The sequence below is a fragment of the Theropithecus gelada genome, chromosome 9 (assembly GCF_003255815.1).
Source record: "Theropithecus gelada isolate Dixy chromosome 9, Tgel_1.0, whole genome shotgun sequence".
Lineage (NCBI taxonomy): Eukaryota > Metazoa > Chordata > Mammalia > Primates > Cercopithecidae > Theropithecus > Theropithecus gelada.
Window position 1 is genome coordinate 124,393,311 of NC_037677.1, and position 288,358 is coordinate 124,681,668.

At 46.8% G+C, this 288,358-nt stretch overlaps 3 protein-coding genes across 10 annotated transcripts; 1 reads left to right on the top strand and 2 right to left on the bottom strand.

Annotated features, from left to right (window-relative positions):
* Positions 1–26,018: 26,018 nt before the first annotated feature.
* On the bottom strand, positions 26,019–40,768 carry CLRN3 (clarin 3). The gene is made up of 3 exons (XM_025397178.1): positions 40,385–40,768; positions 31,858–32,037; positions 26,019–26,595 (listed from the first exon to the last, which is right to left on the bottom strand). Exons 1-3 carry the CDS (start codon positions 40,611–40,613, stop codon positions 26,324–26,326), a joined length of 681 nt encoding a protein of 226 aa, XP_025252963.1. The 5' UTR covers positions 40,614–40,768; the 3' UTR covers positions 26,019–26,323.
* Positions 40,769–53,120: 12,352 nt separating this feature from the next.
* PTPRE (protein tyrosine phosphatase, receptor type E) lies at positions 53,121–233,719 on the top strand. 7 transcript variants are annotated; one of them, XM_025397040.1, is made up of 21 exons: positions 53,121–53,368; positions 129,853–129,875; positions 189,304–189,419; positions 194,590–194,689; positions 194,964–195,037; positions 196,748–196,884; positions 202,111–202,201; positions 207,011–207,087; positions 207,749–207,785; positions 209,164–209,261; positions 212,287–212,406; positions 214,337–214,500; positions 215,900–216,035; positions 216,509–216,658; positions 217,020–217,113; positions 218,660–218,736; positions 219,849–219,983; positions 223,232–223,357; positions 224,245–224,411; positions 226,175–226,310; positions 230,715–233,719. In XM_025397040.1, the coding sequence occupies exons 3-21, from the start codon at positions 189,311–189,313 to the stop codon at positions 230,787–230,789; spliced, it is 2,103 nt and encodes a 700-aa protein (XP_025252825.1). In that variant the 5' UTR covers positions 53,121–53,368; positions 129,853–129,875; positions 189,304–189,310; the 3' UTR covers positions 230,790–233,719. The 7 variants fall into 7 exon arrangements, with proteins under 7 accessions (XP_025252825.1, XP_025252823.1, XP_025252824.1 ...); XM_025397042.1 differs by lacking the exons at positions 53,121–53,368; positions 129,853–129,875 and adding an exon at positions 134,843–134,952 and having other exon boundaries at positions 230,715–230,823; positions 232,939–233,719; XM_025397038.1 differs by lacking the exon at positions 129,853–129,875 and having other exon boundaries at positions 53,127–53,368.
* Positions 233,720–237,932: 4,213 nt separating this feature from the next.
* Positions 237,933–268,926, bottom strand: MKI67 (marker of proliferation Ki-67). Of its 2 annotated transcripts, XM_025396537.1 has the most exons (15): positions 268,632–268,926; positions 268,116–268,290; positions 265,689–265,767; positions 265,480–265,595; positions 262,105–262,171; positions 259,365–259,410; positions 257,803–258,879; positions 256,295–256,470; positions 254,975–255,287; positions 254,766–254,884; positions 254,485–254,656; positions 251,586–251,741; positions 243,809–250,635; positions 242,493–242,936; positions 237,933–240,522 (listed from the first exon to the last, which is right to left on the bottom strand). In XM_025396537.1, the coding sequence occupies exons 2-15, from the start codon at positions 268,205–268,207 to the stop codon at positions 240,457–240,459; spliced, it is 9,750 nt and encodes a 3,249-aa protein (XP_025252322.1). In that variant the 5' UTR covers positions 268,208–268,290; positions 268,632–268,926; the 3' UTR covers positions 237,933–240,456. The 2 variants fall into 2 exon arrangements, with proteins under 2 accessions (XP_025252322.1, XP_025252323.1); XM_025396538.1 differs by lacking the exon at positions 257,803–258,879 and having other exon boundaries at positions 268,632–268,737.
* Positions 268,927–288,358: the final 19,432 nt, after the last annotated feature.

Here is a 288,358-nt window from a genome sequence, read left to right on the forward strand (position 1 = left end):
ATGACGGCTCCAACTCCTGGCAGAACCACACAACAGCTCATTGACAGCGGGTCTGTGAGCATTTAAAGAGCAACAGATCGTCGTTCAGAGGCAGTGTGGTTCCATGGCAAGCAAAGCATTTCACTGATGCCTGCTTAATTTAATCAGCTTACTTTATGCAAAAAGGATCCGGTGCCAGGAGTCCCCAGCCTGTCATGGAGGGTGGAGATGACAGTGTCCAAGAGCTGCAGATAAAATGCTGAGGGAGTGCTGTGACAGGGGCCCTGGAGGGCTTCGTGGAGGAGGTTGAAAGATTCTCAGGGCCTTCAACAATGCGCTGTGGAAGAATTTGGGAGGTTAGGATGAAATGGTAGGTGGGCGAGGCTGGGGGGAAAAGGGAAGATTTCCAACACTTTGGATCCACAAGGACACAACACGTTTCGATTTTTAAAATGGTTGTGGCTAAAATCAGCTTCTTGGTAACTTCATGAATGGGGATGGAAACCCTCATCAGCTTGGTGTCGGTGGTGGTGGCACCTTGGCGAGCAGGTGACCAGATGGCCTGAGTGGTGACGTTAACCTACCTGTTCAGTGGTTGTTGTCAAAGCGAGGCCTACTGGGAGAGGTTTGCATTTCTTCTTGGCTTCTAACACCAGGTGATGGCATCCTATGGTGCAGGAGGAGCTGGACAGGAGGACAACATCACACCTGGCCCTGCCATCCTCCGTCCCCGGAAGCCATGGTCCAGCAGGGAGACGCATGACTCATGGTGTTCCACGCTGAGTGGAAAAGCCATGGCAATGCGGGCACTGCAAGGGGTTTCAGGGTGTTCTGCATCTGTTTCTTAAACAAGACTCTCTTGTTAATCATGAACATTCCAGCTGCTTTTGTCAGAGTGTCCCCGGACAAGAGGGAGCCTAAGAGAGACTTAGAGATCAGGAGAAGCAAACCGGCCCACAGGTGTGACGGATGCTATGTCAGAGTGTTTAGGATCCAGAGCCCTGCTCTCCCCTTAGAGACGGATGCAGTTCCACGCACACAAGCCCTCTGCTGTGTAGGGGAGGGGCACCCCGCCTGCACATGGCATGCTTCCTCCTGCCTAGGGATGCTAACTGCCGTATTGGCAAAGGTGGTTTGAAAATGAACAAGAATCCCAACTTAAAAAATGTATATATGCAGTCGTTCCTAGGTATCTGAGGGAAATTGGTTTCAACACCCCAGAGTAACAAAATCTGCAGATGCTCAAGCCCCTAATATAAAAGTGTTGTATTTGCATAGAACTTACACAATCCTCTTGTGTACTTTAAATCATCTGTAGATTATTTATATATACCTAATACAAGGCAAATGCTAAGTAAATGATTGTTATACTCTCTTTTTAGAATTGGTATTATTTTTCATTATTGTATTGTGATTTTTATTGTTTTGTAAAGTATTTTTTATCCTGGCAGGGTGCAGTGGCTTATGCCTATAATCCCAGCACTTTGGGAGGCTGAGGGGAGAGGGTCGCTAGACCCTAGGGGTTGGAGACTAGCCTGGGAAACAAAGTAAGACCTTATCTCTACCAAAAAAAAAAAAAAGCTGGGTGTGGGGTCAGGCACCAGTGATTTCAGCTACATGGGAGGCTGAGTCAGGAGGACTGAATGATCCCCAGAGGTCTAGAATGCAGTAAGCTGTGATCGCACCACTGCACTCCAGCCTGGGTGACAGAACAAAACCTGTCAAGAAGAAAAAAAAACCATAAAACTGTTTTTAATCCAAAGTTGGCTGAATCCAAGGATGTGGAACCCACAGGTGTGTAGATAGGCATCTCCCACAATGTTAAATCATCACTTACCAATGTCTGCTTCCTGATGTGGCTAAGTTTAGACACACAGGCAGGCTCGCACAAAAGATCCTAATGTAGAATAAACTGGGGGAAAACATCAGTTCAGCTAGATGGACAGATTCCTGGCAGCCTTAGTGTGCACACATGCGCTGTGACTGTGCAGGAGGGGAGTGGGAAGGCAGAGCCCCATGGGAAGGGACATCTTTGACAACAAGAGCATCTCCAAAACCACCTGGGGAACACACACGTGCAGCAGGTGAGTTTCAGTTTCCTCCAGCATCTCACATGCTGCAATGGTCCATCCACCAGCTCTGACCCAGGCCCAGAGGCCTGATGCTCCTGCTGAGTGCTCAGGTCCTGGTGGCACAAGCCTTCCTCAGTCCTGCAGCCTTCCGAAAGCAGCGGTACCCAGGGCGCAGGGCTCCCGCATTGCACACATGGGCTTATGCTGCCCTCTAGTGCTGTGCTCTTGAAATAGCCTTATGGTTTTGCCACTTGAGGCTGATGCAGAATCTAGGGCCTCGTGGGTCCTCTAAAGAAACTGCCTCATTGCATCAAAATCAATGCCCCGCTGTTCTAACAGACGCTCTCTAATGCCCCTTAATGAAACCCACACAGACAATCACCTATCTGTGCACCAAATTTCAAAAGATAAGCATAATGTCTTAGCGCTAATATAAAGTGGAAGTATAAGAACTTACAGAAAAGTAGCTTTTATAGCGTGGAACTTGTCTTGCAATGAGCTTGACCTACACTCACCGGGAGCAGTTTCTTAAATGCCCACTCAGAGGCGGCACTGCCTCCGTTGAGAAAGGCTGGTAGAAGGCAGGGCTGGCCAGCCTTGCTGTAAAGGGCCAAGTGGTGCATGTGCATGGCTTTGTGGACCATAAGCTCCCAGCCACACCTACACAGCTCTGTCATTGTAGCGCAAAGGCAGCTGCAGACAGCAGTAAGTGAATGGGCGTGGCCACATTCTGACAAAACATCATTTGCAAAAAGAGGCAGTTGGCTAGAGTTGGCCCAGAAGATAATGATTTGTGGATCTCTGGTCTAGAGCATCCCCTTCAGTTTACAGATTGGGAAACTGAGGCTCAGAGTAGGGGAGGGGATAGTGGTCAAGACTTTGAAATTAGACCCTGAGCCAAGTCCACTGGCTCCAGCCCATCCAGCCCAGCTCTCGGGCCTGAGCTCTGCGGGTTGTGACTCAGGTGGTCTCTCCTCAGGTGTACGGGGGAGGTTTGGTGACCCCGGGGATGATCCCAGGGAAAGGAAGGTCTGTGTTGGGCTTTCTCTGACAACTGCAGTTCCCTCCCATGCCCTCCATCCTCCCCAGCTCTGATTCAATCATTCACTCAGGTCTCTGCCGAGTACCAACCTGTGTCTGCCCACCCTGCGGTCTTTCCTCCTGGCCAAGCAGCCTGTGCTGATCACAGTTCCCGACCCCTAGAAAATGAAAACAAAGACATGCAAATTACGTTATTAGATTTAACAGGCAGACAGACACTCCACCAAATGGCTCTAAAAGTCTCTTTGCTCAGTCCCTCTTCTCGCCGCATGGTGGGATAGCAGATCCTGTGGTGGGCTCCAGCACTAGCTCCAGGGGTGGGCAGGTTGGCTCGTGGCCTCGTGGAGGTGGGGGACAGGCAAGCTGGGGTTCGGGAGACTCCTGGCCACCCAGGGCCCATGGGGTGGCCAAAAGGGCTGTGCTTGTGTGTGTTCTTATTCTCAAAGTCATTCACTGTAGCATCCCCTTGTCCCCACAGGCCCCTCTTCCCTGCAGGAGCTCTCAGGATGGGCTGCCCCTGCACCACTGGGCTGAGAGGACCAGAGCCTGGAAACTGTCTGTGGTTCCAGGGTTGGGGAAGCTTCCAGCCAGATGGGAGCTCATGAGGCCGGGACCCATCTCTTCAGCTGGGCTAGGAGGCCAGTCTGGTCCCAGCCTCCTGGCTGCTTACACTGTCCTCATCCTGGGGGCCCAGGCTAACAACCGGAGTCAGATCCCGGAAGGAGGGTGTCTACTGCAGATCTAGAGGCGTGGAGATGGCTCCTGCAGGGGCTGGGGCTGGCTGAGGTCAAGGAGTCCCTCGGGGCCAGGGAACAAGCACCTTCTACTAGCCTCTTGGAGTCCTGGAAATAGCAGACCAGGCCCCACAGGCCTGGGCACTTGTCTGGCCCCCTGGATTTAGCCCCAAGATAAGCTGGGAAGGCTGAGGATTCCCCTCCGTATCCTGTTGCTGATGGAGCCTCTCAGACAGACCCAGCACGGATCTGTGATGGCCACACTCCAGAAACCCAGGAGCAGCTCGGGGCTCTTTGAGGGGCCCCGTGGTGAAGCCAGGCGGGGATCAGGAATCAGCCGGGACAGGCAGGGAGGATCTGGGATTCTGGAGCAGGAGAAGTGGCCTAGAACAGGAAGGGGCCAGCAGGCCCAGGTCCAGGCCCCACATCTGATGGAGGGAAGCAATGCTGCTCCCCAGGGGAGTGGCCCCCAGAATTTCAGGGAGCATCCGTGGCTTTGTCTGCTTGGGCTGCTGTAGCAAAGGCCACAACCTGGGAGGCTCCAAGCAGAAAAAGTTTACTGTGCCACAGTCACGAAGACCAGAAGTCCCAGTCCAAGGCGTCTGCAGGGCCATGCTCCCTCCGAAGGCTCTGGGGGCGAAGACTTCCTTCTCCCTAGGGCCAAGTCTGGGCGCTGCTTGGCTGGAGAGGCATCACTGCACTCTGCCTCATCTTCACACACCGCCTCCTCCCAATGCCTGTCTTCACTCAGCACTCTCCTCTGTGTGTCTTTATGTCCAAATCTCCTTCTTCTTATGCAGACACCGTCACATTGAATTGGGGGCCCACCCTACTCCAATATGACACCATCTTAAATCAGCTAATTATATCTGCAATGACCTTATTTCCAAATAGGGTCACATTAGCAAGTGACAGAGATTAGGGTCTCACCATCACTTTCTGGGGCATGTCATTCAGCCCACACCAGCGCAGCGCTCCCCAGACTCCCCCGAGTAGGGCAGGTGTTCCCCGGCCTCAGGTTCATCTGTGGAACACAGGCCCTGGACACACCAGCTAACTCACGAATCTCTTTCTGGACAAATATACAAGGGTAGGCTGGGCATGGTGGCTCACGCCTGTAATCTCAGCACTTGGGGAGGCTGAAGTGGGTAGATTGCCTGAGCTCAGGAGTTTGAGACAAACCCGGGCAACACAGCAAAACCCCACGTCTACAAAAACTACAAAAATTAGCCAGGCATGGTGGTATGTGCCTGTAGACCCAGGTACTTGAGGGGCTGAGGCAGGAGGATGGCTTGAGCCCAAGAGGTTGAGGCTGCAGTGAGCTGAGATGGTGAGGCCCTGCAGATGTTTCTTGAAGGAGTGGTGCCCAAGGTGGGAGTAGTCTGAGACTCCCCATGGATGGGCTTCTAGAATAATCTGTTTACTCATCTCTGTTTCTGAAGCAAATGTTTCATCCCTCAACAAAGGTTCTTTTTCTACCATGATGGACTGTCTGAAATTCAAAGCCTCTTCACTCCTCTGGTTTTCATCCTTTGTCAAGAAAAGAGGTAAAATTTTCAAGACTTGTGCCATTTGCAGGTCTAGGAGGTGAGAATTGGTTGAGTTCTTAAGAAATCTAGATTTCTGCTCAAGCTCTTCAGAATAGTAAGTCTTTACCTTTTAAACAAGGATTTATAAAATTACCTTAGAACTGTAAACATGTTCTGGGAAAACATTAGAGGTGTTTTTAGATTTCCGTGTGTAATAATTCACCATTAATGTTATTCACAATGTTCTTTTTGCATAATATTCTCAGATTAATGAGATTATTTATGAGATTTAGCCACAGAACCTTGTTGGAAAACTAGACAGAGGATGAAAAAGGGGACTTTATAACCCAAAGCTGAGACAACAGCAACCAGCCACTGTTGGCTGGAGTTAGTCTGGCTTTTAGACCTTGGGTGGCTCAATTTTTTATTTTTCTGGACCTGGTTTGCTCGTCTGTCAAATGGACATAGTAGCAGCACAACCTTGCAGGGTTGGTGGTTAAATGAGAAACACAAGAAAGACACTTAGTGACATATGGAACAGCAGTCTAACAACAGACTTCAAAGTCCAAATCCAGGATTGTGAAGGGCTTGGCAAGGGTGGAAGGGGATGGAACCAAGGAGGGGTAGGAACTCGACTTCTACATATTCAGTGACATTGATTTCCTTTTGCTCTCTCTCTCTCCTTTTTTTTTTTTTTTTTTTTTTTTTTGAGATGGAGTCTCACTCTATGGACCAGGCTGGAGTGCAACAACATGATCTCGGCTCACTGCAACCTCCACTCCTTGGTTCAAGTGATTCTCCTGCCTCAGCCTCCCAATGAGCTGGGACTACAGGCATGCGCCACCATGCTTGGCTAATTTTTGTATTTTTAGCAGAGATGGGGTTTCGCCATGTTGGCCAGGTTAGTCTCGAACTCCTGCCTCAAGTGATCTACCCACCCAGGCCTCCCAAAGTGCTGGGATAACAGATATGAACCACCATGCACAGCCAGTCTTCTTTTCTGTAAAATAAATAAATAAATAAATAAGATAAATAAGAGGAGATGATCAAAAATACAAATTTCAGGCCAGGCATGGTTGCTCACACCTATAATCCCAGCACTTTGGGAGGCTGAGGTGGGCAGATCGCCTGAGCCCAGGAGCTTGAGACCAGCCTGGGCAACAGGGTGAAACCCTGTCTCTACAAACAATAGAAAAATTATCTGGGTGTGGTGGCACATGCCTGTAGCCCCAGCTACTCAGGAGGATGAGGCAGGAAGCTCACTTTAGCTCAGGAGGTTGAGGCTGCAATAAGTCAAGATTGCACCACTGCACTCCAGCCTGGGCAGCAACAACAAAACAACAAAACAAATTTCAGTTAGACTGGAAGCTAAGTTCAGGAGTTCTGTTGTGCTACATGGTAACTGTAGTTAATAACAATGTAGTATATTCTTACAAACTGCTGAGAGAGTACATCTTAAATGTTCTCACCACAAAAGTAACCAGCATGTAAGGTAGTGCATATGTTAATTAGCTTGATTTAGCCATTCTACAATATATAGCAAAACACCATGCTGCGCACCATAAATATATACAATTTTTACGTGGCAATTAAAAATATATAGGAAGAGAATATAACAGACTGTTAAGAATGGTTTTATTGAGATATAATTCATGCACATACATAATATGTACAATTCGATGGTTTTTAGAGATTGGTGCAAAAGTAATTACCGTTTTTGCCATTAAAAGTCATGGCGGCCTGGGGCAGTGGCTCACATCTGTAATCCTAGCACGTTGGGAGGCTGAGGCAGGTGGATCACTTGAGAGCAGGAGTTCGAGACCAGCCTGGCCAACATGGTGAAACCTCGTCTCTGCCAAAAATACAAAAAGTTAGCCATGCATGGTGGTAGACACCTATAATCCCAGCTACTTGGGAGACTGAGACAGGAGAATTACTTGAACCCGGGAGGCAGCGGTTGCAATGAGCCGAGATCGTGCTATTGCACTCTAGCCTGGGTGACAGAGCAAGACTCCATCTCAAAAAAAAGAAAAGAAAAGTAATGGCAAAAAACGCAATTACTTTTCCACCAACTGAATATATTCATAGATATGTGAAGCTGTTACCACAACTTCAGAACATTTTCATCATCTCAAAAAGAAACTCTGTGGCTTTAGCCATCACTCCCCCATCTTTCCTTCTCCTCCCAAAAAACTGCAAATCTACTTTCTATTTTTTCCTGATTTCTGTGTTCCACACATTTCATATGGATGGAATCATGGGAATGTGTGCATATGAATGGAACTATGCACTTTGTGGCCTTTAGTGTCTGTCTTCTTTCACCTGCCAGGACATTCTCAAGGTTCATCCCTGTTGCAGCATATATCAGCACTACACTCCTTGTTCATCACTGAATAATACTCTAATGTATAGATAGATCACATTTTGTTTATCCATTTGTCAGTTGATGAACATTTAAGTTGTTTCTGTCTTTTGATTACTATGAATAATGCTGTAAACATTTGTGCATAAGCTTTTGTGCGGAAATGTTTTTAGTTCTCTTGGGTATACACCTGGGGGTGGAACTGTGGGGTGATAGAGTATTTGTTTAATGATTTAAGGGACTGCCAGACTGTTTTCCAAAGAGGTCATACCATTCTACATTCCCACCAGCAATGAATAAGGTTCTGATTTCTCCACATCCTCAACCACACTTGCTCTCATCTGATGCCTTGATTCTAGCCAGACTCATTAGTGTGACGCAGTATCACTGTGGTTTTGATTTGCAGTTCCCTGGTAATTAATGTCAATGAGCACAGACCTTTTAGTATTTTAAATTCTGAGTGATGGAAATACGGATGTTTGGCATGTTATTTTCCACATACTTATACCTTGCTTTAAATGTTTTGCTTACTATTTTGCTTAATAAATAGTAAGAAGGCTTAATCAAGGGAGGCTTGCCCAAGTGTCTATTACAGAATAAGCTCTCAACAAATGATCATGATGCAATTGAGACAGCAGAGTCGGGTCTGAGCAGCCTTGTCCATGCCCTGGGGCCTGCCTCTTGCTCCTTACTAGGACAGCCAGGGCAATTCTCAACTCAGAGCCCCCAACTCTGATGGTCCCCTGAGCAGCTGCCCTCCCAAGACAGAGTGTCATTCACTCGCCGTCCTTGTAGCAATGCCCCAGAAGTCCCCTAGAGCCTTTCCTGCATAATTACGATTAGCAAGCATTTTAAAATGCCCTCAGAGTGCATTCCCTTCCATGGGTCCCCACAACCTGCACAGTGCCACAGGCAAGTGAGGCAAAAGGACCCTTTGAAAAGGTCAGCACCAGGAGGGGGCCAGCAAGATGGTCTTCAGCAAGTCCTGTCCTCCTGACCAGGCCTCCTGAGCTCCCGGCACTGTCTTGCCACCCCTGTCCCTCAGAGCCTGGTCCAGCCCGACTCTGTACCTGGTTCTTTGCCCTTCCTTCTTTCCACAAAGATTCATCTGGAAGTGAGTCGGCTAAGGGGTTGCTCTGGTCGTTCATGATCATCTGCGGTGCCTTCTGCAATAGACTGAATGTTCATGGTCCCCTAAATTCATGTGAAATCCTGACCCCCAAGGTGATGGTATGAGGAGGTGGAGACTTTGGGAGGTGATTAGGTAATAAAGTCAGAGCCCTCATGAATGGGATCAGTGCCCTTCTAAAAGAGTGCTCCCCTCCCTTCCCCCCACCCCACCCCACCATGCAAGGACAGTGAGAAGACACCATGCATGAGCCAGGAATCTAGCCCTTACCAGACACCAAATCCACCTGCACATTGACCTTGAACTTCCCAGCCTCTGGAACTGTGAGAAATAAATTTCAGTTGTTTAATATTTCTGTCTATGGCACTTTGTTATAGCAGCCCACATGCCTTCCATGTCACATGTACCATGAGCCAGTCCTTCCCGTGGACCTTGTGTAACCTCCTAACCACATCCCAAGAACACACTTCTGTTCCCACTCCATTTTACAGATGAGGAAGTTGAACCGGCCTGGGGGAAAACCAAGAGCATCTCTCTGCATCCTCTGGGACATCCTGGGATGCCCTGGGGTCAAAGAAGAGAGCCTATTGCTACTAAGGGCAGAACCAGGGTTGTACTTGGGAATGTGTGACCCCAAATCCCAGGTGGTTAAACTCCACTCTGCTACTTTCTGTAGAGCAATATCAGTGCCTGACAATGCACTTTTCAAAATGTTTCTTGTTCCTCTTCACAATCTTTATTTCAAAGATTGAACCCACTGCTCAACCTCAGCAGGAGAAGCTTGATATAATATCTGCCATGTCCCCGCCTAAGATGCCTGAAGGGGGAGGTACAAAAGAGCTAGCAGGTACACCAGAGGCCCCCAAGATGCCTGCTCCATTTCCCTTCTGAGCTAACCTCATGGGGAAGACACCTAGGGCCTGGGAGTCCATCTGCAAACTTCCAGAAGGCAGCGTGAGAGGCTTTACCCAGCACTTTTCCAATCAGGTAGGAGGTGACATTTTATTTTTGCGATAGACTGTATACTCATCAGCTCCAACGGGGAGAGTGTTCAGTTTTTCTGCCTTCTCCCAAGTCACCCACATAGGATGGGCCCGTGGCAGCTGCTCATCACAGGCACCTCCTTTGGGGCAGGCTGGACACCAGGCTGTTGCCACGGATGGCAATGCTAAATCCTGCCCCCAAACACTGGCTCTTTATTTACTTTGGTTGAAGGGCAACAAAACATGATTGTGTGGCTGGAATCAGGCAAATTACAAGCACTGTGTACTACAGTTGGCAACATTCCACCCAGCAGAAGGTCTTGGGTGAGAAAGCGGGATTGTTCCTGGGAGCAGGTGTCCGAGGCGATAAGAAGCTCGTTTATCATTTGGCTTTTCCTGAGTCTCTGGTCTGTATGTTCCTCAAATGGAGGCAGAAGCCAGAGTGAATACTCTCATTCAGATCCGTGGGGCTAACAAGCTCTTCCATGCAGAAAATTCCTCCCTCTGTCATCACCCTTTTGGCATTATGGTCCCTTAAAAATTAATGGCTGTGGCCGGGCGCGGTGGCTCAAGCCTGTAATCCCAGCACTTTGGGAGGCCGAGGCGGGCGGATCACGAGGTCAGGAGATCGAGACCATCCTGGCTAACATGGTGAAACCCCGTCTCTACTAAAAATACAAAAAACTAGCCGGGCGTGGTGGCGGGCGCCTGTAGTCCCAGCTACTCGGAGGCTGAGGCAGGAGAATGGCCTGAACCTGGGAGGCGGAGCTTGCAGTGAGCCGAGATCGCGCCACTGCACTCCAGCCTGGGTGACACAGCGCGAGACTCCGTCTCAAAAAAAAAAAAAAAAAAAAATTAATGGCTGTGTTTTTCCATTTTATTGAGTCTCCTTTGAAGGTGGCTGTTAGATTTCCTTTCTGCACAGATTGGGTCTCAGGTAGGGGCAAGGCCTGTACTTTGCAAGCTCAGAGTGCCAATGGCTCAAACAAGTGGCCTCTGAAACGTTTTATCAATCTTCCTCCTGACTTGGGCAGAGATCATCCCTTCTGAACCTGCACTAAATTGTCAAAAAGTGATAAACAGCAGTGGTGATTTCTGAGTGACCAGGTGGGTCCTGGCCAGCCTGCAGACTGAGGGCATATGCTGGTGACTCTCTGCCTACTGGGGCTTCTCCTCTTCATTCACCAGTAGAATCTGTCCTCCTCTAAAGGATAAATGCTCCTAAGTGTGGTCCATTTATTTTCCAAATGCCCCACCACAGTAAGCTCATTCTTTCTACTCACAAAGACTGACTGCAGTGCAAAGTGATAGTTAAGAACAACAAAATTCACTAGAGTTGCCCTTTCCAGATCCTTGTGAAAGATCCAATGTTTAGATCTGAAGTGAGCTCAGGGATCATAAAACTCTGTCATGTGAGGAAGAAAATGAGGCCCAAAGAGGAAGAGTCAAAGCTCAAGTTTGCATGGCCAGTTAGTTGGAAGTCCCGCTGCCTCTTCCTCCCACCCCACTCAAGAACCACTGACTCACTCTCAGATTCCCTAAAAACTTTTCTGCATAGTCCACATAGTTTTGCCAGAGATGGTAAATTCCTCTTCAAAGGGTTTGATTGTGTAACGTCCTTGTCCTTGGTTGGGATGCCCATCTCCTTGTACTTTCTTGTTTCTAGCCTTCAAGCAGCCCTCCTGCTCTTGTTGTGCCCTGACTTGCCCAGACATGTCTGAACGTGCCTTGTGCTATAGTAGAGGGACCACTCCTACCCCCTCCCTCCCTTACGAATCACGTTTACCCTGTTTGGAAAAGTTTAAGTCTTAGCCAATTGGCATCAGCTGAGATTGTGAGATCCAACTCCAGCCAATGGGGACAAGACACAGAACCAAGGACTAACCGCATTAGGGATAAAAACCCCTCCCCTCCTTTGTTTGGTGTGCTCTTGCAGTGGCCAGAAGTGTGAGCAGCACCCTTCTGCAGAAGTAAATTTGCCTTGCTGAGAAATCCTTTGTTTGAGTGCTCATTTCCCTTGCAACTCCAAGCTCTTGTTTCCAACAGTTTCCTTGGTGAAACTTTCTGTTCAAGTTCCCTATGATCTCTTTAGGTGAAAAGAGCCTTAACCCCCAAAACACAGAAAACTTTCAGGACCATCTTGGGAGACACCATTTGACACTACAGACTGTAGTAAATTAACAAGGCAGACACCATGCTGTATAGATCACAGTTTCAGCCAACATTTGCCCCAAAATTAATGGTTTCAGTGGTCTCATTTTATCCTGGTGATAACCTCTATGGTAAGAGGTGGTTTGCGTTATTGTTCTTGTAACCAAGTATCCCCATTTTTTCTAAGAGATAGTTTAATTATTCTTTCCTCTTTCTTTTTCTCTTTTCTCCTTTTCCACACTTCCTACTTAGCTCTTTAGGAATGCAAATACAGCCTTTTACCTCCTTTTATCAGACACTCCCTACAGGGCAAGTTCATCTAACAATGTGCTTGGGAGCTTCAGAAGCGAACTCACCCACCAGGAGGTTACCTCAAGAGATAACAGTAGATTTACAACTCAAAGTATGCATGCTCACAATGACACCAGCAGTCATCAGCTTGACTGCATCTACCAAGCTAACACATGGGCCCCAACTGCTCACTTCCCCCACTCCTGCCTCCTTCAACTCCCCCACAGCCACCCCGACCACATGTCATTCACGTTAGGCCCCCCTTATAAGTGTTCACTTTCTGCTCCAAAAGCTGAATGGTATCCTTAGGCAGAAAGCTTATACTTATTCCCTTAAACCAGCTTTAGAATAAAAAAGCCACTTTCTTTATACCCGACCTCACTCTTGTTAATTGGACTCTACAAGTGGTGAGCAACTGAACCAGCATTTTAGTCACATGCTCTCAGTTTTGCAGTTGAAATCAAACCCCCAGCAAGCTTTGCAATTCAAAGTTTACCCCTTTCCTATGATTCTGGCTAATGCTCTAAGACCTCCAGACCTTATGATGAGTGAACTGATTTTTCCCATTTTCTGTTCTCTTCCTTTTTAAAATGAAAAATGTTGATTACTATTTCTAAATATAAAAGTAATGCATGCTAATTATGACATCATAAGAAATGCATATTTGGTCTCAGTCCCTGGTTCCTGACACAGAGCTCCTGAACTGCAAGAAATAAATTTCTGTTGTTTATTTATAACTTCCTGGGTGACAGGGGTGATAGGTGCATCTTTTGTTATGATATTTGGTCTTAGTCCTTTGCTCCTGACACAAGAACATCTAAGACCTTTGGAATCTCCAGAATGATAAGTGTCTTTTCTATGCTAATGAGATGACTGCTGGCTGGGAGCCCACAGGGTCGCTGTGGGATAGGGGTGGGTCACCAGAAAGACCAAGGCCTGATGAGTGAATTAGGACCTTCAGCCTCACCCCCAGCCTCCAGAGAGGGGAAAAGGGCTGGAGATTGACTTAATCACCAATGGCCAAGGATTTATTGATCATGCTTTCATCAATGAGGCCTCCATAAAATCACTGCATGATAGAATTCAAAGAGCTTTCAGGTTGGTGAGCTCACCGAGGAGCTGGGAGGGTGTTGTGCCTGGAGACAGCATGGAAGCTCCTCTTTACCCCACCCTCCTGTACCTTGTACTATGTGTCTCTGCCATTTGTTCCTAAGTTGTATCTTGGTAACAAACTCATAATAGGGAGTAATGTGTTCCCCTTAATCTGTGATTCATTACAGCAAATTATCAAACTAGAGGAGGGGAATGGGCGAACCTCTGATTTGCAGCCAAGATGGAGAGAAGTGTGGGTAACCTGGAGACCCATTACTTGTGATTGGTGTCTGAAGTGGGGCAGTCTTGGGAGGGTAACCTCTTTAATTTGGGGAGTCTGCCCAGACTCCAAGTAGATAGTGTCAGAATTGAATTAAATTGTAGGACACCCAGCTGTTGCCCCCACAGAATTGGGGTATTTGCTGTGGATAACTACACATTCGGTATCAGAAGCATTGTGTGAATATAGAGGACTTTTGTTTTAACAGGACAGTGTTAGGAAAAATTCAACCCAGTACTCCTCACCACCCAGAAGCACCTGTGTTAACAATCTGACTCCTGCATTTTTCGTGCAACATCATATTGTACGTATCATCTCCTCAGGTGTGATTTCCAGTTGCTTCGTCATATCCTATGCGTGGATATAACCACATTCTCCACATCTCCAACCTCCATAACTGTCATTCTCCATAGAAACAGAGTAAAACATGGAAATTAGTTTCAAAGGCTTTATTAAGATACAGATTCTCAGTTGCAAAATGGAGACCATCTTGGGATCCTAACCTTCCTTTTATAATATTGTTCCAATTGAGTTCTATGTTATGACATAACAAAAACTAATTTAGAAACCTATTTGCAGGTTAAAAACAGTTCCTACTTACTATAGAAGACTGTTTATCTATTTCAGTTATGTGACCCTTCTCAAAACAGATTTAGGAATTGCCTCGGAAGCCCAAGGTGGCAGCCTGAATGGAAGCAAATCTTACAGGTAGATTTATTTAGTCTTTGGAATCAGCCGATTCAGAACCAAGACTGTGACTGAATTATGGAATGCTATTTGGGGACAAGACTCTCAAGGAAGGGGGCTGTTTTCCTGTGTGGCTTGAAAACTGGTTCAAACAGCAGTTCTCAAAGAGAAGTCCCCAGGACAGGGGCCAGAATGTCCTCCCCCTCGCACTTCTAGGACAATCACCTAGTCGTCCTTCCATCTCTTCCTCTAGGATGACTTTACTACTGACTCATCCAGACAATTGCTCCCTCCACTGGGCGCTTGTGGTACACTATCCTTATTCCACTATGCCTTCATCTATTTCCATATTTCTGGCACTCAGCATAGCACCTCACCCAAGAAGGGTGCCCATGCATTGTTGAAAGAAGGGATGGGGCCAGGAAGCTCAGCTGGGTGCCGTTATGCTCACACAAAACTAGAACCAGCAAATTAGAAGTGGGGCATGGTCTTCTACAAATGAATGTCTAAATGGTGGAGAAATAAACTGAAAGAAAAAACAAGCAGCAAGAAAAGAGAGCATTTATCTGGAAAGGAAAAATCCAGAAACTAAACAAATACAGAGATCTGAGACCATTGTGTGTAGAGTCGAATAGTCCAATGGGCACGCTAGTCATCTGGAAGCCCCTGTCCTGGCAGAGGGTAGACCTGAGTGTTGCTGGTGACAAAGATAAATGGTCACCTTGGATCAAGATAAAGATGCAATTTAAACACATTCTAGTTTTTCTTTTTTTAAGTCTTCTGTAGTTTGAGGAGTCAATACAATTATTCCTCCCTCTTTCCTAGCCTCTTTTCCAGCATTCAAAGATAGAAACAAAGAAAATTATGGAATACATCAGCCTAAAACTAAACCTACAGGAAGGAGCCAGATCCTTCGGAGAGCCTGCAATAAGCAGATTTCCTTCAAGATAAAATGAAGTATTTTATGCTACAGGGTCTTTGGGTAGCCCTCCCACTGGGAGCTTCTGCTACAAGAGAACCTGGCTTGTGCATTTAAAATCTAAAAGCAGGAGGCTTTACATTTGCTGCACAGCTTGCTTCCACACTACTGAACACATTTCCAGATGATGCAGGGAAAGCTCTTGAAGATTAAAAAAAATTACATGTGATTACAAACTATTGTATAACTTTGAATTTTTGTAAAGACATAATGGAGCCCTCGAAAAATGAAAAGTTTGCCAGACATGGTGGCTCATGCCTGTAATCCCTGCACTTTGGGAGGCTAATGGGTGGCAGATCGCCTGAGGTCAGGAGTTCGAGACCAGCCTGGCCAACATGGAGAAACCCCATCTCTACTAAAAAATACCAAAAAAACAAAACAAAACAAAACAAAAAACCAAAACTAGCCGGGCATGATGGTGTGTGCCTGTAATCCCAGCCACTCAGGTGGCTGAGGCAGGAGAATCGCTTGAACCCAGGAGGCAGTGGTTGCAGTGAGCCAAAATCATGCCACTGCACTCCAGCCTTGGTGACAGAGTGAGATTCCATTTCAAAAAAAAAAAAAAAAAAGGAAAGAAAAGTTAATTCCAATTCAAAGAAAGAGTCCAGGACTGGGCATTGGCATGGTGGCTTACGCCTATAATCTTAGCACTTTGAAAGGGCAGTGCAGGAGGATAGCTTGAGGCCAGGAGGTTGAAGCTGCAGTGAGCCATGATTGCACCACTGCATTCCAGCCTGGGTGACAGAGTGAGACTCTGTTGAAAAGAAAAGAATCCAGAACAGCTATGGCCAACAGATGTATATTCAGCAACTTCACTCATTCTAAGAAGGTCAGCTTCAGGGAGTATATTTACAGACCAGGTGGAGCAGGGCCTTGGGCTGGTTAACACAGAGACTGGTTGTGCATGGAGGTGCATTGCTGATGGCAGAGTGAGTCTTCCAAAGATTCGACGCAGGTCATTTGGAAGTGTTGACATTTTAAGCTTTAGTGTTGAGGACCCACGAGATGATGAGATTATTTTCTCTAAATCAGTGAATAACTATTCAAATGATTTTTAATGGTGATATAAACTCCAAGTCATCAAGCTAATTTGAGTTTTTGGCTCATCTCCATTGATCACCTTTTGAAGAAGGGACTTTTTCCCAAGTCTAAGAAGCTACCCACAGGGAAGTAAATACTACCCAAAGAAATAGAAGGTTGTCTTAAAGATTCAGAACTGTTTGGATTCTTGGAAATTCTATATTGAAACCTAACTGATGGGAAGACCAAAACCAGGTGTGTGACATTTATTTAATAAACTAGATTTGCCTGATTTATTATAAATTGCCTGCCATTATAAATTGCCTGACTTATAATGGCAGGGTTTGGGTGGGAGGCATCTATAGCATCAGGTCTTAAAGAGTGGTCCCAGACTCCTGGGGGCTCCTGAGATGACACTGTGAGGTCTGCAAGATCAAAACTATTTTCATCACAATACTTAGATGTTATTTCCTTTTTTGCTTTGGGGATACTTGAACAGATGGTGGAAAAGCAATGGTGGGTGAGATGGGTTGACCTTACCACAGTATCAAGGCATTGGCATCAAACTGCACAAGTTGTCACTGGGGACGTCACCACCCCATACTTGGAGGAGAGTGGATGATTTCTCTAGTGCTATCAGTGGAGTGTTGAAGTCCCCCACTATTATTGTGTTACTGTCTATCTCTTTTCTAAGGTCTAATGGCATTTTTTTTTTTTTTTTTAAATGAATCAGAGAGCTCTGGAATTAAATGCACATATATTTAGGATTGTTATGTCTTCTGATTGAATTGGTCCTTTTATCATTATATAATGTCATTCTTTCCTGTTTTTACTGTTGTTGCTTTAAAGCCTGTTTTATCTGGTATAAGAATAGCTTTTCCTGCTCACTTTTGTTTTCTATTTGCACAAAATATCTTTTCCCACCCCTTTACCTTGAATCTATATGAACCCTCACATGTTAGGTGTGTCTCTTGAAGACAGCAGATATTTGGTTTGTAATTTTGTATCCATTCTGCCAATCTGTATCTTTTAAGTGGAGCATCTAGGCCATTTATATTCAACATTAATATTGAGATGTGGGTTACTGTTTCAGTCATTGTGTTGATTGTTACCTAGTAACTTTGTTTTCTCCATTGTATTATTGTTTTGTAAATTCTATGCCCTCAGGAGTTTCTGTTCTGTGTGTATCAACCTTTAGTTTCAAGATTTAGAACTCCTTTTAGCATTTCTTTTAGGACTGATTGAGTATTAACAAATTCCCTCAGCATTTGCTTGTCTAAGAAAGATTTTATTTCTCCTTTATTTATGAAACTTAGTTTTGCTGAATACAAAATTCTTGACTGACAGTTATTCTGTTTTGAGGAGACTGAAGATGTGACTCCATTCCCTTCTGTCATGTAATGTTTCTCCTGAGAAGTCTGCTGTTAGTTTGATAGGTTTTCCTTTGTAGGTTACCTGGTGCTTTTGTCTAACTGCTCTTAGAATTTTTTCCTTTACATTGACTTTAGATAGCCTGATGATTATATGCCTTGGTGATGTCCTTTTTGCAATGAGTCTCCCAGGAGTTCTTTGAGTTTCTTGTATTTGAATGTCTAAATCTCTAGCAAGGCTAGGGAAGTTTTCCTCAATTACTTACTTAAATAGGTTTTCCATACATTTTGCTGTTTCTTCTCCCTCAGGGATACCTATAATTCTTAGGCTTGGCTGTTTTACATAACCCCATATTTCTTGGAAACTTTGTTTATTTCTTTTAATTCTTTTTTTCCCTTTTTTTTTGGTCTGATTAGGTTAATTTGAAAGCCTTGATTTTGAGCTCTGAATTTCTTTCTTCTTCTTGGTCTAGTCTATTGCTAAAACTTTCCACTGTATTTTGTAGTTCCCCAAATGTGTCTTTCATTTCCAAAAGTTCTGATTGTTTTTTCTTTAAAATATGCCTCTCTTTAGAAAGTTTTTCATTCATGTCCTGAATTGTTTTTAATATTTCTTTATGTTGGTTTTCACTTTCCTCTTGTCTCTCCTTTAATAACTTAATAATTTATCTTTTGAATTCTTTATCTGGTAGCTCAAAGATTTCATCTTGACTTAGACTCACTGCTGGAGAGTTAGTGTGATCCTTTGTGGGTGTTTTTAGAACCCTGTTTTTTCATATCACCAGAATTATCTTTCTGATTTACTCTCACTTGGGTAGACTATTTCTTGTTATGATTTTTAATTAATTTTTTATTTGACTGGATTTAAAACTTTTTCCCCTCGAGGATGTGACTTTAATGTTTAAAGTTTACTTTCACCTAGCTTCAGCTCTGCATACTTTCAGTGGCAAAGACTCTGTATGAGTTCCATGTTTATGGAGAATCTGTGTGTGATGGATTTCTCAGATGCTGGATGTACTAAAAATGTGTTGTGTGTGTGAGCAGATTCACTGTCTCATGTGGGGCTGGAATGGCAGTGGTCTCATGAATATCTCATTCCCCAGCGGTGTGCACTTAAAAACAAAATCCCCAGTATTTTATTCACTAGGTTGAACAGTTCAGGCTCCAGGCCAGTAGGAGGTGCCCATGGGTTAAAAAGAAAATGGCTGCAGCTAGAGCAAGTGGAGAAATGCGATATCCCAGTGGTGGGTGGAGGTCCCAGCTCTGACAGAAGTGACTGAGGAAGCTATCAGTAAAGTGCACTGGGTTCTTTTCAGGGAAAGGTGAGGGATCCACCACAGTTCTCTTTCCAGGCCAGAAGGAAAGTAATCCACCTCCCAGCCGACTCAGCCTGACCTGGTATTCCAGCTGTTCCAATCAGACAGGCAGCTCTTATTCGTCAGGAATACTGATGTTCCAAGTAGAGAGGGATTGGATTGTGAATCTCTATCTCTCCCATACAAGCCTGATCCTGGAAGGGAATGCTGTGAGGATGCAATCACCCTACAGTGTTTCAGAAAGGCTGTCAACTAATACACCCACACCAAGCTCCTGTGGGAGAAGCCCCCACTACCTCTGCTGTGGTGGCCAGGAGATGGAAGAAGTCCCCTTCTCCAAGACCATTCACGAGTACCAGGGCTGCCTAACTACTTGGGTAGAGCAACAGACTTTCCCCACCAAACCCGGCACTGCACCTGTGCCTCTGCTGAAAGAAACTTCCCACTCGTGGAAAGTTCTGGCACCCAAGACCTGCCTTCTGAATTCCTTTGTCTCATAGGGTGCTCCCTTAATGTGTGCACTCCTGCTTCCCTAGGAGTAGCAGCCCCTGAGGGCCAGACTACTGTGAATGCTGCTGCTCCTCTGGGTCTAGCCACCCAGTGGGGCTGCCACATTCCAGGCTGGTGCTAGGGATATCTACAAGGGATCCAGTGATATGACTTGTCTAGTCTCCCAGCAGCGGGTACCAGCACCAGCTCTGATGGGGGTGGCAGGGGAGAGACACAGACTCTGAGATTTTCTTGATTATAAATAGCTTTAGTGTGTTGGCTTTTTCAAAGCCAACAATAGTAGTAACGTGCTAGGCACATGGAAAGACTTGACATCTGGTTAGCCAGGGTGATGCAGGCAATGGCAGTCGTCGAGTTTGCACGGAAGTTTTCTTCTTCCTGAGTAATATGTTATTGTGCCTGCAGATGCTGTAATGGATGATGTCGGCTGACCACCAGCCAGGAGGTGGCATTTGCAAAAGATCACCAGCTGAGGTGGTAGCGATGGGGTTGGTGCTTGCCTCATGTTACCCACGGGAGGTACTCTGGTGTCTCAGGCAATGGGTGGGGCCCTGGAGCTCCCAAACATCCCTGTCCCTTGTGTTTACTAGGGCAGGTGAAGGGGCAAAGCGGGTCAGGCTAGGTCAGGTAAGTCCACGCTCTGGCTCCCTACATGCAGGCGCAAGCAGTATCCTCAGTGGGAGATTAGAGGGCAGTTCTCTGGCTGCTGGGATAGTGTTCCAGAGATGAGTGTGGCTGCCGCTGCTGCACAGAAAAATCCACATGGGGAGTGGGGAGGAGCAGGTGGCAGTCAGTCCCACTCAACTCCCACATACTTGGTAAGGCGGCCTCACATCCGTAGGGTTCGGCCAGCAGCAGCGAGCTGGGTTCCAGGCAGCCTGCTCTCAGAACTCAAAACCGCCCAGGCCATGAGCCTTCCTGATAGAGACAGAAACCTGGCTTTCATGCCTCACCCCTCCAGGTCCACCCAGGAAGCAGGGGTGCCAGCTCCTGCACCCGTGGCCATAGCACACTTCCCACTTCCCCCCGGGTTCAAGCCAATGGGGTTTGTCCCTACTCGAGATTATGTGGCAAAGCTCAGTTGGAAGCTTCTCTCACCCTGTCACCACCACCTGAGTCGGCTGGCAGACTTCCACAAGGTCCCCTGTGGGATGGGATCAGGAATGGCTTCCCTCCATCGCCACTGGAGCCTGGGAGTGCCCACAAAGCCTGTCTCGATGCTGCTCCCTCCTCTGTTCTCCCCACCATTCACTAACTCAGCTCCAGTGCTGGGCAGGGTCACAGGCTTCTGAGGGTTGCAGCTCCCCGTGGGAGTGAGCGTCCCGGTGGCTGTCTCTCTCCTCATGCTCTGGAGACTCAGTCTTCCATCTGCTTCACAGAATAGGCTGCTGCCCACCACTTCTTTCAAAGGGACTATGGTTTCTTTCTGTTTCTGTTAAGTTCACGTGTTGCTCTTGGAGAAGAGTTCACAGCGTGACTCTACGCACTATTTTGTCTTTCCAAGTGGGAGAGGCGGGTTAACTAACGATGCCTCCCATCTGCCAGCCTGGCGGAAGGAAAAGGTTCATTGATCTTAAGACCAGGACCTATATAGGAAGACAGGAAAGATACTGGTCAGCATGTAGTGATCAGTGAAAATGGTTACATTTGTAGTCAAAAGGTCAATGTTTGCCAGTGTATACACCACAAGAGTCCTGCACACTGGGTTACTCAAAATGAGACGGGCCTGGGGCCAGCAGAGGGAGGCCAAGGTCTACTGCTGGGATGTGCACTTCAGACTATACAACCCTTTTATACACACGCAGGGCCACTGCCAGGCTACAGATCCCAGGTGTGCCTCAAGGAGACATTGGCGGGTAAATCCGCATCAGAATCTCTGCTCAGCCCCTCCTTGGTTGTGGCGTGGTGGGGTCACCACTTTGCCAACCCCAGCCTTAGTGGCTCATCTATCAGATGGGGTTAACTATAAAACAACACATGCTTTTGCTGTGAGGATTCAACACAATCTCCTGTTTGCAGGGTTTGGGGCAGGCACACCCCCGAGGCCTGGCACCTGTGGCTGTGGTCTCTGCTGCTGAGACAGCCTTAAGGACTGGGACCCCCACTTGGACCTCCACTCTCTTCTGGGGGACGCTGGGAGGCTCCACCATGTCCCTACACTGAGTAAGAAAAGGAGAAGCTTCCCCCTATGGGAACAGTGACTTACGAGAGCTGAACGTGGTGCCAAAGTGGCGTGCTCCAAGAGAGCCAGAGGCGCAGGGCATTCCGCGGGCCAGGACGAAACCAAGGGCCAGGACAAAATGAAACGCCTCCCTGCCACTTGGCGGGAGGGGAGTGAGAAGCAGGAGGGGTGTTCTTTCTGACAGTGATTTTTCTAAAATGAATAGTCATAAAATATAATTCATTTCTTCCTCAATTTTCCCTTTTTACTAAACATCTGAACATTTTGAAAATGAAACTTTCATGGTCTGAAACCTGTCACTAAAACAAATTCCTTTTTTCTTTTAAACTAGGACATTGTCTGAAATTCTAACCAGTACTGTCCTTATTTTTCAGGGTCTTTGGGCAGCGTGAGGACATATGTCAGCAAGAGCATAACAAACACAGAATTGGCGGCCCTAACAGCGGGGAAAATAGTACCTGTGTATCCACGGCGTCCTCACTGCCACCCCGCATGGGGCATTCAGGTTTCACAGACATCCCTTACACCTCAGGCCCTTCTCCAGTGCAGCTGTAGTAAACCAGCGCCCTGGTCACCAGCAGTGCTTTATCTTCTATTTGAAGAATCACAAAGTCCCCCTCTGGGTAGGTGTGGAGGGCCATGCAGACCCCACCATCTCCCACTGGGGTCAGCACCCAAGCTCACCTAAGGGTTCATGTGAAACACATTGGATGCCTTTGCCTGAGCCAGCTGCCTCTTTTCCTTCTGAATAAAGAAGACCCATCATGAGACCCACAAACGGGGTGATGTGAGTCCTTACCTCCTCTGGGGCACACCAGGAATGCCACACTTCCCACCTGGACACAGTTCCGGGACCAGGGGCCACCCTTCCTTCCCTTCCTGACTCTACCCAAGCACCTCTCATTGGCCTGATACACACAAATTATGGAAATGAATCAAACACAGAAAGAAAGAACTTGGAGACCTGTTTCCATTTGGCTCTGCCACTTGTCGGCTTGAGTTCCTGGGCAGGTCTACTAACCCCTCTGGGCCGAAGTGGTTTGTTTTTTACTTGTTTGTTTATAGGACAGCAGAATGAGTGTGGCCTGCAGTGGCTAAGGGTGGTGACATGGGTCCCACCCACAGTTTCTACTGTGTTCTAGGGACTTATGGGTCTGTGAAAGAGGGGGCCACCCTGAGCTGTCAAGGGCACAGAGCTCCTTATTAAGGCTCACTCACAACAGGCCTGCAAGCTAAACCAGCTCTTGTGATCCCATTGCATGGATGATTAGAATGAGGCTGACTGAGATGAAGTCACTTCTCTGAGTCGTGAGTAGCAGATCCTAGGCGGCGTGACCCCAGAACTTCCCAGCTTCATCCTGCACTGATTGTTGATTATCTTACTCATTCATTTATGTATTTATTTTTCATGAGGAAAGATGAGCTCAGAAGTAGGCAGTGACTGTTGGTTTCTCACCGCTGTCTGCGGGATGTCAGAGCAGCCTACGCATGTTCTCAAGTCCTGGGAGGCAGAGGCGTCTAAGGGGTCAGGGGATGAGGACCAGGGCTAGAGAGCTGGTCAATTGTTATGAGGGGTCCATCCTCCGCACCACTGGCTGACGACTTTATCTGCCTGAGGCCCCTGAAAGTTCTGAGTGCTGGGTCTGAAGAGTCCAGAGGGGCGCAGGGACCAAGGGCCCCCAGCTTCTCTCTACACTGGAATTTCAGGGTCAGAGGGCCCCTGACTCTGAGCCATCCCTGCCCCCTACACATCTTGCCTGTTGTCTGGGTTGTAGAAAGGCAACAGATTAGTCAACCAGAAACCTGCTGTGAGTCTACCCTGAATGACCGGTTCCAGTGTAAGAGAAGGAGGGTTGCTGGGTAGGCAGGGGTGGGGAAGGAGCGCCAACTCTGCTTAGCACCTGCTGCCCTTTGCAGAATCTGCAGGGTCCCAGGCCCTCCAAGAGGCTGAGCAGCCTCAAAAGGCACGAAGCTGCTGGCGCGTACCTGCGACTCCACCGGCAGCATACAAGGGCATCACTAGTGCATGGCCATGTGAGGCAGGCTGCAGGATCACCAGGTGGACTCTGAGAAATATCATATCCAAGGACGCAATGCTCCCATCCTGCCTAACCCACAGGGTTTGTTGAGATGATCAGACACAATTATAATGACAAAAGCAAAGTTCACCTGGAGGTTCCCTCCTGTACCCCAGTGCTTTGCAAACACTAACTCACTGGCTGAGCCCAATCAGTTTGACAACAAAGTATTGATTTCTCTAAAGTTATCATCATAGACTATATGAAGAGCATGTATTTTACACAACTTACTTATTTTGCAAATATGGATAAACCTTGTAACCCAGATCATCATAACAAGACCATGTGGCTTTATTAGAGTCATACAATGTTTCAAGGGTCATAATATGACTAGTTCAGACCCCTTCAAAATAGTGCTTCAGGCAAATCCATTCACCAAATGTAAAACAATGTCCATTTATTAAGTCATTTTAAAACAGCAAATTACTATTCATTGTGTAATGAATTGTTGCCTCACTATGCCATCCACCCATCTTGTAGGCCGAGGCATGGAGGTGTTCACCCTTCCGCACACCCACCCGTGCTTGTGAAACTCACACCCACCTGTGCTTGTGAATAGCATTAAAGCCATTTCTACAGACTTTGAATGTGTAGTTTCATTATCTTCTGCCTTAAAACACATAAAGGAAACCGTTCTCTTCGTCTCCCAAATTGTGAAATAGAGTTCCATTTACCTGCTTCCCACGTTTTAAAGGTCATTTGTGATATAAGTACTAAGAACATGTTTCCCGCTAAGGAAACCGCGCTCTGCTCCAATGCTGAGGTGAATAAATGCAGTGCTCTTTCCACAATACACAATCATTCACATAAACACACGATGTGAGTGCCTATTTAGCAATTGTTTCTGCGGGTTTGTTATCTATAGCTGTTTCCTCTTCATTGCTTGTTCACATTATTAAAATCTGATATAAAATGCAAGCTTTCAAAGAATGTGTTTCTAGATCCAAAGAACTTAGAAAATGCTCACTGTTAATCAGATTTTTACAAATACATTCGAATTTAATATTAAGAGTAACTTTGAATAAGTAGGACTTTAGGGCAGAATGTGATAGAGAACCGACCTTTCAACGAATGAGCACAGTTTGTGACTAAATACCTCTTTTAAATGGAGTTTAGCAATTGCTTTCTGAATAGCTGTCTTAACTGTCCAACAGTAGCTCTATGGGGGCAGACACCCTGATTAGCACTGTGCTAGCCACATCGCAGGTATCCTGTGTGTATTTCCTAAATGAAAAATATTCTTTCTAAGACAGTGTTAAAAAATAATGAGTAAGAAGGTCATTAATCCCTGGTAGCTTCATAAATGAGATATTCTTCTGCCCAAAGAGATGCTGCTCTGCAAATCACACCCAGGAAATTCTGCTCCTTTTGGCCCTAGTCCCATCAAGACATGCAAGGTGATGATTTCAGAACCCTATCAGTGTTCAACCTGGCTAACTTGTGAACTAGTCAAGCGCAAAAGATTCTCAAAGTGATTTTCTGGGAAAATAGTCTACTGGAAAGAAGGTCAGATCCATTCTGTTGCCTTTAAAAAATTTTCCTGGTTGCCCACTGGCTTCTCATGAAACTGGGAACCACCCAATCTGTTCTCAAAGGGCTACCCTACCCCACGCCCGCATTCCACGTTTGCCCTGTCTTTGACTCAAGGAATGAAAGCCTGCAAGCCACGGTGTTCCAACCCATTTCTCCCTCAGTCTCTGGCTGGGCAGGAGCCTGCTGATGGATGACACACTCCCATCAGACCTGCCACACCCGGGTCTACACCACAGAAACTAAGGCTGTTGGTTGACACGGTGGTTGCTAGAACTTGCTGCAATGTTTCATTTCCATTTTGACTGAATTCACCACAATCCTATTAAACCAAAAATATAATGTTTAGCCTCTTTACCATATAGACCACAGGGCTATCATTTTTCTCTTTCTCTGATCTTCTCATTTCTATTCTCTTTCTGACCCAAACCCCATCTTGGAATCTCAAAAATGTGTTTGAGGATCACATATAATCACTTTTACCCACCATTGGGTTTGAATATGCCAGCAACTGAGGGTCCAGAGAACCAAGTCATTTACTCCAAAGTCTCTCTTTGCCTCCAGCACTTGGTCCTGGAAAGGTGAGTCCTGAAACCCTCTGTTCTCAGAAGTCTTCATGTATAGAGTAGAATAAAAATACCTGGTCCCTCCTGAGGGGAATGAGATCATAGGAGCTGAAGTGCTTTGAGATACTCAAAGAAAAGAAACATGACACAACCTTTTATTATTTCAGATCGTGAGACCAGGTCAGAAGGGTCGTTACGCTCGTCGTGATGCTACTGCTTTGAAAGCCACACAGACGGGCTATATTTCCCATTCATTTTCCCCAACCTTGTGGGAGAAACTTTTCAGGAGTACAGCATCAATGAAGAATACAGTGTCACGAAACACAAACACTGTCATCAATGACAGTCACGTTACCATGCTGAATTGTCCAGAGAAGCTGACCAGTTACTACTCAGGGCTGATGTAAAACAGAGGCAATGCCAAAATGAGGTGAAAGAGAATTCAGAATAAAATTCCGTCCCTTGGAGCATATTCCATCGGTTTTCTCTGCTCCTGCTTCCGCTGGTATCTGGCCTTCTGGTAGAAAATGATGATGGTTACAGTGACTATATTTAGAAGAATGATGAGCAGTATGAGCCAGAACGAGTATCCGTAACTGTGGGTCGTTCCTTTACTGGCGGTTGTCGGGTAAAGCATGTGGAACAACTTTTCGGAGAGAAGGTTGGACTGTGTGTTCGCCACAAACAGTATCATGGTCACAAAAACGGAGGATGCTGAAAAGAAGACGGAGTTTCATGCATGGCATCGTGATACAGTTTTTAATGTCACTTATCTTTACGGAACACATATCTGTGGGTATGTATTGAATGTCTGCACGGGAGTTTACACTCTTTTAAGCACTAGGGAGAAGATACAAAATTGTAAGACACAAACTAGATGTCTAGGCATAGAACACTAAAGATTGTGCAGGGCTGTGTATGACCAACAGCAAACATGCTGACTCAAACGCTTTCCGAAGTAGTTGTGCAACTGGTCTACCAAACAGGGCACTTCCTAGGTGGTGAATGCAGTAGTAGTGTGCTGAATGAATGAGTGAATAGTACAGTTCAGAAAGAAGCTGTATAAGGAGGTCTGGGAAGAGCTGAGGAAGGACAGGGCATCACAGATGGATGAAGCTGCCTCAACAAAGACCCTGGGTGGGCAGTGGGCCTGAAGCATCTGGGACTGTGAGATACAAGCTCAGCTGCTGGGGAGAGGTCCCAGGGTCCTAAGAACTGGGTACCGAGACTGGACTGCCCTGCGAGCCACAAAAATGCCATCCCAGGAGCTTGAATCTCATGGCATATGATGCCACTGGCAAGAGTGTCTAATCAGGAGGGATCTCCTTACAAAACTCATTAGAGAAGAGAACTTATTGTACGTTTCTGTCTTCCCTTTTTTATTCTTCACAATATCCTTCACTAGAAAACATGCTTTTTTGTTTGTTTTGAGATGGGGTCTCACTGTCCCCTGGGCTCTGAAGTGCAGTGGCATGATCTCAGCTTACTGAACCTCCACCTCTTGGGCTCCATTGATCCTACCACCTCAGCCTCCTGACTAGCTGACTACAGGCACATGCCACTATGCTTGGCTAATTTTTTGTGGAGATCAGCTTTTTCTATGTTGCCCAGGCTAGTCTCGAACTCCTGGACTCAAGTGATCCACCTGCCTCGGCCTGCAAAAGTGCTGAGTGTGAACCACTGTGCCTGGCCTTAAAGAACATGCTTCAGTACAGACTTGGGAGAGCCATTTTTGTCTAGTTAAAAGCACGTAGTTCTGGAGTCAGAGAGAACAGGATTGGAAATCCTAGCTAGGTGAACTTGGACGAGTCATGTAGCCTTTCTGAGCCTCATTCCTCATCTTCCAAAGGAGATGAGATAGAAACAAACAAACAAACAAAAATGTAGATTAGGGCTTTTACGGTTGCCTAGGGCTGGAAGTGGGCTGGGAGGGGGTGATAGCTAACGGGCATGGGGTTTCTTTTCAAGATGATCAAAAGATTCTAAAATTGGCAGTGGTGAGGCTTGCACATGTCTGAGAACATACAAAAAACCATGGAATTGTATACTTTAATGGGTGAATTATATGGTGTGTGACTCATGTGTCAATAAAGCTGTTAAAAGAAAGGTTGTGGAGGATAAGGATGCCTATGTTCCAGGGCCTGTGATGAGGCCAGTGAGTAGGCTCACCCAGTGAGGTTTGATGTGCAGAGGGGGCCGCCAGGGGATCCTGGCCACAGAAGCCCTTTGAGACTCTGTCTGCCGCCACGTACCCGGAACTCAGTGGACATCAAATGTATCCTGCTATAACCCACACCTAGGGAAACCTTCCAAACGGTCCTTCAAAAGGCCTTAATTAGAGGGGCTTTGTATGAGGAGAATGTTTTAAACGCTCCTTGATGACAGACCTGCATCCTCAACATAATGGTTTTATTTCTTAATAATTTGTCCGAACAAAAGCCCTGGCCCTCTGAAGCTCTCCGGGTGCCTCACGGCCTTAATTATCTTTCATTTTCCTCTTGTGAAGTTTCTTATAAAAGCTTAATCATAAAGGGGCAGGATGAATATAGGCTAAATGCTTTTTTCCAGAGCGGGCTGCCTAGAACTTTGATTTGAATCGGGAGGGGCTGACACACAGACACAAAATGCCAACCTGAGTCCCCTTTAGTGACGAGATGCCCAGAGCCTCTACCTGCCAGGCTTCTCCAGCCTCTGGGACAGAAGGACTTATAGGGGCTGGAGGAAGCCCCGGGGTAGATGAGGAGCTTCGGAAGGCTCACGGACCCTGGTTTCTGTCCTGGTCTGTGACCCGCGGGCCCCGTGACCTACTGATCCCTTTCTGCTCTCTGGGTTCCCCAGTTGAGACACAAATGTATTTGGAACGGGTGGTCTGCAAAGTTCTCTCTGGCTCCAAGCTTCTCTCAGTTGACAATTTTATCCCCTGAGGTCAGGATGCAGCCTCATCAGGTCAGTGTGGTGCAGAGGGTAGGCTGAGGTCAGAGGTCACGGGAACCTAGGAAGTGAGACTGCTATTTGTCTCCTCAAAGCAGAAACTGCTTCTTTCTATCAGAAACAAGCCAGCAAACCCACTTCCTTCCCTACCCAACACCTGCTGGCTAAGCAGAGGTTGTTCAAATCCAGCCCCTAGGGGTTTGGAGCAATTCCTTCTGGCCCCAGGACTCCCAGAGGTCAGTCTGATCGTGCTCTCCCACAGCCATGACCCAAGGCAAGAATTAAGGCATCTCTGCACACAAACCCTTCTGCAGGCTGAGCCTCCTTGAAACTGAGAGTTTCAGTAAGTTCTCCAACCCTCAAAGCTCCTGTGAAGAAAATCAGGGCCCTCAAAGGGTTACTTTGGGCAAAAGTCAGGCCTATCAAAGCATTAGGGTCAAGAGGCCTCAAGGGGCATTTAGAGGAAGCCAAGCTGTGCGAGGCCTTCTCCTAGGTGGGCAGCAGAACGCAGTCTGCTCCTTCCACATCAACCTCTCAGGCTGCTTTCTGCCCACCTCACAGCCTCCCTCTGTGTGTTAGAACTTGCCCCTGAGCCAGGAAAGGAAGGTGGCAGGAATTCCCTCTCTATCCAATAATTCTTTGTGGATAGGAGTAGGCAGGGCTACGGGGAGGCTGTCTGGCCCCTGTTTTTATTCCCAAACATGCATGAGGCCTCTGCTATATGCAAAGCCAGCCCATACTCCACTGTGGAGGAGGAAGAGGTGGCAGACTTTGAACCCTGCAGGCTGCAGACACAGCAATGCTGGGCCCCTGTTGTTTGGCCGGCGCCACACCTGGCCCTCCACTCTGGCCCTGGCACCTGTTTTCCCTCCAGGAACGCAGTCTTCCTTCCCCACTCACCCCTGTGGCTGGGGAAGGGCCGACTCCAGCCCCAGCTCCAGGATGGGCAGGCAGCCTTAGTCAATCAGTGGATGGCTTGGGGAATTCAACCCTGCTGGCCACAGAGATTGGTCAAGGGATGGGAGAAGGGCAATGCCAGTGCAAAGTAGCCCAGGACTTTCTTTGAATTTGAAGGAAATGAGAAGCTTTTTTCTCCTGGGGCTGCCACCATCAGCAATGAGCCCAGAGTGGCCAGCAGTCATCTTATCTTCAAGAGGATTGATCCAGCCAATTAATGAATGATGGAGTCAATACCGAGGATTCTGATAGATGGAGCAATGGCAGGAAACAGTCCTCATGACACGGGCCAAGACCCTAACTCGAAGTTTAGGGTCTTGTGTCTGAAGTCACTGCTTCTCGTGCTTTCTTAGTCACATCAGCAAAAGTAAAAATAATCTATCTCTTTGCCCTGGCCATGGGTACCAATTGGTTTACCTTTGGTTTTGGTTGACAGGGGTGAACCATCATCATGCAAGTAGCTTGGGCAAAGGACTCTGGCATTCAGGTGAGTATATCTGATTTTGTAACAAAGTCCCTTAACCTCTGACACTCAGCTCTGCTCTAAGAAAGAGAAGCAGTGATATTCATTCTACAGGACTGTTGTGCCTCGTCCATAGTGGCTGCCCATTAAATTGGGGGATTTATTTGTTTTTACCACCAAGCAATACAAGCACAGAAAGAAAGAGCCAGTCATATATGAATGTGGTTAAACCAGCCTGACCCCAAATCCTCGGAGCTGGGGTGTGTAATGTAATGCAACCCAGCCCACCTGTAGTCCTGGCTTAATGCTTTTCCATTTTAAAAAGCATCCCTCACCGTCCTACCTGTGCTGCGCTGGGGCCGGTTTTTACATCTCAACTCCACGTCAGTGATCTCACATTGGGAGTTTGAAAATGGTCACGTGGCTGTGCTTACACCATTCCAATCACCAGGGCTTTTTCTCTCTTTGTTTCTCCCCACTGGAGAGCCAGTTGTTCATATTCCTCAGCACATCTCTACTACATGGCATGGAGCTGCTGGCCTCCTCCAGCCACCTGCGCCTGCCTCGTGGTAAGGATGACACTCAACGGAGGGACAGGATGATGCTGCTCTCAGCCCCTCCTTTCAGGCTTCCTGACATGTCTGATATCCAGAGTCTCCTTCTTGTGCTTGAAAATTTCAGGCCTGTGTTAAAATGTGTCACCTGAAGCTTATGTGAAGCCACCTCAGAAATCATTTCCTTAGGACAGGCTTCATTCCCAAGGTCCAGTTGCAATGATGGAGAGAGGGAAAGAACAGGGGAAACCTGGCTGCCTGGGGGGAGCAAGGCCCTGAAGGCAGCTGAGCAGGGCAAAGAGGCACTTCCCCGGCCCTGCTCTGGGCAGATGGGCAGCCGCAGAGCCCTGGCAAAACCCAGTGAAAGCCAAAAGACTGTGAGTCAAAGCTGGGACCCACTTCCCATCTGGGCTCCATCCTCCCAGCACCACACCCATGAAACAAATAAAATAACCAAGCAACACCACCCAGCCACACCCCAGGCTCACAGGTAGCCCACAAGAAAGGTATTGCCCCCAGATTCTCTTATGTGCCATTATCTGTGGCTCTGTGGCACAAGCATGCAGAGATGTCATGTGTGGAGACTAAGTGGACTCTTGTCATGTGGAAGAGGAAAGAGAAGGAAGAGTGTGCCAGTGTGCTCATGTGTGTGTGGGTACACACATGGGTATGTGTATGCGCATGTGTGTGCGCATGTGTATGTGTATGCACATGTGTGTGCTTCTATATGCCACACAGAGCCTAGTTTGGAGTTAAGCACATGGCAGGAGCCCGGTCAATATTTTGTTGACTTTTGTGCATTTTGACTTCTTATGTTAGAGTCTCAAAAGCAAAGGCTGGCTTGTTATAAGTCTCCTCAATAGTGCATTTAAAACAGAATTATATTTCCAGAGATGCTTCATAAACACTTTGGATTGACAAAATAAGCCCCAGCCCTTAGCTCATGGGAGGTCCTCATAGTTTCCTTGGTGTAAACGTGACTGTATGTTCATGCGTGTGTGAGAGGTGGAGACACGGGGACAAGAGGGATGCGGTCCTCTGCAGAGCACCGGGTCTCACAGGGCCACTCACCGCTGAGCCCGTTCCAGGTGTACACCCCCATCGGCCCCAGGAACGTCTGGTAAGGGTTGCTGATGCTGTTGTAGAAGGTAAACCCAGAGCTCAGCAGCGACGTGAGCAAACTCAGGACCAGGAACAGGATAGTCACCAAATGCAGAGTTTTTTGGGAAGAATTATTCAGTATCCCTAAAACTAAAATAATGTTTTGTGAGTGCATAGCACATAATGCAAATACCAGCTCTGGGCTGGCATTCCTCCCCACCCTACCCTCTTAGGTACTTGAGTTAGTAGTTGTTGGATGTCAGTAGAGGTATCAGGAACCTCCAAGTCATGCAAGAATAAGACCTGCATTCCCCACAGGAGGCTGGTTGTTGAATCAGTGGTTGGATGGGTATAACCGCGACACTACAGATAACTGGATATTGAGCCTGGTTTTGACGTCCCCTAGGAGAGAGTTTGCCTTCCTGGATACTGGCAGCAGGGCTGGCTAGCCTTCCCAGTATGAGCTCAGGCTCCGTCCTTGCCAAGGTGCTTTTCACAGTTTCATCAGTGCCCCTGTTGCTCTGAGCACTAACTCGGCTTCCACTTGGAGGCACTCACAGGGCAGGTCACCCTGAAAACTTGTGCACTCTGAGAATCCCATAAGCCCTGTGGTGTCTGGGGTAATTCCATGAGTCAGGGGTGGCATCAGCAGAGAAAAAGCTAAGAAAGGTGACCAGGAAAGTGGAAGCTGAAGGCTGACATAAGAAAATGACTTCTGTTACTGCAAATTGAGGTGTGAGTCCTACTTCAGACTCCACTTTCCTGGAGACAGAGAGGACCAGATGCCCACAGGGCTCCAATGCTGGAGGCAGTTGGGAATTTGCCCATGAGTAAGCCTTGACTCTGCTTTCCAAGGAGAACTCTTCTGAATCCTAACAGCATTGCATGAAAAGTACATATTTCTTAAGTGCAGAGTAGCTCCAGGCATAGAAGGACATTCATAAAATGAAGCAAAGGTGCCCTGGCTGTCAGTCCTGGGTTCCTGGTTTTGCAGGCTTCTGACCCCCACCAGCCATATCCTCCACCTGCTCTTTTGTGGAGGATGCAAGGCCCAGGCACCACAGGGGTGCACTTACATGTAAGCCCAGCCCAGCCACGGGCTGTCAGGGTGTGTGAGGCCCTGTGGAGGAGGTCAGTACATTAAACAGTGTTTACAGGGACGTTCCACGAAAGTCACCAGGACATGGGAGAAAGTTCTGAGTCACAGTAAGGCCACAGCAACATCACTGGGAACAGGTGGGTCAAAACAAGTGAAAGTCTCTTTCTTTCCGTGCTGGTTTCTCTGAGCTCCAGGGAGAGAGCCTTGGAGACCTCACATCTTTATCTGGAGCAGCTTGAAAGAACAGAAAGCGAAAAGGCCAGGAGGATCTCTGGTTCCTGGGCCTAGGGGTGGTATTCCCTCAGCGTATGCCCAAGGATCGAAGGTCAAGGAGTTCCTAATGGAACCAGAGTGTCACAAAGAATTCAGAGAACAGGCATGGGAGGTGGGAGACCCCAGGGTGCTATGGGCACCCATGGGAGGGGCCACCAAGTCCCCTCCCCTTTCCCTCCCCGCATCACCGTAATGATTGAAAAATTCCTCTTTATGCTGAGCCCAAATCTGCATCTCCACAACTTAAACCCAGGGGTCCTAATTCTCCTTTGGGAATCACACAAAATTCACTTGCTCCTTTCCTGCCTGGCAGCCTGTCCAAATATTTGAGGAGGGATATAAATCCCAACATGATTAACAGCCCGCGTCTCTGGAATATTCTTTGTTGGGTGTGACTGCAGAGTCCCTGACAGCCTGGCCCGCTACACATACTTTATTCTGACTCTATTTCTCTTTCTCTTTTTTTCTTCTTTTTTTGGAGACAGGGTCTTCCTGTGTCACCCAGACTGGAGTGCAGTGGCAAGATCATCGCTCACTGCAGTCTTGATCTCCCGAGTTCAAACAAAGAATCCTCCTGCCTCAGCCTCCGGAGTAGCTGGAACTACAGGATGTGCCACCACAACCACGCTCAGCTAATTTTTTAAAATTTTTTCTTTTTGAGTTGGAGTTTTGCTCTTATTGCCCAGGCTGGAGTGCAATGGCATGATCTCGGTTCACCCCAACCTCCGCCTCCCGGGTTCAAGCGATTGTCCTTCCTCAGCCTTCCAAGTAGCTGGGATTATAGGCATGCGCCACCACGCCCGGCTAATTTTGTATTTTTAGGAGAGATGGGGTTTCTCCATGTTGGTCAGGCTGGTCTCCAACTCCCACTATCAGGTGATCTGCCCGCCTTGGCCTACCAAAGTGCTGGGATTACAGGCGTGAGCCACCATGGCCAGCCTTTTAAACAATTTTCTGTAGGGACAGGATCTCACTATGTTGCCCAGGCTGGTCTCCAGTTCCTGAGCTGAAGTGATCCTCCCTCCTTGGCCTCCCAAAGTGCTGGGATTACAGGCATGAGCCACCACACATGGCCAGATAGACACGGGGCTCCCAGTGAGACCCGACACTCCCCTTGGACAGGAGGATATCCTCACTCCATTTTTGAACCTCTTAATTCTATCCGTTCACTATTGTTTTCTTTTTTGGCTTTTTAATCAGCAGTGTTCTACGAGGAAGAAAAGTTTCCTCCCACTGAACAGACAGTGGGCATGAAGGAGATGTGGCCGGCAGCTTGCAACCAGGTGCCTGAGACACAGCCTCAGGGGCTGCTGGCAAAAGGGTCCTGTGGTAAAGACCCTCATCCAGAGAGAGCGGGCATCCCAAGTGGTGCTGGTCTCAGGGTAGAGCCTCCTAGACCAGGAGTGGGAGAAGCCCCAGAAGCAGCAGTGACAGGTAACCCAAGGGCCCTGGCTGCAAGGGAGAGTGAGAAAGTGCAGGAAAGAAAAGGGCAGGAGAGAGAAAAGGGCAGGAGGAGGGCAAGGTGGATATGCCTCACAGCGGTTGGCATGGCCGCATGTCCCTTGAAAACCCATGGGAGAAGGCAGCAGACCAGGAGACGACCGGGCAAGCCTCAGCTCAGTGGCATGAGGATGATGGCTTCACCACCGTGGCAAGGGAACATTCTGCTCCTCAAGCGGAACTGGGGACTGCGAGCAAAGTCCAGCTCGCACAGGTATAGCCTACTTGAGCTCAATGATGACTGGACTATTTTGGAATTTCTGCTAATAACTCATAGAGCATGGTGAAATCTCTGCATAGTCTTGGGCTATGCATCCCAGGGAAGAGCTCTAGCGGGGCATGGGTCACACCAGCCACTGCCTGCTGCCTGGGTGGGGATGGGTGGGACCTGCTGGGCCTGCCTTCTGGGTGAGTGGGATGTGGCCACCTGGGCTGGGATGGTTCCCATCCCTGAACTCAGGTGACGTCTCTTGCCTCTGCCTATTGCTCACTGTGGAGGTGCAGCAGATGCGGGATTCATATTGCTACAATTTAGCACACACTTGTTTTGAAAGTAATAGAGGATGACACCGGAAGAGAGGAGGAATAAAACTACAGCACGTAGGACACACCTGTTCAGGGGGACAGGTCAGAGGCTGCAGCTGAGTCACTGCTGAGTCACCATAAGGGGAATCGCTTCCCATCCCACACTCGCCAGCTCCTCCTGGACGCTAAAGGGGAAACTCCGAGGTCTATCCCAAAGTTTGCTGGGGACTAAATGAACTCACTCCTTAGCAAAGTTTGGTAACCAGTAAGAAGTAATTTGGTTACTTAACTAGAAAATAGAAACTTCACTGTTAAAACAAAAATTAAAATTAAAAAATTAAAAAAGCTGTGTCCAAGGCCCCTGAAGTGGCTTGCAGTATTTTTCTGCTTCACACACTTAGTAAAAGCGGTTTTTGGATATTCATTGGTAAATGGTTCACATTCCATTTTTTTTTTTTTCAGAGTAAATTAGAAAGTGACAATTGAATTTAGCTTTGTTTGTGACTTTTGGTAAGGTCTAATGATGTGACTTTTCCAAAGGGAGTCATTTGGGGCCTGTTGACTCATATTTTCTGCATTTTAAGGTGACAATTCATCTTGATTCTAACTGCTGGATTTAAAAATTATTTTCCGGCTTTCTGAATTTCCTGCCACACAGGTCTGACAGCTGTATCTCCCCTCCAGCTCCTGGCTCAGAACTTAGACAATAAAAGCTGAAAATTCAGGGAAAGTTATCAAGAATGAAATGACAATAAACTTACATAGCATCTGACAGCTGCTCTCTGCCTGAAAAATTAGCAAACACATTCCGTTCTTTTTCTTCCTTTTAGGGGGCAAGCGTGTGAATCAGGAAAGCCACCTCACAGGTGGCACTAATTGTCCCAGGAAACAGCCAAGAACAACGTGGCCAGAGAGAAGAGCACCTGACCCGCAGACCCCGCAGCTGGGAGGCAGAAGCGTGCTGCTGGGCAGTGGATAATGGGTGCCGCTGAGAGCCGTCCGGACATCCGGGCTCCCCACGCAGGGAAATGTAACCCTTCAGGCCCCACTTGCCATCTGCCTTTTGAGTTCCGGTTCTCGGTAAGTCCTCAGACATCAAGGGAGAGCCCATGGCTTTGTGAGTGGATGGGTGGGAATTACTGTGACTCCCTCCATAAACACCTGGTCACCAGGGAGCCTGAACAGGGCAGCTCCCAGTACCTGAGGGAGGAGCTCGTTCTATCAGCAGATCTCCAAGTGTGACCTGGTAGCTCTCCCAGGGAGCCCAGGCTGGTGCCCCAGCCTCTCAGAAAGTTGCCAGGGTTCCTTGGGGAGAAGTGGCCTGAGCCTGTGCGGGCACCCTTTTTGTCCTCTATACTCTCCCCTCCCGGTGTGGTGACATCCCTCGGGGCAGAGGATGAACCTGAGCCTGGGCGGGCACCCTTTTTGTCCTCTATACTCTCCCCCTCCCAGTGTGGTGACATCCCTCGGGGCAGAGGATGAACACTGCTCTCCAGGAGACTCTCCTTATGCGGACAGGGCAGGAGTAGTAAGGTGGGGGCTCTTTATGAATTCTGGAGAAATAAACTTCATTTGTTCTTCTCTTTGCAATTCATTAGTTTCTGCAGCAGATTTATTTTTCTAATTATTTTTAGCCTGGACTAATGGTGCAATGTTGAGCTCCCTGAGAACACATGGAGGTCGGTGGAGAAAAGAGAACTAGCAGGCGGGGGAGTGCCAGGTGGGGAGAGACTCGCGCCAGCTGCAGTGGGTCCTGACCCGGATGCAGCACTGAGAGGCCAGCCGGGAGCCGAGCTTTCCCTCAGTCTGCCTTGCTTCCTTTGCAAGGTTGTCTAGAGCTTTTGCCAATCAATTAATTTAATTTCAAGCAGGCCACATCCAAAGGACTTAAAAAGCAATACCCAGTACAGCAATGCCTGTCACTCTAGTGCCTGGCCTTGGTTGTTGTCAACACTGAATTAGGATCACCTGGGAAGATTTTTAAAAAACGAGCAGGTCAGGGCCTCACCCCGCGGAGATTGCTATTCATCTGGTCCGGGTGGGGATGCCTCACCCGCATCCCAGGTGATTCTACCTTCCGCTGCAGGCAACGTGACTGCTCAAAGTCCCACACATCTGCAAATCAGACTGTTCTTGGAACCGAGAACAAAGGGTGCAATGTCACAAGAGGAGAAATATCTCTCATAATCAAGTCCAGCCTGGGCTGGTGACACGCTGTCTCCACAAAACATCAGAAAAGTGGCTGGGTGTGGTGGTGCTTGCCTGTGGTCCCAGCTACACCAGAAGCTGAGGCAGGAGGATCTCTCGAGCCCAGGATGTAGAGGCTGCAATGAGCTATGATCGCACCATGGCACTCCAGACTGGGCGACAAAGCAAGACCCTGTCTCAAAAAAGAAAAGAAAAGAAAAGTCTTGCCGGGTGCGGTGGCTCATGCCTGTAATCCCAGCACTTTGGGAGGCCGAGGTGGGCAGATCACTTGAGGTCAGGAGTTTGACACCAGCCTGGCCAACGTGGTGAAACCCTGTCTCTACTAAAAATACAAAATTTAGCCACCCGTGGTATGCATTCCTGTAATCCCAGCTACTAGGGAGGCCGAGGCACCGATTTTAACTGAGGAAGGGTCTTTCTCTCACGCTGGATGGTGAGCCCTCCAAGGCCAGGAACCATGTGCAATTCCTTTCAGTCTCCTGAGCCCCTCATACACGCAGCAGCTGCTCAGGGAAGTGTTTTGGAACAGAAATCAGATCTCCAGAACTTTGGGAGTAGCAAAGACAACCTGCTCACAGGTGGACATACAGGACCTGCCACTTTTCATCTGGATGTTGGGCAAACCAGGATGCAGCCAGTCAGCCTGAGCTGCCTGCACCCTCCAAGTTACACACTGGAGAATTTCCTTACCAGGTCTGAAGAACGATTTTCCCCACAGATTGACCAACGTTGGCTGAATTACTTTGGCACTTTGAAATCAGCCGTCATTGCTTCCTTCTGCTATTTTGTTTCAAAATCTACAGACAAAACTGGCTCAATGTGATAAATACCATGCAGAAATACAGCAGAGCTTTGCAATAATTATTACTCTTGGGAGACTCTTGATGTGACCTCGCCCTAGCCAAGAAGCTCATGTGGTCAACTTCTCAAGTGGAACGGTCAGTCCACCACTGTTGGGCAAGAAAGGGGCATTTATACAGATTTGATTCTACTGCCCATGGTTGGTTTCTGATTTGAAAGAAGCCCCGGGTGGCCATGAGAAACCATAGGAGAGCACCCATGTCTCATTGTGCACACTGCAGGGCTGCTCCCAGGTGAAGCGTCCCAGGATTGTTAGCAGCTGAACACCACAAGTTGAAGGTTCCAGTAAAATGACTTTCACCTGTCTGAAAGAACTGCTTACAGGTGTTCAAGCTCAACGATTATTATAATCATTGGCAATGAAGACCCCCTAGGCTCTGAGGGGTCCTTAGGTGTCAACCAGAGTGACAGTGCAGCACCTTCATTAATTGGGTGGCGGTTCACCTTCTTCAGCACCAGGAGGTTGGGCAGTGACTTGTGGAAAGTCAGAATGTGGCTCCTCAGTAACAAAGACTGAAAGTAGAGATCCAGCAAAGGGAAGGCAAATATTCTGCCTCACTGTGCTCTCACCTGGGCTGCCGCACCTACCTGGCCCTGGGCCCTTTCAGGGCTCTCCTTGACGAGTGCCTGCTCTGGTCCTCTGACATCACCATGCTCACCTGCATGCACATAGGGCTTTAGAGCCAGGTCCTGACCCATCCTGGCCTCCTCTGAGTCTCCGTGCATAGAGATAGTTGATGCTTTCTTTGAAGCCATTTATCTCAAATTGGAAATCAACTGGTTCCAAACAGACACCATATGGAAACCAAAAAAAACTGGTAGGTTTTGTCTCTTACTTACAATTTTTTAAATGTGTCTGAGGTTTCGGGACACTTTTTGGTTTTGAAAATGCTATTCACATAACTGAAAGCATGACTGAGTCTTTGAAAGTTGCTGGAAAGCCAATGTTCCCCATCCTTATGGGAAGCTGAGGTTGACACCAGAGGAGATGTCCCTGAAAGGCTCTGGCAATGCCCGGGGAGACGCTGCTTTTGCTAACATCTAAATGACAAATGTATAACTTGGGAACACAACCAGGCTGCTTTGGATTTAAGAAAATAGTTTCATTAACAAAGTCATAAACACACTAGAGCTAGAACCTACAGCTAGTGTCCAGGACTCAAACTTCTTTTTGCATTACACAAGGACTAAACATTACATGTGTATAGGGTAGAAAATGATGCATATTTATAAGTCAAAAGGTAATGATTGTATGATACCCAGTAATGTCTGTATAATACTAGCATACAACTTTGTTCAAAACAAAGTCCATTTAATGTGTTACATAACTTACAAATGTTTTTAAATTTAGAAAACATGAAGGTAGGTATCAAACTTCAAAAGTCAAATAAGTAGCTAAATCAACTTATTAATCTCAATGAACCTTTAATTTTCTTCCATTGAGAGGATGGCATTATATAAGAAATCAGGAAATAAAAAGTTTAGGAATTCCTATCAAATATATAATTAATAAATTAATGGAAATTTAATATAATTCCCAACGATTAGATATTTTGGAGGTAAATTCAAATCAGTTAAAGAAACGAACTTGAGAAACAGAGATAATTAATTTCCCGTTTTACTCTTTCCTGCATAGATGCCACTTGTGAAATTCTAGACGGAGGTTGTGGGTCCAACTAAAAACCCAGTCAATACAGTTAAAACATGCATTCCTACTGGCTATTCAATGCCATATTGCTGTCACATATTTTTACTTATTTACTTGTCAATCAACTTGGTAGGTGTTATTTAAATATCACCACTGCTGGAATGATTTAGACTATTGTACTAATAGACATAAGCAGAACTGAGGAAGCTCAAATAATGGCATGGCAAATTTCCAAAATTATCTTGTATTATTAGACTTGCATTGTCAGCCTAACCCAAAACTTACAAAGAAATTATTTTTGAATGGTTATTTGGCCCAAATATAGAATGACATAAACCTTAATTCAATCTCACGATATCCATTCAAATTAGTTTATCATTTACCTGCAAAGATTTTGTTTGGTTCTGCAAGTCCGTGACTCAATTCTTGACTACTTTCCCCACGAAAAAGTCCATAAGTGATGAAAATGCTCCCATTTGAAGCAGAGTCTCTAACAGCAATTGTACTGGTGATCCATGCTTGTGTCCCAAGAATAGAGCAAATTACAATGAAAGACCCAAGGCTGGTGAAAAAGCTTGATAAGAACATCAATGTCTTCTTTGTGGTAGGCATTTTCACAGGAAAATAAGTTCTCTAGGACAAAAAAAATGAATATCTTCTTTTGGACCTTATCATTTGAAGTCTAGTACTTAGAAATAGAGTCTAACACTTTGTTGTCAAATATAAAATCTCACTCTTCCTAAGGAAGGGTTATGCTAATGGACATTGAACTCTGAACATGGTCATAAAATTTACAGTAGCTGAACTTTGGTCTGGAGTAAGAGGCTGCTATGGTTACAGCCAACCAGCATGAACAAGGGGTGGGTATGGTCTTCCCAGGGACTTCCTCAATCACACAATTAATTTATAATCCTTGGCCAAGTGTCATGGAAGCAAGTTTAGCCTACCATATCATGACAGGAGTAGAATTCCTAAATAATAGGGCATGGAGGATCTGTATTCCCAAAGCGTTGCTGAGTCTAGCAGACAACAACCATGAAATCCCAACTTCTCCAAGAATTATTGGAAATATGTAAACGTATACTTCACTATTGTGGACATTTATGTTGTTTCAACTTCACAATTATGACTGAGAAAGAACACACAAATATCTTTAGGCATAAACCTTTGTTCATATCTCCACTTATTTCCTTGCTTAGACTTCTAGAAGTTTGATGAAGTCTGTGGATTTTTCTGAAGCTGTTGCTATGCATTGCTGTTTCTTTACTCACTGGTGATTTCTTATAATTGTTCCAAGAGGAAATCCTAAGGAGGGTAAGCCTTTTATCGAGTGTACTGTGGAGTGGAAAGAGAAGACCTCACACCTCCTTATGTTTTATACCTCTCTATTTTTAGACTTTATCAGAGAGGTATGGCTTTCAAACTTCCTCTTTCAAATTGGATCATATTTGTGTATTATTTAAATTATATCTTGAGAAGTTTCATCTTTATCACTTTTTAGTACTCTGATAGAGGTGGTTCTGAACATTCTTGCTCCCATTTGGCTAAAAGATCATTTCATTCGTAGCATGTTTTCCATACCACTTTTTACTGTATTCTTTGATTACTTAGTAATAGTGTATTAAGTTGGTGCAAATGTAATTGCAGTTTTTGCCATTGAAATTTGCATTTACTTCTAATGGCCAAAAAACGCAATTACTTCATCCTCTACTTTTCTTTATTAACACCTAACTTATTTGTGGAATTAGCTGATCATCTGTCTTTTCCCTTATTGTGACTAGATGACATGCTCTAGGAGGTGGACATGTTTGTTTTGTGTACCACTGAATTCCAGGGACTCTCAAAGAGCCTGGCCCAGAGAAGACACTCAGCAAACATTTGTTCAATAAATTATTGGAGATACATACACACATACTCTACTATGTGGACACATGTTGTTTCTATTTCGAAATTATGATTAAGGAAGAGCAATGCATGAATATTCTCATGCATGAACCTTTGTCCATATCTCTGATTATTTCCTAGCTTAGACTTCTAGAAGTGAGTCAGTCTGTGAATGTTACTGAAGCTGTTGCTACACATTGCCCAGCTGCTCATTAGAAAAAGATACCAGTCACCCGCCATGCCCTTAATACAGTGAAGGTGCACACTTTCCTACATCCTCAAAACATGTATATTATTGGAAAACTTACTATTTTTTCCATTTAAGTCTATTAATTTTAACCACACTTTTAAAGGGTGGGACAGAATTTCAGTAGTTAGTTCCTTCTGGCCCTATTCCTAGTGTGGAAAATAATTTTGTGTTTATTATTGTATTTTGTATTACATAGGCCCATTACAAAAATGTATTCAAATGGAACTGGCAAGAATAAAGAAGAAAGTAAATATAATAAAAAATTTATCCTAGAAGAAGTAATTGTGTTCATAGTTGGGCAAAGACTTTCATACCGATAGCTTTATGTCTTAGCTTCCTGCTGCTATAACTGAATACCTGAGGCTGGGTGATTTATAAAGAACAGAAATGTATTTCTTATGGTTCTAAAGGCTGAGGAGTCCAAGGCCAAGGGGCTGTATCTGGTGAGGGCCTTCATGCTAGTGAGGACTCTGAGTCCCAAGGTGGCACAGGGCATCATGGTGGCCAGATAGCAAGTGGGCTGACAGTGCTAGCTCAGGTCTCTCTTACTCTTCTTATAAAGCCACCAGTCCCACTCTGGAGAAAACCCATTGGTCCATTAATCCATTAGTCCATGAAAGAATTAATACATTCATGAGGGCAGGGCCCTTATAACTCCATTGCCTCGTAAAAGTGGCAACTTTCCATACTGCCACACTGAAACTCACCAATATGAGTTTCAGAGGAGACAAACATCTGGTGTAGCATCATGCACACATTTATAATAAAACCGAGTCTTACTCTATGTTCTATTTTATAATCTGCTTCATAAAAATTTCAACAAATTGCCATGGCAATCCTTTCATGTCAATAGATCACGTTTACCATTGTACAAAGCAACCACAAATTATTTCTACAAACCCTTTTTGGTGGACATTGAGGTTGTTTCCAGCTTTTCACTGTTGTACCCATGATGTGGGTGATACTCCTTTTATGTTCAACCTTGCTAACCTTTCTAGGATTTCCTTGAGATAAATTCTGAGAAGGAGAATTGTTGAGTCAACAAAAAATATGTGTACACCAGCAGAAAGTGTGTCCCAATTTAAATTTCTACCAACAGCATTTTGCATTAGAGTTCCCAATTTCCACAGCTTCCCCACAGCACAGTATTGCTAGTATTTTTAATCTTTCACAAGCTGGGAGACAAGAAGTAGCTTGTTGGCATTATTTGATTTTTACATGTCAGTTAGAGTTGCTATATTTTAATAAGCTTATTACCCATGTGTAGTTTTACTGACACAGTTTTCTGTTTATGATGTTGGCTCATCTATTATATAGAGACGTTTTTTATTCATGACTTTTTGTACAGTAAAGACAGTAAACTTTTATCAGTTCTGTGTATCTTGTGGATATATATATATATACACTGAAATATATTCATTGAATATATATATTCATTTTGTTATTTGCATTTCAATCATATTTATACATTTATACATTTTAAACATTATGTGTAGATATTTTACTGGCTCAACTTAAAAATGTCTATGTAACCAAATATTTCAGTCTTATACTTTATACTTTCTGGATTTGGTATCCTAACTCAACAGTTATTAAGGCTATTTACATATCAACTCAAGTTTGTGTAAAACAGAAAAGTGATTTTTTTTTTTTTTTAAGATACAGGATTATTTCACATTACCCAAGGCGAGGTGACAATGGAAATTACTAGAACCAGAATTTCTGTTGTCTTCTCTGCTCCTTACTGCATATCTGTTTCATTTCCTGGGTCTTTTTCTAATATTAAATTTTATCTTTGCTGCTATTCTATTGCTGTCTTTTATTTAGTTTTTCCTTTTCTAATTTTCTGAAATGAATGTTTTATTTTCTTATTTTGTTTTTGCATTAATAAAATATTTAAAACCATGAATATTTTTTTCTCTCTCTCTCTCTCTCTCTCTATATATATATATATCTCTCTCTCTTTGGCTAGGTTCCATAGGTTTTTATATATGTAAATCGGCATTTAACATCTTTAAATTGCATTTTTTATTTCCTGTTTGTTGAGGACAAAGTTTGTAAGATAATTGTATGATAGCATTATTTCTATTTTGGTTATTTGTTTCCAGTTTTCTATAATTTTTAATCAAAGAATGTGATCTTAAAATATCTACTCTTATGGTTTTATTGAGATTTTATTTGTAGACAATTTATAATCAATGCTTACAACATTTTATGTCACTCTATGCTATTCCATTTAATGGATTTACCCTCATTTATTTAACAATGTTTCATTTTGGGCATTTTGGATATTATTAAATTTTTTGCTTATATAAATTTGCTTGAATACAGATCATTAACTATATCCTTAAAATACATCTCAGGAGAATTGCTGACTCAGATAGACATTTTTAGATTTATTATATTAAATACGGATTGACCCCAAACTGGCTTGCAATTCATAATCCCACCATAAATGTAGGAGAAAGCCCTTTTTTCTCTAGCACTGGAAAATGTTTGTAATTTTACATGAAATATTGCTTTAAGTTACCATTCTATGGTCTGCTTTTCTGTCACTATAGTTTTGGCTTTTCTATAATTTCATTAAAATGGTATAGTAAGTAGTCTTCTGTATCTGACTTTATTTTTTAGATTCATCTAGATATAGACACACATTTGTTGATCCACTCAGCAGTTGATGAACATTTTGGTAGACTCCAGTTACATCGATACATTATATTTGTTAAGAGGAAAGCTGTTATGCATTCGAGTACAAGTCTATGTGTGGATACCTGATTCCTTTTTCTTGTGTAAATAAATAAGAGAGATATTACTGGAACATGGTAAGTGTATATTTAACATTATAAGAAACTGACAGACTGATTTCTCAAGTGGCTGTTCTACTGTGCATTCCCACAAGAGATGTATGATAGTTTCAGTTGCTCCATATCCTCACCAGCACTTGCTATTATAAGTCCTTCAAAATTTGTCATTATAATGAGTGTTTGCTGATATCTCACTGTGGTTTTTATTTGCATTTTGCTAATACTAATGATATTGGACATCTTTTTATGTGTTTGTTTGCCATTCATATACTTTATTTGGTGAAGCCTCTGTTGACATCTTTTGTCCATTTTCTTATTGATTTGTCTTCTTTTTGTTGAGTTGTAAGAATTCTTTATATTTTACACTCAAGATACAATGTTTATTAGATATATGTTTTCCATATATCATATATTTATTAGATATATGTTTTCCATATATCATATATTTATTAGATATGTTTTCCATATATCATATATTTATTAGATATATGTTTTACATATATCATATATTTATTAGATATATGTCTTGCAACCATTTTGTTCCAGTATCTGGGTTGTTTTTTCATTTCCTTAACAGCGTCATTGAAGAGCAAAATTTTAAAAATTTGGTGAAGTCTAACTTAACAATTTTTTCATTTTATGGAATATGGTTTAATTATTATATCTAAGAATTTTTTGCCTAATCCAAGAGCACAAAGATTTATTTTCCTGTGTTTTGTTCTAGAAATTTTATGCCTTTAGGTCTTATATTTAAGGTTATAGTCTATTTCGAGTCAATTTTTGTACATGATACAAGGTAAGGGCTGAGGTTCATTTTTATGCCTGTGGCTAGGGTGTTGTCCCAGTTTGGTTTCTTGAAAAGATTATCCCTTCCCTGATGAACTGCCTTGGCGTCTTCTTTGAAAATCAGATGACCATATCTGTGTGGGTCTCTTTCTGGATTCTCTATTAAGAGATCTTTCTTTCCAGTCCAGTGTAAGTTCCAGGAATTGTTTGTTACTCGGCTTTGCCATGGCTCCCTGCCTGGTCTCCATAGCTTCCTCTGAGGTATGTGCCTCAGCACTCAATTAATGATTCCAGGGATCCCTCTAGATTTCTACAGCTTCCCTCTGCAGCTCTCTCCTCTCCAGCACTCACCACCAATCCTAGCACTTTGGCCTCCTCAAACCTTGGTTTCTTTCTGTTCAACTCCAGAAGACCATTGGCTTCTTTGGTTTCCCCTTCTGCACCATAACCTGGAAATTTCCTCCTTGAAAACTTCCTGGGGCAATTGTCAGTCTTACTTCACGTGTTTCTTTTATCTCAGGAATCATGGCCCTGTGCTGCCTGATGTCTGATGTCTATTATAGAAACCATTCCTTCATATATTATTTTCTGTCGTACTAATTTTTTAAGACTATAGGGCCATTCTGGCCTTCTTATTCCATCACAGTCCGAGGAGGTAGTCAGCCTTCATTGAATGACCACACAGCTGTCACATTTTCTTTCCCTTAGAATTTTGTAGCTACCACTTTATTGTCTTTTTGCACTGAGCGTTGCTGTTGAAGAGTCTGAGGCCAGCCATATTTTTTCTCTCTGTATGTGACTGAGTTACTCTGATAGCACGGTTATAAGAGTCTGTTTGTGAAGTGCAGCCATACCCACCTAAATTTTGTTTAGATTATTCTGGTTCATTTTATTCTCCTTTCATGTAGTTTCTCTTTTCAATTTGCATATTCAGTTTATTACAGAAACATTTTTCTGTGTCATATTTCTAAATTGTGTGTTCCACTTGTTGAAATTTTACTTGCAGACACACCACTTATCCTCGTATTGGGTTGTCTTTGACCTTCATATCCACTATCCACCCTCTTGTAATTGCTTTATTCCTTTTATATTTTTGCTGTCTATTCACTGTGACTTTCTTCCACAATGATAATTCATTTTTAGCTAAAACTTTTTCTAACTTATGTATTAAATCTTAAGTTATATGGCTTGGAGTCTCAACTGATTTTCTTTGAAGTTTTCTTTTAACTTATCTCTGTTGTTTTATATCTCATTATTAGTCCCTTGTGTAACTGAATCTTTCTTATTATAAGTAAGTTCTTACATAGCATAATACATGCAGAGGAAACTGCTTCCGCCCATTGGATTGGATGTTTTTCCAGCCTGAGGTGTGCTTACCCTTTCTTTTCTTTTCTTCTGCTATGTTGGTGTAGATCCCATTGGATTGGATGTTTTTCCAGCTAGAGGTGTGTTTACCCTTTCTTTTCTTCTCTTTTGTTTGGGTAAATCCTAGGGTATTTCTTTTCATCTTGCTTAGTTTAACATGAGCAGTTCTATGCAACCATTGGTTTATACGAATCCATGATTAGTGAGTTCCCCTGACATCCTTCTTACCTTATCTGGGGCTAATTTGTCTTAGCTTCTCCATGCATCACTCTTTGACTGAATGGTTTTCTATCATTTTTTTCCTAAATACATCCAGGAGGGAAAAAAGTGTACAGATCTTTGCCAAACATGTAAGTCAGATTGGCTTAAGCTCACAGAAGTTTGGGGTGAGGGAAATCTTTCATGTGACATGATGCAGGGCTCCCAAGAAGGTTTCCAGGACATCATTTTGCTCTTTCTGCATCTCTGGGTTGTGTTTCTCTTGGCTCTGCTCCCAAGTTCATGGACTTGAATCCTCATTCAGAACTTTTATCCTCTCAGCTTCAAGTTTATTGCAAGAAAGAATCGTATGCCTCTCCCCTAGAAATCTCTCAGCATTTTACCGGCTCTAATGCTGCCACACACCCACACACCTAGAGCTGGACAGAAGCAGGGAGAGGTCTTGTTGTGTTGTAATTAGGATTACTGCTGAGTTTGGGGAGGCAGAATCAATGATCTTGCTTCTACAAGCTCTTAGCTAATCAGAATCTCCATGCAGTCAAGGACCTTTTCTAACTAGGCTTGGTAATTGCACAGGGCATGGCAATGGGGACTATCTTGCCCCTCTCCTCAGAGTAAGAGGCAGCCTGAGACTCTGCCCCAGAACAGGAACTTCCTAAGGGATGGGCTAGGGCAGACTGAGTCTGAGTATGCATAAAAGGAAGGCGATGTCAGAGCCTGTGATGAAGAGGCCTCTGCAAGTTGAAAACAGTCTAGAATACGAAGCCCTCACTGCCATGCTTTAGGAAATGAAATATGTAAAAACTAAATTTCTATTGTGCTTTAGTAACTGCTAAGAAATAAATATCTGTATCTCATTTTTAGGAGAGCTTTCCTTAGTGCTGTATTATGTCTCATTACCAACTTTTTCCTCAATTGCAAGAGCAAACTGAAATTATATACCAGGTGGAAACTAGGTGAATAATACATTATCCTACCAGTGATAATGTTCTGTGGATTATTGACATGAACTTCACTGTGAGAAATAAAGAATTTATGTCATAAGTCTTATCATTTCTCAAGTTAGAGGAAAAATATCCTTTTGCAAAAGTATAGATATTTCTGAGAGTCCTGTGATTTTTGAGTGAGGAACACGAGTGTATTCAATGCATTATGAGATCATCTGAAGCAGGCCATGGAAGGCGCCGGTCATTGCGGTGCATGCCTGTAGTCCCAGCTACTCAAGAGGCTGAGGCAGGAGGACTTCTTGAGCCCAGGAGTTTAAGATTGCAGTGACCTATGATCATACCACTGCACTCTAGCCCGGGTGACAGTAAAAGACCCCATCTCAATGAATAAATACATAAAATAAAATAAAACAACACTGAGACACATTTTTATCAAATTTCTTGAAAACAGTGATAAGGAGAAGATTTTAAAATCAACTAGAGGAAAAGGGTACACCACCAAAACTACTGATAATAAGCAATAAAGGATGAATCTCAAAAAGAGTTTGCTGCCTAAAAGAAATTAGAAATAACATACTACGTGATTCCATTTATATGAAGATACAGAGTAGGTAATACTACCTGCGGTGATAGATTTCAGAATAATGGCCATCTTTGGCAAGAGTCGGGAGATTCTATCGGGGGAAGAAACATCAAAGAACTTTCTAGATTGATGGAAATGTTTACTGTCTTGAGAGGAGTATGCATTTCACTAGTTTATACACTTTCTTTACTCATTGGCATATCCCTTAAGATCTGTACAATACATGTGTACTATTCATCAGTGAAAAGCAATTCAAGAAAAATAAAAGAGTTCAAATGTGGTAAGGATCTGGGGGAGGGCCTAATTATTGTTTTTTTCTGGGTGAGTAGAGGAATCTTCCAGCAAAAAGACCTGTCCTCTTGATTTCAGTAATTGTTAACACTTGGGCATAACTTGAAAAAAGAGGAGGAGAGGGAAGAATAGTTGGGTAATGTAAAAATAGATAGTTCTGAACCTATTCATTATTCAATCTGGTACATCCTAGAGATCAGAATAACCATCCTGACTGTGGTTACTAAAAGTTACCTCTTGGTGGGGACAGGTCCTGAACAAAATCATTGAAGGACTCTGGTGTTGTCTCAGTGTATTAGTCTGTTCAGACATACGTGAGACTGGGTAATTTACAAAGGAAAGAGGTTTAATGGACTCACAATTCCATATGGCTGGGAAGGCCTCACAATCACCACAGAAGACAAAGGAGGAGCAAAGGCACATCTTACATGGCGGCAGGCAAGAGAGCATGTTCCCTTTATAAAGGGAACTGCCCTTTATAAAACCATCAGATCTCGTGAGATTTATTCACTATCATGAGAACAGTATGGGGAAAACCCACCCCCATGATTCAATTGCCTCCCATAGGATCCCTCCCACAACACATGAGGACTACGGGAACTACAATTCAAGATGAGACTTGGGTGGGGATGCCGCCAAGCCACAGCACTCTGTTTTCCCTTCCAATCACATGGATTGGAAGCCAATCAATGATCAAGAACTGCTTTTTTTTTGGCCGGGTGCGGTGGCTCAAGCCTGTAATCCCAGCACTTTGGGAGGCCGAGATGGGCGGATCACGAGGTCAGGAGATCGAGATCATCCTGGCTAACACGGTGAAACTCCGTCTCTACTAAAAAAAAAAAATCAAAAAAACTAGCCAGGCGTGGTGGCAGGTGCCTGTAGTCCCAGCTACTTGGGAGGCTGAGGCAGGAGAATGGCGTAAACCCGGGAGGCGGAGCTTGCAGTGAGCCAAGATCCTGCCACTGCACTCCAGCCTGGGTGACAGAGCAAGACTCCATCTCAAAAAAAAACAAAAAAACAAAAAAAAACCTACTTTTTTTCCTCCTAAGGCTGAATAACTTTATGAGAATGTTTCTATATGATGTTTAAAAGCAACTTCTTATGTGCTTTCCACACATTGATTTTGCCTTTTTTTTTTTTTTGCTTATCCTCCTAGACAGTATTCCTGGCCTCAGCATTTTAATTTTAATTGACATCTACTGGGCCCTCTAAGCATGATGGGCAGTATCTGATTTTCTGCAGAGAAACCCAAAGGCCCAGTCCTCAAGTAAAATAGAAGACAAGACAAGTAATTGCAGTTAATATCAATAATTGCAGGAGCACTGCCTCAAGCTGTGTTTTAGAGGAAAGGAGCTAAATGGTTGGGTGTAGGGGAGGCCTGGGGAGAGCAGGCAGATGGCCAGCCGCTGACTGGCCTGAGACAGGATCAGACAGCCAGTGTGCCAGGGAGCTAAGAGGACTCTGTGGACTCAAGAAGGGCTCTGAAAGATGAGGGTGGGGAGGTGTTCAGGAGGGCAAGAGGCGGGTGAGCTCCTCAAAGCCTGGGAGGAGGATAGGGGAATTGACTCTGATGTCAACAGGGACCTTGAGCCTATGAGAGGCAAAATGAAGATGGTGAAGAAGGATGAAGGGCTTCCCTGTGGTAATCAACAGGGCCCTGGCACAAACACCTCTGAAAACACGCTTCTGTGTGACAATGATGAATGCCTGTAGACTTTAGAAAAAGCTGAGAATTTTTGGGGTCCAGCAGAGAAGATATTATGAGGAAAGAAGAGCCATCTGCCTCCCCATCATGTTACCAAGGCTGTTCACTTTCCAATAGCAGATGTCTGACAAAGGCAACTTGTTTCTATCTTCTTAGCTCACAGTCTCTGCCTCCTCAGCCCTGCAGCGTTAACAAGCAAAACTGTGCTTAGCAGAGCTTTGTAATTATGGCCTTCATGTACATAAGCCTGGCTCTGCAGACCACAACAGCAGAAAAAGCCAAAGCCTGGTGACGTCATGGGCTACCTGGCCCCACCTCAACCTGGGCTGTTCCTTGGAGATGCAGTCAGGAGGGAGCCGCCCACCCTGCTGGGCTCTGAAGTGACCAGGCTGTCTGCTGCTGCTGCTGACTGGGGCCCATCCTCCTCTGCTCTAACAGCCCAGACACCTTCAGTGAGCACCTCCTGGCTACTGAGGTTGCTTTAGGAGCTTGAGTCTGAGGAGCCATGGAGATCAGCAGAGCCTAGGCTGCTGGAGTTTACAGCCCTGGGGGTAGGGAAAGAGGGCATGACAGACACCAAAGGAGCAAATAAAGCCACAAGTAATTCCAAACTGTGATGGGGGCTGTGGAAGAGAGTGGCAGAAGAGATGGGTGCAGGGCGATCTTCCAGAAGCCACTAGTAAGAAGGAACCAGGTGCATTGGTTGGAGAAGCCCTAGGCAGGAAGGAGCTTGGCTCTGGCACTGAGAGAAAGGAGCCGTGGTTGGAGCCCAGCGGGCAGGGGTGAGAGGCTCAGAGCAGCCAGGAAAGTCAGGCAGGGCCTCGTGGGAGTTTGGATTTTATTCTTCATGGAGGCTTTTAAGCAGGGGGCTAGCAGGACCTGGTTTCCACTTTGTGAGGTGCCCGGGACCAAGTGTGAAGAATGGATCATCTGGGAGAGTGGGTGGGAAGCTGGGGAGCCACTGCAGGCTTTGGAGGGGTGCTGGCAGTCACAGGAGGGAAGGGCGAGATGCATGGAGAAGCCGGTGGGAAGCGGACTTGGGCCCTCTGGGAGGTGGACTGGAGGTGGGACATGGAGGCAGGGATAGGGACGACTGCAGAGAAACCAAGTAAGAGCAAGAGACAGGTCTGAGACAGCAGGAGACAGCCAGGAGGAGCTGAGCTTGCAGGAGAGGGCCCCAGAGCGGTGCTGTTTAGAGAGTTCCCATGCGGATGGTGTTTAAAGGTTTGGGGCTAGAAAAGGCCCCCAGGGACAGAAATGGGCAGGGCAGGGCAGGAAGGTGGAGCTCAAGTTCTCCACCGGTTTCGCAGCTCTCTGGCCCCTGTGGAGGGCAAGTCCCACTCTGGGCAAGTCACCTGCTGGTGGCCTCTGCCAGGAGGTGCCCATTGCTCTGCAGCCTTTGGGGTCTGTAGCTCTGTCTAAACAGACTTCAAGTATGCTAAGAGTCGTCGGCTAGCAAACGGTGCAACGTGGGGTAACACACCCTAAGTGCCACTTTCTCCCCATTCATTCATTCATTCATTAGCCTAATGAGCTGGGCCCCTACCACAGAATGCAGCTTCCCTCATGAGGGCTGGGCCGTGGCCCCACCCAGAGGGCACGACACAAAGGTTCAGAACCAAGATGCCACCAATGTCCTTTCTGCTCCTCCCAGGGAACTGCCTTTTCTCTGAAACCTCCCTAAATAGCCTGAGTGAAATCCCCTGGAAGAAGTCGGCTAGACAGCAGGCCCAGTGCCTGACTCGGGCGCTCCTCTTTCTCTTCGTGCGTTTTTAACTTTGACAGATGCAGCCTTAAGGACAAGCGAGCCCTCTTCAACATCCCCCAAACAGGCGCCTTATCCCCACCTCTTTCCTGAGGAGGCCACCAGGCCCAGCGACCTCACAGCTCTCCCAGCTTCCTCGCACCAGAAGCGCACGGGGTGCTCTGCGAGTCCCATACCTGCTGCAAGACCAGGGCGAGTCCCCAGCCAGGCCACTTCCTGGTGCACAGGGATAGGGCAGGGAGAGGCAGGGCCTTGCCTTTGCTCTCCTCCAGGTGTGAGTGCCTGCCATAACTTGACCCTCTACGCACCTGGGTCCCGGAGGAGGGGCTGGGCCAGGCCTCCCCGGAAGGGGCACCGGCCTTGGGTAAACGGACACCCACAGTGCTCTCAGGGCAGGGCCTCAGGGCCATACCCGCCGCGCAGGTGGGGCGGGCGCCCTGGATGCGCTCCCCGCGCCGGGCACCAGGCGTCGCCCCCGCTCCTCTCAGCGCCCGGGCCCCCGCCCCCGCCGCGGAGCCGCAGCCGGAGCTGGAGCCGAGGCGGCGGCGGGACCCGGCCGGCCGGACAAATTTCCTGCTCCGCTGCGGACGGCGGGCGGCAGGAGCCGGGCGAGCGGCTTCAGGAACCCACGGCCTCTGCGCGTCCCCGCGACCCTTCTTCGCGCCCGGCAGGGACAGCCGGGCGCCCCGGAGGGCGGCGGGCGGGCGCCCGGGAGATGCGGAGCCGCCGCGGCAGCGAGACCTGCGCGACCGGACCGGCCCCCCCGAGGTGAGCGCGCGCGTGCGGGCGGGGACCCTGCGCTCCTGTGGGGGACCGTGCGCCCCGGGCGGCCCGAGCAGGCCGGGGACGCTGCCTCGGCCGCCGCCGCGGGAGGGAGGGGCCTCTCCGAGGCTCAGAGTCCCGACCCTGTGCCCGCCGCCCCCGCGGCGCGCCCAGTACCAGCGGCTGGGGACCGCATGACGCCCGACCCCGGCCCGCGGCGCGTACCCTCACCCGGAGTCCCCAGCCCAACTTGGCGACCACAGTGGCAGTGCTCACGCTCACGCTCCCTCTCGGTAAACAGGAGGAGGGCGCGCGTGTCTGCGGGTGGCGACAGTGCGCGGGGGCCGGCGGCAGGGCGGCGTACGTGAAAGCGGGCGACACCGAGAGGGGGTGCAGGCCTCGCGTGGGGGGCTGCGCGCACGGAGGCTGTAGGCTGGCGCCTTTGAAGAAAGTGGCTCGAGTTGTGCCAACTCCGGTAGGGGCCGGCGCGCTGCCAGGATGCTGCCCCACAGCCAGGCGCCCGCGCCTTCCCGGGGAGGCGGGCAAGCGGAATGCAGCAGCCGCGCGGGGTCGGAGATGCGGCGGGGAGACCCTGGCAGGTGGTCCAGGCCGGACTGCCGCGATTTGCAGGGTCGATGACCTCCCAGGGCTCCTGGGCACAGAGGCCAGCGCGGTGCCAATTCTGAGCGCTCTCGGGACCATCTGGGGAAGGCCGGGCAACCCACAGGATGGGGAGGCAGAGCCAAGCCGGATGGAGACCGCGCTGGACCTGACCTAAATTCCTTCCAGGCATGCAAACCTTTCCAGAAAGGTTAGCCAATTATACTTGCAGAATTATGATATTGATTTGTCTTGAGTCGTGACCATTCCATCAGAGTTTCAATCCAGGAAACTCAAAGAAAGAATATAGTTCTCTGCTTGTATTTTAGAGTGAATGAGCGTATGGGTGAGTTGAATGAACACCAGCAGAGTGATCACGTGATCCAGAAATTACTGTGTCCGTGTCCAGTCAGCTCTGCCTTTGGCCCCAGGTACGCCTTGACCCAGGGCGTCTGGAGGTCTTTGTGTCCCAAAGATGAATGAAGTTCTGCCTCTGCACAATAACGACTCTTGCCCATTTAAAGTGTGTGTAGGGGTGGTGGGGGTGGAGGGGTGTTTCCAAAACTGGGAGGCTAGGCCAGAGGAGGGCCTGAAACGGTGGGGGCCAGTGGCTGCGCAAGCATCTGACCACCACGGTCACTTGGCCAGCATGGTATGGGCAGAGCTCTGTGGTATGAACAGGGTTGGGGTCTGTACTTACCAAGCATAGGCTCTTGGCATTTGGGGAGCAAAGGGTCAGAGGTGAGGTAGAGCAGGCCCAAGAGGTTGGGGCTGCGCTGTCAGTGAGAGGGGCCTGACGCAGCACCCAGCCCTTCCCAGACAAGGCCCTGCCCCTGAACGTGACCTTGGGGGCCAAGATTTTTGTTCATTGATGTTGGTGATGCCTGTGAGTCACCACCGCCCCCTCCCTGCTCCAACAGACCGTTCCCATGTGGACAAGAGCTAGGAGCTAGATTTGTCTCTGGAAAAGGTCAGGTCACTGGATGTGTCCAGATGGCTTGGGACTTAGTCATACACTCCCTCATCAGTTCCAGTCAAACCAGTTGAGGGCAGTGGATGAGGGCATTGTTGTCTTTATGTGTGATACTTCTTGGAGGCCCTGGGTGGACACAAAGTGAGGATAATGCAGAAAGCCATACAGAGGCCACCTCTCATTTCTGTGGGGGCCACCCGGCTGAGAGAGACACGCTCCCTGTGTCAGCACCCCCACCTCCACAGAAGCCTGGAGGAGGTCCTGAAGCACCCTGCCCTCATGGGAGCCCCCTCTTCTCCAGGGATGCATGTGTGCAAACCATTGTCCCTGAGAGTAGATGTGGCTGTGCATGTACATCATTGACCCTGAGAGGAGAGGTGGCTGTGTGTGCAAAACATTGTCCCCGAACCCCAGTAGAAGATGCAGTCACAGTGGGGGTGATGGCAGATGCATCAGTTTCAACTGGTGAAAGTATGCTTCTCCCAGACGTGCCTCAGTGGGTCCACTGTGCTCCATTTCCACCACCATTAGCCTAGTCTAAGGTGCACCACTGATCCATATTCCCTCCCTGAAGGCCAGAGGTGTGTTTCTAGGCCCGGCCACTCCTCTGCAGTTCTCCGCAGCTGCCCACTTGACATTTATCCCTGGGATATCAAATGCCGCTTGACTCAATGTGTCAAAATCAAACTTGTGATCTCTCCTCCCCTTCCAGTACTTTCCCAGTGTTGTCTTTATCCATCCAATTTCACCAGCCTCCATGTTGCTTCTGAAATATATGCCGGACTATAGTTTCCATGAAGAGAGGACAATACTGTATCTCCAGTGCCCAGCCATGTACTTGCCAGTGGAGCCTTGAGGACTACTGGCCATGGATGAACAACTTGGAAGTGAGATCTTCCCGAAGTACATGTGCTGATGGAGCAAGTGTGTGTCTGTTGCGTGGATGTTGTATGGTTGATAGGCAGCCACACATTTTTGCTGATGTGGATGGGCATGGTCCATCCAGGGGTCATGTGGCCAGCCCTTCTGGAGATGCTGGACTCACCTGCTAAAATGACTGTTGGCTTGGACCGGGCACCCCAGGTGACCTCCCAGGGAGGCAGGCTTGGGAGCAGAGAGGGAACAGGATCGAAGCTGCCCTGTATTCCCTTGCTAGACAAGACTTTTTCATTTATAATGTCTGAGTCACCCTTACAGAAGTTCTCTTGCCAAAGCAGGAATGAAAGTATCCATTAGGGTAAGACTGGCCTTCTTAATATTTGAATATCACTTGGGAAAAAAACTACAGTTCTAAGAACATCTCTAGTTTTTCTTTTGGCTTTTTTCCTGCTGAACCAATGGCTTTGTCTAATGGTTTTGTCTTCTATGAAGCTCCCAAAGCTTTCCAGATCCCAAGACTCAGTCTCCTTCCCCTTTATCTCCATCTTAGGAACTCCTACCCAAACCTCAAGGCCCACCTCAAAAGTCTCAGTCTCCACAAAGCTTTCCTGGCCTCCTGACCTGAGAGGAATCTCTTACTCTTGGTTCCATAGAACGTTATTTGTGCCTGTCCTAAAGCACTTACTGGACTCGATTTTGATTTCCAGTTCACTTGCTCAAGTAGTTTATCTCCTCCACTAGGCAGCCAGTGCTTTAAGGGTGGAGGGTGTGTCTCTGAGAGGGTGTACTTTGGGTTCACTCAGTCAAGTTCTGACTCTGGTGCGACCTTGGCTAAATGGCTCAAAATGCAGACTTCAGTGTTCTCTTCTCTAGAATGGGAGTCATCATTGCTACTTCCCAGGGCTACTGCTGTGAGGGGAACATAGGATACATATAACTGACAGGCCACGTGGCTGGTATGCAGTAAATTGTGGTTATCTTTCCCCTATAACATCTAATGCTGTGCATTGCATGTGTAAGAATCAATGAAGTTTGAGGCCGGGTACAATGGTTCACACCTGTAATCCCAGCACTTTGGGAGGCCGAAGCACGCAGATCACTTGAGGCCAGGAATTCCAGACCAGCATGGGCAACATGGTGGAACTCTGTACCAAAAACACAAAAAAAATTAGATGGGTTTGGTGGTGCACACCTGTAGTCCCAGCTACTCAGGAGGCTGAGGTGGGAGAATCATCTGACCCTGGGAGGTCAGGGCTGCAGTGAGCCATGTTCACACCACTGCACTCCAGCCTGGTTGACAGAGTAAGACCCTGTCATGGGAAAAAAAAAAAAAAATCAATGAAGTTTGAATGAATACATGAACCAAGCAAAAACCATACGAATAGATAGATACCTTTTGTGCATCATCCAGATTGGTAAGTCAAATCAGTATGGTGGTGACATGCTAAATAACTTTATTTTTTGCATGACAATCTAAATGATTATTATGTAAATTTTGTGTGATGAAGTATTTTAATCCCATAATGTTATCACTTACCATGAAGGCCATCATTCTTCAATATGCACCATTGACTCCAGTGATCGATGAGGCAGAAATGCAACTTACTATGCACATTAACCAGGCTTGTGGCCTGAATGAAACCTGGCTGGGTGTGAGGCACCGCAAAAGCAAACGAAACCCAGCCCTGAGAAGCAGTGTGGCCTAAAATGAGGTGTATGGAATCAGGGTAAGAGAGCAGCTTCTAGACCAGAACATAAAGCTAGGAAGCTGTGGCCAACCCTAGAAACTCTCAGAACTTCACTTTGCTTATCCAAAGAAAGGGGCTATCCTGGGCCGTCTCTGAGCCCCTCACAGCTGCCGCACTTCCGCCCGATTTCACCCCTCCTCACTACTGGGCAGGAAGGGCTCTGCTGACTCTGTACAAGGCTGGATCCCAGGCAGGGAGGCCACCTGTTTCTTGGCTCAGCACTTGGGCCACATGTCTCCCTGCTCTGGACACCAAATCTAGAGAGAGAGTGAGGAGAGGCCTGTGGGTACATGTAGCACGCTGCCAATTTTAGGTACTGGCCCTGGACATACCAAGAGTTTATTTTGGAGGATTAACTTCTCATTATTTTGTCACTAGGATTTTCTTTTTCACCAAAAGCAGAGTGCTGGGTGATATTTCAGATGGTTGGGATTTTAGATCAGCCATACCTGAGGCAATAGGGGTTGATCGAATGTTACTAATCCTTGAGCAGACACAGATGAGCAGTTGCGGGGCCGGTCACTGCTGGATGTGGGCTAGGAGACCCCTGGTTTGGGGATTATGAAGGCAGCCTCCTTTTCTTCCCTGGGATCTGGCTGCTGTTCTCCCAGTCATACCCATCATGGTCCGCCCCGTCCAGGTGTTCCATGTGAGGAGTTTTGATGTGGTGCACAGCCTTTGAACTGTTACAACACCCTGCTCACAGCCGGAAATGTGGACCCCAAGTCTTTCTTTCAACTCTACGAATACTTCAGAGGCTTTGATTGAGCTTATGAAATAAAAATTCTTAACAATATATTTCAGAAAAATAAACATATCCTTTTATATTGATTCCCAATGAAATAGGGGCCAGATAAAATATTTTAAAAGGGCATCTGTTTTTCAAAATGTCTTTCAAATGCAATCAAGAATGTTCAGTTAATCCAGTCTGTTATGTATATTGTAACAAGTAACAAAAGAGGCAGATAAATCTTTCTTCCAAAAACAAATATAAAGTCCAGCAGGGAGTAGGGAAATGTTTGAAGAAAAGAAAATGATTCTTAGTTATGTGCTAAAAACCAACCGCGTTTTGGGCAGGTGCTTTGATGTTAGTGTTTGTTGGGTGGAGAGTAAAGAATTGATAGGAAAACTTGTTCGGATCCCAGGTCTGGGTGCTGGCTACACATTTGATCCAATGGAAGGGCTAGCATGGGAACAATAGCGTTTGGCTGGGAGCGCCCTGGGCAGGTACATGACTCTGTCATCAGCTCCCAGGGATGGACAGCTGGTCCCACAATGCCTGGGGTTCAGAGCTCACTCTGTGCATGTATGTGACATGGAGAGATGGACGAAGGTAATAGAATTGAGTAAGAGCCTGTCCAGGTAGCAGTGGAGGAGGCCAATGGCAGAGGCTCTCCCTGCCGTGATTTTACTGTCTGAATACCAGTAGCAAGTGGAAGCCATGGGACTTTATTTTCAAGGGGAGGTGACATAGCCTGGGGCTCAGGGAAAGGACTTAGGAGCAGAAGGACTGGTTTCATGGAGGCCCATGAAACTAAGGCTCTGGACAAGGCAAGGGACTTCCCCTGGCCCAGTGTGAGCCCAGGTCTTTACGGGGGGGAGCATGATGCCACCAAGAGAGCTGCATGGGGAGCGGTGGAGGTGGTACGCAGAGGCCTGGCCCCATGCTCACCAAAGGGCCAGTGGTCTTACACAAGGCAAGGGACCAGGGGACTGGAATCAAAGGCCTGAGGTGATGTGAGCCCTGACTTCTCCTTTGCCACAGTCCCTTTGTCCTCAAGGCAAGTCACTTAATTTCTGTTCAATAAATGCAGAAACATAATTTTTGGTTATTAATGTCCCTAAATCTGTTTGGACATTTCCAGCTGAACATTAGTCACCAGTTTTGTACTAGGGAGAAAATTAGTTCCATCTTTCTTCTCAAGTGAGATTTTTAAATGTCCTATCACGTGGCTACTTGATTACAGTGTATTATTTTAAATGACCTCTGTACTCAGTCCTTTTATTTTGGCGTCCTCTCACTCCAGAAGGACTTGGCAATTTTCAGGCTGTGTCTCCGCAATAGGGCTTTCATAGGTCTGCGGTGCAGACTGGTTTGCTCTCCCCGACTCCTTGGCTAACATGCACAAGGGCGCTTTGAGGGTCGGGAACGCACCCACCAAGCACAGCCCAGACAAAATGGAAGCTCCTGTCCAGGCAGGTTCCCGGTGAAACTCAGGGGAGCTCCAACCTTCCTTTCTTCTCCAGTTTATAAAGAGGCCAGCCTCAGAGGTAGACACCTACTTCCATGATTTGATGTCTGACCCTGGGACTCTCCTCTCTACCCTGCCCCCACCTCATCCACCAGCCTTTTGGTCTGAAATCCTTGTCATGGGGTAAAGCTTTTTATTTTGTTGTTGGAAACACAGCATATGGTTTGCCTGTGTGTCCCCTTCAAATCTCATGTTGAAATGTGGTCCCCAGTGTTGAAGGTCGGGCCTGGTAGGAGGTACTGGATCATGAGGCAGGTCCCTCCTGATTACTAGTGCCATCCTTTTACTGATGAGTGAGTTCTTGCTCAGTTAGTTCACATGAGATCTGGTCATTTTAAAGAATGTGGCACCCCCCACCCACTCTCTCTCTTGTTCCCACGCTCACTGTGTGACATGCTGGCTCCCTCCCTCCTCTGCCTTGATTGGAAGCTTCCTGAGCCTCACCTGAAGCGGGTGCCAGCATTATGCTTTGTGCACAGCCTGCAGAACTATGAGCCAATTAAACCTCATTTCTTTATAGATTACCCAGCCTCAGGTATTCCTTTATTGCAACGCAATAACAGACTGATATACACAGCACAGGTGGAAATACAGGCTTTGCAGACAGTGGCGGCCTGTTTTCCTGACACCATCATTATTCCCAGGACAGGCGCTACCCTTAACTCTTCTAACCCCATCCACTTCTTACAAAACACACTTCCAGAAAAAGGGTAGGTTGTTACTGAGGTAACATGGGATGGATCTTTGGAGGTGGGAAGGCCTCCAGACTCCTCTGGGGAAGACAAAGTGAATCCTCCCTATGGAATGCTCCAGCTCGTTTTCTAGATTCCAGAGAGACCTGCTAGTAAATTCAACTAAGAGGTTGGTGTTCAGCACAGAATATTTCCTACAGATGTCGGTGTTTCTTTCCAAATCCTTCCTCTCTTCAGAGCGCTTTCCCACTGTTCTACTGTTCCACACGTAGGAGAGAAAGCATTTCTCAGATGGTGAGCTTTTATCTTCCAATAGTTGTCAACTAAGGAGACCTGGAAGTTCCCTTTCCACCTGGAATGTGAGCCCTGCATGCTGGGTATGAGATAAGGACCAAGGAATGACCCAGGACAATTTCAGAGCACAGCGGTGGCATATCCTCATGTCAGGGTGTGGAGCTCATATTCAGACCCAAACACTCTGAATCTCTGAAGCAGAAGCTCTCTTACAATTCCTGGGGAGGAAATCAGTATGAATTAATAAAAAGCCTGAATATTGTGGATTTTTATTACATTCGAGATTTATAGTAACTCAATCCAGGCCAACAAAACGTTGCCTTCAGGTACTTACTTTAATGAATAGAAAGCATGTAAATGCTCTTCCAAAGAGAATAACACATTTTAGCAGCTTAAATATGTAAAAATAAAACTGTACAGTCTTAGTTGCACTAGGAAGTCTACTTATCAAAAAAAGAAACTTCTGTTTCCAGCCACATTATTTCAAATCATCCCAAAACTTACACTGTTACTAGTAAAAATTTTTCCTTGTGATTAAGTATGCTTTTCCTCTTTCTGAAAGCAGCCTTAGTTTCATAAACAGTTGGACATTTAAGTACTGGACGAAAAAGTACTGTGAACCAGTAACCTCGTCTTTAATTTTGAATTGCTGTTTACTCAGCATTCTCTTTTCCTAAGCTCATAGCAGCCCTTCATTCAGTGCATCAGTAATTCAATAAATTACTTTTTTCCAAGGTTGCAAACATCAGCTAAAGTTCAGTCATCTATTGGAGATGTAATCAGTCTGTCCATTTAAATTCCTTTGCGCAAAGTCCAGATTTTGGCCCAAAGTAATATAAAAATGCAAGAGCCAGAAATGTAATAATTTTGTACTGTGTTGTGCCAAGCCAGGACTATTCTTAGCTAGCCAAGAAAATTCTTTCAAAGGATGTTTTTTGGTTTTCATCAAATGTAGGTAGTGTTTAAGAGTCTGTAATATCATTTAGAAGGAACAAGTGGAAATATTAAACCTTTATTGACTACCTGCAGTATATAGAGGATCTATGACTTACAATGGTTTTATTATAGTTTCTCAAATTTACAATGGGTTTATTGAGTTTTGGGTACATTTTCAACTTATGATATATTCTGTTTACAAGGGGTTCATCAGGATATGACCTCACTGTAAGCCCAGGAACATCTGTACACGCACTGCTTAGCACTGGAGTTACCAAAAAAAAAGGCACAATGGCTTGTGACATCCTGTGGATGCTCCAGGTCCACAGGAAGACAGAACTCACTTCCAGGAAGTGTTAAATGTGATGCTGGACACTCTTGTGGAAGAGTGGAGACCTGGAAGGGCCTCCCCAGGTAGCGCAGTGACATGGTCTGGCTCTGTGTCCCCACTCAAATCTCATTTTGAATTGTCATCCAAATAGTGATCCCCACATGTTGGGGGAGGGACCTTGTAGAAGGTGATTAGATCGTGAGGGTGGTCCCCCCATGCTGTTCTCATGATAGTGTGTGAGTTCTCATGAGATCTAATGGTTTTATAAGTGGCTCTTCCCCCTTCACTCTGCACTTCTCCTTCCTGTCACCTTGTGAAGAAGGTGGCTTGCTTCCCCTTCCACCATGATTGTAAGTTTCCTGAGACCTCCCCAGCCAGGCTGAACTGTGAGTCAGTTGAGCCTCTTTCCTTTATAAATTACCCAGTCTTAGGCAGTTCTTTATAGCAGTATGAAAACAGACTAATACAAGCAGGCTTGGTTTACTGGGCCATTTCATAGGCAGCTGACAGAGATTGAGCATTCCAGACAGAGGGGCTGCCATGTACTTGCTTGGCAATAGGAAGTGGTGTGTCCTGTTGGGGAAGAGCAAGTGTCTGCATGGAGCTGTAGCCCAGGGACAGAGGGGATGGGACGAAAGAGATGGAAAGTTTTAGGATCACCCAAACACTTGTGCACCATCTAGGAGTCTGGATTATGTCTGATGGACCAGCAGTTCTTAACCTGTCTTAAATTATGACCCCCTTTGAGATTCTAAGGAAGACTATTGACTTATTCTCCAGAAAAACGCATGTATGCACACAGTCATTTTTATAGTTTCAGCGAGTCTTTCCTAACACCACTCCTCCCATCCTGAGGCTCACAGGTTCCAGGTGTATCCCGTTTGTGCGGCCTGGCCAGCCTCACAGAGCCCAGCAGCATGCTCAGCTGTGAGTTTGAGAAGGGGCCCCCTGCTGGCTGTGTGTGGTAAGCCAGAATAGAGGTGATGTGGGAAACCGACTCAGCAGGTTGGATTCATAGGCAACGTGACCATGCGGGTGAGAGGATGAGGGTGAGAACCAAGGCCCCGCAGTTTTCCGCCAGGCTGACGGGATGCATCCGGACCAGACATAGGCTTACAGGATGATGATGCACCCAGGATGTGAACTGAGTTTGAGGGTGCCAGAGGGGGAAGCCGCTCCAACATGTGGAATCCAAGCAGCCGATTCCAGCAGGGAGAGTCTGTCCAAAGGGAAGTGAAGAGAGTTTTTCAGCATGAAACTGATGGTGCCAATGTTTGTGCTTCATGGCGCTAAACTGTCATCTTTCTTTTTATTAAAAATGGGCTTACAGGGCCAGGTGCAGTGGCTCATGCCTGTAATCCCAACACTTTGGGGAGCTGAGGTTGGAGGATTGCTTGAGGCTAGCAGTTTGAGACCAGTCTGGGCAACATAGTGATACTGTTTCTAAAAAATATTTAAAATTAAGCCAGGCATGATGCTGAGTGCCTGTAATCCCAGCTGCTCCGGGGGCTAAGGCAGGAGGATCGCTTGAGCCCAGGAGGTCGAGGCTGCCATGATCATGCCACTTACTCCAGCCTTGGTGACAGAGAGACCCTGTCTCAAAAAAAATTTTTTATTTTGAAAATTGGGTTACACTGTACATTCTTAGGGTCTAGACAATATTCCTAATAAAATCCCATGTAGGCAGGGCATGGTGGCTCACACCTGTAATCCCAGCATTTTGTGAGGCCAACGTAGGTGGATCACATGAGGTCAGGAGTTCAAAACTGGCCAGGCTAACATAGTGAAACCCTGTCTCTACTGAAAATACAAAACTTAGCTGAGCACGGTGGCATACTCCTATAATCCCAGCTACTTGGGAGGCTGAGACAGGAGAATCGCTTGAGCCCATGAGGCAGAGGTTGCAGTGAGCTGAGATCATACCACTGCACTCCAGCCTGGGTGACAGAGTGAGATACCATCTCAAAAAAAAATAAAAATAAAAAAAGCCATATAATGAATCACTGAATGATGGTTGTTGTCATCAGAGAAGTCGGCTCACAGGGGATGATATCTCCTGCTCCCACTTACAAAGCAGGTGGGAATGATCTCAAGAAGCTCTATGAGGTGACCCTCGGCCTCTGATGGGGACAAATGGGAGTCACCGTGCTCTGTCTCTGGCTCCCATGACTCTTATCTAAAGACCTCAGGCTGGCTTGGGGCACCACATTTAAACTTCCTTTAAAAAAGGAGCAAATTGGCTGGGTGCAGTGGCTCACGTATGTAATCCCAGCACTTTGGGAGGTCGAGGTGGGCAGATCAGGAGGTCAGGAGATCGAGACCATCCTAACACAGTGAAACCCCATCTCTACTAAAAACACAAAAAATTAGTCGGGCATGGTGGCGGGCGCCTGTAGTCCCAGCTACTCAGGAGGCTGAGACGGGAGGATGACTTGAACCCAGGAAGCAGAGCTTGCAGTGAGTCGAGATCACGCCACTGCCCTCCAGCCTGGGTGACAGAGCGAGACTCTCAAAAAAAAAGAAAAAAGAAAAAAAGAAAAAAAGGGAGAAAATCTATATGGGAGAAATGAAAATTATTGAAGGAGCTTGGGGGAAAGGCTGAAAAAATCTTGGCTATTCATATAAATCAACTCCCAGGGCTGGCTTTATGGCTGTTGGGCAACCCCTGGCCAGTCAGCATCCTGGCAGTTGTCATTTGGCAGAGTCAGAGGGCAGACACACAATGACAGCAAGAGCAAAGGCGGGGCCTGCCCACGAGGAAGAGCCACGGCTGTTGAGCATCAGTGTGTATTTCCCAAGGAGCATGAAAGAGACTTTTTGCAAAATTGCAAAGAACTGGCCTGACTGGGAAGTGCAAGAATTATCTTCCCTTCAGAGAAAAGGGAAGTTTAACTGAGGCCTCCTTGGGCTGAACACATCTCAAAGGTGCATTTATGGACAAGTCTATTATGGGAGTTGTAGTTGTATCTTGAAGATGCAAAGATTCATTTTGTACCTTTATTTTACACATCAGACCTTACCCAGGTACCATTCTGTGCCAGGCAGTGCCTAGGACTGAGGCAGATTTGGCTCCATTGATGTGCCCAGGAAATGGATTTCATTGCACACTGAAGGACCAGCCCTTAAATGCGTTGTCGTCAAATAAAAAAAGAAAATTTCACTCATTTCTGGTGATTTTCTCAATAACCTTTCTCATATATTTGAATGTAACTAGAAATATGTTTTTTGTCCAAGTCTTTCAGTTCACCAAAAACCAAAGTTAAATTTTACCCTTGCAACAATTTGAGAAGTTTGGCCAGCAATTTGATCTCCCTATTTAGAGTCAGAGCTGGAGGCCAGCTGCAGATGAGGAAAGGGAGATTTGTCCCGGGGCACACTGCCTGTTCCTGCCACCCGTGGGCTGCCTTCTTCCTGTTCTGTTCTGTGCTGCCCCTAGTGGACTGACCCCTTATCCCTCCCTCCTGTGCCTGCAACGCAGCTTATGGTGCTGGGCCTCGGGAAATGGAGGGCCCTCATCTGCATCCATAAGAAGAAAGCCCGGGTTATTCATCTGTTTAGACAGAAGTGCATTCCAACCTTTAGCAGGATCTGAAGGTGACAAGCTATGACTTCATTACTGTGCATCCATCTTTTGTCTGCTTGGCCCTAGTCCTCTGGGTGTGGTTTCCGCCTGGCAAATTACTTCCAGGAGGTGCTTGAGAAGGCAGTAGCGTGTGGAAACATCTTATGTGCAGCATGCTTTTGTTTACAAATGATTTATTACTGGTTATGTCAAAATACACATCCTGAATGAATGGGCAGTGCTGGGTAGAAATCAGTGACGTCAATCGTGGTTATTTTACTTAGCAGTGGATTTTTTTTTTTTTTTCCTTTTCAGTGTAGTAGTAATTTGTAAATGCTTTAAGGAGGTTATGCTTTCTTTAGTGGCTTGGCATCTTGGAAATTGGAGCAGCCAGGCTTGGCGTGCTGTGTCCATTTTTAGCCCTAGCAGGCAGGAAGTGTGGCCATGCTCTCCCAGGGTAACTGCTGCGAGTTTGTGGCTAGAATGATGCTGGGTGGGAGTTCCTCAACTGTTTGAATGCAATGGGCTTAGCTCATGGTAAGAAAGTGCATGGAGCCTGGGAAGCGATTGGTATCTGGTTACCCTGAGCTCAGCCTCTAGTAACAAATGACACAAGGCGTTTGTGAAGGCTGGAAAGCCTCTGTGAGAAGAGCACCTTGCATCCCACGGGGAAGGGGCAGCCCTCTGAAGCATGAGGGGTCTCTTGCTGCCTCTGCTTTGGGTCTGGCTGAGGGGCCACTTTGTTGCCTGACCCCCAGCCAGGATACGAGTTCCCAGATTGCTGGTGGGCGTGTGACAGCCCATGTGGCCACAGCACCCTCCCCCCTGCTTCTTCAACCCTCCTAGGTCGGGGAGTTCCAGTGGCAGGGCAGAGAGACCATTCCCCATGGCTGACTCAGCTACAGTCCACCCAGAGTGCGTTTATCGGCAAGTCTACCACAGAGGCGCTGTACCTGAGCCTGGAACAAACCTTCTTTCATGGACTTCCCTGGTCTCTCCAGGACACCTCAGTACAAATGCAGCTGTGTAATGCCACCCCACACACTGAGGAGCGGCGAGCGGGTGGGCTCCATATCAGTCAGGGACCTTAGGGATGCACGAGATGGAAATATGACTCAAGTTCAGTCAAGTTCGTAGGGGCGTTGACTTACAGAACTGAAAGCTCAGGTACAATTGGATCCATAGGCCAGATGTTGCCACGAAGGCCCTGACTCCCTCTCATACGTGCTCTGACAGACTCAGTCCTGTGGAGCCTCCGCAAACTCACATTCTGTCTTCCCTGTGGAAGGAGAGAGCTTTTCCCTACAGATCAACCCAGACGTGAGTCTCCTTGGCTCTGACGAGCCAGGCTTGCATAACTCAAAGCTTCCTCAGTGTCTCGGGCTTGCCCTGTTTTGATAATCCAGGCTTGGGCCCCGTGTCCTCCCAGGGACCAGAGGTGGAAACACAGCTCCTTTGGCAAGGGTCCTATTTTCAGTGGGGGTCCAGGGCAATAAATGAAATAATCATTGTGATAATACCAGCGATCACTGGTGTTGAGGGTGCCCTTGCTGAGTGCCAGCCAGGTCCTGCTCTAAGCACTTGGACGTGTTAACTCGGTCGGTGCTCACAACTGCAATACCAGGTGAGGTATTTTTGACAATCAGTGCATTTTTGACAGAAGGAACTGGAGGCCCAGACAGGGTAGCAGCAGGGTGGGGATTTGAAAAGGGATTGAGACCAATAATCCCCAAGACGGAGGGGTGATGCCTATGTGTGGGAGCAGGGGCCACACGGCTGCTGGGGATGGGGTGGGAAGAGGCGTCCTGTGGCCCCCAGGCTCACTCAGGGAGCAGTCAGACGGAAGGCTGGGGTAGACACCTGGGCCCGCCTGGGAAGGGTTTTAGAATCACAGGAGGGACTTGAGCTCCCTCTTGAACTGGGGGAGGTGATGCCAGGGATGTGGAGGTCTATAGGGACTGGGTTGGGGGCACAGAGCTGGGGGCCAGGAGAGGCTCACCGAGCTATTACCCAGCAGGGCTGTGCCTCACAGTCACAGGGGAAGTTCCTAAGAGCCTCCTGCTTGGACCCTGCTCTCATGATTGGCTCCAAGTTCTACAGTGAGGCCAGGACAGTAGAATTTTTTACAAAGCTCCCCCAGAGAATTCCAAGTGTGGCCAGGGTGGAGAATGCCAGGGTCTTCTGCAGGGTCCCAGAATGAGGTCAGGACTTTCTTCGATGGGGAGCGCAGGATAGGAGCCCAGGAGGAATGGGCAGGGTGCTGTGGCTCAGGGTACTGATGGAAGAGAGGCATCAATGCTGAGTCTGATGCCCTGTGCTGGGCAAGAACTCTGCTCTTGCAGGAAGTGAAATTGCTGGAAGAAATTGCTAAAGGAAAGCAATTGAATAGAATTGTCCATGACAAGTTGTTAGTGGATTCATGAAGTCCAATTTTAAGAGCTGCTTTTTGAAAGAAGGATCCTGGAGAAGGGCTCACTAATGAGCAAGTTGCTGGTGTTGGGATGTCAGGCAGCTGCGCTGATGGAGGTCACTCCCAGCTCCCCTGAAGCCACAGGAGCCACCACATGTGGTCATTTACACAGTTCCATTCATTCATTCACTGTCTCAAGTTCATTCAACACATATGAACGGAAGGCCTTCTGGTGCTGAGACTCCAATGGTGAACAAAACCCACAGGTGCGCTTGCATTCTTTGCCGCTGGATGCCTAACCTGAATCTGGGGGTCCTGTGAGAGGCAGTCTCCTAAGGGGCTGGCTGTGCTGAGCCCAGCCCTGCTCTGGAGACTTCGTGGGGCGAGGGGGCTAGGGGCCATCGAAGGCTGCTCTGAGGTTGTTGTGTTGTCCATGTGGGATTGAGAAGGCCTCATGCCAGGACCTGTGCTCTTCTCTCCCAGGTGGGCCAGGGCCATGTGTATTCATTAGGGGCCTGTCATCCACTTGGGTGCTTAGGACAGAGTGGTTGCCCCAGCTCTCTGCTCCACAGAACTCCAGTTGCCACACATGATACTTTTGCTAGGCCTTCTTCTAAAGAGTTCCACTGAGCCCGTAAGAGATGTGTGTTCCTGCCACTCTGTTCCCAGCCACAACATAGAAAAGGGACTGAACTCTATGCCAAGGTGGGTGGGCTGAGAGCCCCAGGCACAGCGGCTTCTGTCGGGCCATTTCTGCCCAGGTTCCTTTCTCTGGCTCCCTCCCTGCTCCTATCCCTCCCTCTCTGCCCTGTCTGGCTTTTCCCATCGTCAGCTTCACCTCTTAGAACCTCATCTTCCGGAACCTCAGGCCCTCCCTCAGGCCCTCAGCTAGTGACCCCAGTTTTAGTGGAGGGACTGCCCTGACCCCAGCCCCAGCCCTTAGTGGCAGCAGTGGCAGCTCTGTGGGCAGCTGTGGCTAACTTGAGCCTCTGGCGGCATTCCCACCTGCACTCCTGCCCCGGGCAGAGGCCTGGAGAGCTGGTGCTCAGCCTGGCACAGCGGCTGGCATGCCATTCTTTTGACATGAGTAATAGCAAAGCAAGTCCAAGAAATGTCCAGTGTTTTCTCCCTGTTGTTGCCCAATTTCAAAGAGATAATCCAATCACCTTATCAGGTGAGGGGTGGGGCAGCCTTCCCAGAAGCAGACAGAGTGCTGGGGACACCCTGACATGGCTGCAGGAGTCCTGGCTGTCCAGAGCAAGTGCTACAAGTCTGGGAAGAACCTCATAATGAAATCGCTTGCCTATTTGCTCCTGATGTGAAAACCAGTTTGAATTTTTTTTTTTGAGACAGACTTTTGCTCTGTCACCCAGGCTGGAGTGCAGTGGCACGACCTCGGCTCACTGCAACCTCTGCCTCCCAGGTTCAAGTGATTCTCCTGCCTCAGCCTCCTGAGTAGTTGGGATTACAGGCACTCGCCACCATGCTTGGCTAATTTTTGTATTTTTAGTAGGGACTGGTTTCACCATGTTGGTCAGGCTGGTCTTGAACTCCTGACCTCGTGATCCACCCACCTCAGTCTCCCAAAGTTTTGAATTATTTTTAAAGGCCCCAAGGAGAGCGTTTGTTTTGAGAGAAATTCTGTCAAGATATCCAGCCCAGTGTGAAGACACAATCTTCCTTTAACGTAGGATTCAAACCACACACAGTTTACTTCTGGGTATCTCTGTCAGGATCTTGTTCATTTCCCACTGCCTGATGTCTGGGTGGTGGAAGCTGAGGCCCCTGAGAAATCAGAACAGATTCAGGGAGTGGTGGGAATGCTACTTTTCCACGTCTGGTCTGGGTTTTGGGGGGTGATGTCCCCACAGAAGGCTTAAGCTGGAAAATATCCATGATGAGCCCAGGGTGCATTTGGTGGAGGTTTAAATACTGTGTCAAGATGCATACAAATAAAATTAACCACGGTGCATGGCAGAAGATGTCTCTGGGAAACTGAGTGTCTGAACAAATGAAAGAAACACAAGAGAACAAACTCTTAAGCTTTTTGTAGAGAAAGAGTTTGTGCTCGAAATAGGGACAAGTTATAGGGTGACAGTCATGACTGTTTTCAGCAGGGAGGGCAAGCGAAGGTGGGTGAGCTTGGTTTGTTGTTGTTGTTGTTGTTGCTGTTTTGAAACAGAGTCTCCCTCTGTCGCCCAGGCTGGAGTGCAACAGTGCGATCTTGGTTCATCGCAACCTTTGCCTCCCGGGTGCAAGTGATTCTTGTGCCTCAGCCTCTCCGGTAGCTGGGACTACAGGCACCCACCACCGTGCCCGGCTAATTTTTGTATTTTTAGTAGAGGCAGGGTTTTGCCATGTTGGCCAGGCTGGTCTCGAATTCCTGATCTCAAGATCCCAAGCCTACACCTCGGCCTCCCAAAGTGCTAGGACCGCAGGCACGAGCCACCGCATCTGGCCAGGTGAGCTGTTTTTAAGACACAAGCTCAGGCAGACATGGGATTGTCAGCAGGATTTTTACCATCAGGTAACAGTCAATGTGTTCCCCTCTGCCCAACGTCCCTCACTGTACTCAAGAAATATCTGATGACCCGATAATAAAAGCTTACAAGATTAACTGGGATAACCCAGTTTAACATTCAATGAAGTCCCACTGGGCTGCAGAATATGGAAACATTGACCCATATAACTTGGCATTTGTATCCTTTCTGCAAACTCTCAATAATGTATAGTTTTAAAATCTAGGAGTTACGGAGCATAAAGTAGCTGAGCTTTCTGGGAAGCAGACATTGTAATGAGTAAGCAAAGCAAGAAAACCTCAGTCATTGGTACCACCTCTATTTTAAGCAAAGGCATGTGGAGCTCCCTGGGATACTTGGAAATGCACATGCCCAGGTACTGCACAGGCCGTTCCTATGAACTACGCTAACGCAGTCTTCAGCACAGTCTTCTGTTTTCTGAGCTCCAGGGCAAGGTTGGCAATTTTGTCCCATCTCACCTGCCTGAAGCCAGAACACCTGAGGACTTGGCTCGGGCTGGAAGATCCACTTCCATGGCTGGTGGATGTTGGCCATGGACAGGAGAACTTTGCTCCTTGCCGGGTGGACCCATCCACAGGACTGTGTCTGTGTCCTGATGATCTGGGAGCTGGCTTCCCCCAGAGAGAGTGATCCAGGAGAAAGCAAGAAAGATGCTACAGTGTCCTTAGGACCTAGCCTGGGAAGCCACATTCTGCTGTTTCTTTGACATCCTGTTGGTCACCTGATTTAACCTTATTCCTCCAGGAAAGAAGGGCTGGCGGTTTCCCAACAGTATGTATGGGTGAGGGATCCTCATTCTTTTATGACCCCGGGTGGATTAGTTGAGGCTCCCAGCAGCATCCCGGCAAATCTGACTGGTTAGCTTAGTGAGAAAGGGAGCTTGGCAGACGGCTACCGCAGAGTTCTCAGAATCAATGGTGAAGCTGGATAACTAGGCTGAGAAAACAGGCAGGAGCCCAGAAGCTAGCAGCCCAAACCATGGTCAAGGCCAGGCCACAGGAAGCTTTTAGTAAGAATGTGGCCTGTGGTCCATGGCCACTGAGCCTGCTAGGCCCTTCCAGCTGTGGCCTCTGCGACAGTTCCAAAGCATCCAGGGGGCTATCACCCTAAAGACCAACATCTTGGGTAGGATTGATGGTTGAAGTCTGTGTCACCCCCTGCCAAACCCTAACTGCATGGGGGAGGGAATGTGAGTGGACAGGAAGGACCTCCCCCGGGAGGTAGAGCACTTTGGAGTAGCAGCTGACAGGTAAAGGGCACCTTACCAGCACACAAAGGACAAAAGGCCAGCCTGTCTATACAGAGCTCAAGTGTCATTTTTGGCTACAAGTATACCTGGTATTACAGTATTAATGTATTCCTGAAAAGTTATGTTAATTGAAATTGTGCTTTATATACACTGGGTAAGCTTAATACCCTTCAGAAGTCCATAGCTAATCCTTTTGTGAAGCAGCTAATCTTTTTAGAGAACAAATGGTCACTTCTTAACCATTTCTTTCAAGATTAGGAGTCTGTTGTGTTTTCTCACGGCAGAGTAGCCAGTGTTTAAGTTTCCTCTTTTGCTCATGGTGAAGAAATGTTACTTTATAGAAAGCTGCTTGCAGCCTCTCATGCCCAATGAAAAAACAATGAGGGGTTTTTTCCTTGATTTTTAATCTCCACTGTAATCAACTGTCTTTTGCAAGGAGTACAGATTGTTGAAAATTTTAAAGAGCTTATATGATTTTATTCTTACCAGCAAGGCTATTTTAATATGAGCATATTTTAAAACTAAGAATGGCAGGATCTGAATGAGTGAAGAAGCAGGCACTGTGAGTTGTTCTGTGGCAAAGCACATTTGGACATTCACCTCCAACGTTTCTATTTTTCTTCTGTAAGGAGCTTTCAGACTATATATAGCAGAGGTATTTTGTTCCGTTTCCTAGAGTTGCTTTCACATTTCCTGGATAACAGCATGCTGGGAGAGGAGGCTGGGGTGGGCGTGGGGAGTAAGCCTGAGAGGTTTAGACTCTACTCCACCAGATCTAGCGACGGGTTCTGTGTGTCCGAAATAGTCATGGTGTCCACAGGAGAGGAGAGACCTAACAAAGGAGGAACTAGACAGGGAATGAGTTGGGAAGCCACTGTCACAGTCAAAAACCGGAGGGGAGAAAGAGGGGAAGTGAGAGAGACCAAGGGAAAGAGAGTTGTCTCTCTTTTTTTTGAGATAGAGTCTTGCTCTGTCACCCAGGCTGGAGTGCAGTGGTATAATCTTGGCTCACTGCAACTTCTGCCTCCTGGATTCAAGAGATTCTCCTGCCTCAGCCTCCTGAGTAGCTGGGATTACAGGTGCACGCCACCACACCTGACTAATGTTTGTATTTTTAGTAGAGATGGGGTTTCACTGTGTTGGCCAGGCCGGTCTCAAACTCCTGACCTCGTGATCTGCCAGCCTTGGCCTCCCAAAGTCCTAGGATTCCAATCATGAGCCTCCACACCGGGTCTCTCTTAACCCAAGAGAGAGGATGGCAGGCGAGTAAACTGGATGCCCCCGCCCCGGGGGTTGGGTTCTCGCTCACCCTTAGGGAGCTAGCATGTCGAATATTAGTGTATTTCTCGATATGTCTAACTCAGCTACTTTTTCCTCCAGCATTGGAACACACAGCTATCATTGACTGACGCCAGATGAAGTACTGGCTTGTATTTTCAGGGGCTGGATTCTTAAAAAGCACATTCCTTTAAACACTAGAATCCTACTCAATGTGGCAAGACACTCCCCGTGAGAGGGCATAGCAGGTAACGGTGGATCCATTCAGCAGGGTTGAGTTTGCTCAGTTTTAATATATGTAAGATGTGGGCCCATATTATGATTAGCAAAACCAGTGCTTGGAGATGGAAACTAAGATGTTCAGGGTCATGTAACCAGAGGGTAACAGAGCTGGGATCAAGCCCCAGTTTGTCTCCCCAACCCAGGGCATCTCTGCAGACCTGAACAGTCCCCCTCCTGGTGGAGAGGAGCTTCCTGGAGGGGGTGCCGCCTGGGAATCAGGGCAGCCTGTTTTATGCCACCTTCTGGAATTGCAGACTATGATTTGGAGGTTGTCACGCCTTTGAGTAAAATACATAGCTGAAGAAAACTCAGAAAGTAACATTTTTGAGTGGGTAGCTTAGTTGCATCAGTGAAAGGGAGTCATTTTCTTGATTCGATTGTACTTTTAAAAGAGAATACTAATACCCATTTACCTGGTGCATTTTAATGAATGAGTTATTATTTATTATTATTGTACAGTATTGTTGAAAGCATGATGACTTTCTTTCTTTTATACAGCTTTTTCCATATTTCATATTGCATTTAAGTATAAAACACAGTAATCATCATTTTTTTTTTTGGCTAACAGAATTGATGCACTCTTCAAAAACTATTAGAGAGAATATTGATTTCCTGGAGATAAGAATCCTGATTTGCTTTTTTTCTTCAAGATTGTAAATTGCATTAGTGGTAACCGTCAGATTTATGGTTAATGTAAAACTTCAAGAGGGGTAAATTGGATGGCTCACAAACCTCCCATCATCAGTGTTTGCTGTTTGCGCTTCCCTGGACAGCCTGTCTCATGCAGCATCCAAACAGACTTTAAAATTCCTTTAATTTAACACAGAACCTTCCGCTGACGAGTTTTTTGCTTTGTTTATCTGGTCATCTCTGTGCCCTTGTTTCCTGTCCTGCTCTCTCTTTCAGTAAATCTTGTTTGCTATCAACAGCCCTGTGTTTGTGTCCTTAGAGCTTGGAATTCCTGAGCGGGAAGGAAATGCTAGGAAACTTGATGCAGATATGTAATTCTTTTACTGTTTTCAAATGTACAGGGACCATCGGTTGAACTGATGTATCCTTCCTTCTTCTGGAAGTGCTCAGTGGGAATTCATTTCCCCTTTTGCATATCTTTAATGGCTTAATTCCAGGCACCTAGACCCATGTCTCCTGGATGCATGACAGATTAGCTGTGCGGGGTTAGACTCACAGGCTTATCTGGAATTCCGCACCCATCTACAACGCTGATTGAGTGAACAGCAAACATCTTGCTGTGGGTACAAACTTGGAGGTGTTTACTTGGAAATTTCTATCTACCTTCCAAATAACATCTTGGAAAGCACACTGTTTGGTAGATGAGACCTTATTGATGATGTCACTTAGAAAAATATCGTAGCATTCATTTTTATATCAATCTTCATTCAGCCCAATATTTGTGGCTGAACAAAACACTGACAACATGTCAGAGGTGAAGGTCATGGTCAGTTGCCTTTCACGTGGGAAAACAACGATTAGCAGTGTAGCTATGGAAAGCAAATGTCTGTTCAGGACAGAGGTTGTTGTTAATAGCTTTATGTATTCAATTTGTTTGCAATTGTCAACATCTCATTAGTTGTAAGCCCAATGACACTGCTTGCTGTTTCAAGTTACTTTTAAATTACACACATGCTACTTAATCTTAAAAACAAAATTAAACGTTGGACAGGTTTACATTTCAAGCTACAACATGAAACCATTGTATTTGGGGATAAGGAGTTTAACATGCATTGTAAAATAAAATTAGGGGGTACTTTGCATTCACAGCGGCTTATGTAATTAGGTTCAGTCAACTGTAATCTTGCAGGTTAATGTCTTCCATGATGTATGCTGTGTAAATAGTAAACTTACATATCCCTTAATACATCTGAATTATTATATAAATCCTTCATACTAATACAGTAAAGTATTTTAAGCAAATTACTTGGAAGTGTGAGTTGCATGGCAAGTAGGTAACACTGATATATTTTTAAGACATCAGCAAAGATAAATATTTCATTTATTTAACAAATATAGGTATTTATCAAGTGTCTACTTGGTCCAGGTACAGGGGACACAAAGATCTGAAAACCATAGTTACTGTCCTCCAGAATCTGCTAACTGAGTGTGACGTTTCCCGAGGGTTCCCTGGAACACGGATCCCCAGTGCCCTGTTGGGTATAGACAGAAGAGTTGGGAACCACAGGGTGCAACAGGTGGGTTCTCTTTGGAGTTTGTGGATAGAGTTCAGAGGGCCTGCAAATCTAGATGGAGAAAACATTTGCACTTTTATTTCCATATAATTGGCTTCTTTTGTAATCCTGCATATCCTCTGTGCCTTTAAAACATTGTTTTTAGGCCAGGTATGGTGGCTCACGCCTGTAACCCTAGCACTTTGGGAGGCTGAGGCAGGCGGATCACTTGAGGTCAGGAGTTGGAGACCAGCCTGGCCAACATGGCAAAACCCCATCTCTACTAAAAACATAAAAATTAACCAGATGTGGTGGTATGTGCTGGTAATCCCAGCTGCTTGGGAGGCTGAGGCAGGAGAATCGCTTGAACCCTGGAGGCGAGGTGAAGGTTGCAGTGAGCCGAGATTACACCATTGCACTCTAGCCTGGACAAGAGAGGGAGATTCCATCTCAATGAAAACAAAAACAAAAGCATTGTTTTTAGAATTTATTTTTTAAATTACATGCGTGGAGTGAAAGTCACTCATTTTTGGTGTACAGCTCCATGAGTTGTGCAATCAGTAACACTATCAAGACACGCACATCTTACCACCCCACCTCCGAAAAATAAAATCTGTCATCGTGCACCTTTATGTCAGACCCTGTAAGCCCACCCCTAGCCCTGGTATCCACTGATCTGTTCTCCATCTTTGTAATTTTGCCTTTTCTGGAATGTAATATATATGGAATTATTTATAGCCTTTTGAGTCTGGCTTCTTTCACTTAGCACATGGATTTAAGAAACAGCCTTGTGTGTATCAATAGTTCATTCCATTTTATGGCTGAGTAGCATTCTGTTGTATGCATGTAGCACAGTTTGTTTATCCATCTCCAGTTGGGGGACATTTGGGTTGTCTTCAGTTTGGGGCACTTAATGAATAAAATGGCTGTAACATATGCATGTAGGGTTTTGAGTAAACCTAGGTTTTCATTTCATATGGATAAGTAGATAGGACGGGATGGCTGGCTCACATGCTACGTGTGTTTAACTTTATAAGAAACTTCCCAACTACTTTCTGTCATGGGTTCACCATTTGCTTTTCCACCAGCAGTTGCTCTGCATCTTTGCCAACATTTGCTATTGCCAGTTATTTTTTTTTAATTTATTTCCTTTCTTTCTTTTTTTTTTTTGAGATGAAATCTTACTCTGTCTCCAGGCTGGAGTGCAGTGGCGCAATCTCGGCTCGCTGCAACTTCAGCCTCCTGGGTTCAAGCGATTCTCCTGCCTCAGCCTCCCAAGTGGCTGGGATTACAAGCATGTGCCACTATGCTCAGCTAATTTTTCTACTTTTAGTCGGGACGGAGTTTCACCACATTGGTCAGAATGGTCTCAATCTCCTGACCTCGTGGTCCACCAGCCTCAGCCTTCCAAAGTGCTGGGATTACAGGCATGAGCCACTGCGCCCAGCCTGCCAGTTATCTTTTCCTTTGTAAGTTTTTGCCATCCTTATAGGTGAGTAGTAGTATTTCATGTCAGTTTAAATTTGCATTTCCCTAGTGACTCACAGTGTTCAGTATCTTTTCAGGCCCTTATTTGTATATAAAGTTGTTTATCTCCTTTAATGGTATGTGTTCAAACCTTTTGCTTATTTTTAAAATTGTGTTGTAAATGCTACATATTTTATTGTATGCAATTAAAAGCATTATTCTGATGATAAGTTCCCCTAAGTGGCCCAAAGGATTCATGTTCAAAAAAGATTAAGAACCTTTGAAAGACACACTGACTTTAAAATGTTCTTTATATTTTTGCATTTTCTCATGACACGTCTACTTTGCTCAAAGTCTGCCTCAAGGCAGAAGCTGGCCTGTGATAGAATATTTCTCACCCCATTTCCTTCTTTCTTTCTTTCTTTCTTTCTTTCTTTCTTTCTTTCTTTCTTTCTTTTTCTTTCTTTCTTTCTTTTCTTTTCTTTCTTTCCTTTCTCTCTTTCTTTTCTTTTCTTTCTTTTCTTTCTTTCTTTCCTTCTTTCTTTCTTTCTTTCTTTCTTTCTTTCTTTCTTTCTTTCTTTCTTTCTTTCTTTCTTTCTTTCTTTCTCTTTCTCTCTCTTTCTTTTTCTTTCTGTTTTTCGTATATGAAGAGGGATTTCCAAATGTCACCGTCAAGTTGGTCATTCCCTCTGCCCCCTTCCCAGGAGCCGCAAGCCATTTCTCTATGCTGATTTCTGAAACTCTACCACCCTCTTTGCATCTTTACCCAAATGGAAGGAATCCTAGGTTGTGGGGAAAATGTGAACTAGCGTATTCCAGAAAAATGACCCCACTCCACCTTAGGAATTAGGAGTTTTTTCTTAATGCAGGACAAAAGTCTGAGTGTGTATTTTATCATCACTTATCATGCACATTTTATTATTGTTTATCTCCACAACACCATGGGCTTGGGATATTTTTCTGCCTTAATCTCTGTTTTTTCATCAGTTTCCCAGTAGGGACTCATCTCCTAGCAAAAATGTTTTTTAACTATTTGGGATATTTTTTAAAGCCTTTTGTGGACCCTTTTATATGGTCAGCTAAGTTTTGACTTAGTCGTCACTCATTCTTTGAGTCAAGTTTCAATACCGTCTTCAATGGTTAACGTTTCTTAGAACCATAAAGCTCATTTATGATGAATATATTAATTTTATTGTGTAGTTCTTCTATTAAGGAATATAAAAAGAAATTTAGGGCACTTAAAGTGGTTCTGTATTATTTGTATTTGAATTCAACTTACCATTGTCCTCCTCCCATCAAAAAGAAAAAAACATTGACAAAGAATATTACATGCAAAGTCTATATCGAAAATTAACAGGCCGGGCGCGGTGGCTTACGCCTGTAATCCCAGCACTTTGGGAGGCTGAGATGGGCGGATCACGAGGTCAGGAGATCGAGACCATCCTGGCGAACACGGTGAAACCCTGTTTCTACTAAAAAAAAATTCAAAAACTTAGCCAGGCGTGGTGGCAGCGCCTGTAGTCCCAGCTACTCGGGAGGCTGAGGCAGGAGAATGGCGGGAACCCAGGAGGCGGAGCTTGCAGTGAGCCGAGATCGCGCCACTGCACTCCAGCCTGGGCAACAGAGCGAGACTCCGTCTCAAAAAAAAAAAAAAAGAAAATTAACATGCCGCGTTGAAGAACTCTGCCATGTGTGAATTATTAATATTACTGTTTTAGAATGAGCTTTATCGATAAATGAATGTCCTACATTTTGTATTTGGCCTATTGTGGCCAAATATATGCAAACTTGTGTTACGTGCTTCTGTTTTGGAGTATAGGAGCTATAAAAAAAGATGGTTCCCCTCCATATGTATACAGTTCTTCCGGGGAAATGAAGACATACACAGGTGGAATGATAAGAACAGTGACAAAGAAGGGCCGCATGGAGTTTCCTTCTGACCTTTTGCACGTGGCAAGCAGGCCCCTCATTGCAGCTGCGCTTTTTTACTCTGCTTTCCCTGCAGCCACAGAGACAGGAGGGTGGAGAAGGGCACGTGTGCTCTTTTGCAGCTCGAACCTGTGCTCGAACCACCCTCCCACACTCCACTCCCTGCTCAGATTCCTCATGCAGCAGTGACAGAGTACCACGCAGTCAGTGGCTCACCCTCAGAGAAGCCTGGGCCTGGTCTACCCAGCTGCTTCTCTGCTCATCGTCTCACTTGACGAAGTCGACGGGCTGCAGGGTCATGTGCCTTTCCAGAGGCTCAGGATGAATTCACTCCCAAACTCATTCAGGTGGTGGCAGAATGCAGTTCCTTGAGGTTGTGGGACTAAGATCTTAGCTTCCACGCAGGCTGTGGACTGGGGGAGGTCCTCAGAGCTAGAGGCTGTCCCGATGCCTTAGCAGGTGGCTCCTTCCTCCATCTTCAAAGCCAACCATGTGCTCCCAGTCTCTCTGACCCCCCTTCTCCCTCATCTCTCTGGCTCTCCTGCTCCTCATCTGCCTTTAAGGGCTCGTGTGGTAACACAAGGTGCACCCGGTGATCCAGGATAATCTCCCTACTTACAGTCAGCCGTTTAGCAAACATAATCCCATCTGCAAAGTCCCTTCACAACGGTACCGGGATTACTGTTTGATGGAAAAGAACAGGACTGGAAATCTTGGGGGACATTTTTGGATTCTGCCTACCACCCCCTCCGTACACACATAAACAGCAAAATGACAAAATTCAAGGCTCTCCTGAGTGACTGTTTGCAGCAAAGAAAGTTGTTTCCATTTCAGAGACAATATGTGCTGAGATGATTTTGTGATATTTACACATTTGGTGTTTTATCCTCGTGGACTACATTATACATATCTTTAGGAATACTCTTTACATAAATTAAGATAATTTTCTCTTTCCTGAAAACATAACAGCATGCCACGCGTTCTGGATGAAAATGAGGAACTGTTTACACCATGGGCCCAATTAAACTCCGCGAGAATTCTGATGTGTGATAAAAATGTGCTCAGATGTATAACATATTTTAAGTTTCCTAGGACTTTCCTTGCAAACATAATCACAAATTAATATTAAAAAGCTATTTAATTACAATATCAAGAATGTATGAAAGGCTCCCTGGCATTTAACAGAGAAAGTTACGCTAAACATGCGTCATTATTCTCCTCCAAGCAGTTGTTCAGGGTGACCTCGCTTAGCTGGGATTGACAAATCACCCCAGGTGGCAGGGTGGAAGAGCTTGGAGTTTGGAGTTAGAAGGTCTGGGTTGAATTTTCTCTTTCCAGGCCCCTACCCCTCCAGGCTGGGCCAGTTTGGGAAGCCAGTCCCATGGTTTCCTTAAACCTCGATTTTCCTCATGGGCATGATAATCCTGATTTGAGATTTAATGAAGTCATATCGAAGAAAATACTTTGTAACCTATGAAGCACAGACGCTTGCTAAACAACTTCCTGTAAACGTACGTTATCCCCCTCCCCGCCCCCACACGTGCACACACACACACACACACACACACAACTCCGGTGATTGGAACTCACTCATCTTTCTCACAGTTGGTTTGAAAACTTCTGGGTTTCTGAAATGAAGATTCTTTGCAGAGGACAATCTTGGGGAAAAAAAAGATGAAGTTTGATTTCCCTGTTTTCTTTGCACTGTAGGGGTGTTCACTGAGGTTGCAGAGCACCAGCCGTGTCTGCAGAGGAGTTTGCACCTCACTGGTGTGCACTGTATTGCTTCACCATTGAGAGCCTGAATGTGAACCTTGTTGTATTAAGGTGATATTCTTGTCCTTCATGTGTTAGAATATGTATTTGCTTTGAAGAGAGAGTCAGACTCCCTGTCTTTTGGGACATGCCTTTGAGATCTGCCTTTCGGTAAATAAGATGCTCTCCTCAAATTGAGCTGGGTTACCTCTCTACATTGGAAAATCTAAATACTTCATAGAAAGCTCGGTGATGGCTTGAGTTTCCCAGAATGCTGCATTCATCCCCAAGGATGAGTCATGTCTTTGGGGGATGATGGGGCTTCGACACTGGACACGTGGACACTGGACAGGAAGTTAGAATCCAGTCTCCCAGCCCTCAACCCCATGCTCCTTTCCGTGGGGAAGGAGGAGAAGCTCCGCCCCACCCCACTGGCCTGCTCTGCTGAGATTGTGGAGTGCTGGGAAGCAGGGGCCGAGCCTTCCCCACTCTGGGCCTAGGGGCTCTGGACATTGTCTACACCAGGGAGGTGGTCAGCATACGTGCGTGGGAACTTTCTGGAAGGAAGGAATGACCCTTCTAGCCATGGGACGGTGGTCATCCGTGAGCCGCAGCCTCAGGAGGTGGGTTCCCTTCAGGCTCCAGCTCTCAGGGCAGCGCCCCCTGGGAGCCTCCTTTTTTAGGCCCGTGAAGAAAGGGCTGCCAACGTTTGGGGCCCCCACTATGAGCACAGCCCCCTCTCTCCTCCTCAATCCCTGTCCCTGCCTCTACGTACCTCTGCGGCATTTGCAAAACCCTTTTCTTAGCAGGTGGTCCCATCTGTGTTTGCCCTTCTCCTCCCGTTTCCATGGAGAGGCTGGCACCGGGACGCGTGACTGACAGTGCTGTCTCCCCCAGCAGTCCCCTCTGAGTCTGTCGGGTGCGGTGTGGGCTCTGGGCTCCACCCTACTCCTTCCTTAGCCCCCTCCCACTGCCCAGGCTGCTGGGGCTCCCAGCTCCTGTGGTGCAAATGTGGCCTTTGCTGGAGGCAGGATGCAGTTGTGCCAGGAGTAAGCAGAGCTTTTGTGACCAAAATCAACCCCGGGGCATCTCAGGCTCTAGCGCTGGTGGGCGTGTGAGATCATTTCAGCCCAACCCACGTCCCAGGCTTGAATCCCATTACCAGGGGCAACGGATCCTTCTTGTCCTTTCCCAGCCTGGTGATGGACATCCACTGTGTCTCCACGCAGCTGGCCACTCTGTGGACAGCTGTTTGTGACTCAGCTCCTCCCAGCCTGAGCGGCATCTGGGCCCTGCAACTCCATCCTTTGCTCCCCTTTCTTCCCCCGGGGAGCCTCTCATCTCCCTGGGTGGACCCCATCTCCAGCTGAGGGCACCTTCTCTGACCTGTTCTGCGGAGCACCCTGGCTTGATGACACTTCCGGTTCCCTCCCAGGGTTGTGCTGGGGGCATCAGTCTCTGAGCAGCCCCTCCCTGAGGGCTGCCATGTCCCCTTAGTGCCCAGGCACGTCAAGCACTGCTACAAACCCAGACATTCCCAGGGACACCTCCACCTCAAGTCCACCATAAGGTAGAAGCTTCTGGAAGGGGTGAGGCAAAGGGGCCAAACATTTAGACTAAGCCTCAGAGCTGCATGATTCCTTCCTGTAACTGTGAAGCAAATAGATAGATATTTCTCTGGGTCTGCCATTGAGGCTTTCTTCCCTCTGATCTCACCCCAGGTGCCTTCCTAATGTGCAGGTGACGGTTGCCTCTGAGCTCAGGCTTGCAGCTTCTGAGATGCACTCTCCTTTCACGACGAAGCATTCTGCAGAGGGAAAACCCTCTTTGCAGTCTCCAAGCTGTGGCCTGGCCCTTCCTTCATCAAATGGGATGCAACTTTCATTCCTTACTAAAATCTGGAAGTCACCCTCCATTTGGAAGCTATCCCAGGGGTTGATGTCATCTTGTAAAGGGGACAGTGCCGTTTTCTATCTCATACTTTAAAAAGACAAAACCAATAACTACAAACCTCATTCACCACAGCGTGGGAGAGGCAACCCCACAGCAAAGCTTATGTCATGTTTCATAAATGGGTATGGATTTAGGGGCTGGATTTTTAAATAAAAACTTATTTTGAAACTTGACGTAATTTGAGCTGTTTATGTTATAGATGTTATGGTATTAATTAATAGTATGTATTTGCTATGTCTGGGCTTGCCTGGACTGCTGGTCCTTGCCTTTCTTTCTGACACAGAATTCCCAGGGCCTCAACCTGCTTCTGTCTGGAAGTGACAGCCCACTCCACAGGGGTCTTCAGATAGGAGTAGAAAGTGGTGCCCTGGGCTCTTCTGGCTCTAGAGAGTCTGACTCTAGAATCTACGAAGCCTTCCAGCATCCCTAGCTTCCCCCTTGCAGTAATCCCATAAGGGAGGTGTTGTCCCATGTTACAGGGAATCTGGGGGTGGGGCGCGCTGAGAGATGTCATGAATTATTCTAACGTTAGTAACTCTATTGAAGAGACTGAAACCTGGGCCTCATGGACGTTGTGACCGCCATCCCCCCCACCCTGACCCAGAACCTCCCATCCTGACTCGCTTAATATTTAGTACCATCGTCCCCTGGAGGATGGTCTAGTTGGCAGTTAGCTGAGGATTTCTCATTCTAATTTCATTTCAACATGGCTGTTTGTTGCTGTTGTTCTCTGAAGGACCTTATTAATGACTCTTGCTGCAGTGCAGGTGGCCTGTCTAGGAATCAATAGGGATGTTGACATCTGAGACTCTACAACACCCCCAATCTCAGTCCTTCTCGCTCCATAGGCAAAGCCATTCCCTGAAGACCTAACTCTGAGATTTTTTTACTCCTGAAAATGCCTGGACAATAAATAAATGCAAGCTGACGGTGTCGACGCCAGTGACCTAGCTGCATCATTTATTAATGACATCAAGGCTTCAAGAATGTGGCTTAACTTGTATTTATTCACATGATGATGCTTTTTTATAAATCTGCATCTCGTCCTCCCCTAGGAAGAAAAAAAGGGCACCTCTTCATGAGTCACTTGATTAAAATTCCTCTCCAGTACTCTGTACCATCCACTCATATTGGAATTGTTGAAAATCAGGTGATTTGCAACTCCACATTTGCCCAAATTAAACCACGAGTGGAATTGATAATAAGAATCCTGAATTTTCTGAGTTGGAAGGAGGTTCTAGTGATTACCCACACCAGGGATGGCATTTTACACATGAAGAAACAGAGGCCTCAGGGTTGTTTCTGATCCAGGTAGAATCAATACCTCAGTAGGGAAAAGGGGGAATTTTCTTGCTTGTGCTTTTTTTAAAATAAGCTATTGTGGCTGGGCGTGGTGGCTCATGCCTGTAATCCCAGCACTTTAGAAGGTCAAGGCAGGCAGATCACTTGAGGTCAGGAGTCTGAGACCAACCTGGCCAACATGGTGAAACCCCATCTCTAATAAAAGTACAAAAATTAGATGGGCGTGGTGGCACATGCCTGTAATTCCAGCTACTTGGGAGGCTGAGGTGGGAGGATCACTTGAACCCTGGAGGCTGAGGTTGCAGTGAGTTGAGATCACCCCACTGCTTTCAAGCCTGGGTGGCAGAGCGAGACTCTGTCTCAAAAAAATAAAAATGAAATAAGCTACTTGTAAGGCCTGTGTGTGTGGGTACATGCATGTGTGTAAACTCTGTGGCCTGTGACCCAGATATATTAATAAATGTGTAAGAATAATTCAAGTAGGTAACACTCTCTCATATTTTTTAGAAAAGGAAAGAAAGAAAATGTGTATTCCCCTGTATTTCAGGGTGGCAGTCGGTTGGGGTGTGATGCGGCTTAAGGGTCACAGGAGACCTGGCCTCTTGCCAAGTGTTGCCACGACTGTGTGGAAAGTCTCTTGTGTACTCTGGGGGCCCAGTTTCTTTCCTGTGAAGGGAGTCGACAGAAATGAAAAAGATCTCTGAATGAGATACTCGTTGTGAAGGAGCCAGCATAGCAGCCCCTTAATTAGGGGGAGTGTGCTGGGTCACTGAAACACTCCTTGTTTCTAATCAGGGAGCTCTCACTGATCAGTCAGGACTCTAATTGTTGGATAGAGTCAACAATTAGAAAAAAAGTCATAGTCTCCTAGGAGACACAGATAAGTGAGCAGACAGAGTGGGGTGGTCCCAGCACCTTGGGACGAGTGTCAGGGCAAGCAGCAGGCAGCTGGGTGCAGTGGTGTGAGCCTGTGATTCCTGCTACTTAGGAGGCTGAGGTGGGAGGATCGCTCGAGCCTGTGAATTCAAGCCTAGCTTGGGCAATTTTCGGGAAACAGAATAAACAAAAATTGACGTTTTTTGAAAAATAAGTTTGCATTTTCTTCAATTCAAAACATTTTTAGAATTGATATTACTTTTTATAGCTTTAAGGCATATTTCACATCAATATTACTTCTTAATATATGTTTCTTTTGCTACAGATAGGGAGTGTGTACATTGATAAAATTAGTATCAATGGTATTGTAACCACCTGGAATTGGTAAAATAGCAACAGTGCCAGTCACCTTTCTTAGAGCAGAGATTTCCAGGAGGCAGTATCTTCATCCTCAGGACCCAGGTCTCTCTTCTCTGACCCTGCCTCGACCCTGACAATCCCAGGGCACTCTGCTTTGGAGTAAATTTGGATATGTGTTACCAGATCTTTGCTGAAGAGCGCAAGGAACCTAGCATGCAAAGCTGGCCACTACGGATACCCTTTTCCCTCCCTTTGAACAAAATTTTATGAATGCCTTTCTGAACAAATAATATGAGCTAATCCTCATCATTCATTACATTTAAAGAGCATAACATGCCATTGAAATCCTTTTCCAGATGTTTCAGCAAGTGAAATCATTTGTGGTTCATGCTATAGCTTTTTCAGTAACATGACTTGAGAAATTTTTCTTCTTACTAATAAAAGGGAATCATTCCAGCAGTTAAAGAATTCATCTTGGAAGCCTCTGGTTTTTCATATGCTTTACTTTTAAAACTTCCCCTTCTGCTGTAGCAAACACGAGTGCATGTTAGGTTTCATCTTTGGAAGATGAATGCAGCATGTGACTTTTCAAACAGGGATCTCACATTTTAAGTCTAGTTATTCCAGAATAAAAACAAGCCAGAGGCCCAAACACAGGATTCCTCACTGTCATTAGCAATTTGGGCACAAATTGTTGAAGGGTCAGTTGGGTGCAGTTGTGCTGGAGGATACATGGAGAAAAAAAAAACCATGTTCCAGTCTAGTTCTGATACACAGAAATTGAAAGAGCAACACAAGGAGCCCAGAAAGAGCAGGGCCAAGATGAGCAGAAGGAAGAGATAGACTCTGGAAGGAGAGGCAGGAGGAGGCAGGTGTGGGCAGGTGCAGGCAGATGTGGGCAGGTGGAGGCAGGAGGAGACAGGAGGAAGCAGGTGAGGGCAGGTGCAGGCAGATGTGGGCCTGTAGAGGCAGGTGGAGGCAGGAGGAGACAGGAGGAGGCAGGTGCAGGCAGATGTGGGCCGGTAGAGGCAGGTGGAGGCAGGAGGAGACAGGAGGAGGCAGGTGAGGGCAGGTGCAGGAAGATGTGGGCAGGTGGAGGCAGGTGGAGGCAGGAATAGACAAGAAGAGGCAGGTGCGGGCAGGTACAGACAGATGTGGGCAGGTGGAGGCAGGTAGAGGCAGGAGAAGGCAAGAGGAGATAAGAGGAGCCAGGTGCGGGCAGGTGCAGGCAGGTATGGGGAGGTGCAGGCAGAAGTGAGCAGGGGGAGGCAGGAGACAGAAAGAGGCAAGAGGATGCCAGCTGCCTGAGGTAGCTGACAGCCTTACCCAGCCAAGGTTCATGCCCATCCTATACACCCATCCCAGGACCTTTCTCTAAAAACTCCGCTCTGACTTTGACATTTCCTTGAATAAACACCGCGGAAGCATCTCCCTCGTGCAATAATCCAGTCTGCCTAGCCCGGTGAACAAGGGTTCTACCAGAGCCCGGCCAACCTGGGACACCTCACATCCCACCATCCTTGAGGCATTGCAGGCTCACAGCCTTCCTGATGGACTGCACCTGTGCACCAGGCTGCTCCCCTGCATCCACCTCTCATTCAAGTCGCCTTCCTCTGGGAAGCCCCCAGACACTTCTTTTCTGTCCTGCACTGGCAGAGTCCCCCTACTTCCCCTGCACCCAGCACATTCCTTCCTTCATCAGGTGTTGCTGCACCTCTGCTGCTGGGCAGGCTTAGTGCCAGGCACTGAACACACAGCTGAGTCCCAGATGGATGTCTTAGTGTCAGGAGACAGAGTAAAGTGCTAGGCCTATTGTCCACCATTTCTTGAGGCAGGGTCTTGCTCTGTTGCCCAAGCTAGCCTTGAACTCACGGGCTCAAGTTATCCTCTCACCTCAACCTCCCAAGTAGTAGGGATTACAGGCTTACATCATTGCACCCAGCTGCCTGTTGTCTGCCTTGACACTCGTCCCAAGGTGCTATGACCCAGTTCACTTGTCTGTGTCACCTAGGAGACTGTGACTTTCCTGCAGGCAGGGTTGTACCTTCTCATCTGTACCTTCAGTGCACTCAGGCAGGGAGTGCCCAGAAAATGCTTGGGGAATGAAGACAGGAAAGGTTCCCCCAGTGAGTCCATACAGAGCAGAACGGCAAGCAGAGCGGGAGGCACCAAGCTGGCAGGGCAGGGTCTTGTCCCAGATGTCCTGTGTCCTGGAGAACGATGTGCTAACCACGTGCAGGCCGCCTGGGATGGGGAAGAGCAGTGGAGTGAGTCTCCCCTGCCTACTGGAAGGTGGAGACCCTGTGGCATCTGAGGTCAAGGTCAGTGCCACTGGGCTCACAGGGCTATTTCTCCAAATGTTAGAATAGAGAACTTCAGATTAAACTTCCCCTCTGCCTACTCCTTCCCCATGTCGGCATTGCTGAACAGCCACCATTTAGCAATTGTGGGAGCAACACCTATTTACTGAGGGTCCATTCTGTTCTGGGCCCTGACACAATAGCCCCAGGAGGTGTCACAAATGCAGGAGTCATGCAGGTGTCGTCATACATGAGCCGGGGGAGCCAGGTGGGCCTGAGCCGAGGGGAGCAACACCTATCCCGACCACAGGGGTGCCCTTCTCAGGCTCAGCCCGCTGTGGGCTCACAGGAGCACATCTGATTTTTCAAGAGAAGCTGAGCATCTAGATTTTTGTGTGAAATGCTACAATTTAAAAATATAAACAATGAATGTAAACAAATCTTACACAAGTAAGCTAAATAGGAGCCATTTCCTAGCTGCACTTGGTTTCTGGACAGCCAGTTTTCCACCTTGATTGATGAAAGAAATAACCAAGAATGGTTATTTCTTTACTTCCAGATCTCCATTCCCCTGTTCTTTCTACAATACAACTCCCACCCCTTCCATCTCACTAAAGACCCATTGATGCTCCTGTTGGCTCTATCTGTACATCCAGGCTTCCTTGGTTTGTGGCCACAAGCCCAGAAGCCCTTATTCTGATTTGCAGAGTAGGGGACAGGTGAGGGTTGGGCTGAATGCAGAGCCACCAGTGAGAAGTTGGGCAACCTTTGATCTCATCAGTGTGGCCCAGACTGTGTCACCAGTAACGGAAAAGGCAAAGAAACCGGGCAAAATATTGATGTTTATCTGCAGAGCTGAATGTCTTTTTATCTCACAGAAAAAAAAAAAAAAGGTCAGCCTCCCCTGAAATGCAGGCCAAACCTCCTATAGTCCAATCCAGAGCATTTCAAGTGTCACTTGCCATGGAAGGAAGCTGAAGACCACCATGTCAGAGAAATGAGAATGAAAGAAAGAGAAGGAGAGCTATGATATCCAGGAAGATGGTTTAAGCACAGGGAACCAAGGAATCTGGTTCCATCTGCTAGCAAACTGAGGCTCTAATCATCAGAAACAGAAGAATGTTGAGGAAAGGTGATCAGAAGTTTGGGTGCTGTGGATCAACCTGTCTAAAATGAAAATTTTTAAATGTGTTTTTCTTTAAATTATACAACATCCTTGATTTAAAAAGCAAATCAACCAACAAAGCTATGCCTTTGTGGGCACTCAACTTGATCCTTTGTCTTTATGTTAAAAACCAAATCATGCAAAATGTCCATCAAAGGATGAATGAATAACCAAAATGTGATCATACATGCAATGGAATGCTACTCAGTCATAAAAAGGAAGCAGCTCCTCTCATTTGCCGCAACACGGATGAATGTGGAAGACATACTGAATGGAATAAGCCAGTCACACACAGATAAATACTATATGATTCCACTCACATGAGGTTCCTAGAGTAGTCAAATTTGCAGAGACAGAAAGTTGAATGGTGGGTGTCAGGGGCTGGAGAGAGAGGGATGGAGTGTTATGTTTAAGAGGGACAGAGTTTCAGTTTGGGAAGAGGAAGAAGTACTGGGACTGACTAGTGATGATGGCTGCATAACAGTGTGAATGCACTTAATGCCCCTAAACTGTACACTCAAAAAGGGTCGAAATGGTCAATTTCATTTTACGTGTACATTACCACAATTTTAAAAACTCACACAAGAGCAGGAATTTCAGGGCCGCATCTGTCATCATAAAACCATGGCACTGTCGAGACTCAGAAACAATTTTAATCACATGGGCCAGGAAACCCGTGACTTTCTTATCTCTTTGATCTGATGGAAACACCAACATTTTTTTCATGTTTGATTCTTCTCTTCCCAGCTCTGCCAGACATCCACACATCCTGTCTAATGAAAACAGTAAGACCATTTAAACTCTAGAGGTCATTTGAGGAAAGCATCCCTAAATGTGTAGTTCAGAGTAAAAAGTGCTCGTGTCAATAACAACTTTTCATAAATTTGTTTTTCTGAGCATCACAGTGGTATTTGTTCATCTCTAAAAATCTGGACTGTTTCAAGATGATTTTTTAAATTTTTATAAGGAACACCCAGACTTGCCTGGCTGCCAGTCTCTCACACTCCCTGTAACCCTTGTGTTGAGGAGTAGGTTGCTAATCCTCTCCTAGAGTGTCTCTGCCACCAGCCTGGAGGGCACTGGGGCTCCATGAGTTCCTGCGGTTCTTTGTGCATGTGAGAACTTTCCCGTCATTTTCTCCCATGCAGGAGGGAGACGGCTACCTGCTGGGACCTTCTGGACTGCCTCTGAGTCTAGGTTGAAGGAAGGTCGGTGAAGACTCCACCCACAGTGAGACAATGGAGTGGTCACAGGGAAGCTCCACTCACCAACGACCCAAGCCCCAGATGTCCTGCTGCCTGGAATACTCAGGCTTCCAGGGCAGCTGAGGTGACTCTGATTTCATTTGCTCAGGCATATGGCATTGGAGAGACTCAGCCACTTTATTCTGCAGTTGGTCAGCACTTCCCAAGGGGATTTTGTTGGTCTTCTCCAAACTCTTTTAATTCCAGGCCTTCGCAGCCTCACATTTGCTAGTCTTAGAACAGAGCTAGGGAAACCTGTTCCTCACGAGCTGGATAGGCATACAGGAGTGACCGTGCCCACTGCTGGGGTGGCAGTATTGGGCATGGTGTATGAGTGTGTGTGGGTTGACTTGGCTGTGGACTCTGGGTGGAAGGAGGAGGAAGTAGTTCCTACAGGCATTAAGGGGCTGGGAAGTCTAATAAGAAGCAATAGGGCTGTCCCAACAAGTGGGGCATTCGTGCATGGCAGAACCTAAGGGCACACAAAGTTACTCCTGTCAGGAATGTGAGTCAGCCAATGGCCAAGCTTTGACTTTGGGCCAGGGTGGAGAGTGGCAGCAAATCACAGTCCTGCTGCTGGAAGGGCTGAAGTCCAGGGAATGTTACTGCACAGAGGGCCTGGTAAGAATCCGGGCACCAGAACTGGGGTATAAAGTGGGACTGAGAATTAAGAGTAAGACCACAGCTGTTGTGTCACATGCAGCATGATAGTCAGGGATGGATGAGCACCTCTGGGAGGTACTTGATAAATATTGATTGAATGGCTAAATGGTGGGTGGGTGGATGAATGTATGGATGATGGACAGATGGATGGATATGTGGATGGATGGATGGATGGATGGATGGATGGGTGGGTGGATGGATGGATGAATGGATGGATGCATGCATGGATAAGTGGATGGATGGATGGATGGACGGATGGATACATGGATGGATGGATAGATGAATGGATGGATGGATGGATGGATGGATGCATGGATGGATGGATGGATGGATGGATAAGAGGATGGGTGGGTGGATGGATGGATGGATGGATAAGTGGGTGGATGGATGGATGGATAAAGGGATGGATGGATGGACAGATGGATGGATAGCTCAGTGAGGTTAGAAACGTAGGCAGAAACTGGATCTTCAAGGCCCTACAAGGAGTTTGCAAATAGTAGAAGGTCATTTGAGGAGATGGAGCAGGAGAGTGACAAATGGAGCTGTGTATTTGAAAGATCTCTCTGGCTCCATGTGGATAACAGGCTGGTATAGGTGCAAGACTGGAAACAAGAGACTAGCTAGGGGATTGTTGCAGTGAAAGAAGATAGTGGCATAACATTAGGTAGGTGGCAATGAGATGGAGAGAGTGGGCAGATGCCACACATTTTCAGAAAGGCTGAAGATCAGGAATCAGTGAGTGTTCTTTAGATGTGTGGGGAAAAAGAGGGCGGCATCTAGAATGACCCCCAGTGGGCTGGGCAGCTGGGGGGATGGTGGCACCTTCTATCAAAGTAATGGGGGAAAGGAAGAGAAGGCTAGGGATGGATGGTTGTGACTGTCATGGGCCAGGAGCGCATGGATCTGTTTATAAGCCTATCTCCTTCATTGGACCTCAGGAAAGACCCTCTAGCTTCTTCACCCCTCCCCTGCACATCCAGAGCTTAGTGCAGTGCCTAGTACCTAGCTGGTTTTCGAAGTGTTTGGACTAAAGAGTGAGTATGCAGCTGGGATTAGACAGTCTTTAAAATCATTCCCTGCTTAGTTGTGCTGCTGTAGCAACATGCATAAATGGGAGTGAGAGGGGTGACTTGAGGAACAGGCAACTCAATGTGGAGAAGCTTCCAGGGCAAGCAGGTAGAGGAGAAATGGCCTCTGTGCCTGACCTCATACCTGAAGCCCGAGGCAACATGCCAGCCAGACTTTGGGCTCCTTGCCCATGGACACCTGTGTCTTGCTGGTGCTCTGGGCTCTCCTTTGAGGAGGCCCCTGTCTCAGAACAAATGTCACAAATAATGAATGCCATGCTTCAAAGGAAGCTGATGCATGGAGTGTGTGTCACCTTCCTCCACAGGAATGGGGTTTGGCAGTGATCCAAAAGCTCACTGTTATGACATGTTCTCAGGGAAGTAGGTCATATGTCCTCAGGGTATTCAGAGAGGCCTGTGAGTGTGAGATGTTTGGGCTGAGCAGGGCTTTCTTCCTCTCAAGGCTCCAAAGGGCGGGCCAACAGGTCATTTGGTTTTTCTCTCAGTGATATGTTTTTCTCCTCAAGATTCATCACCCCTCTCTCCTCCTCTGCTTGTTCTGAGGTAAATGGACACAGAAATGCATTCTCTGTTTTATCCTTCATCATTGCTAACTCCTGTGGGGTTACTGACATCATGGAGTTCTCCTCTGGTTGTGCGTATTGTACTCATGAGGAAAAGGTTGTAAATCACCTTTTCAGGATGTTCTGCCTTTGACCTACTACGACTCCGTGGAGTATCCCTTACGGAGCTCTCTGTGGGTCTCTGAGAGGCATTGATGTGTGGCTGCATCTGGCACCTTGAGGTGAATATGGGCCAGGAGCAGATCCAGGAGGAGGACAGCAGAGCATAGAAGGTGGCTGGAGAAGAAGGTCAGATGCTGTGGGGTCAGTGCCTGTCAGAGAAGCACCTGGGAGTTTGTTTCTGGCTGAGGCCAGCAAGGGGTGCAGGCTGCATGACTTCCTTCTTCTGAGTCTTCCTTTCAGAGTCAGGAAGGGGATGGGGCTCCTTCAACAGCAGGTGTATGAGGAGGGAATCGGGCAGACAGTTTAGTGCTGACAGGAGAAAGAGGGGCCTTCTCTTTTCTCGCTGTTATTCCAGAAATATATTTGCTTTCCTTTGCAATTCTGAGACAGAAACAACTCAGGGAGGTCACCAGATGACCTTCAAAATGAAGTTGTCGAGCTGCTCTTGGTGGGCTTCTATTGTTAGATGTCTAGTTTAGAAAGCTTCCGCAAACTTTGCACATTCTGAGCAAACCCACAACAAAAAGCTTTATTTTTTACACTTTCCTTATCCTGCTTCAAAGAGATTTTCATTTTGTTGATCCTGTGTCCCAAAGATGTGGAGACATTGTGCTCTCCATTGGGAAGATTGTCCCTAGGATAAAGAATGTGGTATAAACAAAATTATAATTCTTCCAATTATTACATATTTACATTAAAGGATAAATGCATAAAATGCATTGGAATCCTCTAATAATTCAAAATAAATATATGCCTCTATTTAATTTAAACATGAAATTAAATTATTTATTTACTTCATTTGCGACTCTGCAGCAGGGCCCAAGTACAAAGAGAAAACACACATCAAAATGCTTGGAGAATGAATGACTATTCGTGTATAATACCATTTCACTGATATTGATAACCTACTATGTGGCCGATCCTGCTCAAGGGCCTAGGGAGAAAAAGAACTCTCTGCCTTCATTTCGGGGCCAACAAGTAAGGATATATGCACAAGGATGTTTATTGCGGCAAAAAATAAAACACTAAATTTATAATGGCAAGGCCTGTCAACAAGGAAAGGTTGAAAAGAGATTGATTCTGCGTCTGCATCATGGAGCAGTCTGCAGCCCCTGGGAGGTATTCATCAGACCTCCCAGGCTGGCAGGGAGAGATTTCCACCCTGCGTCGGTAAGAGTGAAGAGCAAGATGCACTTGCACATTGCACCTGTGTACACTTGCGCGTCTGTAATTGCAGGTACAGGGACAAAGGCGTGCACAGACACACTGCAGGTCACAAAGACTGCATGGGGCATAGAGCGAAAGTGCGTACAGAAAAGGGGAGGAGTAGGAAGAAAAGAAACAAGGAATCACAGAACACGGCAGCTTGTGCCTGTAATCCCAGCACTCTGAGAGGCTGAGGTGGGAGGATCACTTGAGCCCAGGAGTTGGAGACCAACCTGGGCAACATCACGAGACCCTGGCTCTGCTAAAAAATAAAGCCAGATGTGATGGCTTGTGCCCGTAGTCCTAGCCACTGGGGAGGCTGAGGCAGGAGGATCCCTTGAGCTCAGGAGGGCGAGACCACCATGATCATGCCACCACACTCCAGCTTAGACGACAGAATGAGACCCCGTCTCTAAAAAAAAAAAAAACCTCTATACATTTTTAAATATCATGTATAGTGTGATCGCTGTAAAATTGCATAGGCACAGAGAAGACAGAGAAAGGTTTATGCCATGGGACAGCCACAAACATGTTACAGCACTGCAGTTTCACTTTAAAAAAAATACTGTTGTGCATTGTTCAATTGTTTTTATAATACAGTGATCACATTTATTTAGTAATTGGAAAAGAGGTTATATTTTAGTTTTGGAAAATTAAGTAAGTGTAGATGTTAAAACAAAATAGATAAAAATTCTCAGAGGTATCTGCGGCTAATGTGGGCCAGATTCACCTGCATTCAAAAGCTCCTCTCCTAGGAAAACCTCCCCTGGATGGTCTTCTTCAACTGTTAGGCAATAGTGTTGACGTGTTGCCACACCCCGAGGCCCATTCTCCCCTATGCTGTGTGTTAGAAGTCTGTCTCTCATTCTAAAGAATTCAAGTTTGTCCTATGGGTTTGCATTTTATTTATCTCTTAATGGTTACATCCTCTGATGCCTCTGACATTTCACCTTGTCTTTGGACAAATTTTCACAGCATTTAAAAGGTATGCTCTTAAAAAGGTATGCTCTTACATACCTTTTCTGTGCCTGGCTCTTCTCCCATATGTTAAAGGAGGCCTCCTTTCCCTGGACCGCATCATGACCACCCAAGGGACCTGCAGGTTGCCAGGGCATCACCTGTCATGTTCTTTTATGGGAAGAATCTGGATTGGAGCACATGGGCTCAAGAAAAATCCTGGACTTAAAATTCAGTCTACAAGCTAAACTGACATTGTCCTGGACCCATATGATGGGCAAAGTTCAGAGTCTCTGGAGTACAGGGAAGTAGGTCAGGGAGTGGGGAAACTGAGGCCTGTTGTGGGACTTCTCGGTCAACTCTACTTAGAGGGGTTGAGCCAACCCCCATTAAATCCCTTCTCATGTGACAGCATGGGAAGTGAGATGGAGAGGCCCATCAGCTAAATGGGATCCACACCGTGAAGGATGCCCTATGCCATGCCCAAGGGTTTGGGTTTTCTCCTTGAAGGGGTGAAGAGCTGCTGAAGCTTTTGAGCCCTATGGATGCTTAGATGTATGTTGGGCCACTCCACTGGCCCCAGGAGAGCAGATGGGGAAGGGTGAGCCTAGGCTCAGAAGACCAGCACAGAGTCCTGAGCTTGGGGATTTGCAAACACCATCACCCCATCTTTTTTTGTTTAAGAGAGACTTTATTTTAGGGCATTTTTAAATGCACAGCAAAATTGAGTGGAAGGTAGAGAGATTTCCCATATGCCCCTTAACCCTACACACACAGAGCCTCCCCACTCTCAACATCCTACATGTCATCGTCACCCAGAGTCAATAGTCTGTGTTTGGACTCACTCTTGGTGTTGTACATTCTGTGCATTTGGACAGATATATGATATGTATCTGTCCACCATGGCCGTGTCATATAGAATAGTTTTACTGCCCTAAGCATCCTCTGTGATCTATCCATTTTTTCTCCCTCCCTGTGAACCTGGCAACCACTGATTTTTTTACTATCTCCATAGTTTGACCTTTTCCAGAATGTCATGTGGTTGGAATCACATAGTATGTAGCTTTTTCAGATTGGCTTCTTTCACTTAATAATATGCATTTAAGATTCCTCCCAGGCTTTTCATGAGTTGATAGCTCATTTCCTTTTAGCCTTGAATAACACTTTATTGTCCAGATGTACCACAGTTTTTTAGCCAGTCACCTACATTGTGATGGTTCATTTGAGGTGTCAACTTGACTGGATTAAGGAATACCTAAAAACTTGGTAGCGTATTTTGGGGTGTGTTCTTCCAGAGGAAGTTAGCATTTGATCCTGAGTGAATTAGGTGGAGAGGGTTCACCCTCAGTATGGGTGGGCAACATCCGATCTGCTAGGGACCGAGACACGACAAAAACAGGAAAGGTGACTGTGTCGATCTGTCTGCTGGAACTGGGATACACCCTGTCTCTCCTGACGCTGGACAATTCCAGGCTCGTCAGCCTTTGGACTCCAGGACTTACGCCAGCACCCCACCCCCAATCCATCCCTTGGTTCTCAGGCCTTTGGCCACAGACCAGGAGTTTTACCAACACCTTCACCGGTTCTGCAGCCTTCAGATCTGGACTGAACCATGGTGCCAGCATGCCAGGGTCTTCAGCTTGAAGATGGCCTGTTGTGGGACTTCTCAGCCAACCCTTATTAGCAGGGTTGAGCCAATCCCCAAGTAAATCCCTTCCCATGTGTCTGCCTAGCTATGCATATTGTATTAGTTCTGTCTCTCTGGAGAACCCTGGCTAATACAGATTTTGGTACCAGGAGTAGTTCTAGAGGAAACAATTTTAATTTTTGGTTTTGGAGTTTCTGGAATTGGCTCTCTAACCTGTTTAGAACTAAAATTTCTGGAGACTCTACTTCTAATAGCACAGAGAGCACTCTGTATGTATATAGTAAGCACGTAATAGCTCACATGCTTACTATTTGTAAATATGCAAAATAAACACATTGATACTCCTAATTCACCGCTTATAAAAGGCAAAGAATTTAGAGACTTTATACCTGATATGTTTGAACATTTGAGGAAAACCAAAGAATATACTAAGGTTGATTAGTTGCTCCTAGTGTGGCTGGACCAAGTGATGAAAGAAAGGGGTGAGCTCTGGTATTCACATAAATAACTTGAGTTTCTACATGTGCCCTGGGTCAGAATCTTCTCTCCCGTAGCCACAGGGCTGAAATTGCTGAAAGTCAAACACAAACTTTGTCCCTCGATTGACTGAATTACCGTGAAAGCTGAGTCTCAGCTTTGCAGAAATTTGGGATGGGGAAATGTGGGGAGACCTTCATGAGGCTAGGGACATTGAGCTCCGAAATTCTGATGAGTCTTGTTTGCAAAAAGTGACCTTCCCTATCCCAGAAATAAATCCCAGCTCTGCCTGAGGGGATTCACTCTGATGGGACTCACAGCCTCCCCTGAGCCAGTTGCCAGGCAAGACAGTGCTGAATCTCTCTGGACCCGCCCCCACCAACCCTCTTTGCTTCTAGACCTACTGTAACTAAACTCAAGTCCCAGCAGCCCATACAGGTGAGGAACACAGTGTGCCCCATGAGGAGGTGGCTACCCTCCAAAAGAACTACTTTGGTTTTCTAATTTAGAACAAGCAGAAATCTGGGGAACGGATATTAAGGGCGTAGAAATGGATATCAAGGGCGTGGGCTAACAGAGACATAAAGGGAGCCGACTGAATTTATTGATATGGACTGACTGAGCAGAGATTCTGCAGTTAATGCTGCAGTGCAGGGAATGTGGGGAGGTGCTCAGTTTGTTTCATTGGTTGGCTGAAATGTGGGTCAAAAGATGGTCCACCATGACTGAGTTGGAGATGCCTGATCTCCTTTGATTTACTTTAAAGGAAGGGATCCAGAGGCATAGGGAGGTTGGAATGCTAGAGTGGATTTGTCACTTAAAACCAACTCCCACACACTGGGAGGGTCCGGAAGACAGGCCTTTCACCAAAACCTTGAGAAACAGTTTTTTGGGGGGAGTACCAGCATCCCTGAAAAGGTCCGTGATTGCTCTTCTCTGTAGGCTGGACTTTGCAGTGGGAACCTTAGTCACTCAATTAGGAAACTTAAATGCTATGGGAATAATTGGATCCTGGGGTGTCAGGGGCCAAGTGGCAGCACTCAGCTATCAAAGGCAAGGTGGATGTAGTTACCGTAAGGTACAGCAGAGGCAAAGCAACATTCAAAATGGTCTGACTCATGTAGATCTATGGCACTGGCTAGTTAATCGTGGTGTTTCTAAAAGTGAAAAGATAGGACGCCTACTAAATTCTTACCTGATCTGTATAAGCAGAAAACTTTCAGGTCAACTGCACAAAAGTCCAACTCAAATCATGAAAACTGAGAGCTGTGGCTCCTCAACAAATCCCCAGACTTGATCCGGTTTATAGACTCAGAACCCTTTGGGTGAAGGAGGGGCTAGGTTCTCTCCAGGAAGGACTCTGGTAGACTACCAAGAATGTATACTGTTCATCTTTCTCCCGTCTTTCCCTAAAGGGATCTATGGCCTTTTATCATGGGAACTGTGTGCTGGGGAGAGGGAAATAAACAGACATTTTGAGAACTACTGGACACTGGCTCTGAATTGACATTGATTCTAGGAGACCTGAAATGTCACTATGGCCACCAGTTAGAGTAGGGCTTATGGAGGTCAGGTGATCAATGGAGTTTTAGCTCAGATCCAATTAACAGTGGACTCAGGGGGTCCCCAACCCCATCCAGTGGTCATTCCCCCAGTTCCAGATGCATAATTGGAATAGACATACTCAGCAGCTGGCAGAATCCTCACATTGGCTCCCTGACCTGTGGAGTGAAGGCAATTATGATGAAAAAGGGTAAATGGAAGCTATTAGTGCTATCTCTGCCTACAAAAATAGTAAATCAAAAACAGACCTGGAGGGACTGCAGAGATTAGTGCCACCATCAAGGACCTGAAAGATGCAGGGGTGGTGATTTCCACCAGATCTCCATTCAACTCTCCTATTTGGCCTGTGCAGAAGACAGATAGCTCTTGGAGAATGACAGTGAATTATGATAAGCTTAACCAAGTGGTAACTGCAATTGCAGCAGCTGTACCAGTTGTGATTTCATTGCTTGAGGAAATTAACACATCTCCTGATACGTGGTATGCAGCTATTGATCTGGCAAATGCCTTTTTCTCCATCCTTGTCCAGAAGGCCCACCTGAAGCCGTTTACCTTCAGCTGGCAAAGCTAGCAATAGACCTTCACTCTCCCACCTCAGGGGTATATCAGTTCTCTAGCCTATGTCACAGTTGTGTTGGCAGGGATGTTGATCACCTTTCCCTTCAATAAGAAATCACGCTGGTCCACTCTACTGATGACTGAAGGAAATTATACAGTGATCCATTTCCAAGACAAAGTGCCTTAAATCAGCTTAGGTAAGCAAAACTGCAGAAGAAACAGGATGTAGTATGCCCCTGCTTAGATAGCCAATGCCTGCTTGTTGTGCCCCATGCCCCCACCCAGCCCTTAGTTGCCCTCACCCAAACCAAAAAAAGTTTAGTCTAAGATGAAAGTTTATTAGCCTGCAAAATAGCTCTCTTTGTCTATTCTTATCAGCCTGCCCAGCTACTTAGGTCATAAGTCAAATACTTAAAGAGTCCCTGAGCTAACAAGGATTGCAATGCATTGTGGGCTGCAACAAAATGCAGCAAGACAACCCTAATAAAAAACACCTAAAGCCCCTACCCAACAATCAATAGGCAATGTCCAGGAAGATTGTAAACCCATAGTACTCAGCCTATAAGGAACCAGGAGAGGGACCTGTGCACTAGGGGATAAAGTGCTTGTTAAACTGTGCTGGGTGTGCCTGCCTATCAGACACCCAATCTTGCAAGACTGTCATGAAAAGTCTCACTTTTACTGTTCTCTGGGTGTCTGAGTCCATTCTTTGGGTTTGGTTGGGTAAGTTTATTTCTCACAATGACAATATGCTGATTGGGCCTAGAGAGCATAAAGTAGCAACCACTCTGGACTTATAGGTAAGACATTCATATGTCAGAGAATGGGAAATAAATCAAGCAAAATTTAGGCACCTCCTACCTCAGAAATTTCTATGGGTCCAGTGGTATGGGGCATATCAAGATATCCCTTCTAAAGTGGAGGATAAGTTGTTGTATCTGGCCCCTCCTACAATTAAAAAAGTGCTTAGTGAAACTATTTGGATTTTGTAAGCAACACATTTCTCCTTTGGGTGTGTTACTCCAGCCCATCTACCAAGTGACCTGAAAAACTGCTAGTTTTGAGTGGGTCAGAACGGGAGAAGGCTCTGCAATAGATCCAGCTGCTGTGCAAGCTGTTCTGCCACTTGGGCCATGGGACCCAGCAGACCCAATGGTGCTTGAGGTGTCAGTGGCAGATAGGGATGCTGTTTGGAGCCTTTGGCAGGCCCCTATAGGTAAATCACAGTGAAGGCTCTTAGGATTTTGGAGAAAGGCTCTGCCACTATCTTCGGGTAGCTACTATCCTTTTGAGAGACAGCTCTTGGCCTGCTGCTATATCTTACTAGAAATGAAACACTTGATTATGGGCCACCAAGTTACCATGCAACCTGAACTGCTCATCGTGAACTGGGTGTGATCTGACCCACCAAACCATAAAGTTGGGCAAGCACAGCAGCACATTATGATCAAATGGAAGCAGTGTAGATATGTGATTGGGCCAGAAAAGGTCCTGGAGGCACAAGTAAGTTACATGAAGAAATGTCCCATATACCTGTGGTTCCTACTCCTGCTGTGCTGCCTTCTGTCTCTCAGGCTGCACCCCATGATCATTTGACAGAGGAAGAGAAGACCAGGGCCTGGTTTATAGATGGTTCTGCATGATATATAGGCACCACCAGGAAGTGGACAGCTGCAGCACTATAGCCCCTTTCTAGGACGTCCCTGAATGACAGTGGTGAAGGGAAATCTTCTCAATGGGAAAAACACTGGGCAGTGCACCTGGTTGTGCACTTTGCTTGGAAGGAGAAATGGCCAGATGTGCAATTATATACTAATTCATGGGCTATAGCCAGTGGTTTGGCCAGACGGTCAGGGACTTGGAAGGAACATGATTAGAAAATTGGTGACAAAGAAATTTGAGGAAGAGGTATGTGGATAGACTGCTCTGAGCTGGCAAAGGAAGTGATATTTGTATTCCATATCAATGCCTACCAAAGGGTGACCTCAGCAGAGGAGGACTTTAATAATCAGGGGTAGAAAATGACCTGTTCTGTGAAAATACTTGTCAGCCTGTTTCCCCAGCCACTCCTGTCATAGACTCATGATCTAAGTGGTCATGGTGGCAGGGATGGAGGCTATTCATGGGCTCAACAACATGGACTTCTACTCACCAATGCCAACCTGGCTATAGCCACCACTAAGTGACCAGTCTGCCTGCTGCAGAGATCAACATGGAGTCCCCAGTATGGCACTGTTCCTTGGGGTGATCTGCCAGCCACCTGGTGGCAGGTCGATTACATTGGAGCACCTTCATTGTGAAAGGGGCAGTGTTTTGTCCTTACTGGAATACACACTTTGGATATGGATATGATTCTGCCATAGCTACTATCTGTGGACTCACAGATCACCTTATCAACCATGGTATTCTGAACAGCATTGCTTCTGACCAAGGAATTCACCCAAAGCCAAAGAAGTGCAGCAGTGGGCTCATGCTCATGGAATTCACTAATCTTACCATGTTCTTCATTACCCTGAAGCAGCCAGTTTGGTAGAACGATGAAATGGCCTTTTGAAGTCACAGTTACAGCACCAGCTAGGTGACAATACCTTGCAGGGCTGAGGCAAGGTTCTTCAGAAAGTTGTATATGCTCTAAATCAGTGTCCAACATATGATGCTCTTTCTCCTATAGCCAGAATTCACAGGTCCAGGAATCAAGGGGCAGGAATGGAAATGACACTACTCAGCGTTACTCCTAGTGACCCACTAGCAAAATTTTTGCTTCCCGTTCCTATGACTGTTAGCTCTGCTGGCCTAGAGGTCTTAGTTCCAGAGCGAGGAGTGCTTCCGCCAGGAGACACAACAGTGATTTCACTCAACCAGAAGATAAGGCTGCCACTTGGCAACTTGGGGTTTCTCATGTCTCTGAGTCAACAGGCTAAGCAGGGAGTTACGGTATTGCCTGGGGTGACTGATCCAGACTACCGATGGGAAATTGGACTACTGCTCCATAGTGGAGGCAAGGAAGATTCTTCGGGAATACAGAAGATCCCCTGGGGTGCCTCTTAGTACTACCATACCCTGTGATTAAGGTCAATGGGAAGTTACAACAAACCAATCCAGGCAGGACAAATAATAGCCCAGGCTCTTCAAGAATGAAGGTTTGGGTAACTCCACCAGGTAAAGAACCATGACTATCATATGATACAGAGAATAAATACATGTATACATACATACATATGTACATACACACATAAAATCATGACCAGTGAGGTGCTTACCAAAGGCAAAGGGAATACAGAATGGGTAGTAGAAGATAGCAGTTTATCAATACCAGCTATGCCCATGTAACCAGTTACAGAAACAGACTGTTATGAGTATTTCCCCCCTATTTTGTTAAGAATACGTCCATGTGTACAGATACATATAGTAAGCAAAGATCTTTGTTTTCATTCCTCTCTTATTCTTTTCTCATGTAACAAGATTTTCTGAACTTGTATTAGTACTCAAGTGTTGTTAATTTTGTATCATAGTATTTAAGTTATGCGATATAAGGAGAACAGTAAACATTAAGCAAGGACTTTTTCTGAAGAAGGAATTATATTCATTCATTTCACACTACTATAATAAAAAACTACCTGAGACTGGGTAATTTATGAAGAAAAGAGGTTTAATTGACTAACAGTTCCACAGGCTTAACAGGAAGCATGACTGGGAAGCCTCAGGAAACTTACAGTCCTGGAGGAAGATGAAGGGGAAGCAAGAACCTTCTTCACATGGTGACAGGAAAGAGAGAGAGAAGGGGGAAGTGTCACACACATTTAAACCATCAGATCTCATGAGAACTCACTCACTATCATGAGAACAGCAAGGGGGAAATCCACCCCATGATCCAGTCACCTCCCACCAAGCCGCTCCTCCAATTTGACATGAGATTTGGGCAGGACACAAATCCAAACCATGTCAGGGATTAACATGTTTTTGGTTGTATGCAGGACAGTTGCATCGTGTCAGGTGAAACTATTACCTTGTTATTATCTTATTTGGAAATTAAGTATGGTTTCAGAAGATGCATATATGTAGGTGCCAAGTTGACAAGGGGTGGGCTTGTGATGGTTAATTTTAGGTGTCGACTATATTAAAGAGTATCTAAAAACCTGGTAAAACATTATTTTGGGATTTGTCTGAGGGTATCTCCAGAGGGGATTAGCATTTGAATCTGAGTGGACTAGATGAGAAGCCACACTGCCAGCATCCCAGGGACTCCACCTTGCAAACAGCCTCTCAAGGGACTTCTCAGCCTCCATAATTGTGTGAACCAATCTCCCTAATAAATCCCTTCTCATATGTCTATGTATTCATCCTATTGATTTTTGTTTCTCTGGACAATCCTGACTAATACAGACATCTTGGTTGCTTCCAAGTTTGGGCAATTAAGAATAAAGCTGCTATGTATACACACATGTGGGTTTTTGTGTGGACATAAGTTTTCACCTCATTTGGGCAAATGCCAAGGAGTGCAATTGCTGGATCATATGTTTAGTGTGCTTAGTTTTGTAAGAAACCACTAAACTATCTTCCAAAGCAGCTGTGCCATTTTGCATTTGCAGCTATAAATGAGAGTTCCTGTTGCTCCAAATCCTTACCAGCATTTGGTGTTGTCAATGTTCTGGATTTTGCCTATTACAATAGGTGGGTAGTGGTGTCATATTGTTGCTTTAATTTGCAATTCCCTAATGACAGATGATGATGAACATCTTTATATATGCTTATTTTCCATCCATATATTTTCTTCGTTGAGGTGTTTGCTCTGGTCTTTGCCTGTTTTTTTAATGGGATTGTTTATTTTCTTATTGTTGAGTTTTAAGAGTTTTTTAATACCTTATTGATAAAAACCCTTTATCAAATACATTCTTTGCAAATGTTTTCTCTCCAGTCTGTGGCTTGTCTTCTCATTACTTTGTCAGTGTCTTCTGCAGAGCAGGAAGTTTTTAATCATTATCAGATTCAATGTATCAATTCTTTCTTTTATGGGTCGTGTTTTTGGTATTGTATCTAAAACGTCATCCCCTTACCCAACATCATCTAGATTTTCTTCTGTTATTTTCTACAGTTTTATAATTTTGCATTTTACATTTAGGTCTATGATCTATTTTGAGTTAATTTTTTGTGAAGGGTATAAAGCCTGTGTGTAGATTCATTTTTTGCATATGGATTTACAGTTGTCCCAGCACCGTATGTTGAAAAGACCATCAATTTTTCTGCCTTTGTATTGCCTTCATTCCTTTGTTAAACATAGTTGACCATATTCATGTGGATCTATTTCTCTTCCATTTTGTTGGATTTTTTCCTTCAGATTTGTTACATAGATAATCATGTAATGTGTGAACAAAAATATTTGCATTTTTACTTCTTAATCTGTATACCTTTTATTTTCTTGTCTCATTGCAATAGCTATGACTTCCCATATGATATCAGAAAAGCTCTCCATTCTGTTCCAATGATGTATTTGTTGATTATTTTACTGAAGCTTTATAGTTAAGTCTTGGGGTCAGGTAGTGTCAGTCCTGCAACTTTGTTCTTCTCCTTCAATATTGCGTTGGCTATTGTGAGTCTTTTGCCTCTCCATATAAACTTTAGTATCAGTTTGTTGACATCCACAAAATAACTTGGTGGAGATTTGGACTGGGATGGCATTGAATCTGTAGATGAAGTGAAAGAACTGACATCTTGACAATTTTTAATTTGTTTATTCATGAACAAGGAATGTCTCTCTATTCATTTAGTTGTTATTTTGATTTCTTTTATCAGAGTTTTAATATAGATCTTGTACGTATTTTGTTAGATTTATGCCTAGGTATTTCATATTTGGGGGTGCTAATATAAATAGGGTTGTGTTTTTAATTTTAAATTCCACTTGTTCATTTCTGCATACAGAAAAGTGACTGACTTTTTTGTATTAACTTTATACCCTAAAACCTTACTATAATTACCTACTAGTTCTAGGAGGTATTTTTTTATTATTATTCTTTCAGATTTGTTACACAGATAATCATGTAATCTGTGAACAAAAATATTTGCATTTTTTACTTCTTTTTTTTTATCTTTAAACTGTTCCACAAATTTTATTTTTTTATTTTTTTATTTTTTTAAATTATACTTTAAGTTCTAGGGTACATGTGCATAACGTGCAGGTTTGTTACATATGTATACTTTTGCCATGTTGGTGTGCTGCACCCGTCAACTCGTCAGCATCCATCAACTCATCATTTACATCAGGTATAACTCCCAATGCAATCCCTCTCCCCTCCCCTCTCCCTGTGATAGGCCCCGGTGTGTGATGTTCCCCTTCCCGAGTCCAAGTGATCTCATCGTTCAGTTCCCACCTATGAGTGAGAACATGCGGTGTTTGGTTTTCTGTTCTTGCGATAGTTTGCTGAGAATGATGGTTTCCAGCTGCATCCACGTCCCTACAAAGGACACAAACTCATCCCTTTTTATGGCTGCATAGTATTCCATGGTGTATATGTGCCACATTTTCTTAATCCAGTCTGTCACTGATGGACATTTGGGTTGATTCCAAGTCTTTGCTATTGTGAATAGTGCCGCAATAAACATACGTGTGCATGTGTCTTTATAGCAGCATGATTTATAATCGTTTGGGTATATACCCAGTAATGGGATGGCTGGGTCATATGGTACTTCTAGTTCTAGATCCTTGAGGAATCGCCATACTGTTTTCCATAATGGTTGAACTAGTTTACAATCCCACCAACAGTGTAAAAGTGTTCCTATTTCTCCACATCCTCTCCAGCTCCTGTTGTTTCCTGACTTTTTAATGATTGCCATTCTAACTGGTGTGAGATGGTATCTCATTGTGGTTTTGATTTGCATTTCTCTGATGGCCAGTGATGATGAACATTTTTTCATGTGTCTGTTGGCTGTATGAATGTCCTCTTTTGAGAAATGTCTGTTCATATCCTTTGCCCACTTTTTGATGGGGACATTTTTTACTTCTTAACCTGTATAGTTTTTATTTTATTTTCTTGTCTCTTTGCAATAGCCATGACCTCCCATATGATATCAGAAAGGAGTGTCAAGAGAGGACATTCTTGCCTTGTTCCTGATCTTGGTGGGAAAATGTCTAGTTTCTTACCATTAACGTATGACATTAGCTATAGGTTTTTAATAGCTATCCTTTATCGACTTGAAGACATTTCCTTCTATTCCTTGTTTGTTGAGAGTTTTCATCATGAGTCGGCTTTGAATTTTGTCACATGCTTTTTTTTTGCATCTGTTGATATAATCATGTGATTTTTCTTCTTTAGCCTGTTGATGTGATGGATTACATTAATTGATTTTCAATTTGAATCAACCTTTTATACATGGGATAAATCTCACGTGGTTACGGTGAATAATTATTTTTATACATTTTGGATTTGATTTGCTAATATTTTGTTGAAGATTTTGCAGCTATGTTCATGAGAGATATTGGTCAATAGTGTTGTTGTTTTTTTTTCTTGGAATGCCTTTGGTTTTGGTATTAGGGTAATGTGGGCCTCATAAAATGAGTGTTCCCTGTGCTTCTATCTTTTGGAAGAGATCATAGAAATTGGTTTAATTTCTTTCTTAAATATTTGGCAGAATTCACCAGTGACCCATCTGTGCCTGGTCCTTTCTGTTTTAGAAGTTTATTAATTATTGATTTATTTTCTTCAATAGATATAATTCTATTCAAATTGCTTTTTTTTTTTTTTTTTCCTGAGACGGAGTTTCACTCTTGTTGCCCAGGCTGGAGTGCAATGGCTATAGTGGCAGGATCTCAGCTCACTGCAACCTCCGTCTCCTGGGTTCAAGAGATTCTCCCACCTCAGCCTCCCAACTAGCTGGAATTACAGGCATGTGCCACTATACCTGGCTAATTTTGTATTTTTAGTAGAGATGGGGTTTCTCCATGTTGGTCAGGCTGGTCTTGAACTCCCGACCTCAGGTGATCCGCCCGCCTCAGCCTCCCAAAGTGCTGGGATTATAGGCATGAGCCACTGTGCCTGGCTGAAATTGCCTATTGTTTTTTTAAAACAGAAATCCAGGTTAACGACAAATTGGGGCTTGAGGGGAGTGGAGAAAAACTGCAAGAGTTTCCTAAAAGCTTACCCAGTTCATGCATTCACTCATTCATTCATTTGTACATTCATTCATTTGGTAATTCACTCAATAGCCACCTACTGAACCCGTTTACCAGAAATAAGTCCTGCCTCAAGATGATAGCATATACCTTTCTTATGCCTTCCTGGGCATTTTCTTGAATTACTTATATTTTTTGGTTTTTTTTTTTGTTTTTTTTTTTTGAGACAGAGTCTCGCTTAGTCGCCCAGGCTGGAGTGCAGTGGCGCGATCTCGGCTCACTGCAAGCTCCGCCTCCCGGGTTCACGCCATTCTCCTGCCTCAGCCTCCCGAGTAGCTGGGACTACAGGCGCCCGCCGCCTCGCCCGGCTAATTTTTTGCATTTTTAGTAGAGACAGGGTTTCACCGTGTTAGCCAGGATGGTCTCGATCTCCTGACCTCGTGATCCGCCCGCCTCGGCCTCCCAAAGTGCTGGGATTACAGGTGTGAGCCACCGCGCCCGGCCGTATTTTTTGTTTTTAATGTGTAAATACGTGTACCCAATAATTCAAACTCATTAATTTATGTTTGTAATAATTGTTGAAATAAGTTTGACAGAAGGTAACCTTTCTGAATTTGCAAAGAAAATGATTGCCAGGCAAATTTAAAGCAGAAGTCCATTGTGGGGAAGATCCTGTGTCCAAAGCCACACACTTTTCAACCAGCTTTAAGCACTTTGTCCATAGTGTTGAGGGCACAACTATGGAGTCAGACCGTCCCCAGTATGATCCTGGGTCAGCTACTTCCCAGCAGGGTGACTTAGGATTGTCTCCTTGTCTCTTTAATTCTCCTTTCCTTGACTGTAAAGTGCAAATAATAAGACCCACCTTGCAGGCTGCTTGTGAGGGTCCATGAGATGTTATGAAGCTTCTAGCACATAGAAGTGTGCTAGGCACCAGTAGAAGTGCTTGGCAGGGCACCAATGGGAACTCTTGCCTTTATTATTAATACATTCAAAGGGAGATTTACTGATACTCTCTGTAGTGCTGTAGGAGATGTGATGATATCAAAGCTAATGCCTGTCCTCATGGAGAATGTAATTCTTTGGGGAAGCTAGGACAGTTGCAGGTTATTACTGTGTAAGATAGGAAGTAATAAAAGACTAGGGAAAATAAGTGAATGGCAGACACAGGTCAGAAAGGAGACTGATCCCTCCAGCTTGGGCATGTTTGCTGGCATGCGGTGCCCCAGGGACTCGAGATCCTGTTGCTGAATGATCAGATGGTGGCATCTGGGGTGGCCACTGAAGGACGAGGCTGGCTGTGTGTGTGACAGCAGACCTGCCTCCCTACTGCCTGTGCTGTGCTTTCATACTGCAGACACCCAGCAAGCGAGCGCTGAGTTAGGTTCCAGAGAGAGTGAGTTCAAGAAAATGCATAGCAGCAGAAAAACCCCTCTATTGTGAATAGCAAAGATTTCTTATTTGTTCATTTGAAAGACCCTTTGTCAAATTCTTCTGGCCTTGAGCCCTTTGATCACTTCTGTGCACGTAAGTCTGGTGGATTCTTTCTTGCTCCTTAGCACTCAGCTCTGGCAGCCGTGCCTCCCCGGAGTCCAGTCTGACCGTTCCCTGCAGCTTTACCTGGTCCTCTGCGAGCCTGAGCACTTAGGTTGCTCCATCTTTCAACAGCCCCAGGAGTTGGTCTGAGTCATCTTGGAGCTCCTAGCTCAATAAATGTGTAAACTTGCCAGAGCCCGGATCTTGCTCTGATTTGTGAGCATTTAGCCATTAATCCAAATATGTGAGGCTTTTAAAAAAATACAGAAACAAGTAGTTCCCACTCACCCTTCCTCTCTGCTGTTAGTGTGCATTCAGACCATGCCAAGGAATGGGCTTCTCCAGGCAGAGCCGGGGCTTTGCGAGGGGTCTTTCTCAGCCACACGTGTCCAGCATGTATGTGGCCTTCTCCTGGGGCATAGAAGTACTTATTTCAGCCGACACAAATGAAAACGATTAACATTCAGCAAAATATCCCAGCTGCAGTCTAATTATTTCCTATGGTTGTTGGTGACAGCATCCCCTTTTTGGAGCGGGGTTGGCTGGAGGCAGGATGAGAACAGTGTGGGCTTGTTGGGGAGGTGTTGTAAGGCACCCAGCACGGAGAACTGAAAAGGCCTCTTTAGAAGCTTCTCTCTGGGGCAGGGTGGGGGTGGGAGAGGCTATGGTAAAGACCCACAGTGGCCTGGGCTCTTCTCTCCAGCAAGATGCAACAGGACAGGGGAGGAGGGCCCCCAGGAGGCCCCGGGGGTGGCCTGGAACTTGAGAATGAACTGATGCTGGCAGGCACAGCCTTCTTCACTTCTTCACCAGGGTGAGCCCCGCCTTAGACTGCTCGGTGACACCTGTGCATAAGCGCTCCACCCCCAGCGAGAGAAAGCGGGCCGCTGGGACTGGCTGTCCTTTACTGTGTGACTGTCTCCAGTGTCTTGTCTGTCCCTTCCTACCTGTCACTGCACTTGGTAGTCACATAGTTATTTGTACCTTGGCATATTTATTCCTGTCTCCCCCGCAAGACCGCAGGCAGCACTGAGAACCCAGGCTGTCTTGCTCATGCTCTGCCACCAGGACTAGCCAGGCTGGGCACCCCAGGGATGCCCGTGGAGTGAATGAATGAGTGAATGGATGAGTGAGTGAAAGAAGATATGAAATTGGTTCTACAGGATGCCCGGCCTGCCGTTACCGCTCAGGAGATGCAGCTCCAGGATAGGAGAGAGACTCCATTTTTCTCTGGGTATTACTGGGCTGTTTTAATTTCATTAAACAATAGGAATTTATTACCTGTTTTCTTAAGCTCTAAATAACAAAGGGCAGCACAGTAAGTGTTCTGTTCTTCCTCTTTGCCAGGGCCCAGAGGTAGAGGGAGGAGCAGCCTGTGGTGATGGGTGTCCATGGAGGGTGAGGAAGAGGCTGCAGAGGTCCCTGCTGCCTGGACACGTGGCTATAGGCCCTAATGGAGAGGCAGCCCCAGGTACCACTCCCTGAACCTGCGGGAAGGTTGGCACAGACAGCACATGAGTGCAGCACATGCCAGGCCACAGGGCTCCTTTCTTTTAACTCTCAAGGCCCCATGAGGCAGGCCAGGTGACTGAGGCCCAAAGGGCAAAGTCACTTGTTCTGGTGGCTCGGCTGCAGGACAGCGACTGTAGGGCCAGTGCTCCATGCACCCGCAGCTGCTCTGCTGGACATAGACCTCCCCGGGGAAGCAGAGACCACCCTGCATCTGAACGGGAAGGGGTTAATGGAGTGTGCCCTGGTGACACAGGCTCTGCAGGGTGGGATCAGGCCTCCCGCTCAGTTCTGCATTGGCTCTTGCCCCACAGGGCCTCAGTGAAGCCAAGGGAGCTCAGGGGAGCAAGAGTCTAAGACAGAGGCCCTCAGTGGGGCCACTGTGCCCTCCCCAGTGCCCAGGACATCAGCAGCATCTGGAGATAGGTTAGATTGTTATGGCCAAGGAGGGGGCAGTGTCACTGGCAGTTAGTGGGCAGAGGCCAGGGATGCAGCGGAACAGCCTACAGTGCCAGGCAGTCCCCAGCCCCCGCAATGTCCGAGGTGCTGAGGCAGAGAAATCCTGGGCTTAGGTCACGCCCGGGTGCACAGGAAGGAGCTTGCATCCCAGGAACCAGGGGCTGGGAGAGAGGGGAGCTGCGTGGGGGGCTCCGGAGGTCCCAAGTTGGGGTGCCCTTGGATTCCTATGTGGAGGTGGAAACGTGGGTCTAAAGGCCTTGACTAGGGATCTCGGGCTGAGAAACACTGGCTGAGGCTGCAGGAAAGATGTGCCTCTGAGGTGTGGGCCTGTGGAAGTCAGACACTGCGGCAGCTTGGTCCCCCTGGGGCCTGTGGAAATGCAGGTAACCCGTGATATCCTAGGGTCCTGCTCCCACCCAAGAGAGGGCTGGGGTGAGTGGTCACAGCTGAGGGCCTGCAACTGTATGAACCTATTCTCCACACCACACACAGACCAGCAGAAGCATCTGGAATGTTCCCGCAGCACCCCTGCATCTCACTAACTCCCATTCCTCCCTCCCCTCTCAGCCAAGTCCACTCCCTACAGGACGCCTTCCCTGACTGCTGCTCTGGGTCAGGTTGCATCTTCTCAAAGAACTGTATGTGATTTACATCCTTTGTTAACGTGAACATGTGATTAACCGGCTTCTGGGTGGATGCATCCTGGTGTCTTCAGAGTCCAGCACATAGTAGAAGCCCAGAAAGTGGTTTTTAAATGATTATCCTTTGTCCTTGATAAATAACAGAGGCGTCTTTACAGGGTGTAGAGGCAGAGCCGAGTTGAGACATCGAAAGTGGGCAGGGAAAGCGTCTCCAATCCTGGAGTTGTGGGGAAGCACTGTAGGTGCCTGTTTCCTCTGAGCTTACCTGGGGTGGAGAGTGTGTGTGTGTGTGGAAGCCACGGGGCTGGAGATAGTCTCTAGCAGTGTGGACAACCAGCACACCATCCTGGTGCTGAGCGCAGCTCAGTGTCCCTGTCTGGGAAGCCCATGGCCCTCGGGGCAGAAGTTCTGCACAGAGAGTCCGCAGTGGGCCGAGGCAGTGGTCTTCAGTCCATTTGCAGTTACCTTGCCCCTCTGTGCCTGAGATAAAAAAGATGGTTTCTCCTTCATGGAGAAGGAGTTCGGTTTTATTAATACTTTCTTAAAGTGAGCCACAGGATTAGTGCTGGGCCCCAGGTTTTAAAATCTTCCATCTGATATTCAGTCTCTTTCCTGTTGTGACCACTCCTTGTAAAGGTGATTGCACTTGAAGCTGAACCCAGCGTAACTGCAGCCCGTCGCCCTCCCAGCTGGCAGGGTATCCTTTGCTTTCATTTTATTTATTGTTTGTTTATTTATTTAATTTATTTATTTTTGAGACAGAGTCTTGCTCTGTTGCCCAGGCTGGAGTGCATTGGCACGATCTTGGCTCACTGCAACCTCTGCCTCCTGGGTTCCAGCAATTCTTCTGCCTCAGCCTCCGGAATAGCTGGGATTACAGGTGCCCACCACCACACCCGGCTAATTTTTGTATTTTTAGTAGAGATGGGGTTTCACCATGTTGGCCAGGCTGGTCTCAAACTCCTGACCTCAGGTGATCTGCCCACCTTGGCCTCCCAAAGTGCTGGGATTATAGGCATGAGCCACTGCACCCAGCCGCCTTTGCTTTTATGAAATTTAAACTTCTAGGAATTTATTTTCATAGATGATGTTTCTAGCTGCCTTTAAGAATTAATGAAGTTCTTAGTTCCATTTTTTTTAAGTCCTTGGCTAACTGTGGACAATTCTCAACTGTAAGGGAAAGATTTACGTCTTTATTAATAAGCCTCACTGTCTCTGAAACTCTTTTCATATTCAAAGGGCACTCGCATTACCTGGCAATTACTCTTTCTCAATGAGGCACAGGTTGGTGATATTTGGGAATATGACTTTGGGGAATACAAACTCCGTTTAAGTAATGATTTTGAAAAAAATCTCTCTGCACCAGTGAATGCCATGAACAGTTTCATTTTCAGTAAGTACTTGCAGCCAGTTGTCTAGTTGTCAGAAGGCGGCCTCATCAGCGGGCTCCTGGTGTCGGCGTTCTGCTGCTGGAAGGTCAGGGAGTTCCCTGGACCCCACGGAAGCAGCTGTCTCCATGAAGGACAGGGACCGTGCCGCCGGCCTTTCTTTTATTCTCCCACTGACATGGGATGAAGGCATTTCACTTTTAAGCATCTTTTTTCCCAACTTCTCAGAACCCTTTGAAGATCTTGCACTTGACTTCTAAAATTCAGTCCAATTCCTTAATAAGTATGTCACTATTACAAGTTGGCTTTTTAACTTCTTAAGACGCATCTTTAATTTGAACTTCCATAACCATATTTTTATAATTATCAAATGGCAGGAAATAGATGCTGACTCCCTTAATTTTATCATTCTAAATGTCACAAGAATGGCAAGGCTCTTTAAAAGACAAAAGAAGTTCTTCAATTAGGAATTCCCATGGTAACCAATATAGCTCGATCTTTTTTTTTTTTTCTTTCTGTGGCTATTTAAAGTATTTAAATTGATTTACATCCCTGTGGAAATGTGAAGAAAAAGCCTGGATCCCATACATCCATTCCACCTGGAGTTTGGGGGTTCTATTATAAGCCATGTTCTTCTTTTGATTCCTTCCCAGTATCTGCAGTGGAAGGTAAGGGTTTGCCCCTAAGCAGACGCCTTTTAAGTTTCCTTAACTTAGGAAGAAGTCATGATTTACCTTTGTATTCCTTTTGCAGTTGAAATTAAAACACAAGTATATAAATTATCTCATTTTGTATTGCTCTTACACTTTATGTTGAACAGTAAATATAAATGTATTTTAGTGGCCAGACGTTAGAGGATAACACTGGCTTAATTTGTGCTGAGTGTGGAGCCCCTTCTGGGTGCAGTGAGGGTCTGAGCCTGTGAACCTCGTATCTGCCCAGCTCCTGCTGGACAGCATCAGAGATCTGCTGACTCAGGGTCCAGCCAGTCTCCACCTCTTCCTGGAGCAGGACACTGCACACCAAATTCACTGGTACTGCAGCCACAGCCCTGGACACCTGGATACGTGCATTTTCCCATCTTCTGCCACACTGGCCCTTTGCCTGAACTCCTCCTGGCCTTCAGTCTGAGGTCCCCTGGGGGCCACGAATGGCTCTGCAAAGTTGCAGGTCCCGATAGTGGGCTATGGGTGCTCCCAGCTGAGCACACTCATGACTCTCACACTCACTGTACAAGGAAATGAACATAGTATGCATGGATTCACCAGATCTTCACTAAGCCTCACAGCAACCCTAAGAAGAGGACAGCAATATTTATCCTCATTTCATCCGTGAGGAGGTAGAAGCTCAAAGAGGTCAGATGCTGCATCTGGGGTCAGTGTGGTTTTCTGCCTCTGGGACCCCCTACCCATGAGGCCAGTGTCCATCCCCCTCAGCAGGTGTGTGGAGCCCTCTGGACACAACATCTTACTAGGAATTGCATTACAGTTACTGATCATTTATCTTTTAAAATGGGTCAAGAAGCTGAAGGGAAGATGGGAAGTTTCTCAGATGTCACATATTGACAGATATTATAGCCAAAATACACACAGAGGGGAACATTTTGGAGAAAGTTGTGGCCATGATAAAAATCAGCATTTATTGAGCTTGTGATATGTGGCAGACACCATAAAGTGTGCATCTGTAGACATTACCACATACACCCCATGCAGCCAGAGGGTGACCAGCCACCTACTTAGCCAGGGACTGAGGGGTTTGCTGGGATGGGGGATTTTAGTGTTAAAACAGGGATGGTCCTGAGCAAAGCAAGGTAAGTTGGTCACCCCACCCACCACCCCAAGGTTAAGATGGACTTACCTTCATTTTGTAAATAGAAAACCCATGGCTCAGAAAGTTGAGGTAACTGCTCAGGCTGCTCTGATGGCAAGAGGTGCAACTGAGGCCTGGACCAATACCTGTCAGAACCCAAAGCCACATTTTTTGATCATGACACCTTTGTCACGGCCGTGAGAAGCAGTCCCTCCTGCGATGGAAGTCTCAAGGTCATCCATATGACCAACACCTTGAAAAGATTTAGGTGATAAAATTGAGATTCTTAATTCTTTTGAAAAAAAAAAAGATTAAAAGATTAAAATCAGAAAATTATTTTCAAATAAAGTTTATGCCAAAAGATACAAAGACTTGCTCTGTAAGAGATAAAGTGTTTTGTGGCAAACAAACATTTCAAGGGCAAAGTCAGGCTGGCCATCCTGCTCTCTGCCATCCTGTAAGTCTCTCCATGCTCATGGTCATCTGTCGCCCAGTGTGAAGACTGCTAAAGGCAGATGACATGCTCAATGTTTCTCAGTTGACCATATTTTTTAATTGAGTTTTTAGACAAATTAAATTAATGAATTTGTTTGCTTATTCATGCAGAGTAAAAAGCAATACCCACTCTACTCCAAAATAGTAGCTCAAGCTATGTTTTTGCAAATTGATATGGTTTGGCTGTGTCCCCACCCATATCTCATCTTGACTTGCAGCTCCCATAAGCCCCACATGTCAAGGGAGGGACCCTATGGGAGGTAATTGAATTGTGGCAGCAGGTTTCTCCTGTGCTGCTCTCGTGATAGTGAGTAAATTCTCACAAGATCTGATGGTTTTATAAAGGACAGTTCCCCTGCACACACTCTCTTGCCTGCTGCCATGTAAGATGTGCCTTTGCTCCTCCTTCATCTTCCACCGTGATTGTGAGGCCTTCCCAGCCATGTGGAACTGTGGGTCCATTAAACCTCTTTTTCTTTATAAATTACCCAGTCTTGGGTATTTCTTCATAGCAGTATGAAAATGGACTTACACACAAATTATATTAAAATGCAACATCCTTACAGAAAAGTCTGTACCAGTCATAAGCACACAGAGCTCTGAACTTCCAAGTAAGGCAGCACCCAGATCAAGGAATGTGACAGACCCATTCCCCCAACCCAATCCCCTTGTTGCTCTTCCAGTCCCTTCATGCCTCCCTTCCAGGGATAACCATTGTCCCCACTTCTGACACCATAGATTAGTTTCGCCTGCTTTTGAACTTTATATAAGCTGGATCATAGATTATATCGAAGTATTTTTATGTTTATTGAATATCTACTATGTGCAAGGTCTTGCATAGCTGTTCACTGAATGTACATGACTTGGTTTTGAATGCCTCCCAGGTTGCTCTATGGGGGGGTGTGTGTGTGTGTGTGTGTGTGTGTCCCTGGATATAGATCACAGAGTTGTCTTAGCAGTCAGTCCTCAAAAGGCAGGTTCACATGGTGGCCAGCTCACATTGTGTGTGTTCAGGAAGGCATTCCTGCCGTGTAAATGTCATTTAAATGTGGCATATCTATGAATTCAACAGGGTAATTTGGTTCCTATGTTGTTGGAAAGTTCTCTGAATGCTGAAGTCATCTGCACTCCAGGCTTGAGTAAATAACTCAGGACAACAAAGAGAGGAAGTTGCTGTTAGGTTTGGTGGGGGGAGAGGAAGGTGACATTCACATGTTCTCTTGTACAAGGGCCACCGTGTGAAACCTGATGTCCAGTGAAGACACAGCCATCCAAATAGATCACTGCCTTCCAGCCCCAGGGTCTACACAACAAAAACACTTCCCCGTTGAGGCTATCTGGTGAATTCTGCCTCCAATGTCCTGGGAGCAGTCAGCCAGAGCCCAGGGCAGGGGGCCTCCCCAATCTCCATTCTGCAGATCATTCTTTCTGGGCAATTCATGCTCTTTCCCACACAGAAATGTTTGAGGCAGTTTGTGGAAGGAGCATTGTATCAGGGTGGTTCCTAAATCAGGTGGATTAAGGTATGGGCGCTGTCTTCACCGCTTGCTTGTCAAATAACTGAACTCCTGACTTCTTCTTTGAACTCTGGGCTTCTAATCTGTGAAGTCAGAGTAATAACAACTGGGTAGTTGTGAGCATTAAGTTTAAAAATATGTTGTGGCAGCACTTTGCATGAGCAGACTGTAGTATAAATGCCAGCTCCCTTTCCCTGGCGATAAGAAGTGATTGTGATTGTGCATTAAGTTCTGGTTTAAGCTTCCTGGCTGACAAGGCAAAATTGAAACACAATGGTTTATATTGTTCTAGTCTGATTCAAAGAATGTCCCTAGTTTTTCAGGAAATATAAACACTTTCCTGGTGTTACATTCTAAGACAACTTTATTTTGTAAGCCTAAATGATTCAGTCAGGGTTTCCAACAATGGTTTTCACCCCCAAAAGATGGAGAATTCCCCTTTCTATTTCCATAGCGTGTGTCAATCCTTTAAAAAATACTAATCTGAGGCTATGATAGTGCAACACTAAATTCGGAAGGCGAACACCGTGGAGTTGGAATTGCATTCTGTTGCTCCATTTCTTTCACCATCTCTTTTTAGTGGATATCCCATAATAAGAACATAAATGGAAAGGGCAAGCCTGGAGTGACAAAGGGAATCCTCCATTCACTCTGCACAATGCTGCTGCTGGGCTCAGGACGTGGAGAGGGCAGGGGCTGTGAAGACATCCTGGTGCCTTTGCAGGGTCGCTGTGAGGATAAAGGGGATGGGCCAGCTGTGGTGGCTCAGGCCTGCAATCCCAGCACTTTGGGAGGCTGAGACAGGACTCTTAAGGCCAAGAGTCCCAGACTAGCCTGACCAGTATGGTGAAACCCTCTCTCTACTAAAAATACAAAAATTAGCTGGGCATGATGGTGCACACCTGTAATCCCAGCTACTTGAGAGGCTGAGGCACGGGAATTGCTTGAACTTGGGAGGCGGAGGTTGCAGTGAGCTGAGATCGGGCCATTGCACTCCACCCCGGCAACACAGCGATACTCTGCCTAAAAAGAAGAAAAGGCGGGGGGATGATGCAGACATGAGCTTTTTGTGTGTTCTTGTCATATCACATGTAAAGGAGACCGTCAGACTGGGAGTCTTTTCTGTTACAAAATTATACATCTGGAGAATCATGGTGAGCAGGAATTCTGTGTGAGATGCTGGCACGTGCCTCCTGCGCTTCATGAAAGAGCCTGTTGGTTTGGGAGCATCCATGGCTTTGCTCTTCGGGCTGCTGGCCATGGGGACCCTGAGTCCCGAGCTCTTCAGAAACCCTGGTGCTGAGGAGGTGAAGCTGTCTCCTCTCTCCCTTTGCACAGAAATTCCAGAATTTGGATTCTTTTGGTAACCTCAAGCTGAATGTTCAAAATGTTGAACATTAGTTCTTTTTTCGTTTTTCATATAAGTACTTACACACATGCATAAAAAAGAGCCAGTAACCAAGGGCTTTTCCCAGGCCAGCAGTGGCCTGGGAGTCCAGCCCACACTCCCAGACTCCAGCTGGGAGACACAAAAGGAAAGGAACTTGGGTGGGGACACCCCACGATGATGAGGTCCTTGGGAGCCTCCAGGGCCTCCAGGAGCTCAGCTGCCACCCAAGAGCACCCTAAATCTCAGAAGCTAGCCAATCCAATGGAAGGACGGTAAGGTATTTTCAGTGTAAGCACAGCTTTGAGGATGAAAGGGTTGTATTTGCAGAATTAGTTGGAATCAGAGTTCCAAGCCTAGAATGTCCTCCCACCCTCTACCCACCCCAGGACTGGATTCCTGTCCTGTGAGGCCAGCTGAGCTCTCCTCCCTCATTACCTGTCCCCAGGTACAGACCTTCCCCTCACACCATTGATAACTCATCTGTTGCATTTTTTCATGTATCCTAAAGCATCTACACAGTAGGCATTCAATAAATACCTGCTGAGCAGTGGATTACATAGTATAGCCACAGATGAAATGATGCCTACGAACCTCCTACAAAACTCCTGTTTTATTATTTCAAACTCTGAAAACTCACAGTTTGGACTATTCTTTTGTTAATCCTACAATGAGTTAAGTTGACTAATGGACACTCAAGTTTCCATCATGGCTGCGCTCACAAAAAAGATCACCTGGTATTTTCCCTTTGTTACTATGGAAGATCTTAGGTGGATCATATTCCTATTCATGTCATAGGAATCGTTTACTGGGGAAGGGTCATTTCATTTCAATTATGTTTTGAATGATTAGTCGTTTCAAAAATAAACCATCCCTCCAGGTTAAATTTATCTGGGACTCATGGTTGGATAAGCTTCTATATCATTAAAATTAATTGATGTAGCAAAATCAACTGCAATCATTATCCTGTCCCATATCGGTGGCAGAACCAGGAAGGTGCTCACTGTCTACACACAGCGGCAGAGGTCTCTGTGTCCTTTGTCCTATGCAGAGACCCTGCCTGTAAGTCTCACTGAACTGAAAGTTAGGTCAGGAGTCTCCGTATGACCTGACTGAGAGCTTCATGTTGTCAAGAGTCCATACAAAGCTAATGTGATGCTCACACTGGGGCTGGTACATTTGAACAAACGGTTCACTTCAAACATTCACATCCTAAAAAAGGACCCCAGTGGGCATAGGGAGTCCAGCCCAAGACGAAGTATCAGGGAACTGTTGGGAACACGGAGCTTACAGTAAGAGACCTGGGGTAGGGTGGGGGTTGGCACCCCCGTGGAGGGCGTCTCCATGTTCTCAATGCTTCTGCTTCCTCCTCTGGAAGGCAGGGAGGGCCCTTCTCAGCTCTCCGCACTGTGTGGAGGAGTCGGTGAGATGAAGCCTGCCCAGTGTTTTCACTCGGTGCTGCCCTAAGGTGTGAGAGCCCTGTGCATGGTGCCCCGGCCTTGCTGTCCTCGCAGGTACTAGCGCATTCCAGTTCCTTTAGAGAATGAGCACTGGGGTAAGGAGGGTCAGATGTGCCCATCCTGGCCTGCAGTGAGCGCTTGTCCCTCACAAGGCAGTTCCTGGGGAAAGTCTCCAGCATGTGCAATTTGCAGTTTAGCGTAAACGGAAGGAGGTTTATTAGAATCTTGGCAGCTCTAGAAGGAGACTCTCAACTCTCCATTGGCTACAGAGCCCGGCCAGCCATGTGGGTGGCTCGCTCAGGCTGGTCAGAGGTTCCTGCTGGGATGGCCAGGGGCGCCGGGAGAGCTTTCCCTTAGCATATTCAGACCTCAGACTTCCCGGCAGATTCAGCTGCAGCATTGAACTTCAGGCAGTTTTCCTAAATTCAACTTTCAGAGCTTTTACCTTTTCAGAGACCCAGCCTAGTTTACAGAAGCCCAGCAGAAACTTTTTTTCAATTTGCGTGTGACTTTTAGATGAGTTTGAGGCTGTGTGGGAAGATGGTATTTCAGCATCCTAGGCAGGGGCACATCCTATTAACTGTGTGCTTTGAAGCCGTGGTGCTGCCTGATCATGAGGGTAACACGGGGGAGGAGGAATCCTTGTCAGTGTCCTGTCTGTGGTCTGCTGGGCAGTGACCACTTCCCCTGACCGCTGCCTGGGGACTGCTCCTCCACACACAGCTTATCTCCCAGGAAGCAATTCCTGGTCCAGGCACCAAGGGCCCAGGGTTTTCCTAATGTTGAGGACATTGTTGCCCAATGGCACAGAACGTGGGATTTGGAGTCAGATCTGGCTGGATTTGATTTCTGGCTCAACCTCTTGTTGACCACGTGACTTCATGCATGTTACTATGTTACTTCAGGGTGGCCGTGAGGATCAGACAGGATCCTGTATGTACAGTGTCTAGCACTGTGCTCCAAGGACCATTTGTCCCCATAAATGTGATTTTTAGGTAGCAAGGTGGTGCTATTCTGACCACTGGGCATGTGACGCCACCCACGGCCAACCCCAGGGTGCGAACAGTAGCCTTTCTGTCCTTACCTGGGCCTTACCCTCCACTGTTTCCAAGCTCATCCACCCAACGTTCTCTCACTGGATCATTACCATGATGCTGTGGATCATCAGTAAGTATCAGTGACCTCATGTGTAGTGGCCGTTGAAGCACAGAGAGGTAGAAGGGCTGCCCAAGGTCACCAGTGGGCAGGGATCTGGCTGGAGAGCACATGCTGCTGCTTCTCCCTCCCTTGGACTATGGATTATAGGAGAGACCAGCAGCCATGCAGGTGGCAGGTGGGAGGCCTGGGGTTCTGCAGGTATGAGCAGACACACATCAGCCCCCTCTACCACCGGCCTCTAATGTCCCCACATCACACAGAGGCCTGGGACCGTCTGGCTGTGCGGTGCAGCGTCTTGAGCACATACACTTTGGGATGATTCCTTGAGTTGTAAAGAAATAAAATAATTTTCCTTGAGAATGACGGATACACTGCTTAGCAGTGGAAGAGGAGAGCTGACCTTTATAGGTAGACAAAACAAAATGCCTGTCAAACATTACACTTTTGTTGCAGTATATTGTTCCAGAATGGAGCGCTGCATATTTTTGTTATAATGCTGTTTTTGTTTCTAAATGAATACTGCAGTGTTCTTTTATGTGGAGGAGGGATTCATTACTGGTTCACAGAACTTTTTCAGTGGTGGGGAAAAATAGGTGCTTGTCCTCAGCAATGCGTATCAAGCCTAGACACATTTCTGTTAGGAGCACAGTGATTTGTGAATTCCCTGACAGCTTACCTTTTATTATGAGCTCTATTTTAAATGGAGACGTGTAGCTTTTCCTCTTCGAGATGATATAACAGATACCCAGAATCTTCTCTGTTATCTCTGGTTTGTTTTAAAGCTCGCCTCTTTTTTGTGCATTTTACAGGGATTCTTACTTATGAACTAGTTTAAATGGTTCCAGTCAGGCAGTTATTGTGGGGTGGAGGATCATTAAACCAAGAATATTTGCAAATGTTTCAGCAAAGTGGCTAGTTGATTGGCAGATTTTTCATTCATCAGCTTTCCTAATTTTCAGAATCTTCCTAAGGAATATCTAACAAACATCTCTGCTCTGAGTACCATACTCCTGAAAAAAAAATTGATCTGTTTTCAGGATAGGTCTCCCCTTTTCTCATGCTAATATATTTTCTTAGTCTTGGTAATGTCCTATGCGCGCCTGTGAAGGATGCACCACTTCCTGATAGCTCTGCGTCTGAACCCCTCTGTCAATGGTAACACTTCACCCAGGCCCCCAAGCCAAGCCCACAGTCACCCTTAGCTTCCTTCCCTTTCCCCACTTCTCACATGCCTCCAAAGCTTGTGAGCTCTGCCTCCTCTATCGTTAAATAGCTGCCCCCACCCCCGGCCGCCCACCACTGCCCTTGAGAACACCTTTTCATCCTGCACCTGGACCACAGGTGTGGCCTCATTAGTCAGGAATCTGCAGTCCACGCCAAGCCTGGTCCTGTCCCTTCTTCTTCTCTGCAGCCATCACAGTGACCTTCTCTGCAGAGAGCAGAATGGGAACGCCCAGGCTTGCAGACTTCTGCAGCCCCCTTGTGGCTTCAGCCCAAAGCCAAAGGTCTCTGCAGCATTCCAGGATCTGCCCACCTCACATCCCAGGCTAACAGTAGTGATTTATTGGTCCAGGCCTTATACTGAGTTCGGTGTCGGGTCCTTACCTCCTTTACTAACCCAGCAGGTAAATATTATTATCTCTATTTCGCAGATGAAGAAACTTAGGCTCAAAACCATTAAATGACTTGTTCCAAGGTCAAAGCCAGGATCCAACTTATTTGCCGTTTCTAGAATGTTCCATACACTCTCTGGCTTCCTTGCTTTTGTTCATGTGTTCTTCCTGGGAATTTTCTTCTTGAGAAAGATGCCCTAACTTTGGCCAAACACAGGTAAATGTTCTGCTTCTGTCTTTCATGGCTGCTGGCTTGCCACGACCTAGCACTGCTCACCCCTGCATTTCAATGATCTGTTTATAAGCCTGTCCTCCGGACTTCTTTTAGGGTAAGGAGTTTGGGGTTCTGTCCTTGTATGTTTTTAATCTCTAAATCCTAAGCAATTGGCACAGAACTAGCACCTAGTAGATGCTCACTAATGTTAAATGGCCGGTTTAGCATATTGATGTACTCATTCAACTAGTATTTTATGAGTTTCTGGTACACGCACAGAACTTTTCATATACTGAAGATGTTCAAGTCAGAGATAACAGGGTTTCTATTCAGAAACCAGCAAATTAGCCATGGATGCTCTGTCTTTGGGGGTGGGTCTGCACCTGCCTTCATCATCTGTAAAGTGTGGAACATACCTGTCCACCTCATAGCGCAGCTGAAATGGCAGCAAACATCCTTAATGTTAATCCAGAGTCCTACTGTACTGTGTTGTTGTGGAGATGCTGCGAAGACACAGAAAGATGGAAGGGGCGGGCAGGGAACAGCTGGGCACCAGGAGGGATACAATCATGGTGGCCCAGAGGGCTCAGAAAAGACGTCGAGGAGCGAGTAGCACTTGACCTACTGGATCACATGGCATCTAGTGGGTTTGGGTGAGACAGGCTTTGTGGGGCAGGGAGCAGCATGCGGGAAGCAGGGGGACTGTGCTGTGTTGGAGCCTGTGAGACACGGTTGTGTGAGTGAGCGGCCTCTGGAAGGTGGATCACCGTGGTGTCTGCCTGACTTGATGCTCTTCCTGGGAGCTTCCAAACCTGTTAAGCAATGCAGAGGGCTGTTTACCAACACACGCTACTCTTCTCATCCATGCCAATCTCATCAGCAAACATGCTATTTCCCTTATTCGTGAACAATTATTATTATTATTTCATCATAAAATGATCTTTCTGAATAATTATTTAATGCCAGAGCTCATCCATTCTGCCTTAGTGAGCATTGCTTTGCCCTGGCCTCTGGCCACAGGTTACCGTGGACAGCCGAGTGTCAAGATCATCACCAACCAGGCCCTTCACACACGTGCTTAGCCTCATCGCAGACCTGGGGGCACCTGGTGAAAGTCAGGTGTTTCCAATCGGCACTCTGAAAAAGAAAACCTGCAAACACTGATTTAACAACATGTCTGAGTATTAGAGATCGTTTTCTCTGGGGCTCACTGAACAGGCATTAGCTCAAGAAAAACATCTTTGGCGTGCTCAGTTACCATGAGCGTCAGGCGCCCAGCAAGCCTGTCCTGAGTACATTTCAGAGTCTGAGCCCAACTGGGGGAGCGAGGGAGGTCGAGGGGAATAAAACGGGCCTTGTTGTCGAGGACTGCTCCTCCGGAGTCCCACTGCACTGCCCAGTGTGGGGAGTCCTTGTGGCAAGCTACCCTATGTCTCTGAGCCTCAGTTTCCCCTCTGCCAAGTGGGTCTAATAACAAACTCCCCATGTGAGTATTGTGAGGATGCAGTGATCCCTGTTGGGTGCTTAGCGGGGAGTCTGGCATGAAGTTCCTGTCCTTACAGTGACTGTTTCTTCTGCAAGGGTCTTCTCTTGGTGGCTGTTAACACCATCCATCCCTGTCCTCAAACACTAGAGCCCCTGCCAAGAAGCTACTCACTGGGCAAAGATTTTTTTAAAAAAACATGACCGTGACTGTCACTATCTGAGAAGTGTCCATGCCCAGCGCCAAGAGGTGGACAAATCCCTAGCTCTCCCGTCTGGGGCTTGGAGGGCACCCCTACACCTCGGAAGGGAGCCCGGAATCAAATTGCCATGTTTCCAAATTTGATGCTGATAATAATGGCATAGACAGACGAGGCAGTATGGAAACCAGCAGACACTTGTACTTGCAAAGAAGGATTTGTCTGGCTTTCTAATTTGCATGTTTCCTAATCCAAAGAGGGTGCCTCAACCGTGGAGTAATTAGAGAGTATGTGCCTTGATCGGGGGAGGAGGGAGCTTGAGAGGCAGGCAGAGATGCACGTGGATCTGTGCTGAGCAGCTGCCCATGAATAATTTCTAAAAGTTGCCAAATATTTAGAAGTCCTGCTCGTCTGTCGTAGACTGGCAAAAAGGATGGTTGAGAAAAATGGGTCTTTTTTTTCCCCAGCCTTAGCAACATTGTTTTAAAGATTTCATCTCCTTTTCAAGGTGGTTTGAGGCTGTGGGGTAGGCAGGATCAGATTCTACTAAACTTCTTCATTTCAGGGAGGGCTTCTTCCCCCAAGTTCAGTAGCTCCTTCTGTCCTGTCTTTCATGCATTAGAAAATATAGACATTAACAGCTTTACTGTTGCCTGGAAGGTAAACAAGGAAGCTGTGAGTATGACGTCAGTGCGAATCTGAAGCCTAGATGATTCAGAAACGTTTTGCATTCTTCCATCATTTGAATTACCCACTGGAAGCAGAATGTAGTTGTCTGCTAGAATGCAGAGACAGCCACAGGGCCCGTGGCTGCAGTTCCGTCCATTCCCACTGCACTTCATTTAAGTGATGAGGTCTCTGTTATTATTTTATTTGGAGTCATGATCCTGCTCTTTTACCAGTTCATCTAAAGTAATGGTCGTGGTGCTTGAGTGTTACTGTGATTGAGGGTGAATGACAGTTCTTGCTACCCCAGTGTTCTAATTGATCAGGACAACTCAGTGTCTTTGGGGAAAAACTGGAGTCCAAGAGAAGGCAGCCAGGATTGAGGAACTTGGCTCCGGGGGCTGGTCATTCACAATAAGACTGCTTCAAGGTCAGTATCACTGGCATTTAACAGCATGAAGTGGAGTTTTATTCTTGTATCCTTTCTTTATAAAATTGTAATACATCATGAAAAGTTCACATTTTAGATATACACGTAGAAACGTGTAGGTAAACATGTTAAAATAAAATGTAAATGCACTTCCAAAAAATTCTTGCAGGTTGCTACTCATTTAAAAGAGTAGCTTGGAGATACACATGCTACGCAAGCCACTTCAGCAACCTACATTCTGCCCACTCGAATGCTTATGGCGCTTTAGGCCAAGGGTATGTATAAAAGGCATTTTCCTTTTGTCTGAATTTGGAAAGATTGGCCAGTTCTGTTCATTTCAGAAGTAATTTGAATGTTTCCCTTAAATGGAATAGTTCCAAGGGACTGATTCTAAACGCTGTAGTTTTATTTTCTTCTTTGCAAGGTTAGGATGCACAATAACGTCGCTCGGTCTTTCCATATCTTGTGAGTAATCGGGACCCAACCCAGCAGCCCGGCCGCTTCCTGTGGGCGCCCTCACTGGCCTGACCTTGCCTGCCCCTGCCCCCCTTCCTAAGGGCGGATTTCCCCTGTTCCAATGTTGTCACACTGCCTTTTTCCCAGGGCCTTGTCGGGCTTCCTCCCTGCCTCTGTTCCGTGGAAGCAGAGTGGCTGCAGCTGTGAGCTCCAGGGACTCACCAGCCAAAGCTCCAATTCTGTGACCAGGCTGGTCCAGGCCTCTGTGGGCCAGGCTACTTCCAAAGACCCACTTCTCCCACAGTAAATATATGGCCATCCCAGGGCTTTCCTTTCTGGAGCAGAGAACTTAATGAAGCACTCTCTAGGACTGGAAAGGATTTTGAGGAATAATCCAGTATCATTATTGCCATCTGCAGAATGCCTTTCCAACACCATTCCTACACTAAAGGAATTACAGCTTCACTGAGAGGAAGGAGATATAGCAAACAAACAAACAAACAAACAACACAAGCAGACAAGACTGGGTATAGTGGCTCACGCCTCTAATGCCAGCACTTTGGGAGGTCAAGGTGGCCAGGTCGTTTGAGCCCAGGAGTTCGAGACCAGTCTGGGCAACATCAGGAGACCTTGTCTCTACAAAAACTACAAAATTAGTGGGACATGGTGGTGCACGCCTGTAGTCCCAGCTACTCGGGGGGTGGCTGAGGCAGAAAGACTGCTTGAGCCCAGGAGGTCAAGGCTACAGTGAGATATGATCGTGCCACTGCACTCCAGCCTGGACTATAGAGTGGGACCCTCTCTCAATTTAAGAAAATAAAATAAAATAAAACAAGCAGACAAACGTACATTGCAATGTAGGATGGCTTCCCCCGGGAGGCCTAGCCGGGAGTGGGCTCAGCAGCCCCAGGAAGGCATCACCGCTGCCCTGTCTCCTCACTCTGTGATGCTGGTCCAGAGCCTCACCAAGCCTCAGTGTCCTCATCTTTAAAGTGGGTCTCGCCGGCCAGGCTTGGTGACTCACGCCTATAATCCCAGCACTTTGGGAGGCCGAGGAGAGTAGATCACTTGAGGTCAGGAGTTGGAGACCAGTCTGGCCAACATGCCAAAACTCCATGTCTAGTAAATATACAAAAATTAGCCAGGTGTGGTGGTGGGTGCCTGTAATCCCAGCTACTCAGGAGTCTGAGGCAGGAGAATCACTTGAACCCAGGAGGCAGAGGCTGCAGTGAGCCAAGATCCCGCTGCTGCACTCCAGCCTGGGTGATAGAGCGAGACGCCGTCTCAAAAAATAAATGAACAAATAAAAATTTAAAAACAGTAAAGTGGGTTTTGCCTTACCTACTAGGATAGTTGTTAGATGTTGGAGAAACCCCCCAAGCAGCGTCCAAGGCACTCCACAGCCCAATAAATCTAAACTCGTCTCTCCTTCCCCTTACCCGTTCAAGAGAACAACAGGAAGCTTTCCAGTGAGTGGAAGGACATTGTGTCAGCTTCTCACTGACCCCACTTCGCGAATCTGTCTGCTCGAACCAACCTCCCCAACCCCCAGCTTTTAAATGTTCCTCTTTCACAGTTTCAAACCTGTAGCTCAATACTACAGTAGCCATCGGCGTCACAGTATTGGCCTAATGGAAGTCTTCACTGGGTAAAGGTTTACTTTAGAGAACATTATGATTGGTCTTTGCTCTAATTCTTTAAGAAACTGATAGTTGTGGTTTCATACTATCATGTGTGAGCCACAAACCAATAAAATACATGATCTATTTGTAGAACAAAAATTAGCAGAATGTTGTAGTGCACACCTGTAGTCCCAGCTACTTCGGAGGCTGAGGCAAGAGGACTGCTTGAGCCCAGGAGGTTGAGACTGTAGTGAGCCATGATTGCACCACTGCACAATAAGGCAAGAGTTCAGTGTATTCTTGCCTTAGTTTTTAAAGTTAGCCCCAAGTTTAATTTCAAATTATGATTTGTGTTTGATTGGGGTTGTCAATCGTGCAACCATTGACAAAGTGCCAACAGGTACTACCAAAATTGGTCTTTTCCCTTGTGATTTTAGTCTGGTTTGACTCAAGCCTGCTGCCGCTGTCTGCAGCCCCGCTCCAGAAACTTCTGCATAGCATTGGGTTTTATTTTACATTAAAAGGAATCAGCATTGCATTGGAAGATTGATCATTTCTATCAATCCTCTTGAGATATTGGAGGTATAACTTCCATTCCTGGCTTCTTTCCTCACTTGGCTCCAGTCAAACACCACGAGTCACTCTTTTTAGCATCTTTTCTGATTCATTTCGGAGAGTGGAAAGGATGTACTCTTGTAATAAGTTATTCCTACGAAAGAGCAGTTCCCCTATCTGCAGTGATCCTCAAGTAATCATTTATTGCCCAAAAACCGATTCCCTCTCAATCCCCTGCCATCGTGCTGTATGTTATACTGGGTTCCACTGCACCCTGGAAACCCTCTGTGCTTTAATATGTTATTCAACAGACTTTCCCCAGTTGTTTTATATAGCTGCCCTGGTAGATGCTTTGGTATTATATAGACTGTCTTATACATTTCATTTATAATTGTTGTTAGTATATATAAATCTTTTTTTTTGTATTAGTACTTTGCACCTTGTGACCTTAACTTATATATTGCCTCTAGTGGCTCTAGTGGCTATTTTTGAATCCTTTGGTATTTTCTCTGTAGACTATTACGTCATCTGAGAATAAAGTTTTATTTTTTTTCTTTTCAATGCTTCTATCTTTTAATTCTTTTTCCTAACTTGTTGCATTGGCTATGATTTCCAGGATAATGTTAAATAGGAGTGGGACAAATCCTTGCTTTGTTCCCAGTATTGGGGAGAGGTATTAAGTCTTTTCCATTAAGAAGAATTTGAGCTGTAGATTTGCCCAAATAGACTTAAAATTCCTTAGTAACCAGAAGTATTTTTTCTGCTTCTTGGGCTTCAAACATACCTCATGGGTCAGCTTTTAAATGTATAATAATATGCATTTAAATATTTTTTTAAATATACCAATTTATAACAACTTTTAATTGTATGCTGTAGAGTCTTTATTTGATTTGATTTAAAATATCTAGTTTTATCAGGACTAAGATAGCAGGTAGTCTCTTTTAGTGGAAAACATCATGTACTGAATTCACTGTTTAAAAACAGTGACAATCAAAACGTGCTTCCACCCTTCACCAGTGCAGACATACAGTGATGACTGAGCAAGGACTCTTTCACAGGTAGATAGCAGCCTAATCAATAATCCCAGTGTGAGGCTGCCATGCTGACCACTCAGAACAGAACAAGCAAGCTAAGTTCATCCACTGAGGAATGGGTCAACAAAATCTGGTATATCCATGCAATGGAATATTATTCAGCCATTAAAAGGAATGAAGTACTGATACTTGCTACAACAGGGATAAGTCTCAAAAACGTAATGCTATTATAAGTAAAAGAACCCAGTCACAGAAGGCCACATATAGTGTGAGTCCATTTATATGAAATATTCAGAACAAGCCAATCCATAAAGACAGAAAGAAGATTGGTGTTGCCAGGGGCTGGGGAGAGGATGGAGCTTGGGAGCTAGTGAGCTAATAGTGGGTATGGGGTTTCTTTTTGAATGATGAAAATGTTCTAATATTAGATTATATTGATGGTTTCAAGTTGGGTGAATATACAAAAAACCATTGAACTGTACACTTTAAACAAGTGAACTTTAAGGTGTGAAAATTATATCTCGATAAAACTTTTTTTAAAAAAAAATAACATGAGAGCTAAATTAATGGGAGGCTGGGCATGGAGGCTCATGCCTGTAATCCCAGCACTCTGGGAGCCCGAGGCGGGCAGATCACTTGAGGCCAGGAGTTCGAACAGCCTGGCCGACATGGTGAAACCCCTTCTCTACTAAAAATATAAAAATTAGCTGGGTGTGGTGGCACATACCTGTAGTCCTGGCTACTCAGGAGGCTGAGGCAGGAGAATCACTTGAACTGGGAGGTGAAGGCTGCAGTGAGCCGAGATCGCCCCATTGCACTCCAGCCTGGGCGACAGAGCAAGACTCCGTCTCAAAAAGAAAAAATAATTAATTAATGGGAATGGTCAGGCTAGATAATGATTAAGCTAGAAAGCTGGAGAAAGGGAGATGCCCCAGACTAGGCTGTGAAAGGCTCTTTTGAGGGGAGGATGGGCTAAAGGAACTACTTGAAGGGGAGGGAACCCTGGAGGCCACAGCAGAGGCAGCTGACTGATAGAGCATCTTGGGGGCTAGGTCAGTGGCCACACCCCGCCATCAACTGACCATTAGAGGTTGTATTAAAGTTTGGGGTAGGACATAGTTAAAAGCTGATAATTGCAGCCAAAAGAAGTATCAACTAGATAAAGAGATCTCCAGGAGACCCTGAACAATGAAGCAAAAATGGGATAGTCGACTAGTGCTGTACAGAAGGAAATGGTTAGAATTAGCAGCCAACTCCTGTTAACCAGAAAACTAACTGTTTTTTTTTTTTTCTTCTTCTTTCTTTTTCAGACTATAGCCTTCACGTTCCCTCGGTGAGTACAAAACTTTTTAAAAATTATGTCTGATGTACAGATAACTAGCTTAAGATAATATGTGGGATTTAATTATTAGAAGAGCATTGTCATCTTGAGAAAGAAGGCCATATGGTCAGCGTGTTATATTTGAATTTTATGCCTTACCTTGCTTGAACAGGCTCATATCACACCTTTTTGTTACATCATTTGTGTGTGTGTGTGTGTGCGCGTGTGTGTGTGAAATTTGGCTCAGCTGCTTGATCTCCTGAAATGTATTGTTGAGGACACAGTTTCTACATCCTTTCCTTTCACTGACTTGTCGTTGCTTTCAGAAGGGTCTAGCTTTATCTCAATGGCACACATCCGACCACTGTTCAGGAGCGTGGGGGCACATAATTGCATTGATGGTAACTGCTTCTCAAATTGATCTGCTCTAGAGAAAACTGCTGAAAAGGAGCTTCTCCGGATTGCACGCTCAGTAAAAGCAGTATCAGGGTGTCGCATAATTTTATGCCTTTTGGGTCCAGGCAATGGCAAAATTCCATGGCCTTAATGTCCTTAGAAAGAGAAAACTTTAAACAACGGAGCCCTTTTGCAGTCTACTTAATCAATTTAATGCTGTTAAGTTTCCTAAACAAATCGAAGGACGAAAATCTAAGAGCTTTTGCAGTGTCTGCAGTGTGCGGGCAAGTGGCGCGTGGACTTCTGGGTGTGTCTACTTTCAGCGGGCACCATGATGCCAGCCACCGGGAAGCTGTATTTCCTAAATGTATTGCCTTGTTTGAAAGGCACTGACTCCGTTCTGGAATCATTTTCAGGTCAATGGATCAATTATTGTGCCCTGGTTGGCCCTCTTTTTTAGGCAGGGTGCCCTTTGTGGCACTGTTCCATCTGGGCATCAATGCTTGTGGTCATTCTTGGTGTGATCAAATGCATTTTGACTGTGTAGATCTTGGTAAGGAATGTTAAATAAAAGTAATGATTGATTAAGCTAGAGAAGAGGAATGCCTTCATTTGCCACCTACTAAGTTAATTTTGTTGTCCATGTTCTCCATTGCATCATTATGAGACGTTGTTGATTCTGAATGGGGAACTCTTCTTGGGTAAATGTCAGCGGTGGGATCAAAGAGAAGGATCATTACTGGAATCATATTTACAGGATGGAGGATTAACTATATGAAATCTGCAATCCCTTATTGCCTCAGAATCCTATACAAGGGATGTTGGCTGGTCGATACTGGTTCGAATGCTTATTAAACATGGCTTTCCTTAAAAGCATTGGAGCTGCGTGCTTTATCGAATGCAAGTGTGCCTACCATGCTAGAATGAAATATTTGAGTGTCAGACCCCACAGCTACAGCTCCTTTTAAAATATAGGGCTCAGATTATGATTTGTTACAAGTGTGTGACCTTTGCACCCCTTGTCTCTCCACTCAGTATTGGCCCCTCCGCACCCCGTTTTGCCTTCTGCCACTTCCAAAATTTCGTATTTTTCCTGGCAAGTTGACCTGCTCCCCATCAATAAGTCAGCAGCTCCCGCAGCTGAGTGATCCTGTGACAGGTGCTTCCAGGGCTCCTCCACCTCCTGGCATTGTCTCAAACCCGGCAAGAGATTCAGAAGTGGGTGCCCTGCCCAAGGGTCACTGACTGTGTGTCCAGGAGCTGACTTCCTTTCCTCCCTGCATCCACCATGGGTAGTTGGCAGCCAGAGCAGCTTCAGAGGGCACCTCCCTTTTCCTGGTCTCATCCTTCCTTTGCCTCCATTTCTTTCTTTCTTTTCTTTTTTTTTTTTTTTTGAGACAGAGTTTCACTCTTGTTACCCAGGCTGGAGTGCGATGGCATGATCTCGGCTCACTACAATCTCTGCCTCCCGAGTTCAAGCAATTCTCCTGCCTCAGCCTCCCGAGTAGCTGGAATTACAGGCAAGCACCACCACGTCCAGCTAATTTTGTGTTTTTAGTAGAGACAGGGTTTCTCCATGTTAGTCAGGCTGGTCTCAAACTCCCAACCTCAGATGATCCGCCCGCCTCAGCCTCCCAAAGTGCTGGAATTACAGGCATGAGCCACTGCACCCGGCCCTGCCTCCATTTCAGTGGGAAAGTAAAGCTCTGCTTCAGGAAGATCCTGAGTTCCTAGATTAGGGGTACTTCTGATTCCAGAAATCTTTCTCTGGATACGAGGAAAGGGTTTCGAAGCCTGGGTCTCCTATCTGTGCTGCCTTGTTTGCTGCCTTCGTTTGGGACCTGCCCACTGGGCCACTGATATGGTTTGGCTCTATGTCCCCACCCAAATCTCATCTTGAATTGTACTCCCCTAATTCCCATGTGTTGTGGGAGGGACCTGGTGGGAGATGATTGAATCATGGCGGCAGTTTCCCCCATACTGTTCCCCTCGTAGTAAATAAGTCTCCCGAGATCTGATGGTTTTTTATGGGGTTTCCACTTTTGCTTCTTCCTCATTCTCTTCTCTTGTCTGTGCCATGTGAGACGTACCTTTCACCTTCAGCCATGATTGTGAGGCCTCCCCAGCCATGTGGAACTGTGAGTCCAATAGGCCTCTTTCTTTTGAAAATTGCCCAGTCTTGGGTGTGTCTTTATCAGCGTCATGAAAACGGACTATTACAGCCGCCAAGGTAGAATATCAGACTGATCTATTAGCCCGTTGCATTTTCACTGCTAAGCATTTGAGACTTGTACGGAACATCAGGATATCTGTTAATGGAAGGGAACTTATTTCTCACTTGTGGGATTCAGAGAGGTGCTTTTGAGTCAGTTAGAACTAAAAGGATAGTCCACCTTGGGCAGGGTGGATAAACCCCCTAAGGCTGGAGATGGTGCCACAGCCACCACCCACACTGGCCAGCTGACTGCAGAGGAGCCTAGTCACACGTGCTGGATGAACACATCAGCCGGTGCGAGCCTTCATTTCTCTCATCTATCCATCACTTCCTAGGATGTGATGTGACATTTAAGTGAGATGACCCAAGGTAGGCATTTAATAAAAGCTAGCTATGGACTGGGCACGGTGGCTTACGCCTGTAATCCCAACACTTTGGGAGGCCAAGGCAGGTGGATCATTTGAGATGAGGAGTTCAAGACCAGCCTGTCCAACGTGGTGAAACCCTGTCTCTACTAAAAATACAAAAATTAGCCGGGTGGTAGTGGCACGTGCTTGTAATCCCAGCTACTTGGGAGGCTGAGGCAGGAGTATTGCTTGAGCCTGGGAGGTGGAGGTTGCAGTGAGCCAAGATTGCGCCACTGCACTCCAGCCTGAGTGACAATGTGAGACCCTGTCTCCAAAAATAAAAATAAATAAAAGCTAACTAACTGTGGTTATCACTGCTACTCTTATTATGATCGTCATCACAGAATCATGGCAACTGTTTCCAAATTTAAGGAAGATATTGAACTGGATTGTAACATATATGCTGGTACCATAGTGGGTATCAAAAGGAGTTCCCTTTACTAGCAGTAATCCACTTTTTCACTTTAAAAAACTTTATTAATATTTGACATCTAGACCGGGCACAGTAGCTCACACCTGTAATCCCAGCACTTTGGGAGGCCGAGGAGTTCAAGACCAGCCTGGCCAACATGGTGAAACTTTGTATCTACTAAAAATACAAAAATTAACTGAACGTGGTGGCGGGCACCTGCTACTTGAGAGGCTGAGGCATGAGAATTGCTTAAACCTGGAAGGTGGAGCTTGCAGTGAGCCAAGATCACACCACTGCACTCCAACCTGGGTGAAAGAGCGAGACTTGTCTCAAAATAAATAAATAAATAAATAAATAAATAAATAAATAAATAACATCCAAAAAAATGAGTCAAGTCTTTTTTCCTGTTAAGCTGGATTAGGAGGGTCTCTTGAGTAGAGTCACCCGTTCCCATGTTTTCCTTTCCTTTTTCTTTGTCTTTAACAATAGGTTTGTGAAAATAACACCATAGTTCATATCAATGATCAAATATGACCAAAGTTCCTTCAACTGGAGAATGCTTACAACTCTCTGGGTCTCTCGCATAGTATTTATTGCAATGGAATTTCAGAATTGAGAATTTATAAAAGATATATCATTAAGGTTTAAATATTTTCTCCAGACTCTTTGAGGTCTTATATTGTTATACCTAAGGGTATCCACTACAAAGTAAAATTAAATGATTCTGTAACTTGACGATTTCACTTGGGTTCATGGAAATACCCAAGGAATAAAAGAAAACGAAATTAACGTGTGAATATTCAGCAACCGTGAGTTTCAATTTTAAAACGTACTTAGGCTTCCCTTCACTCGCTTGCTCTTCTTTAGTAATCTATTTCCTCCTCTGTCACTTTTAAGAAGTGTGATTTTTTTCTCTTCTGACTCATTTGTGTTTCTTGATGTTGATTTGAACGGCTACCATGACAGAAAAAAAAAAAATCTGTTATTTTTAAAATAAAGTTCAGGGTTCTGACAGGCAGGGAGACCACTCCAAGCTTGCTTCTGGCTGCGTCCGCTGGGGTAATGTTTCCAGCAGGGCAGGAGCTATACACCCCGGGCCGGCCTTCGGAATCCCAGAAAGAAGTGAGAAGCCTGGTGGGCAGAGCACATACAAAATTAAAGCTTTCTGAGACATGTGATTCCTGTTTCCCTTCTTCATCACATACTTGGGTTTTTTATTAGCACCAATGGATTCCATGGGTTTCTATCCGAGCCACAGTACAAATTATTCTCCTGGTGACTGAATTAGAAGTTGACAGTAAGTTGGAAGAATGCCTTTGGATCTGACATGACGAACAGATTAATCCTTCATGTATTTCCATTTCCATTCCTCCCTCCCCCCGGGAAAGTTTCCGCATTCTTTCAAGAAGTGCCTCCTAAAGGAGCCTAGTAGGTAATCCTTTGTCACAGAGCAAAGGCCTGGGCGTTAATCAGTCACAGTTTCCCCTAAGAGGAAATAGGAACACAGATTTCCTATATAAACTCATGTCTCATCACCGTGTTCACAGCAGACCCAGTTCAGAGTTGGAATTCTTCTAGAAATCGTTTCTCAGCTGACAGGGAAACATGGATTCTCCAAGGCCAGGATGGTTTCCCAGCGTCTTCCCAGGAAGACAAGAGGTAACGGGGGAGCTCAGAGGGGCCTTTCTTGTCTCTTTGGTTTTATGTCATGGTTGCTTCTAATATAATTTCTAAAGTATCTAAAAATCAGGCTAAAGAATATTACCAGGAAGGCGTCGTTAAATGAAAATTTGGCAAGCCTCTTAGTTACCTTTATCCAGCTCTGTGCAGGAAATCTGGGATCTATGCTTCAGGAAACCATTTCCAGTCCACCACGCCTCGGTCAATAGTGCCCTGGGGATGGCACAGAAGCATTGTCTGTTTGGGCCTGTGGGTTGTCAGACAGCCAAGAATCCAAGGTGAGGTTCACCTTTTTAGAAAAACAGTCCCTAACAATTGCTGGGGACATAGGCCGGCTCGATGACACAGGAAAATCCCACCCATTGTAAACTGGACATTTTCTATCTTTGTAATCAAAACTGCCCTCTTCATTTTTCTTAACAACTAGATTTGTGAAGTGGCATTTTAATTAAAAGTGACACACAGAGCAAGCGTGAGGGACCTGGTCTGCAGGCCAGTGAGCTGGTCTTCAAGGAGCTTGTCTTCAGGCTCCTGAGGACACAGGGCCGGTACTCTGTGTGTAAGGGTTTCCTGCCTGTGCAGTTCATGCTGCAGAAACAGATGATATTGTCGGCTGCAGATGTGTGCCAACTGCCTAAGGGATGGCATCATTCATATTAGGAGAAAGAAGACAAGAAATTTATAAACACTTTTGGGTATGTGAGTTACAGAGAGATTTCTCAGACCCGGCAGTACATCAGGATGAGGTCTGGTGCCAAATGCAAGGGCCGTGAGTGGACCAGTCCTACCAGATATATGAACTCACCCTCAACTGCAGCTCCATCCCCTGGGGGTGGCCCCCTGTGGATTGAACAACAGGAAAGGGGATCACATTCTGCTCAAAAATGACCATTTGCAGTGACTTTTTTTTTTTTTTTTTTTTGAGACTGAGTCTCCCTCTATCACTCAGGCTGGAGTTCATTGGCACAACCTTGGCTCACTGCAAACTGCCTCCCGGGTTCAAGAGATTCTCCTGCCTCCACCTCCTGAGTAGCTGGGATTACAGGCGCCTGCCACCACGCCCAGCTAATTTTTATGTTTTTAGTAGAGATGGGTTTTGCCATATTGGCCAGGCTGGTCTCAAACTCCTGACCTCAGGTGATCCGCCCACCTCGGACTCCCAAAGTGCTGGGATTACAGGCGTGAGCCACCATGCCCAGCCTGCGGTGACTTTTTAAAGCTGCTTATACACATGAACATAAAGATGGAAACAACAGACACGGGGAACTCCAAAAGGGAGAAGGGAGGGAGGAGAGCAAGTGTTGAAAAACTATCTATTGGGTACTATGTTCACTACTGGGGTGATGGGTTCAATAGAAGCCCAAAGCCCAAACAAACCTGCACGCATACTCTGGAATCTACAATAACATTTTTAAAAAACTGCTTATTATGTTGCAGAGTTTGGTAAAAATTATTTAAAATGTTAAGAAAGGAAGGATCTCTGTGGAACTACTGAACAAAAACATGTCATACAATAGATTTTCTGAGTAGCTTTTCTCCTTGTTTTGAATAGAAATAAGCATAAGCAAAAAAACAAAAACTGGATTTGTGTTTATTTTATGATGAGGGCTGATTCAGTTCTAACAACTTTAAAAAATATGTTGATAGTATTTAACTGATTTCAAAAAACTCTACCAAGATTCATCTGCTGTCAGAAATGGTGCAGATTTCATGTTCAAGTGCTATAACATATACATATAGATAGCTTCTTAAAGCTATATATATTATATTTTACATATACATATTATGTATTTAAAGCTATCATGTTATCATGTTGCTGCTGAGAAATGAATTTTTTAAAATATCATGTTTGTGGAAATTATTATTTAGAAAAACAGGATTTGCTCCATTTCCTGTTTTTCCAGATAACTTATGTGCCTTATGCTTAAACAGAAATTGCATTTCTGATAAGGCGCATACGTAGAGAGCACTTATTTACAAAGCAAGCTCAAATTCATGATTTCATGTGGGTCCCCTAAACACGAGGAGGCAGCCGTCCAGGCGTGCCTTGTCACCTCTCCCTTAAAGAGGGGAAAACAGAGACCCAAGCAGGCTGGATACATGAGTTGTAGGACAGTGGAAAGGAAGCGCCAGTCCCCTGCGGTGCTCCCTCAGACGGAAATGGTGCTCCTCTCCAACTGAAAAAACAGTCAGCTTTTATTACCACCACCAAAGGTGAAGTTCAGACCTGCCAAAAGAAAAACTTTTCCATTATTAAAAACATGATTTGACAGTTATGCAAGTGACAGAGAACATTAACAAATAAGAGCATATCCTGTGGATTCTGCAAACGGTTTGCTGGTTGATAATTATATTTTGGAACAGTTTTATGATCACTTGAGTTGATCTTGGCCAGAGTTCCCAATTATTTCTGCATGTTATCTGCTGACCGAATGCAGCTTTCTAATCTCTTTTCGCACACTTGGCATGTTTCCTTTCCGCACAGCCAATAATTTGTTCGTTCGCTCACTGAGGGTTTATCAGGGTTTATCAGGTATCTCTTGCAAGCTCATGATTGTGCAAGATCTTGAAAAATGAAGTGGTTGATTCCAGTTCTAATTTCAGGAAATATTTCTTAGACAGCCAATATTTGAGTCCTTTCTCTACTAAGTATAAATATGTGTTTTGCCCAGGAGCCTAGCAAAATGATTGATTAGAAAGATTTTAGTTCTAGAAAGTCAAATTACCCCTGTAATCCCAGCACTTTGGGAGGCTGAGGTGGTTGGATTACTTGAGGTCAGGAGTTCGAGACCAGCCTGGCCAGTATAGTGAAACCCCATCTCCAATAAAAATACAAAAATTAGGCTGGCAAGGTGGCACATGCCTGTAATCGCAGCTACTCAGGAGGCAGAGGCAGGAGAATCGCTTGAAGGCAGGAGAATCACTTGAACCCAGGAGGCGGAGGTTGCAATGAGCTGAGACTGCACCATTGCACTCCAGCCTGGGCAACAGAGCACGACTCCATCTCAAAAAAAAAAAAAAAAAAAAAACAAAGAAGACAGTTGAATTACTTAGACTTGTCACTTCATCACTCTGAGTCACACCTTCTTGGTCTAAAACATAAAGGGCTGGGTGAGAATTGTTTAAAGATATCTTTAAGACCTCGAGGTCTATGCTCTAGGGTGGTGCTGGTCTGGGTTTGGAGTTAGCAACAGAAATCCCCAGAAAGTAACTACTGCAGGTGTCAGCCATGACTGGGACCAGCCGCGCTCATCTCCTTGTCTTGCAGGATGAGGTCTGCATGTTTTGGGGCGAATGTTTTGTCGTCTTCCTATGAGAAAGCAGCACTGGCCTGGGGGGCTTGCTCCTCCTGCCTCCCTCATTTGTTTTTCCTCTCTCACTGCTCTCCAAAAGAAGCGAGAACATTTTTTTGAAACACATTTTTTAATGGAAAATTTTTATATGAAATATGGTCATTTCCTTTTTATAATATTGCTTATATTCAGGAAGGAAAAGCTGAGAATCCGTGGGCTTTGATTTTAAAACTCAAACAGAAATGTTAGTTAATAAAACAAAGGTATTTTTCCCACTGTTCTGAGGGCCGTTCTGGCAAATGGTTCTGGGGGCCGTGTGATGGTTTATGTTACTAGAAGTGATTCACTGGGAAGCTGAACCACTTCATCTCGTCAGAAACCATGGAAACCCTCGATGCCACTCTGCTCCCCTCTTCGGGGAGTTCTCAACAGAAGACGCTGGAAAGTGGATGTCACTGGGATGAAGTTAGAAATCCCAAAAGTGCACTATTTGAGCAAGATCGAATTCAAAGGCATCACTGTTTTCAAAACCTGTTTTTGGCTTCCTTCCAATCTGAAGCCAACACCGACGTTCTGTTATGCTGTTTCCCGTTGTGGGCGGATTGACTTAATTTTTAATGAGTGATTCACCACTCATGGCTGTATGTTTTCCGCCTGCTGAGCTGAGAATTAAGTCATGTTTCCTTTAAAAAATTCTTTTTGATATCAACTGAGTAATGTGGTTCACAGTGTTTGAGACAAGGAGACATGTTAATATCACTTAAAAGAAGGCATTTAACCTGACCTAGGCTCTTAAGACACGGCAATCATGACGCCATCATGACTGGAATGCTCTAGAAAAGGAGTCTGTCTCATTCAGCTTTCAAAAACATTTCTTTCTGTAAGAATATTTTCCAAAGTTGTGCAATTTTTTGAAACATTTTTTGAGGGTAGTACAAATCCAATCCATTTGGGAAGTCACGTGGCAGGTTTCCTAATGGGAAGCCTGGTAATATCGTGCGTTTTCCCACAGTGTTCGCAGTGTCTCACCCCTGTCCACTCTGATTACTCCAACTGGCCTCTGCCCATCCAGCAGGGGTCTGGCAATCCTTTCTGATCCATAATTTTTATTAAAATAGCACCAGAGGTACTTGTGGCCACCAGAGCTATTTAGCTCCTGCCTTGGGCCCCACCCCTTACCAAACTATTCCCTCTCCTGGGCCCCTCAACACCACTCCTTCAGGATGACTCTGAAGCACAGGCCGCCCCATCTTTACAGTGAGTCCCTCCTGCCTGACCTGAGCACAGACCAGTGAGCCCACCGAGTGAGCAGTTGAAGCTCATCCCTGTGCCCAGCACCTCAGGGCCCCCAGGATCAGATTTTACCCAGTAGAACCCAAGAACCTAGAGGATGGGAAACACAGCCAGCAAGGAGGCGGCAGGAGGGGTGCAAATCAGAGGGGTAAGACAGGGAGGCTGGAGGGGCAGGTGGAGCATTTGGGAGTCAGTCGAGGGGGAAAACAACATGACCAGAAAAGGAGCAGAGGTGGGGCCTGCGAGGCTCAGGTGCCGAGTGTCTGTGCTAAGCAGCCACGTGAGGGTCAGCAGGTCACCCCTCTTCTAAGGCCATCCATCTCCCTAGCCACCCAGTGGAGCCACCTCTGCAAGGCTCTAGGGTTCTTGCCATCCAGGTTGGGCCCTCAGAAGAAACTGAAAAGTTCTAGCACAAAATTCATAGCACACTGAAAATACAAGGGGTGGCAGCTGGGGGTCGCTTTCCTTAGGGGACGATCTGCTCTTATCCTAGCATCTTGGGCCTTGGCTCAGGGCTTCCTGAAGCTGAGCTTCCCTGGAGAGGAGGCCCCCTGTGCAGGGCAGCTGCTCGCCAGTGCTCCTGGGCCTAGGGGCACTCAGGAAAACACCTGGGTACCCTCAGAGCCGGACTGCAGGCCTGGAGCCACTCCTTTTGCTGATGCACTTGCATCAGAAAGCCACACACCTGCTCTAGAAACCTAGGTACCAGGTCTAAAATCCAGACACAGCATCAGGAGCCCAAATACCTGGTTAGAATCCAAGTCCCCAGTCAGAAAACTAAATACCATGCAACAAATCCAAATCCCTCTTCAGAAACCCAAATACGTGGTCAGAAAGCCGAGTACGTGCCCAGGCATTTGTAATAACCGTGTAAGTGGGAGTCTTCATTTTTCTCCAGAACAGGTAGCCCCTTTCTGAAATTCATCATAAAGCTAAAAAAAAAAAATTGTTTTATTTCAGTGAGGCTGTAGTGCATTTTTTAATGTGTCTGCTGTTTGTATCACAGTGTGCCTGGGACATTTGAAAAAGTTTGAAGTTGCCCCTGGGCACAGAATCTAGGGTCCTGATTGAAAATGAGCAGAGGGTTGAGGAAATAGACTCACTGAAATTGCGTATTCAGGTCTATGAAAGACAGAGAACTACATCGGGGTGTCACAGCAACCTGGGGGATCCTTCTCTAAGTTTCTTAAATCCCCAGGAAAGGATTTTCTTCGAGGACGTGGTTAAAAGGAAATGAACTACTAATCTTGAGAAATGAAAAGTCAAGTTCAGAGAATGGCCTAAGAGTTCTGAGTGATCAGAGAGTGCATGTTTTCTCTAACTTCCATTTTCTACTGTATCCATAATTTATATGATGTGTGATGCATACATGAAGCTAATGTGTGGTGGGGCCACCGCAGAGGGACAGAAAACAGCTGATGTGGAAGCCATGCCTGACTGTCACAGATGGGGGTGGGGGGTCCAGGGTCTCAGCTCCTGGAGGGGGCGAGGGAGCCCATTGTCCTGGGATCCCCAGGGCTTACCCAGCGTGCATTGTGCGTCGGGTCTCAGGAACCTGCGTTGCTGATGGATGTGTGAATGAGTGGACAGGCGTGGAGGACGGGGGAGTAGGGAGAAGACAGTTCTATCTTTGCGTTCTTCACAGAGCCTGGGGCAGCACTTAGCACAAACAGGGCTGGCTACTTAAAACCCGGGGTCACTCGTTCAAAAGGCAGGAAAAAAAGCTTTTTCCTTTCTTCGTGTTCTCTCTCTGGACCTTTCATAGTGCTGTGTGTATGTGTGTGTGTGTGGGTGTGTGTGTGTGTTTTACCTTTTATTTAATGTCACATTCCCCCAGGCACTAGGATACTCTCACTGCCTTCAACTGGGCAGGTAGAGGGCGTCCATCCAGCCCCCATCCTCCCTGTTGAGGAGTCGGGGGAGTCTCAGTTGCTGGCCGGGGCAGGAAGTGGACAGTCAAGAACCCAGCGGGGCGGGGGCAGGAGGTGGGCCAGGTGTGAGGTGAGGGGCCATACCCCGGCACATGTCCCATTGCCCCACCAGAGTTCCCTCACAAAACACAAGTTCGGAGAGAAAATTCTTATGACAGGTGAAGGTAGCAGTTACAGAGCATTAAGCCCTAAGCACGAGGGACTCTCTCTGAGTGAGGGCCTGAGCACTGCTCTGCTCTCGCGTCCCCAAAGCCCACCCTGAGTACGAGAAGTGAGGGACAGAGTCCTGCAGCGTCCACCCCGTGGTGACTGGTGAAGGGTTTTCTTTTCCAGGGGGAGCACAGCCAGAGCTCTCTTCTCTGAGTCCATCATTAGTTTCCAGAAAAGTCTTCCCTGCCCACCCCATCTGAGGCTACCTGTCTGACTTCCAGCCCCAAGTTACTTTCTGTACCCCCGATTTACTTTATATTGTCATTAAAGCGCTTACCAGTATTTGGAACTGTGGTATTTACCCATTCTCTCACCCGCAAGAACGCAGGCCCCATAGGATGGGGATCCCATCCCTCTGTCCCCTCGCACAAGTGCTGGCATGAGAGAGGCACCCAGTGAATTTTAGGTGCATGAATGTGTAGTCCTTACATGACTTTATATCCTTTTAGAAGCAAGCTGGATATAAATAAATAAATGAAATCCGGTGGCTCACGCCTGTAATACCAGCAGTTTGGGAGGTCGAGGCGGATGGATCATGAAGTCAGGAGATAGAGACCATCTTGGCTAACACGGTGAAACCCGTCTCCACTAAAAATACAAAAAAATTAGCCAGGCGTGGTGGTGGGCACCTGTAGTCCCAGCTACTCAGGAGGCTGAGGCAGGAGAACAGCGTGAACCCAGGAGGTGGAGCTTCCAGTGAGCGGAGATCGCACCACTGCACTCCAGCCTGGGAGACAGAGCGAGACTCTGTCTCAAAAAATAAATAAATAAATAAATAAATAAATAAATAAATAAATAAGTCAACTAACACCTCCAAGTGTCTCAGTCAATTTTCAGTGATTTTTCTCTGTCCAACACCAGACTAGCTTCAGTGATTTCTTTCACTGATGTGGCCACATTTGTTTTGTTTTATTTTGTGGCCATGCAGACGGATGTCCCAGGGGCTGTTAGTCCTCCTGACTCCCTGCTAGAACACAGGGGAGAGCCTCATTTCAGGTCTGCACTGGCCCCAAACTGGGCCAAGACTGCACATTTCAGTTCACTTTGGGTTTCTGATACCAGTTCTCTCCCCAGTCCCCCTTCCCCAGGATTCCTAAGAGCTAAGGGATGTGCCCACCAATCCAAGCCACCTACTAGCATTGAACTTCTGTCTTGAAAGGGATATGGTTTTGAACCAGTCACTGGGAGATGCGTTCTAAGGTGAGGCCTTCCTGGTCGATAAACCCGTAGGTGTCGCCCACCAAAAAGAGTAAATCTGACCTCAGCCCCGTCCCACGGTGGTGTCTATTCCATCAGGGCAGAGGGGCAGCAGCTGGCAAGAGAGGCTCAACCCCCACCACTCCTGAGAGCCAGGAGGCCCCAGCATTCAAACTCAGGCTTCACAGATCCACACATCTTTGTTCTCAGAGAGGAGAACCCAAAGTGTGTCTCCCAGTGAGTTCTGGGGATGAGGGAATTATGAATGCACCATGTCTGCTTGTGAGATAAGCTGACCCACCTGGTTCCTCATAGTGGGAGGTGGCTCAAGGGTCAAGTGGCCCATTCTACCTGGTCCTCTTGGTTTTCTTCCATCCCCTTCCCTGGAGATGGTTATGTGCTTTCCTTCTTACTAACAGTAACGTATCCAGAAGCCAAGCAAGCTAGGAGGAGGAGTGAGATCTGGATCTGCAGATCCAGAATAGCAAAATTACCCAGCTGAGGCTTAGCTGACTGTCCAGACCCTGATGGTGGGGTTTAGAATTGGACAACATCCAAGCCCTTCTGTAATTTCATCAGCACCATCATGCAATAAGCTGTTATAAACACCTATATGAAAACCTGTTTTCCAGTGATGCTGCAACATTTGATTAATTCTTCTGGATGGGATAGCAAGATGGCTAAAGCAAGCATTGCTTGCAGTTATGATGAATTTGCTGAGTGTCAGAGGAAAATTGCCAGGCCACAAACTAATCATTCTTAGGTGCCTCATTTACCATTCTGTCCATGTTTATACCAACTCTACACGAGCGTGCACGCGCACACACACACATGCGTGCGAAATATTCCAGACCACCTTGAGCTAAATGAATTTGACCTCTATTTATAAAATGTGCATTAGCGTGAAATGGAGGGGGGCTTTCTTTAAGGGTTCAGCAAGCCGTCTAGCCCACATGCTTCTGTCTTAGATGCCAGCCTTGGTCTTAAAGAGCCTAGTTTCTAAGGGAAAATTCATGTCATGGACATCTTGTTGCCAGGAATCAGTGTGATTCACTTTTCATTTCAGGATGATGTTGAGTCTCCTGTGTTATTCCCAGTGTGGACGTGGAGCAGTGACTGATATCTAATTATTTGGAAGGGAGAGAGCTTCTCTAAGAAGGACATACAATGTCGGAAGCTTCCGTTGCTTGGCAACACGTAACTTTACCTATGTTTCACCAAAGGCAGTTTAAAGGGCTAAAGACGCCCATTCATGCAACAGTAGGTTACAAGGAAGATCTCAAAACCTGCCCTGTCAAAATCACTCTTTCCACCATAGAAATAAACACCGAAGAGAGGGTTTGGGACATGGGTGTTTGCATGTTGCACACTAGTAAGGAGGGTGGGAAAGAAGGCAGTGGTGCCCCCATTTTTCTGGAATCATACTATTTACATGCCCTGTTAAAGTTGATTCAAATCACTCATTCCTTACAATAAAACCTCCAACCTGAGAGTCCCTTCAGAATGTATGCCCCTGCAGCTTCCCCAGTTTTTATGACTGTGGTATCTCACTGAAACCCGTGCCAGTCCCTTACCATCCAGCTAGTATGCTTCCCGGCATTCAGCTTCAGCCCCCAGCCTTGTTTCATGTCAGCAGCTGAGCTCATGAAAACTCTTCTTTCCAATGAAGGAGGAGGCTGAGAGGTGCACCAATGGCTAGATCCAGGCACACGCAGGCTCCAAGTTCACAGAAACAAGGCCGTCATGTCCCGGCTGTTGGGAGTTCCTGTGAATGCTACAACCCTCATTTCTTTTTGAAGTGGGTGTTGTAAGAAGCATGTCTGTTCATTGTGGCAGCCTGAGTTTTGGAGGCCCCCACAACATTCTTTCCTACGTGGAAAGAGTTTTCTCTTTAATTCAGAAACAACAAACCTTCTCAGCCTCAAACCAGGCCAAGCTTATAGTGTCACGGCAAAAAAAGAAAAAAAAAGAAAAAGAAATAAAGACAGAAACAGAAGAAATTAAAACAGGCAAAGCAAAAAACAAATAGAAAAAAAAGAACACAGTGCAACAGTCAAAATCAGGTTAACTTAACGAATTTGGGCCGAACTTAGATTTAACATTTCCTTGAAGTCTGGCTTCCATAAATCACCTGTCTGTTCCAAACAGCCGCCTCTGAAGTACAATCCAGCTTATTTCTCCCCTTTTGATCAATGCTTTTCCCAGGAATCAAACCCAGCTCTTAAGAGCATTTGTAATGAAAGCTGAAGACAGCTGACCACTGGCCCTGAACACCCAGGTACACTCTGAGTTTGCCCACAAGGAAAAGTTATGGAGTCCATATGCTCCATGTTCAAGGTAATCTCCCAAGTTCCTCTGCTGCTGCTGGCTGTGAGGCATTAATATCCCCCTACAGCCTGGACTCAGGGGCTGCAGCCTCAGAGGACCAGCATTGTGGAGTTCAAGTTCAGTTCAGCACTTGAATAGTACATCCTTCAGGAAACCAGGGCACTGAAGACTGAAAATCAGAATCAACAACATTCATGTATATTTTAAAGCCAGAGTTCACAGATTAGAGACCATAGGAATTAATATAAGTACATGTACATGTATTTGTGGCTATGTGTACTAGTTACAAATAAGAGACAAGAAAGGAGATATACAAATGGGGGAACCAAGCATATTCAAAACTGAATATGGCAAAAGTTCAAATGAATGTGACCTAACAACAAAAAATATATAGTTTCTCGTTTCTAGACATATAACTTCTGCTTTTTCAAAACCATTTCTCAAGTTATTGATAATAATACAAATTCTGTCCTTAAATTGCTTAATGAAGGAGAGTAAATTAATGTATTTTAAGGTGATCTTTCTGTTTTTTTGTTTATTTGTTTGTTTGTTTGTTTTTGAGATGGAGTCTCACTCTGTCACCCAGGCTGGAGTGCAGTGGCCGGATCTCAGCTCACTGCAAGCTCTGCCTCCCAGGTTCAGGCCATTCTCCTGCCTCGCCTCCCAAGTAGCTGGGACTACAGGCGCCCGCCACCTCGCCCGGCTAGTGTTTTTGTATTTTTTAGTAGAGACGGGGTTTCACTGTGTTAGCCAGGCTGGTCTTGATCTCCTAACCTCGTGATCCGCCCATCTTGGCCTCCCAAAGTGCTGGGATTACAGGCTTGAGCCACTGCGCCCGGCCCCGATCTTTCTGTTTTTAAGTCCCGCTGCTTCCGTCACATTTACACTGGCACACACGGACACTTCCATCTGTCCGCATTCGTCATCACTGTGAGATGAAGCTGAGAGTTCGATTCACTAAGTTTTATATAGCCAGTACCATGTGAAACACATGATTTGATTTAAGTGTGTGGTGAGACTGCAATGGGAAGCAGCCGAACACACAGCAGCAATACTGCAACATCACCATGACAACCAGTGGAAATAATGGCCCCCTTTGGGAATAAAAGAGATCTCAAATCCTGTTGCAGAGTCAGTAGCACTGGCTGTCTGCAGTAGAGATGGTTTTCGATGATTGTTTCAGAAATTCCTTATCAACAGAAAATGAACGAGAAGGGGAGTTTTCAGAAGATAAATGGATTTGCAGGCAACTAATGTGATCATCAAAATCACCAAGGAAAGCAAAGCAGCGATTGGGGAATCTGAGGCTGAAGTAGCAAGGGCATTCCCCCTAGGCTGCTATTCCAGTCGCTGTGAAAGCCTGGTCACCGTCTTTGCCACGCAGAACGCATCTCTGGGAACGCTGTCGATCTGTGCCTCCATCTTTTAAAGCTTTCCATTTCTGTCTGGATTTTGTCTTTATGGGAGGCAAGAATAATAGTGAATTGAATGAAATGGAATATATAAATGTCTAGCACAGTCCTTGGCACATAGAAAGTGCTCTATAAGCAGTAATTCACATCAAATTCTGGGGACAAATGAAAGTGAGTGCCTGGCACTGCACATAGGAAGTGTAATCGTCTTTTAAAGGAAAAGACGTGGCAGCAGACCATCCTCCCGACATGATGTGCTGCGTTGGTGCGTTTACGTGTCTGTTCCTTCTGAAAGACTCAAAATTGTGTTGGAGCTACTGGTGCGCGTTTGTAAGACCTGCACGAGTGACCACGCCACTGGGAAGGGCACTTCTTTATGAAGTCGCCATATTCCCAGGGAGACTGGTCAACCCATAGAACGTGAAATGAAGCTATGTGAAAAACAATTCCCCTTTGTCACAGAGAAGGAGAACTTGGTGAGACTGGGCAGCTGCAGGAGCCTCAGTTTTTCAGATAACAGAACAGAGTAAAACCTGAGGGTACATTTCCCTTTTTGTTTTAGGAAGTGCTGTAGAAGGGGGCAAAGAGATCTCTGATATGAGAAGGTATTTCTTCAAAGCAGCATCGTGCCTGAAGTAGCATTGTTCTTTACGCTGAGAGAAGGGGAAATGGGAATTTGCTGTTCAACGGGTTTAAAGTTTCAGTTACCAGAGATGAACAAGTCCGAGAGCTCTGCTGTGCCACATCATGCCTCTAGTCACCGAGACTGCGTTGTACACTTTTTTGTTAAAAGGCTAAATCTCATGTCAAATGTTGTTACAACAATTTAAAAAAAAAAAACAAAAAACAAAAAACCCTAGACCGTATTTGCGGAGAGGCACTAACCATACATGTGCTCAAGAGCTCTTTTGTGTTTTCTTCACTCCATGCTGTAGTTCAATTTAGTTTTGCTTTGCAAGGATCCTCGGAAAGTGTGTCATCAGCAATGACTTTTATTTCAAAACTACATGTGAACCACGGGGGGAAATCATGATCGATGCTGCTCATTGTCCTTTCTTCCTCCCTGTGGGCTGTGAATCCAACTCATCCTGGGAGCAGGGTGCTCTCGCTGCCTGTTCCTCTCTGAGCTCAGTGCACAGAAGCATTCTGCTTACCCAGCTGGGACTGCCGATTGCACCATGGAGCACGCGGGTTGCCCGGCTCTCAGCAGCCACGCTGGATTGTATGCCACCTTTCTTACTGACTGATTATGAACTTAAAAAAAAATCACTCTGCTGCAGTGAATTATACATTTATTTTTAAGCATTTATTTCAACTCGAGATGAGCGGTCTCTCCTGTAAATTTCTCCCTGCTGGATCTTTGCTCTGGTTTCTGATGACATAGTGTGAGTGCCGGCAGCCGCGAGCTTCAGAAGGAAAATTACAAAGGGAATACCCAGTAAATAATGTATTGCCTTTCGAATCAGTAGCCTGCTTGGGAATGTTCAGATTATCAGCCCAGGAGACTCCAGTGCTGTGGACATGGGTCTGACCGAGTTGGTCACCTAGGGGCTACTGAGAACGCGGGGCTCTGTAAGTATCCATGGATGCACAGCGCAGACGCGGAAAGGGATTCCCAGAATGTTCCTTCTGTTGCTGGTTTAGATTGTGAGGAAAAAAATGCATTTTCTGTGAGTCTTTAATTTAATATTAAATGTTGCTACTGGTTGACAATTTAGGAATGTCACAGCAGTTCTATTCCTCGTCAACTCTGTGCTTCAGCCTCTCTCCTGGTTTCTAAAATGTAACATCCATTAGTTGGTGGGGAAACAGTTTGGTTCCAATGATTTTCTGCCTGTTTTATGTCTTCTACTTCATTCAATTGATACTTAACGTATAAGTAATCTCTCTTTCACCTAACATAAAAGAGCTAAATTTTCTTTAAGCAAACAGAACACCCTTAGAATTTTGGACCCGCACCCTTCAACTAACATGAAAATGTTAGAGACATTTTGGGAAATATTTTATATGGAAGCTGACTAACCAAGGATTTGAAATGTCACAACACAAAATTGGAGGGGAGAGTTTCTCTAGCTGCATTTCTTTTCTCCCTCTCTTTTTTTAGAAGCATACTGCTTTTAGTTTAAGACCATATCCTGTTGAATGAATAGCCTACGTTCTCAGAAACTGTATATTTGATAAATGCTCAAATTGTTTTTAAATTGCTAATGCTCCCATGTGGGTAAGCTCAGATATATTATGGCTCACCTATGAATTGGTTTTGATACTTATGATGAGAACAGACTTCCTGCTGAGAATAAATATTAGATTTCATTCGATGTGGTGCTTCGTTTAAATCAGTTTATCCCCGAACCTGTTTTTGTTTTTTTTTTTTTTTCCTGCAAAGTGAAGGAGGCCCTACAAGCTCTTGCACTGCACTCAGAGGAAAAGTCGTCCCTGGCACCGTAAGAATTCCACCAAGCCTCACTCACTTGGGCAACTGCCCAGAAATGCTCAGCGGTGTTCAGACACCTCATGTCTCAGTAGGTGACCGTGCCCACTGACAGGAAGCTACCACTCCAGGACCATGCCCTCTCTGTTCACAGTCATGGAGAGTAGGGGGGTCTTTATGCATCTGAACTCTGCAGGTACCATCATGAGTGGCTACAGTTCACTTTCAACATTTGCTGTATTTTGTTCACACTAAGAGAGAATATTTGACTTTCATATTAGAGAAGCTAGGCTAAAACAACTAATCATGGTTTACCTATACTGTGAAAGGGCTTCCATCAATTTATCTAATCAACTTATGTTCCTTCCCAGTTACTCTGTGTGCAGAGAGATGGGATTGTGTGTGTGCCTGTGTGTGTGTGCGCGCGTGTGTGTGCGTGCGCACGCGTGTGCGTGTGTGTGCGTGTGTGTGTGCGCCTGTGTGCGTGTGTGTGTGCGTGTGTGTGTGTGCGCGTGTGTGTGTGCGTGTGTGTGCGCGTGTGTGTGCGCGTGCGTGTGTGTGTGCACCTGTGTGTGTGTGGGTGGGTGTGCGTGTGCACGTGTGTGTGCGTGTGTGTGTGCGCGTGCGTGTGTGTGTGCGTGCGTGCGTGTGTGTGTGTGCGCGCGTGTGTGTGTGCGTGTGCGTGTCTGTACTATGTATGGGACATCACATGGAAACCGGGGAAGGAACGCATTTATAGAAGTGGAAAGTTCTCAGGAAGTCTTCAGCCTTGGATCTGCTTCCACACTGAGCACTTGGTGTCAGTGTGCTGGAGAAAGGCTGATAGTAAGTGAAGTGTGGGCACGACTAGAGTGCCGGAACTTTCCTTGCATAGTATTTTATCCCAGTCACGCACTGGGGGATTCTGGACATTTTGTCAGACCCCTATTTTGATGGAGATTGAAATCCTTCCACTCCTGGAATTGCTTCTTCGGGCCTGTTCAGTGCTGCTGTGTGGTTCAGTGGCCCACCCTCATCCCCAAGAGTGCCTCCTACTTCAAAACCCCAGGCAGACCCCCATCCCAGTGCATAGGCAGGGGCTGCCAGTGCTCAGGTCCCCTGTCCCCGGAGGAAACTCCTCATAGAGGCAAATTAAGGACTATGCCCTCCCTTTTCTGACGTAGGGGTCTCCCACAGGATGATAACATGTTCTGGGAGATAAAATGGGAAAGTTCTTAGTATTAGGAACGCAGGGTGCTGTGAAAACCAGCCACACATTAGGTGGGCAAACGTAAGACAGCACGCTGTAATCTGGAGTAAGGGGCACTGGAAACACCACTGGGGCCCTACAGGTTGACAAGGCTATGGGCGCACCTGGTTTCTCCTTTCTCCCATCCCTCATCAGTAAACACCATGACCCTCCTGACCCCTGGCAGCAGCAGGGGAGGTGGCAGTGTTCCCTCTCACCTGATCTTTGCAGGTTGGAGGGCTGTCTTGCTGGCTTTGCTTGTACTTGGTAGAGCACAGCCACTGCCTCGGGAGCAAAGATCTAGGCTGAGCCAAGGCAGGACTGTGAGTCCCAGTCATGGGGACCCCCGGGGCAGCCACGGTCTCATCCATTGCCCCCTGACAGCCAGAGCCTACATGTCTGTGGAGGGAAGAGGAAAGCTGTCAGCATGAGTATGTGCGTGTTCAGCTGACTGTGGACTGATCCTGCCTGTTTATTTCTGCTGTGATTTCAGGGTGCTGAGGGCATCGAGGGGGAACAAGGCCATCAGGAGGAAGTGGGCAAGGACAAAATTATTTCCAGGGAGTTTGTAGAAAGGTGGTCACTTGCAGGGGAGCTGCCTAGGGAGGGGGCAGGTAAGACACTGCTGTTCAGGAGGAAGTCAGTAGCGGGGAGCACCCTCTATCTAATTCCAGGGGCCCTACCAATCAGAACAGGTGCCAAGGAAGGAAGATGCAACAGTGCGTAGGTTGGCAGGAAAAGTCAGTGATATCAGAAGGATGGATACAGGGAGGGCCAGGGCCTGCTCCTGGCTGCTGGAGCCCTGCGTGACACATGGCGCACGCTCAGGCAGCCATGTCTGAATGGCTGAAAATGATCCGATGAATGATGCAATACCAATTGGCTTTGCAGTGTTTGGGAGTCAGTCATATGTCTTTTTTTTTTTTTTTTTTTTGAGACAGAGTCTTGCTGTGTCACCCAGGCTGGAGCACAGTGGTGACAGTGCTCCAGTCATGACAGTGATCACAGCTCATGACCTCCTGGGCTTAAGCATTCTTCCCACCTCAGCCTCTCAAGTAGCTGGGACCACAGGCATGCACCACCATACCGGACTAATGATTTTTATTTTTTGTAAAGATGGGGTCTTACTTTTTCACCCAGGCTAGTCTTGAACTCCTGGCTCAAGTAATCCTCCTGCCTTGGCTTCCCAAGGTGCTGGGATTACAGGCATGAGCCACTGTGCCCGGCCTGGGAGTCATATGTCTTATGGATGCTGGGTTTTTTGCCTCTGCAGATGTGCATGCACAGATAGACCATGTACAGTCTTGAAGAGCAGAGTGGACTGTGGCTCAGACACCAGGTTCAAATCCTGGCTTGTCACTTCCTTCCTGACTTCAGGAGGTAACTTGACTGCTGTAAGGTGGTACCTTCCTTGTTGGTGATGAGAGCCATAGCTAAGATGATTCTTGTAAACCACTCAGCACATGCCTGCACGTAAGTGAGCCCTGTAGAGTGTAGCTGCTGCTGTTGCGGCTGTTTCCTTCTCTGTGTTCTCCTAATCACACTGGGTAGTTGTCATTTTTGGGAAAAGAGATGTTATAAAATGTTTTCCAATACATTAAAAATATTAACACTGTTGATTCTTTTAGAATCATGCTGTGTAACTCTTACTTTAAAACTATAGTCTGTTACATTCATCCCGGTAATAGTGTTTAACAAAAAGGAAAAAAAAAAAAAGAAAGTAGCATAATAATATCTGTGAGCATTTTTTAAGTGTGAAATAATCCTGAATAGCTAGAAAATTCAGAGGACATTTTGCGCTATGCGTCTGTGGCAGTTCATGTGCGGACATCAGGCTCTGGAGTTCTGCCAGCATTTTAAAATTAGAACTAAAGAAATGCGCCCCAACTTAATTAGTATAAATGTTGCCGTGCAACTTCTAATGATGAGTGTAATTTGCAATACATGCTCACCATGTAATTTAGCACAATGGGAACCCACAGACTGTAGGACTAGTGTTTACTCAAGAGAAATGATTAATACAGAAAGGAACAAAGTTTAGCAATTGGAAGCCTTTGCAGGGGCCCCATGGATGCCTATTGGGATCCTCCCATTTATATCACCCCATTGGCAACACCCCACCGATTCCCACCCCAGAGCATCTGCCAGGACCACAGAGAGAAAGCTGTGTCATCTACTTAGTTGTATGACAGTTTACACATGAGTGGGTACCTCAGTTTCCTTCTCTGTAAAATGAGGGTGATAATGGTCCTAACATCTTATTGTTGGGGGGATTAAATGGGTCAATGATGTAAAGCACTTGGGAAAGGGCAGAGTGTGCTGCGCGCAACAAATGTCATGTGTTAATAACGATGATACTACGCTGATGACCATCTTTGCAAGTGTGATCCTCCATGGGGATCTTGGATGCCAGGCTGAGGAGGGTGCCCTTCATCCCAAAGCACAGTACATGTTGGTCCTGGGGTGATTTGTCTTTACTGAGGTAAAGTTCACATAACATAAAATTCGCCATTACGAAGTGTACAGTCTGGAGCATTTTGCACATTCACAGGGTTGGGCAGGCATCACCTCTACTTAGGTACAACACATTTTCATCATCCAAAATGAAACCTGAACCCGCTAAGCAATCAGTCTCCACTTCCCCCTTCTCCCATGCTGGCAGCCACCAATCAGTTGTCCATCTAGATTGATTTACGTATTCTGGATATTTTCCATCACCATCCAGTATGAGACCTTTTGTGTCTGGCTTCTTTCATATACCAACATGTTTTCAAGTTCACCTGTTCTGTAGCATGTATCGATATTTCATTCCTTTTTAGGCTGAATCTTATCTCATTGAGTTACTATGTTTTGTTTACTCATTCATCAGTGGATGAGCTTAGGTTGGTTTCTGCCTTTTGACTGTGATGAATTATGTGCTATTACGGTAGTCATGGATGAGTTTTTCTTTGAACACATTTTCAGTTCTTTTGGATATATACCTAGGAGTGGAATTTAAACATCATTCTATGGTTAAATTTTGAGGAACCACTAAATCTTTCCATAGTGGCTGCACCATTTTAATTCTTACCAGCAATGTCTGGGGGTTCTAATTCTTCTACATCCGTGCCAACACTGGTTTTCCTTTTATTTTTTTCTAAATTATAGCCATCCTAAGAGGTGTGAAGTGGTGTGTGATTATGGTTTGGGTTTGCATTTCTTTAATGAATAGTGATGGCGGGCATCTTTTCATGAACTTTCTGGCTGTTTGAATGACTTCTTTGGAGAAGCGTCTATTCAATCCTTGGCCTGTTTTTTGGGTTATTTGTCTTTTTGTTGTTGAGTTGAAAGAGTACTTTATGTATTCTGGCTACTACGTCCTTACCAGATAAATCATTTGAAAGTATGTTTTCCATTCTGTAGGTCATCTTTTCACTTTACTGTAAGTGTCTTCTGATGCACAAAAGTCCTGAGATGATTCTAGACAGAGACTGAGCATAACAGTGAAAAACATTGCATTATAAAGTGAGAGACTCCTTCCTCTCTTCGTTCTCTTCCACCCTTTCTTATACCCAGAGAGAAAGGCTCAGCTTGGTGCTGGTGTGGCCTTGACACCTGTCTAATCCTTGCTTATCTACCTTTTTAACAAAGAACAGGCTCTAACCTAAGAGCCTTACACAGGGCCAGCCAGGAAATTCATAGCCTGTCTTCCCCATCTTCACTGGTGATACTCAGCCTCCTATTTATACTAATGACAAAGAGTTTTAACATAATGTATTTGATGTTTAAAAAAATGGGTGAGTGATATGATAAGGCTTGTGAAGGTGCTAAGAGAATAGCAGACTGTGGGAACTGCTGCTGGACGCCTCTGGGTGTCCCTGAGTAGGTGACAGATGGGGGGTGCCCAAGGACCCTCCATCTGGTGATCGGATGTGGGGCAGATGGAGGACGCTGGGCAGGCCGGCCATGAGCCAGCAGCTGGGAAGCCATTACTGACTCCTCAGTGTGCCCCAGGAGTCTTCCTGGACACTGTTCCCCATTCTTTCTCCCTTAATCCTCTCAACAGCCCAGCAAGGTGAGGAAGGCCTTGAGCTTCAGGGCTGAAGAGAAAGAAGGGAAAGGTGTGAAGGTTGGCTGAGAGAAATGCGGCAGGACTTGGTGAGGAATGGATGTGGAGGAAGGAGGGTCTAGAAGGATCTGGAAGGATCAATGGCCAGTGAAGGGAAAGATGGACAGACACGGAACTAGAAGCAGCATTTGAGAAGCCTCTTCACGTTTTTCATAGCTTGGCCTGTTTGAGTTTCCTGCGACTGCTGTAGAAAATTACCAGAAATTGGCCAGGCGGGGTGGCTCACGCCTGTAATCCCAGCACTTTGGGAGGCTGAGGTGGGTGGATCACGAGGTCAGGAGATGAAGACCATCCTGGCTAACATGGTGAAACCCTGTTTCTACTAAAAATACAAAAACAAAATTAGCCGGGTGTAGTGGTGGGTGCCTGTAGTCCCAGCTACTCAGGAGGCTGAGGCAGGAGAATGGTATGATCCCAGGAGGGGGAGCTTGCAGTGAGCCGAGATAGCACCACTGCACTCCAGCCTGGGTGGCAGAGTGAGACTGTTGGAAGGGGAGGGGAGGGGAGGGGAGGGGGAAAGAAAGGCAGGAAAGGAAAGAAGGGAGGGAAGGAAGGGAGGGAAGGAAGGCAGGAAGGGAGGGAGGGAGGGAGGGAGGGAGGAAAGGAAGGAAAGGAAGGAAAGGAAAGAAGGGAGGGAGGGAAGGAAAGGAAGGAAAGGAAGGAAGGAAGGAAGGGAGGGAGGAGGGAGGAAGAAAGAAAAGGAAAGGAAAGGAGGGAGGGAGGGAGAGAGGGAGGGAAGGAAGGAAGGAAGGAAGGAGGAGGGGAAGGGGGAAGGGAAGAAGGAAGGAAGGAAGGAAGGAAGGAAGGAAGGAAGGAAGGAAGGAAGGAAGGAAGGAAGGAAGGAAGGAAATTACCAGAAATGTAATGACTGAAAGCAATAGAGATGCGTGGTCCCACAGTTCTGGAGGCTGCAAGTCTAAAGCCAAGGCCTCAGCAGGGCAGTGCTCACTTTGAAGGCTCTGGGAGAGATCCCTCCTTCCCTCCTCCAGGGTCCATCGGCTCCCGCAGTCATTGGCATTCCCCGGCTTGTGGCTGCCTCCCTCCAGCTTCCACCTCCATCTTCACGTGACCTTCCTCTCAGTATACTTGGTGTGCCACCTCCTCTTCTTATAAAGACACCAGTCATTGGATTTAGGGTCCACTCTAATCCATCATGACCTCATCTTAACTAACTACATCTGCAGTGACCCTATTTCTAAATAAGGTCACATTCTGAGGGTCTAGATGGTTATGAATTTGGGGGACACTGTCAACCCCCAGTACTGTATTGTTTGCAGGTAGCTGATGACCCATTCCCACGGAAGGTCTTGAGGCATGACTGACACCATTGAGTGTCCCAAACCAACCTGGTGCATCCACTTTCACTCAGAAGTTCTGACCTCAATTGGCGTTGGCACCGTCAGGGTCCCTGGAGATTTCACAGAAGAGCCCGGAAGCAGATTTTCACAGACAAGTTTCAACCTGAGCACAGGAATCGTATACCCAATCAACTTCTAGGTGCCTCTTAGGTACTTAACGTTGACTTGAAAATCATTGCTTAATTTAGGTCTACTTCCTGTCTGAACTAAATGGAGTCCAGGAGGTTTATAGTCTTTCATGCTTTTGCTAAATTGTGTTTTACTTTGTTTCCAACTAAAAATGAGAGCTCAAACTATAGTTACACCATGTTGATACAGGGTTCCGTCTTTATTGCAAACTTCGCCACACAGAGCTGGAAGACGTCTGAGTGTAGGGATCATGTTCTTTGTCTTTGTTTGCCTGACTCTGCCAGACCTGGGGTACAGCAGCAAGGAGACCCATAAACATTTGGGGGGATAAACGAATAGAGAAAGCATAGTCCGGGTGAATGGAGGGGCCTTTCCTGCACCCCAGAGATGGTGTCAAGTCCCACAAAAGACTCTTTTCTACCAGAAGAAAAGTATTTCTGTCATGGCTCTGCCATAAAGTTTTCTCTCTCCTCCTTCCAACCTCCTCATTGTCATTGAATTTCAAATAAAAGGATACTGTTTGCTCAAAAGCAACACCAGAGTTTGATACAGCTCAAGTACAACTCCACAGCTCCTAGTCAGGTCAACTCTTACTTGACCTGAACATTTCTAAGCACAATTGAATAAACTCAAATTCTCACTGCCTATTTCCTCTTTTCCTACTACCTGATTTTCTAGAAGATTGTGACATTTATTTACTTTGAGGTTTCTCTTTTTTTTTTTTTTTAAAGTAACCAAGTAAGGGGTTCTCTCTCAAAAGAGATATAATTCTGTGACTCTCCATTCATAAATATTTGAGGGGATGTGGCTGAGTGTTTATAGAGACCTGGGTTGGGGAAAAATACTGCTCAACTCCAACCTTTTTTCATAAACCTTTTGGCTAGTTCATTCACTCCTTGAACAAATATTTATGAAGCACCTATTTTAATGACGCAAGGCTTTTTCCAGGTAGGCCAGAATTAAAATGAAGTTCTGAGTGGAGACGTTTAGAATCCACAGACCACACAGTGTTAACCTCTGTTAGTGCCAAAATAATCCATGGATATTATTTGGGTAGGGGGAGGAGTTAAAATAAATATTTCCAATGGATTTTTGGAATTTACAAAATGTGTGTCCATTTGTCCTGAAAGGGGATGTTTGTCTGTTTCAATAGAGCTTCCCATGCTTGTCCCGATAAAATCTTACAATGTTTCAGAATAATTCCCAGGTCCTGTGAGCTATGACCCTGGAGATGTGGGTTTCTGAAGTCTGGTTGCTTTCAGACTGCTGGGATTTGAATTCAGGCTCTGCCGTTTTACCAGCTGAGCAGCCTTAGGCAGATTCCTTAGCCTCTCTGATCCTCAGTGTGCACAGCTGGAAGGCAGGCACCATGAGAGTCTTGGACTGTGTCAGCGAGCTGCTGTGGGATCAGATGTGTTCTGCAGAGAAAGCGCCATGAAGACTTGATGCCCCGATCTGCATCTACATCTTGACTTTTGTTCATCTGCACAGCTTGCTCGGCTTCTGTACATGATTGTCTCTGAAATAAGCGGCCACCTTCTGCCTCGCACACCTCGTTCCTACATTGATAATCCCTCCTACATCCCAATACTGACTTAGGGATGGAACCCCGAGCTTCTCATCACCCCTGCTGCTTACAGGGGTTGGATTGGGGCTGGTAGTCAGCTTCCTCTAGGAAGAAGGCATCTCTCACCACTGGGGAGGCTCAGGAGGCTCCACAGCACGTGTGCCTGCCTGCAGAGTCCCCTGCGCTGTGAAAACTTCCCAAGGGAGACAGTGCATCCACCATCTCTCTGCAGCCCTGCTAACTCGTCCGCCCTCGCCTCCCTGCCTTCCTTTCACCCTCCCTGCCTCTCTCCCTCCCTCCCTCCCTCCCTCCCTCCACGTGCCTTTGCATTCTCAGGGGATTCATGCTGCACCTCTGGCTTCCTCCTGGAGCTTCTGGAAGGTAAAATAAAGTCCCTGGGATGCCGAGCTCTCTCTGGACCTGAAAAAGCCTCCCATCAAGAGAGAGAAATCCTAGAGATTCTTAGCAAAAGTTTCAGTAGCCAGGGATAGTGGGACGGCCAGTCCTGGGTTTCTAAACCCAGTTGATCAATATCCCCTTTATTCTAGTAGGTCAGGGGACTCTGGAGTTGGGGGCGGTATTTCCTGGGAGACAGCCAGCCCAGGCTATTGGAGCATCCCGCCTTTGCTCTCAGTATGGGAAGGAGCCCGACACACCTGGGCTAGTCACATCTTCCCAGAACCTACTGTGCTAACTCCGGCCAGGACTCAAGGATGTAAGAAGTAGGAGACGCAGGAGCAGGGGCACAGAGCTGCTGGCCCTTTCTCAGAAGCGCATCAGCTGAATAAATGCACCAAAGCCTCCAGGCATCCAGCCTGCGTCCTCATCCTGCCAGGGCCCCTGCTCCTCCTGTCACTGATGAATGCGGCCAGTCAGTCAATCAACAAACCTGCATGAGTTCACTGCCCAGTGCTAAGTCCCAGAAGTGACAGAGAGAGAGAGAGAGAGAGAGAAACAGAGAGAGACAGAGAGGAGTCTCTGGTCTGGCTGGCGCTGGGTTACTTTGACCCCTGCAGATCTTACCAGGAGTGCACCTTGTCGGTCAGGGGCTGCCTGGAACTTCAGTGCTGGAGGCCCGGCCGGCTACAGTGTCACCTCCACCGTGGTGCTGGCCGTCACTGCAGGCCATAGAAGCACTTTTTCTCCTGGCAGCCGGGAGCTGCAGCATCCGGGGGGGTCTCACTGTTCAGCGGCCTGCACATTCTGAAGGTTTATATCTTCAGGACTGAAAATTGGGGTCCCCTTTAGATTTCTATCTCCTGCTTGGTAACGTCAGTATATAATAAGAAAAATAAAATGGATTTTGTTGCCCTCTCATTTGGTTGCCTTTGAGCCGACACATTTTAAAGTGTTTGTTTACATTCCAGAAAAGGGTAAAACGTCAATGGCAGGTGAGCTTGATGTTCTGTTACTTCCTGAGAAATCAGGGATGTTTCCTTGCATTCGTGAACCACTTGGGGAGAGCTGAAGGGTGCGGCAGCTTCTGTAAGACTTGGTCTCTGCCTCAGGGCATGGAGCTGACATTTGCAAAGGCCCCCTGTGTGCCAGCCAGTGCCAAGGGCATGCTTCTTCCCTGTGGAGCTTCCCCCGAGGTACAACACGGTCACTATTGTGCTCATTTTACTCTGAGCCTGAAAGAGCTGGCCCAGGGCTACACAGCTGGTGGACTGGAGCTTAGGTCGTCCTGAACTTGTGGCCCAGGCTCTTTCCAGCATCTGTGCTGCTAGGAGAACAGCTGTGCCTTGAAAGATGCTGAAAAGAATTCAGCCATTTAGGTTTTAGAACTTGGGCTTTCCCAACTCCTTCATTGTTTAAATATTACCAATGAAATGGAGAAAATCTATTTAGCACATTGTTGTAGTCATGTTTCATATTAAGACAACAAAATTTCTCTCTGGTTTCTGCATGGTGGCCTCACCTCCCTCCATGGCCAGGGGTCAGGGGGACATATGAGTCACCATCCAAGTCCTGACCCTCATGAGAGAAAGCAGGCAAGACTGATAATTACACTGAGCAATGACCAGGAGCTGAGATGGTCCAGAGCCAATAGGGGCATGTGGTCGCCCTGTTTATAGCACATCTCACGGTGATGAGGGCCATTCATTCATTCACTCACTCACTTATTCATCCCTCAAGTCCTTCCGGGCAGCCCCTGGGGGCCAGGCCCTTTGCTGGCCATAAACCAGGCCGACTCGTCCCCAGCCCTTCCAGCCTGGATCCCTGGGGGGCGGGGCGGGGGTGGTTTTAGCCCCTCTGTTCTCATACCGGAGATGACTTCCCATTTTACAGGTTGCCAAATGTACATGAGTGCCCACACACAGAAAATGGCAGAGCCCAGGGACTCTGAAGCCCAGTGGTCGAGGTATGCCCAGCCTTTGCTAAAGACAGCAGAAAATGGCTTGGCTTGGGGAACTGAAATTTTTCCTTGCCTGAGAAATACAAGAGCTCCTCCCTTTGCCGGGGCACAGATCCCATCACCACCATGTCAGGGAAGAGACCATGTGGTCCCTAGCCCAGTCCTCTCTGCCTCTTTTTCTCTCTCCTACTTTCTTCTCCTCTCAGCTTTAGATCCCCAGCCACAAACGTCAAACCCTGGCTTGTTAAACAGCTGGTAACCCATCCATTAAGCGGAAGGCAGGCAGAAGGTTCGTATCCCAGGAGCCACCCGTCTTCCTGAATTGCCACCCCTGTCCTAAGCATGACACTTCATTTGTACATACTTTGAATTATAGTATTCAGGATAATTAATTTTAATATGTATGGAAGAATCGATTCCGTGGGAAGAAAGCCAATTTCCTGAACATGGCATGCAGTTTGATGGGTAATTCTCTCTCTCATTCCAGGCAAGGAAATTCCATTTGGGTGTTAAATTTCTTGGCTAGGGTAGAGATAACAGACCCACAGATTGTAAAATTCCAGGCTGGGAGATGGTGTGAGGATGACTGCTGGGAATTCACATGAATCTTACAATGCTAGTTCCTAATTAATCACGGTAACACAGGGAGTGAATGGAGAGGAAAACTATTTAAGAACAAATGTTTGGGCATTGGTGAAGTGGTTATTTAAGGGAGTGCAGGTACCAGAAACCACGTTTCTGGAGTGATCCTGCAAGGATGCTGGTTGGGTGACTGGGGGACCCCGGAGGAGGCGCGAGTTAGGAAGGTTCTGGGCATGGCTTGGGCGCACCAGGTGGGTGCGCGGTGGACGTTCCTGTGGCTTACCCGACGGTGCCACCTGCTGGTCACCTCTGGCATAGCACCCGGGGCTTCAAGCTTGGCGCATGCGCAGAAGCGCCCCGGAGCCCGCCCGGATCCCTAATACTTCCAAATTCAGATGCTAAGTTGAGCTCATAAAATGCAAAGTTATAATACCATTTCACCAGAAATTCCTTTTAGGACACTCCTGTTACTCTATGCTTCCTCTCTCTGTCCTATTGGGCTGCGCGCATCCTAGGAGCTCCCCCCTCCAGCTCAGGAGGGTACCATGGCTGGCGAACAGCCGAGCTCAGCAACTGTGGGTGCCTCACACGTGCCAGTTCACAGGCGGTGGCCTAGACACCTGGAATGTGGCTGTCACTGTCCCCCTCCCACCAGCTCAGAGCAGAACCTGGGCCAGAGAGTCCACCTGTGTCCTCACCCATCCTAAGGGCGGAAACTGTCCCAAGATCAGAGAAGGGGAAAATCCTCTAAGAGACAAGTGACTTGCCCAGGGTGACAAGATAGAGAGCCCAGGTGTGAACCCAGGTCCACCTGTCTCCTGGCTCAGAGTGACAAGATTGAGAGCCCAGGTGTGAACCCAGGTCCACCTGTCTCCCATGTTGGGGCCCTTTTCAGAGTGCTGGCCGCCTCCTGGAGCCTCCCAATGCAACTCACCCTTGCAACTCAAGGGTGATTTTAGGGCAATAAAATGCTCCAGGATAGCTCTGACCTTGTGGTCACTCAAGAGTCCAGCAACTTCCTGGCCAATAAACCAAACTTCTCCTTGCCCTATGCCTGTGAGGTCTGGCCGATCCTCCCCATGAGGCTGAGCTGGTAAATATCCAGTGTTACCTGCTACCCTTGCTTTGCTGAGAAGCCCCAGATGAAGCTCCTCCCCATAGCAGCGAGGCACTCCCCAGCCTTGAGAGAGGCCCATGCCATCAGTTTTGTCCTGACAGCTGTGCTGTTGACCGCCTGGGTTTCTGCTCAGCTCAGGAGTCATTAAGGTGCACCTGCTACTTGCTAGGCATGGATGAGGCATCATTTCCTGTCCTCAGGAACTTCACAAGAGCAGAGATGGGGGCTAGCTCCGGTGGCATATTCAGCACCTAGAACACCTATGTCAAATACAAGGATTCCAGCAAATTTTCAAAAGGTTGGCACCAGCCACTCGCCATAACCCTACCTTGAACCCACTGAAGTCTTTTTCAGGGGAGTGTGGTCTCCCAGTTAGACTAGAAATCCCTTGAAGGCAGCAAGGTTGTCGAATCTTGTTAATTAAACAAGACCTCCTTCCCTGCTCTGTGTCCAGAAGACACTCAGTAAATACTTGTTAAACAAATAAACACATTTCTATTACTGGCTCTTGGTCACTAAAATCAGCATTTCTTTAAAAATTCATGAGCACCATAATGCTTCCCAGTGTGAGCGCAAGCCACGTTATGAAATTGGCATGAATTTTCTATTAAAGAGAAGAGTATCTATTTAATAATACTCCCAAAGGGTAGCTTTTTGGGTTACTGCTGTGCTGCGTTATAATTTTCTATAATTACATGGTGTTGACTGTAGTTTACCAACAGAGTGTCAGTAAAGAAAAACGTAACCCTGGAACCGTATTACTTCAAGTGTGCAGCCTTACCAAATGGAAACTCATCGGTTAGCTGGGTCGAGGGTGGCTAAGAGAGTGTTCTCCAAAGTCATGAATAGAGGAAACACAAATTTGCCCTGCAGCTCTCAATGTGTGTGGTCAAAACAAATAGCCAGGGGGATCTGTTAGGAAACCCTTTGGGATAATCTAGAAATGGAGGGAGAATCCTATCTTTGAGCGCCCCCGGGGGCGGCTAGTAGAAAGGAGTTTGACGGACAGCAGCTTTAAGGGGCAGCACCTGTTGAGAAAAGCAATCCTGTAAATGGTCGCATGGTAGACAGAGAATGGATGTGCTGTGATCTTCCCCCCAGATTTATATGTTGAAATCTGATCACCAATGTGCTGGGTTGAGGAGGCAGGGCCTTGGGAGGTGACTAGGTCACGAAGGTGGAGCCCTCTTGAATGGGATTAGTGCCCTTACAAAATAGGCTCCAGGGGACCTATTTGCTGAGGACACAGCAAAAAGGTCTCTGAACAGGCAGAGGGCCCTCCCCAGACACCACATTCACTGGCACCTTCATCCTGGACTTCTCAGCCTCCAGAACTATGAGAAGTTTCTGTTGTTTTTAGGCCACCCAGTCTAAGATATTTTGTTACAGCCATTGGGCTAAGACAGTGTGTAGAGGGAGTTTTCCGAAGGCAGGGCTGTGTTTGTTGTGTTCACCTTTGAATGCAAGTAGGGGTCAGTAAGTAGTGGAATGCATGCATGTGTGCGTGCAGGAGGCTACCATGGACTTAGACAAGACCCGATGTGTCCCTGCCTCTGCCATTCTCTTGATGTGTGCCTCAGGCCAAATTGCCTGTCCTCTCTGGGTCGTGGTCATCTCTGCTCTAGAAGAGGATTTTGATCCTCCTTACCAGAGTGGCTGAGTGTCAGACAAGGGAATGTGAAATCACTCAGCACATAATGTCCGGGGGCCGCAATCGGCTCTGCCTGGGACATCCCTTGGCATTGGATCTGGCAGCATTCAGGCTGGAGGTTGGTGGGAAGCTACTCTCGCCCCCAGACTGGCTGGCAAAGTAGGAGATGCACCACCCTCGCAAGTCTGATGAGGGCCAGGCCTTTGGCAAGGACCCCGGCCCCACAGGTCCCCTCCAGGCACCGGCAGAGGGTGTGTCCCCTCACAGCTGGGGTGTCCGGGGAGGTCGTGAAGCAGCTTCTCTGAGTTATAAAATATGGAGCTTTCACTCCTTAGTTGCGATTTGGGGTCAAATGTTCTCCCAAACAACCAGAGGAACAGTCATAAAGAATGCATGCACACTGTTTGGCCCAATTAACATTCTTCAGAAGATGGGGCAATTCTTTGAAGTCTGTTCCTTCAAACTGCGTGTGTGGAGGGGGACGTCGACACACCCCTGTTGGGCTGGGCCAAGCTTCTGCCCTAATTAGATATTTACACAAGAGACCCAAGCGGGGACGGTGGATTTATTTTTAATAAAAGAAGATTAAAATCTGTGTATCTGCAGCATATTAAGGAAGACTGAACCAAATTAAAAACCCTCCCACAACTTTGAAGAGTGGGGGCCTGGAAAAGGAAGCATTTCACTTGGAATTTACTAAAACCTGTTGCTTTGAGTCAGGAAGAAAAAAATCAGCAATCCCCCTTCCCCCGTCTCAACCCCAACTTCACCTTGGCTTGTTGGTGCTCCCAGTGAGGGCGCTGGGGGTGGTCAGCCGAGCCCTCTGCATTTGACGAGCCACTGTAAACCCAGACTCTGTGACTGGGTGCCCATTTGTGGAACTGCAGCCCCAAGTTGGGAGGAAGGAGACAGTGGAAGTGACATGGCTGGGAATGGGATGGGGTGGGGGCCACTCTGACACTCTGCAAACTCAGGGACCAGCCCAGAGGGTCACACGAGAGTGCAGGCCACACCCGGTCTTCCCGAGAGAAGACAGATCTCCAGACTTTCATGCAGACTCCCCTGATTTTAAATATTTCAAACTAATCTAAAACCTTTGTAAACATATATACTTCCTCTTCCAACCCAGAAATTCCACTTACGGTCATTGACCCCAAATACTTGAAGAAATGTGTCCACAAAAAGACCTGTACCCAAGCACTCATAGCAAAGACCTGAACCCAAGCACTCATAGCGGCTTTGTTTGTAAGAGCAAAGTAACTGAAACAACTCAAATGTGTATCAAGAGGAGAATGCGGCCGGGCTTGGTGGCTCATGCCTGTAATCCCAGCACTTCGGGAGGCCAAGGCAGGAGAATCGCTTAAGCTCAGGAGTTCAAGGCTAGCCTGGATAACATAGGAAGACCTCATCTTTAAAAATAATAATAATAATTAAAACTTGGCCAGGCATGGTGGCACATGCCTGTAGTCCCAGCTACTCACTTGGGCCCAGGAATTCGAGGTTACAGTGAGATGTGATCTTGTAACTGCACTCCAACCTGGGGGACAGAGCAAGACCCTGTCTCTAAAAATAACGAATAAAAAGGGGAGAGTTGGAGAGCAGATGGCAGCACAATCACATGACTGTATGCTGTTTTACAGCCAAAAGGAATGGGCTGCGGTGCCCATGACAAAGTGGATGGGCCTCGAAGCCTGTGGCACTAGAGAAGCATTCGGACATGAGCTGCACGGTTCCACTTAGAGGAAGTTCAAGGACAGGCAAAGGAATCTTCTCTGAAGGTGGAGATCAGAATGGTGTGGGCTTCCTAGGGTTGTGGGTGGCGACTTTTTGGTAGACTGAAAAGGGACAAGAAGGAAGTGTCTAGGATAGCGACAGATGTCCCTCCTGGGGACTAGGGCGTGGACCATATGGGGGTCTGCAGCAGACATTTGCCCAAACTCATCACACCGTAGGCTTAAGGTCCATGCACTTGACTCTATGTAATTACAGCTTTTAAAAAAATTTAAAGCTTTCAAAACACAGAACAGGTCAAACCCAGTAATGTAGGTCACATTTAGTCAGCGGGCCCCCACTTGCAGCTTCCGTTACAGTAAATGTTTACCCTTATGTTAACTAGGGACCCCTGGCCGCCAGGTGGAGACACATCCCTCACCACCAACCATCTATGTGGTGAGAACCTAAAACTACTCTAAAAACGTGTCTGTGTTGGCCACAATGCCTGGCCAATTTTTTTAATTTATATTTTTAGAGATGGGGTCTTGCTATGTTGTCCAGGCTGGTGAGGAGACAGCTGAGGGTTCAGGGAGCAGCATGGGCCAGGCTGATGGTGGTGAGCAGAGGGCAGTCCAGTGGCCTGGGAACAGCACCCAGGTGACCGAGGGGTACCGGTCTCTGGAGAGGTTGGCACAGCTCAGAGGGGAATGGATCAAAAGAGTTCGGCAGGGCAAGTGGGGTGGGCATTAAGAACATTAAGAAGAGCTGGGAGCTACAGCAATGGGAGGTAAGAGACCTGGCACGCTTGCTGGAGGGGCCGTTGGGCACATTGTGGGGGCTGCTGCCCATGCTGGCCTCAAGAAGCAGTCTGGGTTCAACTCCAAGGGCAGTAGGATGGGGTGAGATTTTTTTTTCTTTCTCATCGACATTTTTTTAGAGGAGTTTCAGGGTCACAGCTAAATGGAGTGGAAGGTACAGAATTTCCACATGCCCACCCCACACAGGCACAGCCTCCCCCACTGTCAACATCCTGAACTGGGATGGGACATTTGGTAATTGGATGACTCACTCTGGGACAGTGCAGTCACCCAGAGTCCATACCCTACACCACGCTCAGCCTCAGTGGCCACATTCTGTGGGTTTGGACAGATTTACGGTGACTGGGACCCACCAATGTAGTATCCAAGGAGCTTCACTGCCCTAAAAATTATCTGTGCACCGAGGCTTTTAGAGGCACAGAAGCTTTAGCTCTGAAAGCTGCAGGGGGTAGTTAGAGGGGTCAGGCTGGAGGCTGTGGCACAGGAGGTGGGTGGGCCTCCTCCCCCAGCCTGGCTCAGACACCCACTGGGCGTCCTTCCACAAGACGACCTTCTTGGGGCTCCACTTGGGTGTCCTGCGTGCTTCACCCCGCAGGCAGGGACAGGTGAGGGATAAATTACCCAGCAGGAGCCCGCAGGGTTGTGACACCTGAGGGTCTGGCACAAACTCGCTGGGCTTCTCATGCCCACAACAGATTCAGTGCCTGCCCTGCAGAGCCCAGAAGGCCCGGGCTGAGAGTGGAAATTCCTAGAGCAACTGAGAGGGGAGCCCGTTCTGGAGGTGGTAGGAGCTTTAGGGCTGGGGACGTGGGTGGTAGGAGCTTTGGAGTGGGGGGCATGAGAGTGACTTCTGAGACCCGGCGTCCTCTGAAACCTCACATCTAAATTGCACGGCACATTCCTTCTTGACTCCGGCTGGGCCAGAGGCTCCCTCCCGGCTGCCGGATGCTGCTCCTGGCAGTGCTGGTCACAGCCATCGGACCCCCAGGGACTGGATGGACCACATCTGCGCAGCGGTTCCAACTGCATCTCACACACGTTACTGTCATCTCGCAGATCTGTGTCATCCTGACTCTTAAATTTCCTGTCTTGTGGTCCAATCAAAATAGGTCTCACGGACCCAGCCAAAATCTATATGCGTGAGGCTTTGACGATGCAGATGTTTCCTGCTATTCCTAGAGCAGGAGGCGGCGTTGGCCAAGGCCTCATCAACAGCTGTTCCCAGAGGAGTGGGGCTGAGAGAGACTTGGAGGGAGGAGAGGCCACCTCCCCACAGCCTGCGTCTCCTCTGCGACCAGGGACCGTCACTCTCCTCTGCTGAAGCCTGAAGCTGCTCTCAGCCAGTTCTTCCAGATCAGCACCCTCAGGAGACCTCAAGAGTTGAAAACCAAGACAACCAGAAAATGGGGTACTCCCGCCAGCCTAGCGGGGAGTACTGAGCCCTGGGCTCTCCCACCTTCCAAGCCACTCCAGTGCCCATCTCTCACATTCTCTGTGTCTCTGTCTGTCTGTCTCTCACACACACACACTCACACGGCACACACACACACACTCACACAGCACACACACAGACAGACACACAGATACCCAGTGTTTCAGCGCATTTCTACAGAAATGACTCATGTGCACACTGCACCAGGGAAACACCACATTGAAATCGAGGACTCTAATAGGTCATAAGCTGAGGGTGCATTTTTTCACCCCAGGCTTTGGGGTCTCCCCTGGTCCCTGGGCCCCCTCTCCCATCCCAGCCCCAGACAGGATCGTGCAGCGGTTCCATCAGGACTTGGGAAACTGAGAGACCCAACTTCCAATCCCAGCCCTGCCCCTTGCTTGCTGCATGACTTGGGCCCATTGCTTGGCCTTTCTGAGCCTCAGTTTCCCCAGCTGGGGGAGTGAAGATGGCAGTTCCTGCCTCATAAGGTTGTGAGGATGAGACAAGAAAACGCAGGTGGATCGTGTAGCCTGACACCCAGTGCTCAGATCTCCACGCAGTGCTGTTTTTGCGGGGTCACTGCCTTCCTCTCACCCTAGTGTGGCCTCAGCCTCCAAGAGGCCTAGAACTCTGGGAAAGGAGCAGTCAGGACAGGACACGGCTCCGGGCTTTTCTTGTTTCTCTAAAATACTCAGAGTCCAGAGTCTGCCTTGAGTAACCAGAGCTGGCACAAAGGGAGTGGGAACCCTGAACACGGGTTTGCCATTCCGGGGCTCCCAGGTGGTGTGTCCTGTGTCAGCCCGTCCATTCATTCATCCATTCATTCATTCATTCATTCATTCATTCATTCATCTAAGCACGTGTTCATCAGCTGCCCCCTGCGCATCCACCATGTGCATTAGGGTTCTCCCCAGGCCTCTTTTGTGTGGGGAGCCCAGCCTGAAGCCAGACTGAGTGGGATGGGAGGGGTTGCCAGACAGGGTCCTCCAAGAGGTGTTGGCCACACAGCACCCATGGTGCCTCTCCCAGAGGACCCCTGCCCCTCTCCTCTGGGCAGCAAGGATGGCTGGGACGGACGGCCTGGCTTTGCCCAAGCCCAGAGCAATGGTCCCTGTACAGTGATGTCATTATGTTCTCAGAGAAATGCCCAGAGTCCCTCAGGTTGGTCGACATTTGTTCTTTGGACTCCTCAAAGGCTTTGCCAGAGAGTGGAGGCTCTGTGTGTGTGTGTGCATGTGTGTGTGCGTATGTGTGTGCACATGCACGCGGGGCATAGGGCTGTGGCGTGATTGTCATATCGGAGACAGAGTAATTGTGCTCAAAGCAAGAATAATTAATAATCCCACACTTTTCCATGGTGGACCTTCTTATTAAAGTGTCAGAATTTAAGCAGCCCAATGTTGTACATATGGATGTAAATGAGATCCGCATTGTCCATTTGAACAGCTCTAACTTTTTTCTGGCTCAAGTGGTACATCTTGCACTAACACAAATCCATTTTTTACTTGACTTTGATTTGCTGATTAATATTATGATGCTGAGTTCAGGTATATGATCAGGTTACAAATATAGTCAGTTTTTCACTGAATGGCTGTTATTTGGTTTCCAGTAACAGAAACCTGTTTAAGGATATTTCAACAGAAAACCAAACAACTGCTGAGTCTTACTGTGGCTCGGTATTTGGGTTTTAGAACAAGAGTAACTAGATAACCCTGGACGTATTCTCTTCTCGGTTTATATTTTTTAAAAAGAAAAGAAAAACAGCTCGGTTTTGACATTAAGGAAATGGCTGGTAGCTTCTGGTTTCTCTGGGCAGCCCCGCTGGGAGATGCTGGTCCTTACTGCTCACTGCCCTCCTGGTGTCCCAGCGGTGGGATAATCCAGAGCCCACCTCAGACAAGCTCTAACCCAGATGAGCTCACAGTACTGCCATCCTGCTGCATCCTGAGCGGGCAGTGGGTTTCCAGTGTGGGGCCCCATTGTGGCTGATGGAATTTAGAGGAAGCGGCGTGATTTGATAGGGGTGGTTCAGCCGTAGCTCAGCCCTGTGGGTAGAGTGTCTTTTTTTTCTCCTTTTTTTTTTTTTTTTTAGACGGAGTCTTGCTCTGTCACCCAGGCTGGAGTGCAGTGGTGCAATCTCGGCTCACTGCAAGCTCCGCCTCCCAGTTTCACGCCATTCTCCTGCCTCAGCCTCCCGAGCAGCTGGGACTACAAGCACCTGCCACCTCGCCCGGCTAATATTTTTGTATTTTTAGTAGAAACGGGGTTTCACCATGTTAGCCAGGATGGTCTCGATCTCCTGACCTCGTGATCCGCCTGCCTCAGCCTCCCAAAGCGCTGGGATTACAGGCGTGAGCCACTGCACCCGGCCAAGTGTCTTTTTTTCAGGTGGGATGGTAATAAACTCAATGAGAGAGCATTTTGCACATCAGGCTAGACCCTGCATCTGAAGTGGCAGAGGGCATTCATTCTCCAGGTGCCACACAGGCCTCTGAAAGGACTGTGACCTCCTGGGGGCAAGGGTGTGCTCCCGGACCTCCTGTGAGCCTCCTTAGCACTCAGCAAACCCCCGCATGTTTGGGGATATGCGCTGAAATGAGCCAGGTGGGATTTAATGGGTTCTGAAGTACAACTGTGCAGCCTCAGGTTGCCTTCGGCATCCAGGCCCTCGGGGCACCGCCATGCTCCCCAGGGCATGAGGGTTCAGAAAACACAGTCTGTTCCCAGAATTAGCACAATCAGAGCCCTGGTGAGACGGTGAAACTACTGTCCTTGGTCTCCAAAACATAGAATGCCCCCAAGCCAATGAATGGTCATGAAATTTCCCACCTCCTGTTCCACTCACTTGCCAGTCACTCAGAGACAGCACCTGCAGTGAGACCGTGCCCCAGAGTCTCACCACAGCCGGTCACAGGACCACAGGTGCCTGCTATGAAGGAGGGAAGAAAGGCCAACAGGCACAGAAAAAATAATCTTGCTCTTCTGAGTTTTTTGCTGTATCTCTTACCACGTGCTCCCCGTGAGGCTGCTTTTGGCTGGAGGGTCAGCCTCTTTGATTCTGATGGCAAGTCTACATTCCTGTTCAAGGCTTTGATCTCCAGTACAGTCGGCCCCAATGTTCAGGACTGATCCTAGAGGATGCATCAGTTATTGATCATCAATAGTTTATTGTCCTATCACTGCGTCTTCCCTGGACGCAGTAATGGAAATATTGGTTTATTCATGGATCCTGTTTGAAGGACATGACAAATTGATTTTCTGACACAGCCCAGATAAAGTCAAATGAAAGTCACAATGTAGAAGAGGTGGTCTTGACCTGATCATCACATTGAAAATGCCTTTACCATGTTCGGAAGCCCTGGAGAATCTTACAGCACCACCCAGGCCCCTCCTGAGTTGGCAGCACTGAGTCCCCAGGTGCACCCAGCACCCTGCTCCCTGAGAAGCGCTCAGACAGGACCTGAGACGATGCCCAGCGAGGAAACAGGGCAGGGCCAGGGCTGCCCCCAGGCCTTGTGAAAGTGGGAACTGTGCCTCTCACAACCTTCCTGTCCCTGCAGGGGGAATCCCAAGGCCCCACTGGGCATTCTCCAGGTGTTTTATGAAGCTCGGGTTCAGAACAGGAGGTGCCTGGCAGCTTCGGAATCCATGGCCCAGGGCCTGGCCTGCCCCGTGCTGACTGCCCCAGTGAGAGGGAGGCACACACCTCCCTGCACTCCTCCTGGCCACCCTCCCACAGTTCCACAGGGTGCTGCTGCTCTGGACTCTGCCCTGTCCCTCCGGAGGCCCCTTCAGAAGGTGTAAGACCATGAGAGGGCCCTGACTCACGGGAGCTCATGTTCAAGTTCAGAGAGAAAAGCAGACAGGGAGGCACATGGAGCAGTGGACAGCCAGCCATCATGACCAGCGGAGACAGCTAGCAGGGCTCCCCAGGCAGGCACAGGAGCCTGGGAGGGGCGCTGGAGGTGGGTGCGATGCCAGAGTGGAGTCCTGTGAACAAGGGCCGGGAGATGACGGTCAACTGGAAAGAAACCACCATCGCTGCTCCAAAGTCACCCTTGGAATTATAGTGATCTTGACAGGCTGTGGCAGCTAAACGTCTTCATTAATGTGAAAAGACAATCATGAAGACAATGAAAATGACTCTGAGCGCCTCTCCCGGGGAGTAGAGAGCGCCATCTGCATTTGCTATAGTGGCCCCCATCCGTAGTTTCACTTCCACAATTTCAATTACCCATGGTCAACCGTGGCCTAAAATACATGAATAGAGTGAACAAGATATTTTGAGAGAGACCACGTTCACGTAACTTCGGTAACAGGATATTGTTAGAATTGTTCTATTTTATTGTTTTTTGTTTTGTTTTTTTTTTTGAGACGGAGTCTCACTCTGTCGCCCAGGCTGGAGTGCAGTGGCCGGATCTCAGCTCACTGCAAGCTCCGCCTCCTGGGTTCACGCCATTCTCCTGCCTCAGCCTCCCCAGTAGCTGGGACTACAGGCGCCCGCCACCTCGCCCGGCTAATTTTTTGTATTTTTTAGTAGAAACGGGGTTTCACCGTGTTAGCCAGCATGGTCTCGATCTCCTGACCTCGTGATCCGCCCGTCTCGGCCTCCCAAAGTGCTGGGATTACAGGCTTGAGCCACCGCGCCCGGCCTGTTCTATTTTATTGTTGTTGTTAATCTCTTACTGTGCCTGATTCATAAAATAAACTTTATGTAGGTATGTATGTATGGGAAAAAGCATAGTATATATACATTATATAGGAAAAAGGATAGTATATATGCATAGTATGTATAGGAAAAAGGATAGTATATGTACATAATATGTAGAGGAAAAAGGATAGTACATATATATAGTATGTATAGGAAAAAGCATAGTATATATACATAGTACATACAGAAAACAGCACAGTAACTGTGTTCTGAAATAGGTGAGTAGAGTACAAGATATATTGAGAGAGAAGAGAGAGACGACGTTCACGTGACTTCGGTAACAGGATATTGTTAGAATTGTTCTATTTTATTGTTGTTGTTAATCTCTTACTGTGCCTGATTCATAAAATAAACCTTATGTAGGTATGTATGTATGGGAAAAAGCATAGTATATATACATTATATAGGAAAAAGGATGGTATATATACATAGTATGTAGAGGAAAAGGATAGTACATATACATAGTATGTGTAGGAAAAAGCATAGTATATATACACAGTACATATAGAAAACAGCATAGTAACTGTGTTCTAAAATAGGTGAGTAGAGTACAAGATACTTTGAGAGAGAAGAGAGAGACCAAGTTTACATGATTTCCATGACAGCATATTGTTAAAATTGTTCTATTTTATTATTGTTGTTAACCTCCTAAACAGCGCCCAACTTAGAGAATAAACTCTACGTAGGTACGTATGTGTAGGAAAAAGCAGAGTATAGTCTATCTGTGGCTTCAGGGGCTCTTAGACCATATCCCACACAGATAAGGGGGCAACTGCTCTCTATAAATTGATGGTGCTTTCCATTAGAGCCACGGCAGTTTCTAGTGGAAAAAGTAACAAGTCTGCAAAAGTGTTGAGGGCAGTGTCCTCGGTGTCTGTTAATTGTAGTTTACTTTTGTCTGTGGAGGTTAACCTTGCTGTCTTAGGGCATGCTTTCGTGATCATAGTCTACTCTGTTATAATAATTTGGTCTTGGTAAGATCCAAAGACTATCCCAAACACAATTATCTTGTCACTGCTTAGGCGGTAATTTTTAGTGAGTAAAGGATTCAATCAGTATCTTTGGTGGTATTGGTGGTATATGTTATTTGAAATGACAATCAGCTGCTACAAGGATGGGAAAAATTAATTATTGGTAATCTTCAAATCTCATGAAGAATTGTGAGACATTGTACATTATTCTCAAATTTGAGATTTGGTAAGGAAACCTTTGTCTTTCATCTTTGGTTTTATGTGACCCCCATTCAGGAATGAAGATTTATCACTTTAAGGTTTTCAGGGGCTTCCTTGCTTTGTTCTTTCAAGACAAGAAGGATAATTTTCCTCTATAGGGCGGAAATGTATCCAATAAAAGTCAGGCTATATATAGTTCATTCTGTCTTATTTGGCCCCAGCTATTGTAAAGTTCACATGCTTTAAATGGGTAATTAGCCAGTGGGCTTGTTGGTTGTTGATTAAATGAATTCGAGTATGGCTTTAGGGTCTGAGAAAATGTGCTTTCGAGAAGCTTCCTTGTGTCTCCAGCTGTCTGTGGGTCTGTCGTCTTTATTGGAATCAAGATAGACTTAATTCTCACAGAATAAGCTCTTTACTTTTTATTCATTTTCAAGAGGACACTGTGCATAATTGGAATTATGCAAATTAGAGAATTAGAGTTTGGCGCATAGGAAATTGAAATTATCCCTTAACAGACTTCCTGACCCGCCAGCGTTCTTACCGGTCCTTGGCCTGGGTAGAGTGCTGCTGAGTCCTCGGGCAGACCCTGTGCCTGTGCTAGTCCCACCCCCTCAGCATCTGGGCCTGCCCAGTCCCAGCCAGGCAGGGAGCCCCAGGAGGAAGCCCATCAGGGGACTTCCTGTGGCTTTAAAATTTCTTTTGCTTTTTAAAAAATTCTTTGATCAAATAAAGTTTAGTGTATAATCCACAGGTGTGCACTTGAGGCTTCTGCAGCATTTACATAAGAAAGCGTTGAGCAGTGGCTCACACCTATATTTCCAGCGCTTTGGGAGGCCAAGACGGGAGGATCACTTGAGGCCAGGAGTTTGGGACCAGCCTGGGCAATATAGCAAGACCCCATCTCTACAAAAAGTACAAATGAAATTAGGCAAGGATGATGGTGCATAACTGTAGTTCCAGCTACTCAGGAGGCTGAGGTGGGAGGATGGCTTGAGCCCAGAAGTTTGAGGCTGCAGTGAGCCATGATCATGCCACTGCACTCCAGCCTGGGTGACAGAATGAGATCATGTCTCAAAAAAAAAAGAAAAAGAAAAAGGAAAAAGCACTGAAATGAATTATGAAGCGTTATTAACTCTTAGACATCATGGATTTTTAAAATTCTTTTACGATAAATTACCACTCTCTGTTACTCTGCCAGCATCAGGGAATGGGGTCAGTGCTGTGACTCCCTAGTGAGGACCCATGGCTTAGGCTTCTCTGTCTTAGCTTTGCTGGAGCTTCTTCTTCACTCAAGGAAACCCCATCTGCAGATTCCAAGCCTCCCACTGGGGAGGTGAGGTCAGGACGTGGTCGTTTGAGTATGGAAATAGCGATAGATTTTATTGCCCCACTTATAGACGAGTAAACTGCAGACATCACCTCCATAGTCACCCACACAGTCAGGAGTAGGCCTGGGCGTCGGAGCTGGACCCTGTGCCCTCATCCTGAGCTCCTCCCAGACCCTGCAGCCTCTCCACACAGCCTCATGTGGAGGGAGCTCAGTGCCACTCTTCATCCCCACAGGAACTCCCTGAACCCTGGGGCCTCCGTGCCTGCACTGGATTCGGGTCCGCGGGCAGCGCTGCCTGCAGAGCCCTGCATGTGGGGCTGGACTTTTCCACCAGAATCTGCTCCAGGGGACCCAGGGAAGTGGCCACTCCCCAGCTCCCAGCAGCCTCCTGGGTCACCCTCTTTCCCAGGGCACTGTCTGTTCCCCAGGGACCTCAGATGCCTCTGAACACACCTGGCCTGTGTGTATAGGGGCAGGGGACATGTGTATAAGGGGAGGGAGACACATCTTTGTGTCCATGGCTGCCTTTCTTTGGCCACCAGAGCCAGGTACTTCTGGGGGTACAATCTCCCAGGGTGTGCTCAGAATTCAGTTTCCAGCCTCCCGAGAGTCTCCCATGTACCTCTGGAAACCCCAAAACAACTCATCCCTGGCAGGCCAGGCATGCATGCATGGTGGGTGGCTTGTGGCCTGACCCTGCATGGCCCAGGTGGGCCCCAGGCTGCAGAAGAAAGAACACAGCACTTCCTCCCTCAAACCCCCAGCGCCTCTCTGGTTGGCCAGCCAGGTGCAGTGGGCAGATGCTTCACCGTCTCTGACCTCCCTGTCCTCATCCATCTGTGTTCCAAGGCAGAGGGGCACTGCCTGTCTGGGGGACTGTTAGGGGAGGGTCCAGCAAGAGGCCCTCTGCAGCCTTGCCGGCCAGCACAAAGCAGTACATCTTTATCCCTTCCTCCTTTCCACCTGGCTGACACCTGGCCTTTCTCCTATCTGTCTTCAGTGAAGGAAGATACAGAAAAACACCCACTTCTAGTGAGTCAGCTCGGGCTTGTCCAGAGCACAGCTGGTCCGCTCCCCAGACCCCTGGAGGACACTGTGGGTCCATTCAGGTCCCTGCAGTGAGAGCCAGACCAGGGACACCACCAAGTCTCTCATCCTTATTTCTCTCTGCCTGTTTCCTCTCCCACTTTTTGTCTCTTAACACTTGGACTTCTTTGCCAGTCTTTTAGTAATGTTTCAGTGATTTTACATTTAGACACAGGCAATTACTTTTGTTCAAAAGCATTCAATTCCAACCTTCACCAACTGAGATAAAAAGCAAGCCCTTTGCATCCTTTTCTCTTTAACAAGCAAAACCGTCTCCAAAGAGGCCAGCTCACCGTGGCTACGTCTGAAACTTGCTGAGTCGACAAATTTTACGGTTAAGGGTTTTTTATTGTTATTCTTTAAATCTTTCATCCATGTAAGTATATTCATACTTGAAGCTTGGAAAATGTCTGGATTGTGTTTCTCCTTCAGAAAACATACTTTTTTTATTTGAGCTTTTGTTTTTCTCCATGTATAACAAATAATCATCTTGCCCTATGAGTCATATTGTCCTGATTTCATAGAAAACAGGTGCAGTATTAGATACAGACGCAGAGAGGGTCAACCCACAGCTGTGGTTTTCATGCCTGTGGGCAGGACTTATGATAGTCCCTATTTCCTAGAGTGGGTATTAGCAGGCAATGAGGTGACGCTTAGGTTAGAAGCACTTAGCACAGGGCCTGGTATGTACTCAGTGTCCAAAAAGGTTGATTTGTATTATTAGCAGTTATTCTGAGGAATTAACTCTGGCCTCGCCAGCCTGTGCTTCCTGCGGTGAGAGGCCTGATGGAGCCCAGTGGTCTGTGTGGCTGTCTGCTTCCGAGCACTGTCCCTCCTCGGCTGCCTTTGTGGGGCCTGCATGGTGGAGGGATGCCCAGCACCCCAGAATTCAGCCCCCACTGACCAGCACCCCATAGGATGCAAGTCAAAGTGGGGCTCTGAGGTGTAGTTTAAAGGAGGTGCTTGTCCACTGGCCAGGAATGCCATTTCCCTGTTGTAATTATCCTTGTTGAGGCTGTTCTGCTCTCGGGTTTATCAGAAGATAAAGGGGTCAGCCTTCGCCTCCTGACCTTTGCTTTCCTTCCTAACCCAGAAACATGTGGGTCAGCACCTGCATGACCAGGATGGAGACTGGAAGAGTGGGCCATGGAGCCTTTGGAAAGGTGTCCGGGCAGCACCTGCATGACCAGGGTGGATTCTGGAAAAGTGGGCCATGGAGCATTTGGAAAGGTGTCCGGGCGTCATTTCCACACCAGCATGCATGTTATTTCTCCGTGCATGGATGGATAGGCCTTGAAGAGCCCGAAAAAGCAGGCTGAGCTCTCCTGAAAGGGGATAATCCTTGGTGTTTCTCTTTTTGCCTAAAGATCCTGGATAAATGAACTGAGACAGACCCCAGTCTGGACCAGAGATGCTGCCCCTGCAGTTTGAGCCCACCTGGCTGAGAGAGGGCAGGTGACAGTCCCAGGACACCCACAGGAGGCCACTCAGGAGCCTGTATTTTGGGCAGAAACAAGCTGAGAGGCACAGTGAGGTGGGACATCTGCACGCTGAGGGTCTTCACCTCCCTAAGGCAGGACAGGTCATGGCAGAGGTTTCAGGGGAGGGTCCTGACTTTGGCTGGGGGTGTGGGAGTCTCCAGAGGCAGCGAGCCCAGGACATTGATGGTGCAGACCGCTGGATTTCCGGAGAACACTGTACTTCACCAGCCTGCGTCAGACACATGATTCACAGAACTTCTCCAAAGGAGGTTAGCCATGTTTGCCAGGCTCAGGGAGAAGTGAGGAGGCCTCCTCACCGTTGGTTAAATATGGGATCTGGATTACGCTGCACCTGTCTCCTGCCCAGTCCCTTCTGCGATCTCAGGTGGCCTCACTCCTGGCAGGCAGAAGGGACTCGGGTCACACGCAGCCACACTCAGGGATTAGGACCTCAAGTGTATCATTGAACCTGCTGCCTACCGCAGGCTGGGAATTGCTGGGCCTTGATCTCCTCCATCTTTTCTTTCTCCAGCTGCCTCTGAAGGTCACAGAATCTGCATTTCTTAGGAAAAACGGGGCAAAGGTGAGATGGTACACAGAACACCTGGCCCTGGCTCAGCCCCTCGTGTGGACAGGCTGCCAGGGCCACCGCCCCGCTGCAGGAGGCTCGCCCTCAGCGCCCAGCAGAAGGGGTGGCCCCATTCTGTCCCTGAGACCCCACTCCCTCAGGCAGAGCGGAGCAGCCCACTGGGACCCAGGGCTCCTTGGCTCTTGGGTTGTGCAGCCTTCATTCCCAGAGCACAAAGGCAAGGCCAGGAGCGGGGATCTGCCCCCAGCAACAAGCCTCCATCCCTGGGGAGGCCTTGAGACCCTCTGGGATGAGGCCCAGTCCCCACCCGTGGCCACTCGCTTCCACGCTGCCCCAGCCCAGCCCTGGCCACCCCAGATGTCTGGCCCCTGTCCGGAATGCTATCCCCTCTGGCCTCGGCTGTCCTCCTCCCAGAGCGCTATCCTGCTCTGTCTCTGCTCAGGGTCCCCCCAGAGGCCTCCCGCTGGGATTTGTCTCCACTTTTCAGTTGCCTTTTGCCCCACATGCCCCGTCCTGTGGTTATTTACCGTATGGGGACATCCTCCCTCTTGATTGCAGACTCCTCAGAGGCAGATAAGAGTGAGTGGCTTTCATCCTCCAGCTCCTAACTCCGAGCCCACTGGGCTGCTGTGCTGTGGTCCATGTGAGTCATCAGATGCCCCACGCGGAAGCCTCGTGGGGGCTCAGGGCCCCAGCTGGGGGCAGAGCACCTCCAGAATCCTCCCAACCGGCTGCAGGCTCCTAGTTCTTGGTGACTCAGTGGACGGGAGACCCGCCTACAGGTTTCCAAGCTGCTGCCTTTCTCTAACACATGGGTGAGTCCTGGCTCCCGGCACTATTGTTCTCCACTTGCCCTAACCCAGCACCCACTGTGAGCCAGGCCTGTGGGCGTCAGCACCAAAGACCAGAAGAGTCGCCAGCCTATGGGGCATCTGAAGGAGGCAGCACAACTGACCCTCTCAGGCCAGACACCACCCAGGGCCTTCTCCCTGACCTCGGTTACAGCAGATGAGAAGGACGCCGCGGGAGAACCGAGTCAGGATGCCCAGACTGGATGACTTCCCTGCAGGCGGTGCACTGCTGAAGGCCCGTGGGTCTCCTTTCTCTGGGATAATGCCAGACTCCAGCGGAAGCTTTAGTCTATTTCTGAATAGAGAAAATCTGCTGAAAAATGTCTATTTTCCAGCTGAATAACAAGCCTTTCAAGAAGAGGAGGATGAGGAAAAGATGGCATGTGTCCAAGTTGAGCTGAGACGGACTGTAAGCCCAGGCCTGCCTAAGGCGCCCACAGTGGGCATCACCAGGGCTGAGGCCTTAGGGACCGCCAGCTTCCTCCACCCACCTGCCTGCACAGACAGCTCTTAGGCATCAATGCCTCAGCAGTCAGATCCACCCAGGCTGCTTCTGAGTTTTGTGGAGAGATTGCTTTTCTGGGGGCGGGGACAGGACACTTATCTCCATCCCCCTACCAACCATCACAGGAGAATGAAAAACCTCAAAGAAAAACCCAGGGGGCACACACAGGCACAGACCCCAGTGGAGATGCAGGCTCCGGAATTGCAGGCTCCTTTGTGGAAACGGCAGAGGCTCCACATGTGGGCTTCCCTCACCCCTCCGAGGCCCTCCCAGGAAGATGTGGTGGCAGAGACCGTGTCCACTCAGCAAACACGGCCGTTCACTTTGCTGAGTTTGCAGTTTCCCACAGCACGGCTGCTGCCCTGGCGAACAATGGGGCCACACCATTATAATAACCAGCCCTTGCCTGATGAGTTACAGTTTACACGACTCACTCATTTGTGATCTCATGGGATTCTCTTGTTTCACTAATTGGGAAGCAGGTGCAGAGAGGTTAAGTGTTCTGGAAAAGGCCCTCCTCTGGGGGTGGAGGGAGGAGAAAGAGAGAGAGAGAGAGAGAGAGAGAGAGAGAGGATGAGAGTTAATGAGAAAGAGAGGCAGAGAGAGATGTCAAACCAGCTGGGTCTTCAGGCTCCGTGGCCTGGGCCCTTCAGAAAGTGCCGTGAGTTGACGTGCTGGAGAGAATCCGCGTGCCAATCCCCGACACCTTATTTCTTCATGGCAATTCCTTCAAAAACACCCGTGTGGCACCTCCTCTGTGGCAGCTCTGAGACGGCACCAGGGTAGAGACCTGCATGAGAGTTGGCCCTGCCTTGAGGGGTGCCACGTGCATGGATAATCCTGCCAGAAAGGTCTTCCTGGACATCTCTGAACACTGAGCGTTGGCGTTGCCAGGCGAGAGTCCTGGTTGCCCGTGTCCTATTCAGGTTCTGTGGGTTCCCAGGGCCCTGTGCTCTCTGTCGCCTGTAGGCCTCCCTCACCTCCCCAGCCCCCTTGGACTGGCTAACTCCCCTTCTCCCCAGGCAGCCCTCCAGACCCCTCTGGACAGGGGCAGGCACCCTGCAGGGCGCCTCTACCACATTGTGTGCTTCCCCCGCCTAACACATCGCAGTTGCATTCTATTTATTGAAGGCTTTTCTCTCTCTGGCTGAATCACAGGCTTTGGAAGTGGGGAGGTGGGAGGAGGGGCCAGGGCCGGTGTTTGTCTTGTTTAGTTGTCTCTCTAGATCTTGGCAGTCAACTCTTAGTAACCAATGCTGAATGAATGCATGGGTGAATACATAAGCCAACCAGCAGGTACTCATGAGTCTAGAGAGTCTCCCTCAACTAGCAGCTGAATGGATTTCTTTGAAATCAAAAGTGTAGCATAAACTTACTCATAAGAGCTTAGTCCAGCCATCATCACTTTTGGAGTCTGATCCAGGGTGGGCTGCACTCAGCGAGGCCTGGGGCACAGCTGGACAGCATCTCCTCTGTCAGCCACACCCCTGAGCAGAGGCTCCGTGGAGGGGCTGCAGGCCTCAGCACTGGGTGCCCTCTTCTCAGTGGGAGACAGCAGGAGGGCTGTGCTGTTTCCAACATTCCCAGCACCATTGTTTCACACCGTTACTGCTGAGCCCCGAGGGCAGATGGATGGAGCCGTGTTGCGTGGGCCCTGCTGTTTTCCAGCCCAGGGTGTTTCGGGCAGTGGTTCTGTTTCCCATATTGATCTTTCCCACGACCCTGCCAGGTAGCCTCTGATAAAGCACATCTCTTCTGAGTAAGCAATGGCCTAGGGACCATGAAGTACCTGTAAGTGTGACTCTGCCAGATGAGGGGCAGGTGCAGCCATCGGTCGGACCTGAGCAAAGCTGCATTCCTTGCCTGGCTCAGGTGTGAATCTTCAGGGCAGCAAAATGTGGATGAGACTGAGTAAGGGGAGAATCAAGATGTGTTTTGTTGAGAGAAAGAAAAATATGAGCAGGTCTCATGACAGAGGGCTCAGAGATCTAAATCTTGGAGGGCCCTAGGACTCAGTTCCCACCACACCATGCCATGTCTCTGCATTCTCTCCAGGGGACCGTATTTCCCTCTTCGACAGAGACAGCCCTATTTTCTGCTTGTTGTCCCTGTGTCCTGTCCACTTTCACATTTATTCCATATTTTTCATCTTACAGCAATTGAAGTTTAAACTTTTTTTTTTGAAATGGAGTCTCATTCCATCATCCAGGCTGGAGTGCAGTGGTGCAATCTCAGCTCACTGCAACCTCCACCTCCTGGGTTCAAGCAATTATCCTACCTCAGCCTCCTGAGTAGCTGGGATTACAGGCGTCCACCGCCACGCCTGGCTATTTTTTGTATTTTTACAAGAGATGGGGTTATAGCATATTGGCCACGGTGGTCTTGAACCCCTGACCTCAGGTGACCCACCCGCCTGGGCCTCCCAAAGTGCTGGGTTTACAGGCATGAGCCAGCATGCCTGACTGAAAATTAAACTTTTAATGTTAAAATACTTGCATTAACAGAACCCAGGAAGGTTCTATAGGCTGTCCACTTGTGCCTCCCAGCTTCTGCTATGCTCTCCTCATAGGACGGAGACACCTGTGCCAGGAACAGGCTCTCTCTAATGGTGACTAAATCTGGAAGATGACAGCCACCATCTTCTCTCTCTTCATCACCCTTTCCTAACACAATGTCAGTAACACTTACCTTTCAAGGACAACAGGCGGGTTAGAAGAGAAAAAGTGCCCTTGGAGAAAAGTTGATTAGAACCAACTCCCATTGGCATCCCAGTGTGGTGGGAGGAGGCTTCAAGGCTGGTGCTCCTGCTGGCCACTTGTGGTACCAGCCAGTTGATCTGCGGCCCACACCATGGCCTGTGAGATGCCATGGTCATCAGCATCTGTGGGAAACATTAGAAATTACAGGGTAGGGGATTTTGAAATATTTGTAGGAAATCAATACAACTTGTAAAAAACAGTCTGAGCTGTCTTCTTCAATGGGCTTGGGCATTTATTGTATGGTGTGAATCTGCAACTCTATTTAAATTATGTTTCAGTAGAACTTTCTGAATTTGCCTTAAACCTGTAGGTCAGGAATAACCAGAAAAGACGTATCAAGCCCTGATCTTTTTTTCCAGAAAGTTGATAATAATGTTGGAATAATTTGTAATTTATACCAAATACTTATAAACGTTTATTAACTACCTCGGGGGCCGTAATGGTATCGCTGACCACATAGAAGCAAGAAAGAAATAAAAAGCTGCTAAGAGATCATCAGTATTCACTAAGTGGCTGCTTGAAGACCCCTGCGCCTGAGGATGATAAATTGAAGGTGCTTTGCCAACTGCTCACAAAGCATGACTTTTCACTTAGATCAAGAAAGTATTCTCAGCTAATTTTGCTCATCTTCAATTCCAGGTTTCACTGTGAAACCTGGAAGGTGAAGTGATAGCTGTTAGTGCTCCCAAGGGTAGAAGAATTTCATGAACCATCAGATGATGCCAGTGTTACATCAGTGTCGTTTTCAAGCAGTGATTTTCAAACAAAATCAGTCCATTCCCATAGTGGTTTTTTTTTTTTTTTTAATTCATTTCATGGAATCCCAGTACAACTTGGATGTTGCTCCTGTCAAAGGCAAAGCCTTGACTTAATTACTAATGTCACAGGAAATGCAGTGGAAGAATCAGTGTCATGATAAAATTATTTGTGGGGGAATTAGGAATATGATATTATATAAGTGTGGGTAAAGCTCGGCATTTGTAGTAAATGTATTGTACTTGGAATTGATCGTGGTGTACACATCATTTATTTACTTATTTATTTATTTGAGATGAAGTCTCGCTTTGTCACCCAGGCTGGAGTGCAGTGGTATAATCTTGGCTCATTACAACCTCTGCCTCCTGAGTTCAAGTGATTCTCCTGCCTCAACCTGCTGAGCAGCTGGGATTACAGGTGTGCGCCACCTCACCCAGCTAATTTTTGTATTTTTAGTAGAGACGGGGTTTCTCCATGTTGACCAGGATGGTCTCGAACTTCTGACCTCAAGTGATCTGCCTGCCTTAGCCTCCCAAAGTGCTGGGATTACAGGCAGGAGCCACCATGCCCACCCTCACAGCATTTATAATTGTGTCCAAATTGGACATCTCATCAGTTAAAATAGAAGCTGTTGATGTCAAAATTTATAAATAGTTACATGTACATAGAGTAACTAAACTGCAAATTCATGGTAATTAGGCTGATGTTGAATTTTTAAGACACTGCAGCTTTGTAGTATGCACTTTCTCTCTCCTGCTCATCATCAATCAGATTCTAGAAATGTTCGAGGCTTCAAAGAATTATTTTGTAAATAAACGTAAGTGTCCTAAAAAGATGGTGAACCTTTCTGCAAACAAGGCCCTAAGTGAGTTTAGTTTAGTTCCAAACTAATTGGAAATATATTATAGAAGGATTCAATAAATGGAGCACCCAACCCCACCACCCCCTGCCCCCCGACACACACAGAACTCTTGGCTTTTGAAAATTTTATAGAGTTACAATTATTGAAAACAAAGGTTATGGCTGGGCATGGTGGTGGCTTACACCTGTAATCCCAGCACTTTGGGAGGTCAGGGCGGGAGGATTGCTTGAGTCTAGGAGTTTGAGACTAACCTGGGCAACATAGTGAGACCCCCCATCTTTACAAAAAAAAGTCTTAAATTTTGCCAGTCATGGTGGTGCACCCCTGTAGTCCCAGCTACTTGAGAGGCTGAGATGGGAGTATCCCTTGAGCCCAGGAGGTTGAGACTGCAGTGAACCGTGATGGTAGCACTGCACTCCAATCTGGGCAACAGAGCGAGACTCTGCCTCAAACAAACAAACAAACACACAAACAAATGAAGTTATGAACAGGAAGACACTAAAACTTATTTCTACAAAAATAAGGAAGCAATAAAGTGAATTAAATGATGAGCGCTCACAAACTGCTAATCTGAAAATAATGCAGGCAATTTTATTTAAAAAATTAAAACATAAATATTATTAAACATTAATAATAATAATAATAAAACATTTCCCTCAACATTGAAAAACATATTGAGGGAAACATATTAGGAACAGATAAGGCTAAGAAATTGATCAGAGCCTGTGAATGTGTGCCGAGAATAAGTATCATTTTATGCTCTCATTTTATTTTCAGATAATCAATACCAAAAGGTTTTTTCTTTTCTTTTCTTTTTTTTTTTTTTTGTTGTTGTTGTTGTCATTGAAACAAGGTCTGGCTCTGTTGCCCAGGCTGGAGTGCAGTGGCATGATCTTGGCTCATTGCAACCTCCACTTCCCAAGCTCAAGTGATCCTCCCACGTCAGCCACACAAGTAACTGGGACCACAAGCTCGCATCACCACGCCTGGCTAATTTTTTTGTATTTTTTCTAGAAATGGGGTCTTGCCATATTGCTCAGGCTGGTCTCAAACTCCTGAGCTCAAAGCAATCTGTCTGCCTGGGCCTCCAGAAATATTTTTTCTTAAATATATATATAAAATTAATATGTTATTTTGTTTTCAGATTAAAAATATTTTGTGAGAAGAACTACTTAACAGTCTTCCAGCTTAATAAAATCAAATCATTTGTCAATAAATGTTTTAGAGAAGCATATATTTTGAACCATTATAGCCCCCTCGTTTGCTCTCCAAGAAGTCCTGGTTTGGATGAGAAATTACGTGGGACCCATTCCAGGGGCTCTTTTTAAGTGCAGTGGCTTTGAAACCTGAGTATGGCTCCCAAATCATTGTCTCCTGCTTCCTTGAGAAGAACCCTCATCTGTTTCTTAGTTAAAAGCAAAACAGCTGCAGGTTTTGACCATGTAGGTGATGGGTTTGGGCTGCAGAGAGAAAACACTACCCTCTTGGAGCTGCAGGGGGCAGTGTGGGTCAGTCCACAGCTGGACATCCTGGGCCAGCTGGAAAGGGCACTTTCGGGTTTGGTGGGGCCAGAGGGGTCAGCTGGGCAGCTCCTGCCCAGAGGCACTAGCCCAGGGATGGCTCCTTGCCCTCAAATGCCCTGAAAGCCCCAATTATTGAGGTGGCCAGGGAGGAAGTCAGGAGCTGGGAAATGGGGACACGAGACAGCCCCTTACTCTCTGGGGTCTCCTGGGCTGGTTGAGAGGTCCAAAACCCAAATCACCTTACACAGGGCCAGACAGTGTGATCCCAGGAAAGACTCCATCTCAGGTAGCTCAACCTCAAAATCTGGTGGGGTCAAGTAAAGGGTGAAGAGAGAGAGGGGACCACTCCAAGAGAGGGGGCAGGGATGTGGGGAAGTGGATGGGGCTCAGGAAAATCCCTTTCCTACCCTTGGTTGTGCACCTCGACCTGCCTCCTGCCCTCCCCCCAGCCCAGCCACTGTTTCCCAGTCTCTTGCCCAGTTCCCTTCCTCGGGCCCTGGTGCAGTGACTTCCTGCAGCTTGCCGCCTTGACCCTGGCCTTCCTCTCCAATAACCCCCACAAGGAGTGCCTCCCCCACATACTGCACTTGCAGCGCACCTCCCCTTCTGACGAGGCCCCTAGACACCAAATGCAACTGCTACAGGCAGTCTCCTCAGGAATGTTCCACCGTCCTCTCTAATGCAGCCTTTCATCTTCAGTAACAACAGGACATTGCTCGTAAGATTTCAGTGAGAGGCCAGGTGTGGTGGCTCACGCCTGTAATCCCAGCACTTTGGGAGGCTGAGGCGGGCGGATCACAAGGTCAGGAGATCGAGACCATCCTGACTAATACAGTGAAACCCCGTCTCTACTAAAAATACAAAAAAAATAGCCAGACGTGGTGGTGGGCGCCTGTAGTCCCAGCTACTCAGGAGGCTGAGGCAGGAGAATGGCGTGAACCCAGGACGTGAAGCTTGCAGTGAGCCGAGATCGTGCCACTGCACTCCAGCCTGGGCGACAGAGCGAGACTCTGTCTCAAAAAAAAAAAAAAGATTTCAGTGAGGGTTGATGAGGTCATTGATCTCAGAACCTCAGATAGCTTATCCCGCTTCATAGGAGCTCGGTAACTGGGAGCTTATATTATTGCTTTATGCCTCCCGCTAAAAATCATCCTTATCCCCACCCTAGAGCCCCCATTCTCCTTGTCTCAGCTGATGAATGATGCTCCCTCCTACCCCAGCTCCCAAGATGGAAACCCCAATACCTTTGCTGCCCCACTTTTCACCCTCATCCCACTGATCACCACTGCCATGGACCCTACCCTTGAAATCTTTCTGGACTCCCTCCCTCCTTTCCATTCCCATTGCCCCTGGCTTGGTCTTTCTTAAACACACATTGCTTAGATCAATACGTCTCAAATGTTGATGAGCAGAGGAACCACCCAGGAACCTTCGTAAAAGGTGGGAGGTCTGGGACGGTCCTGAGACTCTGCATTCCTCACATGCTCCCAGGTGATGCTCAGGCTTTTGGACCACTCTCCAGCCGCAAAGGCTACCCTGTGTCAGGAGCTGACGCGCGGCGTCCAGGGCTCCCTCTGGAAACTTTCATGGCGACTCATGGCTCGTAGCCAAGGTTTTTGAACTTCAGTCTATATAAAGCCATTATTCCCCAGATACTCGGATTTCTTCCATCTGGAGTTGGGCACAGGAATGGGCATCGTTCCTTCGTGCCCCCAGGTGACTCTAATAATGTAGATTGTTAATGGAAAAACGAGCCCCTAGGGCCAAGCCAAACTCTAGCATGGCATTGAGGGCCTACCCAATTCCTTTTCAGACTTCTCCTCCTCACTCATCTTCTCCCACGTACTGGAGAACTGTGAACTGCCTGGACAGTGGGTCCTGTCTGGGCTCCCTTCGCTCCTCTGTCCCCTGCCTGCATCTCCCTCTGCCTTCCATCCTGGATGACTCACTCTACACTGCATTTCTGGGGAAGGTTTCATTAACTGCGTAGAGGAATCATTGCTCCCTCACCTTTGCTCCTTGGCACCATGGCCTTGTCTCCGGAGCATGGGAGTGGGGTATCAGGGTGGCTGTCCTTCTGCCTGTCCTTCCTCCTCAATGAGCCACTTTAGGGCTGAAACAAGACTATATTCTTTGCATCTCCAGGGCCTACCTGGCTGCCTGACCCAAGGACTTGCCCAGTGAGGAATATTAAAAAGACATCAGATGGAATAAAAAGACAGATTTATAATGAAATGGATAGCAGGTTGACGGTTGAGGGGAGTAAATATACAACCTGCTTTATCATAAATAAACTCCTTTTCTCATCTCAGTCCTGGAAATCACATGTCATTTCTGCTCTACATACTCAGCATTTGGTAGGCTCACAACACAAACGGATGAAATACAAATCCTTAAAATTCTGCATGGTTTTAATCACTGTTTCAAGCACCATTTGGACCAGGTCACTCGTGCAAGCCCACTGAGAGTGAATGGCCAGGGACTAGCAAGTTGTCATTGGCCTTAAAATATAACGGGGGCAGAGCCGGGCTCCAGCGGGCGGACAGGCTTTGAATTCTTCAGGTTGTTGCCCACTGCCGCTCACGTCAGGAAAATCACCTGCGGCTCCCCTGAGCACTTCTGGACCTCAGTTTCTAATAGATGAACAAAATGATCTTTGTCTTTCTCAAGGGTGTCAGCCTCCTCTTAGATCACTGAGCATTTGAAGAGGAGGGTTATCAAATTAATGCATGAGATGAGACAATGTTTCAGCTAGGAAGTCTGCATCTCTGGAGTTGTATTAAACCAATTAATATTCCCCAATCAATTACTCTGTAATCTACTCAAGTATATTAAAAGTATTGTGGCAGTGTGCAGTAACAGATTTTTAAAAACCGTGTGTGCCTACACGGGCAGAGCTGCCTGTTATGGAAGGGCCAGGGCAGCATGCAGCGGGGGTGAGGGCTTCTGTCTCCAGGGTTCCTGGGTTCAAATCACGGTTCCTCCATATCCTCCAGCCTGACTTTGGGCCCGTTCTTTATCCTTCGGGAACCTCTGTTTCTCAGCCCTGTGGGGTTATTGTGCGGATAATACAGATATAAAATACCCAGCACGTAGTAGGTGCTCATGGAATTATTTGTATATATGGCTCATTTTACAAATCTGAAATGTGTATTTTGGAAATTAAAAAAGAGGAAAGAAGTAAAAGTGCTGATTGCCGCCATCGTAGTTGTTCTGGGCTAATTGTTATAATGTCCTCATAATGGTTTCATCTTGATAGTGGTGATTACTGAAACACAATTAGGATTTTTCACGCTCATTCAGATATCTTCTCTAATTACAAGCATTAGTGTTTAACATGTGAGCAGCCGGGGAATGGATGTTTCTTGGCCTCAGTTCTGAAATGGGGTCCATTTGCATCCCTGAGGGAGGCCTCAGGCAGGAGAGGGCTGCTGGTGGGGACAGGCTGACCTTGGATGGGGTTCAGGGGGTGGGGAGTGGAGGGGGGCACACCTCCACTGCATGTCTGCATTGTCAACAGCAAATCCCATTCAGCAGGTGCCACTGCCCACCTGCACCTGCCAGTGAGGCTCTAGTGATGGGTTTCCACACCACCAAGCAGTCACTGCCACATTTAGTGATGCTCTGATGTTTTGGCAAAATGGAGTGCCAGGTGAAGATCTGAGGTGATGGCCCACGGGTCCTCAGCATGAAAGAGACTTTTTCTGTGCTGAGCCACTTTACAGTCTGGGTCTGCCCCTGGGCATTCCTACCCCCTACCCCCAATAAACACTCACCTGCATCCCAGGGTACTCAATTGGCTCTGTCAAGATGAGTGGACCATAGCCCCATCCTTACAGAGGCAGCTTACCTCCACTTCACCTGAGAGTTCAGACACGGCCATGGTCAGAGGCAAGGGTCAAGCTGCATCCAGGCAGAGCGTGCTGGAGCCAGACCAAGCACGCAGGAGCTAGACTGAGTGTGCTGGAGCAGCGAGGAATAGAGAACTTGGCTGCAGCCGGGCGATGAGGCTGCCTGAACTAGGCCCTGGAGGATCGACGTTTCCCAGGCAGAGTGAAGGAGGACGAAGAAACAGATTGAAAAGCAGTGTCTTGCTGGGTGTGAAGAGGACAGCTGGCCAGAGAGCAAGGCTTGAATGGGAAGGGTAGAGTTAGCAGGGCGAGTGGAGGGTGGATGGTAGAGGGTCCAGGACGCCAGGCTAGGTCATCCAGAAGTGATTTCTCCTAAGTGGTTCCGGGGAGGGCAGGGGTCTGGGATGAGATCGCCCTGGGTTCCAGTCCCTGACCTGCCCCCACTAACCATCAACCAAGCGGGTCCTCTGAGTCCTGGTTCCCTCCTTTGAGTGAATGTCCATAGTCAGTGACCGTATCCCCCTGGTGTTGGGAAGGCTCAGTGAGATGATCCGTGAAAGTGACAGGCAAACTTCTTGGCTCAGAGGAAGCCCTGAAATGAAGTTGGCTCTTATCCTCATCATCACTGCCCAGCACCGGAGGGTCCCACTGCTGCTGCTGGATGACCTCTGAGCCTGTCCCTGCCTCTCTGCAGGTCCACCATGGAGCCCTTGTGTCCACTCCTGCTGGTGGGTTTTAGCTTGCCGCTCGCCAGGGCTCTCAGGGGCAACGAGACTACTGTCGACAGCAACGAGACCACCACGACCTCAGGTAAGGACCCATGCCCCTCTCCCTTTCCCTGGCTGCCTCCCTTACTGCCTTCTCCTGAGCTCCTGGGACCATTCAGAGGGTGAAAAAGGGGCTTAGGGTAAGAGAAGAATGGTGTGGCTCAATTTCTTAGTGTGCTTTTCATAGTTTGTGCCTCTAACAACAGGAAGGCTAAATAAGCTAGTTTAGCATTTGGTTGTTCAGCAAAGCTTAGTGTTCTAGAGGTGTCCCATCTACGACCCCAGCTGAGAGTCGGGGTCAGCCTTGGCTGGAGGCGGGAGAGCAATAGGGTTAAAAATCCCCCAAAATCCCGTTGTGCAGAAAACCAACCATGAACATACATGGACGAGGCGATGTAACAGTTAATGTCCCTGATGTGACAGTTAATGATATGAACTAAAGAATTATTCTTAGGCCGAGTGCAATGGCTCACGCCTGTAATCCCAGCACTTTGGGAGGCCGAGGGGGGCGGATCACGAGGTCAAGAGATCGAGACCATCTTGGCCAACATGGTGAAACTCCATCTCTACTAAAAATACAAAAATTAGCTGGGTGTGATGGTGCATGCCTGTATTCCCAGCCACTCAGGAGGCTGAGGCAGGAGACTCACTTGAACCCAGGAGGTGGAGGTTGCAGTGAGCCGAGATTGTGCCGCTGCACTCCAGCCTGGCGACAGACCAAGACTCTGTCTCAAAGAAAAAAAAAAAAAAAGGAATTATTCTTAATATTTTAGGTCAGATATTGGCATCATGGTTAGTTTTATTTTTAAAAAGAAGAGTCCTTGCCTTTCGAGATGCCTGCTGAAGCGTTCATGAGTGGACTGTGATGTCTAGGCATTATGCAGAAAAGAGCAAGAGGGAAGTGGGGATGGGAGCTTGTGAGCAAAGTCACACTGAGGGCCCCACATGATTTTCTGACGCTGGACAAATGTCCTGCGAATGTACACTTGGTCCCAGGAGGAGGAAAGAGTGAAGATTTCTGGCAACAGAACCTCCAGTGAGGAGAGCAGTTCTAAGCGCCCACCTGTCTTTTTCCTCTTCATGTTGAAACCTCAGAGACATCTAAAACCCCAAAAACGAGAGACCAGAAGCTGCCAGCAAATATAAACTTGCCTCTTTGCAAGCCAGTCCTTCAGGGGCAGGTCACTGATGATTCAATGAGTTATTTCAACCCACAATCCCGACTTTTCTTCCCAATGCAAATCAACTGGCCACTTAGAAATATCTGACAAACTGCCTGGATGTCCCCTCACATCCAGGAGTCACAACGGCAGAACATCCGTTTGCGCAACAGTGGGGAAGAATCTGCCCGGGCTCTGCAGACAGTCCCTCAGGTGGCACTGTGGGCACCAGCAGGATGACGTCCACTCCACATCTGAGGCTTTTCAGTTTATTTGAAAACAAAATTATTGGCTCACATATTGCCACAGACATGGGGTGTTACTTTCAGGAGAAGGACACTGTCATGTGACCTCAGCACCCAGAGCAGAACTAAATGTGAAACTCACACCTTGGTCCAGCCTCTGCCAGGGCCTCTGGGTGCTGAGCAAGGCTGCTGGTCCACAAGCAAGAGGGAAATGGGCCTCAGGTTATAAGGCGCAGATGGGCTCCTTTGACCTAGAATTGTAGAAGGGAACCTGACCCTGTGAAGTGCCCTTTAAATCTTCATCTGACCCCCGGAAGAAGTATGAAGGACCATTTCAGATGATAACACGTTGCCACAGTGTGCCAAAATAACAGGAAGCTGTTTCATTTGTTCATTGAACAAATTAGATTCAGTACTCATCCAGACACATTCTTTTACAGAAGGAATTGAAGGTAAATGTTTACAAATTATATAATAAAATAATATGTAGAAGAACACAATGGAAACATGAGTAAAGAATATGACCAGGCAGAATACAAATATCTAATTATGTTTCACTAATCATGAAAAGATGCTCAACTCTCTAGAAATTAGAGAAATGCAAGTTAAAATAACATTATCATTTTACCTATCAGATAGACCGAAATGAAAAGGGTCGGCAATATCCCAGAGAAGAGAAATTGCTCCATTGCCCGCTGTGGGCAGCGTTCCGCAACCTTTGTGACTCCAGGGACCAGTTTAATGGAAGACAGTTTTTCCGTGGAGTTGGTGGGGGGTGGGGGTGAGGAGGGCATGGTTTGGGGATGATTCGAGTGCATTATATTTATTGTGTACTTTATTTCTATTATGATTACATTGTAACATACAATGAAATAATTATACAACTCACCATCATGTAGAATCAGTGGGAGCCCTGAACTTGTGTTCCTGCAACTAGACGGCCCCTCTGGGGGTGATGGGAGACAGTGACAGATCACCAGGCATCAGGTTCTCTTAAGGAACAAGCAACCTAGATCCCTGTCATTCACTATAGGGCTCGGGCTCCTGTGAGAATCCGGTGCCACCACTGATCCGACAGGCGGCAGCGCTCAGGCGGTAATGCTTTGCTCACCTGCTGCTCACCTCTTGCTGTGTGGCCCAGTTCCTAACAGGCCACAGACTGGTACCCATCCATGTCCTGGGGGGTTTGGAGACCCCTGCTATGGATGAGTGTAGAAGTTGGAAACTTGGGGCTGCCAACTTGGCAATTGTGTTAAAATGTAACAGGCGTAGAGGCTAACACAGAAGCTATCCTACAGAAACACTTTCGAGACACAAAGATATATATATATGTGTGTGTGTGTGTGTGTTGCAGAACTGTAGGTAATAGCAGAAAAGTTGGAAACAACTTAAATGTCCATCCTATTTTGGTCTATCCAAAAAGTGGAATCCAAGCAGCTATTAAACAGAATGAGGAAGCTTATCTGGGCTGACGTGGAAACTCTCCAAGACAGACAGCCGTACCAGAAAGGCAAGCTGGAGAACTGCCCCGCGGTGCATTTCATCTGTTTCTTTCATATTTAATGTGGCTATATGGGGACGTGTCTTAAAATTGGTAGCACTTCACAATTATAATCAGTATCATTTTTTTTCTTTCTTAGTGGTACTTAAAATAACGATACTTTTTACAATCCGTGAAGCTTTGGATGAAACGAGAAGAGTAGTATGGTCTATTTATTTCCCAAACCTGCATATTTATGAACGTAAATTTATAGAAGAAAATGTCAGGAAAGATACGCTTTGAAATCTTAATTATGTTTAACTCTGGCAAAGAGAACAGGTTCCTGAACACTGAAAATTTTAGGCCAGAGTGAGCTGGGACTTTAAACCATTGTCTGCGCACCTGTCCTTGAGTGAGCCACATCTTTCCAGCATGGGCTTGCTCTGCCTCTAGGGGCCCTAGGGGAAGGAGGGCTTGGCATGAAGGTGGGAGAGGAGAAGAGGGATGGAGATAAGACGGGGGCCACAGTGAGAGCAGCTGTGCCCTGGGGCAGAACTGAGGTGGTCCCTGGAAGACCCCAGCTCTGGGCTGGAGCTCAGGATGAGCTTCCTGAGCAGAGGGTGCTGGGTGGTCACACTGTAGCCAAGGTTGCCATTCTCTTTGTCTGCTCCAGAGTCACATTCAAGCCTAAGGTTTTCAACTTTCAGGATCAGATTCTGTGTAAGCAAACATGCACACACACACACACACACACACACACACACAAAGTTGCAAGTGTACATACGTATAAAATCGGTGTGAACATACACACACACTTTGCTTTGGGCAATAGCTGGACGGTCATTCAGGAAGAAGGCTGCTTCAGGATGACCACCCTGGGGACTGGTCACCTTGACCTCTGTCCCACCCCGCCAGAGCCACGACAACATGAAATGAAAATAGACTATGACTGGAATTTCCTTCTCAGATGCCTCCCGGCCTCCTGTCTGGACCATGTTGGCGCCCAGAGGACATTTTTGTTTTCTTCCTCGTTCACACCATTTTAAAAAATTGTATTTCAATTGAATTTCTTACCAATATTTAAAAATCAGAAAATGTTTACATAAAAATATGAATTTCTTCTTTAGGAAAGTAGGAAGAACTAGGCACTGTGGGCACCCCTTGTGCTTGGCCCCAGTGGGCTGGAACTCAGCAGTAGCCATCCCTGCAGGCAGCACACGGGGAGTCCCCACTCCCGCCCCCACTGGCCTCCCCGCGCCGCAGGGGATGTTCTCGCCTGCCCCTTGGGTTGGGTTTCTGATCCTGATCTCTGGCCCCCTGAACAGAGGCAGTTACTACCCCAATCGTTGCCTTCCAGGGGCTTCCCCAGAAACCTGGGCGCCACGGCAGTCATGCTGAGGGCCTGTTCACTCACGGCAGAGTAAGGTTTGCGCTTTGAGCAAACCATCCTGGGCCTCTCTGGGTCCGCAAGAGAGGAGTCCAGTGGACTTCTTGAAGGTGGGGGCCTTTGAGATTGTCCTTGAGGAGTGGCAACATTTTGGTGAGGAGGGGGCTGTGTGGCCGGCTGGGGAGGAGCAGGAACAAAGTCCGACGTTGGGAGAGCGGGTGGGGTCCAAAGGTGGCAGCGAGGCCACGAGGGCCCCTTGGAATTTGGGCTGGTGAGCCAGGGGCAGGTCCTGAGCAGCAACAAAGCCGCTGAGCCGGGCCTGGAGCTGCGGTCTCTTTCCAGGTGAGGAAGGTCAACCTGTCAGGTACAAAGGACAGAGTAAGAGGCGGGTGGTGGCTGGGCACTCGGCCTTTGACACGTGGAATCGGGACCTGGAGGCTCTGGAAGGTGGGGTCACAGTGCGCTAGGGCCACAGGCCTCTACCCAGCCCCAGGGCCCGGCCGCCTCCCTATGCCAGAGCTCCTGCCCAGCCCAGGGGGCCCTGAGAGCTGAGCCATGCCAATTCAGCCTCCCGCACTGTCTTAGGGCCCTGCAGTGGACACCGGCCCCTTCACCCTTCTCCAGCTTCTTAGCAGGAGAGCCAGGCAGCCAGGCAGCCAGGCCGTGTGGGGGTCTGCGGAACTCACCCCTGTCATGCCTGCCCCAGGGATCTTGGACAAGTCACCTCACCCACTCCTCAGACCTGGATTCTTTCTCTGAATCAACAGCAACAACCAAAGCTACTTCTCTGTTATCTCGTGGGGCCTTTTCAGGATGATGGGTCCACTTTGCAAACTATAGTGTGGGGTTCTGGTGTCCAGGAAGAAGAGCTCATGGAGGGGGACTCTTGTGCAAACTGTGAAGTGAGGTCAGGGGTTAGGGTCTTTCTGCTTCTCCTGCAGGCCCTCCAGACCCAGGCGCCTCCCAGCCACTGCTGGCCTGGCTGCTACTGCCGCTGCTGCTGCTCGTCCTCGTGCTCCTTCTCGCCGCCTACTTCTTCAGGTAGGAGTGTCCTGGTGCACTGACTTGCCCCAACCAGCTCAGAGGAGGAAATGAGCCTTCTGATGCTGCGGGCGTGGGCCGTGCAGCAGAGGGCAGCTGGGAGGCTGGGTGGCCGGGCCTGGGAGACACACAGAGGCCAGGCCTTAGCACGGCTCAGCCATGAGCAACAGGAGTAGCTTTTCCCGGCTCACCTGGTGGGTATCACTGTGCCGAGCGCTGTTGGCTCTTAGGGAACCTGGAAGTGTGGAAACCTAACAAGTCCTGTGTCTCTAAGGTTCAGGAAGCAGAGGAAAGCTGTGGTCAGCGCCAGCGACAAGAAGATGCCCAACGGAATCTTGGAGGAGCAAGGTACAGAAGCTCCTCTCTGGCTGGGGCTTGAGGGAAAAATGTGTTCTTTTTTAACAGACACTGACGTGCTTTCTCTCTTTAACATTCAAAGTAAATTTTGAGGTGTGCCTTGCCACTTTCATCTCACTTTACCTGGTATGATGCTGTCATTTAGAATTTCACTATTTCAAAACTTTGAGGATCATTTTTCTCTCTGGCATGACACGGACGTTTGAGACATTTTTGTTTGTGGCTTTTTTTAGAGAGACTGTTCATATCCTGTCATTTTCACAGGGTGTTGACATGTAACACTTTTCAGTGAGGCCTTACAATGGTTCTCAGATAAGACTGTCTGGCTCATAAACTATTCAACTGGGTTTGTACTGCTTTAGGATCAAGCTGGAAAAAGGGACTTGCTCTACTAAAGTGCTTCATGTTTACAGAGCATCAGAGTCAGCTGGGAGCATTTCCAACTTCTCCCTCAGAAGTATAGTTTCTCACTTGTTGTTGCTACTTACAATGGAACATTGTTTTTCTCTCCATACATCAAGATGAGATGACCGAGAAACGTGTGTAAGGCAGAGGCCACAAAAATATTACTTCACACCCCAGTGACTACAACTTCCTGGAGTCAGCTTCCTACCTAACTGTAATCAGTTCTATGGTTTGGGGGAACACACGTGCTGTCAGACTAAAATAGACTCTTCAAACGGACCTTAGATAATTAAAAGAATATCACTAACAAGGATCAGCTGAAATGGAGCCTCCCAGTGCTCGTGGGACCCGAGCCCCTGGTTAGATGATAATGTGGCCCCAGGTGCTGTCTTCCTGCCCTTGTTCCAGCCCCTGGTTCCCTGCCCTGCACGTTTCAACGGCAGGAACGGGAGGGAAGAGGGTGCGGCTGGTGAGTAGCAAGGCAGCTCAGCGTCATTCATTCTGATCCTGTCTGTCACTTGGAGGAATGAGCTTTGGGTGAAGTTTTTGACTGGGCTTCAGAATGGCTCTGCAGGTAGGGACAGGCCCTTTTGCAAGTGTGACAGCTGGGTTATCGTGCTGACCCATGATATCATGCTGGGTTGTCAATATCAGCTCATCCTCCAGGAAGAGAAACACATGCCCATGACTGTTCTTGCCTCTCATTCCGGACCTGGGGAATGAATGTGTCCAAGAACTCCCTTATAATGTGTACTTCTCCTTCTCGATGCCCCTTGTCACCCTCCCCAGACAAGGGTGGTTTTCCCTTGGAGCTTATGGGGTTTGAGGAACCAGGAATATTTGTTATGAAGAAGAAAAGGCTGAGAGAGACTGTTCTGAGTTTGCTCCCAGAAGCCATAATTACTCTTTCTTATTTCCAAACCTGGAAAGCTGAGCTGGAGAGTGAGGCCATCTTGAATCCTTTTTTAGAAGGAACAGGGGCTGGAGGGAAGGAGAGGCAGAAGGGTGGGTGGATGAGTGGCCTGGGGAGGGGGACAGGGTGTCTCCTATGAGGGAGAGCAGGTGACACTGGGCAGAGGGACGCCTGTCACTTGTAAATGATGTGGATGCCTCATAGGAGTTGAGTGTTTGGAATAAGCTGCTCGGGACCCGGCTTAGCCCAGCTATGTGATTTGAGAGAACCGTTCCAGCTCCAGCCTGGTCATTTCTTCAGGAATGTTGTTGGTCAGCTTGGTTACTCAGTCACCTGTCCAGGAATGTGGCTCAATGGCCCCCATGTTTCTTTTGATCCCACAGAGCAGCAAAGGGTGATGCTGCTCAGCAGGTCGCCCTCAGGGCCCAAGAAGTACTTTCCCATCCCTGTGGAGCACCTGGAGGAGGAGATCCGTATCAGATCCGCCGATGACTGCAAGCAGTTTCGGGAGGAGTTCAACGTGAGTGTGGGGAGGGGCCCCCTGCTGGGTGCCCTGTGGTCGAGACCTGTGAAATCCAGTGTTAGAGTTCAGGAAGAATTATCCCAAAGACTCAGAACCCTTGCATTGGTTACGATACTGTCCCATGAATGGGCGTGGGAGGAAACCTGGTTTGTGGTGCAATGCCCTTCGCCAATGCATATTTCCTCATTTATAAGATGAGACAGTTGAGTTAGAGGTTTGTGAAGCCTCTTTCCACCTCCCACACTCTGAGTGTCAAGTTTTAAAATCAACTGTGACAGAAACACTGCTATCTCGATAATGTAGAAGGCTAGGGCCTGAACACAGCACAATATGACAATATCATGGTGAAAGCAACACAGCCCCAAACCATCCTTTCATGGCTTCTGAGAGCTGGAGCATCTAATCGGAGTAGGCGATGTTCCTCTTCTGAACCACCATCTCAGCATTAAGGAAGCAGCTGTGAGCTGCCTTGAGGGAACACAAGCTATATCTGCTTGTGTATCAACATGGGTGGGTGGGTAGATGGATGGATGGATGAGTGGGAGGGCAGATGGATGGATGGATGCATGCATGGATGAATGGATGGATGGATGAGTGGGAGGGCGGATGGATGGATGGATGGATGCATGGATGCATGGATGCATGGATGGATGAGTGGGAGGGCAGATGGATGGATGGATGGATGGATGGATGGATGGATGGATGAGTGGGAGGGCAGATGGATGGATGGATGATGGATGGATGAGTGGGAGGGCAGAGGGATGAATAGATGGATGCATGGATGGATGGATGGATGAGTGGGAGGGTGGATGGATGGATGGATGAATGGAAGGGTAGATGGATGGATGGATGGATGGATGGATGGATGGATGGATGGATGAATGGATGGATGCATGAATGGATGGATGAATGAGTGGGAGGGCAGATGGATGGATGAATGGATGGGTGGATGGATGGATGAATGGATGATGGATGGATGAGTGGGAGGGCAGATGGATGGATGGATGCATGGATGAATGGGCAGATAGAGAAGTAGACAAACAGATATGAGGATGTGTTGTCTTGGATTTTGCTATTTAGTATTTATCCTTGGTTATGTTTTGAATTTTATGCATCTTCACCTTCTTGCATGTGGCTGTGCTGAGTGTTGATCGTAAAGAGGATAGGTTTTCAGCAGAATTGCTGACTGGTCCTGGCTATGCCTGTTGCATGCTGGCCCTGGCACATCAGTTAATCTCCTTGAAGTTGTCTTCCACCACCTAGGAAGGGGCAATGGAGATAGGCCTGTCTTATTTACCTTGAAGTTGGAATGGGAGGCTGAGACGATGGATATTGTGAACAAGTGTTGTGCAGTTGTTATATCTGAAGATGGCATGAACTCTGCTGCAGACATGGGACTTAACCCAGAAGCAACGTGTGAAGGCATGGGAAGGTGGTGGCACATGTAAACTGTACATTGCTTGTTTTTTTTTAGCACAAGACTCCTCTGCCTTTATCTCGCTTCCTTTTTATTGTTTCCAAATGTGTCCCCATTTTTGGAGAAATTAGGTCATATTGAAAGACAGCTTCAAGCACTATTGTGTTGCAATCTCTCAGCCTGACAACAGACCTTCTCATTTTCAAAATAACTATCCAAGTTTTCAGCTAGCAGATCCCCTTCCCCACCCTTCTTATCCTGTTTCCCCTTGCACTTTTGTTTCCCCAAGTGGCAGGGGCTGGGCTTGCTGATGGGGGTGTCTGAGTCAGAACCAGCTCAAAAGTGGGGGCCACTCCCAGGGAGGGAGTCCGGGAATAGGGTGGGGTAGGTGAGACATTCACCCCAGGCACAAAATTTAAGGCAGCACCAAAAGCTCAGTAGTGGGATAAATGATATTTTAACACAACACTTAAAATATCAAAAGTATCAGGAAAGGTAACACAGGAAAGGTAACAAATAAAATGTCAAAATGGATGCAGGCAGCCCCTGGTGAAGAAAACAGCATGACCATAAAGGAAGATAGGCTTGGGCTGACGGTTTTTCCCTGTTGCCCTGGGCCCTGATACATATGGCTTGTCACCACACAGCTACTCACCCTGCCATTAGTTAAAACTTTCATATTTTGTTCATCATAGATTTTGTGCCTTGATTTGGACTTTTAAAAATATTGCATTTGAATATAATTTCCCCTGGTTTTGGAATTTTGGGGGCACCCCATTAAATTTTGCACCCAGAGGAAGTCCCTCATGCTCTTCTGCCACTGTGAGGCCCTTGGCTGAACATTGGAGTCCCTCTGCTCAGTGACAGGCAGGGTAGAGACGCGGTGGAGGGGAAGAACACTGGACCCGAAGTCAGGATCACGGAGCCTGATCCTGTGTCTGGGGAACCCTGGGGGAGCTGCTTTTTTGTCATTGTTTCGTTTGTTTGTTTGAGATGGGGTCTCACTGTGTCTCCCAGGCTGGAGTGCAGGGGCCTGATCACAGCTCACTGCAGCCTCAACCTCCCAGCTCAAGTGATCTTCCCACCTCAGCCTCCCAAGTAGCTGGGACTATAGGCATGTGCCACCATGCCCACTGGCTTTTTACTTATTTTTTGTAGGGATGGAGTCCCACTGTGTTGCCCGGGCTGTGCTTTTTCCTCATCTGTCCAGTGAAGGGCTGGCCATGTCCTGAGACCATGTTCATGCAGCACCCGTCCTCTGAGAGCACTGGAGCCTGCCATGGCCAGCTCTCCCTCGGGTCCTAAGAGGGACGTGCTCCCAACCCCATCTTTCTTTTCTCTTGCCCTCTGATCTGAACTCCTCTCCCCAAAGTCATGAAAGGGAGACACTAAAGGGAGACACAGGAGTCTCAAAGTGGCCGATCCAGTTGAGTTTTGACATGTGTGCATTACCAATTCAAAGTGCGGGCAAACTTGGTGGGGATGAAAAGGATTTGGTATTGGGGTCCGTACAGAGATTGGCTCACGGCAATCTCTGCCTCCCAGGTTCAAGCGATTTTCCTGCCTCAGCCTCCCAAGTAGCTGAGACTACAGGCGCCCACCACCACGCCCAGCTAATTTTTGTATTTTTAGTAGAGACGGGGTTTCACCATGTTGGCCAGGCTGGTCTTGAACTCCTGACGTCAGGTGATCTGCCCTCCTCAACTTCCAGAGTGCTGGGATTACAGGTGTGAGCCACCACACCGGGCCTAATTTATCTTTTCACAGACTTTATTTTAGAGCAGTTTTAGCTGTACAGAGTAATTGCACAGAAAGTACAGAGTTCCCATATGCCCCCTTCCTCCCCTGCGAGCAGTTTCTCCTATGATTAGCTTCCTGCGTTCGTGTGCTTCAACTGCTGCAACTGATGAACCAACACTGCACTGTTGTTACTAGCAGGAGTCCACACGTCAGGGTTTGTGTGTTGTGCGTGCTGTGGGTTTTGACAAATGCACAGTATCATGTACACACCATCCGGTATCACGCCTCCTGTGTATTTTCAGTGCTGGGGCCAAAAAAAGCTTTCGCGGGTAGAAAAAGAGAAGGCTTTAGAATTTTACCACAGATGTCAGGCTTAGATTAGGTCGAGAAGGTCAGTATGAAGATGGCTCTGATGAAGAATCAGGAACTACAGGCGGCGTAGGTGCTGTGGCTGGGGATGAGGCCGAGAACCACCCATCACCCTTGCCACAGTGCCGCCAGGCAGGTCCCTCCACATAAGCCACCCTCTTGCCTCTGCTTTGGGACCAACAAACCCCATGGCCTAGAAGGGCCTCATCCTGTGGCCATGGGGTTTGGTGGCTCCAAAGCAGAGGCAAGAGGGTGGCCTATGGTGCCCCACCATGGGCACCGGCTGGTCAGATCTGAGTCTGCAATTGGAGAAGCTTCCTGCCCTCGGGAGAGGAAGGCTCGGGACACCTGTGGGCGGCAGGTCAGGCCCTGCCCCGCGTTGTGAGCAAGCCCAGGCCTGCATGACTTAGATCCAAAGCTACACAGTGAGGCCTGCTCCGCTCTCCTGGGTGGTTGCAGCAGACCCCTCACATTCTCCCACATTTGAAGAAGTGAGCATCCTCCTGGTGGTCTGGGCGCTGCTCCAGGCTCCTGCCCCTTGCTCGCTGGGTGACCCTGGGCAAATCTACAACACCTCGCTTTGGCTTTCAGTTTCCTCACCCACAAAACGGGGACCATCCTAGTATCACCTAATAGTAGGTGAGTTGCGAAGGCTGGGGCAGATGACCCAGCTCCTTCCACCGTACCTGGCACACTGAGGCGCTCGATGCATATTGATACATGTTACTGGAATCCCAGTGGCCCCGGGTCCAGCCACTGGTTGGGTGTAATGTCAAAGCACAGGACTCAGGGCTTCAAGAGGATCTTCACACTGTGCATTGTGGGGAGCTCACCTGAGCAGCAAGCAGATGCAAGACAGCTGGAGGTGACCAGGAATCAGAGGTGGCGGCTCCAGGCGGCAGAAAGAACTAGAATTCAGGCCACTAGAGTTCACACTTAGCTATGTTGCTCAGAGGGGATAGGGGCCCGGCGGCATTCCTTTCACACCTGACTTCCCTGACTGGGACAAAGGAGTTGTTAGGGTAGTGCTTCCCAAAGATGTGTGCACTGAAGCCCTGGGGATCATGGTAATATTCATGCTGATTCTGTGGGTCTGGGGTGCGGCCAGAGAGTCTGCATTTCTAAAAAGCACCCTCCCAGGCGTGCCCATGCCACTGGTCCACAGAGCACGCCTGGAGTCTTAAGCAAGATCAGGACTGTATCTAAGGCTGTTTCCCACCCCTCGCCTCCCAGAACCACTCTATTCATCCTTCAGCCCCAAAGTCACAGCATCCCACTGTAAATCCCCTGCGTGCCTGTCCTTGCTCCCCCATCTCCCAGTTCACAGCTCTGTCGCAGTCAGTTCTTACCAAATCACAGGCACCTGCTCTAGGCCTGGGCCTGTGGGCCCTGAGATACCATGGAAATGCAAAGGCAAGTCTCCACCTTCATGCAGCGTAGGGTCTGGCTGATGAGACCGTCACTTTGACCACACCGCTGTTCACCCCACAAGAGAGAGCACCCTGGGGAAAGCCAGGGTCTGTGTCTCCTTCATTCTCTGCCCCGTGCGTGGTACAAGGTCTGAGGCAGAGACGGACTATGGACAGCAGGTAGTTTGCTCCACATGTTTTCGCAATTCCCGTGCTCAGTAGGGAAACTGACATGAGCATGGTGCTTGAAACCATCACATTTCATACTAATGCTACATTTTCTTCCAGTCATTGCCATCTGGACACATACAAGGAACTTTTGAACTGGCAAATAAAGAAGAAAACAGAGAAAAAAACAGATATCCCAACATCCTTCCCAGTAAGATTTTATTTTATGTTTTGCATGATCGATGGTGTTTGCACTAAACTCAGCTTTACCTTGCAGCTCCCCATGACTGCGGGCCATTCCTGTGCTCAGAGGCCAAAGATTGAGGCCCCAAATCTGTCTAACTGCTCAGCGTTTGCACCTAGGACTCCAGAATGTTCCTCTCTAGGTGGCATCTCCCCGCACAGGTCCTGGGCACCTTGGTTGCTGGTGGGTCTGGCTGCCAAGCCTGTGCTTACTGTTGAGACCTGGGCTGCTTGGGGCCCAGCAGGTAAGGTGCTGTTTCGTGGCCATGGGTGCCAGCTGGCAGGGCCTCTCCTATGGAACTCAGGCCTGGCACCCAGTCTAGGCCTGCAAGTGGCCCTGGGCAACTCCCTTCCCTCAGACTCAGTGCTTGTGGCCACAAACTGCAAATCCCTAGAGTTGTCTGGGGTCCTGGACCAAGGACAAAAATGACAGAATATGAAACTTGTAGGTGGGCCGCAGCTTTGTAGGAACGCTCTGAATCGACCTGATTTAACCCCAACAGTACAAGTGGGCATGGGCCGGGAAGCATGGGTGCCAGAAGGTGGCAGGGCCAGGGAGCAGATAGATGTGTGCGGGGGCGTGTCTCGGTGACCTGGGGGCAGCTTTCACAGCCTGTCTTGGTGCCAAGACAAACCCTGTAGGTTCTGAGCCGCCTTTGTAAGAGCTGGCCTGGGCCAGGTGCTGTGGCTCATGCCTGTAATCTTAGCACTCTGGGAGGCCGAGGCAGGTGGATCTCCTGAGGTCAGGAGTTCAAGACCAGCCTGGCCAAGATGGTAAAACCCCATCTCTACTAAAAATACAAAAAATTAGCCGGGGATAGTGGTGGATGCCTGCAATTCCAGTTACTTGGGAGGCTGAGGCAGGAGAATCTCTTGAACCCAGGAGGCAGAGGTTCCCATGAGCCAAGATCACGCCATTGCACTCCAGCCTGGGGAACAAGAGCAAAACTCCATCTCAAAAAAAAAAAAAAAAAGAGCTGGCCCAGCGGCGGGGGTTGGGGGGTGCAGTTCGGGATCCTTCACCCCACCTGGGCCCCTCCCATCGTCTGCTTTGCCCATGAGGCTAACAAAATGGCATCCTCAAAGGGCTCCACTAAGTTCAGGTCTAAATCCTGAACCTGCGGCCTCCCCCTGGTCCACAGAGGGAGTCACCCCACCCTGCCAGGGCCTCGGTGGGATGGAGGAAGGCAGCCCATGTGGGCCCCGGAAGGCTGCTCACTGCTGCATTTTTCGGACTAGAATTGACTTCACCTGCTCCGTATGTCAGAGCAGCTACGGTCTATCCGATCTGTGGTCTGTCCAAACTGTGCACTTTTTAGAAATAACTCTGTCTCATTTTACATGCATAGGATTGGCATGTGGTTTTTACAAAACCCATTGTGAACCCACGATCCAATGAAAACTGGGAGAAATCCGTCAACTAGTCTTTCAGTCAACACATGTGTACAGGTGGCCGAGGCAACACCAGAAAGATGGGTCAGGAGGCCTTGACAGTGGCTCAGACCATGGCTAGATCCTGCACGGGATGTGTTGCCAATGGGTGGAAGATATCACGGAAAGAGGGGAGGCAACTTACATGGCTTGAGCAGCTCAAAGGAAAAGAAGGCTGTGGCGGGAGGAGGTCTGAGATCTTTAGAATAATTTGTGTCAAATGTAGGATATTTAGAAATTAGTATCAATGCTTAATTTATTACCTTAATTGAGTGGTTTTAAGTTGTGCCTTGATTTGCCAGCCATACGTGTTAAGAAACCGCTCAGTGCTAAGCACATTCCTGAATTCCTCATTTCTCTCAATCAGTAAACCTTCATCCCTTAAAGGTAACATCATATTGTTAATTAAGACTGTTTATTTGGCACCTCCATGGAAGCAGAATCATGGCCAAGTGTGGGCTTTACGTACACCCAGTCCCCTCCTCAAGGTGTGATGGCCCAGGGCAGAGCAGGGACCTCACCTAGGAGTCCCCCACCTGGGAGAGGCCCGGCCCACCCACTGCAAGTCTTCTCTGAGCCACATTCTCAAGTCTTCTCTGAGCCGCGTTCTCTAGGTTGTGCTACGGGAGTCAGTTAGCGTTTCCTCCAAGCCTGAAATCGTAGTCAGATTCAGAATGGGTTTTTCTAGCTTCCCCCGTAAGATCTTTCCCCTGCTCCTGGCAGGAGCACCACACCATGGGAACCCCAGGGCCCAGGCAGCCTCCTGGGGCTGGGGGACTCTGCCGTGTTTCACACAGGTGGAAAGATGGGTTTACAGAACAGTGGCATGGAGACGCTGTGGCCTGGCAAGGATTAATGGGGTGGCATCTGGCATTAGCTATCAGGAAGACTTAAGGCTGAAGGGACATCGGGCAGAGAGCTCTCGGGGCTGCTCATCCGCCCCCAGGGTGACATCCCCTAGTATCACTTAGGGTGGGACTGAGAGTCACCTGGGGGGAGAGGGGAGAAGGGACCCAACTTCCCCAGCCCCTGGCACCTTCCCTGTCTTTCCCAATCTTTCAACAGAGTCCTAACATGGCCCTTGGCTCTGGGCAGGCCTGTGGCCCTGGGGAGCTCTGGGGTCAGAAGTCAAGGTGCTTTGCATGTCAGGCAGGCTTGACTTCTGCCTATAGAAAGACTGTGGCTGATGGCAAGCGAGGCCTCTTTTCTGGAAAAGTGCCAACAGCTGATAATTTTAGGAACTAATGTTTTGAATGTGAAGTGTGACTTTTTAGAATAAAAAGACAGGAAGCTCTTAGAAACTGCAAGATTCTAAATCTAAGCAGAAGGCTATATTTTACCCTGTGCTTTTCTATAGCTGTTCTCAAAGCATAAACCATTCCAAATTATTTTCAACTAGTGTAATGTGTTCAGCAGAGCTATTTCTGCCTGGGCATTGCCACTCCCTGAGCAGGAGGGTCTCACGGTGAGGTCTGCAGGACTGTAAGTTTGGGGTCTGACTCCCTGGCCACCCTGTGTGGGCTATGGCTGTCTCTGAGAGCGGTACCTGCCCTTTCTCTGCAGGGAGCCAGACGGAGCTGGCTCAGCCATCGGGGGTCCCAGGCCACTAGCCTGTGGCCCACCCGGCAGCCTTCCAGGTGAAGGTGAGACAGACAAGGCATGACCTGGGGGCCACCCGGCTCCGCATCACAAACGCCACAAACACACACAAACGCCACAAACACAACCCACCCTGATCGAGGACTAAGCAGAGAAAGCAGGGAGAGGACCTAGAGTTACTCAACACTGAGGAAGGAGGCTCTAAGCTTCTACCACGTGCCAGACTCTGTGGCCAGTGCAGCATAAACGTCCTCAGAACAGGCCTTGTCCCAGCCTGGCCCAGCCGGACGTTCCTGGGAAAGGTCACAGGAAGAGCAGGGCCAGGCCCACAGCACTTTTAGAGGCCCATGAAAACGTCTTCATTTCTCTTCAGATCACGTACAAAATATGCAAAACCCATTCTGGAGTGCGTCTTTTCACTAGCGACCAACCCAGTCCTAAGATAACCTTCTTGATAGTTCTATGGAGGAAGCTGGGAAGGCAGAAGTGACTGCGACCCACAAAAGTCATGATGGAGCCCTGATGTGTGTGTACACACACTACACACACACATACATTGTACACACACACTACACACACCAAACATACACACTCCACACACCAAACATACACACTCCACACACACCACACACTACACACAAATACACTACACACTACACACATGCACACCACACACTACAAATACACCACACACACACCACACACATACACACCACACACATACCACACACTACACACATACACAACACACACACTACACATACACACCAAAACCACATGCAGACATTCACACAGCACACACACTACACACACACTACACACATACACCATGCACACCACACATACACACCCACATGCACACCACACACACACCACACTCACTACACACATACCACACACACTATACCACACACTACACACCACATACAACACACTTATACCAAAGTATACACCACACACACATCATACACACGCTACACCACTCATACCACAAAAATACACACAGCACATGCCACACTTACATACAGATACCACAAACTCACAACACACATGCTTGCACCAGTATATACACCACACACATCAGGCTCACACACTACACCAGTCACACCACAAACATCCAGACGTGCACACACACCCCACACACAGCACTCCACGGTCAGCCTTCCACCCCAGAAAACCGCTTGTGCAACAGGCTGGATCTACCAGGCACTCCTCACTGTGCGCTCGCCTTCCAGCCCTGGGGCAGACTCTGGTGGTGGGACTGAGGGTTAGAGTCCCCGATCCTAGACCCCCACATCTACTTGTCCTCATGGGGCTGGTGCTCACTTCCCTGGGAAGCCTTAGAGAGTGGACCCAGTTCTTCTGTCCTGGGGCTCTTTTAAGAGCCCCACTCTTGGCAATGCTGGGGCCCAGTGCACGGTTCATAAAATACAGCCCTTGCACTGCAGGGGCCCAGCACATTCTGCTGTTCTTGTCTATGTAATGACCCAGCGGCCTCCGTCCTGGGGACTGAAATCCTACCCTTGTCGGCATCCCACAGCTGAGACAGTCCGTGTTCACCAAAGCAGGTGCATTCTCTCTCGGGACACCAGTGGTCTCCATGGGAACGTTGAGGAAGAACATCTCTGCCACCCCCGGTGTGGCCGTGAAGCTACTTTTCCCCTTCCCAGGAGCTGACACTGCAGATGAAGAGACAGCACTGTGATTCCTGGTCCTAATATCTTGGCTTTGTTTGGGTTTTTTCCAGATGACCATTCTAGGGTGATTCTGAGCCAAGTGGATGGAACTCCCTGTTCGGACTACATCAATGCTTCCTACATAGATGTAAGTGGGCAGAGGTTTCCTATTCCCCTAGCCCAGCTGAGGCATGACCAGTGAGCACTCTCTTGTCTGGTGCCAGGAGTGTAAATTGTCACAACCTTTCTGGGCAGTTTGGCCACAAGCACAAAGGGCACAGAACTGCCCATGCTTTACAAGCTAGCATCAGCATCTGGGAATTTGACTTCGAGTGACAGCGATAAGCACAGAGGATGTTCGTTGCAGCATTATGTATATTCCTGACCAAATAGAACAGGAAGCATGGGCAGTTAAACAGATTGTGGTAAAACCATGTGCAGTGGATTACTAGAACTCCATTTGTATTGATCTTTAAGAGATCATTTAATATAAATTATAAAATTCTCATTAAAAATACAACATAAAATAAATCGTACATGTTCACCCAATTAGAGGACAGAATGTCTGCATCTCTCTACTTGTGTGTGAGTCTGGGAAAGGTTTTGCAGAAAAACAGACTAGAGAGGGGACGTATGAAATAGGATTTGTTATTTCTGGAATTGCTGGTGAGTTTTCTTTTCTTCTTAACATTTTCCTGTGTTTTGCAAATTTTCCATGGTGAATATGCATTGCTTTTCTAACAGCAACAACAAATCCTTTCAGCAAAGATAATTCTGAAAAAATATAAATCTGATGTTATTTTTTCTAGGGTTACAAAGAGAAGAATAAATTCATAGCAGCTCAAGGTAAGCTTTTTATTAGTTTCTGAACGTATTTTTGGTAAAATGATGTGAATAGCTCTTATTTCCTTGTCTGTAGGCCAACAAGACCAAGGACTTACATTGGATTTTTGTGCACGTGTTTACACCTAACAGACACGTTAAATATCCATTCACACAACGGATATGTGTAGACAGTCAGAGAAACACACACTTATTCCCACACCTATACGGTGTGAACACAGGGCATGCAGTGGCCCCGGCTGCCATTCCAGCATGTTAATACTTGCATCAGGTAACCTTGAATTTCTCTCAGCTGGCTGAGCCCTACATGGCCCCAAAGTTTGGGGGTGGGTAGTAGGGTGAGTAGCTTTTCAGATCAAGGCCATAACCAAGAAGATACTTCAGCCGTGAAAACATGCCCTTCGCCTTGCACAGGGCTGGCTCTCCCTTGTGTGTTGAGTACTGAATCCCGCATCACTCCGTTCCAGCAGAGGTTGTCATCTGCAGGACCTGGTGCACATGCAGTTAGGTATCAGTGGAGCTGAAACCAGATTCCTCAGACTTCCTCACTCTTAGGCCAGGAGTCTTTAGGGCAATGAGCTCCGAAATTCACCGTGTGTCAAAATCACCTGGGAAGTTGTTAGAAATGCAGAATCTCTAAGAAAAAAGGACACGCATGTGCACATGCAGAGGACATCAGGAATGTGCCCAGCTGGAAACCCCAGGAAACCTGACGATCCTGGCTGAAACAGATGAAAGCATGTGTTTCTCTCTTGCCAGCAGACACCCACAGGGAGCCAGGCCAGAGTGGGACAGCAGCAGGGCCAGGGGCTTCCTTATCTCCTGGCCCATCCCCCTCAGCATGAAGCGCTTAGCTCGGGGCTGCGAAATAGCCACAGCTCAGACAGGAAGTGGACAGGGGCAGAGGACTTTCTCCTAGTGACACTTTGTCTGTTGGTCAGATCCCTTCCCGAGGGACTTTAGCTCATATCGTATTGAACAGCACCATGCTGAGAGTAAGATTTTGACAAAAAGGAGGGGACTGGGAATGCAGCGGGAGGCCAGCCAATCTCTGCCTCTCCCAAGGCTTTCACCAGCTCTCCCACACTTGGCTGTGGACCCAGCCCTCCTCTGAACCCTGCTTCTTACCTGTGAATGTCATAACTCAACCTGGGCCCAATTATCTTGCCCACTGAGGAGTTCCTAGCTGGAGTGGGTGAGTGGCAGGACAGGCAGCCCCTACCGGTTCTGGAACACTTCAGGGCATGACGTGTGTGTCCCCAACAAGCCTGAGAAGGGAGTGAACAGCTATCCAGGGGCCAATGGCCAGGGTGCCGGGGCTGGGACCCCAAAGCGACTTCCCTTCATGCCTTTTGACTTCGGAATTGTCCTCTACACACAGGCCCCAAACAGGAAACGGTTAATGACTTCTGGAGAATGGTCTGGGAGCAAAAGTCTGCGACCATCGTCATGTTAACGAACTTGAAAGAAAGGAAAGAGGTGAGTTCCAGGCATCTGACCCCGGTATCACTTCCTTTCAGCTGCTGCTGCCGGGCTGGGGATGCTCTTACCACTTCCTCTTCCTACTTCCCTCCCTTCCTCCCACTATCACTGCAGAGAGCACCCAAACACATGCAGTGGCTGACAGCATTTTCATCACGAAACAAATCCCCTGTCTCCCCAGCATCTCACTGTTATCTAATCTGTGATAACACGATGACGCAAGAGTTTCCTTTTTTTCCCAAGTGAGAGTGGCCCCCGGCCGGCCCCAGGCTCTGCCTGCCTGGTGGGAGACATGAATCTTAGAAGTTAGAATTTTAGGATGTTGAGCATGTCATGCGGCAGACCTCAGACTAGAAATGAACATGATTTCACGCTTATTATCCAGACTAGAGAAATGCATTTGAAAAACATGGTATATTGAAGAAATGTTGATTTGTCATCCAAATATATTTAATTAGCTGTTTCTAATTCAAAAAAGGATGCATGTACATTATAAGAATTTGAATCATTGACAAAGAAGAAAAGTTGAACTGATTCGTTTCCTAATGTAACAAGTACTCATTAGCATCTGCTGTGCTGGGCCAGCTCTGTCCCAGGTGCAAGGAATGGGGGCTCAAATTCAGGGCTGAGAAGTGGGGGCTGTGGGAAGCCTGTGGCGGGGGGCGGGTGTTGAGTGACAGGCAGGGAGCCATGCCATAGGCAGTGAGCTCACTCTCCAGAATGAAAGAAGAACTGGGAGCCGGAGGGACACTTGCCACAGGTGGGGCGACAATTAGGAGGCTGTGCTTCCGGTGTGTTCTGGCTTGAAGGCTCAGTTCAGCGGCAGCCATGTGTCCTGCCCAGCCCCGCTCAGGGCCTGCTGTGTCCTGAGCTCCTCAGTCATCCGCTGGCCGGGCCCCAGCAGTTCCCAGGCATCGTAGCGAGGACTGTGGGGAAGGGCTGCCATTTTTAGATGGGACTGCCAGGCCGTAGGGAACTCAGCTGGGGCAGAAGATGGGTGGCAGACGCCCACAGGAAGGGCAGGCTGGGAGGTGCTCTGGTCCCCACAGTGCCAGCTTACTAATTGCCACCCAAAACACAGGAAGCAGCCTCCAGCCACCGTTTCTGGTCAGGAATAGGGTGGGGGCTTTCATTCTGCTCTCGGGGGAGCTGAAACACGGCTGCGGAGGGCCACCCCTTTGCCCTTGCAAATCTTGCCTCTGTCATCCTTTGTCATGGGGAAGAGTGACAGAGGGAAGTAGGGGATTCCCAGCACAGGGCTCTTCACCCTGCCTGCGCTGTAGCGGCCATGGAGGAGGACACGCACGCGAGGGAAAAGGAGGCTGACCCTCCTCCAGGAGTCTCCCTGTGACCTGTGGCTCATAGGATCTTCCTGGGGCTGGTGCTCCAAGCATGAGACCAGCACAGAAGCAGTGGGGCTCAAGGACGCCCCTGCCTCCCCCTTTCAGTCATTCTGCTGAAAATGTCACTGGCATTTTCTCTCCATCTTCCTCCATAGCCTCCTACTGGATTTTTCCACTCCTGTGACTCAGTGCTGGGCTGCTGCTGCATCCTGATTCTCACCAACTCAGATGAAATCATTTCTCAATAGAGTTCCCTTTTTCTTAATTGCTCACACTTCTGTTGTGGTTTCCTTGGCTTCCACATCCCGGGCTCTGCATTGCAAAACACAGCTGCCCTGGCATCTCATGATCGGGTGGGAGGGAGGCAGAGGGAGGGGGTATAAAACCAGCCACCAACACTGAGCCCTTGAGAGGCTGAGACACGTTCTCAGTTCCTACCGGAGAGCCTTCCAAGATGAGAAGCTCAGGAGGGTCCCCAGGGCTCCCCATAGGGCCAAGACTTACCCAAACCGGGACCTGTAGGCATTTGCAGTTCCCCTGGGCTGCATCAGAGATGCCCTGTGACCCGCAGCCCTGCCCGGAGCCAGGAGTAGGGAGGGGGAAGTTGTCCGTGGCCGTCATAACACGATGCTGCTCTCTACTAAATACCAGATGCTGTTTGTTTCATAAGATTGTTAATCCTGAGTCTTGACCATGAGCTGTGCTGCTCAGGGGCCACTCCCTGCACATGCTCTCCGATGATTGGCAGGCTTGTTCCATTCCAGAGATGTTTATCTGGCAGATGAAGTAGATCTTTTCCCCCTTGAGGTGGGTCCTCATTCACTCGTGAAGTCCACGCTGATGGGGGATGCCAACGGGCAGGTGCTGCACACGGTGCCGCAAAATGAAAGGGCTGCTGGAACGTGTATTTTGGGTCATTCTTGCTTCAGAGTTTGGGGTAAAGAAATGGGCCTGTCTGTAGCAATGCACCCTTGTGAAGTCCGCTGATGGAGGACACCACCGGGCAGGTGCTGCGGGCGGTGCTGCAAAATGAAAGGGCTCCTGAAACGTGTATTTTGAGTCATTCTTGCTTCAGAGGTTGGGAAGGTAAAGAAATGGGCCTGTCTGTAGCAATGCACCCTCTTCTGCAGACTCCACGGCAGCCTCGTCCCTGCTAGAGAAAAAGGAAGATCATTAGGCCAATCACAGGTTCATCACTCTTGAGCGGCAGACTGGCAGTGGTGCAAATTAACTTTGTCCTTAGTGAACTGAGCAGGAAAAACACAAATTGCTGAATCCAGTGGGAAATGCCTGGGGAAGCACTATCCTTGCCCTCTGGCCTGAGGGTCATTTGGAGTTAGGTACCCAGCTCTGAAGGTTACAGGCTCAGCATGACTGGTTGATGGTCAGTTAATAAAATGTGTGGGATTCGTGAATGAATGAAGAAATGAAACATTGTTGGTGTCTACATCAGAAAGCCTTGGGGTGTCCTAGCCATAGTCTCAAGGCTGCCTTTCACCAGTCATGCAGCCTCAGTTTCCCCATTCATGAGGTGGACACACGTGAACTTGCTGTTTCTCAGCTGTGGGAGCTGTGTGACTCCAGCTGGTGTGTGTGAGGTCTTCTGTGGTTGGGTGGAGGGATGTCATGATGCATTGCACCCACAGATCTATTTGCTTCTATTAAATTGTTCCGTGCAGGAAAAGTGCCATCAGTACTGGCCCGACCAAGGCTGCTGGACCTATGGAAACATCCGGGTGTGCGTGGAGGACTGCGTGGTTTTGGTCGACTACACCATCCGGAAGTTCTGTATACAGCCAGTAAGCGTCTCTAGTTGCTGACCTTCCAGAAAGATCATTCTCAGCATGATGCCCAGTGTTAACACCCTTCTGTATTTACGAAGTGCTTTGCTCCCACCCCGGCACTGTCGCGGCCCTGGCTCAGAGGGTGCAGTGGCCAGGCCGTGCTGGGCAGACGTGCAAGTGGGCCAAGACACCAGAGGCCGGTGCACAAGGGTCTGCAGGCAGTGCTGGGGGCTCCTAATTCCCAGCGACTCCTCTGGACCTCTCCAGGAAGAAGAGCAGTCATTGGAGGGGTCTGGGGTCCTCCTCAGTAGCACAGTGACATTTCACACACTGGAACTGGGGGGCGGGGTTTTTTCTAACACGTTTCGAATTATGTCTGAAATGTCCTCGTTATTTCCCACACTTGGATCCTGCTAGTTCCACTACCCCAAAGGGTTTAAGAGAGAGATCAGTAAAAATATCTGTATACAAAGCAGATGAAATCAAGATGTAGAAGAAAGTTTAAAACCATAGAGAAAAGGCAGAAGACCATTTTGTCAGGATTTAAAGATAGAGTGATTGGCATAATTAGGTCACAAAATAAGTGTCTAAGATTCCAAGAAACCACAGCAAAAAAGGAAAAGGATGAGCTGATCATTCTCATTCTATCCCTGCTCACATCTCTCCCAGAAATGTGCACACAGGCATGCACATGCACACACGTACACACAAACTCCCACACACGGGCACACATATGTACACATGCACACACACCCACACACAGGCACACATATGCACACATGCACACCCATACACAGGCATGCACATGCACACATGCACACATACCCACACACAGGTATGCACATGCACACACATACACCCACACACACAGAATTGTACACATGCACACAGTCACACACAATCACATGTACACACATACACCCCACACACATGCACACATTCACACAAGTGCACACACACCCACACACATCACACATGCACACGTGCACACATGCACACACATTCACACATGTACACACATTCACCAACACACATTTTCACACGCACACACGTGCACACATGCACTCACACACATACGTGCACACAGCTGCACATATGCACACATTCACACGTGCACACACAGACACCCACACACATACACGCACATTCACACAAATTCACACACACACATACATCCACCCATGTTCACACAAGCACACATGCACACATTCACACATGTGCACACACACACATACATGCACATGAGTGCACACATGCATGCACATTCACACACATGCACGTAAACATGCATACATGTGTACACACACATTCACACGTGTGCACATGCATAAACCTACACACATGCACACGTGCACACATACACATGCATATGTGCACACACATGCACACGTATCTACTTCCAAATACACTGTGTATCACCTTCCGTGATCTAGGCGAGAGAATTAAACTCATGGTCTCTGGGTCCGAAAGCTGAGACAGCCTCTGAGGGCAAGTCTGGGAGTCTCCAGAGAGCAGGCCGACTGCATTGTCTGTCCTCCCAAATGTAAGACAGATTTGCACGAGGAAGGATGTGCTGTTGGTGATTACTCAGCACCACAGGCATGGGGTGGGACTGTCCAGGTGAAATGGACCATGACCGCCCACTTGCACGGGGGTCTGTGAGCACGCAGACCAGCTTTGGGGATGAGTCTGGCTGCTTGGGCCCTCCCTGACCTGGGCATGGACGGTTGCTTCGGGCCCTGCCCTGTGGCCCCAAAACCAGCACGTGTTCCGAGTTGGCAGGGGTGAGGGCCAGGCTGTCTCGCTCAGGCAGGCCCCCTGTACATGGGCCCCTCCCCCATGCAGCCCCAGCACAGGGGAGCCCACCGCATCCTCAGAATGAGATGCTGGGGAAGTCGGGGGGGGGATTGTTGTACCCACTCTCATCTCCCCATGTCCCCCGCAGCAGCTCCCCGACGGCTGCAAAGCTCCCAGGCTGGTCTCACAGCTGCACTTCACCAGCTGGCCCGACTTCGGAGTGCCTTTTACCCCCATTGGGATGCTGAAGTTCCTCAAGAAAGTAAAGACGCTCAACCCCGTGCACGCTGGACCCATCGTGGTCCACTGTAGGTACGCTGGGGGGCCACGGGGCGGGACCCTCAAGGGCAGGCCACAGTGGGAGGACTCACCCTCATATGGGCAATGCCAGGGGACCAATATCAGGGTGGGCAGAGGTTTGGGCAGGGCTGATGTGAACACAAATGTCAGTGACTGAGCGAGGCCCCAAGAACCCTACAGGAGAACGCTCAGAGAGCTCCCTCTTCATCCCAGCCGATAAAACCCACCAAAGCCAAGGGGCTCCGGTTGATGGTGGGAATGGAGTTCTGGGCGGTTCTTCTTGGCCGCCCTCACCTCTTCCTGGGAATCCCAAGTCACCTCTGGGAACCACGATGGAAACCAGGGAAACTAGGCTTCTGCAGGAAGCCCCCCAGCAACGCACAAGTCCTTATGGAAGAGCACACCACGACTCGGACTGGCCCCCACAGCAGAGTCCTCCAGACCACGCTGTCCTGGAGACCAGGGTCCGAGGACCAGGCTGCCCTTGGCCAGCTGCCACTTCATCCTCGGTTTCCTCGCCTGTGATAGGAAGGACAGCCTTGGAGGCCTGTGACTTGCATCTGGGTGGGCTTTGCACAACACGAAAAATTACTCAAATGTACAGCCAGGGCCACGCCACAGCCCCCTGTTCACAGAGAGCCCCACTTGTTCCTGGCAGTGATTGGCCTCACCAGGGTATCACTTTGATTAGATACTAAGTGTCCAGCTGTTACAGACAGATTCATCCTGAGTATCACAGCACTGCCAGGGACAAAAGCCACCTGCACGCAGTGATGCAGGCGCCCTGCACCTGTCATGCAGCTGTTCAGGAGAAGCTGTCCAGGAACCCTGGCAGAATGGGCTTTCCCCAAGTCTGAGCAACACTCCCTTGCTGGTGCCAAGCAGAGGCTGGACCCCACCCCACCCCCCCTCCAGTGTAGCCCATACTGGGAGGAATCTGCAGGCTCAGAGAACAGTAATCTGACAGATGCCGCCCCATTTAATGCCCCGAGTCAGGGGACGTGGTTTGCCCGGTTTGACAGAGGGGGAGGCTGGATCCCAGAGCTGTTGCATAGTTGATCTGAGGTCCCCTCTGCTCCCAAGGGGGCAGATCTAGGATGCCAATCACACATATAAGAAGAAGACACTGTTTAGTAAATGAGAAAAATTCTCCGCACAGCCTAATCCGGGGCTTACTGCACCAGCTGTTAATGTGCCTCTGAGTAGAGTGTTCGTGGTTATCAGAGGATCGGCCTGAGATCACTTTACTGAGACCGCAGCTCCCTCTGGTGGCCTCGCTATGGCTTTGCTCCTAATTAACCAAAACAAAAAAGTTGCATCGAGTGACCTGGGTGCGCAGGCATCTTGGGACCTGTCATTTACTTTGGGAGGAGTGTGACTCACGACGCAGCATCTTTCTCTTTCCCCAAAGCGCGGGCGTGGGCCGGACGGGCACCTTCATTGTGATCGATGCCATGATGGCCATGATGCACGCGGAGCAGAAGGTGGATGTGTTTGAATTTGTGTCTCGAATCCGTAATCAGCGCCCTCAGATGGTTCAAACGGATGTGAGTCATGCCTTCCTCTTGCCTTGGTCTAGCCTCCCAAAGCAAACCCAGATGCCTTGGCCACACAGGCGTACAGGGCCCTGGGTCTGATGGGCACGTGGCAACCAGCCTGGGTCTGGTCTGGCTTCCCTCCCCATAGCTTTCCCTGCCCATGCGTAGGACCTTGGGGACTCCCTCATCCTCATCTTTCCCTTGTATCCTCATGGGAGATGGGGCAATCCTACTCCCCCAAATGGCTCATGTACACAGTACCTGGCATGCTCACCAATGTGAGGCTCTGCTGCTACCGTTCTCCTTACTCAAGGGCATAAGTGGTCATTATCCGTGGCCGGTACTCTGCCTCTTGCCCCACACCTCCTTGTGTTGGCAAAAAGAGAAAAAGAAGAGAGCCGCCCCCTTTGGTCTGCCAAGCTCCACGCGGGCCAAGGCTGCAGGGCAGCGTTGAGGATGTGGTCACCCCGGCCTCTCTGCAGATGCAGTACACGTTCATCTACCAAGCCTTACTCGAGTACTACCTCTATGGAGACACAGAGCTGGACGTGTCCTCCCTGGAGAAGCACCTGCAGACCGTGCATGGCACCACCACCCACTTCGACAAGATCGGGCTGGAGGAGGAGTTCAGGGTGAGTATGGCTGACCCTCCTTTCCATTCTGGTGTAAGCAGCCAAGGACACGGAGAAAACAGGTGACCATTTAAAGGAAGCCTCTTTCAATCACTTTCCCTCTTAACTGACCCTCAGAAAAAGCAGGGGCAATATCCGAGCCGTGATTTCCGAGGGAAGACGGATCAGGTGGCTTTCAGAGCTTCACAGCAGCCCTGCCGGGCACACGTTTCTATTTCCCAGTGCTAAGGAGGCTTCCTGGGGTGGAGAGCAATGTTTCCTTTGAGCAGGTGCCCTTGCCAGCAGCGCTAGTCCTCGACTGAGCAATGTGCTCAGGAGTGTCAGAGGTTTAACTGTGTCATTATGTCCTTCTCTGCTGCAGAAATTGACAAATGTCCGGATCATGAAGGAGAACATGAGGACGGGCAACTTGCCGGCAAACATGAAGAAGGCCAGGGTCATCCAGATCATCCCGTGTAAGGCACCCGTGGCATGGCTGGGGCGGGACTGGGGTCGGGCTGGTGCCAGAGGCTTTTATCCCGGAGGAGCCATTCGCCACTTACCCTGTGCACCAGGGTCAACAGCAGGGTGCGGACAGGCGCGGTAGCTCACACCTGTAATCCCAGCACTTTGGGAGGCCGAGGCGGGCGGATCACGAGGTCAGGAGATGGAGACCATCCTGGCTAACACAGTGAAACCCCGTCTCTACTAAAAATACAAAAAATTAGCCGGACGTGGTGGCGGGTGCCTGTAGTCCCAGCTACTCGAGAGGCTGAGACAGGAGAACGGCGTGAACCCGGGAGGCAGAGCTTGCAATGAGCCGAGATCCGGCCACTGCACTCTGGCCTGGGCAACAAAGCAAGACTCCATCTCAAAAAAAAAAAAAAAAAGCAGGGTGTCGTCTGGCCCCAGGCTAAGGGCTCCTGTGTGCTGTGTCAGGTGTCAGGTAGAAAAGACACCCGTGAAGCACCAGCTGACCCAAACAGTCCTGCTCTGGTCTCAGGCAAGCCGCTTAGGACATGAGCTTGCAAGTGCGGGAGGGCAGCCGGGGCTGGATTGCAGGCGAGGGTTTCACAGAAGCTGGAGATTTGCTGCAGGCACGACTTGGTGCCTTAGGATTCCTTGTCTCATTCTTTATCTCCCCAAGCCTGGGCAGAGGCCCACCTCCCCCTTACACAGAGGGGCCTGAGCCACCTGGCCAAGGCCATGCAAGCGAACTCAGCTGAGACCATCTAGGAAAAGGCTGTGGCCTTGAGGAGGACAAGAAATGGGCCCAGGGTGGAGTCAGGACACTGGTCTGCCGCCCAGGTCATGGGAGAGGGAAGGGGGGCCTGGCAGGTGCAGGAGGAGAGGAGGCAAAGCTGGCAAGAAGACAGGGCCACACATAGTGGGCAGCGGGAGAGTCAGGAGGCTCACCAAGTGGGAAAAAGAGAAACCTGAGAAACCAGGCCCGAAAACAGACTCCACAGGGATCTGAGGAACTAGAGGGAGGTGGGAGATGCTCCGTTTGGGAGGAGGGTGTGTCTCATTATAGACGTCTTCTCGATGGAGTCACAGCTCAACAAATGTCACCTAGAGACAGCTGTGAGCAGGCCTGCTGCAGCAGAGTCTCCCCAAGCACTGTAGGCGAGTAGAGCTCCCAGGGGCCCTGCCATCTTCAGACTCTGGCCCCTGGTCTTCTGGAGCCCCGGTGTCCTGCTGGCCACCCTAGGTTGCTTGCTTAGCCACATTCCATCTACTCCTTCAGTGCAATATTTTTAGTGCTTGTATTTTGGTATGTATTATATCGATTCCTGAAAAATGAAAATGATAATTGGGTTGTTTTCAGGGTTTTCCTTCAAAAAGAAAAATACCCCTGAGCCACTTTGATTATCCTCTTTCATAATGTAAACTTTCCCAAGAGTTGGCTTTACCTAGTGATTTTATTGATCGGCTCTATATTTTGCAAGCTTGTAGCAACGGATTAAAGTTACCAAGGTGGGACCCTTTTTGTAATAACTAAAGGAAGATACTGCTTTGCAGATGACTTCAACCGAGTGATCCTTTCCATGAAAAGGGGTCAAGAATACACAGACTACATCAACGCATCCTTCATAGATGTAAGTATGCTGGCCTGGGTTGTGTTTATGCAGATGTTGCCTTCACACATGACCACACAGACTTGATGAGCTTGTTTTCACAATGAGAAAGAATTGACATGTTTCCAGAAACTCAACCATTTTTGTTAGCAGAATTACTTTCTTAAAAGAAAAAAAAAAAAAGTGGCAAGGCACGATGGCTCACGCCTGTAATCCCAACACTTTGGGAAGCTGAGGCAGGCAGATCACTTGGGGTCAGGAGTTTGAAACCAGCCTGGCCAATCTGACAAAACCTGTCTCTACTAAAAATACAAAAATTAGCTGGGCATGGTGGCAGGTGCCTGTAATCCCAGCTACTCAGGAAGCTGAGGCAGGAGAATTACTTGAATCCAGGAGGCTGAGGTTGCAGTGAGCCGAGATCGTGCCACTGTACTCCAGCCTGGGCAACAGAGCGAGACTCCTTCTCAAAAAAAAAAGTGGACTTTGGAAATGGAAGGACATAGACTCGCTGCTAAGTAATTGGCTCTTTTTTCATTCTGCTTTGAATATATAGTTATTTTTCTTTTACATATCTGTTACATACCAGTTATATATCCATTGCCTCTGTGCTCTTTCTCTTGTGTGATTTCTACAATGTGTACTCACACGGACAATACAATTATGTGTTCAGGGCCCACAGACAGAGGCTGTCTTCATGCACAGCGGAGTTCACAGAAGAAGGGCAAAAGGGGGAATTGCAGCCAAGTGTATGTTAATATTGCCATTTTCAGATGAGAAAATTGTGCCAGAATCCAGGGGACTCCACGCTGATCTAGCTGAAACACACAGACACATGTCAGAATCTAAGCCACCAGGTGCTGTTCAGATGGCCGCAGGCGACTACCAGTTCATAATACCCATTTGTTGATGACCTCAGGGGCTGATGGTGACGGTTATGGTTTCAGATAAGCGAGCCTCTTGACCTGCTTGTCAGGTGTGTGCCTGAGTGCTCGTGCCAGCTGGGGTCTGGTGCCAACCATGGAAGATGGGAGAGTTTTCCTCATTAGGCCTTAGGCTGTCCTAAACTTAGGGAGCGGGTAATGGAGCCAGGATGGAAGGAAGCTGGACGTTAACCTCTGCGCCTCCATTTGAAGGGCTACCGGCAGAAGGACTATTTCATCGCCACCCAGGGGCCACTGGCACACACGGTTGAGGACTTCTGGAGGATGATCTGGGAATGGAAATCCCACACGATCGTGATGCTGACGGAGGTGCAGGAGAGAGAGCAGGTGAGGGGTGCCGCCGTCGCCGTTCATTACAAATGTCCCACCCACCTTCAGTGCAAACACATGGGTGAGACCAAGCCAGGACCACTAGGGAGAGAGAGAGGTTGGAAATGAAAAAGGTTTCATTTCACCCTTTCCCTTTTTGGGAGTGAGGTTTAACCATAGCTACCCGTTGCCCTTTATTCTTAGCCTACATGTTATTTAGCCTGCCCTGAAATGTTGCCATTTGGTATTGGCCAAGATTATAACCCGTTGAAGAAAAAGACATTTATTGGCTTTTTTCAAGACACGAAGACATAGGCACTGATATGTGTGCCTAATGGATATTGTCCTAGTAAATTGAATGAGTTAACTCTTCCTTCTTACAGAGATCCACCCCTGGCCGCCTTGTATTGCATTTATTTACTAACATAATAAACACTCGTGAACTCACCACCCAACAGTAAACCCAAGGTTTTACCAACAATGTACATCTATCTGGGTGTTCCCCCAAGACATACTCACTGCTGTGTATTTGTGTTTTTATTCCTTTGCTCTAAAAAGGAACAGCTCTACTGTCATATAATTCACCTATAATTCGTGCAATTCATCTTTTTAAAGGGTGCAGTTCAGTGAATTGTAGTATATTCACAAAGTTGTACAACCATCACCACGATCTAATTTGAGATCATTTTCATCAACCCAAAAGGAAACCTTGTGCCATTAGCAGTCACTCCTCATTCCTTCCTTTCCCTAGCCCCTGGCAACCACTAATCTGCTTCCTGACTATGGGTTTGTCTGTTCTGGACATTATTATAAGTGGAATCATACAGTATGTGGTCTTTTGTGATTGGCTTCTTTCACGGAGCATCATGCTTTCAAGGTTCATCCATGTTGTAGCATGAATCAGTAAATCATTCTTTTTTATTGACAAGCAGTATTCCCTTGTGTGGCTATACTACATTCTGTGTATCCAGTCATCAGCTGATGGACATTTAGGTTGTTTCCACTTTGGAGCTATTATAAATAACACTGCTTGGCTGGGTGCGGTGGCTCACACCTGTAATTCCAACCCTTTGGGAGGCCTAGGTGGGCAGATTACGTGAGGTCAGGAGTTCGTGACCAGCCTGGCCAACATGGCAAAACCCTGTCTCTACTAAAAATACAAAAAGTAGCTGGGTGTGGTGGCAGGAACCTGCAATCCCAGCTTCTTGGGAGGCTGAGGCAGGGAGAGTCGCTTGAACCTGGGAGGCAGAGGTTGCATTGAGCTGAGATCACCCCATTGCACTCCAGCCTACGTGACAGAACGAGACTCCATCTCAAAAAAAAAAAAAAAAAAAAAAATGCTGCTTGAACATTCAGGTGGTAGTTTTTGTATGGACATGCTTTTTCATTTCCCTTGGGTATATACCTAGGAGTGTATATACTAGGAGTGGAATTGCTAGGTCATCTCATAACTCTATGTCATAAACTTACTGTTTAACATTTTTGAGGACCTGCCAGGCTGTTTTCCACAGTAGCTGCCCCATTTTCCATTCCCACCAGCAATACATAAGGTTCTAATTTCTCCACATCCTCACCAACATTGTGATTGTCTTTTTGATTAAAGCCATCCTAGTGGATATGTTCTTTGCTTTTTAAAAACAATTTTAAAATCACATCTATTTATGCCTACAGAGACTGTTGTTGAGTTTGACTTGTGTTTGAACTTTATATAAAGAGCATCATTACAGCATGTTGTCTTCTGAGACTTGCTTCTTCCACTCAAACCTGTGCTTCTGATATTGTTCTGTGTTGATGCTTATGCTGCGGTTCATTCGTCATCATTATTTCATTATATTCCACCGCACAAACTATGTCCTGCATTAGCTCACGTATTCCTTCTCCTGTCATGGACACTTGAGTTGATTTCATTTCATTGTTTTACAAACAGTGCTACCTGCACATTCTTTTTTTTAAACTTTAAGTTCTGGATACAAGTGCAGAATGTGTAGTTTTGTTACATAGGTATACATGCGCATGGTTGTTTGCTGCACCTGTCAGCCCGTCATCTAGGTTTTCAGCCCTGCATGCATTAGCTATTTGTCCTAAGGCTCTCCCTCCCCTCACCCTCCACCCCACAACTGGCCCCAGTGTGTGTTGTTCCCCTCCCTGTGTCTGTCTGTTCTCCCTACCTGTATATTCTTGTACATGTCTTATGCTGCACTGGGACTAAGATGTATCAAAGAGCCAAAATGCTTCATTGAAGAGTATGTGAAAGTTTGAATTTGCAAGATAATTCCTAATTGCTTTCCAAAGTGGACATCAGCAATGTATAAGAGATATCATTCATCTGCATACCTAGTATGGTATTCTCAAGGTGTCCTAATGATTGTTAATTGAAAATTAACAAAATATTGTTCGTTGTGTAATTATTGTGTAAATATTTTCTTTTTGTGGCTCTGATTTGCATCTTTCTGATTCCTACAAGGTCAACCCCATCACTTCATATATTTGTGGATGACATATTTCCTCTTGTGTCAAATGCCTGTTCCTGCTTTTCACTGATTTTTCTATGGGGTTATTTGTCCTTTCTTATTGATTTATAGGAGCTCTTTACATAATCTTGATACTAATTCTTTACTGGTTTTATATATTGCAAACATCTTATTGCAATCTGTGGCCTGTCTTTTCACTCTTTTAATGATGTTTGTTGATGAAGAAAAGTGAATTTTACTGTAATCCAATGTTTCAAATTGTTCCATCATGATTGGTTAGCTGTTTGGGCTCTTGTCTAGTAATCCTTGTGTATCTCAAAGTGAAATGATGTTTCTTCTTCCAAGACTTTCACAGTTTTGTTTTTCACCTTAAACCTTAATCCATCTGGGCTTATTTTTATTAAGGTTCAAGGCCACTACACGTGGAAGTGCAGGGTGTACACTGCTCAGTTCTAGGAAGAGCTGGGGACACTCACATCAGCCCTGGTAGAGTATGAGTCAGGGATCCAATTTCATTTTCCCCAGGTAGAAAACCAATTTATCCAGCCCCATTTATTAAAGAATCTCTCCTTTCTGCCATATGTTAAGGTTTCATATATATGTGTGTCTGTTTCTAGACTCTGTTCTGTTCCCTGGGTCAACAAGCATTAAAAGGCATTTATATTCATATTCATATTTTTTTTTGGTCAGATGAAATACATTAACTGGTTTGAGAATAATTCTGCATTATAAACTCAAAATCGCCAGCAGCAAATTATTTATTATAAGACTTACATTTTTATTTTATCCCCTAAGGATAAATGCTACCAGTATTGGCCAACCGAGGGCTCAGTTACTCATGGAGAAATAACGATAGAGATAAAGAATGATACCCTTTCAGAAGCCATCAGTATACGAGACTTCCTGGTCACTTTCAATCAGGTATTGTTGAACTAGCTCTTTAAACCCTTGTGAATTTAGTGAACCACACCCTCCCTCCTGGTTCTGCTTGTCATTGAACCAGAATGTGGCCCTGCACCTGTCCTTTTCCTTCACATAGTCCCATCGGCTGTGAATGGCCAATGGGTTTCAGAGACAGTGGCAGGCCTCCTGTACAATTCTCATCTCCCTGGCTGCCTACCTCCCATTTATCTCTCAGGAGAATCACATTAGCCATTAGTTGGGGGAGGAGGAACAAAGGGGACTAATGAAGCCACAGGGGCCTCTCTGGGGCTCTCCTCCAGGTGCCTTCTCAGAGCCACCCAATTGTCCCCATTTCCACTGGGTCCTTGGTTCTGCTCACCCTCTCTCCTTGGCGAAGAATGAGGACTCGGGGTCAGCCATGGGTAGGATGACTCACTTGTGCACAAGACTTGATGCTGAGCTCCAAACGGTCAGTACCACAAAATGCACCTGCACTGTCTCCTCCATGCCAGCCACAGAGCCACCCCGGCCGCCAGACTCAGATGCTGTTCCTTTGAGCTTTGAAGGGAAAGGCTGGACCCTACCTTCTTGAGAAAGTGATTCCCTTCTCTCCAGCAGAGCTGCCGAGGATCCCGTAGGGGTTGGGCGGTCCTCGAAGGGCTCCAGGGGATGTGCTCTGGGCGGCTTGCTCCACCTCGCAGAAGGAAGCACGGCCAACCACTTGCCTTCTTCTTTAGGGCAAGCAGTTTTCAGCCTTCTCCTTCAGGCTGCCTCGGTGGGGACGCTGGCAGCACAGAAGGCTCAGGGAGGGCTCCCAGCCTTGGCCACTCCGTGAGAGGGCAGGTGGGGCTGGGGCCTGTTCCCCAGCAAGCAGGCAGCGCTGAGACCCCCTCTCCTCCCTGCAGCCCCAGGCCCGCCAGGAGGAGCAGGTCCGAGTAGTGCGCCAGTTTCACTTCCACGGCTGGCCTGAGATCGGGATTCCCGCCGAGGGCAAAGGCATGATCGACCTCATCGCAGCCGTGCAGAAGCAGCAGCAGCAGACGGGCAACCACCCCATCACCGTGCACTGCAGGTGAGCCCCCAGCCCGAAGCCCCCCAGGTGGGGTGGACACAGGCTGCATGTCCCCAGTACCCGCAGCTGGGGGCAGCAGAGCCTTGTCGCTGCCCCGGCCATGGTATTCCCTAGAGTCTCCTCTCTACCTCTCCTTACACACACGCACACACGGCTTCACTTAAGTACATACATGTCATCGTATCATACATAAGATGCATACATGTCATCTTAACATACATGCAGAATGCACTTCGGAGGGAGGAGTTGGGAAACCACTCAAACACACATTTCCATGTGCTTTTGAAGTCATCAAAAATTGCCAGGCAGAGCTCGGAGGAGCACACTCCCGGACTTCAAGTTCCTGGGCAGGTTTTGAGAGACTGCCTGGCTGGGCTGCTGTGCCTACACCCGCCCTCTCCCGTTGGCTGGGATTCCTGGCCATATGAGGAGTCCCAGCTGGGACTGTAGCCACGCTGGTCCTGTAGCCTCAGCCTGGCTCCCAAGTCAGGCCCAAAGGCAGAGGGACACCCGGGGCACGTGGGACACCACTTAATCCGCAGATGAAGGCGTGAAACACAGCATTCCCGAGGGCAGATGCACAAATCTGGCCAAGCCCACGGGCCGCCCACTCGCCTGCCTTCTGTGCCTCTGTGGTTCTGATCCTGCTGTACACTTCTGCTGGCAGGGACCTTGACACCTGGCAAGGTTCTTCCAAGCAGGAGCTTGGGGTGTTCTATCCTTAGGTGGTGCTAATGTGCTCCTAAAACTGCAGTTCCATTTCTTGTCTCATACCAGTGGTGCCCACCCTTTGTGACTGCCTTTCACCCCCACCCACTGTCCCACCCCTTATAGCTGGCAGAGCTCTCTCCCTGCCTGGACCTCGCCGGGGTGCGCTCCTGGCCTGGCCAGTAGGTGGAGCACACACCTCGGTTTTTGGTTTTCCTGGCGCCTTCCAAGTAGTCATTTAGGATAAACTCGAAATGAGTTCCATGGGGCACAAGAGATGCAGAGGTGAACAAGATCCCACCTGTGGGAAGGCAGATGTGGGACTGATCATTGCGGCAGGTCAGAGGCCTTGGAATAAGCCCACGCGTGAGATTATGGAGCATGGAGGGCAGCCAGGCATCTCCGGAAGACCTGCTGGAAGAGGCCGGTCCACCCCACCTCCTCCAGCCCAGTACACCCGGGCTCTCCTACCAGGGCCTGGGCTCTGCTCTTGTGGGGTTTGTCAGCAAATGACCATGGTAAATGGAGGTGACTCAAATCGGCCTTGCTGGGAAGTGTCAGTTGACTGTTTCTGCTTGTGAATGTCCTTAAACTGCCCCTCCCTTTCAGCATCACCGACACCCCCAGCACAGTAAGGAGGGGGTATGCCAGGATTACCTCCTCCCTAGACCTGAGCTGGGAGGGTTTGCATTTCTGACAAGTTCCCAGGTGCCAAGCATGCTGCTGGTCCAGGGACCACACTTTGAGAACCATTGCTCTACACAAGGAAGAGGGGAAATGGTGACACTTGCTTAAAAACTTGTCACTGGTCCTGACTCATTTTATAAAATATTGGTCTACTGTAATTAGGGAGGTGTTTTAGGAATTTTACGTTTGCTAAATCTTGCTCAGAAGCTAAGCTACATACAAATGATCTAAAAAAAATTCAGTCAAACTGAGATCATTTTCAGCGATTGTTGCTTCAGTGCTGATATGCAGGGGTTGGTTGTCAGCTCTCTGTTTCTCATCCCCAAGTGCAAGTCGGATGATCTGCATTAAGCACTTTTTCTCTGCAGTGCCGGAGCTGGGCGAACAGGTACATTCATAGCTCTCAGCAACATTTTGGAGCGAGTAAAAGCCGAGGGACTTTTAGATGTATTTCAAGCTGTGAAGAGTTTACGACTTCAGAGACCACATATGGTGCAAACCCTGGTAAGAATCTGAATAAGGATGTTACCAGAAGAGTGGAGAATTATTTCATGTTGTATTTGATACATGTTTCATTAAAGGACCTTAAGTACATGGGGGAGGTGGGAAGGTAAAATTCCCAGGGAAAAGGGCCAGCTGCAATGTTTCGCAGTAAACCTCTGCAGAGCCCTCCTTCCTTGGGTTCTCTAACTTGGGTGTCTTCTGGGCAAGACCCAGGAGGAGGGGCCTGTCCACCAGTTTCAATGTCTGAGACCACTTGGAGAGACGCACTGAGGATAGGAGCTTTCGTGTCAAAGTGAACCATTCTGCGAGATTCCTATGTGCACTGAAAAACATACTCTTATCAAGTTCAGAAGCAGCACTGAAATTTAAAATCCTGGTACCTCTCATTTCAATGTTATACTCGTCCATGTGGCTTATTTTCCCTGCCTGGGTCTCACTCAACCTCAGATACTGTCCAGGGGCTGCAGGAATCCCTCTAATGTATGAATACTTTTCCCCGTACATTCGCTTTCATTTCAAGGACTCCTGCTTTCTGGTTTTCAGAAGCGATTCCTCCTCACCAAATACGACTATAGTTCCTGCCACTCACCCAGCGAGTACAATTTTAAAGCCTTGTACAACGCATCCTTTTCCCCAAAGCTTCCCACTTCAGACTTGTCCTCCCTGCCTGCTCACTCTCCACGCTAACAATCCTGGCTCACCCAAGCCCCTGTGCATAGAGAGGAGGGAAGGAGGCCCTTCCACACCCGCCTCACAGCAAAGCACAGCGGGAGTGAGGACACCTGAGCTGAGGGCGGGTCTGTCCATCCACACCCCGATTGGGCTAGAGCGCAGTTCTCCACCCTGACTGCACAGGAGACCCACCTGGGCACGTTTACCATCTTCCATTGCCCAAGCCGCCCTCAAACCAATTAGGTGGAATCTCTGGGGGTGGGATCCCTATATTGAAAGACACCCCCTACAATGTGGTCTCAAAATGAATACAGGTTTGAGAGCCAGTGGACTAGAAAGCTGGATGCCTCCTGGGTCCCTCTCCCTCCTAAGTCTCTGCCGTCTGTGCCGGGATGGATACCTGGGTGGCTGAAAAAGATGGGAGAAGCAAGGCACCTAGGGCTCTCCTGCTGGTCCCGGAGCCCTGGCCCCAGCACTGCCAGTCCTTGAGGGCTCTGGGAAGAGGCTGGAGGCCTGATTCATGCCTCCTGGAGGTCATGCCTGCCTCTGATAGTCCACGCTGCAGAAATACACAAACTACAACAGTTTTGCAAGTGGACAAAGTGACAGACCATGCCCAAGAGAGGTTTTAAATCAAAATAACAATAGTAATAAACACTTAACAGGAGTCCCGGTGCAGTGGCTCACGCCCATAATCCCAGAACTTTGGGAGGCCGAGGAGGGCGGATCACTTGATCTCAGAGTTCGAGACCAGCCTGGGCAACATGGTGAAACCCTGTCTGTACTAAACATACAAAAATTAGCTGGGCATGGTGGCACATGCATGTAACTCCAGCTACTTAGGAGGCTGAGGCAGGAGAACTGCTTGAGCCAGGGTGGTAGAGGTTGCAGTGAGCCAAGATCGTGCCACTGCACTCCAGCCTGGGCAGCAGAGTGAGACTCCATCTCAAAAAAAATAAAAAAAATAAATTAATTAAATAAAAAAGACTTAACAAGAACCCCTCAAAAAGAAATCCAGTTTTGAAACTATGAGCCAGACTCTCTGGTTTCTTTCCTGTTGTTAATTTTATGCAGGATTCCCCAGGCAGTGCAAGTGGCTTTCGTCCTGCCTGCCCAGCCACCTCAGTATGAAAGAGACAGCAGGTGTCCCTGCAGAGATTCGGCTTCCACTGTCCTCCAGATTCACAGCTGGACTCCCTCGGGGCTCTGTGAACTTGGACAAGCTCCTTCCACTTTCTGGGCTTCAGTTCCTTTCTGTGGAAAATAGGGGTGATGGTGTGTTAGAATGGTTAGGTGGTGTGTTAGAATCACTGTGTGAAATTTGCTTTAAGTACATCAGGGGCTCTACTAGTGCCTGGCCTCTGGGACGTGCCCAACGACCTGTAGCAAAGACCATTTCTCTAAGCAGCAGTATACAGCGTTTCCCTAGTCTTTTTGGGGACTCACAGCTCTCATTAATCTGCCTGGTCTGGTCAATATATTCTATTTTCGAGACCATCTAGCCTCCAGGTGTCCTCCCGTCTCAGCTCTGCTCTTCCTGACCCCAGCTTGCCCCTCCATGCTCCCTGACTGGGAAGCTGCCCTCAGATGTTGTGTGGCTGTCACCCGTGCTCTCTTGCCTGGTAACAGCTTGACAGAGCACTTTGCAACCTGACTTTTAGAGTCAGGGTCTAGTCCAATGCCCAGCCCATGGTGAGGGCTCCAGAGCAAGTGGTGAATCAGCAAACGAATGAGGGAGAAGTGAGTCACTAAATAACCGTCAGGTGTTGGGCGCAGTGCAACCAGGTGCCTTACAGACGTCTTTCTCATTTCATCTTCACCAGCTGCTTGCCCTTGTGCCTGCTTCTGTTCACAAGGAGTGTTCTGCAGGCACCTCCAGTTAGGACGGTTGAGAAGCCTGCCCAAGATTTTCAAGTATTAAGTGTCAGAATGAGATTCAAACTCTATCTGACTCCAGAAGGGAAGGGCTTAACTAGTACTCTATGCTGCCAGACCTCACATTTGGCAGGGATATTTTGGCAAAAAAAACACAGGCGCAAAAACATCTTTGAATAAAGAGATGATGGCTGACATGCAGGTTGATTTAGCCCTGCAGATGGGCACAGTGGCCCCAGAACCAGTTTCCAATTGCTGAGCACTCAGGGAAGACTTGCTTCCAGCATCCTAGGTAGGCTTTGGTTGGAACTGACATTCCAAAGGCCACAAGTACATCTGTTTTCCTGGAGTCTGTGGCTTGACCAGAAATGTCTGTCTGTGACCTGAGGTGTGGCTTGTATCATCCCAGCACACTCCAAAGTACACTTCGTCCATCACTGGCCCCAGTCACTTGTACTCAAGACAACATGGGATGGTCAGCAGTTAGCTGCTGTGTTTGCTATGAAAACAGAGTAATTAGTGATCATCTCCATTTCCATCCCAGACTGAGCCAGCTTTGATATTCAGTCGATGTTGTTTTAAGTTGATATTCGGTTGATGTTGCTTTAAGTTGGAAAAGTCGATGTTGCTTTAAGCTGTTTGCCTCTTTAAAGAGAGCCTGTATATTTATTGAGAATTCCTTCTAGGAATTCAATTCCTTTTCCTTCTGAAGGCTGGGTGATCAGCTGCGTGTCTTAGGAGCCAGAAGCGAGGACCCTACAATCTGGTCTTGGCTCCTCCAACAACTTCATGCAAATTTAGGAGCAAAGTTTCAGGCTCACCTTTTCCTTCTCTGGAAAACCCAGCTCCTTCCCATCCTGGCCAGACCGGGACTCAGGAAGGGCTAAGCTAGCTGTTTGGTGTCTTTCCATCCAAAAGCATTTAGATATTTGTTCACCGTGTGCTGAGAAGAGCCCAAGTCGAATGTGTTGGAAAGAAGCAGGGAGGTGCTGAGGACAGCTCTTGGCCTCTCCAGTTTCCCAAGCCCCTATCCCAGCCCCAAGCTCAAATATCTCACCCAGGGGTCTGGGAGGACCAGCCTATATATAAAACAATGTCCTTCTTGTATAGTAAATTTAGGCTTTAAAATAATCTAGATGTGCATTTTATTTAACTTTTATAGATTACTTTCTTACTTTATGAAATTTATCTGGCAATGTTAGTACTCTGATTTTTTTTTTTTTTTTTTTTTTCTCTTTCTCTCTCTTTTTTTGAGACAGGGTCTCACTCTGTTACTTAGGCTGGAGTGCAGAGGTGCAGTGGCACAATCTTGGCTCACCGCAATCTGCCTCCTGGGCTCAAGGAATCCTCCCATCTCGGCTTCCCGAGTAGCTGGGACTACGGGTGTGCACCACTATGCCCAGCTAATTTTTCTATCTTTTTTGATAGAGATGGGGTTTCACCATGTTGCCCAGGCTGGTCTGAAACTCCTGGGCTCAAGTGATCCTCCTGCCTCAGGCTCTGAAAGTGCTAATATTACAGACGTTGAGTCATTGCACCTGGCCTGGTTCTTTTTTTTTTTTCAATTCAAAAATAGTTGTTTTCCAGTTTCAATGTGAAAGCTACAGACATTTTACTCAGTCCATTAAATACACTAACTTGAAATGTTAATATACTAACTGACACATTCGATGTAGGAACATAGCTTTATTTGGAATTCTGTATGTGCCTAAAAACCAATTATGATGTGCATAAAGGTATATGGTATTTTAATGAATAGTCACACTTATTGATGTCTTGTTTTTGACTATCTCTCCTGATTAAATCAAATATATTTTTGGGAATAACATTTTAATGTGTCCTTGTTTGTCTTTTCAGGAACAGTATGAATTCTGCTACAAAGTGGTACAAGATTTTATTGATATATTTTCTGATTATGCTAATTTCAAATGAAGATTCCTGCCTTAAAATATTTTTTAATTTAATGGTCAGTATATTTTGTAAAAATCATGTTAATTTATTTCATAGTTGACATTAATATCTTCCCTAATTTCTTTGTATATATTTTGTTATGCCTTAAAGGCCACCTGCTATAAAGTTGTTAAATCTTAAATATGCTTTTTAAAAATTGGAATAATGTATTAAGGTCAAATAATATCTCATAAAATATATATTTCTGCTAATATTAGTAAATATATTAATTTTTCATTAGATTCATATGGTTTAATTTCACACATTCAACACCTTTAAATGTTGTAATCTTAATATGCGAAGTGTGCCCCCGCAAGATACTAAACACAAAGCTCATATTAAGAAAACAGTTGAGGACTCAGAAGTCAGTTAAAAATGCACTTTCCTAACACTGATTTCACAACCCCGAACAGCAGCATTTTTGGAAGGCAACCTGTTCGTGATGATACAATGTAAATGGGGACTTCTGTAAAGTTCTCAGTTCCGGCCCATGTGGTTTATCTTTACATTTTAAAGATGAAAAAATCTTTACAACCTGAATCCAGGTCTAAAACACACTAGAGTAGCCGGCGACTATAAGTAATATTTAAAAATGCTGTGTCTACACCATCAAGACTGTGTCTACACCATCTTGGCTGGATGAGAAGAGATGTAAATGCCGGGTGGTCCCATGGACCCGTGGCCTTGGGTACAACAAAACCAGCCATCAGAGTTGCACCCCGAAGCACCACCTGCTGTCCGGCTGCCTGTCTGGCCCAGACAACCCTCAGAAAATCAAACCAGCTGCCTCTCCCATTCTCCCCTCCCATTCTGCCACAGCAGCCTGTGCTGCTCCAGTGCTATGCCTGGAGGCTCAACACGAAATGTCCCATCCAAACGTTCAGATGAACTGAGCATCTTACACACGTAATACAGACGAGCACACATTGGGATAGAAACAGTAGAATAACCACAGGCAATTAAACTTTAAATTTTCTGAGCAACATTTTGGTATTTAAACATTTCTTGTAAAAAGCTAAGATTGTTTGTAAGAAAAGAATCCCTAAAATCTAGATTTATACCATTTTTTTAAAGTCCCACCTTTCACTGTTTAATAAAAGAAAAAGAGAAATCCTTAATCTAAAAGCTAAATTATTTTTGAATGGAAATACTACTGAGACCATTGACCCTGGATAACAGTAACGATCCCATTGCCAGATAAGATTGGCTGATGGGGGAAAAAAAAAGAATGGGTGTGAATGTACCAACATTGAATTTTATAGCAGTTATCTTTCTATGGCCATTAGGTACCTAGCAGATGAGCACAATATAAACAAAGAGATATCTGGCCTACCTTACTACTAAAAGCATTTAACACGTGCATTTTTGGTACGTTTTTTGTTTCCTAAAAGCTATATAAAGGCCTTATTTGACATTTTCACTGATAACTGATCGCACCCTCGTGTTGCAGTGTTCGTCCCTATTCATTGATGGTGTGTGCAAATGCAACCCAGGACACATTATTGTTCCATAATAGGCTCACAGGGAATCAAGCTTCTCGCCCACTCCATGGCTCCGAGCCCCATCCAAGGGCAAGACTTGGTGCCCAGCTGGAAGGACGAAAGCGCACTTCGTGACCGCCATCCTCACCAGCTGCACGCCCGGGCTGCACACTGCTGAATGTGCTCTTCTCTCCTTCTCTGTACAATGATTCAGCATCGCGGTGGAAGAGGAAAATGGAGCTTTTTGAGGTTCACCAGGTCCCTTTTGTTTTCATCGTTAAAATTCCAAACCCAAAGCCTTTTTTTGACTGAAGGAGAAGAGAGGGAAGTAAGTTTCTGTTCAGCACCTGAACCTAGAAACAGAGCCAGCTTGCTACAATGAAGGTGACATTTCTCTGGTCATTTATTTGAGTTTGAAGTCAAAGTAGAGGGGCACAGGCTTTGGTTCATGTCTAGGAGCCCTCTGTCAGAATCCTTGAAGCCCTTTAATGGTCTAACCGGCATCTCTTGTATCAAGAAGTACCTTTAAGGTAGACCTTTTCAGGGTGCCCTCAGGAAAGGGCCCTGCTCACGTTTTATCTGTCCCCTTAGACCAACCCCAGGTGTCCGCTGCAGGGGTTCTGCCTGTTCCCAAACCTTTTCCATTCCAGGAACAAAGGAGAAGCCACTTTCCCCGGGACAAAGGACTCTCCCTTCCGCTGTCCGGGGCAGCATTCCCCTTTAGAGGGGAAGTCATTACAGTCTCATGGCCTCTACCAAGGTCCCAGTTCACACAATCTCCTGGGCCTTAGGGCAACTCACACTGGGGGAATCAACCCCTGGGGGACTCAGTATCTTCTCCGTGCAACCTGGAAAGTTCATCTCTTCTTTCCTTCGGTCAAAGAAAGTCCATTGTACATAACAAAACAGCCCCGAACAGCCCAGTGCCGACACCGTTGTTCCTTTCACATTTTCCTTTGTTGCATGCAGTTGGGTTCAAATGCCAAATAGTGATTAGAAGACGACCATTCTGATCTGTGTGTGATCTGGTCACTGTGTGACTGCCTTTATGGTTTCTCTCCATGTGCTATACGAGTGAAGAATGCATACCGGTGTTTCAAAAGGTATTTTTACGTGTTTTTAAACACTTTTTAAAATGAGCCTGACACCTGTGTTTCAGCATTTGGAGACATACCCATGTTATTCTTTTAAGTGTATGATTACGGATACTTTTTCGTTTGTTTGTTTAACCAAGTTGTGTTTAATTTATGTGCAATCTTTATAATATATGTATGTTATTACAGTTTCAACTATCATATTTTCTTTGATTACATTTATAATTTGATCTTGCTCTGATTATAATGCCAGTGAATGTTGCTGAATTCTTTGTATATGCAAATTGCAAGATTTAAACCATTCTGATGCAAGGATAAACCTTTACTTTGACTACCAGCCTGTGTCTTTTCCTTCAGATCTCTTACTTTTATTCCTGTGCAAAAAAAAAAAAATTGCCTGCTATAAGATGGAGTTTGCTGTTGTGGGCCCTTTTGTTACTGGTTTCTCCCTATGAGTCTGTGGGTCCCAATGTCCCATCCTAGACAAGCAGCGTCCACTCTGCTGTGGATGTGGTCTTGGCCCTTCCCCTGGGGTAAGCAGACCTGAACATATGAAGGTGCAGGCACAGCTGGACACAGTGGGGAGGGGCAGAGGGATCCAAGGAAAAGGAAGTATGGAAGAGGCATAAAGAAAGTCACCAACTGGGCATTCACCAGGGGCCAATGAACCAAATAGAACTGCCTGAGACCAGTGCCTCAGAAGGAGCTGAGGTCTGCAAAAGTGCACTTGCCAGACCAGCCTCAAAAGCAGCTCCTATCAACAGAAACACACAGATAGGACACTGAGTGCTGAGGGACCTCAGGAGAGACAGGCAGGTTGCCAATGGCACCGATGAGTGTGTGTGTCTCAGCAAGCCACTCAGAGGAGCATTACTGAGAGCACACTGGGAACTCCACTCTGCAGAGATGCTCCAGGGGTCTCCCTGCATCTCATGCATGAAGGAGCAGGATGCTGGAGCGCTGACCCACAGCTCTCATCCACCAGGTGAAAGGTTGGTTCCAGGGCTGCCAGCTCCCTGGCACATGCATGCCCCATTTGTGGGCCTACTGTTGCCAAAATCAGAGGATCGCCCAGGGACAGTGACACACAACGTCCAGGCATCTGCTGTGGTCACCAAGCTCCCAAGCTTGGCCTCTAATGGCTTGCATATTGGGCGTGGCAGCTGTGTGTCAGTGAGGAGCAATGTTCATCCCAGGGGGGCCTTGGGCCATCTGCTGGGTTGCTGGGAGGGCAGCTCCAGGGCTCAAGACAGCCATGCCCCAGCCAGATCTCACACTGCCACCACCACTTCAGTGCCCACAGCTGGTCTCCCACTTGGCCCAGGGTCTAACAGAGCCAACTGCCTCTTGTCTCAAAGGATGGGGCAATACCAGCAATATAGGGAGACATGTTTGTTACAAACATTCAAATCAAACAAATACACCAAGAGCATTTAGCCCGTTTCCTGACTCCTCTCCCCATCTCATTCCATTGATAACTTTGGAGTACATCTCCAGACAACACTCTGCAATTTAAATCTGTATAGTTCCAGAAACATATACATTGTTTGCTTTTATGAACAACAGTCAAACTCCTGGTATATCATCAAATCCAGGACTGCCATTGTCAAAATCACTTTATGTTCTGCTAAGAAAGCAAGAATACTGCCATTTATTCCTGTAAGATCCCACCAATTTTGTGATAATCCTGATGTTAAGGAGGTTAATATGTGAAAGCACTGTATGTTACAAGTGACTAAATCTGCCACATATGGGCAGTTTTGCAGATGGCCCTCTTTGGTCAACATCCTGCCTGGCCATGTCAGCACTTACAGAGCTACCTACTTCTGTGTAATGGCTGCTTGGCATTCCACAGTATAAATATAACGAAGTCTGTAGAGTCACCTCCACCTCCCCAGTGACAGACATTAACTTGTTTCCATGCTGCAATTCTATAATTCAATTGTATAATGAATACTCCTGCATTTGTGTATGTTTGCTAATGTGCAGACTAGTTCTATGGGAGAATTCCCTAGAAGTGAAGTTTCCAGGTCAAAAGGCATGCACATTTTAAATTTAAGTAGAAAACACCAAATTGTCACTTCCAAAGGATCTTCCCAGGCACCAACTCACCAACAGGGCATGATGGCGTTGTCTCCCTAGAAGTCACTCACCCAGGACATTAGCAAACCTTTTAGTTTTTGCACACCTGAGAGGCAAAAAAAAAATCAGACTTCATGTGAATTTGCATGTCCCAGAGTTCTATTGGGTTGAGCATGTTTTCATACATGCGTTATTTATGTTTCATCAGTGAAGCACCATTCAGAGTTTCATCCATTTTCCTCATTGTGCCAATTGAGTTTTCCTTGTTGGTTTATTGTCAATCTTTTATTATTATTATTATCTTGTTTATTGTCAGTCTTTTGAAAACACGGGTACTAACCCTTTGTTTTTCCTATTATAACTGTGCCCCTTCTGTTCCTTTATCAGAGCATCTCTGACAGCTGTTTAATGTACTTGCCAGGAAGCAGCACCAAGTAATGCACCGACACTGTCACCCGGCATGTTGTGGCAACATCCTAGTCTCATCTCAAATAAGACTCTGGGCTTCTTCCAGGGATCACACCAAGTTTCAAGAAACACTTCACAGGATCAGGTTCCCCTCCAGAATTCTAGGCTAAAGGAGCCCATCTGTGCCTTAGAAACCAAAACCTGTTTCCCTCTTGCATATGGACCAGCAGCCTTTGCTATAAGCACTCAGAGGCCCCGGCAGAGGCTGGACCGAGGTGTGAGCTTCACATTTGGCTCTGCTCTGGATGCTGAGGTTACATGACAGTGCCCTCCTTCTGAAAGTAACACATCCCCACTCCATCCAGAAAAGCCCCATGGATGAAAGTTATGTCATCCTGATGTGGCTGCGTTGCCACCTGCAGGAGTGTCTGCCAATGACCGTGCACCTGGAGGTTTGTGTCACCGAGCGGCCAGCATGTGGCTGAGGTGTGGGGTTGCCCCTCCTTTCCCAACCACTGAATCCTGTCCGAGGTTGCCTAGAGCATCCTGCCCTCACTGATAGCCCTTTCCTGAGCAAAACCTCCCTCAAAGATGCAAACGGACACCATTCAGAACAGAGGCCAACAAACACAACAGCGGTTCTTTGGGGCCCTTTTGTGGTGAGCACTAATGCTGTGATTAGAGAGGATATCTGAATGAGCACGGAAAATCCCAGTGGTTTTTCAGTAATCGCTATTAAGATGAAAGCATAAGCACATTATAACAATTAGCCCAGAACGACTATGATAGTAACAATCAACATATTCACTTCATTCCTCTTTTCTTATTTTCAAAATATGTATTTTAGGTTTATAAAGTGAGCCATATACACAAATAGTTCTCATTCCATGAGCACCTATGTGCTGGGCCCTTTATATGGGTATTATCTGTACAATATCCTCTCAAGGGCTGAGAAACAGAGGCTTCCAGAGGATATGAAACTAGACCAAAGTTAGGTTGGAGGTGATAGAAGAGACAGAATTCCAACCCAGGACACCCCTATGCTGCTGTGGCCCTTCTAAATTCAGCCACTCTGCGTAACTTGCCCTTTCTTTGAGCTGTTATTAAACAACACTGTGGCACATTAAAAATACTTGAGAAGGCCACGCATGGTGGCTCATGCCTGTAATCCCAGAACTTTGGGAGGCCAAGCTGGGCAGGCCAGGAGTTCAAGACCAGGCTGGGAAATATAGCAAAACCTTGTCTCTACTAAAAATAAAAAAATTAACCAGCATGGTTGCAAGCGCTTCTAATCCCAGCTACTCAAGAGACTGAGGCACGAGAACTGCTGGAACCCGGGAGGCAGAGGTTGCAGTGAGTAGAGATCGCACCACTGCACTCCAGCCTGAGAGGCAGAGTGAGACCCTGTTTCCAAAAAAATGAGAGAAAATCATTTAGTTAAGTAGCTACAGTTGACTTTATGGAGTCGCCGTTTGCCATGTTGACTCTCAATGACAGCCCAGGATGTGGGCTGGGGCCTGACCCCTCTTCCCTGACCAAACTGACCACTGAGCATGGCTCTCCCTCCCTTCCTCCTCAGCCTCTCCAGATGGTGAGGAGCCCTAGATGCACCCACCTGCAAACTTTTATCTCACTACAACAGAAAGACCTCTTCTTCAGGACTAACTGACCTACTGCAGGCTCCTGCCCTTGGAACTTGCCAGCAAATTCACTCGCAGGATCCATGTCAAATCAGGGTTGCCAGAGGAAAGTCAGGGCATGTATTTTCATCTGCTGACTTGGGGCTGCCCTGGGTCAAATCCCCGTCCCTCAACTCAGCACCTCTGTTCCAACAAAGCAGACACGGCTGTGGTTGCAGGTAGTTCTCGAAACACAGCAGGCCATTCCTGCAGGACTAAAAGTGGCTGCGATGACTTATTGGCCAAGAGAGAAAATGACCATCCAGTCAAGTCGTAGAAATGAAAATGGAACGTAATGAACCAGTCTCTCTTACACTGGCCTGTCGCCCCACCCACACTTAGTTTCTTTCCCCACTCTCCCTATAATAAAAATACCGTGGGTTTTAAGACCATTTCATCACACACTTTGTTGGGCATCTCCTGTGGCTGGTCACTGGGATACAGTAACCAGGAAATACATAGTCGGCCGTCATGAATGAACAAAACTTAAAACCCCAGGAGGGGAGCCAGAAACTCAATTAGTGGTTTGGTGTCCACAATGCTACGTGCTACAAAGAGGTACAGAACAATTTCAGGCAAACTACGAACCTGCCCCAGCCTGGAGGACAGGCATGGGGTGAGGTAGCCCACAGGCAGGAAGCCACCCTTAAGCTGAGTTCAGGACTGGATGCAATGATCTTGGTGGGGCCGGAGTGAAAGTTCCAGGCAGTGAAAACAGCAGGGAGTGTGTGCTGGCTGGGGATGCCACCAAAGGCAGGCAGGAGACAGTGGGTACAGTTGAGTAAGAAAGCTCAGGAGAGGCTGGGGGACCAGATCGCACAGGCCCTGGGAGGCGAAAAAGTAAAAACAGCTTCTATTTATTGGGAATGTCCTATCACACGGAAATTCACTTGGAAACTGAAGCTCAGAGAAGTTACCATGCCATGGTGGGAATGGGTGGTATTTGTTCTCAAATGTAGTCAGCCCAGGGCAATGGGCAGTATTTGTCAGCTCCCTCCCTCCCCACCATACAAAGTGAAGGAGGGTTGTGTAGAAGTGGTGTTCATCTATTAAACACAGCGGTAGCCCTTGAATGAACGTTTCTAATCCGTCAACAGCCCTGTAAAATGAAAACCACTGTTAGCATGCTCTTGAAATACTGTACTTACCAGGGTGAGAAAAGGTGCTGACACACTTCAGCAAGATTTCTGGTTAGAACTGAACTCTAAAGGATTTTTCTACTAAACAAAATATTCCACTCCACAGGCATATGGCTAGATACAATTTTTCTCCACGTAAGGTTCATAATTACTACTAAGTCTGAAGTGTTAGAACAACTTGATCATAGCAACATTCCTACTAAAGGTTTTGAAGTTGGCCTACCTAGAAGGAAGCATTTATGCCTCACACCTTCCAAAGTGCCTCCGCTAAGAGCCGCTCCTCCTTGAATACCCTCCCCTGTTCTGCCCTGGCACAATCCCCGTACTCTTTGCAGCCCTGTGAAGCCCTTAGATGTCCCCTCCCTGCCCTTCTATTCCCTCCCTCAAGCAGAATGTCATTCTCCCTTATGATCATGGACGATGCTGTTATAACACTATCATGGCAGCCAATACAGCACAAGTCAGTACCACTGATTTCTGCATTCATTCAGCGAATATTCGTGTCACATGGCTCCCCGCCAGACACTGGGGAGACAAGCGTGGAGATGGGGGTGCAATGACCACACAGGGCACTTGCTGGGGGACAGCTACCCTGTCTGGTGTGTTATCCTCACCTGCACCTGGCAAAGTGGGTGAATGGGGAGTCCAGACAGGTGACCTGGGGGATAGTGGGCCATTCTCTGATTTGGGGAACACAGAGAGGAGAGGGGACAAACTGGAAAGTAAATGGAGATGAACAACAGTTATGTCTACAGGCCTGAAGCTGGAGAAAGATGTCTGAGCTTCAAAGGAGATTTTGGAGGCAGCGGCTCACAAGGAAGCGATCCTGAAATCGTGGCTGAAGGGCTGAGTGCTCAGTCCCTCCAAGGACGAAGATGCTTTTCAGAGTACTGGTGTCACTTCCTATACCGGGTGGCATTGGGCTGTCAGGTAGAGTCAGAAAGAGAACAGGCGGGAGCAGAATCAGTAAACTTCTGAAGCTTTCAACGACAGGGAAGCTGGAGAAGATGAGGAGCCTGGTTGGTGTCATGATGCGCCACAGCCCGGGACCCTGAGATTCCGCGGGTGAATGTCTCAGGTGAGAGCAGTCCTAGTTAGAAAAGTATTCCCGAGAGACAAAGGCCAGCCATGAGTCACTCCTTACAGAAACTCACTCTTGGTCCCTAAAGATGTGCTCACAAGTCATTCTCTAAAGCACTTTATTTTCAGAAAGGACACCAAAAATAGGACTGTCCTGTGCAGATGTCCAATTGCCTTAATGTGGGGAGCAAATGCCCTGGGCCTAGCCATTGGAGACAGATCTTAAAAGCTCCATTCATCGGTGCACTCACCCTCTCATTCATGTTTACCAAGTGCCTGCTCAGTGCTGGGACAGACGAGCATAGATGTTCCTGCCATCATGCCCTGGAGGACACAGGCAAACATTTAAACAATGACAGTGTGGCAAGGGTCACAGTTAAGGCTGCTGTAGGGTGGCTGTGGGTGATGATAGACCTCAAGGCTTCATTCTGCAAAGCTGAGAGCAAAGCATGGTCCAAACTCCTTCCCAAAGCCCCCAGTGTTCAACTGTTCTCAGTCCAGGAGCCCAGCAGTGCTCCCAGTGGAGTTTACGAGGCCGATTCAGACCCAGCAAATCCAAAGTTTTCTTCCCTTAAGCAGATTGACAGTCTTACTTACAGAATTCACTTGTAATTTATGACAAAAACTGTACTAGAACTTATCACAAAACTAACTTTATTATATTTTTCCCAGTTCGATTTTTTTTGTTAAATATCTTCACTGTCCCGGTGACTTCTGGTTCTTATTTTCTTGACGTACACAATGTCCTCAGCCTGTGTGGGAAGAAAAAAAAAAGATCTCTTAAGTAATCTAAACACCCATTTTTGTAATCGACCTCCTCTGCAAAACGTCAAAGGCTTACTAGGTATTATGCTGGTCCTTAGTTGTAGAAAATGAATGTTGAGGCTGGAAATAAGTTTTAAAATATATTCCATTAACGTTGTTTTTCTTGACTTGAACTGCTTTTATTATGCAGTTTACACTTAAATAATGTGATCTTTTCATACAAAAGTTCCTAATGCATTTTAAGCTAATACATAATAAAACAAAATTTCTTCATCGATGCACACATTTTCACAAACTAAAAAATGTCACTCAGAAAAAGTGAATCCAACCAGGACTAAGTCTTTTGGGTCTTCTAAACCAAGCAGCTCCCATAGACAGAACTATCCCCAACTTGCACGCAGGGGACCTGCCTTGGCCTTCACTCTTGCAGGAGTTCTCACCTCTTGGCTAAGGGGGAGGGACAATGGTGAAAATCATGGCTATAAGCTTCTTACTGGAAAAAATATGTTATACATGCATTTTCTAGGACTACCGACACCCACCGAAGAACTCGGCAATAGAGGAGCATGTATGTATTGGACGTCTCCTGGGTGCCTGTGTGTGAGAAGAGGCTGGAACGCCCCTGGCAGAACACACCGGGCCTGGCTCAGCCTTGGGCCTGGTTGCTCTGTGTTTAGGAATCATCCTAGTTAAAAGATTTGCTTTCACCCTTCTTTTGTTTCATTCTGATGAAGCAGCACCTTCCAGACTGAGAATTTGGTGAGCGCCTAGAGCCTGTGTTTTATTGTAAGACTGGACGGGTGAATGTGCTCACCCACATCAGCTGTTGCATCCCTGGTGTCCCTGTGGTCTCTAGGACCTTGTCTGGCACTGTCAGATGTCTTCTGCTTCCAGCCTGCCCCAGAAGTAGTCTCTGACTTAGGACACCTGTGTGGGCATCAGTGTCCTTGTTGAGCCTCCCCTCTTCCCTCTCTGCAACAGTCTATGGGCATCTCCCCACTAGGACTTCCTGCCCACCATCCAGACACACAAGCCCTCCGCCTCCACTGGCTGCCTGGCTATGCAGCAGGTATTGGGGAATCTTTCCTCTTCTTGGCAGTTGGAGCTTCCTAATTTGTGCTGAAGGTCTGTCTGGACTTGCCAGAATTCTGTATCTGAAGAGGTTATTGCTACATCAGTTTTGTTTGCTGAACTCAGAATATGGTAGTTTTAGGTCCAAATTTTGTGTGTGCTAAGAATTACATTTATACCACTCACAAACAGGGAGCAATTCAACCTATTTTTATTTTAGCTAAACCAAGTATTCCCCAGAAGAACACTAATGGAATCTAATCATTCTTATCGATTTGTCCACATGCTTGTAACTATGTGTGGCTAAACTTGATGTGATTTCAGTAGCACTTAAAGCTCATTAGCTTAGACAGTCTCTGGCTGGAGGAGGGTTGGAGGGCAGAAGCACTCCCCACTGATCAGGAATTCTCACATAGTCAGCGTGTGTCTCAGGGCCACCCCAACCTCTGTTCCTTCTACCTTTCCAAAGAATTCTTTGGACATTTTTCTGTTTCAATAGTTTGGTTTTTTTTGGGGGGGGGAAAGAACTTTTCTGTTTCAACAGGTGTTTTTGAACTACAGAAAGGCTGAAGACAGCTACCTGCAATTGTATCATGAGGTACACCATAAGTAGTCAATTAGCCACTAGACAAATTCCTTTTCTTTCTGAAGAAAGTCTTCATAATGTGAATTTGCTATTTGAAGTGGAATCCCCAAAGCAGACACAACAAAATATAACTAAAATGACAAAACGTATATCTTAGGATAATGCTTCTTCCATGAATGTAACTGGGAGCTGGCAGAATGCTGTTGAAAATAATGCTTTTTGTTTGCCTTTGCAACCTTGGGCAAAAAAATACATCAAAACACTGTCTCTTTTAAAAGCAGAAAACAGTACACGGCTTACCGTCTTTGGATTTTCTGCACACCTCTTGACACTCCGCGTTACTCTCTGTGCAGATTCGCTCTCCAAAGAGCTTGCTGCAGACTGGCTTTTCATCTTTCTTGATCTCAAACACATGGAGTCTGAATTTCCTGCTTCTCCTTTCCCTTCCTGATTCTGCATGAGAACCCCTGCGCTCTTCTGCCCTCCACTCTCCTCTGCCACCTTAGGCTGGGAGCTCTTATTCTGTCTCACAGACCTCAAGCACCTTTTGTTTTCACTGACTTTGCCTCGAGATATGGGTTTCCGGGCTCTGTCATCTGGATTCTGAATGTCCATCTCTGGGGAGGTCTTCATGGGCTTCATTTCATTTCTGTTTATTTCTATTCTTTCTGCTAATACCAGGACCTCAGTTATTTGCTGTTCTACATCAGTCTTATTTTGGCGTCTGGAGCGCAGGGATATTCCCTAAAGAAATGAGAAGACGTCCACAAAATTCCAATAATTAGTAAAACAAACTTCAAAATTCAACAGGGAGAACAATCAACAACAGTAAACTAAAAGGAGAAATCATTTGAAAATTACACAATGATGAATTTTCTAAGAAACCTGTCATCTAAGATAGTCAAGGTAATGCCTTGGTACTTTGTTCCTATGGAGAAATGACTGTCTCTGCTGACAAATTATAAATAAGGCATTCAGGATAAATTTCAATAACAATGCCTAAAAGGACATATATCAAATCTAATTTTTACAGTTTATAGAAAGAAGCTCCATTATTCATTCATTTACAGAGAGTAAATGAACTCCTATTCCTTTAACCATCACTGCTAAGGCAGAATAGGAAATTACCATTTCTGGAGTTTCCCCGGATGCAGCAGGAGCCTCTCTAACAGTCCAGACAGTTTCCCCCTTCTCAAGAATACACACTCCCTATCAATATTGTTCTGATAGTTAAAATAGTGACAGAGATATTATTTTTAACCCAGCCCTGGTCTTGGTGACAGTATCTGGAACATAGAACTGAACCACCCACCTATCCTCTGATCAATTTTTCAAACATTTGAAGATGAACATTACTCATTTGGCTCTTGAGAAACTCTTCTAAGTTTGCATTAATCATTTTATCATTTTTGACTCATTCTTTTCCCAAATTAGTCTGTTCCCTCTATAGGTCCCAAGAAGATTCTTTACCATGGCCTGCAGTTGTTCACTGTGTTAAATGAAACCCATTTGGGAAATGATAACCACTTATAACGTCAGGTTACATGCAAAGTATAACACAGAAACTGACAGCTATCCAAGATGATATTGGGTGATGCTGTAATACTTCCTCTCACCTTATTTTCAGGGACCGAGTCTTGTAATTTGTGTTCCTCTTTGTTGGTTTTCATGTTGTTGCTGTTCAGCTCTTCCACAGGTTCAATTCTTTTTGCAGAAGTCCTCAAACTTCTCTTCATGATGACCACTGGTTCCGGTGATTTGCCTCTCGCCCTGGGAGCAACCCTCTGCTTCTTGCCGGCTGGCAGCTCCTCCGCGATCTCCTCCGGCGCAGGCATGCAGCGCAGCCTCTTGGTTCCTGTGGCGCTTCCATCTTTGCCACCTCCGCTCTCGAAGGGCAGTGGGGGCAGGGAAGTGTTGCTTTTGCTTTGTGATTTTACAGGGTCTGTGGTACTTACCAGGTCTCCCACGGGTTCTACTTTAGGGGCCCGAAGAACTCTTCTGGATGTTTTTAGAGGTTTTCCACTGTCAGGTGTTTTCTTTGGAGCGCTTGTAAAGCTATCAGCAGCACCATTTGCCAGTTCCTCAGTGTGGCCTGGTGTTGGAGAGAGCTCTTGGAAGCTGGCCAGATCTTCTAGGGGTTGGGCCTTTTCCTTAGGTGCTCTTGGCCGTCTCCTGCTGCCAATTACATCTTCTGCGTCCAGCTTCTGCTTTGCAGGTTGCTTAAATGCTTTCATGCCTTTGTCCTCACCTACCGGCTCTTTGTCGGTGTGCGCGGTCTCCCCTGATGTTTGTGTGAGACTGCGGACTGCTAACAGCTCCTCCTTTACTGCTACTTTCTGGGCACGTGTCCTGGGCCGTCTCTTTGAACTTGTTGCAGTGTCTACTAGTTCTGGTGATGATTTGCAGGGTATTTTAGTGGTTTTGTCATCAGTCATTGATTCTTCGGTGTGACCTGGTGCTGGGTCTTTGAAGTCAGCCAGGTCTTCTAGGGCTTGGGCATTTTCCCTGGGTGCTCTTGGCCGTCTCCTGCTGCCAGTTACACTTGCTGCTGGAGCCAGTGTCTGTTTTGCAGATTCCTTCAATGCTTTGATGCCTTTATCTTCACCTACTGGTTCTTTGTCTGCATCCGTGGTTTCCCCTGATGTTTGTGTGAACTTGACTGCTGAAGGCTCTTCTTTTACTTGTACCTTCTGCACACGTGTCCTGAGATGCCTCCTTGTGCTTGCTGTGGTGTCTACTACTTCTACTGGGGGAGATTTGCAGGGTATTTTAGTGGCTTTGCCAGCAGTCAGTGGTTCCTGAGTGTGGCCTGATGGTTCAGAGAGCTCCTTGAAGCCGGCCAGGTCTTCTAGGGGTTGGGCCTTTTCCTTAGGTGCTCTTGGCCTTCTCCTGTTGGGTTCCTCTTCTACTGGGTTCGGTTTCTTCTTTGCACGTTGCTTAAATACTTTGATGCCTTCATCACTTGCTAATTCTTTGTGTGTGTGTGTGCTTTGCCCTGAGGTTTGTGTGAGCCTCTCAAGTGCTGAGAGCTCCTCTTTCACTTCTTTCCTGAGACGTGTCTTGGGGTATCTCTTTGTGCTCGTGGCAGTGTCTGCTGGTTCTGCTGGGGGAGATTTGCAGGGCATTGTTGTGTTTTTGTCAACAGTCATTGACTCTTCAGTGTGACCTGGTGCTGGGAAGAGCTCTCTGAAGCCAGTCAGGTCTTCTAGAGCATTGGCCTTTTCCTTACGAGTCCTCAGCTGCCTCTTGCTACCAGTTACTTTTGCTGCTGGGTCCAGGATCTGCTTTGGAGACTCCTTAAATGCTTTGATGCTCTTACTATCTCCTGTTGGCTGTGTGTGTGTTTGCGTAGTCTTCCCTGACGTCCGTGTGAGCTTGTTGACCGCTAGGGGCTCTTCTTTCATGTCCACTTTCACCAGGGATATCTTGAGCCTTTGCTTGGAGCTTCTTGAGGTTTTGAATGACTCTGGCTGTGGAGATTTGCATGATACTTCTGTCATTTTGTCATCAGTCATTGATTCCTCAGTGTGACCTGGTGTTTGGAAGAGCTCTTTGAAGCCAGCCAGGTCCTCTAGAGCCTCAGCCTTTTCCTTAGGAGTTTGTGGCCGTCTCTTGCTGCCAGGTAAATTTCCTGGCAGATCCAGATTCTGCACTAGAATTTCCATAAATGTGTTATTTTTCTCATCACTTACTGCTGGTTTGGGTGTGTCCATGGCTTTGCCTGCTGACGGCGTTAGTTTCCTGAGTGCTAAAAATTCTTCCTCTACGTCTGCTTTCCTAAGACTTCTTTTGGGCTGTTGCTTTGTGCTTGCTGGGGTGTCTGCTGGGTCTGGTTGTGGAGATTTGCAGGGCATTTTGGTAGTTTTCTCATCAGTCGTGGGCTTGTCAGTGCCTGGTGTCTGGAAGAGCTCTTTGAAGCCAGTCAGATCTTCCAGAGGCTGGGCCTTTTCCTTAGGAGTTTGTGGCCGTCTCTTGCTGCGAGGTAAATTTCCTGGCAGGTCCAATTTCTGCACTGGAGTTCCCAGAAATGCTTTCATGTCTTTCTCATCGCCTCCTGATGGTTTGGGCGTGTGCATGGCTTTCCCTACTGACGGTGTTAGCTTCCTGAGTGCTAAGAATTCTTCCTCTACATCTGCTTTCCTGAGACTTCTCTTGGACTGTGGCTTGAAGATTGTTGGGGTGTCCACTGGGTCTGGTTGTGGAGATCTGCAGGCTATTTTGGTAGTTTTCTCATGAGTCGTGGGCTTGTCAGTGCATATTGGTGTCTGGAAGAGCTCTTTCAAGCCAGCCAGGTCTTCTAGGGGTTGGGCTTTTCTCTTACGAGTTCTCAGCTGCTTCTTGCTACCAGTTACACTTGCTGCTGGGTCCAGTCTCTGTTTTGCAGTTTCCTTAAATGCTTTGATGCTTTTATCCTCACCTTCTGGTACTTTGTCTGTGTGTGTGGTCTGTGTGAGCTTCTTCAGGGCTGAGAGCTCTTTCTCTACATCCCTTTTCCCCAAAGGCGTTTTGGGCCGCCTTCTTGTGCTTGTTGGGGTGTCCACTGATTCTGGTGGTGGAGATTTGCAGGCTGTTTTGGTAGTTTTGTCATCAGTCGTTGATTCCTCAGTGGGACCTGGTGTCTGGAAGAGCTCTTTGAAGCCGGCCAGGTCTTCTGGTGATCGCGCCTCTTCCTTAGGCATTCTTGGCCACCTCTTCATCCCAGTTTCATAGTTTGCTGGGTCCAGCATCTGCTTTGCAGATTCCTTAAACACTTTGATGCTCTTTCCATCTCCTGCTGTCTCTCTGTGTGTCTGCGTGGTCTTCCCTGACGTCTGTGTGAGTTTGCCGACTGGTAGGACCTCTTCTTTTACGCCTACTTTCCCCAAGGATGTCTTGAGTCGTCGCTTGGAGCTTGTTGGGGTTTTGACTGGGTCTGGTTGTGGAGATTTGCAGTATACTTCTGTGATTTTGTCGCCAGTCATTGATTCCTCAGTGTGACTTGGTGTCTGGAAGAGCTCTTTGAAGCCAGCCAGGTCTTCTAGAGCCTTGGCCTTTTCTTTAGTAGTCTGTGGCCGTCTCTTGCTGCCAGGTAAGTTTCCTGGCAGGTCCGGTTTCTGCACTGGAGTCCCCACAAATGTGTTGATCACTTTCTCTTCACCTACTGCTGGTTTAGGCGTGTGCATGGCTTTGCCTGCTGGTGGCATTAGTTCCCTGAATGCTAAAAATTCTTCCTCTACGTCTGCTTTCTTGAGGCTTCTCTTGGGCCGTTGTTTTGTGCTTGTTGGGGTGTCCACTGGGTCTGGTTGTGGAGATTTGCAGAGTATTTTGGTAGTTTTCTCATCAGTCGTGGGGTTATCAGTGCATGGTGTCTGGAAAAGCTCTCTGAACCCAGTCAGGTCTTCTAGAGTCTGGGCCTTTTCCTTAGGAGTTTGTAGCCGTCTCTTGCTGCCAGGTAAATTTTCTGGTGGGTCCAGTTTCTGCACTGGAGTTCCCATAAATGTGCTGATGTCTTTCTCTTCACCTCCTGCTGGTTTGGGTGTGTGCATGGCTTTGTCTGCTGATGGTGTTCGTTTCCTAAATGCTAAAAATTCTTCTTCAACATCTGCTTTCCTGAGACTTCTCTTGGGCTGTGGCTTGGAGCTTGTTGGGGTGTCCACCGGGTCTGGTTGTGAAGATCTGTAGGATATTTTGGTAGTTTTTTCGTTAGTCATTGATTCCTTAGTGTGACCAGCTGTCTGGAAGAGCTCTTTGAAGCCGGCCAGGTCTTCACGGACTTCAGACTTTCCCTTAGGCGTTCTCGGTTGCCTCTTGCTGCCAGTTAGACTTGCTGCTGAATCTAAGATCTGCTTTGGAGACTCCATAAATGCTTTGATGCTCTTACCATCTCCTGTTGGCTCTGTGTGTGTGGGTGTAGTCTCCCCTGACATCTGTGTGAACTCGCCAACTGCTCGGAGCTCTTCTTTCACGCCCACTTTCCCCAGGGATGTCTTCAGCCGTCCCTTGGAGCTTGCTGGGGTTTTGTCTGGGTCTGGTTGTGAAGATTTGCAGGCTACTTTGGCAGTTTTATCATTAGTCATTGATTCCTCAGTGTGACCTGGTGTCTGGAAGAGCTCTTTAAAGCCAGACAGGTCTTCTAGAGCCTGGGCCTTTTCCTTGGGAGTTTGTAGCCGTCTCTTGCTGCCAGTTAAGTTGTCTGGGAGGTCCAGTTTCTGCACTGAAGTTCCCACAAATGCACTGATGTTTTTCTCATCACTTACTGCTGGTTTGGGTGTGTGCATGGCTTTGCCTGCTGATAGCGTTCGTTTCTTGAGTGCTAAGAATTCTTCTACATCCACTTTCCTGAGACTTCTCTTGGACTGTGGCTTGGAGCTTGTTGGGGTGTCCACTGGGTCTGGTTGTGGAGATCTGCAGATTATTTTGGTAGTTTTCTCATGAGTTGTGGGCTTGTCAGTGCATATTGGTGTCTGGAAGAGCTCTTTCAAGCCAGCCAGGTCTTCTAGGGGTTGGGCTTTTCTCTTAGGAGTTCTCGGCTGCCTCTTGCTACCAGTTACACTTGCTGCTGGGTCCAGTCTCTGTTTTGCAGTTTCCTTAAACGCTTTGATGCTTTTATCCTCACCTCCTGGTACTTTGTCTGTGTATGTGGTCTGTGTGAGCTTCTTCAGAGCTGAGAGCTCTTTCTGTACATCCCTTTTCCCCAAAGGTGTCTTGGGCTGCCTTCTTGTGCTTGTTGGGGTGTCTGCTAATTCTGGTGGAGAAGATTTGCAGGGCATTTTAGTAGTTTTGCCAGCAGCCACTGCTTCCTCAGTATGACCAGGTGTCTGGAAGAGCTCTTTAAAGCCAGCCAGGTCTTCCAGAGCCTGGGCCTTTTCCTTAGGAGTATGTGGCCATCTCTTGTTGCCAGTTAAGTTCTCTGTCAGGTCCAGTTTTTGCACTGGAGTTCCCACAAATGTGTTGATGCCTTTCTCTTCACCTACTGCTGGTTTAGGTATGTGCATGGCTTTGCCGGCTGCCGGTGTTAGTTTCCTGAATGCTAAGAATTCTCCCTCTACATCTGCTTTCCTGAGACTTCTCTTGGGCCGTTGCTTTGTGCTTATTGGGGTGTCCACTGGGTCTGGCTGTGGAGATTTGCAGGATATTTTGGTTTTGTTGGCAGCCACTAATTCCTCAGTAAGAACAGGAGTCTGGAATAGCTCTTTAAAGCCAGTCAGGTCTTCTAGAGCCTGGGCCTTTCCCTTGGGAGTTTGCAGCTCTCTCTTGCTGCCAGGTAAAGTTCCTGACAGGTCCAGTTTCTGCACTGGAGTTCCCATAAAAGCTTTAATATCTTTCTCATCACCTCCTGTTGGTTTGGGTGTGTGCATGGTTTTCCCTGCTGATGGTGTTAGTTTCCTGAGTGCTAAGAATTCTTCCTCTACATCTGCTTTCCTGAGACTTCTCTTAGGCCGTTGCCTTGTGCTTGTTGGAGTGTCCACTGATTCTGGTGGTGGAGATTTGCAGGCTATTTTGGTAGTTTTCTCTTTAGTCATTGATTCCTCAGTGGGACCTGGTGTCTGGAAGAGCTCTTTGAAGCCGGCCAGGTCTTCTAGTGATCGCGCCTCTTCCTTAGGCGTTCTTGGCCACTTCTTCATTCCAGTTACACAGGCTGCTGGGTCCAGGAACTGCTTTGGAGACTCCTTAAACATTCTGATGTTCTTGCCATCTTCTGCTGGCTCTCTGTGTGTGTGCGTGGTTTCCCCTGACGTCCGTGTGAGCTTGCCGACTGCTAAGAGCTCTTCTTTCACACCCACTTTCCCCAGGGATGCCTTCAGCTGTTGTTTTATGTGTGTTGGGGTGTTTATTCGTTCTGGTTGTAATGACTGGCAGGGCATTTTAGTGATTTTGCCCTTCTCACTCTTTGGTGCCTTGGCATGATCTTGGGTTTGGAGGAGATCCTGGCCACATGCCGTGTCTTTCGTGTGTTCTGTATCAGGCAAGCTCTTGAGGTCTGTCAGATCAGACGTTGGTTCACATTTCGGACCCCAAGTTCTTCTTGATCTCTTCACTGCTTTCGTCTTTTCATCATTTTCTTTTAATTCAATATTTTCCTTATATGTCTCAAAAGGTCTTTCTATTTCCTTCATCTCTCCTTCTCTCCTTTGTTGTAGTAGTGTTGCCTTCTGACATCTTTTTAGGATGCGCTCAACAATGTCTGTATTTGTTTCTTCACTCTTACTTTCTATAGGTAGCTTCTGTATATTTCTGAACTCCATAGACCTTCTTAACTTGTTTACAATGGATACTGTTTTTGAAGGCTCTGTCTCAGTATCTGAAGTTTTTGTCTCCACGGAAGTTATTTTGTAGGTGTTCCTGGGAGTTTTTGCTATGTTTCCATTTTCTCTAATAGACTGCCGTCTTAAGGGAGGGCTTGCAGAGCATTTATCAGATGGCTGTTTTGCTGAATTCTGTGCACTGAAGAACGCATTTCCTCCTGAAATAAAAACATATACAATAAATACATTCTATTAGTGTCTCATGTCAATCGAGTATTATAGCCTCATAAAATATAGTAAAAAAATAAATATTCAGCTTCATATTCACTTAACAACGAGGCTACTTATGTGTCTATAAATCTGTTTTATAAGAGCCATCCACAATTAAGAATAATATTATTTAGTGCTATAGTGGGGTCATCATTAAGCAAGTTGGATGCTGAAATGATTATAGAAGGTAAAAATATTGCTTAAGAAGGATCCTCCAAAGGTTGCCATGCCCTGTGGCACTGACGTAAATATAGGCATTTTTTCCTTCAAACATCAGAAACAAACAGCTGTTTCTTGCCTTAAATCACCAATAAAATAACATGGATTATCCTTGTGTGGTTAGGGTCCATATTACATAGGAAATATTTACCTACCACAAACATCTTCAGGGTAGCAAGCTGTTCCCTCTATGACAGGAACACAGTGACCAGTGCCAAATGAGAGATTAGACACATTCTCATCTCCCATCTCACACTCATCCCGGGCCTGCTCCCACCTAGAAGGTTAGCAGGAATAATTGTACAGTATACAAACTGTTATCTTTTGTTTTGTAATTGGCAATAATTTTGAATTTGAGTAATTTATATGTAAATATGGTGAGACACCATTGTACTTTTTTGCTATGTCTCCCTGGTTACTTATAATAAAGAAGCCAAAAGTGTACACAGGTCATTTGCACACATTAACGGAGTCTTTCTTTCTATGTAAGTCAATGAATGCCAATGTTAGTTCAACTGCTGATTGAAATCTCCCTTTCAATTAGAACAGAGAAGACGGAAATGGTATTTTCTGCCAGGAACATTTCTTATAGAGAAGTAATATCATACTGCTTCTAAAAACATAATACTGTATGTTCCTATCCCAAAACATCACAGTGGTAGGAAACAAGGAAACCGACCAAAACTCTCTGAGGTGGGCAGCAGAGGTTCTTCTCCTGAATTAGTTGCTTGAACTTGTTTTCCAAGCAAATTCTCTGAATTTGAAATAGCGACGTGACATGTGCTTGTCAACTGTGGTTGCTCCTTCACTGGGGTCTTGAACATTTCAGCTATTCCTGTTACATGAAGACATATGAAAAGTGATTGACATATTGCTAACATGCAAACAACCATCCCAGTCCTCACATGTAACATGCAAATGGTGGGAAATAACAGCAGATTCCTCCCTTGAATTCCTGGTACATAGGCCTCATAAAAAGGGTGATTCCATCAATAATGTACTCATTTTGTAAAAAAGAAAGCAAAGAGAAGATATGTTATGCTCTTTGCTTTGCTTTTCTTAGAAAGGAAACAAATGAAGTTAGTTGACCTCTGTGGTCCTTCTAACTAGACCCCACACCTGAGCTCTAGAGCACGGAAGCTGGTGATAGGCTCCTGAGACCCACAGGCCTCCCTGCTGGGATCTAGAGGCCAAATGCCTTCATGCTTCTCAAAGTCTTGGGTGCTCAGTTCTAGGTTTAAAATACAAATAACATGTGCCCACATTTTAGACAATGACAAAGAGCTGCCCATTTTTAGTACTGTCAAGTAATAATATATATTTTTTTAAAATTTTATATCATTATCATTCCATTTGGAATGATAGGAGGCCTCAGCCTCCCAAAGTGCTGGGATTATAGACGTGAGCCACCGTGCCGGCCATCCCCACTTTAAATTACACAAGTCAGGCTACAATTTACTGAGAGTGGGAATCGAGTGGAAACATTTCTTCAACAATCAGTTGTTTACGGGAATCTTCTCATAGGGCTTTAAGAAAGTTAAGCCACCTAGGAAGTAAATCCTGAAGAAGCAAAATATTGCTCAATAACAACTGGTCCACACCTGGGATAAACTACTAGTGTAGCTGCAGGTAACATTTTAACACCAAAAAAAGTAGTACTGATATAATCTCAGGAAAAAAATAATAACAAAGCAATTTATATAGAAGTTGCAACTCTGCAAAACTCTTATCATCTCATGTCCTCCTTACTTGTATCATTCTGGCCTCACTGGATGCAAGTGCTATTTCAACCTGGCAGTCATATGCAAAATGTTCAGGGGAAGCCTGTTCTGAAAACTCCCTTCCAAACCAGTCCATTCACAAAAATCTCCCCTTCTACATAAAATGCCTAGGATTTAGTCTTCAGCAGATGCTAATGTTTTGTAATGAAATTCACTCATACTAACAGGTGAGAACTGCTTGACTCTAGGAAACCATCTTAAAAGAAAGAATGGGCCAGGCGTGATGGCTCACGCCTGTAATCCCAGCACTTTGGGAGGCTGAGGTGAGCAGATTAACGAGGTCAGGAGATAGAGACCAAACTGGCCAACATGGTGAAACCCTATCTCTACTAAAAATACAAAAATCAGCTGGGTGTGGTGGCACACACCTGTAGTTCCAGCTACTTGGGAGGCTGAGGCAGGAGAATTGCTTGAACCTGGGAGTTGGAGGCTGCAGTGAGCTGAGATTGTGCCACTGCACTCCAGTCTGGTGACTGAGAGAGACACTGTCTCAAAAAAAAAAAAAAGAAAAACAACGCTGGGATGCTGGGGACAATCCACTGTCCCACACACTGAGTATTTAGCATTTTGTTTTTCCTAGAAAGTATTTTTGAGGGTTTGTTTTTAACATTTTGTAACACACATATTAGAACATTCATACATGTTCATAATTTACAAGAATACTCATATATACATATCTATATTTTTTGTTTTGGTCTTGTATTTTTGTCTTCTTGGTTTTTTAAAAAAGATTAATGAACTGATCCGAATATGACTCATCAGAGGGTATGTTGCATCCATTACGGAGGAGTACAACTCTTACAACTCAATCTGCTAGAAAACAAAAATAAGGTTCCCCCTGTTCAATTCAACTCTCACCACCCTTCCAAATAGTACACGGTAAAAACTACTGGACAAATTATACAACACAAAACCTACAATCGCTCTCCTGCCACCATCCCTATCTGCTACATCATCCCCACTTTATTTTATTTTTTAATTTTTTGAGACGGAGTTTCGCTCCTGTTGCCCAGGCTGGAGTACAATGTCGCAATCTCGGCTCACCACAACCTCTGTCTCCCGGGTTCAAGTGATTCTCCTGCCTCAGCCTCCCGAGTAGCTGGGACTACAGACATGCAATACCACACCCAGCTAATTTTGTATTTTTAGTAGAGACGGGATTTCACCATGTTGGCCAGGATGGTCTCAAACTCCTGACCTCAGGTGATCCGCCCACCTCGGCCTCCCAAAGTGCTGGAATTACACGCGTGAGCCACCGTGCTGGCCATTCCCACTTTAAATTACACAAGTCAAGCCACAATTTACCCAGAGTGGGAATCGAGTGGAAACATTTCTTCAACAATCAGTTGTTTATGGGAATCTTCTCATAGGGCTTTCTTTCAAGAAAGTTAAGCTACCTAGAAAGTAAATCCTGAAGAAGCAGAATATCGCTCAAAAACAACTGGTCCACACCTGGGATAAACTATTAGTGTAGCTGCAGGTAAAACAAATTAACTCTCTTCACTGTAAAGCACCTTCCAGCTTTCTATGTATACGCTGCTCTCCAGGGTAAAGATATGCATTTGACATTTCCACACCTATGTCACGCAGGACACGTGATCCCAAAAATTAGTAGAGACTTGTCCTTACAAGCCAAACCAGCTTTGTCTTCCCTGAACACTAAGACCCCAGAAAGGTGACTCAGTCGTTTTTTATAATCCCTTTCACAGCAGATGAACATAGTTAGCAAAACAAACATTAACACAGTAAAAAACAGTAGAGTCAAAAGATTTATAAGATCTAAGGCTATGTTTTTACCTGAAAGATCTTCCTTAAAGTCCATTTTTTGGTTGGAAACGAAGTTGTTGAGCATTCTGTAGGGTCGAGCAGGCACATGTACTTTTTCAGTATGAGCCTTCCCTATTATTATGGTACAAGGAGAGTTTGCATGGCCTGTACTAAATTGACTGTGAACTTCGCCCACAGGCTTCTGTGGAAAATAGGAAGGAGGTAAACAGGACATTAAAGGGTGAATCCACACTGAATGCAAGCTTCCATGACATCCGGATGTGTAAAGCAGCATACAGTGAGGCCCCTACCTTCGGAGTAGCAGGTCTTCTTTGCCTTTTGTTCATTGACCTTTGAGGACCATGTTTTATGAGTTTAGTTTGTGTTTGTTTTGCACCAAGTTTTACTACATCTGCCCATGATTTTGCAACTGTCAAAGGAAAAAGATGATGAAACTTTTCAAAAACTAGCATTCATGAAACAATTCACCTTAATATATGTGTTCTAACGCAAGACTAACCAATTAGATTGGCTTCCGAAGCACCACTTCTTCTTTTGGAACATATCATCTGTAAAATATCATGTTGACTTCGGCTGATAGATGCTCTCTTTGAAGGCAGGTTGCCGCTCTTTCTCCCTCCTCTCTTAGGAACCTCTGTCTGAGATTTGCTGCTGGAAGCAGGGGCTGCTTTGCAGGACCTACGGCGTTGATCACTGGCAACTGGAGTTTTCCTAGGACTAGGAGCTGGAGGGCTTCTAACCAAGCTTTGTGCCTTCACTTCCACATGGATTTCTGAAGTTGACTCTTGTTTTCCTGATGGTTGAGGCTGTTCCTGACAAGACAAAATTGTTGACAAGAAGCTTTAACAAGGATGTAACATCTCTGGAATGACTGATAAAAACCTATTCAATTAAGAATTTCAGCTGTTTAAATCTAGAAGCATCAAATGCTTAAGCCACTGTCTTTCAAGACTATAGTAGAGGTAAGACTGTCTCAGTCATTGAAGGAAAAACAGGAAACAGAAGCAAGCGAAGTCTGAAGTGAGGTCATTTCAGGTAGAAAGGTGGAATGAACGTCCTGATCAGTGAAAGACAAGCAGGATCTGATCTCAGTCCCAGTAAATACCAGCCGTGGGCACCTAGGCCCCGCAGCCCACATGGAAGGAGGGCCGCTTGCCCCTGGGAGCCAGTGTAAAATGGAAAGGGAGCCAGGCATCACTTTCCACTCCTGTTGGGAACAGAAGAAAAGAAAGACCGCCCAGGCCCTATTATGAAGGTTATGAGCTATAGGGTCATGAGTTCCCAGGGGTGTAAAACCCAGGAAGGACAACACAGCAAAGAGAAGCAAATATTCTCAAAGCTGATGGTGTAAAAGCTAGATGTGCCATTGATGATTTTCCTTTACACCAGGTAAATGCCTTAACTATAGCCTTGTAACTCTAAAAGAAAGTAAAACAATCCTCGTGGGTCAAGGTGGTAATATATCCAGAATCTTTGTAATTGGTTGTTCTGACGGTGCCTGCAGGTGATTACGCAAGTGCTGTAAGCATGAGTGTCTGGGAACTTCTGCACGAAAAGGACAACATCAAGGACTCCCCCGACTCAGTCGCATCAACACCATGGTCAGGGACCCAGGGGCTCCTTTGCTGGCACCTGTATCAATGAGCTTTCATTTCGTCTTTTTAAAAACTTGTTTCTTCAAATAAATAAATAAATAAGTAAATAAATAGATAAATAAAGGTCTTCATCATAATTCCACTTGTGTCAGTATTTGGAAAGGAATATGTACCCGGTGTGTGAGCCACTGGATGTGAATGGGAATGCTAATTGTTCAACTCACCTTGATGATTTTCTTCAGGACAGGTGGAGTGTGCGTTACCAGAGACTTTCTTTTGGTTGGGGTTTCTCCCCTTTTGAGAGGCGTATTAGGAGGCAAGTTTTCATCAAACAATTCAGGTCTTAGGTGCCCACCAAAGGACACACGCCTTCTTTTCAAAGGTATTCCCTCACTCTCATCTAAAGTAATGAATACAAACGTGGAAAGAGCAATGAAAAAACACGCTGAGACTAGTGATTTACTTCACATTAGTATTAAACACGAACCAAGTGAAAAGTCATCGAAACACCACCCGCAGCACGCCTCCATTCTTGCAGTCCTGGCGAAGCTAAGCTACTAAGGGTTCCTGAAGGATTGCGGGAGTGGCCACTAAGACGTCAAGTTCCCACTGGACAGTACAGAGGCTTTCCTTAAAATGCTGAAACATTATATGCGGACATAGAAAGGAGGAGTCTGCAGCAGTAGTTTTCACCTTGGAGTAGGGGGACGACAGCCGGAGAGAACTCTCTAAAGACATGCACTTGGACCTCACCCTGACCCACCCAGCGACCGGAATGCATGAGCTGTAAAAACTCCTCCAGGTGGTTCTGAGCTCAGTCCCGGCCACACATTTTCCTGAGCCACCAATTAATGTAAATCCCTTGCCTAAGTAATGCTTTCCCATGAGGAGGCTTGGTGGAACACTGAGACTGATGTTACAGGCCTTATTTTATCGATAGCCTTATGCCCCACCGCTACGGGCCACCTGCAGAAACAGAGCCTAGAGTACGAATACCGCGTCTATGGCCCAGACAACTTTTCTTCTAATAGCCAATCCCTAGGAGTGTAGGAAGCTCCCAAGGAGCTAGCATATCTGCTGTGAAGGTCCTATCTCTGCCACTGCCTGGGTGGCCTTGGGTTGTCCGTTTCCTCATTTGTGACACAGATCTAAAAAGACAACCTAGCCATGGGCACTGCTACTGCACCAAGGATCAAGCGTTCATGTCTGCCAAGCACGTGGAAATCTGCCTGGCATATAGACTCATGGGTACAGTCCAGTGTTTACAGCAAATTGTTTGTAGGACACTCTGAAACCAGAGTATCAACACCTGAGAACTACCACTATGTTCAATGACTTCCAGTGATTTATTCCACACGACCAAACTCATATGATACAGTTGATTGTAGTTCAGAACTCCATGTGAAAAGCAATTATGATTATTCTCTTTTCTATTTTGTGATAGATGGAGGAGAATCAAATATTTTTGGGGCCACCCTATCTCCTTCAATAACCCCTGCTTCATGCTTCCCTGACAACCTCCATCTCCTCTGTCATTTCTTGTTATAATTACCTAGGCCTTCAGCATTCATCTGTCAGTGAACACAGTGTGCGTGTCTGTCTTCTCCCTGTGCCTTACGCGCTTACATTCTCTTCCACAAAGCTAATCACTACTGAATGAAGGAAGATCTCATAGCTACATAGAAGTTGTTCATCTTTTAGAAAAAACAAATTTACAATTAAATAAACTTACTAATGGTATCACCAAAGTTGCTGATATCAACTGAACTAAGACCAGGTAACCCAGAGCACATCTGTCCAGCGGTAGTGTCCGATTTCTCAGGCTTGTTGAGGGAATCCTTTTGGATCTTCCTTTCAACCTGAGTGAGCCACAGAGTTAAAAATGGCTCATTGTGAATTTCAGTTTCTGTAGGCGGAACTTCCACATCTGTAGGAATACTTCCTCCGGTTTTGGAAGAGAGATTTTCTGGCTTAGCGGCAGAGTCAGCTGTGTCTTCAACTTTAACTGGTGTTTGGTTTCTAGTTGAAAGCTTCCTGGGCGTAAGAGTTTTATCACCAGCCTTGAAGCCTTCCCTTTTACCCAGATGCACAGATTCTCTTCCCCCAGCAGTATACCGGTCTTTGTTCTTATGTTTTTGTGGAGAATTTTGTTGCTGTGAATATTGTACAGGGGTCTTCATTTTAGCTGGTTCACAGAGAGGAAAGCTGGCGCCCACAGCCTTGCTGGGACTCTGAACAGACTCCACGTCTCTTCTCTTCCCCTTGCTCTGGTCAAGCTCTCGTTCAGGTGAAGGAGGCTCTGCCATAGCGTGGTCGCTTCCACCAGATTTCGGTCTTGACTTACATGAGACCAATAGTTGGGTCTCCCCCTGTAAACCACCAGCACTTTCTTTTTCTGTTGTGTAATCAGTTTGTAATCCGGATTTTCTACAACACTGTAGAACATTTTCTTTTTGTGATTTTACATCCAACTCTTTCTTCATTGACTCATATAGCTTCCTAAAGGGAGATTCATTTTTTTTGCTATTGTCAAGACATTGCGTAGTGGGAACAGACTTCAATTCGCCGTAATGGCTCACTAATTTTACCCTGGAAATTTCTTTAAAATCCCCGGAAATGGGATCAGCTGCATTTCTGACATTATATCCAGCATGTTCTGAGGAACGAACATTAGGTGTTCCCTGAGCAACACTGTCTTTTGAGTCATCTGCGGTGTCTTCTTTGACATTCTTGTTATGTACCTGAGGACTTCCTGAAACTTTTCCTTCAGTGATTTTTGAATAGGCCTTGGAATCTTGAGCTTTCTCATCTTGGCAATGAATTATGAAATAAGAAACAGAAGTTCAACATTTTCTCAATGATTAACATTTGTGGAATTCAATATTTTAATTGTTTCAGGTTGTCTTAAAGCTAGCTTTTACTTGGCCTATAAATTATTTAATGCCTAAAACTTGCAAGTCTTATGATACTAGAATTATGATTCAAATAAATAAATCACATTAGCTCCAATAACCAGTATGAAATATCACATGCTCTCTAACTATTGAGAACTGAGTTGACAGCTGAACAGGCAATTTTCTCATATCTAGAGTCTCTCTTAAGCACAGCACACCATCAGCCGCCAAGGGCAAACAGTTAGGCATCTGTCTGTTGTTGACATATTAAATGACACCTCCTCCACTTCTGACAGGCTAGACATTTAGCACTTGCATTCTTGCTGCCCCTTCTTTGCCAATATGCTTCGCAAAGACCTGATCTTCCAGGATTCTGGAACAAAACCAAACCACTACTCACCAGGGTCAGGAGAGAAGCTAGATCTTGAGACACGACGTGCTGGCTCCTGTAAGTTGGGAAAATAAGAGCAGTTATTTGCAGGCCTTTCTAAATACTGACAGTCACAACAGTGAAAATATTATTGATTGTTTTCTGGCTGGGCGCGATGATTCATGCCTGTAATCCCAGCACTTTGGGAGGCCAAGGTGGGTGGATCACTTGAGGTCAGGAGTCTGAGAACAGCCTGGCCAATATGGTGAAACCTCATCTTTACTAAAAATACAAAAAATTAGCTGGATGTGGTGATGGGTGCCTGTAGTCCCAGCTACTCAGGTGGCCGAGGCAGGAGAAGTGCTGGAACCCAGGAGGCGGAGGTTGCAGTGAGCAGAGATTGCACCACTGCACTCTAGCCTGGGCAACAGGGCGAGATTCCGTCTCAAAAAAAAATAACAATAAAAACAACAAAAAATTGTTTTCTTTACCAAACCACTCCTATGACTTTTAAAGACTGAGAAATGAGCTCAAGTCAATTGGGATCCAGTGGTCAGGATAAAAGTACTTCTTAGCTGACTCGCTAAAAAATAGTGAGTGATTAATAGGAAACAAACTCGAGGCTTAAAATTACTAAAATCAAACCTTGGTGCGTTGTTATAACTTCCTTTAAAGTTATTTCCCAACATCCTATTGCGGAAGAACCAAAGTCAATATTAAACATCACCTACACTGAAGATCTGTAACCCCCCATGAGCTCAGAACTACTGACGGCTTCATCAGTTTTCTCAGAAATGGACCATAGGACCTGTGGATGAACTGAGGCTCCACTTGGCATGTGGGCCCTCTTGGCTGGTGGATACTTAGGGTGGATCTGAGAGCCTGGATTCACCCTAAGTAAATTCATGGCACAGGCACACATGGTACATTCACAGGTTCTGCAACCTCACAGCCTGGGAGCAGGTGCAGCGCCCCTACCTGGCTCCCCAGAGACAGCGCCCTAACTTTCCTTCATATGGAATTGTTTCTGGAAGGGTGGAAAAACTAAAGAATAACACATATATAAAACTTTTATAAAAGTCTGATGTCCCAAAGGAAGAAAAGCTTATCATCTGGATTATTAAGAAAATATCTAAAAAATATTACCAAAGGCAAGGAATCTAACTTCCTTAATCAATTTCAAGTTTCCTGATACATAACACCTTGCTTCTAAAACTATGTGAGGGATTTTTTTTTATTTCCAATCTGAAATGGAACAAGAATCTTATGACTAAACGATATAAATGAACTATTAATAAAATTATGAATATGTAAAGTATATAATCTCACTTTTGTTGGATGATTATATTCAATAGCCAAAAAATTGCTGTCGAATTGCTGTCATCTTTCCTACATACTCCATTTCAGTACTTACTGTACCACAGACCACTAACAGAACAAACAGTTCCTAGACTGTTGAGGGGCACATACCTAACCCATAGTTCAACTGGCTTTTTGGTTTATTTACTCCCATAGACTAGCAAGTTGCCTGGCGGCTGCAGCGTGGGAAGCCTCAGAAACTGGCTTCCAGCACAGAAACTGATGACCAAAAGGCTCAACATTAAGGCTGTTCCTCTAGGGAAGAAGCAGTACTTTAAATGGCAGAAATGGGCTGGACATGGTGGCTCAAGACTGTAATCCCAACACTTTGGGAGGCCCAGGTGGGTGGATCACGAGGTCAGGAGTTCGAGACCAGCCTGGCAAATATGGTGAAACCCCGTCTCCACTAAAAATACAAAAATTAGCCAGGTGCGGTGGTGTGCACCTGTAGTCCCAGCTACTCGGGAGGCTGAGGCAGGAGAATCGCTTGAACCCGGGAGGCAGAGGTTGCAAGATCACACCACTGCGCTCTAGCCTGGGTGACAGAGTGAGACTCCATCTCAAAAAAAAAAAAAAGGCAGAAATGTTGAAATTCAAGAGTACCTATTGCTAATTTCAGGTGCACCTAAGATAACTCTCCTAAGCCAAGATATTCCAAGGAGCTCATCTGAAACTAGCTTTAGGAGTACTCTAAAAAGTAGAAAAAATATGAACTCTCAGGGCTTATCCTAAGCCTAAATCCCACTAAATTTCGAAACACATGCCAACAATTGTGTTTTAATAAGCTGTACAACTAAAATGCCTCTTCCACACTGATATACTCAAACTATCTAAATTTCCAAGCATGTGCTGACAATTATGTTTTCATAAGCTGTACAATTTGAATACCTGTTCCACACTGATATACTCAAACTATAGGATTCTTTCACATGACAAAGCACAGGATCCCTCTTCTTGTTTCATGGATCGTCTATCAAAATAGAGAAGCATCTTTGGCACTCACGATTTTCATAATGTGATTATTTCAGACACATAAAGATGGATGAGTACAATGACTGGGAGACAAAATGAGCCACCAGATAATGCAATTCCCAAATGCTACCTCTATGTGTTGGGGTTATCCTAATCATGGGCTTGCAAAAGGTTCATAACATACTCTAGTAGACTTTTTGGCCAAAAGTGTAAAACCAACTTAGTACCCTGATTTTGAACAACAAAGAGGAAATATTGTTTTAGATTATTTTAATATGTCTAAGTTCAACTTGTTTTAATACTTTAGTTACATTTTCCTACTAGAACCAGTAACCACCCTCTTTGTAACTGATTTCAAGTAAGAAATCATCAAAGCATACAGAAATGATTTCATATCATCAAAAAGAATCAGAGCCCAAACTTGGCTATTTCTCATCACCTGTTCACGTATTTTTCTTGGAAATTCAGTTGACTTCCTTCCATTCTGAAAACTTTCATTTTCATACCTGCAGTGCATAGAATGACAGACACAGATCCTGATTAAAAATTTATACCCTGGGGAGGAAGTCTCCATATCCACTTAATGTCCAAGGATCAAAGAACAAACTTTTGCGTTTGGTTCAAGATATCACCTTATATAAAGAAATAAATTTAGAGTTAGAAAAGTGCTCTTACACTAAAAACTAGGATTAGTTGCATCAAGTTTGTTTTGAAACACCACTGTCAGAGGTTGGGGACCCAGATTAACCTCTGATCACTGACGACTAGCCCAGGTATGATTTGACAATATTCCCAAGCACCTTCTATGACAGAAGCTAATGCACATGAGAGCAAAGTTTCTTCTAGTTTAAGTCCATGGAAATCATCTGATGGCTTGGAAGGCCAGCCAGGAAGCCTGTAGGTAACTGAGTCTTTCTCACGTTGTGAAGTCACATACTTTAGGGTAAATAAAAAGCTACGCTTACACTACAGGGTAACTACAAAGCTATATCTTAGAACACTATGATCACTTCAGTTTCCCACATACTCAGTCTGTATCTGAACAAGACAGGTACATCTTAGGAAGATCACATTTAGCAAGATACATAATTATCCTGGCAAGCTTCAGTGATCAAGTCATAGAAGCAATCCTTTATTTTGCATAATGAAAACTTTTTGGCCTCAGTGAAATGACCTGATTTGAATTTATAGGCAACCTAAGTAAGATCTGAAGCAGTCAGACATCTGAAATTGTTTCCATGGTACAGAATTCGGAATCAAGTCTCCCTTTCTAAGATTCACTTTCTAATCTTTGTTAGAGGTCTTTAATCATCTGAATTTATCTCAATTTGGATAATATCTTGTTTTGGAAAAATAGTTCAGCTCTCCAATACACATCAAAAGTTTCCTACCTATAGGTGGGGCGTGGTGGCTCATGCCTGTAATCTCAGCACTTTGGGAGGCTGAAGAGAGTGGATCACTTGAGGTCAAGAGTTCGAGACCAGCCTGGCCATCATGGTGAAACGCCATCTCTATTAAAAATTACGAAAATTAGCTGGGCGTTGTGGTGCGCGCCTGTAATCCCAGCTACTTGGGAGGCTGAGGCACAAGAATCACTTGAACCTGGAAGGTGGAGGTTGCAGTGAGCCAAGATCACACCACTGCACTCCAGCCTGGGTGACAGAGAAAGACTCTGTCTCAAAAACAAACAAACAAACAAAACTTCCTACATAGAAGTCTGTATTAAATAAAAATACTCTTTAAAAATGAAGGCAAACTTCCAAGAAGCACAGTAAAATAAATGACCAGAGAATTTAAGTGGTGCATTAAAAAAATAACTATCTAATACAAATGAAGACAATAACAGAGACAGAGATCCACTTAGCAAAATGGATTTTTAAATGACCCAAATAATATGTTGTCTACAAGAGACATAATTTTGATTCAAAGACACAATCCTTTAAAATAAAAGCATGAGAAAAGATATACCATGCAAACAGCAAGCAGAGGGGAACTGGAGTGCTGTACTAACATGACACAAAATCACCTCAGACAAAAATTATTCATAGAGAAAAAGGACATTTTACATAAGGATCAATCCAGCAAGAAGATATTCCAGTTAAACACGAGAGTTCATCTGACAACAGGTTCCAAGAGACAACTTAAAATAAACCATAATAATTATGAAAAGTTAAAATTAAGGGGGTGGGAAAAGTTACACTACACAAGCACTAACCAAAAGGAAATTAGTTTAGCCATATTCATCATCCAAAGGAAACATTAAGCAGAAAAGAAAGCATTGCTAAAAATAGAGGACATCTCTAAATGACAAAGAGTTCCATGCACCAAGAAGACATAATTGTAAGTTTGTACACCATAGTACAGCCTCAAAATACACAAAGCAAAAACTGACAAGAGATAAAAACAAATCAATCAATCCCCAGTAGGTGATTTGAACATATCTCTTAGAATAATAGTAGGGAAAAATTTATCAGAATATAGAAGATTTGAATCTAATGGGAGTGTGTGTATCTGTGTGTGTGTGTGTATATATACACACACGTATATAAATGAAATATCTGAGACACTGTAGAATACAGTTTTCAATTACACAAGGCAGATTAGTGAAATAATTAACCGTATCTGCTCATAAAGCAAACCCTGACACATTTCAAAGACTGGACATTAGTCAAATGTCCATCAAGAATAAACGAACTCTGTATAGTTATGTATATTATTGTATATATTAAACATATTTTTTTCAGTGAAATACTTATGCCATGAGAAGGAACAAACTACAGAGATGCCCAACATGCTATGAATCTCACACACATAAAAGCACAAGCCAGGCACAAATGTATACATTCTTATATCACTGTTAAGGACTTTCGTAAGAACAGACAAAACTGTAGTGTGTTCAGAGATCCATGCTTAGGCAGTGAAATTTGAGACATTTGATATCCTGAAAGCCAAAATGATGGTCTACTTGCTGAGGGAAGGAAGTCGTGATTAGAAAACAGCATTTTAAAATGCTTCTGGAAATGTTCCATATAAGCTGGTGGTATATTAGTCTGCTAGGGCCACCATAATAAAGTCCCACAGACTGAACGCCTTGAACAACAGACATGCCCTTCTCAGTGCTGGAGGCCAGAAGTCCGAGAGCAAGGTGTCAGCTGAATTGGACTTCTCTGTGCCTCTCTCCTTGACTTGCAGATGGCTGCCTTCTTGCTGCTTCTTCTCGTGGGCTTTCCTCTGTGCATGTGTTCCCTAATCTCCTCTCATAATGACACCAATCATCAGATTAGGGCCCATACTAATGGCCTCAAAAAGCCTTCATTGCCTTTTTAAATGCCCTCTTTCCAAATACAGCCTAAGGTACGAGGGGTTAAGAATTCAAAATATAAATTTTGGGAGAGCACAAATCAGTCCTATTATAATAGGTAGTGATCAAAAGGGTGTTCGCATGATAAATTGACCTGTCCATCTTGTTTTGTACCTTTTCCTCTGAGTGCATTTTGCTTTAAAATAAAAAAGAATAGAAAAATCTCATGCAGTTTCACAACACTCGGAAGAAAATAACAAACTCCTTTAGGACAAGGTCAACCTTCCTCTGCATAATTATTTGCACCCAAATCCTTGAATTCCATCACATTTTGTCCCAATTAGTCATCTTCCTAGATCCATATCCTCTTAAATTAAGATTAGTGTTGAGAATGAAAACCTGAAATACTTTGACATCCATGAACATTAAAGAAGAATGACAGTTGACTACGACACTAGTTTACAGTTAATCAGAAGATGACATTTACTGTTAGACCAATCAGCTTTTACCTACCTGAAAGATCGATCAATAATAGTTATTACATCTCCATGTTTTAGCTGTACAGGCTCATCAATAACAGACCCATTTACTTGTGTTGGATTTGTGGAACTGAAATTATGTAATATTGCCTGCAAGTGAAAAGAAGGGGAAAATATGTAACTAATGAACAGATTGAAAGTGAACTAAAAGCTTTAAAAGTAGATTTCCAAAAAACCACTCACCTCCTGCTCAATGATTTCAATTTTGCAGTGTTGTTTTGACACAACAGGAAGCTGGATACGGATATCACATTCAATACCCCTTCATGCAAAAGAAGAAGGTTTTTTTGGTTGTTGTAACTTTTTAAAACATTACCTCAGTTTCCCAAAATAAAACACAATTTGACTAGAATGTTTGATCTGTAAACATAATTGACATAAAGGAGTAACAAAATGGGCAATGTAAACGATCTTGCATTTTGCAAAGAACTTTTGGAAGTATTAATCATGTAACTATTAGATCTTTAAAACAGAGAGTACATGAAAATAAGGGAAAACACTAGAATACAAATTGAATTACCTTTTATATAAAAAGCTATACTTAAAAGACACAAATAAAGGAGTACTTACATCAATTTTGGAAAATGACTATTTTTTAATACTCTGTGCTTTCTCAAAAACGTTTGTTTGTAATGTTAAATATGTTTAGAGGTTTAATCATCCCCAAATGTGCTTATTTTATGCTAGCACTTTTGTGCATCAGTTTCTTCATATACAATAAAGAGATTACATCATGTGATGTTCAGACAATTAAATGGCTACATCATGTGATGTTCAAACAATTAAATGGTTGTACATGTCACTAATTTGCCTAGCACATAGTAGATGTTCATTATGGGTGAGCTTTTCATTGTTGTTTTAAAACTACACTGAATTTACGGACAGATTCAAAAGTCTCTAAATAAAAACACTAACTTGCGCGCAACAAAAAAAATCTAAATTCAACTTGTTTTTCCACAGAAAGCTAACACCACAGCAAAGTAGCGGAAGAGACAGTTCCTAAACCTACACAAACTAATAATCAGAACAGTTCATTAGTAGGTTGCTGGAGTCTTCAGTGTGCCTGTTCTAGCCCGTGATCTTAAAAATTTGAACAAATTATGGAATGGCCTGTCTGTTCTCCATCTGAACCTTTGGCGTCTAAGAACCTCTCATCCTACCCAGGTCATGTGCCCAAACACTTAGGAATTAGTTTCTAAGTTATAAAACCTTGCATGAAAATATATTCAAGGACTACTGTATGAAAAGCAAAAGGACTGCCACTTAAGATGAAATGTTTGTATTTTTCCTTTTTAAGAGAAAGGTATGTATGGAAAGTGAAAAGCTACCTTAACCCCAAATAAAATAATTTGACTTTAAGGTAACAGGACATCTGAGCAAAGGAGAGACTATCCCCTACAACTGAGAATTTGTTTGGCAGGAGGACGACTATGGGTGGATGGGTGTTTCTGAGCTTTGGCACCTGTATTGTGGGGGCTGCCCTGAGCCTGGTAGGTTGTCCACCCTGACCTCTCCTTCGCGATGACAGCGCATGTCCCCCTCCTGTATTGTGACATGGAAATTCAAATGACTCCTGGAAGGTAAGATGACCCTCCTGTGAGAACCACTGCTCTCAAGCGATTGCAAATCGGTGGCTCCAGCTGGTGTTTCTACTGACCCTTGCTAGAATGCTAGGTATTGATCACACCCCCTGGGTAGTAAGTAACAAGACAGTCCTTGCCTTTGGGGAGCTCAGCCTAGTGGGAGACAAACCCACAACTCACCCATGAAGCTGTGGGATGGGAAACACAAGTTTTCATGCAAGGCTTCCTCGGAGGTGACATTTCACCTGATGCCCGAATGATGGAAATCACACAAGTTTGGGGAAGGGGAGAACTTTCCCATCATAAACTTCCAAGTGTGTAAGAAGTAACCAAGGTGAACAAGGGCTTGGAATGCCTTAGGCGGGAGGAACAAGGTAGGGATGGGATTGGGAGGATGGGGTGAGGCCGGGATGGGATTCAGGGCCCAGACCACACAGGAAGTGACCCCTTCTCAGACCTCTAGTGGGACACATGTCAGAGGCTGATAGGGGCATTGTTAGCATTTTGCCTGTTATACAGGGACTGTGTTATTACCACCACCAAACGGGACAGCAACATAAGAGGAAAAGTTCTCAAATTCCAAGCAGGAAGACTTTCTGTCCCATTTTCCTATTGCTGCAAAGAGCCAAGAGGCAAGTGTATGGCTTCTTTCCTCCATTCTCTCAGGGTCCCCAGTGGCCAGTGATGTCCACTGTGGAGGGACCCGGGGGCGCACAGTGTCTTCAGACGCCTGCCTGAAGCCAGTGAGGTATGAAGATCATCTACATCTTTATCGCAAGATTAGAAAATCGATTTTTAAAACTGGCTTGATTTTTAAAACCACTTAAACATACAAACACTAGCATCAAACTTATATTTGGCAAAACAAACAAAACACAACTATGTCAACTTAGTAACGAATGGGAGAAGCACCAAGGAAAAGTGACAGCAGGACCCAATCCTAGAGCGCGTTTCTGGACCGTGTACTGTGACTAAGATATTTTCCTCTTTCTCAGCTAAAATGTCCGCGCGCGCCCGCGGGGCTCACCTTCCAAACAAGCAGGTACTGAGGCTCAGGGGAAAGTGGGGACCGTCGACCCCGCTCCTTTTGATAGTAACCAGGCGTCTCGTGGGCCCCATTTTCTAAACAAGAAGTTGAGTATAATCCGTAGGGGAAGGCCAGGTACCAAAACGTTTGCAGAAGCAAATTTACAACTCTTCCACTGCAAAAGAGGTGCGGGTTACTCTGATAGCAAAGGAGCTAAGAAGAGCCGCGTGCCCAATCCACCTATCCCCGGCCACACAGGCGCACACCGCAGCTAGCCAGCGGGGACCCCAGCACAATCCGACCGCAGCCCCTGGCGCCCCAAAGACCCGCGGCCGGAGTGCTGTCGCCAGCGCCTGCGCCTCCCGGGAGCTTCCACCCAGACGCCCTCGCCAGAGCCCAGGAGCGGTCGGGCCCAGGCCGCGCGTCCGTCCCCTGCCCGTCCCCGCGGAGCTCGGGGTTCCCCGCGGCTCAGCCCTCGACCCCGGACAGCTCCCAGGCGTCCAGGCCGCAGCTCACCTGGGACGATTCGGCCCCCAAGGCCACTTGTCAAACCACCACTCGTCAAGTTGCACACAAAGTCCGCCGCAGGAGGAGCCGGCGCCGCACTCACCTTCACCTGGTAAGCTGCGCCCGCCACGCGCCGCACACACCCAGCCGCAGCCCGCCGGGCCGCGCTCGCTCCGCCCCGGCCTGCAGTCCCCGCTGCTCCCGCCGCCGCCCCTGACGGGGACCCGGTGGCCCTACAGGTTACGTCCCCGGGCGCCCGGCTCTAGGGGCTCCCGCCGAGTCCTCCCGCCCGCCCGCCGCGTCCGCCCGCCACTTCCTTCCTCCAAACCGGCGCGCCCGCCCAATTCAAACGAAAACGGAGATTCAAATTCTGGCGCTAAGCGCTGCGATTGAACGGGAGAGCGCGGCATGGAACCAATAGGAAGGGCGCCAGGGAGTGGGCGGGGAGGGGGGGCGGAAACGGGGCTCCTGGGGCGGGGCTGGCGTGTCCGCGGGCGGGCCATTCATTCATCTGGAGGAAAATACCTGGGTGCAGCCCGGGCGAGGGCGGCTGGCGGAGGGCAGAGGTGGAACACGCTCCCACCGAGATAACCCGTCCTGCCATCCTTTTCTTAAAGGACCAAACACCTGGGACACTATAACGTTACTCATTGCCAGGAGATTTAAAACTGTTAAAAATTGCAAACAGGCGGGACACGGTGGCTCACGCCGGTAATCACCGCACTTTGGGAAGCTGAAGCAGGAGGATCCCTTGAGCCCGGGAGTTCAGAATCAGCCTGGGGCACCTGGAGAGAACCAATCTCTAAAAAAAATTAGCCAGGCATGGTGGCGCGCCTGTAGTTCTAGCTACTGGGACAGTTGAGGTGGGACGATCACTTGAGCCCGGGCGGTCGAGGCTGCAGTGAGCTGAGATGGCGCCACTGCACTCCAGCCTGTCTCAAAAAAAAATTGAAACCTTCCTCTTCAGTGCATACATCTTACCAAACACAACCAATTATATGGTTTGGTGTGTTTGGTGTGTCTTTTCCAGCTATACGTGTATTCTCTTTTTCAAAAGCACAGAAAAAAGATCATAACATACACAACACGGTTCTATACTTTGTGTTCTCTGCTTTTAAATATCCTGAGGCTATCTCCACAGAGCACATTCTCGCTTTTACTCTGATGGCTGCAGAGCACTGGGCTTCGGGAAACCATAATTTACTTAATCTTTACTACTGCCACATATTTAGGTTTACAATGTTTTGTTATTAGAAAACATTCTTCAATTAAAATGCCTTGTGCATGCCAAGATGGGTGAATCCTAAAATAATTATACACAGGATTCTATCGGGGTCTGCTTCAGTTGCACTGATGGCCATGTGGGCTCAGTGGGCCACCTGGGGTGAAGTAAATGGAGCCCAACCATGGTTTTGGTGACAACCTCCCTACAGCCCCATCTCATCTCCTCCAGCCCCCCAGCAACCCTTGGAGCTTGGCTTCCTTGATCAGGAGCAAGCGTTCTCACTGTGTGGAGGGGACCCCTAAGGGCTTCCTATTCCTTTCAGGGGAGTCCATGAGGTCAAAACCATGTCTCTAATGGCCCTCAGTGTTACTTGCCCTTCTCATTCTCATGCTCCCAAGAGTGTGGGGTGCGGTTCTGCAAATACAGAAGCAGTGAGGAGACTCCCACTGTCTCCGTTTCAACCAGGTATTACAGAGATTTGCAAAAATGTGAAATAAAGTGCTGTTTTCATTTTGTTGTTGTTGTTTTGGATAATGCAGATTTTTCTCCATAAAGATAAGTTATTGGTGTTAGCATGAAACAGGTGCATCACTATCTTAAAATGAATCAACAAATGAATATTTTAAAATTCCTTAGCCTCAACTTAAAATATATAAATATAGCTAGATATAACCCATCCACATTCACAAAACTTCCTGGTGGTTCTCAGTAATTCTTAAGAGTATAAAGAGACCACAAGATTGAAAAGACTGAGCCCTGTGCTCTAGGGCAACTACAAAGATACCAGCTGCTGATGGAAACAGAGAAACTGGGAAAGCAACATAAAAGCATAGGACAGCAACTCTAAATTGTATGGGCCAAGTTTGACGTAGAAAAATTCAATGCAGGGATACTATTACATAAATGTTTTAGGGGCATGAGTTTCCATGTTCTCCCCATTAAACAATCAAACAAAGCTCACCACTGCATAACCCCATAAAATACAACTTTTCTCATCCTAATTACTGCTTGTTTCCAGGGACAGTTCTTCCACCCTCATGGATGCAGCCTAATTAGAATTAGAAGGTACTAGGCCAGGTGCAGTGGCTCACGCTTGTAATCCCAACATTTTGGGAGGCCAAGGTGGGTGGATCACTTAAGGCCAGAAGTTCGAAACCAGCCTGGCCAACATGGTGAAACCCCATTTCTACTGAAAATGCAAAAATTAGCCCAGTATGGTGGTGTGCACCTGTAATCCAAGCTACTCGAGAGGTTAAGTCAGGAGAATCTCTTCAACCCAGGAGACAGAGGTTGCAGTGAGCCAAGATCACACCACTGCACTCTAGCCTGAGCGATAGAGTGAGACTCTGCCTCAAAAAAGAACTAGGAGATGCTAGAATATCTGTCCAATAATCCAAACACTAGTGAACACAGAGTACCAATTCTCAAGAGACAGCAAGAAATTAAAGGAAACATACAGGGGAATGGTCAGAGTGGTGGATCTTAGATCCATAGGAGAGCCTGTCTTCAAACTGTTTTATGATAGACTTTTGCAGTGGGGCTTTCTGTTGAATTTTAAACTTGGCCCAAAGCCTAAGACTTCATAATAAACGCAGATCTCTGGACTGTGAGGAGAGCCCTATGCCTCCCGTTCCCAGGCTGGCCTCTGGCTCTGTGTCTCCCTCCAGTGTGATCAGCGTCTCTAATGGGGTGTGGAACAAAAGCTTGTGGCTAGAGCACCAGAGACCCAAGATGTGCAGGAAGAGACTTTCCAGGGGTTATGTGGATCTGGGGAGTCTCAGGGAATCCATTTCCAGATCCTCACAGTTCACACTCTCTCATGCCCAAAATCAGTCAGCCAGAGGACAGGTCTCCAAAGGAGTCCATGCCCCAGGGCCCTTCTCACCCTTCTTACTCCCAAGCTGCAGATCTCATCTGCCTGAAACTTAACAATGCACATTGCCCCAGGCAACCAATAACGGAAATATCCAACAATTCCCTTAACTGTGTCCAACCATCTGATTACAGTATATACTTACAATAAAATTTGATCTTATGTTTCATAAAAATGTAATTTGAAACATTGCAAACATGAATTTAAAAATACTCATTTATTGATCCATTTTAAGATAGTGATAGTGTTGTTTCATCAACTGTTTTAGTAAGTATGTATATAAATACCTGTGTAATATATATGTTTGTGTATACATAAAAAAGAAGAGACGCTAGGCAAGGTGGCTAACGCCTGTAATCCCAGCACTTTGGGAGGCCCAGGCAGGAGTTGAGGCCAAGAGTTGGAGATCAGCCTGGGCAACATAGCAGGACCCTCCGTCTCTACGAAAAATTAAAAAAACAATTAGCCAGGCTGGTGGCGTGGGCCTGTAGTCCCAACGCTCTAGGAGTCTGAGGCAGAAGGATCGCCTGAGCACAGGGAGTGGAGGCTGCAGTGAGCTGAGATCGCGCCACTGCACTCCAGCCTGAGCGACACAGTGAGACCTTGTCTTATAAATAAATAAATAAATAAATAAATAAATAAATAAATAAAAGAAGGCAAGGAAGAGTTTCAGATAAGTAGAACAGAAGTGTATAAAAGATCCTTTAATACAAAAGCATGTGAGTTGTCTTAGGATAAATTCGGAGGGGAAAGTGAAGTAGAAACACGCAAAAAGGACTCGTGCGGGGAGCTACCTTGGAAGACTTTCCATCAGCCTGGGCGAGTCTCGGAGGGGCGGCCCTGCTGGCAAGGGAGGTCTCTTTAGCTCTGGCTCCTGTCCTGTTTGTGAGTTTCCTTCCTGACCTGAGGCTCCTTCCAGCATCACAGCTCCCAGCGAGCGCACCGGTGGAGGCCCTCGGCTTGGGGGAGGGGGGAAGGGGGGGTTTAAAGTTCACAATCCCTGACCCCGCCCCCATCCCCCGGGGCGGGAAGATGGAGGCTCAATTCGTGGACACCCTGGGCTCGGCCTCCTGGGCGACTGGCGCCCCCAGAAGTGTCCGTCGCCGCCCCCAAACGCTGTTAATCTGGGCAGGGTCTCATCCAGACACCCCCAGAACTGTGTGCTGCAGGTGCCCCGGAGCCCACGCGAAGGCCTGGATTCCGGCGGTTCACCTGGCTCACTGCCCAGGCCCTGGGACCCTAGAGTGGCTGCAGAGAGGGGCGCTACACCAATCAAGAAAGCACCAGGGTCCCGGAACTTCACTATCTCTGCCCCTGCCCCATCTCTTCATCACTGTCCCCAAGCGCCCCCCATTTCCAATTAGTGGCGATAAAGACCCTAACTTAGGGGTACAGGGCGGGGATGGGGGAGGCCGGAAATTGCACCCCTGGAGAGAAGTGGAGGACCGAGGGCCTTGTGAATGGGGCCATGGCACTCTCTCTAGCTCAAAATTTAGCGGGGAGAGGGGCGGGGGGTGGGGCCGGGGGGCGCAGGGCGCACATCTAAGAGACTCTGGAGTGTGCGGTTGTTGTCAGCTCCAGCCCTGAAACCCGGGCACATACAACACCCAGCAGCATCTGCCTGGCTTCGACCCGGGCCCAAAGCTGAGCTCACTACCTGGAGTCCAAGCTCTTGTCCACCCCGTGTCCTTGGTTCCCTGGGCAGTGAAATCAAATGAAAAGCAGTTGACCTCGGTCACCTACCAACCAATCCCCAAGTGGAGCTCTGGCAGGAGGACAGGATTTGGCCAGTGGTGCCTTCACCTCCTGCCTCCCCTCCAGGTTCTAGTATCCTGGTGCCCTTGGGCTCTCTTCTAAACATCTTGGGTCCGAAAGTTATGGATTTAATATAAAAAGAAAACGCGCCTACATTTTATAAAATCAGAGAGGGCTGTTCATATTTAGTGTTGTCAAGTAAACATGTATTAGAAAAACAGCTAGTATCACCATATTTCTATTTCAACACCAAAAAGTAGTATTGACATAATGTCAGGAAAAAAAAAGAACACCAAGTAAAAAACTTTAAGTGGAAGATTTAAGTTTCTGAAACATTGGTATTAATCCATGTTCTTATTTTCTTATCGTGATAGGGATGGATGAAATGCTTTCCACAGCTGGAGTCCATCCACACGATGTTTCTGGGAATCTCTGTTTGTGAAGGTCCCACCCACTCCTACCAATCTATCCATTTCACTTTTTTTTTTTTTTTGAGACAGATTCTCGCTCTGTACCCCAGTCTGGAGTTCAGGGGCACAATCTTGGCTCACTACAACCTCTGCCTCCTGGGTTCAAGCGATTCTCCTGCCTCAGCCTCCCAAGTAGCTGGGATTACAGGTGTGAACCACCATGCCCAGCTAATTTTTGTATTTTTGGTAGAGATAGGGTTTCACCAAGTTGGCCGGGCTGGTCTTGAACTCCTGACCTCATGATCCGCCTACCTCAGCCTCCTAAAGTGCTGGAATTACAGGTATGAGCCCAGCCTCCATCTCACTTTCAATATTTCTTCTACCACAGCCTTTCAGACCTTAAATACCCCAAATAGTCTTCAGCAGATGTTGGTGTGTTTGTATCAAAAGTTACTTATATTAGGGGTGAGTATTCTTTGAATCCCTAGGAAAGTGTCTTCAAAAAAGAAATGCTTGAAATAATTCAGTGTTCCATGTGCTGAGTATTTAAATGTCCATTTATTTTATCTGAAAAATACTTTAATATTATGGTATTCATAATAATCATAGTAATGTATAAATTTACACATACATGATGCCTCAATAGATGTGCCTAACAGGTCACACGTACTCAAAATATTTTGCTGGGTGAGACATTCTGTGAAAAACTTTGCTACCTCCTTTTGCATTCTTTTTTCTTGCTTTCTTTTCTTTTCTTTTTTATTTTTTTTAGATAAATGTGTTGATCTTTATGTGGTTGTTTGGCGAGTAGCTTCCATGGGCTACACTGAGTAGCACAGCAACTGTTCCGTTTTAACATCAGCCATGAAATCAAACAAGATTCCTTCTCAGCCGTTTAATCTCAAAGCCTCCCAAAGCATCACAGTGGAAACAACTGCTCGATTTATATAACCCAGGAAGATTAAACCCTGGGTGCCTGGCATGGTTCTAATCCAGTACAACCACCACCATGTTGATTCCCACTTTTACTGAGATGGAGATTCAAGTGGCAACATTTCCTCAACTGAAACATTGGTTTAAGAAAAGCATTTACAGTGCGTTGTTTCCAGAAACAGCTATGCCCCCTGGAAGGAAAGGACATCTTAACAACACAAAATAGTGGTCAAAATCAATTACTTAACACTTATTATAAAGTCAGTAAGAGAGGCAAGTATAATAGCAACAGCTTTCCTCACCAGAAGGCAGCTGCCAGGTTTCTATACATCTTCTGTTCTCCAAGGTAAAGATGCACATTTGACATCTCCATACCTATTATGTGCAGGACACGTGATCCCGAGAAATTGTCAGAGCCTTTTTCTTGTACTCCAAACCAGCTTTCTGTTCCTTGAATATTAAAACTCCAGGAAGTTGCCTGGCTTATTTATACCACTATCCCTCTCACAGCAGACAGACAGATATAGCACACAGCAACACAGTCACAAATAGTAAAAAGGGTTATGATTTGTAAGACAAAGACTATGTTTTTAAATGAACGATATTCATTGTAAAAATTTTGTTGAAAACAAAGTACTTGTACCTTCTAAATATCAATAAATAAATAAAACTTATAAAGATTTGAATCTAATAGACACATACAGACTGAAGACTGCAACCAACAGTTGTAGAGTCCACATTCTTTTCAAACACATAAGACAGATTAGTAAAAAATGCAGCCATATCGGATCACAAAGCAAATGCCAACACATTTCAACAACTAGAAGCTATTGAAATGTCCATTCAGAATGATAAAATTGTGTATAATTATGTATATTATTTATCTTTATTTATTTCTTTCTTTTTTTTTCCAGAGACAAGGTCTTGCTCTGTCACCCAGGCTGGTGTGCCTTGGCACAATCATAGCCCACTGCAACCTCAAACTCCTGGGCTCAAACGATCCTCCCACCTCAGCCTCTGAGGAGCTGGGACCACAAATACACACCCTCAGGACTGGCTAATTTTTAAATGTTTTGTAGAGATGCAGTCTCACTGTGCTGCCCAGGCTGGTCTTGAGCCCTGGGCCTCAAGTGATCCTCCCATCCTTGGCCTCCCAAAGTGTTGGGATTACAGGCATGAGCCACTGCACTTGGCAGGTATATTATTTCAATCAAATAGTTAATGTAAACAAATGACAACTACAGTCAATATTTTACGATTCTCGTAAAGACTAGAGACATCAGACATAATTACATACTTTATTATTTAATTTTTATGAAGTTTAGTAATGTCAGACAAAATATAGTGTTCAAAGATGCATGTTTAAAAATAAAACTCAGGCTGGGCGCGGTGGCTCACATCTGTAATCCCAGCAGTTTGCGAGGCTGAGGCAGGAGGATCACTTGAGGTCAGGGGTTTGAGACCAGCCTGGCCAACATGTGAAATCCCGTCTGTACTAAAAATACAAAAATTATCCAGCTGTGGTTGCGGGCGTCTGTAGTCCCAGCTACAGGGGAGGCTAATGTTCTGTGCAGGAAATGCATGAGGGGAGAAGAAAAGGCACACACACAATACCTTTAAGGGTAAACAAGGCAATGCAAATATAATAAGGAAATGGTATAATAAGCAAAGATATAATAAGACAATCAATATAATAAGCAGATTCATATAATAAGCAAATTGCAATGAAAAGAGGTGAAGCGAAAAGATATTTACACTCACCAGACTGTGGAGGATTCACCACCAAACTAGGAAGCAACATCCTGGGCTCCAGAGTCGGCCACTCGTCTGTGCTGACAAGGAGGAGTTTCATGAAGCTTCCGCATAGTCTGGGACCCTAACTCTTCTTGTAACAGAGGTTCAGTTACGAGCGCCCTTCGTGACGGGGCTCAAAGAACACAAAAAGGTCAGCTTGTTTTTGCAATTGTCTATTGTTTTTCGATAACTAACATATAGGAATAGATTGAAATAGGGATTTCTCCGAAACAGTGCTGGATGAACCCCTCAAGGAGCTCACACAACCTCTTCCGGGGCTTGGTGACCCTTGTTTCTGTCCACATCCAATTGAGTTCGCATTTAACATTTAACTATTCCTCCACAAGGCTGAGGCAGGAGAATCGCTTGAACCCAGGAGTTTCAGTGAGCCGAGATTGTGCCACTGCACTTCAGGCTGGGTGACAGAGTGAGACTCAAATAATAATAATAATTATAATTAAGAACAATTTAAGGCTGGGCGCGGTGGCTCACGCCTGTAATCCCAGCACTTTGGGAGGACGAGGCGGGCAGAGATCGAGACCATTCTGGCTAACACGGTGAAACCCCGTCTCTACTAAAAATATAAAAATTAGCCGGCCGAGGTGGCGGGCGTCTGTAGTCCCAGCTACTCGGGAGGCTGAGGCAGGAGAATGAGGTGAACCCGGGAGGCAGAGCTTGCAGTGAGCCGAGATCATGCACTGCACTCCAGCCTGGGTGACAGAGTGAGACTCCGTCACACAAAAATAAATAAATAAATAAATAAATAAATAAATAAATAAATAAATAAAATAAATAAAAATAAAACTCAAAGTATTTTTTACAATGTTATAAAAGCCACAGTGATAGACTCTGTGATGAGAGAAAGAAGTCGTGGTTAGAAGATAGGATGGAAGAAGCCTCTGGAAGAAATGTTCTATTTCATGACTTGGTTTAGTTACATGAGTGTTTGCTTCCTGATAATTGAAACTCTAAGACTCATGCAGAGTTTTACATTCAGCCTTTTCCACAAAGTGAGTTCCTTTAGGACCAGATCACCTCTTTGGCCTGGTTATCTGTACTCAAATCCTTGAATTTGATATTTAAGTCCAATTTCTCATTTTTTGAATGGATCCAAATTATACCACAGTGGCATAAAATTGTTTTGAGCTGAAGACATTTGAGAATCAACAAATGCAGACAGAAGCTTTGTCTGAATTACGCCCTATCCTCACCCTATTATCAGACTATTAAGTTTACAGATAAGCCCCTATCTTCAGCTATTGACTAGCCACTTTCTTTGGGCCCTTCTGAGAATGGATATTAACAAACAAAATGAATACACTTTGTCTTTTCTCTTGTTTATCTTTCTCTTTAATCTGGTTTTTGTCATTTATTTTATTTTTTAAGTCAGGGTCTCACTCTGTCACCCAGAGTGGAGTGCGGTGGTGAGATTTCAGCTCACTGCAACCTTCATCTTCTGGGCCCAAGTTCAGCCTCCTGAGTAGCTGGGACTATAGGTGCACGCCATCATCGCCATCATGCTTGGCTAATTTTTGCATTTTTTTTTTTTCCCCAGAGACAGGGATTCATCATATTGCCCAGGCTGGTCTCCAACTTCCAGGCTTAAGCAATCCACCCACCGCCGTCTCCCAAAGGGCTAGGATTACAGGTGTGAGCCACAGTGCCAGGCCAGTTTTTTGTCATTTTAATTTGCAAGACTCTGAACACTGATTCTAAGAGGCTAGAGGAAAAATTATTTCTTTCTGACAAATTCTAGGTCTATATGCTATTTCATTTGGAAAATGTATTGAGAATTACAATCCGAAACATGTTAACATTCATCAACATTAAAGACGGATCACTGTTGAACTGTTTCAACAGTTTATGATGAATCACAATATGACATTAATTGTTTGCAAAATTAGCTTTTACCTACCTGAAAGATTGATCAACAGTAGTTATTATATTTCCATGTTTTAGCTGTACAGGCTCATTAATATCAAACCCAGTTAACTATGTTGGATTTGTGGAGTGGAAACGAAATAATATGGCCTATAAGTAGAAAGAAGAGAACAACTGGTAATAATCAATAGGTAGAAAGTGAAAGGAAAAGCTTTAAAAATGGGCTTTCAAAAGCCCGGCTCTTTCATCTGCATTTTGCAGTGTTGATGTGTCGCTACAGGAAGCTGGCTGCAGATGTCACATTCCACTCCCCTTATTTCAAAAGAATAGAGATTTTTGTCTGGTTATAGCACCTTCTAAACCAATTACATGAATTTTTATTTTATTTATTTCTTTTCTTTTTTTTTTTTCCAAGACAGAGTTTCATTCTTGTTGCCCAGGCTGGAGTGCAATGGCATGCTCTTGGCTCACCACAACTTCTGCCTCCCGGGTTCAAGTGATTCTCCTGCCTCAGCCTCCCAAGTAGCTGGGATTACAGGCATGTGCCACCATGCCTGGCTAATTTTGTATTTTTTTTAGTAGAGACAGGGTTTCTCCATGTTGGTCAGGCTGGTTTCGAACTCTCGACCTCAGGTGATCTGCCCACCTCGGCCTCCCAAAGTGCTGGAATTACAGGGGTGAGCCACCGTGCCTAGCCTTGCATGAATTTTTCAAACAAACAAACAACAAATTCACTAGAATTTTTTTTTTTTTTTTTTTTTTTTGAGATGGAGTTTTACTTGCGTTGCTCAGGCTGGAGTGCAATGGCGCAATCTCGGTTTACTACAACCTCTGCCTCCTGGGTTCAAGTAATTCTCCTGCCTCAGCCTCCAGAGTAGCTGGAATTACATGCACCTGCTACCATCTCCAGGTAATTTATTTATTTATTTATTTTATTTTTAGTAGAGATGGGGTTTTGCCATGTTGTACAAGCTAGTCTTGAACTCCTGATCTCAGGTGATCGGCCTGCCTTGGCCTCCCAGAGTGCTGGGATTAGAGGCGTGAGCCACTGCGCCAGGCCTGAAAAAAAAATATAACATTGACTAGTATGTTTGAACAGTAAATATAATGATATAAATGAATAACTTATTGGGCAAAGTAAGTGATTTTTCATTTTGCAAATGACTTTTGTAAATATTGTGTCAGTAACTATTTTAAACATTAGAAACTAAGAGTACTTAAAAAATCACAATAAAATACAAAAATACAAAGTTGAATTGCCTTTTATGAAAACAGCTATGCTAAATGACAAATAAGGCGTACTTGAGTGGAGAAAGATAAATTATTGTTAATACTTTCTGCTTTTGTCCTCAAAACCACTGTGGGTTTAAAGTTTAAGTTATCTCTACAAGTGCTGTTTTTTATGCTGGCACTTTACTATGCTTTAGTATCTTCTTTTACAAAAAACAGGATCAATTAGTACCTCAAAGTATTGTTCAAATAAATGAGTTATTCATGTCCTTCTTGTCCTGGCACCTAGTAAATGCCCTTGTATGGTAGCCTGTGATTATTGTTTAAACCCACACTGACAGCCTCTATAGTCTCCTAACTTTTAAGTTACTATTCTGTTAGGTATGAGAACATGTTACCTAGATTAATCTCCTCTTTCCACAAAGAGATAACAGTAGCAGTTCCACCAGAAGAGAAAATTCCTAAGATCACATTAAACTCACTAAAAGAGTTTATAGTAAGGTTCCTTGTGTCTTTGGTGTTTCTGTTCCATCCTGTGTTTTTTTTTTTTTTTTTTTTGGTGACAAAGTCTCGCACTGTCATCCGGGCTGAGTGCAATGCCATGATCTCAGCTCACTGCAACCTCTGCCTCTTGGGTTCATGCGATTCTCCTGCATCAGCCTCCTTAGTAGCTGGGATTACAGGCGCACGCCACCACGTCCGGCTATTTTTTTTGTATTTTTAGTAGAGATGGGATTTCACTATGCTGGCCAGACTGGTCTTGAACTCCTGACCTCAGGTGATCCACCCACCTCAACCTCCCAAAGTGCTGGGATTACAGGCATGAGCCACTGTGCCGGCCCATCTTGTGATTTTAAAAGTTTGAGGAAACTGGCCGGGCATGGTGGCTCACGCCTGTAATTCCAGCACTTTGGGAGGCCAAGGCAGGAGGAACACCTGAGGTCAGGAGTTTGAGACCAGCCTGGCCAACATGGTGAAACCCCATCTCTACTAAAAATACAAAATTAGTGGGGTGTGGTGGTGGGTCCTGTAATCCCAGCACTTTGGATTTTTTTTCTTTTTTTTTGAGACAGAGTCTCGCTCTGTTGCCCAGACTGGAGTGCAGTGGCGCGATCTCAGCTCACTACAAGCTCTGCCTCTCGGGTTCACACCATTCTCCTGCCTCAGCCTCCCAAGTAGCTGGGATTACAGGCACCCACCACCACGCCCGGCTAATTTGCTGTGTTTTTGGTAGAGATGGGGTCTCACCTTGTTAGCCAGGATTATTACTCACATAATTGAGCTCTTTGAGCGAACAGACAGGCCTCCCAGGTGGGTGTGAAATGGTCTGAGAGAGCAGGGAAGGATCTGGCTTGTGGTTAGGGCTGGGGCCTGTTGAGAGCTGGTGGCTTCAGGAACCTGAAGCTTATCCGGTTGCGCAGATGTGGGGTTGGGGAGTGGGGAGAGGGAAGGGTGAGGCTTTAAAGTCACCAGCAATCAAACATCAAACATCTAAAATGGAGTCTGATTCCTTATGGTATTCAGTACATTCTGTACTGAGAATGTCAGGATGAAGTCATGGTGTATTATCTTTCAAAATTTAAAATAAAATAGATTTCCTTATATATCCACTGAAGAGACCTTGAATTTACCCCATAGTTATGAGTGTCCTTATATTCTAGATTATGACCTTGAAAACCATTTTCCATTAAAAGAAGTCAAGTTTCCTTGTAGAAATGGTGGATTTCAGATGCAGAGCAGGAAACCTACAGGATGGTCCTGGAACATTTTGTCACATTAACAAGCAAGGATGCTATAAAAAACAAAACAAAACAAAACAAAACAAAACAAAACAAAACAAAACAAAACCTACCGTGATCATGTCTGAAGGACCCAGGAGCCAATCTGAAGAGACCCTCCTCTGCTTAACATTGGAAAGCTGCAATCTTCAGTAAAAATAATGTCTGCCATAATTCAAAACACATCAAATATGTTTAAATTCCTCAAATTCACGATGATACTTTTCAAAAAGGAAGAACGGAAGAAAGAAGGGAGGAAGAGAAGCTCATTATATACCTTTGGACCATGCAGGGTGATATGGTTTGGATCTGTGTCCCTGCCCAAATCTCATGTCAAATTGTCATCCCCCATGTTGGAGGTGGTGACTGGTGCAGATTCTTATGGTTGAACACCATCCCTCTTGGTGCTGTCACTGCATAGTGAGCTCTCCTGAAATCTGCTTGTTTAACAGTGTGTGGTGCCTCGCCCCTCTCTCTTCCTCCTACTCCAGCCATGGGAAATGCCTTGCTGCACCTTTGCCTTCTGCCATGAGTGGAAGCTTCCTGAGGCCTCCCCAGAAGCAGAAGCCACTATGCTTCCTGTACAACCAGCACAACCATGAGTCAATTAAACCCTTTTTCTTTGTAAATTACTCAGTTTCAGGTATTTCTTTATAGCAATGCAAGAATGGACGAATACAAAAGGAAATCAGCCATTTCGGCAAAAAAAGGGACAGGACCAAGCTTTCATCTGCTCATGGTGTTGGGACTGGACCCCAGTGTAACCACACAGTTGATCCTCAGGGAGTTTCTCTCTATAGATGTATTGAGTAAATGAATGGAGAAGGAAAATGGACGTAGAATATCATAACTATGTACAGCCTTAATGAAAAAATAAATCTAGGCAATTGTGTAACTCAAAGACTGCTCACAGCACAAAAGGAGATGGGACGTGGCATGCACCCTGCAGGAAGTGTCCACCTTGGTCTCTGAGTAGTCTGGAAAAAAAATCACCCTGCAGGATCTGCCAGTTTACAAGAACCACGGGGAACAGGGAAACTGGGAAACTTCACTAGTGGAGTATTGTAAACAAAATCCAGAATGTGGGTGACTCTACAGGATGAAGAATGTGATTTCTTCAAAACACTGCAAGGAAACAAAAAAAGAGGGCAAGGGAACCAACTTTTTAATGTTATTTTAAGATGGAGTCTTGCTCTGTCGCTCAGGATAGAATGCAGTGGCACAATCTCAACTCACTGCAACCTCTGCCTCCCAGGTTCAAGCGATCCTCTTGCCTTAGTCTCTGGAGCAGCTGGGATTACAGGCACCTGCCACCGTGCCCAGCTAATTTGTGTATTTTTAGTAGAGACAGGGTTTCACCATGTTGGCCAGATTGGTCTTGAACTCCTGACCTCAAGTGATCTGCCCACCTTGGCCTCCCAAAGTGTTGGGATTACAGGCGTGAGCCACCATGCCTGGCCAAGAACCAACATATTTTAAAGCAGATCAAAGGACTTAGACTCACTTTCCTCCCACCGACGACTTTAAAACTGGACAACATACCTTAGGCAGAACTTTTCTGTATTCTACTACAGCCAGCGCAAGGCTGCCATCCTTGAGAGAAGGGAGGCATATAACCTGAGCTCCTCCTTCCCCTCACTCCCAGATTTCAGTTAGGGTGCAGGGAGGTGAGACCACATAGAGAGGAATGGCCTCTTTGCTCTAAGAAGGCGGAGATTGGAGTTTGTGGCTGTGGAGAAAGGTGGGTTTGTGGGTGAGGCTGTGTGGGAGGAAGCTGCACAGGGCAGGGGCAGGCAGTGGTCTGCCGGAGAGGTGCTGTCAGTCCTTAGCCAAGGGCTGGATTTGGAAAGTCCAAGGAAAGGCTCTGAAAGGAGACTGCAGGAAACAACCGCTGAGAGAAAAATCTGCCCACCTGGATTTTTATATACAAGGGATATGGTTTGGCTGTGTCTTCACCCAAATCTCATCTTGAATTGCAGCTCCCATAATTCCCACGTGTTGCGGGAGGGACCCAGTGGGAGTTAATTGAATCATGGGGGTGGTTTCCCCCATACTGTTCTCGTGGTGGTGAGTAAGTCTCACGAGATCTGATGGTTTTATAAGGGGAAACCCCTTCTGCTTGGTTCTCATTCTGTCTTGCCTTGCTTCCATGTAAGAGTTCCTTTTGCCTTCCGCCTCCTGCCATGGTTGTGAGACCTCCCCAGCCATGTGGAACTGAGTCCATTAAACCTCTTTTTCTTTATAAATTACTGAGTCTCGGGTATGTCTTTATTAACAGCATGAAAACAGACTAATGCACCAAAGAACATGTCTTGTTAAAATAAGGGTGAAATAAAGGCACTTTCAGAGAAATAAAAACAGAACTCATTCCCATCACATCAGGGAAATGCCTTTTAAACCCACAATTAGAAAGTCACACCCACCTTGATGGTTCAGACAAAATAGACAGCAAACAGCAAGTGGGGAGGAGGTGGGGCCAGTGAAACTCTCATACTTGGCTGGTGGGAACATTAATGGTAAAACTGTGCTGCGAAAACTCTAGGCAGTTTCTCACAAAGTTAAATAGACATCTTTCCTGTGATCCAGCAATTCCACTATGAGGCATTTGCTGAAAAGAAAATGAAGGCATGTTGCCACAAGAGACTTGGATAAGCAACTTTACTCACTCTATCCAAAACTTGGGAACAATCCAAATAGCCATCAACAGGATATTTCCTAACAGAATAAATAACAAAATAAATTGCATTATATTCAGATGGTGAAATACTACAAAGGAATGAACAAAAATTACATGCACATGATATTGGTATGTGCAACACTGTGGATGAATCTCAAAAACATTATATAGGGCAAAAGAAGTGTGGCAGATAAAAGAATGTATTGTTTAATTCTATTTATGTGAATTTCCAAAACAGGCAAAAGTATTCTATGATAATGGAAACCAGATCAGCTGTTTCCTCTGGGCTGGGTTCATGGGGAGAGGGGAGGGAATTTTCAGAGGTGATAGAAACTTCCACGTTTTGACTGATGTGTTGATCACACAGGTGGTTCACATTTGCCAAAACTCTTAGAACTATACACTTCAGATCTGTTCATTTTACTATGCGTACATTTTTTACCTTAATTAAAGAAACTTTAAAAACTAACCAGATACAATTTATGGGGCTTATTGGGACTTGAATTGGAAAAATCAACTGTTAACTACACTTTTATGAAGCAGTTGGAGAAATTTGAACATTGAAATTTGATGGCATCCAGGAAATACTTTTTGGTGTGATGATTGTATTATTAGTGTGGCAATGGCATTGTTATATTAAAAAAGAGTATTTATCTGTTAGTGACACACCCTGGAATATTTATGGAGGAAGAGAGATGATTTCTCACATTTGCTCCAAAATAACCCCTCAGGGGCGGGGTACAGTGTGGCTGAAGTGTCCTGGGGACAGGGGTTAATAGGTGACACCTAGCTATGAACATCAGTCTCTGAAGCTAGGTGACGGGTACAGGGGGTTTGTGTGTTTTCTTTTCTTTTCTTTTTTTGAGATGGAGTCTCTCTCTGTCACCCAAGCTGGAGTGCAGTGACTCGATCTTGGCTCACTGCAACCTCCGTCTCCTGTCTCCGCCTCCCCAGCAGTTGGGATTGCAGGACCGCGCCACCATGCCCAGCCAATTTTTGCATTTTTAGTAGAGACGGGGTTTCACCATGTAGGCCAGGCTGGTCTCGAACTTTCGACCTCAAGTAATCCACCCGCCTCCGCCTTCCAAAGTGCCGGGATTGCAGGTGTGAGCCACCGCGCCCGGCCAGTTTGTGATTCTTTCTACTTATGTATATGTTAAAAATTTTGCACTAGAACAAGGTTTTACAATGAAATGTTTCAGCCATGAAGAACATTAGGAAGTCAGTCGTGGCGGGCATGGGGTTCCGTGGCAGGGGTGGAGCTGGCAGGTAGAGATGCCAGGCCCCGGTGCCGGGGCGCGCCTACGCCTGGGGTGCCCGTGGAGACCCGCGTCCTGGGGAGTTCCTGGGTCCCGACAGCCTCAAGGCCCCTGGCTCTGGGCGGCCTCAGCGTTGTGGTGTCCCCCGCTGGCTTTCCGCACAGACAGGACGACCCCGCGTCCGGTGACAGCCCGACCCCTGTTAGAAAAGGAACTTCCCTTAACATTTAAAGTACACCAATTGCCAACATTTCAAACAAAAATCTAGCTTTCTGGCTTCTCTTGAAAGAGCAAAGGATCAGGTCACCCTCCCAGCCCCAGACTCCACGGTCGGCTGCCGCCGAGTGGCCCACAGAGGAGGACCGGGCGCCCGCGCCCCCCACGCGGCGCCCCCCAACGCGGCGCTCCCTCCGCCGCGCCCCCAGCTCGCGCCCCCGAAGCGCCCCCTCCGAGGCGCCCTCTCCGAAGCGCCCTCTCCGAAGCGCCCTCAACCCGCGTTCCCGCCCGCGCCCCCGCAGTGCCCCCTCCGCAGCGCCCCCAGACCATGTCCCCGGCCCGCGCCCCCAGCCGGCGCCCCGCGGCGCACCCGCACGTCCGTCACGGGAGCTGAGCCCACGAGGCCCTGGAGCGCGGTGGCTGGGCCCGTAGCGCCACCTGGCGGCGGATCAGGGCCCCCGCGCCCTTGCGTCCCTGGAAGTGGGAGAAGGGGCAGGGGGCTCCACCCTGCACCGCCACCCCCAGCGCGCTCCCGAGGCCGTTCCCCGAGGATGCGCGGGCCCGAGGGGAGGGCGACGCGGCCCGAGCGGCGCTTTCCTGGCCGCCTGGAGTCCGGGAACGGCGAATCCCGCTCGCAGCGGACCGAGGCGAGGCGCAGCGGGACGGGATCGGTGGGAACGGAAACAGCGGTCACCCGGAAGCCCAGAACCAGCGAGTGCGCGGTGCAGTGTTCGCTTCCCAAACGTTGTGGGACAAACGCCTTTCAACTGTTTCTGGACGCCCGTGGGCCGGCGTTACCCTGTTGAGGTATTCCTTTCGATTAGCTTAGTATTGTTAGTACTGTTATTATTTGGAAACTTTAGCCTACAACGATATATTTATTAATTTGGAAAATGAAGACCTATCTGCCCAATCAGCCACTCTGTTTCAGGCATTCACCTCTGGTCCGTTTGATCTCAGGCAGCCTGCTGAAAAGGATGAACCGGGCAACTGGAGTTGTCCAGGGTCACGGAGCCTGCGGGGCGCAAAGAGCGGCCTCGAGCGCGTGGCCCTGCGCGTCCCGGGGGTGCCCGCTGTCCACAGCCGCCTCGGTAGCTCCGCCACCACCCCTGGGAGATGGAACAGCGGGTGTGGGGAGGAACGAACCTGGTTTTGGTGAAGTTCTAGTTCCAGGCTGCTAGAAACGTTCTTCAGGTCACCTCTGGAGAGGATTAGACTGGGAGAGGTCTGCGGGAGTCTGTTTTCAGGAGCTTAATGGGTGGCGAGCCCGCAGTGTTATAATTTTCATTGCGGGCCAGTCCTATCTCAGGCACTCTGCTGAGTTTGCGGGTTTCTCCTAGTCCTACTCAACCTCCCTGTGCCCCAGGCTCTTCCCATCCAGGCCAGGACCAGGGTGAGGCCAGCAGGGAACCTGAGGTCCAGAACTTAAGGAAGCACTCACTCTCAGGCCTGACGCTCCACCAGCAAAACCCCGAGAATGGGTGCCTCCTTAAATGTTGCACCCCAGGTGCCTGTCTCACCTGGTCCGGATCCCACCTTGTGAAGGAGGAATCCAGAGGTCAGAGAGGTGAGAACGCTTCCTTCCATGGCCGGACCGGGCAGATTGGATGCTTCAGAGCCGGGTTGTGAACCCGATGGCTTTGATTCTAGAGTCCTCACTCTGAACATCTAAGTCACCGGTTTCTTCTCTCCTCTCTAGGCGTCCCCAGACCCCAGGTGCTTATTTTGTTTTAAGGGTCACTTGCCCAAGTTTTGTTTTGCTTTGCTTTGTTTCATTTTGCAGATGTCTCAACTCTTGGTGGGTCTCTTGGCTGCAAGGCGGTGGAGGCTCCAGGGCTGGCCTGCGTGGTGCCTGAGGTGCCTTCATGGCCTGAGCTGAGTCCCTGCCTGGACTGAGACTGGTGGGTTGCGATCTGGAGCTGTATCCCTACGGCTGCCTTAGGGCCGAGCATCCAGCCTGACAGGTGAAGGCTTCTGTAGCAGGCAAGGTCTCACTTAAAGTAGCCCTGCTGGCTGTACACACTAGCCTGCCCTCACGGCCTTCTCTCAGCACCCCACCGAAACCGCACTTGCCTCTGGGCAGTTATCAAAGACTGAAGTTTTATTTCCCATTGTAGTTTAGCTAATAATGGTGATATTCACAGCAGTGTCTCCCACTGTCATGAGCCTGGCCCGACACTCCTTACACTTTGTCTTCTATCTCATGAACCTTCCCGACAATCATCTCCATTCACAGATGGGGACTGGAGCCTCAGAGAGGGAGGTGGTTTGGTCCATGCCACATGACTAGTCTGCTAGTCTGTGGCAGAGCAGGGGACCTGCAGGTTTGTCTGCAATTCTGTTGGCCAGACTCCCTCTCTGCAACATCTCTGTGTCTAAAGAGACATCTGTCTGTTGAGAGTGGGGGCTGCTGCTGCCTCTCTGCTTTAGATGGCTGAACAGGGCTTCACCAAGGCCTTTCCAAGGGGTGTTACAGCCCAGTGGTTAGGGGTGGTGTGGGAAGACATGAACTAATTGCTGGAAGGCCCGTACTGTTGACAAGGACACGCGTGACTGGGGGAGAAGGCAGAGGCTCCAGCCTGGGAAGTTTGCTGTGGCTGCTCATAGTGTGGGGTCCACGGGAACAGACTCAGTGAAATGGTGGCAGTGGAGAGCCTGCTGTGTCCTTTGTGTGTTCTGGCCTCTTAGAATCTTGGAACAGCTCA

Coding starts and splice junctions, on each gene's coding strand:
- MKI67 (XM_025396537.1), bottom strand. CDS start 268,207: ATGGGGCCCACGAGACGCCTGGTTACTATCAAAAGGAGCGGGGTCGAC. Junction 259,411..262,104: donor CAAGAAAAATACGTGAACAG/GTGATGAGAAAT, acceptor CCCAACTTACAG/GAGCCAGCACGTCGTGTCTC. Junction 240,523..242,492: donor GTGCAGAAAATCCAAAGACG/GTAAGCCGTGTA, acceptor CTTCCCACACAG/GCTGAGGACATTGTGTACGT.
- PTPRE (XM_025397038.1), top strand. CDS start 53,316: ATGCGGAGCCGCCGCGGCAGCGAGACCTGCGCGACCGGACCGGCCCCC. Junction 194,690..194,963: donor CTCGCCGCCTACTTCTTCAG/GTAGGAGTGTCC, acceptor TGTGTCTCTAAG/GTTCAGGAAGCAGAGGAAAG. Junction 223,358..224,244: donor TCCTGGTCACTTTCAATCAG/GTATTGTTGAAC, acceptor TCCTCCCTGCAG/CCCCAGGCCCGCCAGGAGGA.
- CLRN3 (XM_025397178.1), bottom strand. CDS start 40,613: ATGCCTACCACAAAGAAGACATTGATGTTCTTATCAAGCTTTTTCACC. Junction 32,038..40,384: donor ACCAAACAAAATCTTTGCAG/GTAAATGATAAA, acceptor ACATTATTTTAG/TTTTAGGGATACTGAATAAT. Junction 26,596..31,857: donor CACCTGGAACGGGCTCAGCG/GTGAGTGGCCCT, acceptor TCTTCTTTTCAG/CATCCTCCGTTTTTGTGACC.